Source organism: Sminthopsis crassicaudata, chromosome 3 (assembly GCF_048593235.1).
Source record: "Sminthopsis crassicaudata isolate SCR6 chromosome 3, ASM4859323v1, whole genome shotgun sequence".
Lineage (NCBI taxonomy): Eukaryota > Metazoa > Chordata > Mammalia > Dasyuromorphia > Dasyuridae > Sminthopsis > Sminthopsis crassicaudata.
The window spans coordinates 415,688,741-415,977,098 of record NC_133619.1 but is presented as its reverse complement, the minus strand read 5'-3'; the positions used below and the strand labels follow the sequence as shown (position 1 = coordinate 415,977,098).

At 34.9% G+C, this 288,358-nt stretch overlaps 1 protein-coding gene and 1 pseudogene across 4 annotated transcripts; one reads left to right on the top strand and one right to left on the bottom strand.

Moving 5' to 3' along the window:
* The first annotated feature begins 76,607 nt into the window (after positions 1-76,607).
* On the top strand, positions 76,608-281,416 carry MYO1B (myosin IB). Of its 4 annotated transcripts, none has more exons than XM_074302825.1 (31): positions 76,608-76,745; positions 125,423-125,566; positions 146,008-146,123; positions 176,087-176,181; positions 189,791-189,895; positions 194,820-194,866; positions 200,809-200,872; positions 218,330-218,428; positions 218,675-218,778; positions 219,806-219,953; positions 220,288-220,406; positions 225,052-225,138; positions 226,242-226,307; positions 236,792-236,896; positions 238,745-238,807; positions 242,099-242,299; positions 243,536-243,762; positions 244,994-245,194; positions 248,926-249,019; positions 251,315-251,464; positions 253,639-253,707; positions 256,159-256,245; positions 256,540-256,626; positions 259,190-259,276; positions 262,520-262,594; positions 265,547-265,681; positions 269,063-269,169; positions 271,989-272,121; positions 272,992-273,144; positions 276,006-276,133; positions 280,085-281,416. In XM_074302825.1, the coding sequence occupies exons 2-31, from the start codon at positions 125,432-125,434 to the stop codon at positions 280,206-280,208; spliced, it is 3,411 nt and encodes a 1,136-aa protein (XP_074158926.1). In that variant the 5' UTR covers positions 76,608-76,745; positions 125,423-125,431; the 3' UTR covers positions 280,209-281,416. The 4 variants fall into 4 exon arrangements, with proteins under 4 accessions (XP_074158926.1, XP_074158927.1, XP_074158930.1 ...); XM_074302827.1 differs by having other exon boundaries at positions 76,610-76,728; XM_074302826.1 differs by lacking the exon at positions 256,540-256,626.
* On the bottom strand, positions 172,957-175,344 carry LOC141559681 (shieldin complex subunit 2-like; annotated as a pseudogene).
* Positions 281,417-288,358: the final 6,942 nt, after the last annotated feature.

Sequence of the window (288,358 nt, the reverse complement as noted above, 5' to 3'; positions counted from 1 at the left end):
CATCTTTTTCTATGAAATGAGGAATTGGAGTTCTAGAAAAGAATTTGGAACTAGGCAATAAATACTACTAAATTGTTCATAATCCTTTGCTCTAGAGCTTCCACTATGCACTTCAATGAAGTCAAAGGCTATATGTATCCCTACATAGAGCAAAATATTCATAGTAGCATTTTAAAATCTAGTTAAAAACTAGAATCAAAGTGGATGCCTATTGGTTGGACAATAGTAGGACAAAGAGTGTTATATTACTGTGATTGAATATTATCGCATGTTAAGAAATGATGGATATAAGGAATTCAGAGAAATATAGGAAGATATAAAAAAGAACCAGAGACGTAATATACAAAATGATTGCAATAGCACAAATAAAAAGCAATGCTAATGGACAGGAATCTTATTAAATGTAATTTAATGTAATCTGGGTTCCAAAGGATGAATGATGAAATCTACTACCCTTTTTTTTTTTTTGGTAGAGAGATGATGTATTATTGGTATAAAATAGGTATAAAATTATTACATGCACTGTCAGATGTCATATGACAATTGTGTTAGCTATTTTGAAAATCAATCAGCAAGTATCCTTGAAGCTCCCATTATATTCCAGTCACTGTACTAAGTGCTGGTGATGAATGAAGCATTCCTGCTCACAAGGATTTTACATCCTGATGGAGTACAAGTACCTATGTAAATTATATAGCATAAATATAAAGTTGATAAATGCTGCATGGAAACAATAGGCAAGCCCATGGGAGTTGATGAATTTACAAAGAGAAAACACAGAGAAGAGAAGAGGACCTAAAATTGAACTTTTGGAAAGAGCTATGGTTAGAAGATATGAGATATATGATAAACCAGCAAAGAAGACTGAGAAGAAGCAATCATATGGATAGGAGGTTATTAGAGGCAGGTTTAACACCAATACTCTCTGTTCAGGTGAAGGTAAAAGTTTTTGAAAAGTAGAGGGAGATGATATCAAGCATCTATATAGAAAGGTTGACTTTGGCAGGGAAAAGGGGCACTTCTCTCTTATTTGGGGGGGGAGGAGAAGAAAGTAAGAGAAGATGTTAAGGGATTTTGAAATGAGGAGTATTGAAAAAGAAGTATATATTCAGCTAAGAGAAGTAGAAGGTATGGGATACCTGAGGAAGGAAGAGCATATTTAGAATATTTTTTGAGGGGTGTGAGATAAAGAATTAATTAGGAAAAAACAAAAAGGACTACCTTACTGAAGTGAGAGTCCTTTGAGGTAGGTTAATTATATACTATTATTATAATGGGTTTTCCCATTACATACTACAGTGCCTAATACATAGTAGGCCCTTAATAAATAATTATTAATTGATTGATTATAAAGGTAAGTTGTATAGGGGTTATATGTTATTGCAAGATAACTGGTAGAAATATAAAAAGCATCAGTAAAACATTTTAAAATTAAACAAAATTAAATGTGTATTGGACAAAATTTCTAAGTCCTTTCGGGTATAATGGTCTATTAACTTGCAGGAAATTTTTGTAGGAAATTTTGTTTGCAGGAAATTCACTTTTCTTTCCATCTATTTACTGCCCTGACCTTACATTTCTTCTAAAAGAACTAATAATCATTAAGTTCCTCTACTGGTTTTCCATTGACATTACTCTTTCTCACAGCCTTGACCTCTCACCTGCCATTTTCCTAGAGAAGGTGATGCAAGTTCAACTAAATTCAACAAACAAATATGTATCATGGCTAAATTAGGAGACAAAAATGAAATAAATTCGTTCCTGCCCTGTGCCCCAAATTAGCAATTTCTTTCAAAGTTCCGTGTTGGGAGTAAAAGGAACAAGAAGAATTAGAGGAGTTAGTTAATACTGAAAGCAACAGATCCTTTATCTGATGTATTTGAAGAAATACCAAAAAAGGAAGACCATGTTATTTAACTGGAGACTCTAAAGAGACAAAACAAATTAAGGTATTAGGGTAATACAATATACTCCTCTTTGGATCAAAATTAGCATTTCCAAATTAAGAAAATCCCCTTACCATTTTTACATTGGAACAAAAGCTCCAAAGAGTTCCCAAGCATCTCCTCACAAAAAGGCTGGAATTTATACCTTCAAATTGGTATTGACAAAGGTTAGGGAAGGAATATAGTCAAGAAAGTCACTAAAGAACATTGAGGTTATACTGGTCAAATTATGACAGAAAGTTTTCTCCAACAATCTAAGATTAGTGCTTATGGGTCCATGCATCAGGACAGCACAGTTTACATAATTCCTCAGATTTTTATGGAAAGAGCCAAGGATCTCAATCAGGTGGGTCTGAAGTCACAGTCAGAGAAGCATTGATCAGCTATGAAAATGAAAATTTCTAGCCTGCAATTTTTCAAATTATATGGAAAATACAGATATAGGGAAGTTTCAGAAGAGAAAAAAATATAAGTTATAAGGTAGGCGGTAGGAACATGGCTAGAGAATAGATGCCCTGTTTGATAGGCCAAGAAATCAGAGGGCTTTTTCCAGACTACATTTGAAAAACCTTTTATTTTTAAATGTTTTGTTTCTGTTTTTGTTTTTGTTTTTACCATAGCTAATCACTACCAGGAAACATATAGGGATTTAAAATGAAAAGAGAAAAATACAAAGTTATAAAATATCTTAATATTTTAAATTGTAACCCATGCTGTTGTTGGAAGAGCTGTATTTAGAACTTTCCTTCCTATATCCTGATTGAATTCCTTCCTTCCCATTTTGTTCTTAAAATCCGGAATCTTCAGAATACTTGCCTAAGAACATTAGCTCAAGGGTTTTAGGTTTTTCATCTCTTTTAGGTACTGCTTCAAATTTTAGGCTTGGGGATGGGACCTTCAGTTTATGGAAGTTTCTAAGACAAGTTCTTGCCAAGATGCCAGGCTGCCTTGTAATTAACTTGCCTTCCCAATTGTTATGATTCTTACAAGGTACTAAGACAGTGGAATTGACAGAGAACAATATATTTTAGAGAAGAGCATTACATTTTGGCACCCAACCGTGGGACAGGCATGATCCTGATTTCAGTGGGAAAGTCTCCTCCACCCAGAAATTAGGGTGAGTACAACAAGGAAACTTTGTTAAAGAGCTAAAATAGTATTTCAGCTGAAATGGGACAGATATTTAGAAAACAGCCTTCTTTTCCTCTTCAAGGAAAATGTGTAGAGAGCATTGTCAGACTTATGAACAGCCAAGGTTTGATTATAATTTGGGAGCAGATCACTGAACTTTTAGAAACTGTACTGTATACAGCTCCTTGGTTCTCTATGGAAAAAAATATTGGATCTAGATGAGTGGAAATTAGTAGGAGAGCAACCAGGTGAATACTACAATTCCAGTCCAAATTCAATTTCCAAAAATACACTTTATACATACAGTTTAATACAACTGGCTTTAGGAAATTATATAAGTTATAGAATAAGGAAAAAGAAGAAAGAGCAGGAGGGGGAAGTGCCAACTAAACTAGGTGAAAAGGATGAAGAATCAGACAAGAATGGAGTTAAATACAATTCTGAGTGTGGCACTTCACAGCAGGAGCATTTCCCATTGCCTCCTCCTTCCTCAATTAACCCTTCATGGGTGGAAGGAGAAGGAGGAGGGGGAGAGGCAGTAACATATTCAGGACCTCCTATGAAGCAGCCTATGACAAGATTACAAAAGGCATTGGTTAAGGATGGGTGGCAACGAGAACCTGGAGAGAGACAGAAAAAGAGAAAAATCTGGAAACAAAGGAGAAGACCTAAGAACAAAATCTGCAGGAATCATTGGATTCCTTAACACAAGATAAGACTGTTGCAGGACTTGAAAACCAGCAGGAATCATTAGATTCCCTAACACAAGATGAGACTATTGCAGGATTTCAAAACTTGCAGGAAATATTGGATTCCTGGCACATGAACTAATGGATAATAGATTCCTTTTGGACTCTTTCTAGGACTTATGGACATGTATTATTCCTCATGTTGATTCATGTTATTTATTACATCACTACTAGCCTGCATTATGTTACTATGCGCTTATGTAATTTATGTAATTATGTGTAATATCTCCCATATTGATGGATTAATGTATTCCTGTTTTAAGAGTGAGCTCCTTCAGAAACCTGCTAATCTGATTTGATTTCCCATTTCCTTTGGTGTTTTCATCTCCTCAGGAAGAACGTGATCACCTCCTTTTATGATGTTTTCATTCCTTTTTTGAGCAGTCAGGGAAGGCATGATCACCTTTTTTGGGGTTCTCACCTCTTTGAAAAGTCAGGGAGGTCATGACCACCTATGGTCTAAAATCAAAAGAAAGCAGGAGATGTTATGATTTTTACAAGGTACTAAAATAGTGGAATTGACAGAGAACAATATATTTTAGAGAAGAACATTAAACCCAATGGTTGTGAACCCTTTAGAGGCTTAACCTCATGCCAGGCTCCCTGAACAAGAAAGGTTGTTTTCTATGTAAACTTTGAAGATTTTTCCCCCTATGATTGAGGAAGTCGTTTAGTGATCTTGAAGTATCCCACTTCCTTCCCTGTAGATTTCCATAGCTTTACCCGCACTGATCCTTATCTGTGTTGTAAGAGGACTTATCTAAAGCAAATTCTCTAATAGGTTGTTACAATTAGTTCAGCTTTTCAGACAAAGCAGAAAATTAAAGATCTCAGTTCAGATCCCACCTCTCAAAGTTGTCTCTGTGGACCAACTTGTGAAATTCATTTTCTTCATGATATCCTATCTCACCTATCTCAAAGCAATGTGACATAGTGAATAGAGAATCTGCTTTAGTCAGGACAAATCACTTTATATCTTGACTCTGACTCATACTAACTGTGGGGTCATTTGCAAATCATTTAATCTCTTAGCTCCCCAGACTACTAACTCTCTAATTCTGTAAATTATAAAGCCATTAATGATCTGTATCAGTAGAGAGAATTCCTTTAATAGGAGTTTCCCTTACTAGGAATTCCCCATACTGATAAAATCATAGGATTAGATTGAAAAAAAAAAGTTCTCTACTTCAAGGATTCTTGTGAAATTGGGTTTTTGTGGTTGTTTTTGTCCTTCCTCTTGAAGAGGACCATGGCATCAGGGAGATGATACCATGACAAGCAAGAGAGTTGGATTTAAAGTAGCGAGGGAGGATTGTGCAAGGTCATCTGCCTCACTTTCCCCTCCAGACCCATCTGGATCCAATGACCAGATATAAACCAAGAAGACTGGAGATGGCCCTGGTGCAATGGGAGACTGCAGTCTTTTTAAGCTAAGGTCTTCAACAGGTCTCCGCTTGACTGGGGCCGAACCTATTCAGTGATTGAAGCTAAGTAGAAATCCTGGTAAAGAATCTCCTCTTTCACCTAGCCCCCAAAATTTATATAAATAAATAAATGAATGAATCTGGGAAAAAGGGGAAAAACCTTCTGGCTAAAGCAGAAACAGCTGGGAATATTCAGATGACATAATTCATATAAAGATTTGGCAGACATTAATAAAGTGATTTATAAACATCTCATTTGACACCTGGACCTCCTCTACTCTAGTAGTCCCTCGTCCATAGTCTTAAGCTATCCTTTTCCTTAAATTTTCTTTCCCTATATATTCCCTCTTTGAGGTTTCTTCCACATGTTCTATTTCTCCCTCTGGTCAAAGTCTAATCCTGGGATTGACCAAGAATACACCCAGTGCTTATTTAAATGATACTTCTGTCTTGTAGAACAGCCATCGACAAAACTAAGAAGATCAAGTTCTGAGCTTAGTGAATAAATAAATAAAGTTCTGTTAACCACTATTATTCAGCTGATTTGTCCTCTTTCCCTTCTAGAAAGTAGTTCTTTCAAAGTTCTAAGATACAATTGAAAAATGTTTTACAACAGTAATACTGGCAGACAATTCTTACCAATACTTTGGGAATGGTCCTTTTCCCACATCACACTACACCAGGAAATGTGCTATTTTGAGAAAAAAAAAAAAAAAAGAAATATAAACTACACCTCCTGGCATTTAAAACCCTCTACAATCTAGCTCCAATCTTACCTTTCCAGTTTGTGTTCACACTAATCATCTTCACATACTCTGTCTCATAGACAAACTTAATAACCAGCTGACCCCAGAGTTCTATAAGTCATTCAAACAAATCATCTGACCATACAAGGTAATATATGTCCTCCTTATCTCATTTCAGAATCCTTCTCTTTTCTTTTAAGTTCAATGAAGGTACCACTTCTTCCATGTAGCCTTCTCTGAATTTTCCTTTCCTTAGCTCCTAAAGTAATATCTTCATCCACCTTTTTTAGTTTCCTTTAACTACATTTCTCCATTGCCTCTATATCACTCTGGAGCTTGTATTAATCTTTACTTGTGTATATAACCTAGTTACCCTCCCACTATCAGCAAATGTAAGTTTCTTAAGGGCAGGGATTTTGTAATTTTTTTCATTTTTGTATTCCCAGCATCTGGCACATAGTAAGTAGGTACCTAATAAATAGCATATGGTTAAATGAAAAGAAAATAAACTGCCTCTGACCCTTGTGAGTTTTGTGACCTTGACCAAGGTTCATTTTCCCTGAGTCATATTTTCCATATCTGTAATCCATAGTTTCTAGCAATAGAAAACTGTGAACAAACAAATGAATAAACTAAGCAATAGTTTAGTCTACCTCTCATATTTTACCAAGGAGAAAATTGAAACACACAAAGGTTAAATTACTTGTCCAAAGGAGCTTAGGCAATAAGTAATATAGCCCAAGTTCAAACCTATCCAATATTCTTTTCACTATATTACACCACACAATATTATATTACACTATAATATATTCCAACCAAGAAGCCTATAGAAATATCATGTCCTCTGCCTTTCATTTCTATCTTATGGAAATATCCTTAGTTCTTATCTTTCTCTCTCAAATAAATTTAGTGTTTCAGGGATTCATGGTCCTTGCTCACTTGGCATTCCCCATAATTCTTTATTTGGTTATCTCCTGGGGTTCAGTTCTATTGCTAACCTTACTTACTTTCTTCTTAATGGAATAGGCAACTTCTTGATTCCACTAAGAGTAGAAGAAATGGAAGGGCTGAGGATCATTGAGAGGCTTTTCTCCACTTGAAGTGCTCCTCTTCCTTGGGGCAAAAGGGGATCAGCATCTATAGCACAGTGGGTAGAGAGCCCTGACTGGAATCAGAAAGACCTGAATTTAAATCCAGCTCAATCATTTATTATCTATGTGATATTTAATCCTGTTTGACAGTTTCCTCCTATAAAATGAGATGGAAAAGGAAATGGCAAATTATTCCAAACTTTGCCATGAAAGCCCAAATGGGGTCCTGAAGAATGGGTTGGACATGACAAATGACTGAACAATAACAACACCATTCCCTCCCAAATTCCAAGTGCAATTAAAGTGAGCCAGGTCATCCTTTCAAGGTCTTACAATCTAATGAGAGAGACAACATATAAACAATTGCATGCAAACAAGCTAAATACAGATTAAATGGAAGGTAATCAGCAAAAAGAAGGCACAAGCAGTAAGGGAGATCAGGAATGACTTCTTGTAAAAGGGAGATTTACAGGAATCCATTGAAGACAAGAAGCAGAGATGAAGAAGAATTCTAGGTATGTGAGACAGACAGCAAAAATTCCTGGAATTCACCATATGAAAGAGTGTTCCAAATCACTATTGATCAGAGAAATGCAAATTAAGACAACTCTGAGATACCACTACACACCTGTCAGATTGGCTAAGATGACAGGAACAAACAATGATGAATGTTGGAGGGGATGTGGGAAAACTGGGACACTAATGCATTGTTGGTGGAGTTGTGAATGAATCCAACCATTGTGGAGAGCAATTTGGAACTATGCCCAAAAAGTTATCAAACTGTGCATACCCTTTGATCCAACAGTGCTACTGCTGGGCTTATATCCCAAAGAAATACTGAGGAGGGGAAAGGGACTTGTATGTGCCAAAATGTTTGTGGCAGCCCTTTTTGTGGTGACTAGAAAACTGGAAAATGAATGGATGCCCATCAATTGGAGAATGGTTGGGTAAATTATGATACATGAATGTTATGGAATATTATTGTTCTGTAAGAAAGGACCAGCAGGGTGAATACAGAGAGGCTTGGAGAGACTTACATGAACTGATGCTGAGTGAAATGAGCAGAACCAGGAGATCATTACATACTTCAACAACAATACTGTATGAGGATATATTCTGATTGAATTGGACATTTTCAACAAAGAGAAGAGATAATCCAGTTCCAATTGATCAGTGATGAACAGAATCAGCTACATCCAGAGAAGGAATACTGAGAAATGTGTGTAAACTGTTTGCATTTTTTTTTCCCCAGGTTATTTTTACCTTCTGAATCCAATTCTTCCTGTGCAACAAGAAATTCGGTTCTGCACACAGATATTGTATCTAGGATATACTATAACATATTTAACATGTATGGGAATGCCTGCCATCTAGGGGAGGGGGTAGAGGGAAGGAGGGGAAAATTCGGAACAGAAATGAGTACAAGGGATAATGTTGTAAAAAATTACCCATGCATATGTACTGTCAAAAAAAGTTATAATTATAAAGTTAATAAAAAAAATTCCTGGAATTGTGTGAGGAAGAACAAGAAGGGCAGTGCAATTGTACTGCAGAATATATGATTGGGGGAGCATACTATAAGTGGGGAGAGAAGGAGCAAGTATTTATATAGTGTCTACTGTGTACCAGGAGCAAATTTTATCTCATTCAATTTCTCACAATTACCTGGAAAGCTAATACAAACCCAGATTATGAAGGGCATTGAAAGCCACAGAAAAGATTTTATTTTTGATACTGAAAAAATAGGAAAATGCTGGATTTTATTGAACAGATCAGACCTATGCTTTAGGAAGATCAATTTGAAAGCTGAGTGGAGGAGGAACTGGAGTGGGAATTTATTGTTGTCATTCAATCATTTTTCAATTATGTCTGACTCTCCATGACCCCATTTGGGGTTTTCTTGGAAAAATATTCAAATGGTTTGTCATTCCCTTCTCCAGTTCATTTTATAGAAGGGGAAACTGAAGCAAAAAGGGTTAAGAGCCTTGCCCAAGGTCCCGTAGTTATTAAGTGCCTGAGGCCAGATTTGAACTCAAGATGAGTCTTCCTGACTCAAAGCCCAGCTCTCTATCCAAAGAGACAAATCAGAGGGCTATTTCAGCTTGCTGATAAAGGTCTGAATCAGGAGGTTGACAATAGCAGAGAAATGAAGGGGGGTTGTAAAAGATATGTTATGAAAGTAAAAGCAATAGATCAGATATGGGGGAGGAGGATGAGAGAGTAAGGAGCCAATCATAACATTTAGGTTGTAACTCTGGCTGAGTGCCTGGAACCACGGTGGTGTCATTGACAGAAATAAGGAAATTAGGGGAAAGGGGCTGTTTGAGGAGAAAGATAATGAGTTCAATTTAGGACATGATGATTTTAAGCTGTCTGTATTCAGTTGAAGATGTCTAATAGACAGTTGGAAATTCAAGTCTAGAGATTAGAAGAGAATTTATGGCTGCATATATAATAAATGTTTATTGCCTGAATAATTAGATATGAGAACCATCAGCTTAAAGATGAAGATTGAATCCATAGGAACTGATAGATTACAAGTAAACTAGGACAGGACAAGAGAAGAGGGTGTTAAAGAGAGCCCATTTTTGGTGGGCTTGATCTAAAGTCCATCTTCTTAAACTATGGGTCACAACCCTTTATAAAATCTTGTAACTGAATATACAGGGTCTCAAAATTATGATTTATTATTAGTAAATTACCAATTTCATACGTCAATATATCTGGGGTCATGTAAAAATTTCCCTGGCAAAAAGGGATTGTAAGTGGAAAAATTTTGAGAAACCCTGACTTATGGCAAGATTCAGAAAAAGCAAACAGACAAGGAGGAGGAGAATCAAAAAAGAGTAGTGTGACAAAAACCTAGAGAGAAAAGATTAGCTATTTATCTATTTTTAAATTTTAATACTACCTTTTTATTTTCAAAACATATGCAAAGATAGTTTTTAACATTCACCCTTGTAAAATCTTGTGTTCCAAAATTTTCTCCTCTTTCCCAAGAGAGGGATCTTTCTGCACAAAAAAGATCAAATCAAGAAGAAAAAAAAAAGTGAGAAAGAAAAAAAAAAATCAAACAAAAAAAAAAGGTGAAGATACTATGTTGTGATCCACATTCAAGTCCTCATAGTCCTTTTTCTGAATGCAGATGACTCTCTACCTTCACAACTCTGTTGGAATTGACCTGAATCACCTCATTGCTGAAAACAGCCACTTCCATCATAGTTGATCACATAATCTTTTGTGGCTGTGTACAATGTTCTTTTGGTTCTATTCACTTCACTTAGCATCAGTTCATGTAAGGTGACAGAAGAGATGATCAAGAAGAAGGTGTTCAAAAGCTGCAAAGAGAATAGAGTTCATACATGCAGAAGTGAAACTTTTCAAAGATCAAGGCCATCTCTGGGTTGGTTGAGGTACTGGAGAGGAATAGATCATGAGAAATTAACAAATTAAGGAAGTGGGAGATTAGGATGAAATTTGAGAGAGAATTAATACGTGTGTTGAAGTTCCTTAGTATAAAGGAATTTGTTTTAAAATGTTTTGTTATCTATTTGACTCTGTAAGAAAGAAAAAAGCTGACTCTACGGTATTTTCACATTTTACTTTGCAGTCTATTAGTTTATTCCATCAAGTTGTTAGCTTTTGTTGAATTTAACGTGTTCTTGTTTTTAAGTTATAAGCAACTATAATGAGGACACAAATCTCATTGGGTCAGGTGTTCAATAAGCACTTAAATACTTGTTGACAGGCCAACTTAGCAAATGAACCTGAAGACTTACAGAGGAATGTAATGGGTACCCCTGTAGGAATGTCAGATTCTGTGTGCTGGGCATGACAAAGTAGAGTCCTCTAAAGTATACCTGGGCCCTTGTGGCAAGAGGGAGCCTCTGAAAAAGGTTTTATTAAAAAACACCTAAAGACACAAATGAGAAAATAAGCAAATAAATAAGAGGATTCTATTTGTTATTTACATTTTGTTCTTTTATTGTTGGTTAAATTCTAGTGATAGAATCATAAGTTCAAAAAGTATGAATAGTTCTATAACTTTTATTATGTAATTCTATATTGCTTTCTAAAAATATTATACCAGTTCACCACTCTGCCAACAATGTAACAGTACACCTGATTTTCCACAGCTCTACCAGGAACTGAATTATGTCATTTTAAATTACCTTTGCCAGTTTACAGGTAAAATAAAAGCAGGTAATCAGAAAATTTTAGAGTTGGAAGGGACTTCAGTGACAATTTAGTCTAACCTCCATATAAAAGAAATCTATATGAAAACACAACCACTATTTAATGGGGATAATATCCAAGATTTTTTAAAAATTGAAATTCTCTAATTATTACAAGTATCATAGCACAGAGCTGGGTTTAGAATAAATAAGATTTGTGTTCAAATCCCAAATCTAATAAACCACTTCTGATAGAATATTTCTCTTGAAAATGTGAATTTGATTGAGCATGATGGATACATTAAGAAAAAATTTGAGCATAATATGAATTTTCAGTTTGCAGATACTTTATTTCTTCAGCCACAAGCATCAGGAATGCAGAAAGCTGTACTACTTCATAATAACCCAGAAGTTGCAAGGCCTTTCATAAGCAAAGTCAAGTCTTTGTGAAGTCAAAGTGTCATATTTATTAACTTCTAGCATAATAAGAGCTATGGATGAAGAGAGGATGCTGTGGACATATACATACATGCACCCATACATACAACATTCATGGCCAAGACTTGAGTTTGGACTTGCCCAATTTGCTCAAGACTTTGCCAGAACTCGAGCACAGGTTGGACAGAAGTCTAGGACCACAGAAATATCCATTAATTATTTTAACTTTTCTGTATTGTTAAATGATTAAGAATGTGCTACCATTTTAATAAGTTCCTTTTTTTTTTTTTTTTTTTAGTATGTTGCTGACTAAATTTTTGAGCATTGTACACCAAGCCCATTTTCCCCATAAGTCCATAGGTTTTATTGTTCAATATGCATAGCTCAATGCTCTTGGGGAACTCATATATCACAGGATGGCAGAACTGACTGTACTTAATGAGCTATGTGGTCCTGAACAAGTCATTTAACCTCTATGTGCCTTGGGCAACTCCTTGGATTTTATCTACCAAATTTTGTTCCCTGTGGAGAGAGATAAAATCAGAACTCCTTTAAGTATTAGCATATGTTTGTTTATTAAAAACATTAAACCTTTCCTCATTTCAGTGACTTTTTATTACCTCTAGGATCAAAAAGAATGTCTTCTGGTTTTTAAAGCCCTTCATAATCCAGCTTCTTCCTATCTTTGCAACCTTCTTACACTTTATTCTTTTCTGAGAACTCAGTGATCCAGTGACACTGAACTCCTTACTGTTATTCTTCAAATAAGATGCTTCATTTCCTACCTCTTGGTGTTTTCACTGGCAGTCCTCCATGTCTGGAAGACTTTATTTTCTCATTTCCACCTCCTGGAGTCGCTGACTTCCTTCATAACTACTAAGTCTCCTACAAGAAGCCTTTTCTAGTCCTTCTTAATATTATGACCTTTCCTATAAAACTAACCATCTATCCTGCATATGTCTTGTACTTCCAGAATCGTTTGGATGCTGTCTTTTCCATCAAACTGGTAACTCCAGCAGAAAAGGGACTGTCTTCTCCCTTTACTTGTATTCTCTATGTTTAATATATAACTGCCTGGAACATAGTGGGTGTGTAATAAATGTAATCTGACTGACACTAGTTACTGACAATTTGTGCTTCTTCTTTTGAAAGTTGTTTGTTCAACTCTTTTGATTACTTTTCTATTGAGATTTGGAGCTTACTTTTTATAAATATGTCTCAATTCTTTAAAGATTATGAATGTCATACTTTTTTTCAGAAATCTTTATCACAGATATTCTTTCATAATTTGTTTCTTTCTACTTTATTCTGGATGTGCAATATTTAAATATTTTATTTGTTGTTGTAATTATGTAGTGAAACCAATCTCTACTCATAATGTATCATTTCTGAGATAAAAATTGTTCTGAATTCTGAAGATGTAAATTAAATATTAATTCCTGGGAGCATGCTGATTTCAGAAAAGCCTGGAAAGACTTCTATGAACTGATTCTGGCTGAAGTGAGCAGAACCAAGAGAACATTGTTCACAGAAACAAGATTATGTGATGAACTTGGCTCTTTATAACAGTGAGGTGATTCAAGGTGATTCTAATAGACTTGTGATGAAAAGAGCCATCTGCATCCAGACAGAGAACTATGGAGACTGAATGTGGATCAAAACATAGCATTTTCATCTCCCAGATTGACTAAAATGACAGGGAAAGATAATGCAGAATGTTGGAGGAGCTGTGGGAAAACTGGGACACTGATGCATTGTTGGTGGAGTTGTGAAAGAATCCAACCATTCTGGAGAGCAATTTAGAACTATGCCCAAAAAGTTATCAAACTGTGCATACCCTTAGACCCAGCAGTGCTACTACTGGGCTTATATCCCAAAGAGATCTTAAAGGAGGGAAAGGAATCTGTATGTGCAAGAATGTTTATGGCAGCCCTTTTTGTAGTGGCTAGAAACTGGAAACTGAAAGCATACCTATCAGTTGGAAAATGGTTGAATAAGTTATGGCATATGAATGTTATGGAATATCTTTGTTCTGTAAGAAACAACTAGCAGGATGAATACAGAAAGGCTTGGAGAGATTTACATGAACTGATGCTGAGTGAAATGAGCAGAATCAGGAGATCATTATACACTTCAACAACAATACCACATTATGATCAATTATGATGGATGTGGCTCTCTTCAACAATAAGATGATTCAAAGCAGTTCCAATTGTTCAGTCATGAAGAGAGCCAATTACACCCAGAGAGAGGACTATGGGAACCAAGTGTGGTTCACAATATAGCATTTTCATTCTTTTTGTTGTTGTTTGCTTGCATCTTATTTTGCTTCTCTCTCTCCTTTTTTTTTTTTTTTTTTTACTGGTTCATTTTGATTTTTTTGTGCAGCATGATAATTGTATAAATATGTATGCATATATTGAATTTAACATGTTATTTATCTCATGTTTAACATGTATTAGACTACTTGCCATTTAGGGGAAGGCATGGGGGAAGGGGAAGGAAATTGGGACACAAAGTTTTGCAAAGGCTAATGTTGAAGAATTGTCCACGCATATGTTTTGAAAAATAAAAAAGTTTTAATTTAAAAAAGCATAGTATTTTTACCTTTTTATTGTTGTTTGCTTGCTTGGTTGTTTTTCCTTCTTTCCTATGTTTTTCCCCTTGTGATCTGATTTTTCTTGTGCAACATGACAAATATGGAAATATGTTTAAAAGAATTGCACATGTTTAACCTATATAGGATTGCTTGTTATCTTGGGGAGGTGGGAGGGGCAAAAGAAAAGAGAAGAAGAAAAATTGGAATACAAGATTTTGCAAAGGTTAATGTTGAAAATTGTCTTTACATGCATTTGGAAAAATAAAATACTATTTTAAAAAATTAATTCCTGGAACATAATCCATTTGGTAAGTTTGAAACATGGTCCCCGTATAAACTAGATATAAATGGATGCATAGATTTGGAGCCCTAAGATCTGCATTCAAATTCAGCTTCTCTCCCTTGCCACCTGCCCAACTTTGGACAAGGCCTTTAACATTTATGGGCTTAAGAATCTTCATGTATAAATGAGGTGCTTGGACTAGAATTTCTCTGAGGTCCACTCTAGCTCTAAATCTATGAATATCACTTTATGAAATCATGGAATGCTTAGAGGTACAAGACACCTCACAGATCATTTCCTTCAACTTCTTCATTTGACAGAGGAGGAAACTGATTTACCAAGTTCTGAAACTAGCTGGAATCAGATTCAAGGCTAGAATCAAAATAGTTTTCCTGAATCTTGGTCTAGTATTCTTTTATAAACAGAAAGATTTTTGTTTTTTAAAGGGATTTTTGCCATCTCTTGAGATAAGAGGACCACTTCTTTAGATTGATTTTACTAACAAAGAAGACTTAATACAAATATATATTAATGATTTAAATTCTGCAGACTCTGAATTTCAACCATTATTTTAGCCACAAGTGTCACTTGTTTTTTTTTAATTTTATAATTATAAAATTTTTGATAGTATATATGCATGAGTAATTTTTAATAACATTATCCCTTGTATTCATTTTTCCAAATTTTCCCCTCCCTATCTCCCTCCACTCCCTCCCCTAGATGACAGGCAATCCCATACATTTTACATGTGTTACAGTATAACCTATCTACAATATATGTGTGTAAATCCAATTTTCTTGTTGCATGTTTAAGTCACTTGTGATAGACTAAGATACAGGTCAAATGAAAAAAAAAAGGATGAATGAATGCATTTTGGGGGAAAGTTGGGAAAATTTTTTTTAAATTTACTAACTTACTCTTGCAAATTATTTTGCCTATCTTATTTTTAAAATTAACTTTAAAATCTTATTCTGCAATTCTCCTAGAAAGACATCTCTCCCAACTGATATAACAGAACCCTTGAGAAAATATAGTTAGACTAGACCCACTTTCACAGAAAGAAAAGGAAAGTGGGGATACATAAGCAGAATAGCTAGAATGAATTATATGAATCTATGATGCAAAGGAATTTTATCAACCCCTGTTATGTTCTCTCGTCTAGATTATTCTTGACTGCTCTATTCAAAAATATTGGAATTCACTTACCTTGGGTACTTGTTTTTTGTTGTATGCAATTAGGTGGTGCAGTGAATACAATGTCAGCTCTGGAGTCAGGAGGATCTGAGTACAAATATGGCCTCAAACACTAACTCGATGTGTGACCCTGGGCAAAGCACATAACCCTATTTGCCTTAATTTTCTCATCTGTAGAATGAGCTGGAGAAGGAAATGGCAAATCACACTGCAATATGTCATTTATTTAACAGCAATTAATCATTCAGAGATGACTTCCCTATAATCATGAGTTGTCTCTCATTTTATAATTCTCCTTTTTTGTCATATTTTTGATCCCTCTAATATTGAACCATAACTAGGGAATATCAACTGGGTTTTTTTTTCTAGGAGTTAATATGGGAATTTCTTAGTTCTTTTGGGAATGGGATAACATGATTTCAATAGCCAAGGAATAATTATCTCTGAGACTCATAGACTCTAGCTAGTTAGGGAGTAAGAGAGGCAGACCCCAAGAAAGGATATAAGAGTAAGAGCACTAGTAAACCGAGAACAAGGAAATTAGGGAGAAACACAGACTCATTTCCCCCGTTCAAGAGTCAGACCATCCTTTGTATATACCATTCTTACCCTGTTTCCTGTGCTTCCATGAGCTCCTCCTTCCTCAACAATTTTCTCTCTGAAAGAAAAAAAAATTATTATTATTCTGTTCTAAGGTATCTTTCTCAATGGGCTAGTTGCTGTGGAATATGAGGAATTATTCATCCAAAAATATTCAATAAATATCTAATCACCCCTTGTGGGCAGAGTAGTGTAAAGGACAAAGAGATATATGACTTGTAGACTTTACTCACTCAGAGATCTCAACCAAATGACTAGCCAATCAACAAGCATTTATTTAGCACTTGCCATGATCTAGTCACTGTGCTACTAGACATTTGGATAGAATGAGAGTCCTAGTGTTCCCCCTCACCACACGTGCTCAATAAATGGTTATTCATGAATTTAAATAAGCACATAAGAAGATAACACAAGGCAGTTTATGAGTCAAACCAGTGGTATTCATTCACTAAATATTAATTGAGTATAAGCTCTTTATGGGGTTGCAAAAGAAATCAGACACAATCTTTTCTATGTGGAGTTGTCAACAATGACCTAGGTCTGAGGTGTTAAATACAAGGCAGGTCCCATGCAGTTACAATACTCATGAGCACAGTCAATTGGGGAATAGTTAGCAAAATAAATTAAAATACAATATGACATAGATAATGCCAGTCTGTGCTTTTTAAAGGCAGTGTGAAGCCCAAAGGAATCCTTATATACACTTTAATGGTTCCTTTTTCTACTTGAGTTTAATTCCGTTGGTCTGCAGATAGCCAAAGGTTAGAGGGACAAGAAATTAATTGTGATTTTATATATATATATATATATATATATATATATATATATATATATATATATATATATATATGCCAGAGGATTTTACAGAGGAAATAGGATTTGAAGTAGAATAAGATAGGAGTTAGAATAATTACTATTTGGAAAGCCTGACTTTATAATTCTGGTCTAATCAAGTGTTTTTCTTCCTTATTTTAAAGAGCTGAATTTCTTGATCCTTTTTCCAAACAAAGGTTAGCTTTTCAATCCCAAGCTTTTACTAGTCTAACAGTCTGGAAATTCCATGGAAAGCCCTACTGCTTTGAGACAAGTCATTTGGAAAATACCCTGACAGAATGTGATATCAAGCCTTCAATGTCCTTGAAACTAAGTAAGTCAACAATCCTCTAACAAGCAGAGAGAGTAATTCCATTTGAAAACTAAGCAAGGGAATACTTCTGATTCACATAAACACTGTGCTTGATCAAATATATCAAAATATTCTAAGCTCTGTAGAGCAAGTTGGCCCCATCCCAGTTTGGCATAGGGAAAGGTAACTATGAAAGAGACTGTAATTTTCTCTCTCTCTCTCTCTCTCTCTCTCTCTCTCTCTCTCTCTCTCTCTCTCTCTCTCTCTCTCTCTCTCTCTCTCTCTCTGCATTCTCAATAATTTGATGTTTGTATTTTGTGTACTCACAGTCCTACAGGGCCAGATTTCTGATTTCTAGGGGAACTCCAGATATAAATACTATTTAAGAGGTTTGGAGGAAATCATTCCATGCATTTTATTCAGAAAAGTCTTTTCCCCTTCTAATTTCACTCTGACAGATTTAGGGAAAGAAAATAATATATTAAAGGAATCTAAGACGTATCAGAAATAAATAGGTTGGCCATGGTTGGGCACATTTATAATCCCTGTTCCCAAGGAAACTGAAGCTGGTAGATCACTTGAGCTCAGAAATTCTGAGCTACAGTGCACTAAGTTAATTGGATGTCCAAACAAAATTTGTCATTAATATGGTAAGGACATCAGCATGCCTAAAGAGTGAACCAGCCCCCATCAGAAATGAAACACCTCGAAGCTCCCATGCCAATCACACAAGAACCATGCCTGTGAGTAACTCTTGCATTTCCAGTCTGAGCAAAATAGGCTGATCCAGTCTTTTAAAATAAAAAATAATAATAGCTGCATTTTCAAATGAGTTTTTAAAGTTTGCAAAAATACTTTATAAATGTTATTTCATTTAATCCCCATGCAAATTCTAAAAAGATTATATAGGTATTGTTTTCCTCATTTTATAGAAGAAGAAATTGAGGTTCATAGGACTTAAATCATTTGCCCAGAATCTCACAACTATTAAAAATGTTTGATATAGGATTCAAACCGTTGGGACTCCAATTCTAGTACTTTATTCACTGTCACATTTCCTCATATTCAGTAATCAGGATTGGAAGAGACCTGAAGAATTGTCTGATCTATTTTTCTAACTTTAGATAGAGTTTTTTTCTGATTTTTAGATAGAAAAAAATCTTAGATTAGTCAAAAGAGTCTCTAGTACCAACCCAAAGTTTCTAACCATAATTTCACAGTCAAAAAATAATCTGATAGTAAACTAAATCCTTTCATTTCCCAAGCAGAACTATATTTCCTCTATTTTGGTTAGAGATGGAGAACAGCTGGTCAGCACTTTAGTAATTGCCCCTTATGTTGTTAAGATGACTATTAAATCATACTTCACTCTTTTTTTTCTCTAGGAAAAAGTCCAGTTCTTTTATCCTTTCTTCATAGGTTTTATTTTTCCAAACCTTTAATCATTTCTACCACTTCTCTACCCTATCCAAATCCTCTGCATTTTCAGCTATAGAGTTCAAAACTGGATTCAGTCCACTAAAAAAGGAACTGAGTAGTATAAAAGATGGTAGGAAAGTCCTTTTTTGGTTCTAAACTTTCAAATTCAGTCAATAAATCAACCAACTAATATCAATGAAATGTTCTCCTTTTCACTATCCCCTCTGGTGAAAACTTCCTAGGCAGTTGGGAATTAGAGACATATATGAAATAGTCCCTGAGTTCTGGTGGCTCATGACTTTTGAGAAAGAGAAAAGAACATGGAGAGATACAAAGCTTTCTTCTTTTTAATAATAGCTTTTTAGTTTTCAAAATATACATAAAGATATTTTTTAACATTCACCCTTGCAAGACTTTGTATTTTATATTTTTCTCCTTTCTTCCTTCTCTCTCCCCTCCCCTAGACAGCTAGTAAGCCAATATAAGTTAAACATATACAATTCTTCTAAATATATTTCCACATTTATGATGCTGCACAAGAAAAATCAGATCAAAAAGGGAAAAAATGTGAAAAAAAACCAAGCAAGAAAGCAACAGCAACAACAACATCAAAAAAAGAAGAAAATTCTATTCTTTGATTCAGTTCCAATAATCCTCTCTCTGGATGCAGATGGCTGTCTGCATCACAAGTCTATTAGAATTATATTGAACTACCTCATTGTTGAGAAAAACCAAGTCCATCACAGTTGACATCACATAATTATGCTGTTGCTGGTTGGTTCTACTCATTTCAGTTTGCATCAGTCCATGAAGGTCTCTCCAAACTTTTCTGAAATCATCCTCCTGATTGTTTCTTATACAACAATAATATTCCATAAGGTTCACACAAACCATAATTTACTCAGCCATTCTCCAATTGATGGGCATCCACTCAGTTTCCAGTTTCTTGCCACTACAGAAAGAACTGCTATAAACATTTTTGCTCATATGGGTCCTTTTCCTTTTTTTGTAATGATCCCTTTGGGATACAGACCTAGTAGCAATATTGTTAGATTAAAGGATATGCATGATGCAGTACTTTCTAACAACAAACCCATTCAGAAAATGATACACATACATATGTACATACATATATACATGTGTATATGTACATATATAAATATACATGTGCATGCCTTTTTTTACCACACCCAATTATATACATATATATCCATACTTTCCACATCATAGTTTTACTCATCATAATTTCAATATATTGGGCAACTAGATGGCACAGTGGATAGAGAATGAGCCCTGAAATCATGGCCCTGAGTTCAAATTCAAACTCAGCACTTAATCCTTCCTAGCTGCATGACCTTGAGCAAATCACTTACTCCCAATTGCCTCACAGAAAAAATATACAAAATATATCATATGTTGGCATAAGAGATCAAATAGGAATTTAGGAGGAGTTCTGAAGTCACATAACACAGAAAGGTCATCAGAGGATGCAGAAAAAGTTCAGAAATTCAGAAATGCATAAAATATGTGATAATAATTGAAATTTTGTAATAAGGTACTGGAAGCACTCCATAAAAGAAAACAAAATCAGACTTCTTCTCTACTATCAAGAGAGGGTCAAAAAACTTTACATGGACTTTCCAAATTATACATGTACATGGAATAGTGGTCGGGTAATACCCTTGAAATTTATATGTATGTGTATTATGTATGCATGTTTGTATTGATTTTCATTTATTATATGAGTATATGCACATATATGTGTTTGTGTGTGTGTGTGTGTGTGTGTGTGTGTGTGTGTGTGTATACTTTCTCTATCACATTCAATATTAGTCCAGCTTTATGGAATAGAAAGCACTATGTTGAATTATTTGAAGAACCCTGAAAACATCCCCAGTACAGGCTCTCTTCCCTTATCCCACCCACATAAACTTCCCTTAGTAGCCTGACTATTATTCCTTCTACATACTGAGTCCAGTGCTGAAAATTCCTGTATTAGTTAACTCTTTTGGTTATGGTTCTGAAGTCAGTACTCCTTAAATTTAGTTCCTTCCTTCTGATTTTATCTCTAATTTATTCTGTATGTCTCATAGCTGTTTGCATGCTATCTCCCCCATTAATCTGTGAGCCTTTTTAGAGCAGGAATTATTTTGTGGGACTTTTCTATGTATTTTTAGTACTTATACAATACCTGATCATAATCAATGCTTAGTAAATGTTTGCTGACTGACTGATTAAAATTAGGAAGAGATAAAATATCTGGCCTATATTCAGACTTTTGTAGCCATTTCAAATTAGCTTGTGAGGCAACTCCCACCTAGCAAGATGATGGAACTGAAAATTATAAATCTAATATGATTTGATGGGGATAGCAAGAAGATATAGAAAGGCATAACTAATATGCTGCTTTCCCTGAAGAAGAATAAAAAGAATAAGTGTGCGATACTGCATATGAAAGGATTCTGCACTATCTATCCTAGGTGATTGGAATTTAGGGGACAGGGAAGGATGAAGGATATTGAAAACAAGTTTCCTCATGCCTCCACTTGTCTGTTGCTATATAATAGTAATAATACTGATGAACATGATGATCATGATAAGTGGCAAATATTTATCACCTTAAAATTCTCAAAGCACTTCTCACAACAAACCTGGGAGGTACCTGCTATTATTATGCTTATTAAACAGATGATCAGACTAAGGCAAACAGAAGATGTGTCTATTAAGTGTCTGAGGCTTTGATTTCAGGTTTTACTGATTCCAAGTCTATTACTCTAGCCACTTTTGAGTACAAACTCTGATGCGCTTCTTTTCTTTTTAATGTTCAATCTGTATTCAGACACAATCTGTTCTTTCTCTGGGTATGGATATCATTTTTCATTATAAGTCTTTCAGAATTGTCATGGGTCATTTTATTGCTAAGAATATCAGTCATTCACAAATAATCATCCCAGGATATTGCTATTACTTTTACACAGTACATTTCATTTTGCTTGAGTTAATGGAGGACTTAACAAGTTTTTCTGAAAATATTCTGCTCATTATTTCCCAAAGAGCAATAATATCCCATCATAATCACATTGGATAATTTATTCAGCCATTCTCCAATTGATGGGTATCTTCTTGGTTTCTAATTTTTTGCCCTGAGCAGAGAGACACTATATCTATGTACTATAATTCCTTTTTTCTTTTTTTTTAAATCTCTTTTGGGACTCATGTCTAGTAGTGGTATTGTTAGATTGAAGGATATGCTTGATTTTATAGCTCTTTGGGTATAGTTCATATCTCTTGATCATTTATCAATTGGTACATAGCTATTATTTTTTAAAATTTGACTCACCCCACCTTATGTTTGAGAAATGGGGTCTTATCAGAATAAATTTTGTTTTCAATGAAAACTCTTTGCACAGTTTTCTACCAACTGTGTTACCTTAAAAATTAACATTCTACTAAAGTGATCAGAAAGACTTGGAGAACTTCAGACAACTGATGAATTTTAGTTTGTCATTTTGTTTGCTATCTAAAAGAAATACTGTATATTGTATTATTCCTAAGAATTTGTTTAGAAATTGTCCTAATATTTTGACTCATGTTAATTGATGTCTAGAAGTGCTATTTAACAAAAACTTCTACAAAAAAGTGAGAAAGAATTCTGGCATAAAATACATGAGTGATATAGCACCATATGCCAAGATAACCTCCAAATGGGTATATGATTAATAAAGAGTTCTATAATTTTAAAAAAAATTATAAAAACAAGGAGGAGATTATCTTTCAGAGCAGCTACATGACATGGTGAATAGATCACTAGCCTGAAGTCATGACCTTAGTTCAAAGCCAACCTGTAACACTTGTGTAATTCTGGGCAAGTCATCCCCAATTACTCAACAAAAAAAAACAAAAAAAAATTATTGTTCAGATGTATGGGTAGGATAAGAGTTTATGATCAAAGGATAGAAAATATTTTGGAAAACAAAATAGATAATGTCTATTACATACAATTCAAAAAGTTTTTGCATAAACAAAACCAATGCAGCTATAATTAGAAGAAAAGCAGGGAACAAGAGGAAAATCTTTGTAGCAAACTTTTTGAATAAAGATTTCATTTCTTTTTAAAATAGGTTTTATTTTTCAACATAGTTTTCAACATTCATTTTTGTACGATTTTGAGTTCCAAATTTTTTCCCCTCTTTCCCTTATCTCCCTCCTACCCAAGATATCAAACAATCTGATCTAGGTTATATATATATATATATATATACATATATATATATATATGTATATATAATCATTTTAAACATATATCCACATTGCTCATGTTGTAAAAGAAAAATTATAACAAAAGGAAAAAAACAGGAGAAAGAAAAGCAAACAACAAAAAAGGTGAAAATAATATTTTTGCTCCTAGTTTTCTCACAGATGCAGATGCAGATGGCATTTTCTATCCCAAATCTATTGGAATTATCTTAGATCAATATGTTGCTGAGAAGAGCTAAGTCTATCATGGGTGAATATCACATAGTTTTTCTGTTATTGTGTACAATGTTCTTCAGGTTTGCTCACTTCACTCAGCTTTTCTGAAATCAGCCTGCTCATCATTTCTTATAGAACAACAATATTCCATTATATTCATATATCATAACTTTTTCAGTCATTCCCCAATTGAGGGATATCCACTTAATTTCCAATTTCTTGCCATCAGAGAAAGAGCTGCTACAAACATTTCTGCATATGTAGCTCTTTTCCCTTCTTTTATGGTCTCCGGAATACAGATCCAGGAGAGACACTGCTGGATCAAAGAATATGCAGAGTTTTATAATATTTTGGGCATAATTCCAAATTGCTTTCCAGAATGGCTGGATCAGTTCATAATTCTACCAACAATGTATTACTGTTCCAGTATTCCCATATCCTCTCTATAATTAATTGATCTCTTTTCCTGTCATCTTAGCCAATTTGATAGATGTGAGGTGATATCTCAGAATTGTTTTAATTTGCATTTCTCTAATCAATGGTGATTTAAAGCATTTTATATGACTAAAGATTGTGAAGACCAAGTTAGCACCCTAGATACTTTAGAATCAGCCAGAGTCAGGATAAGCAAAAGTCCTGGTCTTTATTCTTGGTCTTTAGGGGGTAGAAGTAAAGGGAATGGACACAAGATCTCTGCGACCTTTCCTTTACTCCTCTATTGCCAAAGTGACTCTGGATTGTCTTACCCCACCCCCTAATCCTTCCCACAATTCTCTGTATACATCAAAAGATTGAACCAGCACAGAATAGTGGGAAGGGCAATTTTCCAAGCATATGATAATAGTTTACTGTCCAATCGATAAGCCTTAAGTGCTTAGTTGTCCAACCTCAGTGCATCAGCTCAAGAGTTTCTTTATATCTCCTGCTTTCTTTTGTTTTAGCACACAGGTGGTCACACTATCCCTGACTTCTCAGGGAGGGAGGTAAAAGCACTAAAAAGCAAATGATCAGCCCTCCCTGACTTCTCAGGAAGGGAGATGAAAAATACCAAAGGGAAGTGGGAATTGCTGGTGGGTTTCTGCGCTGAAGGCTCTTACTAGAAACAGGTATGCATAAACCCATCAGCATGGGAGGTATTACACAAGCACATAGCAATAATGCATAGGATATTAGTGATGACTCTCCCCATAGCCAGTGCTCAATGTGGTGTAACAAACATGAATTGTACATGCAAGTAGTGATATAATAAACAATATGAATCAACTTGGTGTTGTAAAAGATTTCCAGAAGTCCTAGAAGGAGGGTATGTAAACAACAGTCACACATACACTTTCTTCAGCAGACAATAGATAATCCAAAACCAATCTATTGTCCATTGCTTCACATATCAGGGAATCCAATGATCCCTGGAAATTTTTGAAGTCCTGCAACAATCTTTTTATGTGTTAGGGAATCCAATGATTCCTGCAGATTTTGAAGTCCTGCAAAAGCCTTATCATTTCTCAGAAAGTCCAATGATTCCTGAGGGTTTTAAAGTTCTGCAACAGTCTTATCATGTCTCAGAGAATTGAATGATTCCTGAGGGTTTTTAAGTCCTACAACAGTTTTATCATGTCTCAGAGAATCCAATGGTTCCTGAGGGTTTTCAAGTCCTACAATAATCTTTTCATGTTTCAGGGATTCCAATGATTCCTGAGGGTTTTGAAGTTCAACAATTTTTGATGTCCATAAGTCAGACGCGATAACTGACATGCTCTTTCAGTGGTGGGCATGGTCAGCAATGGAACCACATGATGTTTCTTGAGTTTTCTCCTTCATTTCAAGGGTTTGCTCTGTCTCTCTCCAATGGACAGTGAATAGGACTTTTAGCACCCATCTGATTCCTTCTCCATCTGTAGAGATACAAGCAAACCTTCTCTTCCAAGCAGTTAACTGGTCCCTTCCATTCACCACTTTATGGGTCTCTCCACATCACCTGGCGATTATCTAAAGATAATGGAGCTGCTCTCACTGGACAGTGCCCTTCTGGTGGGTTATAAAATCTGTCTGCCAGAACCAGTGCATCTTTGTCAAAAATCAAGAAGTTAATAGTATAAAAAGCTAGATTTAGAAGTTATCTAGGGTTACCCGTGTTTTTGTTTTTGGAGAAGCATCTTAATGTCCCTGTTTCTCCTCTCTACTATTGCCTGTCCTTGAGGATTAAGAGTATGCCAGTAGTATATAAAATCTTATACTGTGCACAAAAGTGTGCAAAACGTTTAATAATATATGCAGGTCCATTGCCTGTTTTTATTATGTGTGGCACACCCATAATTGCAAATGCTTGTATAAGGAATTCAGTGACCACTTGGGCTATCTCTTTTGCTGCTGGTATTGCAAAAGTGAATCCTGAAAAAGTATCTACCACAACATGGCTAAAAGACAGACAACCAAAAGATTTATAATGGGTCACATCCATTTGCCAAATTTCATTGGGTATCAAACCACAAGGGTTCTTCCCTGGCAGGAGTGTAGGAATGTGGAAAGGAACACAAGCTTTACTATGCTCCTAGCTTCCTCTCTTGTAATTCCAAATTGTAAACATAAAGCTTGAGCAGCCTGATGATATTTAAAACGAGATTGGGCTTCTTGAAATAAAGGAGTATTGGCCAACATGGTTAGAAGGCTATCTGCCTTTGAATTATCATCAAAAATAGGACTTGGAAGTCCACTATGAGAGTGGACATGCAAGATATAAATCTTACCTGGATGCTTTCTCACTTGCTCTTGAAGTTCCTTAAAGAGCTGATATATATTAGAGGCTACAAATTTTATTTGGGCTGTGGCAATTCTTTGTACCACACCTACTGAATAGGCTGAAACATATATTATATTTATATCTCCTGGATAATAAGTAAGAGCTAGAATGATTGCATACGATTCATTCTGCTGAGTGATCTGAAAAGGAGTTCTGACTACTCTCTTTATAGTTAAGTCACGAGAATATACAGTGCAAATATTATGTTTTGATGCATCTGTAAAGATAATTGGTCCTTTAAGAGGAACTTTAGAATCCTTTTCTTCAAGAATCCATTGCCAATTATGTAATAGTCTGGTTATCTTTAATGGAGACCCGTGTGTAAAATTTGGAACCATGGCTAATAAAATTTGCCACTCTGGGATGGTTTCACAGCACACATTAATTTGTGCATTAGTATAAAAGGTGTATATCTTGTCAGGTCTTATCCCAGATAATTGTACTGTTCACTTAATGGCCTTTAATAAAATTCTAGCCACAAACACTGGGTAAGGAGTAAGGCTTTGTAAGTCTTTGTTGTGGTTGTGGTGGGAGGTTCACCCACTTTATCACACTGTCTCCTTGATGAAGGACTGCTATGGGTGCCTCCTATGTAGCAAAAAATGATATTTCTAAGGGTCTTTGAGTGACTCTTTTAACCACATTGGATAAAGCCAGTTCAACTGCTCTCAAAGCCTCTTGAGATTTTTTTTGTAAGCTGGCATGATGAATTTAAAGCACTGTCTCCCCTTAAAATATCATATAATGGTTGTAATTGATAGGTAGTCAAGCTAACACTGGATGCATACATTGTATATCTCCTATCAATTTCTGAAAGTCATTTAAGGTGTTTGGCTTCTCTTTCTTAAGGAAAGTTTTTGTACTGTAAGAAAGAACCTTAGGGTATACTTCATATCCTAAATATTGAAAAGGAGTATGTCTTTGAATTTTTTCTGGAGCTATGTGCAATTTGTAATTCCTTAATGTTTCCATGGTGTTTTGTAGACATGCTTCTAACATTTGTTCCTCAGGTGCCCATCACAATATATCATCCATGTAATGTAATAACATTACTTTTGGAAATGCTTTTCTTACTGGAGTAAGAGCATCAGCAACATATATTTGACACATAGTAGTGCTGTTTTTCATTCCCTGTGGCAAAACTGTCCATTCATATCTTTTTAAGGCTCTGCTAAGTTAATGCTGGGCACTGAAAAGGCAAATCTTTTCATATCCTCCTTATCTAGAGGGATAGACTAGAAACAATCCTTAATGTCTATAAACCACAGAGGCCATTCTCTAGGCAACTGAGTAGGAAATGGAAAGGCTGAAGAATTCCCATAGTTTCTGTCTGTTCATTTACCTTTCTTAAATCAGTCAACATCCTCCATTTTCCAGATTTCTTTCTTACAACAAATACAGGGGAATTCCAAGGATTTAGGGAAGGTTGAAGGTTGTAAGTGTCCTTGGTCAAGTTGCTCCTGTACTATATCTAATAAGGCCTGAACTTTATCTTTGGTTAAGAGCTGCTGTTCTATCCACACTGGTGTATCAGTTTTCCATTGGATAGGAACAGGTGAAAGTGTTGGCAGGCTTTCAACAGCAGTCCTACCTAAAAACACAAAGTACTCATTTGTAATCCTAACTGTTGTAAAATGTCTCTTCCCCACAGATTGATGGGGATTTTTTCAACTATAAAAGAAGTGAAAACTCCTGTTTCACCTTCAAATATCCATCTCAAAGGGATAGCACTAACTTCAGCTGCTATTGATCCTCCTATACCAGACATTGTAGGTATCTGGCTTAATCTTTGGCCAGTGACTGGGCCAGTTGGCACCTCTAATGACTGTACAATCTGCACCAGTGTCTATCAATCCTTCTAATGGTATGCCATTTATATAGATAGTGAGCATAGGTCAGTCAGCTGTAATAGCTGCTGTCTAGTATATTCCTGGATTTTGTTGTTTGGAGTCAGAATCTGGGCAACTATCATCAGGTTGCTTATTAGGAGTCTGTATCAGTAAACCTGATGCTACTACTTCTCCTGGTTGATAAGTCACACATTGTCTACCTGTATTAGTGACTGGGATATTATCTACACATTCCCCAGTTTCCCACATCAGTGTATAGATGGACACTGTTTTGTAAGTACTCTCAGGATGTGAAATGGTCAAGTCTACCTGGAATGCCTGGAGGCAAGGGATCCATAGGCTGGAGAGGAACAGATTTCACTTCTCCAGGGGGTATCTCAGTTGTCCCAGCTTCATACAACTCTATTCTCCCCAATTGTAGTCCCTTTATCCCATCAGGTTGCTTCCAGGCTGATTGGTCATGTCTGGGTACTGGACTTCTGGGCACTCTCTGGGTGTAGCATCCGCTACCATCATGCCCCAAGTATTTTTTGCCTTGGGCCCTGGAACTGGGCCCCTTATCCCATATATCAGTCTACATTCTGATGCCCAATGGAAGCCTCTGTTGCATTTTGGACATGGGGTATTAGGTCTCGTTTTCCCACCTTTTTTTCTCACTGTCTCTATGCCAACATTGAACTTTCAGATGGCCAACTTTACCACATTGAAAACATTGAGGAGTCTCTCTGGAAGTCCCTTGCCAAAAGGGACCCTGTCTTTCCATATTCGGATTTTGGGAAGTCTGCATCATAACTTGGCTATAAAAGGCACTTGTGCCCACTGTGGCACAGTGTCTTATGATCTCCTCTAAAGGAGCATCCTTGTGTAATCCTAGCAGTTCTTCTACAAACCTCATTAGCATTTTCTTTAGCAAGTTACCTTATCATAATTTCTGTTACTATATTTTCACCATTAATTTGTATTACAGCTGTCTGCAGATATCCCACAAAATCAGTAAAAGATTCATTTGGTCCTTGTACAATTTTTGTGTATGCCTCACCCTTGTTGTTTTTACCAGGGAGAAAAGCCCATGCTTTGATAGCAGCAGCAGCATTTTGCTCATATGCTGCTATGGGATAATTAATCTGTACTGAAATGTCTGCATAAGAATCTACAGCTGTTAGTTGGTCACAGGTGATTGGAGGATTAACTCCACTATGACTATTTTGTTGGGTTTGTATCCTACAGAGCTCACTATATTCAGAAAGCCACAGCAAGTTTTGTCCAGGTTCTAAGCATACTCTTGCTATAGATTTCCAGTCCCAAGGGGTTAAGACTTCATAAGTCAAATTCTGTAATAACATCTTAACATAAGCTGATGTAGCCCCATATAGAGTGCAAGCCTTTTTCAGGTCTTTAAGGACTTCTATATCAAAAGGAGTGTATCTTCTACTTTCTTGACCTGAAGAGTTAAACTATTGAATCATAGGATACATTCCTATTTTCAAATCAGCTAAATCCTAGAGAACCCCAAAGACTCTGCTAAAAAGCTATTAGAAATAATTCAGAATTTTAGCAAAGTCGCAGGATACAAAATAAATCCACATAAATCCTCAGGATTTTTATACATTACCAACACAATCCAACAGCAAGAGATACAAAGAGAAATTCCATTCAAAATAACAGTCGATAGTATCAAATATTTGGGAATATATCTACCAAAGGAGAGTCAGGAATTATATGAGCAAAATTACAAAACACTTGCCACAAAAATAAAGTCAGATTTAAATAATTGGAAAGACATTCAATGTTCTTGGATAGGCCGAGCGAATATAATAAAGATGACAATACTCCCCAAACTAATCTATTTATTTAGTGCTATACCAATCAGACTCCCAAGAAACTATTTTAATGACCTAGAAAAAATAAGAACAAAATTCATATGGAAGAATAAAAGGTCGAGAATTGCAAGGGAACTAATGAAAAAAAAGTCAGAGGAAGGTGGTCTAAGTGTACCTGATCTAAAGCTATATTATAAAGCAACAGTCACCAAAACCATTTGGTATTGGCTAAGAAATAGACTAGTTGATCAGTGGCATAGGTTAGGTTCACAGGACAAGATAGTGAATAAAAATAGCAATCTAATCTTTGACAAACCCAAAGATCCCAAATTTTGGGATAAGAATTCATTATTTGACAAGAACTGCTGGGAAAACTGGAAATTAGTATGGCAGAAACTAGGCATAGACCCACATTTAACACCACATACTAAGATTAGATCAAAATGGGTACAAGATTTAGGTATAAAGAACGAAATCATAAATAAATTGGAGGAACATGGGATGGTTTACCTCTCAGACTTGTGGAGGAGGAAGGAATTTGTGTCCAAGGGAGAACTAGAGACCATTATTGATCACAAAATAGAACATTTTGATTACACCAAATTAAAAAGTTTCTGCACAAACAAAACTAATGCAAACAAGATTAGAAGGGAAGTAACAAATTGGGAAAACATTTTTACAGTTAAAGGTTCTGATAAAGGCCTCATCTCCAAAATATACAGAGAATTGACTTTAATTTATAAGAAATCAAGCCATTCTCCAATTGATAAATGGTCAAAGGATATGAACAGACAATTTTCAGATGATGAAATTAAAACTATTTCCACTCATATGAAAGAGTGTTCCAAATCACTATTGATCAGAGAAATGCAAATTAAGACAACTCTGAGGTATCATTACACACCTGTCAGATTGGCTAAGATGACAGGAACAAATAACGATGAATGTTGGAGGGGCTGTGGGAAAACTGGGACACTGATGCATTGTTGGTGGAGTTGTGAAAAAATCCAACCATTCTGGAGAGCAATCTGGAATTATGCCCAAAAAGTTATCAAAATGTGCATACCCTTTGACCCAGCCATACTACTACTGGGCTTATACCCCAAGGAACTACTAGAGAAGGGAAAGGGTCCTGTATGTGCCAAAATGTTTGTGGCAGCCCTTTTCATAGTGGCTAGAAGCTGGAAGATGAATGGATGTCCATCAATTGGAGAATGGTTGGGTAAAGTATGGTATATGAATGTTATGGAATATTATTGTTCTATAAGAAATGACCAACAGGAGAAATACAGAGAGGCTTGGAGAGACTTACATCAACTGATGCTGAGTGAAACGAGCAGAACCAGAAGATCATTATACACTTCAACAATGATACTGTACGAGGATGTATGCTGATGGAAGTGGATTTCTTCAACATATAGAAGAGCTAATCCAATTCCAATTGATTAATGATGGACAGAACCAGCTACATCCAGAAAAGGAACACTGGGAAATGAATGTAAACTGTTATTTTTACCTTCTGAATCCAATTCTTCCTGTGCAACAAAAAATTCGGTTCTACACACATATATTGTATCTAAATTATACTGTAATATATTTAACATATATAAGACTGCTTGCCATCTGGGGGAGGGGGTTGGGGGAGGAAGGGAAAAAATCTGAATAGAAGTAAGTGCAAGGGATAATGTTGTAAAAAATTACCCATGCATATGTACTGTCAAAAAATGTTATAATTATAAAATAAAATAAAAAATTAAAAAAAAAAAATCAGCTAAATCCTGCCCTTCTTCTGTGGCTTTAAGTTGTACCTTTTGCAATTTAGTTATAGGAGGGGGTGATTGCTGCGGAGGAGATGCTGGTGATATCACTGCCCCTCCCACTACTCCTCCTCCCTCCATCTCAGAAGGTGGAGTTGATGGGGGCATGTCAATAATCTGCTCTGTAGGCGGAGTTGAAGCTGTCCTATGAGAAGGAGAATCACCCCACCCTTGAACCCCACTTAATTCCTCATGCCCTCTGGTGATATTGCCATTAATATGTTCTTTGTCTTCTTTTTCCTCATACTTCCTCATCTGGCTGTTCTTAAAACTTTTCTTTTTTCTATAATTTGCAGGATTCTTTAAGGCCAATTGTATTATGTTGTATATATAGAATGTTTCCTTGGAAATTGAATGAGGACCTTTATCATTGTAGTATTCACATAGTTGATCTCCTACTAATTTCCAATTATTTAGCCCTATATCTTCTAGCTTTAAGAACCAAGGGGATGTGCGTTCTAATGTACCCAAGAATCTAGCAATCTGTTCCCTAGTTATAAGTAAGCCTTGTCCCTTGATCAACATAAGTATGCTTTGTATAGTGCCCCCAACTTGGGGCGGTGGTGGGGGTGGGGCTGGGGATAGGGGAGAATCTTTTCCTAATATCTTCCCCATTTCAGCTAGAAAAGGTTACTAGTTTAGCCCTTAATAAAGTAAGTTCCCTGTTTGTCTTATTAAAATACTCACCCAATTTCCTGGTTACTGGGGGACTTCTTCAGTGAAATTAGGTCCTTGGTCTACACGTTGGGCACCAAATGTGATGACCTCATTAGTACCCTGGATACCTTAGAATCAGCCAGAGTCAGGATAAGCAAAAGTCCTTGGTCTTTATTCTTGATCTTTTGGGGTAAAAGTGAAAGGAATGGACACAGGATCTCTGTGACCTCTCCTCTCCTTGTCTACCGCCAAAGTAACTCTGGCTTGTCTTACCCCACCTCCTAATCCTTCCCACAATTCTCTGTATACACCAAAAGATTGAACCAGCACAGAATAGTGGGAAGGGCCATTTTTCAATCATATAATAGAGTATTGTCCAATCGGTACCTAGCCTTAAGTGCTCAGTTGTCCAACCTAAGTTCATCAACTCAAGAGTTTCAGTCCTTTACAATACATGGCTTTAATTTTTTTATTTGAAAATGGTCTGTTTATATCATTTGACCAAGTATCAATTGGGAAATGACTTGCTTTCTTATAAATTTGTTATATTTGAGGCATCTAGGTGGCTCAGTGGATAGAGCATCAGCCCTGAATTCAGGAGGACCCGACTTCAAATCTGGTCTCAGACACTTAACACTTCCTAGCTGTGTGACCCTGGGCAAGTCACTTAACCCCAGCCTCAGGAAAAATAAATAAATAAATTTGATATATTTTAGAAATAGGTCTGCACACTAGTTATAAAAATTGTTTCCTAGCTTTCTGCTTCCCTTTTAATTTAGGCTGCACTGGTTTTTATTTGTACAAAACCTTTTTAATGTGATGCAATCAAAATTATCCATTTTGAATTTCATAATATTCTCTAGTTCTTCTTTGGCCATACAATCCTCCCTTCTCCAAATATCTGACAGGTAGACTATCCTTTGCTCTCCTAATTTGCTTATAGTATCACCCTTTATGTCTAAATCATGAATATATTTTGATCTTTTCTTGTTATAGGGGTGAGATATTGGCCAAAGTCTAATTTCTACAATACACTTCCATTGTTCCCAGCAATTTTTGTAAAATAGTGAGTTCTTATTTCAGAAACTAGGATCTTTGAATTTGCTAAACACTTGCTTATTATAGTCATTGACTTTTGTGTCTTGTGTACCTAATTTATTCCACTGATCCTAAAGGTCTTATTTTTTCTTTAACAGCAAAAAGAGTGAGAATGCTATGTTGTGAACCACATTCAGTTCCCATTGTCCTCTCTCTGGGTATAGTTGGCTCTCTTCATCATTGAACAATTGGAACTGGTTTGAATCATCTCATTGTTGAAGAGAGACATGTTAAAAAGTTTCATTTCTAAACTGTATTGGGAACTGATTCAAATTTGTAAGAATAAGATTCATTCCTCAAATGAGAAAGGATCAAAGTATTTGAACACACTGTTTTTAGAAGAAAAATACCTAAGTCATCAGAACCATATGAAAAATATGCATCAAATCACTAAAAATTAGAGAATTGTAAGTTAATGCAACTCTGAGATTCTACTTCAAACCCATCAGATTGACAAATTTGATTAAAACAGAAAATGACAAACTTTGGAAAGGACTGGGATTTATTCTCACTATTCTGGAAAGCAATTTGAAACACTTCCTAAAAAGTTAACTAAACTTTTGAGTCATTTAAATTGGCAATAGGTCTATAGCTCTAAAAAGCTGAAAGAAATGTATAAATATTCAATATAACATTATATTTATTCACGTCTCAACTCTTTATGATGATGAATTATAAACTAATGGGATACTCATTCATTGGGGAATGGCTAAACAAATCATGGAATATGATTTATGATGTACTATAAGAAATGATGAAGCGAATGATTTCAGAGAATATTGGAAGACTTGCATGAACTAAGTAAAGAGAGCAGAAGTCAGAGAACATTTTTTTTCTTTTTACCACCGAAATAATACTGTAAAAATAAAACTTTGAAAGATTTAAGAATACTTTTTTTCACTTAATAGTATTTTTTCTAATTACACATAAAGATAGTTTCAATTTTCATTTTTGTAAGATTTTGAATTTCATTTTTTTCTCCCTCTCTCCCTTAACTTCTTACTTCCCAAGACAGCAAGCAATCCAATACAGGCTATACATGTGCAATCATGTTAAACATTAAAAGAATCAGAACAAAAGCGAAAAACCATGAGAAAGAAAAGGCAAAAAAAAATTTTTTAAGTGAAAATAATAAGCTTCAATCTGCACTCATACTACATAGTCTTTTCTCTCAGTGAAGATGGCATTAAGGACTAAAAAACTCTGATCAATATAATGACCAATCCACAATTCCAGGAGACCCATGATCAAAATGCTACCCAATTCCTGACAGAGAGATGAGATAATGGACCTCTTAGATTGAAATGTATTCTTGAAGTCACCGGCAATGTGGGAATTTGTTATGCTTGATGAATACGTTTTACAAGAGTTTTGTTTTTCTTCTTTTTTTTTTTCTAGTGATGGGAGGTGAAAGGGAGATAAAAATATATTTTGTTCATTAAAAAAATAAAATATCTAATAAAAATTAGCTTTTGAAAAAGAAGTGTATGTGAAATTAGAGATTAAATGTTTTCTATCATCATATCTTGTCATTCAGGGTAGATAATAAGTATTTTTAATTGAATACATATAGATTAATTTGGATAATATATAGTTTCTAAATTACTGTTTTATTTCTGATTTAGTAATCCCTGAGTATCCTGAAGCCTTTAAAAACAAAATTACAAAAACAAGCTTGTTGCATTAGTAGCCCAGAATTTAGCTTGTGGTCTTCTATACTTTCTATACTTTAGCTCTTCATATTCACACATAGCCAGGTATCCTCTTCTTTTCTCCTGGTTCCTTCCTCAATCTCCTCCCCCTACCCAAGCACATTTACATTATTTTCCATAAAGAATTTAAGTGCTCTTTAGAAGTTGGCCTCCCACATCATCACTCCTGTTCAGGCCAGTTTTGGAAAGTCTCACTTATTGGGATCATATTGCAAATTAAAACTAATTAAGAGTGAACATGCTTCTAGAGCTCTCCTTAAAATTAGAGGCAGATTTAGCCAGTTGTGTTCAGACTAGAGGAATGAACTTTAAAAACTCAAAGTTGGCTCCCAAGTCCCCACCCACTGCCAGGGGTTGGTTGCTCCCTGACAGTCCCTGAGTTGACCTGGATGGGTAATTTGAGCACTGAACAGACAGATTTCTTGGGAAGTCAACTGCTCCAGCCAGGATGTCATTCATGCTATACAGATTAGAGTTGTAAACTGGTTTAACTAGCTGGATCAGAAACCAGCCTTAGGGCAAGAGTTTCACAAATGCAAATCAGCAATTGCATAAATCCAGGAGAGAAGGTAGAAATTACCATCTTAACCTAAACTACTTTTGGAGAGTTGGCTAGTCTTAATCTCTCTTCTCCATATATGATTGTTTGGGCAATTCATGCTCTGTAGTCTACAAGTAAAATTATGAGGGGTTTTGTTCTAACATGAACTCAGCCAAACTGCTTGACAGATGAGATATTTGACAGACAAGGAAACTGAGTCATTGAAAGGTTAAAAATCTCTACCTGATTAGTTCTGCAGTCATTTATTAAAAAAGATCAATGCTCCTGATGAAGTTTCTTGGGTTTGGGTCAATAATCCTAAATTATCACCTAATGAGCAGTATGATTTAGCAAAATCTTGATTAATTTAGAGCAGATGTCTCTAACTTTTGTGTAAGAAGATAGACCCATTTTCATATCCCTTACACCCTGACATGATCATAGAAGAAAAGGGAAAGTGAAAGGAGAAAAAGTGGGGAGGAAAGGGGTTTTTGGGGGCAGAGGCAGTTTTCTTTAACTTGGTCCATGGAGTAATGAAAAGATATTGGATGAGTAACTGTGATTTCATTGAATTGACAGTAAACTACACCTCCTCCTCTTAAAAGGAAAATGGTGGACTATAAGTGTGGACTCCAGAATATGTTGTCAGACATAGCTAATGTGTTGATTTGTTTAGCTATACATTCTTTGTTTCAAGGGAGGGTTGGTTTGAGGAATAGAGAATTATTGAAAAGTAATAATTGTGATGAATAACAGGATATTTAAATATATATATGTATATATATATATGTATGTATATATACATACATACATACACACACACACACACACATATATATATATATATATACTTATGTTTAGAATAAAACAGACCTTGGTTTAAAGTTTAGTTATTCTACTGTTTATCTTGGATAAGTCATTTCTATTCTAAAGATCTCAGTTTTCTCATATGCAAAATGAAGAATTTTTATTTTGGTTTGGTTTGGGGTTTTTTTGTTTTGTTTTGTTTTGTTTACTATCTGAAGTGAATGGAGCTACCTGGGATTTGCTCTAATAGCAGGATCAAAGGTTGGATGACAGCTTGTGAGGTCTGTTGTAGAGAGCATTTGGTTTCAGGTATGAGGTTCCTTCCTCTTCTGGAATTCTGTGGTTCTATGATAGGATGACCAGATTACTTCTAAGGTCCCTCTTTCCTCTTGAATCAAATACAAACTCCTTTAGTCCTTCAGTATCTGACTTCAGTCTACCTTTTCAAATTCATTACATCTTATCCCCCAATAATAATTATGGTTGACATTTTAAGATTTACAAAGCATTTTACACCTTACTATCCTTTTACTCATCTATGATTCAGTCAAATTTGCCTAGCTTTTGCTGTTTGCATAAAACATTCCACTACCATCACTGTGCTTTTGTATAGATTGTAACTTATTCCTGTAATGCCCTAACTCTTCATCTTCATCTCTTAGAATTCTGGCTTCCTTCAAAGCTCAACTGAAGCACTTCACTTTATTCCTCCCACCTGTTAGTGCTTCCTCTACTATCCCTGCAAAAAATTACCTTTTATTTACATTGGATATATTTTATATCTAATTATATGCTTCTATATTATTTCCTCTGAGAGAGGACAGAGACTGTTTTATCTTTGCTTCATCTCTAGCACTTAGCATAATTTTTGGCATGCAGTCAGTGCTTAGTAAATGTTAATTGGTTGTTTTGATTTAGGGTGCCATGGATAAGCTCCCTGTCCATTCAAACTTCCATTTCAAAAGTATTGGTCCCAATGGCTTTGTGACTCTGGGTTCTTTGGACAAGAAGCTTTCCTTTTCTGTAGTGGCTTCTTGCTTATAAATAATTCTTTTCCATTTAACAAAGATTTATTAAGTCCTTATTATGTCCAAGAATGTTTCTCTTTTAGCTTCATATGAATGAACCTTTCTACCCTACTGATGTCCTCATTGAATAGAGATATGTATTAGAGAGGGGAGATCTTTTTTTCCTGATGATCACTGGTGGGCAGGAAGGTAACCAGGATACAGAAGACCTTCCTAAAACAATGTGATCAGAATCCTGCCAGAATGCCTTTAATGATTCATATAGAATAGAATGTTATTTTGTAAGTCATGCACTATTAAGTGGAATGGAAGAATAATGTCAGAAATAATTATGCCATTTCGATTCTGTACATAAGCTAGACACTAGCTCCTCCAACATGTCAGGCAGGACTAACTCAAGTAGACAGCTAAACCTATACAAACCATAATGTTACAGCTGGCTTAATCAGTAATTGTTATCATCAAGCTATTTGGTCCCAATATGCATTAAAACTGAGTCCAAAATTTCATTCTCTCGCTGTACATTTCTGTGGCATCAAAGAATAAGACACAGCAGAAGAATATATATATCTGGTGTACTTTGGCAATGATTTTACAACCTAGAGATAGCACTAGTAGGTCTTTATTCCAAAGAGATCAAAGAAAGAGGAAAAGGTCCCATGAGTATGAAAATAGTTATAGCAATTCTTTTGTTCATGGCAAAGAACTGGAAATTAGAAGGATGTCCATTAATTGGAGAGAAGCCAAATAAATTAGGTCATAAGAATGTGATAGAACAATATTTATAGCAGATAGTTTAGAGGCACTTGGGAAGATTTGTATAAACCAATGCAGGTTGAAGTGAGAATCAGGGGAATAAAATAATAAGTGTGATATTATTTTGTAGTTTTTCTGTTGTTTTCAGTCATGTTTGACTCTATGACCCTGTTTGGGGTTTTCTTGGAATACATTGGTGTGGTTTGCCATTTCCTTCTCCGACTCATTTTATAGCCAAGGAAAATGGGGCAAACAGAATGAAGTACCCAGAGTCTAACAGCTAGTAAGTGTCTTCGACCAGATTTGAATTCAGGAAGATGAGTCTTCTGATTCCAGGCCCAGCACTCTATCCACTATGCCAGCTAGCTGCTGAAAAGCAATATTATAGAGACAAACAATTTTAAAGACTTAGAAACTTTTTTTAGACAATGACCAACCACAACCCCATATAACAATGGAATCCCAATCATAACATTCCTATAAATAGGCAACATGCCTCCTATTATGGAGCTCTATGGAGGGAAAACCCACCATTAGGCACAGCCTCCCATTCTACTTTTGGACAAGTGCTACTTCTTACAGTTTTTCCAGATATCAGTCTAAATGTTCCTCTTTGCATTTTTTTTTACCCACTCTTCTGATTCAGCCCTCTAAGATAAAATAGAATAAGTCCTCTTTCCTCATGATAGTTCTTAAATATTTGATATTTTTTGTACCCACATATAAGAATTTACATTTTCCCTATTGAAGTTCATTTTTATTGGATTCAGTCTCATGCTCCAGCTTGTTTTGGATCATGACTATCATCCATTATGTTATTTATCCCTACCAAATTTGGGCCATCTGTAAATTCCATAAATATACCATTTATGCTGTTGGTGGCACAGTAGATAGAGAGCTGGGTCTACAATCTGGAATATCTGAATTCAAATCTGGCCTCAGTTACCTACTAGTAGCTCATGTGACTGAGCAATCATGTAATCTCTGTTTGCCTCAATTTGTAAAATGAATATAATAATTATACCTCCTTGGAAGAACTGTTATGAAGATCAAATGAGATATTTCTAAAAAATGCTTAACAGAGTATCTGACATAACTCTGTCTTTAAGCAAGTCATTCATAAAAAAGGATAAATAGCACAATCCAACTCCATATCCTTAATATGCTACATTGTTATTGAACCACTAACAGCTACTCTTTGAGTCTGGCTATCCAGCTAATTCTGAATCCATCAGATTATATTATCATTTAATCCATATCTCTCATTCTTCTCCACAATAACGGTATGAGATAACTTTAAGTTCTGTTAAAATATGGCAAACTATATCTTCCACATTCCCCTTATCAACCAGTTTAGCTATCCTGTCAAAAAAGGAAATGAGGTTAGCCTGGTTTGACCTATTTTGATGAAGCCATGAAAGCTTTTTGCAATTACTTCTTCCCTTTCCAGATATTTTCCAGTCATCTCTTTCATGACCTGTTCTATTATTTTCCCCAGAATCAAGTTAAGTCCACTATCATATAAGATGAATACTCTGTTCTCTTTCCTTTTTGAAAATTGGGACATTTTCCTTTCTCTAATCTTTCATTTTCTCCATATCCCTGGATTAATGATTGTGCTTTAATAAACTATACTTATAATTCTTTTGGAGCCCAAGTACATAGTTCCTATGAGCTAGGTAACTTGCATTTATCATTGTTCTGGTTTTTTAAAATATTTTATTCGTTTTGAACTTAAATACAAAAAGAAAAAAAGTATTCCTATGTACACAGATGAATCTCTGTTTCAAATTACCTAGTGTTTTTTTTTAATTATGTAATAAATATTACACATCATCTTTAAAGCTAACTTACTTTTCTGGGCCTCTTTCTGGGTGTTTTTTCTTTTCTGCTGTGCATTTAAAATATTTTTCTCCCCCCTATCCCTTCCCACACCACAGTACCCACATCTTTATACCCACATGTATATATACATATATGTATACTATACATATAAGTGTATATATGTGTAACACAATATCCTACTATACATATTTCTATTCACATGTTTTTTGAAAGTGGATAGCATCTTTCTTCATAGGGCCTTTATAGTTGATTTGAATATTTATAACACTTAAAATAACTTAATCATATATTGTCTTAATTATCTTGTTACTTATCTATAATATCCATTTCCCATTAGTAATTTTTATTCTGTCATTTCTAGTATTAAGTTCACTCTTCTTTAAAGAAACAACAAATAGATGAAGAATTAGGCAGCTTTTCCTTCCTTTGTTGTTAGTTAGTATCATCTCATCCACCATAAACAGAAGACTCATTTCTTCTTTGTTCATCTTTTTTCTCTCAATAAAGTCTAAAAACCCCTCTTTTTTTGTCCTTAACTTCCTTACCAGAGTCTATTCATCCTGAGTTTTAGTATTCTAATATGCTCTTATATACATTCATCTTCTGTGACCTGTCCTTACTTCCAATTTTTTTTGTATATTTCTTTTAAAAACATAAATTGGTGGGCAGTTAGGTGGATAGAGCACCAGCCCTGAAGTCAGGAGGACCTGTGTTCAAATCTGACCTCAGACACTTAACTCGTCCTACCTGTGTGACCCTGGGGAAGTCATTTAACCCCAATTGCCTCAAGGAAAAAACCCCATAAGTTGGTTGGTGAGTTCCTTATGAAACCATATTGGTCTTCTTCAGATAAATTCCATTTTATTTCCCTAATGGAATGAATTGTTTCCCTTTAAAGGTTTCAGAATTTCATTCCTAAGCATCACCTCCTGTTCCTTTTAAGCTAACTTCCCCTACAGTATTTTAGTCCATGGGATCATACTAATCTTTGAGAGGTGAAAGAGGAAAGTTAAAGGACTTCCAGCTTGTGTTTATTTCTTTGAAGTAAAAGGTTAGCATTCCATTAAAATATCATTATACAATTTTAGAAGCAGATTCACCAAGCCTCTACTCGGGTGAAGCAAACTGCACATGCTCCAAGGAAAACTACAAACTGTATATTCTTATTTTTGCTACACGATAGGTCCACCTCATTTTCCAGTCATATCAGTCATTAATTATTTTTTAAATTTTATATCTCATGTGCAAATCATAGTACTTTGTTTCTATCTATTTTTACTCACAACACATCTTTCCATTGCCTTTTGGAGAAGTTGATTCTTGATAGATTGTTGTGTTCTATGATTTAAATCAATATAGCACCTTTTGGAGAATACTAAGGTTTAAAAACATGGATTTCAATAGCACAGAAACCCCTGTCCCTGTTAAAAGCACTTTTCTAAATATTCAGCTAAATATGTCTCTTATTTAACTATAGTTCCAAGTCATCATTTGTCTACTGTGCCTATGCAGAGAATATCTATATGAATATATTTATATAGGAGAATTAGAGATAAATAGATATAGATATATAATGAATCAACCAATCAACAAACATTTATTAAGCACCTTCTGTTTGCCAAGTACTATACCAAATGCTGGAGATACAATAAAAGGAAAAATATAAACCTTACCCTCAAGGACCTGACATTCTAATGAGGAGAAAGCATGCAAACAAATACATACAAAACAAACTATATACAGGATTAACAGAGGAAAGGCTTAACAAAAGGCTTGGGAAAAGCTTCCTGCAGAAGATGGGGTTTTATATAGATAGAGATATTCACTTTTTCCTCCCTGATACAGTCAGGAAGCCAGTGTTACTGCATCAAAGATTACATTATGGGAGTAAAATGTGGGAAAATTAGAAAGGTTAGAGCAGGCTAGGTTATGAAGGGCTTTTTGCATTTGATTCTGGAAGTCAGAGAATCACTGTAGCTTACTGAGTAGGGAGTAAGGTGATATGATCAAACACATACTGTAAGAAAATCAATTTAATGACTGAATAGAGGATGGATTGGAGAGGAGAGAGATTTGAAGCAGGCAGACCTGCCAGCAACTATTGTAATAGTCCAAGTGTAATGTGATAAGGGCCTGCACTAAAGTTGGTGGCAGTGGCAGAGGCAAGAAAGAGGGATATTTGAAATATTTTGCCAGCATGAAATCAATAGGTCTTGCCAACAAATCAGATATGGAGGATGAGAGCAGTGAGTCAGGATGATTCCTAAATTTTATGCCTGAGGGACTTGGGATGTTGGCTTCTAAAATAATAAAGAAGATGGAAGTGGGGAAGGCTTGGGGGGAAAAACAATGAGTTCTGTTTTGGAAAATGTCTTCTGAGTATTCAATTTGAGTTGTCTGAAAGGCAGTGATGCAAGATTGGAGCTGGTAGAGAGTTTTTAATTATAATAGAAATGATAATAAAACTCTAGGAGCCAAGGAGATTACTAAGTGAAGTAATAGAGAAGACCACTCTGGACTAAATCCTGAGGGACATCCATAGCCTGGAAGAGGATATAGCAAAGGAAACAGAGAAAGAGTGGTCATATAGGTAGGAGAAGAACCAGGAGAGAATGGAGCCCTGAAACCCTAAAAGGAAAAGAGTATCAAGGAAGAAAAAAGTGAATATCTATATCTGTATAAATATAAACAAATGCTTTTATGTAAAGATGTCTATTGATGTATTTATAGGTATCTATCTATATCTATCTGTCTCTGTGTCTATAAAGAGATATATATAGATGACATATAGATAGATAAATGAATATAGATGTAGATTTAGATACTGGTAGATTAACTCAATAGCCATGCCTTCAATTATATGTCATTATCTGAGCAATATGAATTTTTAATCTCCTCAATTTTTCTTATGTGGATTGCTAGGCCAATTTCCCTTTCTGTAGATCTCATTCTGTAGTGTTTCCAGGTTTAATGTCATCTCCAAACAGAAGCATTTGGAGAGCCTCATCTAAAGTGGGGTTATTAATTTTGTTTAAATGGATCCCTTTGGCAGTGTGATGAATCCTATGAACCTCCCTTTCAGACTAATGTTTCAAATATAAAAAAAAAATATATAGTGGATTATAAAGAAAAATAATACAGCTGTCAAAATGTTTTAGAAAAGAAGTTCATGGAGGCTACTCCCTCTTAAATTGATACTTTATTAAGAAATTGATTATTTGATTAAGAAATATTGGTTGCTCTTTAAAAAAAATTCCAAATTTCAACTATAAAAGGTTTTAATCTTTAATATTTATAATTTAATACTAAAATATAAATTTAAAATTTTCTAGATGGAGTAGAGAAAGGAGGAAAAATCAGACCAATAATAAAGAACTTCCAGTGAGCAAAACTTTGACAATAATGTAGAGTCATCAGCTGCTTTGAAATAAACAGTCTTAAAGGAGCTCTGAGAACAGAACTCACTAACTCATGATGGGTATTGGGTATATCAGTGTTGTGGAGGTGTCTTCCAAATGTACAAGAGCAGAAAACTTTTTTTTCCCACATGTCAACATAGGAAATCATTATTTGATGTCTGGCATCATAACTTTTTTTTATTAAACTCGGATATGGATGGCCGATTAATACAAAAATTAATTTATGAAAGATTTAGGAAATCACAAAGAATCTATCCACTTGGTGGCACTGTACACTCTGAGGGAGGGACATCCATCCAAAGGCACTGCACTGATAGTGTTTGCAACAAGATTATTGTCAATCCATGGTTTTCTAGGCCTCTTCAGTTACTGTTCCCAGAAAGGCACATGGGTGTCAGAGAGCCACTGAGAAGTGTGAAAAGGTGAGAAGATAGCTCTTCAACTGTACTAGTGTTGATGAATATGTCCTTCCAAAAAACACTTGTCATTCACATGAGATTCTTGCTTTTTAGATATGAAACAGTCTTCCTGTTTGAGCACTTTGAGCAGATGTTGTAATGCAGAAAAATCTCTTATTTTTCAGAACTACTCTTTGCAGAAGAAATTGTTATTCCCTGCCACACCCTTTCTTTCTTTTTCTATATCCCTAATTTCTTTCCCTATCCCAGAAGCCTCTTCATAGACGTGGAACTTGACAAACCAGAAATGTCCCGGCTACTAGTTAACTTGTGTCAGAGGTGGAAAATCAGTTCCTGGAGAACACCGGCCTTTCCTCTACTTGTAGTAATAAAAATACTTGTAGTATACAGGAGTAGCAAGACCTTGATTTGCCATTCTAGAGATAGCATTGTCCATCATGGTCTTCCTCCCCTTCCTTCTTTGGCTTTAGATGATCGTGGCTGAGGCTGTTTGGCAAAATCTCTGGATCTCCTCCTTGTCTTCCTTTCTATGTCTCAGGTGCTGGCTCCTGCCTGAATTTGGGGATGAGTGCAGCCTAGTAGTGTGAGCAACTAAAACTCTCTTAGTGGTAGGGGCAGGGAAGTATGAAGGATGCACTTTAATCTACATTGTTAACATTTTCTCCATTCCTTCCTTAAGTCTAGACAATCAAGAACAATAAATTATTGGCTTCCTAGGTGTTAATGCTCACATTGAAAACTTAATAATTGGATTTCCCAATTTTGAACTGGTTTCAACACACCCCAATTTTGTCCTCATTTTGGAGCTATAAGCTGCTCCTCCACTTTAGGGGTGGAGGTGAATGCTGCCTTAGGATCCTTCAATGGGTACTCTTGCCTCTCTATGTTTTAGATTTAAATCAAGTGGTCTACCAACAAAGATATCAAACATGCTTGTCTAACTCTTTGTTACAAGGAAAAATTAGTGGAGAATGTGCAGGAACAAAGCAGGAAATGATCTTTAAATGATTTTTTTAAATTTAATTTTTAAAAAAGAATCCATGTAAATTAAGGGTCTTCTTATCTTTCCTGTAATGGTGATTATAAAAGTAGATATTTATGATAAATGGTTTATGAATCTAAGAGATTCACAGTTCATATTCACAAGAAACTTAACTAATTATAATTTACTGCTAATAAAAATATAGCAAGAATATTATAACTTTTTAAATTTTAGAGGTTTGTTATGCAAAAAAGGGATTCAATTTGTCCTATTTGGTCTCAGAAATCAAAGTGAGGAGCAATGATTGAAAGAATCAAAAGTGGAAAGGGATGTGTTGGGAAATAAAGGGTTCCCACACACTGGAAATCTATCAGCAAGGACTGGATGCCATGAGTCTGGCATGTTGTAAGGCAGATTCCTGTTCCCCTGTGAGCTGTATTATAGGAGATGACTTTTTAGGCTCCTTCCTTCTCTGAGATTCTGTAACTCAACAACATGCCAGTTTATGATATAAGCACTTGGATTCCTCTTGTCCTGATTGAGGATATGGCATATAGTGGCCCTGACTTTTATCTTGCCACTGGACTCTGATAACTCTGGAGGAAAAAATGAGGCTAATGACTTTGTGCAGGTTCTGACCCATTTAAATCTAATTCACATACAGGCCAAAACATATCCTGAGTTGTTTTGATGTCCTCTATGAACAAACAACAATACTAACATAAGATTCTGCATAAGGCTTCTACAAAGAAAAAAAAACACTTCCAAAGCAGATGTTGTAAATTAAACCTTTGTTAGAGATAGTCCTTACAAGTGTGTCTCTCTACTATTGTTTTATCTCATGGATGCTGTGTGTATTTATAGGAAGGACGAAACCAGATATTTGGAAAAATATTTTGTATTAACTGTCTTTACATGTTGTCTGTGAGTAGTAGTAGCTGCCTCTGGGGACCCAATGTGCTGATTTGAGCTGAGGAATGCTGTTATTTCTCCTCCTTCTCTCTCCCCTTCAAGACATCATGATATCTTTGATCACAAAAAAATGAACTACCACAATAGAATATACCATAGCAATCAGGCCCAATCAAGAACTAGTCATCTCTGGCATTACTATAGACAGATTTGAGTATTTTATACAGAGGAATAAACCAAAGGGCTTCCAAATGCAACAGCACAGAGTAATCTGACCTCTGACTCCTTGGGATATACCAATCATGAATGATTTTAATAAAGAGGCACACAAGGCTTAAATGTCTTTGTTGCTCTGTGGTAATGTTTCTATAATTATCAATAATGCTTTTTTTTTTTCCTGATATGTCCCACCTTCCCTTAAAGGAAAAAAATCTATTCTAATGAAACCATCTCATAGTTCCAGGCCAATGTTTCTTTCCAGGTGTAGAACACAATTGCATTTTCCAATGGAAGAGCAGCAACACATTCTAGCTGTGATGGTCACATATTCTTTAGGAATCTGTGTGTTTATTATCAGAATTAGGGTATAAAAAAATCCAGAGATTTCTGATATGTTGCCAGGATTACTCTAGATCAATCAATCTAGTCACTTTCTGCAAAATTTTAGAAAAATCCTAAAACTCTACTATTTCCTAATTTGCAATTATTTGTTGAAGGTCAGGGTAGTAGATGGTTTTGAAGCATATTTTTCTCCTTTCAGTAAAATGTTGTGTGTATTACTTAACAGTTAATCTCTTTTCTTTGTTCTGGAAAAAAATTTACTCAATTCATGATTTCATTCTTCTTGGAGGCACCAGATGAGTGCTAGGCTTGGATTCCTCCCCTGTAGACTGCTGTTAAAGAAAGGTCATACAACAAACACACTGCTGAGAAATAGGAAATGCCCCAGCAAGCTATTATATTTATAAAGAAAAGATAAGACTGTCTTTCACATAGTTTTAAAAAACCATCTAGTCCACAAGAATTATTTTTGCTCTGCTAAAACTATTCAAATCAAATATGAAATAATAAACCTCTGGGGTTCTTAATAAAGTAAACAATGAATTACTTTGAAATAGTTATCAATATATATTTTTATATTCATGGATCCTCTGAAATTTATTCACAATATCCTTAATGAGTCTATTAATACCTGGTCTATAGACTAACTAGGATGGGAACTTAAAAACATTAAGAAAAGATTCTGTTATCAAGGCAAATATATTGTTTGTTTTTTAAATATATACATATGTCCTAAATAATACAAATTATCTGCTAACTGAATTGGCTTAATGATTTTTTTAATTCTCCCTTTCACTTTGCCTGAGTTAGTGAGAAGGAGATTTAAAGAAGACAGAACTCTTTAAGAAAGCTACTTGGAATTTTTCCAGATTTCACATTTGTGAAATCATAATGAATAGAACAGAAGCTTTCTTACTTGGGAAAATATTTTTTCTATTTCCCACCCCTCCTCTCTTTTAAAAAATTTCCAACAAAGACCTGTATTAGAGTGGGAAATATTTCCCCAGTCCCAAAGGAGCCTTCCATTCTTCCTGAAAGATAGCTGAACTGAATTGTTGGTAGGGTCATTCAAGAAAATAAAGACTCTAACTGAGATTAACTTTTAAAAGCACTTTAAGCATAGTTTCTTCATTCATAAGAACATGACTTAGTACAAATGCAATACTAGAAACTTTTATTACTCTTCTGTTTTGTTTGTACATTGCCTCTTACATTTCCAGCCACTTCTCTAAAAAGATAGGTCATGCAGGATGACCTTTGGATTTGATCCATAGCTCATTTAGTTGTTAGGAGGTTTCTTTCTAATTCTTATTATGGAGTTTTTCCTCTAAATAGACAAAGCAGTAGAGGTAGTTAAAGTGGGAAGTTAGATATCACAGTGGGTAGAAGAGCACTGGGCTTAGAATCAGTAAGACTCATTTTCCTGAGTTCAAATCTGGCCTCAGACACTAATTATATGACCTTGGGCAAGTCACTTAATCCTACTTGCCTCAGTTTCCTCATCTATAAAATGAGCTGGAGAAGGAAATGGCAAATCACTCTGGCATTTTTGCCAAGAAAATCCCAAAGGGGGTCATGAAGAGTTGGACACAACTGAAACTAGTCAGCAGCAAAAGTAGAAGTAAGGATGAGGGGGAGAATTCTGAGAAGATGAAGGAGTAGGTCAATAAATTTCAAACTTTCCAAATTTTCCCCACAAATAGAGCAAATTTGTGCCTCAGAGCAAACACAGATTGGTGAAGGATCAAGAAAACTTGGGAACAGGTTCTCCTGCCACAGCCAAAGACCTAAAGAAAACCCCCAGGCCAGGGATTAATTGTGTGATAAGCAAACACTTCTCTGCAGAAACAGCAAGTAGGTGCCCCTGGGGCAAGCTAGGTTTGGCTGGAGCCTTGGCAGGAACCAAAGAGACTTTCACTTCCAATTCTGGTGAGGAGTCAGAAGAGGCTGATGTAGACTAAGGGAACCTTGGCTGATTAGGAATGCCAGGCCCAGCTGTGCTGCTGAGATGTGGTCCTGAGTGGGAAAGAACCAGTACATCTTGTGAGTGCAGAAGCAGTGGTTAGGGACACTGCAGACTACTCTCATTTGCAGGGCTGGGGAGCTTTTGCTTTAGGGTTCCAGATCAGAGGGGAGTACTAAAGTGAAGCTAGAGACACTGTCCCACCCACCCCATCATTGGAGGTTCTTACACTAACACTTCTCACTAAATAAATAAATAAATATTTTAAAATCCATGAACCGGCAGGGAAGAGGAGGCCCGGCCATAGAAACTTGCTGTGAGAATGGGGAAGACTGAGTTTCATCTTCTAAGGAGGAGCACTGAAGTAGGGGGAACTTTAATGGCTCTCTATCGAAAGAAAATTTATAGAAGAACTTAAAAGAATATTTAAAAAATCAAATGACAGACATTGAAGAAAAAAAAAACTATCCAAGAAAAACAAATTTATGAAAAAAAAAAAGTTAACCAACTAGAAAAAGAGATATAGAATCTTCAAATAACTCTTTTTTCACTTTTTCTCATGCCATAAGAATACCAATGAAGAACATGGGCTGTCCATCAATTATCTTTTGCTTTCATCATGTATTCAACACATATTCATTTCACCCTTGCAATACTTTGATCACATCTTTTATGCTTATTTGCCTTTGTATTTCTTTCCCCCCTCCCTGTTATTTCACAGCCTGCATCCACTACTATGCACATACTCAATTGCTTTTTGGTTTGTCCTCATTTTCAATTCTTTTACCTTACATGGACAAAATAATTTTCATACAGCTCTATTAAATCCAATATTACTACTAGGTCTGTGACACATGAGCCAAAAATGAGAGTTTCCTCTTTAGATTTGTGGAGATATTATTCAGAGTAGGGACCATGAAAATGTACATATAAAATGAAAATAAGAGTTGGGATTATCAACAGAGTATATCACTTTCAGTGACTGCTACCATCTTGGCCAACAGAGAGAACTTGCCTTGTTCCAGAAATAAGAGAGAATGGACAAATAAGTGAAGAGATGACTACTGTTGAGAAGTACAAAGTGGTATATGCCATTGTTTCTGCTATCAAAAATAAACCAACATTTCACACAATTGAATGTTGTATAGTTGAGTATGAATAGATACACAAAATGAATTTAACCTTTGGATAAGATTGATAAAATATAATTATGAATATTTTTTCAGGAGTGGGGAAGGACAACCAGTTGTTTTGTTTTCATAAATGAATTAGATGACCAAAATGTTCTTCTTCTGATAACCAAACTTCTGGTGAATGTCTGTTCCTGAAGGGCAACAACTGGTTTTCATCATTGTCTTTGTACCTCCAGTACCATAATATATTGCATGAAGGCTTTTAATAAAATTTTATTGAATTATTATTGAATAATAGCTTTAAAGCTGGAAAGGATTTTAGAGATCACTTAGCTCAACTCCCTATTTTAAAACTAAGAGAGCTGAGACCCAGAGAGGTTATACACCTTGCTTAAGAATACACAGGTATTAAATGACAGAGACAAAACTCAAATCCAGTTATTTTTAGACCTGATGTAAACAAAGAGCTATGCTCACTGTGATGTAACAACCAGAGTATCATGAAATTATTAATCTGCTAATAAAAGAGGAAATATAGCTTAGGACAAGGTTGTCAACACTGACATGGGGGCAGAGAGGAAGCACACCTTGGTAAAAAGATACCACTTGGGGTTGTCAATATCCTCTAAATTCTCTGCCATGAAACAAAATTCCAGTAACTCCTTCTTAGTTATAACTCTGATTTGGCAAAACTGTAGAATCATGGGAAGCAATAATAATAGCAAAACTATCTATCAAAAATGGAACAACTGTTTTCAGATATTTTCTGAATAAAAAAGCCAGTGCCTCTTTGGTGGCACTGAAAATAGCAGTCATGTTACAAATATGTACAGTAGGGGGAAAAACTCACTGAACTGAAACCATTGAGTGATTCAAGGGATTGTGTTAAAAATTCTTTAGTGATATCTTAAGCAGCAAATAATTGCTCAATTATGTCACAAATATGTTTTTCCTCTGTGATAACAAGCATTTGCATGTTTCAAGTATTGAAGGTCTGCTTGTGAAGTGTTTTTAAATCATTAGAATTTAAACCATTATACAACTGTTTTGGGATTTGTGCAGTTATTACATCAAACACTGATCACTTTTGATCCAAGCGTAAAATATTCTTGTAGTTTTTCAATTTGTCATCAAATTGTTTCCAAACTGTGACAAGGGTTTGACATTTGAGCATAAACTTATTCTTGACAGATAGTCAGATGTATGTGAATACCTTTATTTGTATTCTGTACTTTCTACAGAATAACTTCTTTATTCCCTTCTGTTACCAGTACTTATACTTCATTTCATGTGATCAAGATATCATTAACATTTTCATTCTTGAAATACAAATATTAAGTTATTTGAAAACCATGACTGCTCAGCTTGTGCAACATAATACATCTTAAAAACCTTAGGGATCATCACAAATATTCTGCAGAAACAAACCTTACATTGTCACTCATTGTAGAATTAAGGCTGTTTTCCAATTTATATTTATTCTCTGTTTACTAATCTTCCATCTGGCAAATTTTCAAATGATTTGATTGGCAATACTAGTCATTGTTAGTAGAGTTTTTAATGTGCTAATGGTAGAATTGTGTGTGTGTGTGGGGGGGAATCGAGTCTGAAGAGATTATTTCCTTACAAAGGTTAGTTTATATATAAATATTGTCTTAAAAAGAAAGCAATATGTTTATCTGCTTGCATTTTGGATTTCCTTCACAGGCTAATTGTACACTATTTCAAAGTCCAATTCTTTTTGTACAGCAAAACAACTGTTTGGACATGTATACATATATTGTATTTAATTTATACTTTAATTTAACATGTATTGGTCAACCTGCCATCTTGGGGAGGGGGGGAAGTGTAACGTGCTCTCCTGGCAGTTACAATTACTAGTCTGTCCTAGACCCACCAGAGTACCTTTGACCACTGTCCTTTGCAGTGTGAACTCTACCCGGCTCGCCTCCTCTGAGGCCTTCAAAGGTCTCTGGCCACAATCTCTTGAATCTATAGCTTAATAACCGGTAGCGCACTCAAGAACAGCCACATGTAATCTTAAAAGCCTTTATTATACCTACTCACATAATGCTTAACTGATGCCCTGACTTGTTGGTTCCCGAGTGAACACCTGGTCAGAAGACCCACGTGTTCACTACCAAAACCCTTACCTCTTTTGGCTATCCATCTTGGCTTGGCCACCCAGGCTAGGAAGCCAGGGTCAAGAGCGCCAGGTTAAAAAGGGCGATTGCTGCCTGCAGTGGGCTTACATAGGGCCTGTGAGGTCACACACACAGTCAATCAGCGAGAGAGTCACCCATTACAAGCTATCTCAATATGGCCAGGATCCCGCCCAAGGGCAGTCCTAATATCCACAGAAATTACTTCGGGACCACTCAATCTCCTGATTTGCTGTGGCACCCATTTAAAGGCCCCTTACAGGGAAGGAGGGGAAAAATCAGAACAAAAGGTTTGGCAATTGTCAATGCTGTAAAATTACCCATGCATATATCTGGTAAATAAAAACTATTAAAATAAAAATAATAAAAAGAAAGCAATATGTACTTTACATACATTAATCATTTAATCCAGTGCTTTTCATTAGCCAATAGAAAAATAAAGATTTTATATCCTAAGTAACTGTTGCTTTTCATTCATTGGATAAGTAACTAAGAAAAATTAGTTTCCATCTCTCTGTAAGAAAGATTGTAAAAGTCTCCTACCATTTTTCAACTCGTGTGTAAGTGAACAATTTTACTTTATTCTTTCTTCAAATCAAAATATGGGAATAAATTTGATGTAGAATCAGATTTAAAAGTGTTTGATTTGAAATAAAAAATACAAACCTTAAAATTTTGCTGATGTGATTATTGAATTATGTTTAACAACTTCCAAATTATAACTTATTTTACTATAATATTATTTATCTTCAAAAAATTGTAAAATGAATAAATTTAACATGAATTCTTGCAGTTAATATTAAGCACATAGGGTCTATTTAATCTTTATAGACTATTCCAAATAAAATATCTGTAATTATTTTATCATTTGAATTTTTTAAAAGTTACATTTTGAGTTCTCATAATTATAGGCAGAATAAAATTTTATAATTATACTTGTGTAATATAAATTTTAATTTGAAACAATCGTATTTGCAATTATTTTAAGCATTTAATGAATACATGAAGAATATCATGAATCAAATATTAAATTACACATTTCACACACATTTAATTTTATTGAAAGGGGTTAATGAAACAAACAAACAAAAAAAAAAAAAACACTGGGGACTACTGGAATGAGAGTCAGAAACTAATTCTAATTTATTCACTTATTTTTGTAACCTCCAGAAAATCACTTATCCTTCCTGAGCATCAATTTCCTCATCTGTACAATGAAACACTCAAACAACACAAACTCTAGGGTCCATTCCAGCTCTCACATTATGTGATTCTTTGATTCTAAAGGATAGTCTCTCTCTCTCTCTCTCTCTCTCTCTTTCTCTCTCTCTCTCTCTCTCTCTCTCTCTCTCTCTCTCTCTCTCTCTCTCTCTCTCTCTCTCTCTCTCTCATGTGTGAGAGAGAGATGTATGTATATATACATAAATGTGTGTGCATGATGTATGCATATATATGTATATATGCACTCACATGCACTGTGGAGATAACTCAGTTGTGTCAAATCTTGGTGTGTTTTTATCACAATTGTCCTTATATTCTCCTCTTAAATTCCAAGATTATATGTTAAGCGTTTGGAGTTGTTAAAATCTATCCTTTTCTAAGAAAACTTTCTTAGAAGTTCAGAATGGAGAAAGATGAAATAAGGAGTGGTAAATGGTTGTTAATTTTTTCTAGTTTTCAAGTTTGTTGAGAATAAGAACTATGTCCATGATAATTTTAAAGCCCTGAAATACAGCAGGGTATTACACATATTAAACAGTGAATGAATGTTTAAAAAGGAAGATGATAGGGAGAAGGGGAAGTATACAAAAGGAGGATGAAAAATAAAATCTCAACAAAGGCACAGTGTTGCTGGCTAACAAGCCAGGATAATTAATAGAGCTATATTCTTGGATAGAATCCATAAAGGATTTTGAACAAAGGGAAATTTTTAGTATACTGAGAGATGGGACCAAAAGGCTTATAAAATAATTTCCTTGGTAGAAGATAGCTAGTCTTGGTCTAGGTTGAAATTTATATTTGGCTTTCATGGATGCCCAGGGCTTAGGCTTCTGTGAATGAATGATTTAGTAGTCCAGGTGGTGAGACTAAGGATTAAATGGACCTTTCCAGAACCAAAGTTTTGTTTTGAGGTTCAAAATCGATTCTTGGACAATTCATCCTCCCTGGCCAATTTATTGGCTGAAAACATCTTGCCTGCTTTCACCTAATTTGAATTCAGACTGCTGACAGCAGACAGCTGTCAGTCAGGCACGAAGAGTTTGCATAATTGTACTAGCCAAGCTTAAGGGGTCTCTAAAGACTGAAGCTTCAATTATCCAGCTGCAGTGCCTCTACTTTACGCTAAACAGCTGTCTCTGATCAAAAAGCACTTCAGCTATGATTCAACAGACCATCCTCTGCTGAGTCTTAACTCAGACTTATTGTTCAGCCAAGTCAATTTTGTTCCACAGACACAACCCATGGTTGGTACATGACCTCATGGAAAAAAAGAGTAAAACGGTAGTATGAAAGCTATAGATGAAGTTCATTGAATAATGTTGAAAAAGTTAATGCAGCTTCTCAAATTGCTCAAGCTGACTTTCATAAAGGGATGCACTGGAGCAAACTTGATTTTTAAATTTTCATTGTCAACATTCATACAAATCAGAGGAGTAGCTAAGTAGTGCAATGGACAGAGTGCTTGGCCTGGAATCAGAAAGATTCATCTTACTAGTTCAAATCTGGCCTCAGACACTAACAAGTTTTTGCCTCATTTTCCTCATTTTTAAAATTCACTGGAGAAGCAAATGACAAACCATTCATTTCAATATCTTTGTAGAAAAAAATCCAAATAGGATTACAGAGAACTGGACTTGACTAAACAATGAAAATACAAATTAGGGTTTAGGTTATTGTCTTGTTGATTGTCTAGATTTAAGAAAATGATAAAGAAAATGTTAATTCAGATTAAACTTAAAGGGTGTTTAGAAAAAAATTTTTCTTTCTTTTTTTGTTTTTTGTTTTTGGATTGTCAAATGTTAAAACGTTTAACTGTATACCTTTCCTCTTGTGGTTCCAAAAGACTTGTCTTGTCAAGTCATAGTGAGAGAAACTGAGTTCAAAACTCTGGGTAAATCCTTTAACCTCCAAGACCCCAGTTTCTTTCTCTGGGAAATGGAGATAATAATAGCTTCCATCTCAAACAGTTATTGTTAAAGATAAAATGAAATAATGTGTGTATACACACACACACACACACACACACACAAGCACTTTGCAAATATTAAAACTCCTAATATAGGAATTTGTTTTGATTGACCACACGTGTTTAGAACAAGGCTTTTGTTTTTCTGGCTTTCTCAGTGGGGAGGGAGAGAAGGTAGGAGGGAGAGAAGGCAAGATCTTCTTTTGAAGAAATTCTTTTGAAAATAAAATTTCATTAAAAAACCTTAAAGGGCTACATAAATGTTATAATTACTATATTTGTTATAATTACTATAATTGAAACCCTTGAGCCTTAGTTTCCTCATCTGTAAAATGAGAGGGTTGGATTAGATCATCTCCAATATTTCTTTCAGCTCTAAATCTGCAGGTGTCAAAGTACCTAAATAACTTGGTGTATGGGAGAGACAGGAACAAAGTATTTATTTATTTGGCTGGTTTGATAAATAGGGAACATCCACTCCTGCATTAGGTTTTGGTTTCTCTTTGAAGACACATTTATACTATAAAAAATAAACATGTCTGGGATAAGTATGTATAGAAGCTTTTTTTTTAATTAAAATTTAATTTTTTTGCCCTTTAACAACAGGAGATGGTGTGCTCTTGCCATAATTTCTTTCTCAAGAAATGCTTTTCTTTATCCCACAATCCAAAATTAGTTCTTTAATTTGAAGCAGTTATGAACACAGTACAGAAATTATCCCTTGGGTTTTGTTCTTTCATCCTATCCCCATCCCCCCCCCCATACTTACTGTTTATTCTGAATTATTTTTTTCTCTAGACTTCATACACAAGGAGCTAAAGTATCTGGGTTTTCCCAAATCTCTTTGTTAACCTCTTTAAAGATACCTAAATTCCATCTTGAAAGAATGGAATGAAATCTGCATTAATTTCAATCAACTCCAAGTTATCCAAACATCAAATTCTCCCATGTTTGGTGAGATCTTAGGAAACGACTGATTTTGAAAATCTCTTCTGGGTTGAAAATTCTGTGATTCTATGGTTCTATATACAGTGAGTAGGTGTATAAGAATTGTTGGAATAAGTAGGACCATGAAGCAGGGAAAGGTCAGAGGTAGGGGGCTGGGGAGTGTGAGAATGGTAAGAGAGCACGTGAACCTCCCTTTCCTCTCTCTATAGATACATGCTACAACACAATAGTGTGATACTTTGCCTATATCCTAACTCAGCCTCATAGCCCTGGAAAGGGGAGAAGCCAACAGCTCATATGAGCATTTCTTTTATCTGCCCTTCCAGATTTTCAGAAACACAGTAAACTTGCTTACCTACCTAAAGTCAATTTGAATGAAAAATCTAGAAAGAGGAACAAAAAGAGACTTTTCACCTCTATGTGGCTAAGAAGACTGGAAAATGAAGGAGAAGGTTACATTATCTCACTTGGACCAGAATAGATATTAGAACAAAAAACTAGTATTGAGTTTTAAATTTATGCCAATTTTTTTGTATCTTCCAACTGTTATGGTGCCATTAAAGCACTGATAAAGCAGCTCCATAACTACAGTGGGGTAGTAAGGGATTTAATTCAGAATACTTGCTATGTAGGACCTCTGTACCTCATGAAGACTAGCCCTGTTTCTGCCTCCCATATCCACAAGTAGATCATTTTTTGTTCCTTAAAACAGCTCCAGGTCACTACCTCTCACCATTATATCTCTCTTCCGAGGCCCTGAAATTCACTTATCACTCAGTGGATTAATATTAAGTGTCAGGCGCAGTATTAAGCACTTGAGATGCAAAGAAAAGAAAGAATTATTCCTCTCTCAGAGCTCACACTCAATGAAAGAGACAACATTGTTAACCTATTATTTACATAATGACTATGTACAAACAAGTTGCACATGAGATACACTGGAAATAGTCACAGAGGAAGGTGTCTAGAATTCAGAGGAATCAGGAAAAGCTTCCTGTGGAATGTGGAGTTATAGATGGAACTTGAAGGAAGCTACAGAAGCCAGTAGATGGATATGAGGAAGGAATGTGTTTTGGGTACAGAGGACCAGCCAGTCAAAATACTTAGAATGGGGATATGGAATGTCCTGTATGAGTGGAACAGCAGGCAGTTCCTGTGTAATCGTCTCAGACTTCTTACACTGAAAATACATTTTTGCCATATCCCAGGGAAGCAATCTCTGAAACCTTCTCCCATAGTCATAGATTTCCTTGATTCCATCTTTGCAACCTTCCTTGACTTCACTTCCTCTTCGTTTTCAGAGATCAGGGACCAAAACACTATGTTTTAGGGAAGACAGTCTCTAGAGGACATCATACTCACTCTGGCTTACGTGCATCAAAATTTAGGTGAATGACTCTCATGAAAGCTATCTCTAGGATAAAGAATGGGAAAACTGGAGGATTTTGGTTAAGTTGGAATCTCATGTCCTTTCTGCATAACAAGTGATGTTCTTCTAACTACACCTTCCCCTATTCCTATCCCTAATAATGGTTTGGGCTATGTTGGAATTTTCCTTTTGAAGGCCCCCACCCACAAGGCATGTCCTTTCCTAGACCTTTGTGCTTAGCTTTCTCTTTAAGATCTCCTTTTTCTCCACTCCACCCTTATTTGTCCCAGGAGCTCATCTTAGCTTTGTAGTGTACCAGGAGTTCTGAACTTGTAGATGATCCACTAATAAATCAATTTCACACAGTCCTCATGAAGAAATATTTACTGCTAAATCTTTTCTCATTTTTTCTTGAGCTTTGTGTTTCTGAGTGGTGAGTTACTATGTTACTAGCAAAATTCTATACTAAGTGATGTTGAGGACAATTAAAATTCTACTTCAGACATTTAATAGTGATGTGATCTCTGACAAATCATTTAACTTGTTTTCAGCCTTAGTTTCCTCATCTATAAAATGAGAACCATAATATAACCTAAAGCTCATTAGATTGTTGTAAGGATCAAGTGGGGTTTTTGTAAAGCACTTTGCTAATGTTAAATTGCTATGCAAATATAGTTATATAAGGCTATAAATTACAGTGATCAAGATCAATTTTCTAGGATTTCAAATTAAGGACTGGTCTGAGATATTCATAAAAGGTATGCAATAGTCAGCCATGTTGCAGCTGTTGATCTCAGTACTGATGGATCTTTTTTTGCTCACTGTTGCTTGATCTTGCCAAGGCTTGTCAATGACTAGATTTGTGGTCATATTTCTTGGAATCGCCCAGCTGAGAAATGAGTATTAAACAATATTATGCATTATGTGTCACTGTGACCTTTCAATTGTAGGCATACAGGAAATAGGTGTTTAATAAATCCCCTTTTTTAGATTCAAAATGGTAGATTGGCTTGTTCATGAAGATTAAAGGAAGGACTCAATTATCTGGACTCAAGAAATCACAACTATTACTACTAAGTTATATATCTATATATATGTACATATAGATATAGATATATTTAGTAGCTGGAAATTAAGTTGGTGCTTATGTTGGAGATATAGAAGGGTCTAGTTAGAGAATTGAGGAAATTGGACCAAATGCTTTCCACAAAACAAACATACAAAATTGTCTTTATTCCTGGGTGTTTATAGCTGTTAACTATACTCTGGCATATTAGGGAAGAGTAAGTATTTCACAAATTTCCTGAGAACTTTGATAGAAGATGGAGAGGAAATATACAATGGAACCAATAAGAGTGAAATGAATGCCTTGTCCTTCTGCCCCATCATATGAAACTCTAACACACCCACTATGAAATATAGTATAGTGTAGTGAAAAATGTTGGAGTTAGAAGAACTATCTGGCCTCATCACAAACTGTGTGATTCCTGGAACTTTAAAGAGGAATTTAGACTAGAAGATATAATTAAAGGGATGAGTATAAAAATCAGTAGTCACATAAAGACTAATGACCCCAAGTCAGGGAAAGAATATAGACACTAGTGCTAAAGCCATGAGAATAAGGAAGTAACTGGTGGGGAATTGAAAGATGTTCTACATAGTGTTTACATATGTAGCCAGAGCAAATAGCCACAGACATAGTTGATGGAAGGGACACAAGAAATATCTTCTCAAATGGTATTGCTTGAAATTTTCACATTACCCTTACTTTGGATTAAGGTATAGCTCCCTAACTGACCAAGTGCTGCCACTACTTCTCTTTTCCCAAAGTTTAAGAAGAGTCATTGTTCCCAATTCCTCTTTTGGTGACCTATATTTCTGCCTGCCTACCACTGATGTTAGTCTTTTGTTAGTATTTACTTCCCTACTTCATATCTTGCTAACCTGACAGATAATCATAAATTCTGAGGAAATTAAAATTAGATCCCCCTCTGGAAAAAATGCTTATACCCTCTCTTTAAATTACTAAATTGCTTTATCTTCAAATTTTATGTAATGCATTCTCATGATCAGTTTTTAACAATTTAGATCAATTAATTTATTGTATTGTTGAAGCTCTTTGGGGAAGTAGGTCCTGAATTAATAGGTCAAAGGTCTGGTAATTTTAGTAGGCAGGGTGAAGAGTATTCAGGAAAATGAGTCACTTATAGGAAATATACAGTATTGGATAGAATACAGTAGCATGAAAGCATTGGATGCCTTAGGGTGGGGAGTGGGAAAGTGATGAGGAATCAGAAAAAGATGTGGGAGGATATTGAAGGTGAACTTTACTTTATTTTATAATTTTACCCTGGTCTGTTCTTGCCTTAAATAGTTATATGGGCTCTAGGCTTTTGTTACCTTTGTATAAAGTTTCTTTGGCACCTATCATAGATACCATTAGGGATAAAAGTAAACAGACCACTGAGTAGTACCAAATTCTAAAGTCACAGCTCAAGATGTGCTAAGAGGAAGCACATAAGACAAAAGAAATGAAAACAGGAAGAAATCAGGCTGAATAATATACCAAGGAGGTTTGTGCTCCTGTTGACACAGTTTTGAGGGCATTCATGGATCAGTTCTTAATATATCTGACAGAGAGAAAGATCAAATAACTGGAAAAAAAATTATGGATGTGACCACTACTGAAAATAGACATTCAAGGAGGTATCAAAGAAAACTGTATTTAGCCTTTGACCCAATGATACAACTACTGAATTTGTATCTAAAAGATAATAGAAAGAGAAGAAAAAAAATCTATATGGACAAAAATATCTAGAGCAATTCTTTTCTTGTGACAAAGAATTGGAAACTGAGGGGAGGCCCATTAGTTGGGGAAATGGCTGAGCAATTAATGGTACAAGCATGTGATAGAATGCTATCATAATGTAAGAAATGATAAAGGAGATGGTTTCAGAAAAACTTGGGAAGAATTATGTGAACTAAAGTTTACTAAAGAAGTATCACTAGGAACAAACTTTATACAATGATAACAATACTGTAAAAAAAAAAAAAAACAACAAAAAAAAACCAACAACAACTTTGAGAGGCTGAGGAATTCTGAAAATTTCAAAGCACTCATGATGAAAAATGCTTCCCAACTCCACATAGAAAGGTAATGGACTCAGAGTGCAGATCAGGACTTAAAAAAAAAAAAAAAAAAAAAGACCAATTCTAGAGTTTGTTTTGTTTTACCATATATTCTTGTAACAGGAGTTTTAATTTTCTTGCTTTCTCATTGAAGATAAGGGGCAGAAGGAAAAACAAGTTTGGTCTTCATGAAAATAAAATAAAATGTAATTTAAAAAAGAAAATATCAATAGCTACCATTTCTTTTATCTACTTTTCAATCTTTATAAAATCTTCTGACAATAATTTATAGATATATTAGAGTACCTTTTGTGAAAACACAAAAAGGGAACAGAGGCTTTTACAAATAATATTCTGTAGTATTCCATATTCTTTATAGTCATGCAACTGGGAAAAGGTTATGTTTTTGACTCTAAACAAAATTGACACAATAGAGCAAAATGCCATTTTAAATGTTCTCTAATCTGATGTCTTTCAAAAATATATAACAAGACAATGGCTAATGAGGTCTCAATCTTGGGAGCATGTGTATTTGATGAGCTTTCTTTGGAAGGTTCCTGATAATATGAACCTAGTTATCTACTTCAGACTATGTCCAGGTATTCTATGGCTTTCCTATTCAGTTATTACATAGTAAAGAAAAGCTTTTCCATTGGTTTCTGAGCTAGAAATGAATATGTTTACAATAGGTCCCCATAATTTGTGCATATAATGACTCAACCTACCCTGTCTTCTCTTTACTTTCCTGAGTGTGTTTAGGTGATAAAGATGGACTATGGTGGTCCTCCAGGAAGGGGAGGAAGGGCCTCCATTGGTGATGCTTCATTTTTATGTGAAATTCAAGGGGCTTTGCAGCCAACATTTTAAGTTTGAGGCTACTCTCCCCAGGGATCAATATAAGGGAAAGTGTATCTCCTGTATATAAAATGTTTATGTTTCTTGCTATCTCCTCAGCAACTATCCAGTTACATGTCAAGAAAGTTTATAGCATTCATTTGATGATCACCATACAATGTTGCTGATACTGTGTACAGTGTTTTCATGGTTCTGCTCATTTCACTTTGCATCAATTTGTACAAGTAAAAGTATGTGTATATTAATTGGTTAAATGATTCTGAACAACTAATCACTGAGTCTATTGATCACACAAGGGAAGTTTTAGCTCTAACTGCTAATTGATATCTGGGAGAATACATTGGAATGGAAACTTGGGCTGATAGTACAAAAAAGACTGATTTCTCTCTGATTGTTAATAATATCAATAAAACAGGGAGATATTCTTACACTAAAGTTGTTGATCACCATGGTAGAGAATGTTCAATGTTGAATCAAAGTGGAAGAGATAATATAGATGGTAATATACACTAATAGCTCCCATTTATGTATGACATTGTGCTTATTATATAAAATCTTATAATATTGCACTACCTGTTATACAGATTATTGATATGCAATTGAATGGATAGTTCATAGAGTAAGTCCATCAGTATATGTATCTTGAATTTATATTGCAGATGGAAAAAATACTGCATCCAAAATTGACTAAGAAGGAGATAGTGGGCTTTGAAAAATGGGAATATTAATATATGCTTTTAATATCTAAAATTACTCCTATCTTTTTAATACTAATATTTTTCTGATGATATCTTATGGCTCCAAATCATAGAGTACCACAATTTTTGGGAAATCAAAATTGCGAATCATTCAAAGAGCACTGAAAAGATTCCTGATAGACATAAATAGACTATAGTATGTTAAGAAAAATGAATTGCATACAAAAACTGAGTTAAAATAATTTTTTTTATCAAAGAAATATATAGTCAGAAAAGGAAGCAGTCCAGTACTGATACTGCAAAAGTGAGGAACAGCAGAATGATAGTACAGGTACTATCATAGAGTATATGAGTATATTCTGTTATAATGTTAGGACACCTAGAGAGTAGCCCCCAGCTTGTTATGCATATCCTCTGTAGAGGATTGACAATACACATGGAAAGAGTTATGTTGATAAAAAATATGAATGAGTTGTAATCTGCATTGTTTGGGGGACAATTTATGTCACTGAGGTCAAAAATCCATTCAAATATTGAAAAAAAGTATCTAAAATACGTGTGGCAAGTTAAAGTACCAAGCACAACAGCTTCTGTTCCACTCTTGTGCTCACTCCTGTTTGATATAGGTACATTGAAGCTATCATCAAATCAGTTATCAACAAATATTCATCTTTCTTTAAGATTCTTTAGGAAGGTCAACATATTGTTATTTAACCTTAAAAAGGATTCAAATGGAATGAAGGTTAAAAGTTCTTATGAAAGATTCTGAAGGAGTGGTCAAAGAATAAATGGAGGAAAATAGAAAACATTATTCCAAACATGTCTTGAAAATATGCATAGGAATTTATGATATAATTTGTACCTAGACCTGCAGATAGAGGAAGAATTGTAGTTTTCTGGCTTTTTTTTTTTTTTTTTTTTTTTTAGAGCTCTCAGAACAGTGTCAAGAGCTACAGAAATGAGGATGCGAAGGACTTTAAGATTCTACAATGACCATAACGGTGTAAAGAAAAACAATAAGAGGTAACTAGGTGGTGCAGTGGATAGAGCACCAGCCCTGAAATCAGGAGGATCTGAGATCAAATTTGACTTCAGACACCTAATACTTTCTAGCTGTGTGATCCTGGGCAAGTCACAACCCCAATTACCTCAGGGGGAAAAATAAAACAAGGAGAGACAGAAAAACTCCATTTTTTTTTTTTTTTTTACAATATTTAGTTTTGGCGTTTGAGGATCCATGGTGAAACATGTTCTTTCTCTTTGGAAAGAGTCTATGAATACAGAATAAGGCGTAGGGTTGGTTGGTTTTATTACAAGCAAAGACTATATGGAAAGGGGTCACTGGGAAGAATTGAGATGTAGCTTTAAAAAAAAAAAATCAATAAAATATTTATTTTTAAAAAGATCATCTTGTAAAGTTCCTACCTCTAAAATGAAGCTGGGGACATGAAGCTGAGAAACATTCAAATGAGACATTTGAATGATTACTTGATGACAAGGTCTCCCAGAGGGCAATGCAAAGACTCCATTCCTCTCCTCTTACTTCCCTCAAAACTGATTGTTAAAACAAAAAATGAGTTTCTTTTTGGAATAAAAAGAGAAGAAAAGAAGAGGTGGAGGAAATCAGCTTGAATTTAGTGTTTTTTTTTACCAGGAAAAGAATTGCTCAGGTATTTTCGTTTGGAAAAGATGTTTGTCTCTTTTGGAGTTGAACTGCTTTCTATAGTTAAAATGTTCTGCTCGAGTCCTTGAGCCTTAAGTTATAATTTGGTTTATTATTCTCTTCAAAGATATTTTAGGTAGCATTTTATGTGAATTACTTCCCTTCTGACACCCTTTGGTCTAGTCAAACTGGCCATATTGCTGTCTCTGACCTACAGCAGTCGTCTCTCAGCAACTTGTTTTTGTATAGGTTCTCTCTTATATATGGAATATACTCTATTTTCACTGCTGCACCTTAGAATTTCTAGCTTCTTTCAAAAATTAGATTAAGTGCCATCTCCTCCATGAATCCTTTCATGATTCTCCACCTCTACCCTATCATCATCTTATGTCAGGCTTGGGGTTCAAGCCTGACTTCTGTATATGACTTTTCTCAGTGGAATACTGAGCAATCCTCCCCACCAGTGAAGAGAGTCTTTTGTAAATGCCAAAATTGAGCCTTAAGTTTTACTTTTTCCATATTATTGTGTATTTCCCCACAATAGAGTGTAAGTTCCCTAAGGATAAGAACTGCTTATTTTTGTGTGTTTCTCATCCCAGCACTCACACAATATCTGACACATGGAGGTGATTATAAATTGCTTATTTATTGCTACATCATGACATTTGATCCTCACAGTGACCCTGCGAGGTAACTATTCAGAACTCAGGTTATGGCATGCTGCCTATCTTTTTTTTTTTCTACAGCTTGTCTTCCCTAATATCATTTGCTTTTTCTATGCTGATCATTTGTCATCTTTTCTTTTTTAACTTAGATTATCCTGACTCTGAGTCAGGAATAATAAGTTTTTTTTAATTTTAATTTTTTAATTAAATCTTTTTATTTTCAAAATAATACATAGGTAGTTTTGAACATACACCCTTATAAAACCCGTGTTCCCTTCCTTCTTCCCACTCTCTTTCCCAGGCAGCGAGTAATCCAATATATGTTAAACATGTGCAATTCTTCTATACATATTTCCACGAATATCATGCTGCACAAGAAAAATCAGATCAAAAAGAGAAAAAGAGAAAGAAAACAACATGCAAGCAAACAAACAACAGAAAGAGCAAAAATATGATGTTGTGATGTGTACTCAGTTCCCATTGTCTTCTCTTGATGCAAATGGATTTCTTTATTACAAGACTATTGGGATTGGCCTGAATCATCTCACTGCTGACAAGAGTCCAGAATCAATCATCATATAATTTTGTTGTTGCTGTGTACAATGATCTCCTGGTTCTTCTCACTTCACTTAGCATAAGTTCATGTAAGTTTCTTCAGGTGTCTCTGAAATCATCCTGCTGATAATTTCTTACAGAAAAATAATATTCCATCGCATTCATGTACCATAACTTATTTAGCCATTTTCCAACTGATGAACATCCATTCAGTTTCAGTTTCCAGTTTCTTGCCACTATAAAAAGAGCTGCCATAAACATTTTTGCACATGTGGGTCCCTTTATCCCCTTTATGATCTCTTTAGGATATAAGCCCAGTAGAAACACTGCTGGATCAAAGGGTATGCACAGTTTGATAACTTTTTAAGTATAGTTCCAAATTGTCCTCCAGAATGGTTGGATTCTTTCACAACTCCACCAACAATTTATTAGGGTCCCAGTTTTCCCACATCCCCTCCAACATTTGTCATTATCTTTTCCTGTCATCTTAGCCAATCTGACAGGTGTGTACCTCAGAGTTGTCTTAATTTGCATTTCTCTGGCTGATCTTTTATCATCCAGAAAGTATCTCATATAATTCTCTGGGAGAACTTTGATACTGGTAGTGTATGTGAAAAATGCTTATTGGGAAGAAAGGCAAAACTAGAGTTTCTTAAAAGATGGATAGTATATAAATGAGCTTATTTATGTTTGGAGCAGCTAGTGAATGGTACAGTAGATAGAGTGCCAGGCCTGGAACTAATCTTCCTGAGTTTAAATCAGTCCTAAGACACTTATTAGCCCTGAGATGCTGTTCAAGTCACTTAACCTTGTTTGCCTCAGTTTCCTCATCTTAAAATCAACTGGAGAAGGAAATAGTAAACCATTGGGGTCACCAAAAGTGAAATGACTGAAAGTGACTGAACAATACACAAACACGGTGCCTAGCACAGAATAAGCATTTAATAAATATTTATTATTTGATTGATTTCTTAAATCCCAAGGCTAAAGAATGCTGGTTAAAGCTCATAGCAAAGAAATCAATTAACAATGTATTTTTTCTCTTATGTTTACACTTCAAACAAACACACACTCATTTATTTGTTTAACAAACAGATCCAGAACTTTTCCTGGGGGCCCAATAGCCTTAAAGACTTAAAATCCTTTTTCATTTTACTTCTGGAAAGTTGCTCAGTATGTTTGGATTCCACTCTAAAGATCTAAGCTACTTCAACATTGCTAATATCTGCAATCAAGGAATAAAATATGCTAAAATGTAATATCTATAACTTAGAATCAAATTATATACTGAAGGATAATTTGTGTAACCAGTAGTTCTTTGTTGTATTAATTGACTTCATCTTCAGTGATAAGTAGTCTCTCTCTTTTATATTTCTCTTTAGATCGGGGGTTGCGGGGTGGGGGAGAAGTCCCTACACAAGAAACTGTAATTAGAAAAAAAAAAAAGAGTAAACAACAGCAGCAACTCCAGTAAAACAACTTGGTTGATTGATGATTTAATGGTAAAATTTTGCCATAAGGGAAACAACTTGTTACTGCTCTTAAGATGGAATTTAAAAAAATAAAAATAATTATTTTAGTAGTGGAAATAACAAAAAACCTAAATTACCAGATATCACAGGGGGAAAACATTCTGGGCAATTGGAATTCCACTGACAATAGTTCTATAATTGTTTGAGATGCCCACAAGCATTTAAATTGCAAACAAATGGCATTTGTATAAGGAAAAAATGTTATACTTAAGACTTCTATTATGTTATTTTAATGCTTTATTTTATTATAATATTTTAAAAGCAACATTGGTTTTGATCTCTAAATTATAGTACTTTGCAAATAGTTTTCAAAAGAATAGTTGCAAACTAAAAATGCTCTATATGACTAATGGCAAAAATAAATGCAAATTAAAATAACTGCAGTTTCATTTCACACCTTGAAATTTGGCAAAGATGACAAATAAAGGGAATGAGTCAATGCTGGAAAAACAGGCATACTATAGAGAACAGTGTGGTATAATAAGAAAGAATATGGTGTCTGGAAGCAGAGGATTGGTTTCAAATCCCTTCCTACTTGTGTGACTTTGGGTAAATAATCTGGCTGAACCTTAATTCCTCATCTGCTAAACAAGTGAGTTGGACTAAATTACCTCTATGATCCTTTTCAACTCTTATAATTTTTTTAAACCACTTACCTCTGTCTTTTTTCTAGGAGTGGCTTACTCTCCAATGCTAGCTCTTTCCTTGGTACCAGCTTTTTCTGCTGAGGTCCTTGCCTGTCATTGGGCTCTAAGTGCCTAATGTAGATGCTTTTCCCTGCCATCAGCCACTCCTGTTCCAGGGGACACCATGGCATCCATTGACCAAAGGTTCTGTACCAAAAAAGGAGACATAAGATGGAGGTGGCCCCATCCAAGACACCAGCTTATTTAGGCAGGAAATGTGTGGTGAAGCCCCTGCCACAAGACTTTCCAGACACCTTAGAGTTAAACTCCTCACTGTTAAGAAGCCAGGCTTAGCTGGAAGAAGCACCCTCCTACTTCCAGTCTTCTTTCACTTAGGTGGTGCAGTGGACAGAGTGCCAGGCTTGGAGTCAAGATTCTCCTCTTCCTGAGTTCAAAACCAATCTCAGACACTAACTAGTTGCATGACTCTGGAGTAATTTTAATCTCATTTGCCTCAGTTTCCTTATTTGGAAAATGATTTGGAGAAGGAAATGGCCAATCACCCCAGTATTTTTGCCAAAAAAAAAACAAAAAAAAAACCCAAAAAACTCCATAGGTGGTTACAGAGATTGGACATAACCTGAAAAACAATAACAAACAACCATTGCTTTGGTCTACATATAGAGGAAATAATTCATGAATCCAGCCTTTGAGAAAGTCCCCACAGAATGATGGGACAGAAAACATGCAAACAGGAGAATAATGATCAACCTTCATTTTAATAATGCAAAATGATGGACCAGAGATTGAATTCTTGAATGTTAAGGGAATGGAAAGATATGATCAGAGGGCATTTTAGTTAATCATTGATGGATATATTCAGGGAAAGCTTGCTTAGAATTTGGTCTACAAAGAAGAAAATTTGTACAAATTGGTAGTAAGGATGTGGAGAGAACTTTTCAGGTGAGTGGAATATTACCAGCAGAGAACAAATTCTTAGAATAAGAAGGAATCTTGTTATTTCACTGTTTTAGATTCTTGACCCTTCCTGATCCTTTTTAGGGTTTTTTTTTGGGGGGGGGCAAAGATTTTAGAGTAGTTAGCATTTCCTTTTCCAGCTTATTTTATAAATAAGGAAATGAAGATATATAGGCTTAAGAGTCTTGCTTAGACACACAGCCAAGAAGTATCTGAGGCTGAATTTAAATTCAGGTCTTTTTGACTCCCATGCCTGACATTAAGCATCCCCTAGCTGCTGGAAAAGGACTTTAAAGATTCCAAAGTTCAACATCTATATTTTATGAATAAGGAAAATGTTAATGAGGTGTGGTAGTGGATAAAGCTCTGGACTTGAAATCAAGGTGACCTGAGTTCAAAACTGACTTTTGACAACAACCAGTTTTGTGACTGGGTAAATCACTTACCCACTGCCTCCCCATCTGTAAAATGGAATGATATTAGGACCTACCTATCTCATAGGATGGTGACATGTATAAAATGAGCTAGTATTTGTAACACACTTAGCACAACGCTTAGCACATAGTAGCCACTTAATAAATACTTGTTTAAAAATATCTCAGAGAAGTCAGGTGACTTTCTCAAAATTGGGCAAACAGTTAATTATAGCACTAAAACTAGAATGGTGGGGTCTTGACCTCTTATTCAGTATCCTTTCTTCTACTTCAGCTTAAAGCAAGATGAAATCTTTGTTCCATTCAAGGTCTTCTTTGCCTGTGTTTCCCATGTTAAGCTATTTTAGAAGTTATACTGTATAACAGAAAGACTAGGAGTCAGGAAGTGCAGGTTATTGGGAAGACCAAATGAGAGAAAATCTGTGCATGGTACCTGGCATACAGTAGGTACTTAATAAATGCTTATTCCCTCCTCCTCTTATTCTGATACTAACTATGTGATCATGGACAAGGCATTTGATATCTCTGACCTGCCATGATAATTATAACTATCACCTAATAATCATGATCATCTTCACATCCATGGGATTAGAAGATATTTATATCTCTACCTCTATAGATTTGACTTGTAGTTAGAAGGGTCACTGAGGTAGACCATAATTATAGTAATCATTATATGTTTGATTTTTAATCACTTTCCTCTGAGCTTTGATATCTTTCCTTTTTTTAGATCTGGTGGCTTAGCAAAAAACAAACAAAAACCTCAATATTTTCTTCCCTAAATCTTTATCACTCATCTCCTCCATTGCCTTCAAAATGACTTCAAGATTTCAATCTTCAATCAGACTATTCAGCTATGACTTTGTTTCCTCAGATTTTCATCTTGCCTTTATTAACCTATACCTTGTTTTTTGAGTGATTGTTAATTGAACTGCAAAATGATAATTCCTGTAGGACCTATTCACAGGATTTGTAGGATCTTAGATTAACAGTTAGCATGGATGTTGGAAGCCATGTAGTTCAGCTCTTTCATTTAGAAAAAAACTGAAGTCTGGGGGTGTGTGACTTGTCCCCTCATAAAGATCTAAGTCATAAAAGTTAGTGGCAGGATATGAACCCCGATCCTTCAAACTGCAATGACCTTTACACTGTACAGTACTTTAAAGAACAAATATGATTACCTATCTAAAGTGGTATTTAAGTGCCTACCATTTTATGAAATTATTGTAGATATAAAAATTCTCCCTCTGTAAAAGAGTGGCAATGTTTCACTTGTTTTAATCCATATTATTTCATATTTCCAACCTAGTAAGACACCTACTTATCTTTCACTCAGGTTTTTAAATAGATACTTTATATTTCTCAACCCCAGATCTTTCTGTGTCAAGGTGTATATGAGTAATTCTTTTTCAGAAGACTAAATCAGTGAAAAGTGACCCATTCTAAGTGGTGACTTCATTATCATCAGCCATTCTTGATAATACTAGAAAACCTTTTATATTCTCTGTCATTAGAGTATCATGGGTGGAGGATGGTAGAGGACCTCCGAGATAATCTTCTTTAACTTTCTCTTCATAAATGGAACTGATTGAAGGAAGCTAAGTGATTAACCATTCATCCAGTATCAGAGGTAGAATCCAAGTCCTCAGACTTCAATTAGCCCTCTTTTTGAAGTACCTCAGAGAAAAGTTGACCCTATTCAACCTTTTGAAATGCAAAGGGAGGATGGTTTTGTTTGTTCTATGTTTTTTTTTTTTTTTCAGTCTTTCTCACTGCTTGTGGGCTTTTCTTGGGAAAGATTCTGTAGTGTTTTGCCGTTTCTTTCTTCAGCTCATTTTACAGATAGGGAAATTTAGACCAACAGGCTTAAGTGCCTTTAATCTGGGTCACATATCTAGTGTCTTAGGTCAGATTTGAACTCAGCATTCTATCTAATGTACCACTTAGTAAAGGGGGATTAAAATATGCTAAATCAGTGATAGAGTGAGTTCTAGAATAAAGCATTTAGCTCTTGATATCATTACTTTGGGTCATGAGATTTATGAAAAATGGTCAGTTTCTTTATCTGTAATGATGATAATGACTTTTATTTATATATCATTTTTCCATTTATGAAACATATTGGACTACATAATCTCCATTTAGGGTCCCTTCCAGCTCTAACAATCTATGAATGTATTTCATATTAGTGACACTTTCTAAAAGAAAATTATTGGTTGTTTTTTATTCTTAATAGTTTGTTAACATATAACCAGGTATTTTATCTTTGAAATCTAATGTTCTTTGATTTTTATTTTTGAGAGGAAGATGAAGAAGATGAAGGAGAAGGAGAAGAGAGAAAAAGAAAGAAGAAGAAGAAGAAAGAAGAAGAAGAAGAAGAAGAAGAAGAAGAAGAAGAAGAAGAAGAAGAAGAAGAAGAAGAAGAAGAAGAAGAAGAAGAAGAAGAAGAAGAAGAAGAAGAAGAAGAAGAAGAAGAAGAAGAAGAAGAAGAAGAAGAAGAAGAAGAAGAAGAAGAAGAAGAAGAAGAAGAAGAAGAAGAAGAAGAAGAAGAAGAAGAAGAAGAAGAAGAAGAAGAAGAAGAAGAAGAAGAAGAAGAAGAAGAAGAAGAAAGTTAGGGATGTAGGAGAGGGAGGGAAGTTAGGAACAATATACCCAAAGGACCTGGAGTCAGGATGATCCATCTTCCTGAGTTCACTTCCTATCTCAGGCACTTATTACTTGTGTAATCCTAAGCAAATCATTTAACCTTGTTTGTCTCAGTTTTCTCATCTGTAATAACAGCTGAAGAAGGAAATGGCAAACCTTTCCAGTAACTCTGCCAAGGAAATCCCAAATGGGGTCATAGACAGTTGGAAATGACTGAACAACACGATACATATGGAACGTATGTAAACTGGTTTGTTTGGTTTACAGGGAAGTTTTTGGAGCACAAGGAATAAATTGAAGGTGGGGCCAAATTATGGAAGACCTTGATTTCTAGCAGAAGCTCATTTACTCTATTTACCTAGATATGTTTCTATGAAGCTATCTATCTCTTTATCTATCATTTTTATACTTGATGCAGGAAGCAAGTGGGAGCTAATATAGGGTCTGAAAATACCCTATTTATTACCCTATAAATACCCTATCAATAATTTTTTTCCCTGAGGCAACTGGGGTTAAGTGACTTGCCCAGGGTCACACAGCTAGTGAGCCTGAGGTCAAATTTGAACTCAGGTCCTCCTGACTTCAGGGCAGGTATTCTATCCACTTCACCACCTAGCTGCCCCACCTATCAATATTTTAAATCAAATTTTTGATCAAATTTTATCAGTTTATCAATATTTTTGAGCAGGAAAATGGCACAATAAGAGATCAGCTAGGATAATCTGAATATGAAATATCTGACTCGGGAGGTCACAATAGAAATAAGAGAAGTAGCATATCTTAGAGAAATTTTGGACATTTATTGACAAATTTATTTTGGCAATAAGGAGATGGAAGAGGGATAAATTTATTTTACCTAGTCCCTGGCGATAAAGTTGGGACCAATAGAACTTGCAGAATTGTAGATTTTTGGCTTGAGAGGAAAATAGAAATGCTTGCCTTAAAAGGATAGTGAATTCCCTCTTGTCTGAGGTATTCAAGGAGAGGATGTATCACCACATGTTGGGGAATTTTAGAGATTTCTGCTTAAGTAAGAGCAGTACAGATGGCTTCAGGTCCCTTCTAACTTTGTACTATATCGCAACTTCCTCTGTGGACATTCTTTCTATGCCAGCCAGCTAACACCTTGCCAATTTTTTGCATCCACCCAAGGAAGGTGAGAGTCTCATTAAGCTCAATTCCTGCTCTAAAATGCCTTCTTCTGTGTCTTAGTCATTCACAAGCAGCAGCATTTAGTTTCCTTCCTGTTCAGTTCAGTTCTGCTCTGTCTTTCATGACTTCTGCTAAAAGGGCAGTTTTAATATTGTCTTATCTTTTAAGCTGTCATCCCAGAGATGATCCAGCTAGATGCAGTTTTCCATCCTGCTCTCAGGGAAGGACTTTCCTAAAGTTCACTCCTAAGAATTCTCTCAATATCTTTCTCCCACTGAACAAACAGACCCAAATCTGCCTTTTACTAAAACTTGGCCCATTTCCAAGATCAAAAGGTTATAGAATTTTCCCATTCTTCAGACTATTTGTTTACATTTTGGTATCTGTGAACCTGCCATGTGAATTTGTGCCATTTAGAAAGGTTGAACTGTGAGGTCAAGGTCTTAATTCAGGTCAGAGACCTAAAATCAGATGAACAGGAAAGTGAGTCTAAAAAGTTTTATCATTAGATGGAAGTCTAATTGTCCATTAAAAAGGTTAAGTCTTCATTAAAATCCTAGTGGAATGTCTCTTCATGGTCTAGATGTGATCCTAAATTCATAGAATCATAGCTGTAGAGCAAAAAGGGGTCTCAAAGGTGCCCTAGCTCAACTTTTTTCATTTTACAGATGAAACTAAGATTCAGAGAAATAGAAAGTAGCAGGATCTGATTTATATCCTGGACACACTGATTCTAAATGCTTGATTATGTGACTGAATCAAAACCTCTGGCAAGCTTCTTCCAAGTACAAACTATAGAGTTAAAGGAATGGGCCACTTATATTCAGGGAGATTCATTATTAGGTTGGTTACCAGAAGATGATTTTTTTTTTGGTCATAATCACCCATGAAATGTAGTGAAATATAGAAGTTATGATCCATGGGTCTGTGTCAGTGAAAGGAATCACAAAAGAGAAAGAAATCTTAGCTTTTTATGTGTTGAGAAGACTGAACTCTCTAGGGAGGTCATAATGCCTCCCACACATATTAATTGAAGATAATGGTGATTAGAACTGTGATTACCTACTCAGCAGATACCCTTTGGGGTAGGTGTTGGCTTTCAAAATTCCTCAGGAGCTAGGACTCTCCTTTAAGGGTTTTGAGAAATGAATGTGCTTCTTATTCCTCAGAGAGACAACACATATTGCTATACAAGATTTGAAATTTCTAGTTCACCTCATTTTGACAATTTCTAAATATAGGGCAGCCCATTTAAGCCCGTCCCCATTTATGGGGACGACAATTTATATTATTAAAGGATAAAACACATAGTATCATGAGTAACACCTATTATTACTACAAAGTTTTTCTTTTTAACACCTTAGTTAAGTAATTCTCACCTCACCCCAATGGATTAAGTCAGCACCCTCACCTTTTGCATTGATGAAGAAAATGGGGCACAGGTTATATGACTTATTAGAATGAGTCAATAGCAGAACAAAAACAAAAATCTGGAAATCCTGATTCTCAGCATGGGGCAGTGGAGATTGAGCCCAGATTAAAGCCAGGAAGATCTGAGTTCCAGCCAATAAATATAATGTGTGTACCTGTATGCATGTGTGTATATAAATATGTGTGCCTATATATGTGTGTATAATACATCTATCCATATGTATTTATATATCTGCACTTAAATCTATATAGCAACATTTACTTTATTAACTAGCATATGATGTCAATTACATGAAGATTTTTAAAGTGTTAAATGGTTAGAGAATGTAGATATCTATATTCAGGTAGTATAGCCATTTGTAGAATCTACTTTTATATAAAAAAAAATCTGTAAAAAGGTATACTACTTACCTGTTTCTTTCTGCCATACTATAAAAATAAAACAAAACCCTTTAGGACTGAAAACTGTCAAAGTGTACAATTTAGCATGATATCCTTTGGTTCCCCAATCAATAGGACTAAATAGTCATTTTCTGATTTTCCTATTCTTGAAACTTGTTTCTTCTAATAAATGAGAGAAAAGTATTGCCCATAATGCTCACTCTCTTACTCTGTATATTCTAATGGGTGCTGGGATCAGTTGTACAAATCTGCCTCTGAACCATAACCCCCAAGATCCCATCTATACCACGATCCATCCTCCACTTATCTGTCAAAGTGATCTTACTACAAGCCAGTTCATATCTTCTCTCCCTCTCAATAAACTTCAGTGACTCCCTGACCACCAGGATCAAATATAAATCTAGTTTGGCATTTAGAACCCTTCATAACCCTTAGGTTCTGTTTGCTCAGGTGATGCTAATCTCCTTGATGTTCAGGGAAGAAGATACCCCATTTCCCATCTTTGGCATTTTCATGGATTTTCTCCCATGACTGGAATGCTCTCCCTTTTCATCTCTACTTCATCCTCTGATTCTTTCAGTTTCAGCTAAAATCCCACCTTCTAGGAAGCCTTTTCTGGACCCCTTTCATGCTATTGTCTTCTTTTAGTTGATTATCTCCAATTTATCACACCTTATATATCAAATATAAACTCTTATGTGCATATATGCATGGATGTTTGTATACACACACATACATACTCATATATAATTTTCATTATTAAATTTGAAACAGGAACTATTTCTTGCCTTTCTTTTAATACGAATACATTGTCAACACCTAATAAATGTTTATTGATTAAACAAACTGACTGATGAGGCCAGTGCCTTTGGCAGGGAGTGGGATCCAAAGGGCATGCTGGAGCCAGCCCACCTTGCTAGCTCATTAATTTCTTAGCTCATCAAATTTTCAGTGTGAACATTCACGCCCTGAAAACAAGCAAACCATTTTTGTTGTCCAGTTGATTAATTTCTGACGAAATTCTTCATGACCCTTTTTGTGGGTTTTCTTGGCAAAGATAATTGGAGAGGTTTGCCATTTCCTTTTCTAGCTCATTTTCTCATGAGGAAACTGAGGCAAACAGACTAAGTCACTTATCTAGGGTTACACAGCTAGTAAAAATCTGAGAACAGATTTGAATTTAGAGAGAAGAATGTTCCTCACTCTAAGCCTCCACTCTATTCCCTTTAACACTATATGCCCCATATTCTTAGCACACATATTCCTTTAGTAGAATAGGTGTTTTGAGAAAAGAAATGCTTTCATGATTGTCTTCATATGTGCAGCAGCTAGCACAACACAGTACAAAAACTAGGCACTTAAGTATGTGTTGAATTTGATTGGAATAATATGGAAACTGATTTTGTTGTTCCACTTCTACATGAACCCATTTTATCATTTCGAGATTATGAAGTTTTCAGTGACATATTGGAAGTACTATTATTGGTTTATTAAATATACATATATAATTGGTGTATATATCTTTATAGTTTGCATCCATTTAAAGTGTCACTTATTTTATTTACTTGTTCATATCAGTGACGTGGAATTACCATACTTCATGTTTGTCCTTCAATGATTACATCCCCGGTGGATGCATTCAGAAAACTACTACTTTTTACTAAATCTGAACGTGTATTTCATATATGACGTTAATAACTAATTTAGTCTTCCAAATTGTTAAATAGGTTCAAATGAAATCATATAATGTGTAAAATAAATTTCTTTGAGTGTCTGCATATAGGTACTCATTCATTAATTACCTACTCTATGCGAGGCACTGTGCTCAGTGCTGAGATAGAAAAAGAAGCAAAAGACTGTCCGGGCCTTCAAGGGGCTTACAATCTAATGGGGTCAGGGGAACAACACGCAAACAAACATATGCAAAGCAAGCTATAGGGTATACATAGGATAAATACACTGTAGGGTCTAAAATATAAATAGAAAGTAATTATTGGAGGGAAGGCACTAAAGTTAAATGGTTGGGAGAGGCTTTCTATGGGATCTCACTTCTCTTGCTCATTTTTAAAAGAATTGTCCTGGAAAGTGATAGAGCTTTTACTCTAGGGTAAGGCGTAGGATGGGCGCTCTGTCGATCCCGTTTTGCTCTGCATACAGAAAGCGCTAAATAAATGCTTCACCCATGAGTGTTGGTTTGAATGGGGAGGACGGGTGTGGGCGCGGAATTTGGATGCGAGGTTCTCGAGGGTGGGAACTATCTTTTTTCCTCTTTTTGAATCCTCGGCGTCGGGAACACTGGGCACACAGTAGGCGCTTAATAAGTTCTGATTGTAAGAAGGGATGCTGCCAGTTGCAGAAGCCGGGCACGCGGAGGAGGGCTCGGCGCTCGGCGTTCACCTGGGGGCGCTGTGAAGCTGGCCCGCGCCTGGGCGGGTTGGGAGCGAGGAGGCTCGCCGCCTCCTCCGCCTCCGCCTCTTCCCCAGCGGCTCTCTCCGCGCTCTCCTCCCAGCGGAGGGGCGACTCTCGGGTAGCCAGGTCGCCGCCCCCGCCCCCGCCCCCGCCGACTCCCCTTTCTGCGGCGGGCGAGGGGAGTGGCCGCCTGGCGCTGAATGACTGCCTCCTGAGAGCCCGGCGGAGCCTGCCTGCGTTCCCTGCGCACGGGGCGGACGGACGGACGGACCGAGCGCTCGCTCCTCGCCTCGCGCTCGCCTTGCCGGGACCTGGGCTTCGGAACCGCTGGGGCGGCGGCGGCAGCAGTAGCAGTGCGTGCCCGCGGAGAGCGGAGGTGTGTGCCGCGGAGAGGTAGGCGGCTCGCCCTTTCTCCCCGTCCTTCCTCTGCGCTCCGCGCTGCGCCCGGAGCCGGGGACGGAGACCCAGCGACTGGGAGCGCGAGGAGACCCGGCTGCCGCCGCGGGGCGTCCCCCTGAGGGCAAGAACGGGAGCCCGAGACGGGGAGGAGGCGGATTCTCCGTGTCTGGGATTGCTCTTTTTGGGGGAGGTGGGAGGGTGCCGCGGAAAGAACGGAGACGGGAGAATTAAGTTAGGCTTAGTTTGTTCGGCTCTCCTTGTCCGCCGGGAAATAGAAGTCCAATTCCTCTCTCCTTGGGGACCCTCCCGCCGCGGATCCCCCGAACAAACCCTGGCTGCTTTCAGGTGTCCCCGTTTTGTGCTCGTAAACTTGCTTCATTCCGTGCGGGGATTCAATCGAAGCATGAAGCCGGGGGCTGGGGGTGGGGGCGTGGGGCGTGCTCGGGGCGAGGGCATTGGGGGTCCAGGTGAAGTGGCGGCGGGTGGGAGGGTAGGAGAGCAAGATGGGGTTTCCTTCGCATGCAGCTGCTCCTTCCTCCTTTGTTCAGGCGCTGTGGCGGGGGCTGCCCTGGGTCCTGTTTCCTTGCTGGGATGGGATTGATTCATTATGGGGATGGGGGTGGGGGCGGCGGTGGGGGAGGGAGACCGATTGAAACCAGATTAGGAAGTGGAGAACATTTACATTTGAGCCACTTGTGGGGGAGGGCTGGAGATTGATGGTGGATGTATGCCTTACGGGAGTACTGAGGGATTGGGGAGAGAGGATGAGAGGATGGGAAGGATGTGTGGGGGGTGTTTGCTCCATCCGGCGAACATTTTGTTTGAGGGGCTGTGGTCTTTAGAGCTGGCTTTAAAAAAAAAAAAAAAAAAAAAAGCTTTGTTGAGGAGGTTTAACCATATGTTTATTGCTGCAACAAGTTGTGTGCTTGTGGTACCACAGAGTTTCTTCAGGAGTTTGTTAAAATCTAAGCTTGCCGGGTATCTTGGAAGGAGGGGAAGCCTTTGGTGTGAGTCCGCAGGTTTCTTTTGTATCCTTGGAACTGGAAGAGATCGAGGTACATTCTCCAAAATACATTACGGAAAGCAAATGTAATGCACTCAGATTCACATATGGTTAATGTGATACATCATGATAGAGGATAATATAAAAAAAAATCTCTCAGGAATGTCTAGGGGAAAACCACCAAAGAAAGGGACAGACATTGCTAAATGTTTGAATCAGATTACCCAATTCAAGGACTTTCCCAAAAAATAATAGTAAATTTTACGTATAAAAATCATTCAAAAATAGTTGAAGAAGTTTAGTTTTCATTAGAGAATATTTTTTTTCTTGAATTCCTCACTTGTGTTTTCTACTGTAAGAATAATGACAGTTTGGAGAAATGTCAATACCATGTCAATTATTAGCTAAATTAGCCTTATTCAGATTGAAAGCATTGACACAAGGGGAACTGATAAAGAAACCACGATGTTTTGGGGGAAAGGAAGTGATTGAATGATCAGAATTTTTGAATGGAGTATTTCAAGCAGACTGTGTCTGGTAGGAGCCTCAAATTTCCAGGCATTTTCATGGTCTGGGCCCATGGGACACTGCTGGAAGAGGCCCAAAATTTTACTGAATATGTAGGAACTGTTGTAGTGATAGATAGAGACATAGTAATACTCTGATTACAGTATTCCTGGGCAGACTATTTACAGAAAATAAGATTGATGTTTGGCCCTTACCTGGAAGGGGGCATTATGTGTTCTTTGAGAGAGAGTGGTACCCTGTTTTTCATCTCAGTCCATCTCTTTAAGATGAACCAAGTTTAAAAGTTGACTTTAGTAGGGGAATTGGGAGCTTGCTCTGGAAAAATGTTTTCTACCCACTAACTGGTAATGGAAAAGCATTGTACATACTGCTGAGTGTGTGCCTTTTTACGTGGGGATGTGGTCAGCTTTTCAGGGCCTGCCTGCTAAGCAATGGGACATGTCCTCAGAAGCTATTGTGAGTTTTAAATTGAAGTGGGAATTTTTCCAACCAGGCAAGCTGTTTGTTATTATAGCACAAAGCTGGGCAAAACATTCTGCCTTCTACAGTTAACAAAGAGTAACTTTTTCAAAAAGTTTCATCATTTTTAACTTATACAGAATAATTCACATCATTAACGGGAAAACCACATTTGATTATCTGACTTTCCAAATAACAATTGAAATATTCTTTAATGAAATATACACCACAATAGAAAATGTTGCTACAAAGGAAACACATGGGGGGATGGAGGATAGTTTGCTGAGGGAGAAGTTGATTTTCCAGCATCCGGCTATCCCATTGTGTGATTGTGTATAGTATTAAGGCCTGCAACAAGCTTTACCTCTTCTCAATGAATCATCATTTTGCTAGTATCAAAGACAAGCTTTCCCCAGCTGTGAAGTGGGACCTCTGAAGGGAAATGGGATGGGAAAATTGGGCTGGAGAAGGGGATCTTAGAAAAGACTTCTGTTAATTATTTCCTATTAATCTTGTACATAGCTTGCTCTATGTATATTTGATTCCTTGTTGTCTTACCCATTAGATTGTAACCTCCTTGAGGGAAGTGGCTCTATTTTGCTTCCTTTTTTGTGTCCCTAGGGCTTAGCACAGTACTTGGAATTGATATTAATAATTTATAAATTGACACTAATATTGATTATTGATTTGTTGCCTATCAAAATGAAGACTTATTTAGCATTAGTTCTCTGATTTCTACTCTTTTCTACTACTTATATCAAGAGTTGTGAATTTTTAACTTCTCACAGTCTTTCTGGTCTTTAGGAAGACATTAGTGAAATTTGGAAATCTAGATCTGAGATTATTTATGTTTAAATCATGGTTCTATAATGCAAAGGAGACCCAAGCAATCCATTTTTTCCCTGAGGCAATTGGGGTTGTGCCTTGCCCAGGATCACACAGCTAGGAAGTGTTGTATCTGAGGTAGGATTTGAACTCAGGTCCTCCTGGCTTCAGGGTTGGTGCTCTATCCACTGTACCATCTAGCTACCCCCCTCCCAAATATTTAAGGCTGTAAGTGAGTTATCTACATTGATAACAAAGACCAGCTCTGGAGTCAGGTTGACCTGAATTTAAATTAGTCCTCAGATATTGCCTGTGTGAACCCCGGGCAAATCACTTAATTCCTATTGCTTCACAAACCCTCGAAAAAAACAAAAAAAGTTGACAACTTACTACCACTGCTATAACTACTACTATATGTACTCAGTACTTACTTTTCTATGAAGCCTTGTGTGATCCCTCCAGTTGTTCATGTTCACCTTTTTGAACTACCTTATATTTAACTACATGGTATTAATTTGTGCATATATGAGCATAAATGCATATATGTATGTGGTATATATTTGTATGTAGGAAAGATACATATCCAACACTTCCCATCTACTAGAATGTCAGTTTTTTTGTGAGTAGAATTGTCTGATTTGTTTTGTTTCCCCAGTGTCTAGCAGAGTGCACAGTATATAATAGGTAATAAATCTTTATTAATTGAATAATATGGCTAAGGTAAAAGAAAAATAAACTTTTATTAAAAAGAGTCTGTTAGGTTGCCAATATGGAAAAACACACTATTCCCTTTCGATAAGCATGTATAAGAAAGGAGAGGTATATAAAAACAACAGAAAAAAGCATCTAATTTAAAAAAAAATTTTAATTTAAATTAGCAAAAATAATTTTTCTCTCTCTTACTCCCTCCTCTCATTGGGGAAAAATAAAATGCAAGCAAAAAACCTGTAACAATTTTGCAAAGTCAAGAAAAAACATATTTCTGACTTGGCCATCTCTCCAATATATTCTCACTCACACACACACACACACACACACACACACACACACAAAACCATTTGCTCATGCAGTAAAACTATTTACCAAAGAATCCCTATGTCCTCTGACCTTCTCCATTCATATATATATATGTTCAGTTTGCCCTGAATCCTTCACCTCCCTGTCAGGAGGTGGGCAGCATGCTTTTATCATTCCCCTGGAATTTCGGTTGGTCATTGCATTTGTCAGCTCTTAAGCTTTAAGATTTGCTTGTTTGTTACAGTAAAAGTATTTGTTTTCAGGTTTCTCTGCAAAGGTGAAAGACAGCAATTAACTCTTGGATGGCATTTCCTGGGACATCGAAATTTGCTCCTTAATGGGTGGGAGATTGCTGTCTTGAGTTTTTTCTTAGTACACAGATATTTTTAAAAAGGAGAAACAGCAAAGGAGGGAAGGCAAGCAGTTAATAAAAGGAGGAAGTGGTTCAGTGGAATTGGAAACATATGAAGTGGTAGTCCTTAGTTTTTTTTTCCCAGCACATGCTTTTTAAAAGTCCTGGCAGCAGCCCTTTTGTAGAAGACATTTTTCCTTTGGAAAGTGTCAAGGGTCTCTCTTTACAAGATCCTCTGAGATCATAACATTTCTGGGCTCTGTGGGAACTAAATCCCACAGGATGATTTCTGTACTCATCTTTCCCCTACAGAGGAAGTGAGCCCACTTAGGAAGTGGCAAGAAGGAAGAACAGAAGTGGAATTGTTAGAATTCACATGGGGTAGATTGGAGAGTTAAGGATAGGTAGGAGACACTTCAACTAGCTTCAGGAATGCTGTTCTGAGAATAGCCACTGATGCAGACACAGAAAAGATTTTAACATTGTACACCCTAAATTGTTTGTCTTTGTCTGAGGGATGGGGTCAAGAGAAAAAAATCAATGTTGGTTGTTAATACACCCAAGATAAAGCCTCAAGTCCAGAAAGTATCTTTATTTTATTATTATTATTTATTCCATTATTTATTTATTATAATATGATAAAAAAGTCCAGTGTCCCTGAGTTCTTTGTAGGTGGAATGTCAGTATCTTATATTTTCCAGTATCAGAACATCCTCTTTTGTTTACTTTAAAATTCAGCTTTATATTGGGAAGGCTGATATGAGGTCTCACAAACAGTGATGGATAGGTCAGGATTTTCTTTATTCAACTAGGTGGGAAACAATGAAGACTGAAAAGGTGATTTGAAGGTATTGTGGGCAGAAGTTAATGAAGGGAACTAATTGCTGCTTTGCAATTCTTATCTCAGTTGATCTTCATAACAACTTTGGGATGTAGATGCTATTATCTTCATTTTATATATAAGGAAACTTTATGTAGACATCATTTAAGTGCCCAGGGTGAGTGAGTGAGTGAGGCTGGATTTGAATTCGTCTTCCTGACTCCAGGTCCAGACTTATATCCACAGCATAACTTAGCTGTTTTCTAAGAGGCAGAGATGGAGGGAGAGGGCATTCTCTGTATGGGAGATAGGAGATGGAATGTCTTTTTTTGAGAAAGGAAAGTAGGCTTGCATAGCTAATTTGTAGAATTTGTGGAGGGGTGAATGAAGTGTAAGAAATTTGGAAAGGTAGGGAGAGGGCAGGTCGTTATTCTTTAAGTTGCATATGAACTTCTTCATCCAGAAGCCTCATACTAACCTGGAAATTCACTCTTTGGAAGTACTCTCCAATCCTCTAGCCTTTTCTCCTTTTCTAGTCTCCTCCTCCCAGAAATTCTCTTTAAACAGGGAGCCCAGGCCAGCCATGTCTCATTGTCTGATTCCTCTCCAGGCTCTACTCTCAACTTCTTCTGAAACCTATTAGTTTTTCATTCCTGGGGCTCCTTCCCCCCCATATCTTGGACCAGCTGTGTAAAAAAAGACAACCAGCAGTGGAAATTCCCCTCCACCAATGCAGATCTGCAACTTATCAGGAACTAATATTCTCTCACTATTCCAGGTTGTGCTTTAAGACTGACTTGTTCATGGTCATTCATATAGCTAGTATATGCCAGAAGCAAGATATTAAAAGCTCATCAATGTTCTAATGCTTCCCCTATATCTACTCTGCTTCTCACGGAACTTCATATATATATATATATATATATATATATATATATATATATATATATATATATATATATATGTATATGTATTTTTTTTTCATCTGTCAATATTTCGTTCCTCTTTGTCAGTTCATAATTTTATGAAGCATAAAATTTAGTGCAAGACCCTGGCCTAGGTATGAAGCAGTCTGGAAAAAAAATGGAAGCAGTGAAAGAAGTCTATTGTCCCTGAAAAAGCACAAGTGGATGATAGTGAATTCAGCACATGAGGCTTTGGTGAAATGGATTTTACTTCAAGGCATCATATGCCACAAAGAAAGCAACAACAACAAAACAGCATCAGATCTGGAATTAGGGATTTTTTTTTTTTCTGTTTTAATAGGTTCACTAGTAGGAGATGAATAAGATAGTTGCATACAAGTATTTAGAGAAAAAGAATACTTGTTTTGACACAACATTTTCACTATCGTGTGAATGTCTTTTTTTGAGAAAGGAAAGTAGGCTTGCATAGCTAATTTGTAGAATTTGTGGAGGGGTGAATGAAGTGTAAGAAATTTGGAAAGGTAGGGAGAGGGCAGGTCGTTATTCTTTAAGTTGCATATGAACTTCTTCATCCAGAAGCCTCATACTAACCTGGAAATTCACTCTTTGGAAGTACTCTCCAATCCTCTAGCCTTTTCTCCTTTTCTAGTCTCCTCCTCCCAGAAATTCTCTTTAAACAGGGAGCCCAGGCCAGCCATGTCTCATTGTCTGATTCCTCTCCAGGCTCTACTCTCAACTTCTTCTGAAACCTATTAGTTTTTCATTCCTGGGGCTCCTTCCCCCCCATATCTTGGACCAGCTGTGTAAAAAAAGACAACCAGCAGTGGAAATTCCCCTCCACCAATGCAGATCTGCAACTTATCAGGAACTAATATTCTCTCACTATTCCAGGTTGTGCTTTAAGACTGACTTGTTCATGGTCATTCATATAGCTAGTATATGCCAGAAGCAAGATATTAAAAGCTCATCAATGTTCTAATGCTTCCCCTATATCTACTCTGCTTCTCACGGAACTTCATATATATATATATATATATATATATATATATATATATATATATATATATATGTATTTTTTTTTCATCTGTCAATATTTCGTTCCTCTTTGTCAGTTCATAATTTTATGAAGCATAAAATTTAGTGCAAGACCCTGGCCTAGGTATGAAGCAGTCTGGAAAAAAAATGGAAGCAGTGAAAGAAGTCTATTGTCCCTGAAAAAGCACAAGTGGATGATAGTGAATTCAGCACATGAGGCTTTGGTGAAATGGATTTTACTTCAAGGCATCATATGCCACAAAGAAAGCAACAACAACAAAACAGCATCAGATCTGGAATTAGGGATTTTTTTTTTTTCTGTTTTAATAGGTTCACTAGTAGGAGATGAATAAGATAGTTGCATACAAGTATTTAGAGAAAAAGAATACTTGTTTTGACACAACATTTTCACTATCGTGTGACTTTGGGAAAGTCCTTTTACCTCTATATTGCATTAACTCATTTTTAAAATGAAGTGATTGGAAATGGCTTTAAGTCTGTGTTTCTAAATTATGTAAAGGAACAACTGTTTTTTTCCTTATCACAAAGGTCAGTTTTGTTCTTCTTTCTTATTTTCTCATCTCCCCACCAATCTTTGGTAAATATTCTCCCCCCGCCCCCCAGCAGTGAATTAGATCTTACAATGATGTTAACCAATAATATAATAAATATATATTGTAGTTCAGTCCTGTCCAACTCTTTTCATGGACCATAATGCACCACTCCCTCCTATTCCACATTATCTCTTAAAGTCTGTCTATGCTCATGTTCGTTGTTTCCATGACATTATCTATCCATCTCCTCCTCTATTCCCCTATCTCCTTTTCCCCCTTCTCCTTTTACCTTCAGTCTTTCCTGAAGTTAGGGTCTTTTCCATTGAATACTGTCTTTTCATTATGTCAAAGTATTTAATTTGTTCTTCAATATTTGTTTGGAAAGACAAATGAATATATTAGCTGATAACTAATTCTGGCCCTTTTCACCAGGAAATCTGAATTTTAAAAGAATATTCTGGAAGACTTAGGAAATCTTACATACTTAAGGTGAGGAATTCGGTGAGAAGGTAAGGGATGAAGCTGTTATAGTTGGATAATAAACAATAGGGGTTGGTGTTTGCATTTAGTGGGCTGCCCAGTCTTAAGACCAGATCTAGAAATAATACACAGTAGTACAGTGGTCCTCAAACTTTTTAAATAGGGGGCCAGTTCACTGTCCCTCAGACTGTTGGAGGGCCGGATTATAGTAAAAACAAAAACTTACCCTCTGTCTCCGCCCCTCAGCCCATTTGCCATAATCTGGCGGGCCACATAAACGTCCTCCAGTTTGAGAACCCCTGCAGTAGTATTTTAAAGAAGAGATGTTTCTGCTGGGGGAGAGAGGCCAGTCAATCATCTCTTTCTAATTATTTGTCTTGATTGCCTGAAAACTCAGGGCTTGGAAACCCTGCCACCAAGGTAGTGGCTAGGTAACATAGTAGATAGCCCTCTAATTGAAGGTGTCCCTCAAGGCTCTGTCCTAGGATCCCATCTTTTCTTCCTATACTATTTCACTTGGTGATCACATCAGCTCCTGTGGATTATCTATGCTAATGATTCTCATATGTACCTATACTGCCCCAATAATTTTGTTGAGCTCTAATTTTGCATTTCCAACTATCTTTCAGATATCTCAAACTGGATGTTCTGTAGACATCTTGTCTACCATTCTCTCAGTCTGGAAACCCAGGAGTCATCTTGGATTCCTCACTATCTCTTACTCCATTCCCCCATCTCTCCTATACCCAAGCTGTTTCGAAGGCCTGCTTTGGTTTTGGATCAAATATAACCCCCTCATTTTGGCATTCAGAATTCTTCATAACCTATCTATCCCCTTCTAACTTCCTATTCTTACTTATTCCTCAACACATACTCTTTGACCCGCTGACCATGAAGAAGATACTCCATTATTGGGCTGTGGACATTTTCTCTGGCTGCCCCCATGCCTAGAATGCTCCCTTTTCTGTTCTGACTGCTGCCTTTTCCAGGTTTAAGTCCCAATTAAAATCCCAACTTCTACAATAAGCCTTTCTAAACTCCTCTTAATCCTACTGCCATTTCTCTGTTAATTATTTTCTATTTATCTTTTGTATATGTTGGTTAATATGTTTGTTTGCATGTTGTCTTCCCCATTAGATTGCATGCTTCTTGAAGTCAGTCTGTCATGTGATTTTTTTTTTTTTTTTTTTTTGTATCCCCAGTGTTTACCATTGTGCCTGGCATATGGAAGACACTTAATAAATGTTGATTCATGAAAAGATTGATAAAATGATTGACTAGGATTCAGGAAGATCTGACCTCAGATCCTCAGTAATTTAGTTGTTTTACCTTAGGCAAATCAGCCTCAGTTTCCTGATCTATAAAATAAAAAATTTGGACTCCACAGTTTCTAAGGACCCTACCAGTCTTAAATTTTTGATCCAATGGCCTCACTATAATATTGGCAGAGTTGACTGGGCCAGTTTTTCATGGCATGTCCTGCAGGAGGCTGCCACATCCCCCTACACACTTCACACACTCTTCCTTTTTCCAATAAAGGGGAGTTTCCAGGGACTAGAAAGACTGGCTGCTAACTCTGCCAGGTTGCTGACCATTGCCATATGGTATTTATTGTTCTCCTATGGTGGTATGTTTCAAATATACCTCTCAGCAGGAATCAGATTGCCTTCAAGTAGTTTTCAGAGAGTGTGGGCTGGTCTCTCTTCCAAAGCCAACATATGAGTGTCTTGACATTCTTCCAATGGGCCCTGAAATATTTGACTGGGATAAATGAAATTAATAAATGGATGCTGCCTCTGCCCTTTGGTCATGGGAATAAAGATCCTAGAGCAGAGGTAGAGAAGTGATCCTGGGAAGTCTGAATAAGGGAGAAGTGAGAGGAGATGTATCAGAGAAAAACCATAGTTATGTGTCAAAGTCCATAGTTTCCCTATGTGACCCTGGGGAAGACCTTAACCTCTGAACTTCATTTTCCTTATCCAAAAAACATGATTACACTACTGCATTAAAACAATACTTTGTTTTGATCTTGCCGGACACTTCATATCCTTTATCCCTTCCTGATTGATGTGGTCCTTAATAGAGTACCAAAATGATTGCTATTTGGAGTCAGTGTACCTTGTTTCTGACCATGGTTGACCAGACCAATATGAGGTTTGAAGGCTCTACCACAGGTTGGGCCCAAATAGTTCGTATAAATATTTGGAATGGAGATGTCTTTAGTCAGTACAGTAAAGCTATGTTAGCCAGTAGAAAGGGAAAGTAGAAAGAAATAATATTGCAAAGGGGAACCTAGAAGTCATCTATAAACTGTTCCAGTGATCAAAGGATACAAATTGTATCATATATTAATCAAAATTCACATCCTGGTAACATGTTGAATCAGCTGAAGCCGTCCCTGTGCTGCTGTCAGAGTCCTTTGACAGTATGACATGTAAATCTCAGACAAATCTGTTACAAAAACTAACAGGTCACATTGAGATGATGTTGACATGTTAACTCAAGTTTTACTTGAGATCTGATATATAATGAACCAATTCCAAGGTGACATGGATAAGAATTAGTCTGACTCTCCCCAAACCCTATAAAATTAAACTTCAAACTCCTGCCCCACTAATACTCTTCTGCCTCCCCAGGGTCTGGAGAGCTCCCAGCTCCAATCTGGACTTATGTGCACTCTGCCTCTCCCCCTCTGCCTCTCCTTTCCCAGCCACCTGCCTCCCTTCACCATCCCAGCACTGCATCCCAAGCCATCTGCTTCTGTCCCCCTTGCTGCACTTATCTCTACCCTCTTTGTCTTATTAAAGTATGATCACAGCCCCGCTGTGGGCTTTCCCAGAAACTAACTGAAGAATTGAGCGTGCCTGTCCCCATTTCATAAGTCCATAAATTAATTATCAGTTCAGTCATTCCTCTCACAAGCCTGTCACAGGGAAAATGCTTTATAGGTTTGAAAAATGTTATAGAAACTGGAATGGTTACTCTTAATAAAGTGATAGTGACTGGTATGGTGGTGGTGATTTAGTAGTAATTGGCATAATGCCCTTCCCCACTGTGTCCAGGAACCTCCCTCTACCAGTTCAGGTCCATTGCAAGTTTTCTTCGGTTTATAGTCCGTTGCCCTGGGGCTCTCTCAGAAGTTCATTGCCTTCCCCAAGGTCACAAAGTCACTACCCTTGGAGTAGAATTTCCATTCACATTTTTTTTTTTTTCCTCCTGGTTCTTTGTACTTTGCCATGCTTACATTATTAAACATGTAAAAATCAAATAGCAGTTTTGGAGGTGCAAAAATTGGAGGTTCCAGTGAGAATGCTCATTAAATACCAATTAGAAACTGGTTATCTGAAAAAACAAAAAGGAACAACTCCCATCCCCCAAGAATCCGGCCTTTGGGCAAAGACTATCTTTTGCCTCTTTTTGTATCCCTAGGGTTTAGTATGGTGCTTGGCAAATAGTAGCCTCTCAAAAAATGTTTGCTGGCTGTCTGGTTGTAAGTTACTGACTGAGTGATGATAATCTATTAATAGTGTGTTTAGAAAATCAATTCATTTTTCTATATTTTTGATAAACTAGGTGAATTTTGTTTAGAGGCAGAAATTTGTGGGCAGCATTTTGACAGGCTCTAGCCTCTATTTCCAGAAACTCATCCTTTGTGCCATTTTGGATTCTTCCCCCCCATAGTGTTAGGTGGTGAAAATTTCATGTGGCTAATAGTCACAGTTCCCTAATCGGTCATGTGAAGATTTAACAAAAGGAGATTAGTAATTTCTCCCTTTTATTCCAGTGATTGTAGGTTGTATTAGGAAAATACATACTGTTCCCTTTGGTCTGACTATGCCTATAATATAGTGTTCGGTTTTGAGCGTAACATTTTAGGAAGGATATTTATAAGATGGAGAGCATCCAAAGAAGGGCAAAAAGGGATGTGAAGGACCTTGAGGGCATGGCATTTGAAGGCAGCTGAAAGAACTGGGGATATATAGGCCAAATGAAAGAAAGAGGGAAGGAACATAGAAGAGGGATTTGACTTCTCATCCCAACTCTCTTCAGAGAAGTGACTTATAGGAAGTCACACTGAATAGCAGAGTGAGGATCTGAACTGAGGTTTTCCTCTTCCAAATCCAGCACTCTATATTATAGAATGCTTCTTCCTGTCTTCTTGCCAATTTATTTTTCTTTAGTGACAAAGTCTTTTAGAGCAAATTCGCCTGTGCTAATTCATGTATCTGTTTAATTTTTCAATCTTATTTAATACATGGAGGTAAGTCAGTTTTCACCAATGACAGCTTAAGTCTAGGCAGAAGTTACCACTGGGATCAGTGTGTATACATTGATACTGATCTATATGCTTAGGAACATGGTCTATCTAGTATATGGCATTGAGTTATGTTCCAATCTTGGCTTTGTCACTAATTTTCCTTATGAATTTGGGTAAGTTCATTTCATTTGGGGTTCAATTTCTCTATCTGTAAAGATGTTTGGCCTACATCAGGGCTTCTTATACTTTTTCCACTTAGGATCTCTTTGCTCAAGAAATTTTTCCATAACCCTGAGTATATAGGTATGTAAAATAAATATGCAAATCAAACATTTAAATGATAAATCATTGTTCAGTTGTGAGATTCCCATATGGGGTTATGACCCACACAGTTACCCTATGTGATATCAAATTTAAGAGGTTAGGAAATCATAGGCATGTATTTTTAGAGCTGGAAACGGAACTTAAGAGGTCAAGCTAGCTTGCCTCCTTCCTATTCCAGATGAATAAACTGAAGTTCAGAGGTTTAAGGGAACTTAAGGGATTTATCCAGGTTCATGCAGCTAGTAAGTGGCAAAGTCACTACTTGGACTCAGATTGTCATACTAAAATTTACATTCTTTCCTTGATACCATGCTGAAGGTACCTTAAATATATTATCTTGATCTGTTATGAGTTTTCTATTCATGAATCTGCTTAAACTATAAGTTCTTAACCTGGGGGGGGGTCTGTAAACTTGTTTTTTTGATATATCTCATTTCAGTAATATCATATCATATTCCCTTGATAATCCTATATATTTTGTTTTAGGTATTTAAGAGGTCCATTCATAGCTACTTCAGACTGCCAATGGGGTCTATGACATAAAAATCTTAAGAAGGCTTGATCTAAACCTTCTTTGAAACTTTCTATTTGGTTTCTTATTGAAGATAACTTTGCTGTCTTCTGGGTTGTGTTCCTATTATATTTACTTGGTTTTCTATTTGGATATTCCACCATAATTTAAGTCTAGTTAGCCTAAAGCCAAAATGAACATCACCTTCAGCTGTACTTCTCTTCTTTATTTCTCCATTTACATGGAAGGTATATTAATTTTCCCAGTTTCCCCAAGTTGACTGTCTTGGAATCTTTGATTGTTCATTTTCCATAATCAGTCACCTGATTCTCCCGCCTTACTACCAGACCTTCCATTGAAGGCCTTAAGTAACATCTGACTCCTAGAATACTGGCAATGTCCCTGACCCATCTTGCCAGAGTTCTATCCTGTTCTTCAGTGTCAATCCTATGCTACATTCACGTTTTCCTCCTCACATCCCACAAACACACTTTGTGCTTCTTTTTTTTTCTTTTGGCCTCAGAATGCCTTTCTCTCTCTTCCCTATCCATGGATATCCATCCTGCCCATCCTTCAACATCTAGTTCCCAACCCACAAACTTGCAAAGCTTTCCCAAGCCATCTGAGCCCATCGTGATCTCACTATCTTCTGAGCTCATAGGGCTTAGTATCTATGTTGCTTATTTAGCAATCAATCATTTGTTGGAGTAGGATTTTCAGGAACCACACACAGAGGCCCCTAATAAAATACCTGTTGATTGATTAGATTCTTCTGTTGACCCACGTTTGGTATTTAGAACTGGAGGCCCTACTGTTTCCTAATAAAGAATGATTGCTATCTTTGTTATGGAAGAAGTGGACTGTGGATAAAAGACTTCACCCAGTTTCTTTTGAGATTGGTGAGGTAAATGGAGCTGGTTGTCATTATTTAGCCACTTTGTCTCTTATTTAGAAAACACTTAGATCAGTGATTTCCATCCTTGTTTTCTCAGCATCCTCTAGGTATCTTCCCATGCGATCAACAGAGGTTATAAAGTTCTTAAACTAAATTTTAAATCAACTTAATAAAAGAAATTCCATATAGAGATTTTAGAGAAAACTAGGGGAAATTACTTCCACTCAAGTAAAAATAAACTTTTAAAATGCATAAAAGACATTGATCATTGAGATTTAATTAAAATATGGAATCAGGAAGTGGAAGCTTCTTCGTCTAGGACTGTTTAGTTTTTGCCCTTTTATCTCCATTACTTGGAGTAATTCCTGCCATACCTTTTGGTTGATTAAAGATCATCTAAAGAATCATGTGATCTATTTCTTTCATTTGATAAATGTGAAAATTGATGCCCAGAGAGATGGGGGAAAAAAGTGGCAGTTAAAGTCACTAGGAGGAGGGAGAGGGAGGAAATGATGCCTTTGTTAGTTTGACTTTCAGGTAAAGTTATCAGGTTATCAGGTAAGCAGATGGAAATGCTTGTCTTCTCTCTACTTCCTGGTTTTGCCTGAGGCTGGGCAGGTGGCTGCAAATTTGACGTGATAACTTTGCTTTCTTTAAAAAAAAAAAAAAAAATGATTTTCTCCCTTAAAGTAGAACTATTATATGAAAGAAGATATTCTGGAAAGTTACCAGATTTTTTTTTTAAAAGGCACATCAGAGTTGGCATGTTTCCCATTGATAAGGAGCCCCATATTAAGCATTCGACTTCATTGGTTTTTCTAAAAGTTCAGTGTGCTTTCATGCTTCCTTTTCTTACAAATGTTACTAGAGTCATTAAAGGAGGTTTGGTGCTTTCTGTAAAGGTGTAATTCATTTTCTATAGAAATCTTTTTTGATGCAATAGAACTCTATACATATTATTATTATATAATTATAACATTATATCTAAGTAATGATGTATAAGTATAAGGTTATATTACAATGCAAGTTACACCATGTGAGCTATACATTGCATTTTACACAGGAGGAAATAGAGACCGAGGGGCAAATGATTCTCTCCCCCTTCCCCAAGATCACATAGTTAATGACAAAAGTTGGAACTAGAACCCGCTTGTCTTTACTTCTGGTTTAGGGCCCTTCCCACCGTCGTCAGCCAGCTCCCTGATGTTGTTGGCTTTGATTTTTAGCATGATAATAGCTGTTGGCAACTCCTGAACAGGAATTTGAGGGGCCATTATCACAGGTTCCAGAATCAGACTTTATCATGGTGTGGGCCCAACTTAAACCCTTTGCCCAGGATTATTTGTTTGTCTTTGGTATTATGTTATTGAAGTGGTGGTATTCTTTCTCATTCCTTGTTTTCAAGGTGACCTGTTAAGATATTTTATAACAGCTAGACTTAAGAAATGCTCTCTGCCTCTACTTAATCAGTTAGGTGATGAATGTTGACTTTACCCTCTCTATTTTCTACCTTCTCCTTTACCTGCCTGAAGTTCTGACCTACTCAGCAATCGTTGAATATTTATTAATTAAATTTATTTATTAATATATTCAGTAATCCTAGCAGATGTTGAGATTCTAGTTGTACACCCTTGCAGCTATTTATCTGTCCAGTTGGACTTATTAAAAGAAGTAATCCATGGGATAAAATTCCATTTGTGGGTTACCGTTATGCTCTTTTTAGATGGTAGAATTTTTTTTTAGGATTTGGTATTGCCCATTTTAGGATAGATAGAATGGGGAAAATGAATTATAAGTAGAAGAAAAAGTAATACTCTGCAGGAAATTTGCATTTGTCTCAAAGCCAAGTGGTTAAAAAAGTCACATGATTAGAACTCCTTCACCCCAAGTTTTCCACTTCATATTAGAGCACAGGTCTTATGCCCTCAGCAATACTTCACTCGATAAATTGTAGTGACTTCCTGTTGCCTGTAGGATCTACTAGAAAATTCTCTGTTTGATTTTTATGCCCCTTCCAAACATGCTTCCTTCCTATTTTTATAGTATTAGATTTTGCTCCCCTTGTCCCACTCTGCCATCTAGCCATATTGACATATTTGGTGCTTTTTATAGCTTCTATGTCTTTTCATTTGTTTTCCTCCCTTTTTGAAATGTTCTCTCTTCTCACCTTTTAATTTCCCCAGTTTCCTTCAAGAAGAGCTCAAATTCTGCAATTTTGTAGGAGGCCTTTCCCAACCCTCTCCTCCTCCTCCACTCCAGCTGCTATTGTCTTCTCTCTGAGACTACATCCCACTTAAACAGAACATATCTTGAATATACATTTTTTTTGGCATATTGTTGTCCCCATTAGATTGTGCTCCATGGAGCTCCATGAGGGCGAAGGGTCATTTAAAAAATTATTGACATCCATTTATGTACATCAGAATTACAGATTTTAAGAGTTTGCCGAGACTAGAAGACTTTCATCCTTGCTCTCAATAAAGGAATTCTTTCTGCATTATTCTAAGATAGTAATTATGTCAACCAACTCTGAAAGAATATTTCCAGTGATGGAGAGCCTACTATTTAACAAAGAAGCATGTTCCCTTGTTGAATGGTTTTATTTTCTGGAAAATTCTCTTCTGCTTTTAGGTTGTTGTGTTAAATACTATTAGTTCAGGTTGATCTTGGGTGTGAGAGGAAACTCCCAGGCATTTTGCAAATGAAAAGCAAAGGATGAAGAGATTGAAGAAATGGGAAAATTATTTAGAGTGTTTGACCCCCTACTGTTTTAATTATTACATACTTTTAAACTTGGTAAATTCAGTGCTTAAAATCTCCATAGAGATATAATGAGAATCCAATTTAGGATCAAGAAATGAAAGTGGCAGATTAAAAATAAGTCTCTGCCTCTGTATCACGAATATTTCTTCAAGAATAGAGTTGGGAGGTAGAATACCTGATAATAATTGAATAACAGAAAAAAGAATGTGAAACTGGTCAAATTCATATGATGCCAGGGAATGATTTGTTGCTGATCTGAAAATTAATTCTTATTCTATCATTTGTAGTTAGACCATTCCATCCAATAGGAAAAACTTGTATTAAGTGTAATGCATTGTATTAGGCAGTAGAATATGAAGGAAGTAGAACATGAGCCTTGCTCTCAGGGATCTTCCATCATACTATTAGAGCAAAGATCGAAGTTAACATCAAATTAAAATAATGAAAATGAGAAGACATAGTCTACTATTAAGATGGATTTAGTGTGCGTAAGTAGGGAAAATTAATAAAAGCACAGAGATAAATATGGAGTATAGTACTTTTTGCAAAGTAAGTTTAACAAATGATGACTTTGTGTTACTGTGCCTCACTTAAATCTTTTCCACAAGAAATATTAAATCTATTTCAGAAGAAAGTCAAAATATTACTTGTGGTGTCATCGGTCCTCTTTGAAAATAAAAGACGAATAAAAATAACAAAAACAATAATTACTCCAAGGAAGCCAAAGAAGCTCAGAAATTGCCAAGCCAGTGCACAATTTTTTTGCTCATTAGAACCATTTAGCAAAGAGTAACATCAGTTTAGAATATTAATGCATATGTGATATTTTATAGGGGGAATGGTGAAATGTTATGACTAATTGTAAAACAGAAAGAAGTTGTGAAGTAATAAAATGAAATTTTAGTGTCAGACCCAATTCAGATCATCCTTAGAGTATTTAAGGATGAAGTTGGAAGGATGACAAAAGGATCAAAAAAGAAAAGATATGCCAATATTTTTATTGCATACTGTTTTCCCCCATCAGTAACAGAACAATCAGAGTTGAACTCTTAAAATCACAGTCCTTGAGGATACTTGGATAAAGTGTAAATGGTACTGCAGAAAATAGAACAGATCAGATAGGTATTTTCAGAAGTCTATTTAGAAGATCCTGAAGGATTGATTTTCAAGATATCTGAAAAGGGAAGAAAATAAATAATTGGGGAAAAAATCATGCACATTATTATTAAAAAAAGGATTATGATATCAACCACAAATATTTGCTGTATTATAAACTCTAAAAAAGTTCAGAAGTTTTTTTTTTTTCTAAAAGAACAACATTGGCATTTTAAAATTGATTTTTAGTAGCAGACCACACATCTTTATAGTCACACAGCCAACTGGAAAGTACAGAGAGCACAAGCTCCCATCATACTTATTTATTAACTATAAAAAAGCATTTAATTGGATAGAGCAAAATTCTGATGTTCTGCTCCACAGATATCTTTCATGCATTTATTAAAATCATACAAGATTCCTTGGGTGTAGCATATTTGTAGATAGCTAACATAGGAAATGGTAAAAGTGGAAGGGAGTTTGAGGTTTGGAATAGGTGAGATGAGAGTGTATTTTTCTCTGCTAGTGACTGCTATATCTATAATGCTTTACATGTGTTTTCTGAACTTTATAACTATCCTGGGTAGTGGGTACTACAAGTTTCATTGTCCCCCCTTTTATAGAGAAAAAACTGAAGTTCTGAGCAAGTTAGTAATTATATCTTTGCTCACACAGCTATAAGATTTATGTGGGATTTGAACGCTATATTCCTGAAAGTCTGTATATTGTGCCATGCGGCTCTCTTATAGGACATTCAGTATACATGTTCTACATCAGATAGGTAATAGGATTTGTATCTTTTTCCATGAGGTTAGGATTTATGGATTAAAGACTGTAGATATAAGCCTGCATGTTTCACTTTTCTTTTACCCTAGCTAATTTCAAGAAGATATGGTTCAGTAGGGTAAGAGTAGTACTGTTTATAGCCATTCCATGAATTTCTTGCTTATCTCTAATTAGTATGCAGCAAAACAAAGTTTATAGATCAAAAAATAATGTGGCAGGTAAATTTTATTATAACATTTTAAACTGTTTCTGGTAAGCTCAAGTTTGTGGTTTTAGTGGGAGTTTCAATTTTAATAGGAATAATTTACCACATTTGAGATTTAGTAGTGTATTAAAAAAAATTTTGGCTGTAGTTTATAGTTTAGCCAATTTAGTCTGATTTTGGCTCATGGTTCAGGATTGTTCAAACTTTAGCCTTGGTTAAAAATAACTCTTTAAGAAATTATCAGTCTCTGTAGAGCCTAGGTCTAGAATTGTATTGGAGAAAATTTTTGTTTCCCCTCCAAAATGCAATTCCATATAGAATTGAAGTGTTGTGGGAGCTTATCTCTTTGGAGGCCTTAAAGCAAAGTGGATAGAGTCTGGATTTGGAATTCCCTGGGATTCCCTGATTTTAGCGAAATCAACGTAATCTTTCTGAACTCTGAATTTCTTAATCCATAAAATGAAGAGATTTGACTCAGTGACCTCTAAGGTCCCTTCCAACTTTAAATCAATGATTCTGTGACTTTATTGACAATTGGTAGCACAGTAGATAGAGTGATAGTAGTGAGTGATTCCTGTAGTCAGGAAGCTGTGAGCTCAAATCCAGTTTTGGACACTTAATAATTTAATAGCATTGTTTGCCTCACTTTTCTCAGCTATAAAATGAGTTGGAGCAGGAAATGATAAACCACTCCAGTATCTTTGCCAAGAAAACTCCAAATGGAATCGTGAAGTATTAGATACAATTGAAAATAACTGAACAGTAAACTCACCATTTTGAGTATTACTGAGGAGATTCTTGTCCAAGAATTAATTTGTACTAAATGATTTCAGATATCTCTTGTAGTTCTGAAATTTTATGATTCTATGACTTGAATATTATTAATGGTTTTGGAAAGTTATAGGTTGTCAGATGGGAATTTATGTTAAGATATTTTGATATATTGCTGTTCTTGGATCTCTAAATTTTTTGTGTCTATAGTGTCCTGTATAATGATCTATGTACCATAGAGTCTTTATATATGTCATTTATTGTCATCAACATATTCATTGAGTCAGTGACCTCTGAATGGACGCTGCATTCCATAGCGTATACCTTGCATATCATTTTGTAGGTTCCCTCATTTTTCCATTCTTGCTCATGTCCTCCTCCCATAAATCTTCCACTATGTCTTTGCAAAGCATTGCAATTTTAATTATGTAAACATTTAAAAAACCTTGGTGTGCTCTATAAGTAATGAATTATTTTGTACATGTTATACTTTGTTTTTGCTACATAACTGCTTCACCTATTTAAAGGATTGCACAGTTTCTGGATGATATTAGAAATTACCGACTCATATGCCTATTTTTTCATTTCAGTAATATTTTTTATGAAACTCAGATAAACACGTATTGGAGCGTCATTGAGGAAGATATTAGGAGGGAACAGGTATGCTTTCACAAATGATACTGTACAGCTGACCACTTCTTTTTAGTCATAAAATTGACTGAAAGGTACAGAGAATGCAAGGTTTTCTTTGTGCTTATTTTTGTTAACTTTCAAATAAAAGGCATTGATTTTGTAGGCTAAAGTACTTGCTTTAAAGGATAGGTTCTTAATCTTTTTTGGGTCTTAGATCTCTTTAGAAGTAGGTAAACCCTTTATAGAAGAGTGTTTTTGAATAATTTAAGGAAAATTCTGTTAGAGGTTTAAGAAAATCAGGATGTATTTTTTTCCTATCCAAGTTCACACTCTCTGAAATCTGTCCCAGGGATTTGTTCAGGGACCCAAGATAAGAATCCCTGGCTTTTCCTTCAGCAAGGCAAAAACAAGTCATATAACAACAGAGAAAACTTATTTGAACTTCTAACAAAATCTCGTGAGTTATTTAAAGCAGGAAGATGTAAACTGTTTGTCACTGTCAAGAGAAAATGTCTGGCAAGTACAGATGGATAAGTAATTCTTCATAGATGAGAAGTTCCTTCATATTCCTATGGGCTAGGTACTGTTTTAGAAAACCATATATCAACATTATCTATGTTTAATTGTATTTTTATTTAACTTGTAAATTATTTCCTATTATATTTTACTATGATTTCAAGTTGCACTTAGGCATTTTAGACACTCTAGATAGATAATGGATAGGATCTAGAATGTAATAGAAAAGTAGACTAGACTGCAAGACTAGACTGCATTTAGAAAATTGAAAAATTCTTTTAATGAACTCTGATCCTTCCCTAAAATAAGTGCCCTCTTTTTAAAGAATCAATAGATTTATTGTGATCTGTACTTCTCAGTTATAGAAAATAATAGTTTCTGAGGAATTAAAGTAAATAAACAAAAGAACAGTGGCAATGCAGCTATAGGCAGGTGTAGGCTACAGGCTTATTATTAATAAAAAAAAAATTGTTGCACAAGAGCATTGTAAAAGATATGAACAGAGAAAGACATGTCCAGAAAAAAGAGGCTGGCTGTCATGTAGTGAGAATTAACAATGGACTTCCAGTATCCATGCAGTAGCTAGAGATCTAGAGGTAAACCCCAACACAATGAATTAGATCTACACCCACTCCTTTATGAAAGGGCTTCTCTTTCTGGAAGACTGGGTTAGATACACATAGAAAGAAATGGTGTAAATGAGTCTCTCCTTTTGGAGGGAGTTATACCTGTCATTAAGACTGTATATTCATCAGAATATCTTTTACAAAGACAAATGCTAGGGGGGGTTGTGATAAAATTGGGACACTAATTAATGCTTTGTTGGTGAAGTTGTGAATTGATCTAACCATTCAGGAAAGTAACTTGGAACTACACTTAAAAGGCTATAAAAACTGGGCATTCTCTTTGACTTAGCATAATACTAGGTCTGTATTCCAAAGAAGTCAAAGGAAAAAGAAGATACTATTTGTACAAAAATATTTATAACAACTCTCTTTGTGGTGTCAAAGAATTGGAAATTGAAGGGGTGCCTATCAGGGAATAGCTGAGCTAATTGTGTTATGTGATTGGGATAGAAACCTGTTTTAAGAAATGACCAGTAGGATGGTTTCAGAAAAACTTGAAAAAGTTCTATGAACTCATACATAGTGAAGTGAGCAGAATCAGGAAAACATTGTACATAGTAACAGCAATATTTTAAGGATGATCAATTGGTTAAAAAAAAAAAAAAGTCTAGCTACTCTTATCTATACAGTGATCTAGGACAATTCTGAACAACTCGTGATGAAAAATGCTATCCCCTCCAAAGAGAATTTATGAACTTTGAATGAAGATTGAAGCATATTTTTTTACTTTCTTGAATTTGTGTGTATATTTATGTATGTATGTATGTTTTCTTTTGCAACATGGCTAAAATGGAAATGTGTTTTGCATGATTTCACTTATATCTTATTGCCTATCTTCTTAAAGGATAGGGAGGCTTAGAGGGAGAGGAAGAGAATTTGCAACTCGAAATTAAAAAAAAATTTAAAAGTTTTAAAATATGTAATTGAAAATTATTTAACAAGATAAATAAAAAATATATATCTTAAAAATACCTCATTTTCCCTTTGTACTTTGCATAGTACATTCTTTCTTAAGTTTTTAATGCACTTATCTTGTAATATTATGTGTTATGAGTCTATGTAATGATATTATAGCTCTCTATTAGGTTGTAAATCCTAGACCTAATTCCTCAGAAACTTATTATCTAAGCTTTCAAGGTGTTAGCTCAGTGCCCTTTATCATGTAGCAGCTGACTAAATTAAAAATAAATCTTAAAATTTATTTACATATCAGTATGGGTTAACTTCATGTATATTTAAGTTGAGGCATTAAGCTATTGGTCCAATTATTCAGGAAAGCAATTTAAGATTATGCAAATGAAGTGACTAAAATATTCTTTTACTTTAAGCCTGTTCTACTCTTGGTAGACTTATGCTTCTAGGAAATAAAAATAAAAAGACAGTTCTCATATTCATCTAATATTTTTAGCAGTATTTTTTGGTGTAATTAAGAACTGGAAACCAAATAGAAACAAAAAAATGTCTTCTAGTGACTGGCTAAACAAATTCTGGTATATTAAGGTACTAGAATATTAACATTTTCTAAGAAATGGTGATTATGAAGCATGAGAAACATAAGAAGAGTTCTATGAAGTGATATAAAGAGAAGTAAATAGGACCAGGAAAAATAAATATATAACCAATGACTAAAAAGGAAGAAGGACTAAAACAAAACACAGTTTGGCGAAATTTTAATTATTAAGCTTTGTCCCAAGGAAAAGATATCAGAAAGTACCCCTTTTCTTTGTAGAGGAAGGAGACAGGATCATGTGTTCAAGAATGTTACATATAATGGACTTGGCAATGTATGCTTTATCCTTTTTGGCAGGGTTCTTTTTTTATTTTCTTTGTTATAAGGGATAGATTTTGGGGAGAAGAAATTTCTAGTTTTCTGTATATATGTTGTCCTTCATATCGTTCCCTCCTCCTTAGAATGTAAGCTGAAAGTCAAGAAATTTGTCATTTGTTATCTCTATGTTTTCAATCATTCATTCAGTGAAGAAGCATTTATTAATTGCTTAGTATATATGAAGCATTTTGTGAAGTACTAAGCACTCCCTTTCTAAAATGTTTATCTAATTGAGTGGATTGCTTTTCAGCAAAATCTTTGTTTTTCTAAGAAACATGGGATTGCTTTTCAAGGAAAGTTTATTTCCTGTGACTGTTTTAGAAAAAGGTAATTTTAAAGTGTGAAATTTAAATATAGTTTTAATAGTTACTTCTTTGTTTTTCCTTCTTTTTTAAGAGCCAGGTTAAACAGCGAGAAGTATTCTTGGCTTTGATTGTGGTTTAAAGTGTATTGTGGTTCATTCTTAAATACTTTGGGCATCTATTACTATGCAGTTAGGATAGCATAAATATAGTGTGAGGACAGCTAGGTGGCAAAGTGGATAGAGTTGTTGGCACTGGAGTCAGGAGGACCTCTTCAAATCTCATTTCATACATTTGCTTGTTCCCTTTGTGACCTTGGGCAAGACAGTTGCTCATGTTTGCCTCAGTTCTTAGATAAGCAAACCATTTCAGAATCCTAGTCAAGGAAAAAGAGAATAAGACAAGACTGAAATGTCTCAACAACAGTAAATGTAGTTTGGAAAGACCAACTAGATTACTAAATTTTGGAAACTTGACAGTCATATTACCATCTATTTCCCGGCTTCTAAACCTTGGCTCTTTGACATTTCTTTTCCATATCTAGTCAGTCACCAAGTGGTGAAAATTCTTATATTATAGCATTTCTTACAGTCATTCTTTCCTTTTTTATTGTTCTAGTTCAAATCATTATCCTGTGCCTTTATTATTAGAATATAGTTTCCTTCACCATCAGTTTTCCTTTTCTCCATTCATCTTTCACATTGTTCTTGGGATCTTGGAATCCTGATACTCAATGCTGGAAGAGCTTTCTTAAAGGATAGATTCATTTCTAACTCACAAGGAGGAAGTCTGATAGGAAGAGCTACCACATGGGGATATTTTCTTTTGCCTATTCAAATCCTACCTTTCTAGGTATATGGATTGCCAAATTGGCACTTAAACATGTGACCTGGTAAAGTTAAAATTTCCCTGGATCTCAGTTTTTCATCTGTAAAATGAGGGGACTTGGATTACATGACTTTAGAAGTGACGTCCAATTCCAGATCTATGAAACATGATACTAAAATTCATGTAAAATGTTTTGCAAACCTTAAAGTACTATCTAAATGTAAGTAATTATTAGTAGTAAGGGGGTGGAAATTCCTGCCTTTCCTTCTTTTTTTTTTTTTTTTTTTTTTTTTTCCCTTCCTGCCTTTCCTTCTAATAGTTCTCCCAGACCAAGTTCATCAAGGTTCCCCTTCCTAAATTCATGGCATTTAGTGGCTTTATCACTTAAATTTCTTTTTCTACAAATTAATATTTTTTGATTTGTGATAATTTAGGATTATAAGGATCTATATTAGAAATGAACCCTCTACATTTTACAGATGGGGAAATTTAGGCCCCAAAAGTTTTCGTGACTTCCCTAAGGTCACACAGGAATAAAGTGGAAGAGCTAGGATAGTAATTCAAGTACTTGGTGAGTCCAAATCCAGTATTCTTTCCATTATACCACACAATCTCTCTCTAATTTGACTTTTATTGTTATAAAATTTTTGCATTGTTATTTTCCCAAGTAATTTATAAGTTCAGAGCAGTTAGTTTGTGCAGTTTACAGAGTGTTGAGCCTAGAGTTTGGAAGACCTGAGTTCAGATACAGCCTTAGACACTATCTTGGTGAATCGCTTAATTTTATTTGCCTCAGTTTCTTCATATGTGAAGTAAGCTGAAGAAAGAAATAGCAAACCATTCCAGTGTCTTTGCCCAAAAAAAACCCAGATGGGGTCACAGAGAGTTAAATATGACTAAGATGACTGAACAACAACAATTTATAGGTTCAATGATTACAGAGAACATTTTTCTTTGTATTTCTTGTTTGATTTACTGTGTTTTATTACAGAAAGTGATTTATCATTTTGAGGGATTGGTTAAGGAGTCAGAATGTTACCTATATTAAATAGATATGAATTTTTAAAAGGCAAAAATCTATAAAAATCCAGTTCCATTGAAAATGCCATGCAATTTGTTTTTTTTCCAATGGTTACTCTCTTATCTGTTTGCAAAATATTTGTTGTTCTTTGTGGATTTTCCCTTTCGAAACCAGCGTTTTCTCCTCCCCTGTATGTGAATGATGAAATGCCAGCAGCATAACCAAAGTCCTAGAAAGAAACTATGGAAGGAAAAAGCAGTTGGTAAGTGGGTCTGATCTCCAAAGTTAGAAGGAACTTATGTTAGATTATTTTATGTATCTCTTAAATAAGTTTGTATGATTATGTTAAAAAGCTAGTGTATTGTAAGCATTATGACTTTTTGGATACTAGGGTCAAAGAGAATAGATTTTGAACTCAGTGCTATAGGACAGTTATTCAACTTATGTATAATAATTTGTTTTTTTCATGTGACATAAAATTTGAATATTTATATTTTCTAATTTGAAATCCTGGCTTCCAATGGTTCCCTAAATGTCATTTTGTTAAAAGACATGAGTGATAAATTATACATGGAAAGGGAAATAAAAATTTTAATCTTCTTTTTCAGTTCTATAAAGTTTGATATAGAATGTTTTCTTCTTATTCCAGTGGGAGCGTCTCTTGGGAAAAGTGCTTTGACCCAGTATATATATGGCCCAGACTAATTTCTTCATTTGTCTTTGGGCAGTGAGCATGTAGCTGATCAACTTGAAAGATTGAATTGTTCTGTGATCCTAGTTCTAAAGGGTTTGAGAATAGGGAAGTTAATGTGATTATTTTTATGAAGGGAAGGATCTCTCTATCTCTCTCTTCCTCTCCCCTTTTTCTGTCTATGTCTGTAATAGTAAGGTGGGGCTGTTAGGGAAAATGTTGGCAAACTCCTGGGTTTTACACAACTATTCTCTAGTTGTGCCCAGAATATCACTTCAGACTGAAATAAAGAGATAATTAAATGTGTGTATTTTTATGTCTATTTACATCATAAGCACATATTCATGTGCATATATGCCTATATATACATGTTTGTGTGTATATATTATATATAGTATATGTATGTATTATATACGAGAATTATATATACATATGTATATATACAGGCATACATATACATACATTTGTGTGTAAATAAGCAATATATTCATGTATATAGTTCATTTTATACATTTATATATAGATGCATATAGTATATAAATGTGTGTGTGTGTGTGTGTATATATATATATATATATATATATATGTGTATATATATATATATATATATATATAATATATATATATATACACACGTTTATTAATTGCTTACTATATACCAAGTGCTGTGCTTAGGTGCTGGTCACACCAGTAGACAAAAACACTCAAAACTAGACAGTCCCTTTTATCTATAGTTTTATATTGGAGAAAGATGACACATATAGTAAAATTCAGTTTAGAAATAATAAAGTTCCGTTTCAAGGCAGAGAAAAGCTATGTTACTTTGGAGAGCTGGGTATGCCTGGGATAGTAATGACAGATCAGTGGAAATCATTCAGAAAAACTTTTTCCGGTGAGTAATTCTAGTACCTTGAGAATTATACTGGATTACTTTGAGTTAATTCAAGAAGAATCACCAGTTAAAATCAGAAGTAAGAGGACTTGGTCAGACCCTATTTTCTGCAAATTATCCATAATTTTTTTTTTCATGAATTGTGATTCATTAGCCTTCTCACGTGAAAACTTTAATATTTGGGATTTTGCTGAAATTCCCTTACATAGACAATTATGAAAACACACCATGATTCCTTCCTCCCTTATAAGTCAGTAAATAAGCATTTATTAAATCACTACCATGTGCCAGGCACTATGCTTAAAAGAAAAAAAAAGTCAAAAGATAACTCTTGCTCTCAAAAAGGTTGCAATTTTAATGGAAAAGATAACATAGAAACAACTTCATACAAATAAGTCATACCATGTATAAACTGGTGATAACCAATAGAGAGTTGCTTTAATTATCTATCACTAAGTGGAATTGAGAAAGGTTTCTTGCAGGTGAATTTTTAGCTGAGATTTGAAGGAGGTCATGAAGAGATAAGGAGCAAGAGAATTCCAGGTCTAGGAGGATGTGTTTTTGTTGACTGTTTTGTACAGATAACTGTGTTCCTAGAAAGTAAATTTTCTGATCTCACAATGAAATTTATACTAAAGCCACAACAAACTACTTTTGAGCCTTTACAAACTGCCTCTGCAAACCCCAGTCCATGGTTAACCTACAGGCATACAGCTAATAAACAAAATCCACACATTCACTTTTACTTTCTCCATGGATTTTGTTGCTTGCCTTTAGGTACTGAAAACTGAATAATTTATTTGATGGATGTTTTAAAGCACAGTACTGAATTTTTAAAAAGTTAGTTGCATGGAGATGAGTTAATTAAATTCTTGAGTACTTTGCCAAGGGGATTCATGGGTAGTTCATTATGTTAGATGTGTTAGTCTGATTTTAAAATTTCATATACAGCTAATATGCAAATCTCTTAGGGAATTGAAATGGTAGGACTAAGTCACTCACAGAATAACTAACCAAGGAAACTGATTGCATGTTCCTGCTGACCTAGATTCAGATCTTATTTTTGCTGTTTAAATTTGTGTGTAAAGATAACAATAGTGAACCATAATCAATAACATATTCCTTTTTTTTTCCTAGAAAGTGTTTTTTCTCAATTACATATAAAAACTATTTTAACACTTTAAAAATAATTTTTGTTTTCCAAATTTCCTCCCAATCCCTTGAGAAAGCAAGCACTTTCATTTAGATTATACATGTGCACTCATGCAAATTATTTCCATATTAGCTATACTGAAGTAAAGAATACAGATCAAAAGAAAAAGGAAAAAACCAAGAAAATAAAGTTTAAAAAATTTAGACTTTATCAGTTTTTCTCAGGGGACAGATAGCATTTTTTATCATAAACATTTTTGGAATTGTCTTGGATCATTATGTGTTGAGAATAGCTAAGTCTTTCACAGTTGGTCATTGTTAAAATATTATTGTTACTATGTACAGTTTTCCCCTGTTCTGCTCACTTCACTCTGCATCAGTTCATTTAAATCTTCCCAGGTTTATCTGAAAACAACCTCCCTTGTCATTTCTTATAGCACAGTAATATTCCATACAATTTCTTCACCCATTCCCTCATTGATGGATAGCACTTCAGTTTCTTCCTATTAAATTTAATTTTAATTTGTGTAATAAAACAAGCATTTCTATAACATTACAAAAAAGATTTCTCATGAAACTATAAATCTACTATGCATAACTTGCTATTCCTTTCAAATATATAATACAATTATATAGATTTCTTTTTTTTTCTTTCCTCTCTTCACCTTTCTTCCATCCTCATAATGGCTACCATTAGACACAAATATATATATATGTAAAATTATTCTATACATAGTTCTTTTTATCAGTTCTTTTCTCTGAATGCAGATAGAATGTTCATTTGTTCTTTATAGTTGTTAGGGTATTTTAATAGTCAAAATAACTTAATTGTTCAAAGTCATTCAGTTTCCTTCAATTTTCAATTCTTTGCCACTATAAAAAAGCTGCTGTAAATATTTTTGTACAAAATTGGTTTCTTTCCTTTTTCTTTGATCTCTTTGGGATATGGACCTAGTACTGGTATTGCTAGATCAAAAATAGTTTTAATAACCTTCTGGGCGCAATTTAATTCCAAATTGCTCCCAAATGGTTGGAGATCAGTTCACAATTCCACCAACAGTACATTATGTCCTAATTTCCCCACACTTCGTCTAATACTTGCTGTTTTGCTTTTCTGTCATATTGCGTTAATGCAGATAGGAGGTGGTATCTCAGAATTGTTTTAATTTGTATTTCTCTAATTAGATTTTGAACATTTTTTCATATGATGATAGATAGCTTTGATTTCTTTTCTGAAACAACCTATTCACATTCCCTGACAATTTATCAATTGGGACATGACTTGTATTCTTATAAATCTGACTCAGTTCTCTATATATTTGTGAAACGAGGACTTTATGAGAAAAATTTGCTGTAAAACTTCCTTCCTTCTTCAATTTCCTGCTTTCCTTCTAATCTTTGCTGCATTGGTTTTGTTCTCGCAAACCCTTATTAATTTGATGTAATCAAAATTATCCATTTTGTATACTGTATTGGTTTCTTGTATGGTCATAAATTCTTTCTTATCCAGAAAGCTGCCAGATAAAGTATTCCATGCTTAAATATTAACCTTTATGCCTAAATCACGTGTTCATTTCAATCTTATCTTGGTATACAGTGTGAGATTTGGTCTATATAATTTCTCTGCTTTTAACTTTTAACTTTCCCCAGCAGTTTTTGCTAAATAGTAAATTCTTTCTCCAAAAGTTTGGATCTTTGGGTTTATCAACTACTAGATTTCTGTGATCTTTTTACTACTCTATTGTGTACCTAATCAGTTCCACTAATCTACCATTCTATTTCTTAGCCAGAGCCAGATTGTTTTGATGATTACCATTTTGTAATACAGTTTGAGGCCTAGTACCAGTAGGTCACCTTTCTTAGCATTTTTTTCCCATTGATTTCTTTATAGATATTTTTTATTTTTTATTTTTTTTTTGTTCTTCCAGGTGAATTTTGTTATTTTTTTTCTTGTCCTATAAAATAATTTTGGTACTTTGATTCATATGGTTTTGAATAAGTAAATTAATTTAGGAAGAATTGTCATTTTTATTATATTGGCTCATGAGAAATTAATACTTAAGATGTTCCTTTGATACATTTTTAGTACTTATGGCAGATTTTTATGGGTCATTTGAAATCATTATATTGTTCCTCATAAGAATTTCTGAGAGAGCTGGATGGAATGAGGACATAAATTTCAGTATAAAACTACCTGGCCAGTGCTAGAATTAAAATTACATTGTATTTACTTTGTATATATATGAATCTTCTCTCTCTTCTTCCCACCCCTTTTAATACACTATAAGCTTCTCAAAGGCTAGTATTATTTTGACATTTTTATCATTGTATCTCCGGGACTTTGTATGGGAATAGTAGCTTAAAAATGCTGATTAAATTAATGAAATGAAGAATCAATGTAAGCCTCATTAGACTCAAACAAGCAAATGAACATTTTTGTATTTATGTACATTTTTGGTACTTTTATTTGTATGTTTTAGTACTTTACCTTACCATTTTGATACTGTGAGTTGGTGCTGTCATTAACCTTAGGGGAAACTGAGACCAAGAGAGATTGGTGACTTGTCAAATAGATATTAAATATCTGAGATGAGTCAGCTCTTCCTCAATCCAATATCAGTTTTCTTATACTCTGTATCAGACTTTCTATTTAACTGTTCACTTTCCTTATTGTAATACCAGATACATAGGATATCTTTTTAGAGGTATTGAATTGCAGAGCATGAAGTAAGAGTTAGAGATGGTTAGAATGACCAATACTTGTTCTATGTCCTCATACATTACAGGTTAGCCTGATCACCCTTCAAATGTCTTAGGGAAGGTTCTAGGTCTTATGGTGAATTTATTTTAGTTAATTTGTTAACTCAGGTCCTATGCTATTGCTTTATCATGGCATGGAGTAGACTTGGGGTTCTTAAAGACAACAACAAACTAAATAGATGATAGGTGCTATTGGGCCTTTTGAAAAAAAAAAAGTTTTTCAAGGATGAATTGAAGGATAAATAGTTTGCCTGAGCCAGCTTAGCTAAATTCAGACATACTTATCACCCAGAGGAGGGCCAACTGATGACTTTTTGATTGGATGTGGGAGTGGGGAACCCCTTAATTCAGGAAGTGATGTACTGACCTGCAGAAGTGCCATAATCCATGTTGGTGGTCAAGAGTTTCCAAGATCATTGAAATCAGATTTTTTATGTTTTAAACAGAAAGTTTTAATTATAATGATGAAATTCTAATGAGTGGGGAGGGAATAGTTAGTTATCTAGAGGAGTGAAAGTAGATTATACCAGTAGATTAAGAGAAGTAAAGGTATTTGTAAACTCTTTGAGGGCAGGGACTGACTTTTGCCTCTTTTCAGATCCTTAGCATTTATTATTGTGTCTTGTACATAATAGGTACTTAACAGATATTTGATTATTGAGAAAAATTGGAGAATGCAATAGCAAGTGGAATTTAAGGCAAGACTGGTCTGAATTCTAGAAAACCTGAGGTAAAATCATGACTCAGAATCTTAATAATTTTGTGACCCTGGGCAAATCATATAATCTTTGTCTCAAGCTCCTCACTTGTTAAATAGGTACTTACCTTCCAGAGTTACTGTGGATTTAGAATAAGTTATTTGTAAAATGCTTTGCATACCTGAAAGTACTATGTAGGGTGTTCCAAAAAATGTAATTTAAACTTCCCAAACTTTTAGACTGTTAAAGCTTAACACTGCACAAGAATTTTGAGATAGACTTTTGGGACATCCTATAAATAACGCTAGCATGTATTAGTCAATTGTTATTATTATTATTCATTAAGCACCTATTATATGCCAGGCACTATGCTAAGCACTGGGAATATATTTTTTATTATTATATACTATTAGGACAGCTAGGTAGCATAATAGATAGAGAACTAAACTTGGAGTCAGAAAGACTCTTTATCATGAATTCAGATCTGGACTCAAACATTAGTGGGCAAATCACTTAACCCCACTTGTCTCAGTTTCCTCATCTGTAAAATGAGCCAGGGAAGGAAATGGCAAACCACCCTAATATCTTTGCTGAAAACACCAATTGAGGTCATGAAATGAGTCAAGACGTGACTTCACACTAACAAATACATTATTATGCAGTTGAAGTTAACAGACATTTATAATTATTTCTTTTATGTCTGATTGTGAACCAGGAACTGAAGTTATAAAGACAAGGAGTTCTGCCCTTATGAATCTTTACATGATATTGGTGGCATAGGGAACCAAATGTAGGCAGAGAAACTTAGAAAATATATACATATATATCAAGTAGCTTTCTCAGGATGGGAGGAATCAGGAAATAGATGCCTGAGCTGAACAAGGCCAGGAACTTGGCATCCTCTTTTGCAAAAGCATGGGTGGGACAGCCTGCACAAAAGCATGTAAGGGAGGAATTGAATGGGAACAGGGATCTTTAGCATTTACCAAGAAAGAAGACATAAAACAAAAGGCATAGCCACAGCTTTACTGGCCTTATTAACTAATAGTCATTGTACCTATGGCTCCACACACTTACTTTCTTTTAGAAACATGCTTTGGCAATTCAATTAGTAATATGTTGGTGGAGGGGAGTCTCCAGTGTACCATTTATATCAGAGGGTTTTATATTCACTCCAGGCTTGTAGGGTCATGAGCTCCAATTCAAATAAATTCACTTTCTTGGAATTTTTTTTAAATTTGATGGGCAAATGTTACTATGTTTATGTGAAATTGCTGTGAACTTTGTATGAGTGAGTTTGTGTTTTACAAATAAGAACAGTGTTCTAGTACTACCTTTACCTGAAGGAGCTCTGCTTTTCTCAGACATTATCTCATTAGTCATTGTAACATTCTGGTGAGTTACAAAGGAATGAAATGCCTCTATATTAACCCCATTTATTAAAGTGAAATTGAAATTTGAGGTTAGCCCAGTGGGTTGATTGTCCAGACAGCCACGGAGGCAAGTTCAAAGGAAGCAGATCTCATGCTGGGAATGAGTCATACCCAAATTCACCTGACTTGCTGACTTGCAACTCACATTGGACATTCTAGACTGGGTCATTGACAGGAACCTGGATTGCTGAGGATTTCAGAGACTCTGATGTGGGTCTGAGATTTAATAGACCAACTTCATGAGCAATTTAGCCCTGTGTAGATAGAATCATCATCATGTCTCAATTTGTATAGCCCATAAAGCGTTACAAAAACACTACCCACATGCTAACCCTGGTAAGTAGTGGGGCTATCATTATTCCTACTTGCCAGATAAGAAAACAGGCTCTAGATACCATGCTCCTACAACTCCCCCACTTCTGCAACTACGGCTGCTAATAAACTGCTTAAGTTACTTAGCTTATTTTCTCAGCTAGAAAATAGGAATAAGGAGAGACCTTGGAGATCATTTAGAGTAGAGAACTGAGACCCAGAAAAAGTATGCATCTTGCTTATGGTTTTAAAGGTAACAAAGGATAGTCATGATTTTATTGTAGATCCCCTTGGATAGGGGCATCTAGGGGGTGCAGCACTAGAGTGCTAGGATGGAGTCAGGAAAATGGCCTGATCCTTATTAGCTGTATGACTGTACAAGTCACTTAACCCTATTTGCCTCAGTTACCGCTTTGTAAAATGAACCAGAGAAGGAAATGTCGGAAATGTCAAAGAACCCTAGTATCTTTGCCAAGAAAACTCTAAAATGGGTCATGAAGACTCCTGAATCCAGATCTGGTACCACTTTTCTTCCTCAGTAGTCTCTGAAGAGTTGTTTTTCAGCTGTTTCTAATGTAGCTTTTTTTTTTTTTTTTTTTTTTTTTTATTTTATATATATATATATATATTTTATAATATTATCCCTTGTATTCATTTTTCCAATTTACCCCCCCTCCCTCTATTCCCTCCCCCGACGACAGGCAATACCATACATTTTACATGTGTTACAATATAGTCTAGGTACAATACATGTGTGCGAATATCACTTTCTTGTTGCACAATAAACATCTAATGTAGCTTTTTAATAAATTGTATTAGGTACATTTCCTTAAGGTTAGCTAATTCCTGTCTGTGTGGTCACCGTATATGTTAATGCTGCTAGACTTCACCCTTTGAGAAAGAAGAGAAAGAAGTTGTATTTATGTGTGTCTATGAGTGAAAATATCCTACTGAGTAACTTGCTGTATTGAGTGTTCACATGTCTATTACTCTAGCAAATAAAATTTGCTCAGATTTTGAGTTTAGTACAAACTTAAGTCAAGCATTAATTTCCTTCTTGGATTTCACATAAAACTCATGGTTTTTCATATTTTTGTTCTTGGGAATTATTGAGTTTCAATTATGTGCGTGTGTGTATGTATGGGTGTATGTATATATGTATGTACGCTAATAGTATTCATATAGTACAAAACTTCTCAGAGACCCTTTCAGGGATCTGAGAAATCAATTTTCATAATATTATTAAGACATTTTAATGTCTATTGTAGTAAATATTGATAGATATAACCCTCAGTATTTTTTTAAAGAGTATGAAGGGGGTTTTGAGACCAAAAAGTTTGAGAACCACTGATACAGCTCTTCATGTTTTGCAAAACATTTCCTACATATTAACTCGTTTAATCCTCCCAACAACCCTGAGAGATAAATTCTATTATTACCCCCATTTTTATTGTTAGGTTGTATCCAGCACAAATCCATTTGGAGTTTTCTTTACGAAAATAGAGAGATAGTTTTCCATTTCCTTCTCCAATTCATTTTACTGATGAAGAAACTGAGGCAAAGAGGGTTAAGGGACTTGCCTAGGATCATCCAGTGGTAAATGTCTGAGGTATATATTCCCTATATATTCCCTATATGGGATAAACTTTGTGAGAGAAGGAAATATGCCTTCTTTAATTTAGTATCTGCCCCAGTGCCTCATGACATATTCTGCTTCCAGTAAATGTTTGTGTGCTGTTGAATTGAAATGAATTCATTTTTAGAAAAAAATGAATGGTTGTAAAAGGTCCTGATATCAATCCAAGACTTCTAATGACACTTTGTGAGGCTTGTTTGAAGGCTTATTGTGGAATGGGTGGGAAACCTGGCTTCTAATTCCGGCCTGTAAAGTTCTGATCCTCTCTCAGTTGTAATCCTTCTCTGGGAGGAGGTTTCTTTTCTCTGTGAATCTTTTTCTCTGTCCTCTTCACTTGCAAATCCACAGGATGTCTTCTCCTTGATCCAATCCAGAACTCCTCCTCCAGGCCGCAGTCCCAACTCTGGTCCAGACTTGACTCCCTCCTTGCTCAATGGTGTCTTCTTTTATCCTCCCAGAGAATGGGCATGTGAGAACGCATGGACTTGTGGGAAAATTACTTCTACCAATGAACTTGCTCCTTTTAAACATGCAAGCTCCTCCCCAGAAGTTCAAAGGGGTAAAACTCCCTTTAAAGGCCGGAACTAGAGAATTGTTAAGTATGGACTTAGCACTTAGTAAGTTATCTCATTATCTCTTTAGCACTTAGTAAGAACCTAACACCGGCCTTGCTATTGGCAGTCTAATTTCAGTACAAAGAATAACTTTTTAAGTCTCAAACTTTTTCATCAGTAAAATGAAGGTGTTTTTCTGGTTACATTTTTGGTCCAGACCAATAAATTTATCTGGGCAGGGAACTTGGTATAAAAATTTCCTCCATGGTTATGGATTGCCAAGAATTGGACATTGGTAGGTAAGTAATAAGGCCAAATTTGAACCCTGATCCTTTTATTCCAAATACTCTGACTTGAAGTCTTCAAGAATTAGCTCAGGCAGCGACAAATTGTGATTTACTCATAATCCCCCACAACTACTATACCTTAATCCTTAAGCCTAGAGTATCCTGCTTCCAAGACTGACTTGTTATCCATTATGCCATACTGCTTCCCACCTGGATGATAATGATACTTGGTATGGCACTTTATACTCCTTAAAGCATTTTCACAGCCTTTATTTCTGTGATTATTATTGTAATCCTGTGAACCAATGTAGGGCATCTGTTATTATCTACATTTGACAAATGAGGAAACTGAGACATAGAGAAACAACCCTTGCTTGGTGCACACAGCTTGGTGCACTTGCTTGATGCCACACAGCAAGAAAATCTGGGACTGATTCCAAATGCTTTGCTCTTTCCACCATGCCAGGCTGCTATAGGCCCCTTTTAGTCTGTGATTTTAAAGATGGTGCCCAAGGGATCTGAAATGGCATTAATGATTCCAAATGGTTATCTCCTTCTGTTACACAATCCAGAACCCTGCTGGTTATTATAAAAATAGCTATGATAGCTAACTCCTACAGTGGTCTTGTTTTATCATACAAATTCTCAAATTAGCTTATTTCTAATATGTTCACCATGTGAGCTTTTTATTTATTTAGAGAAATCTGTGTTACCTGGCATGATGCCAGCCAGAAAGTTTTTAGAAGCAGACATCCAAATCTTTTGTAATTGCATAGAGCTGAGGGGATCCTAGCAGCTCCCAGGCAGATTTTGTGGAATTTATGATTAGCCTTTTTCTATACATCAGTCATTTCCCTCTTGACTTCCCCTCCTTTTTTGACAGTATTCCTTCCTCCCTTTTTTCCAGTTTCCCTTTATGACTGTCTTCTCTCATAGGAATACTGTTCTTTGAGGGTGGGTGCTATTTCATTTACTTTACACAATGCTTGGCATATTAAGCATTTAATAAATGTTGTACATAAGAGGCACTCATAAAAGACTGTCCACATCAAAGAAAGCACTGTACCATAGGAGCAAAGGAGAATTTCAGTAATTCAAAAGAAACATGAGATACGCAAATTTAGACATTGCTACTTCAAATGTTCACATGGACTATTTGTGCCTGATTTGTGTAAGAGCTCTCTGAGCTTTGTATTGGTCTGATCAGCCACAGTGGGACCCACAGTACCTTGACCCTAACAGAGTGATGTCACACTGGTCCTCTTTGAGAATAAAGGACAACTAACCAAACAGTGTATTGACCTGTTGAATTGTGATATTGAAAAAGCCTTTTGAGAATCCCTTGGACAGCAGGGAGGTCAAATCACTCAGTATTAGTTCAGACTATTCATGGAGTGAACAAATACTACTGGAGCGGGGCTTAAACATTTTTGACCACATGATAAGAAGACAGGACTCATTGGAAAGGACCTTGATGTTGGGAAAGATTGAAGGCAAAAGAAGAACAGGACAGAAGAGAATGAATTCATTGATAGTGATTTGGAAGCAACAAATATGAGCTTGGACAGACTTTGGGAGATGGTAGAGAACAGATGGCCCTGGAGTGCTATGGTCTATGGGATTACAGAGAGGCAGACATAACTAAATGACTGAACAACAATTACAAAGTTGTCTAGAGCAGAAATTATTTAAATTTATGTATATTCATTGTTTTTTCAGATAATTTTCCTTCTATTCCAGTGGGCCTCAGCTTTATATTGAGGGTCTTAGGAAGAAGATCTAGAGAACAGATATCGTGAATTAGCTCTAGATTAATGGGAATTTTTATGAACAGGTATTCCTATTTCTTGGTGTGCCAAGTAGCAACTCTGTAATGTGTTTGTTTTATCTTATTGCTGAATAAATTTCTTCCCCCTATTTGTTTGCATTCCCTATTCAAATATATAATGCTTTTCTCATCGCCAACTTTCTTTGTATCCACATGTATACTTTGAAGATTCAACATTAGTAATCATACATAGCAAAGCATCAGACTGTCAACAAGTTGGTGCTATTACCCCACAGAGCGTGTAAAGTGCCTTAGAGGAAAAAGACCCTGACATTTTGGCAGTTTTAATGTTTATCTAGTCTAATAGATCTATATTCTTTTAAACATGCTTTTATTCCCTTCAATGATGTCAATTGCAGCCCATCCATGTTACTCATCCTGTTAAACTGTGGACCATATTTTCCCATAAATTTATCACAAAGTCTTATTTTTTCTTGACATGGGGAAGATATCCGTGAATATATGGGCCATCCAATGATTATCTTTTATATTTGTCATGTGACCATTCCATCTTTTTTTTTCATTCACACATTTTCCTCAATAATATTGTTCTCCTATATAATTTGCTGTTTGTAGTATGTTGCAGCCTCCGTACACACTTCTCATACAGACACATCTCTCCCTGGTTCTTTGTATGAAATTTCATTTCTTCTCTGCCACCATGACTTTGAAAATGGTATAGAATATATCATTCTGCTATTAATGGACCTGTGGGCTCTTTGGTGGGGAGACTTTATAGAGAAGCAGGCTTTAACTCATCATTGACAGCTCATTATGTGTAGTTCTTGTCCATGTAAGTATCAAATAGAAATGGTTCCCTGCTGCTGCTTAGAAAACCAGAAAGCATTGGAAGGGCTGTCTTGTGGAGGAGGGACTAAGCTTGATTTGCTTAGCCCAAAGATCTGAATTAGGAGTAATGAACTGAAGTTGCAAAGAGGTAAATAATTGATTTGATGATAGGGAAAACTTCATGACAGAAGAGCTCTCCAAAAGTTTGAAAGGTTTCCTTGAGAGATATTGAGTTTCCCTTTCCTTGAAGGTCTTTAAGCAGTCCGGGACCACTACTTGTGGGATTTATTGTATTTCTTACATATATAGGGTGAAATTAGCTAGCCTCTAAATTACCTGCCAATTTTGTAATTCTATTATTCTCTAAAACTGAAAAGGGACAGAAAAATAAGAAATAAGCAGCAGCATGCAAACTAATAAAGATCTCTAAGTAGGAACAGGAGTGAAGGATGTCACCAAGAAATTACATGGTAGAAAGAGAAGATAGGTTGGCCACATCATCCCTTAAAGAGTCAGAATGAAAGATGATGAGAAGATAGGCAGAATATTCTCCAATGGGAAGCTCATGATACTGGGAGAAAATGAGAAAAGCCTCTACAACATTTGGAGGACTTGGGTGAACTTTTGTAGAAACATGCATGAGAGTTGCATAGAATTGATAGGTAAGGAGGGATTTTTGATCCAGATGATTGAAGAGTACTCCCAAATTAACGAGATCACAGATCTATTGAATTGTTTAAGTAATATGTTCAAAGATGTGTGCCAGGTGCTAGGAAATAAACAAGGATGAACAAAAATTCTCTTCTTTTAAAGAGTTTTATGGGGTAAATAGAAATATAAACAAAAATTATAGTTATTAGAAGCAGGAAATATCAGAAGGGCAATATTATATAGAACCTTGGTAGGATTATTCAAAATATCTGGGTTGAAATCCTAGTTTGGACATTTGCAGACTGAACTTGGGTAAATCACTGAAATCACTGAGTTATCAGTTTCTTTATCTTCGAAATGGCATAATGCAGGAAATACAAATGTAAACTATTATAAGAGTGGTGTGAGCACAGGTATGTTAGGGGACTTGTTTTTTCAACATCAAAATTGAATATGAGTCTCTAAGCCTGTGGCTATGTGAGCTTCAGTTTAATTCAATAGCTACTTACCTGTCTTGTGGCCTGCCACTTAATACTCAATACATTTTCATGTAACTATGACTCTCCCTTCTCCCTTTTGGACCAATGCCCCTTTAAATTAAACAATTTTGGTGACTTAATATTGGTTCCCATTGTTTGTCTAACATCAGCTTTGATTGGTATGACCTTAATTTAAATCCCATAATAGGCTAGATTCAAATTTAAAGTAATATTTATTTTAATCTACTCTGAAAACATTAAATTGGAACTCTCCAGATGCATTATCCTGGTTCATGGTGCATTCTTTCTTGGTTATTATCAATTCTGAGTAGCATTGCTGGGTTTTCAATGCTACTCTGGTTTTGAATAATGGGTTGACTGTTTGTGCATTTCTCTTGGAAGTGCCATTTGGTCTAGCAATCTCTGAATGTGTGGGTTAATGGCTTGGCAGCTGATGGTCTGGAAATTCCAGAGCACTGATGACGCTAGCTTGGTAGGTGGCTTGTAATTTCAGGGTGGTAACTGAGAGATAGACAAGTTATATTTAAATATTATAGTACAGAAGACCATTTTAAGATGTTATATGATACTTGAACTGTACTTTTGGATGCTAAGATTTATGAAATGGCATTTTTCATATTTGAAATGGTGTTCTTTAAAGACTAAAAAACAGATGTCTTATGGTGGGATGAAGAGACATTTAAAGATCAGTAAAGATTAGATCAAGGAAATAGTAAGAAGAACAAGCTGAAAAACTTTCTCAGAGTTAAAGACATAAGTTTAGGTGTTATGAGTGCCTCTGATTCTTTAGTAAAAGATAAGTGTTTTAATAGGAGGTTTAGGAACTTTGATTCAGATTAGCATAATATTTAAAAAAAAACATTTTTAAAATTCTGGCATAAATGGATTAAAAGTATATAAATCTTTTCTTGCATTGTTAACATACAAAATCTTAAACCAGAATGACTTTAGATCTCTGCTAAGAGATGAAGTTTCTTATTTGAATATGAAATTATAAAGCCTAAATTTTATCTTAGATGCTACAGCCTATAGATAGGATTGAGAAACTGAATAATGTACAGACTTGATAAGGGTACAAAACAATGAATGTAAAAATAATTTGATACATTGTATAAGCATTAAATACTTATACTTTGCCAAAATAGGAGAGCAGTGGGCTTAATCTGTAGGTAACATGGTGAAAACACATCTTCCTTGCCCTAGAAATGGGAAAAAAAAAAACAAAAAACAAAAAAAAACATACCCTCCAGGATTGGCAGCTATCTTTGAAATTTTTTTTTTTTTTTTTTTTTTTTTTGGTATGGCTTATAGTCTATAGAGATATAGGCAGTCAATCAGTCAATGAGCATTTATGAGTTAAGTCAGAAATGGTATTAGATGCTAGAGATACAAACTTAAGGAATAAAACAGATCCTACTCTCAAGGAAAGAAGGGATTCTAAGAGACAGAACTAAGAAGGGAGAACATTCCAGGCAATGCAAAGGCAAGAAGGTGGGAGATATATGTGGTTTTTTGTGTAGGGAATAGAAGGAAGGCACCATATGCCTTTGGGTATGATTGTACCATAAAGTGTGTGGAGGTGAGTAATAAGACTGCAAAGGTAGGTTGGAGACAGATTTTGATACCCTCCCCCACTTTTGATATCAAGTAATCTTGGGGTTAATAGGGATCCATAGGGGTTGTGACCTACGTGGTCAGACCGTAGAATCATATAATGTTAGGGTTGGAAGAAACCTCATTTGTTCCCTAGTGTAGTCCCTTCATTTTACAGATGAAAAAACTGAGGCAGAGGAGTAAAGTGTTTCCCCATTCCATCTCACTCTTCTACAGCCCTCTCTCCCTGCAAGTATGTAACTCATAGGTTTAATTTAAGCCTATTGGCTCTCTAACTCGGGAGTTTGAAAACAATTACCACCCTTTTTTCCTCACTTATTTTACTACTAATTCCAGGGTGGAGTTCCATGGTTATACAAGGATATTGTTTCTAAGCAACATTTTCCCTGCGATTGCTGTGACAATCACAAACACTGCCAACTTTGAGAATAGAACCCCTGACCCTTGATGAAATCATCTATTTTTAGTCTATAGTATTTAGTTAAAAATAAGTCACACCTTTTTTGCTGACCTCAGTAGGTATAGAGCCTATTATTACTAATTAGGAGGAGGGAAGGGAGAAGAAAATGTACCACTTCCTCAAAATAATCCATTCAGAAGAAATTTGTATATACTTTTTGGCCATTAATAATTTGTCTTTCAAACTTTCCCACCTCTGAGAATAGAAGTTAGTAGATTTAGAACTAAAAGGGACTTAAGTTGACTAGGCAGTCTTTTTATGAATGATGGATTGAGGTCTAGACAAGTAAAATGATTTTCCCAATGGCTCAGTCTCTGAAATCTCATCAATTTTTCTCTTTCCTTTCTTTTACTTTGACTGACTTATACAGAAACTCCTCAGGAATTTTCTGTTTTGAGTTCTTTCCCCTTGCCTCCTCCTTCTTCTCTAAGGTCATAAAAAGACTCTTTTTCAGATTTCATTTGACTTAACTAGAATCTCATGGTTAGTCTTCAGGGTGATTCTGCTGGTTCTGCTAATTTGTAAATCCTGACTGCTAACATTATTTCTTTTCCTTGTTGTGAAGGCTTCTGAGTACTGCTAGGGATCCCTTCTTTGTCCCCCAACATATCAATTGAGTCTGTTAGAAGTTCACAGGATCTACTCTCTATATGGGTCTTCATTACTACTGAGTTTTCTTTTAATTACTCTCTTGTTAACTCCTTATTAGATTTTCCATGGCAGTTGTTTCAAATCATCTCTATTGTCTTTTAACACTGGCATCCCCTTTAGTTAGATGTCTGATTTTTTTGTAAACTTATTTTTATAATACTTTAACATTATTTTTAAAGGTTTTGAGTTCCAGATATTTCCCATCCAGTCCCTCCTCTAACTATTGAGAAATCTACGAATATGATATTATACATATAAAGTCATAGACATGTTGCAAAAAAGCGAAAAAAAAATATGTTTCAGTCTATACGTGGAGTTCATCACGTTTCTTTGGTGATAGATATAATTTTTCATCATAAGTCCTTTGGAATTGTCTTGGATCACTGTGTTCATAGTAGCTATGTCTTTTACAATTGATCCTTGTAAAAATATTGCTATGTACAGTATTCTTCTGGTTTTTTTCACTTCACCTTGTATCAGTTCATATTAGTATCTCCAGATTTTCCTGAAAATATTATCCCTGTCTTTCAGAATCATATATCACAACTTGTTCAACCATCTACCAGTTTAAGGACACCCCCTCGGTTTCCAATTTTTTGCCATTCCAATAAGATCTGCTTAAACATTTTTGTACTTTTAGGGATGATCTTGTTTTTTAGTTTGCTAAATAAATCTAAACTATCCTTGAACTTAAGTTTCTTTTTCCTTTACCTTAAAAAAAAAAAAAAACTCTTAAAAAGGCCCCAACCTAAATTAAACAAATACAGTTTCAGTAATTTTCCCCACTACATCAAAATCCTTTCTTTCCCCTCATTATTTTCTTGAACCACTTTTACCTGTTGTTTCTTAAATGATAGGTTCTCTAAGACTTCTCTTTTTACTCACTCATTATCTTCATGTAATCTGGCCTCTCAGTCAACTGTAACAGCATAATGAAAGGTCACCAGTGACCTCCAAATCCTTTGAATTTCTTTTCCATTCTTAAATATTTTTAAATTTTATTGTAGTATTTGACACTTAAATAAACCTGCCTGCAAATTGGTTCGCAAAAGTGCTTCCACAATATAACACTATCCTTTCTCTGATTATTTTTCTTCCTTTCCTTCATTAATTCTTCTTTCTTAAGGAGCCTTCTTCCAGGGGGGACCTATTGGGACATCATTCTGTATTAACTCTGTCTCTCCCTTAAATCTCCTATTCTTGCCTCTCTGTCCTTAACTATGCACAATAGATATCTCTTGTTCATCTCTTGTCTTCTATAGTACCAGTTGTAGATCTCTGCCCATCTTCTGGATATTTATGCCTCTTCTTTTCACCCCAATAAAATTAGCCAATACATTTTATCATTTCTTCCTTCTAAAATGTTATCTGTGTCCCTCCTGTTGTCATACATTCTCACCTTCTTCATTAATTTCCTCCTAATAACTGACTTTTATGTAATATTTTGAAGTTTATAAAGTGATTTATGTACATAGTTTCTTGTTCACCCCAACAGCCCTACAAAGTAGGTATTATAAATTCTTTACTTTCCTGATGAGAAAGCCACGTCTTTGGGAAGGTTAAAAAAATCGCTCAAGGTTACATAGTAAACGTCTTATTATCATTCCCCACTTGACTGGTGAAAAAACTGTGGTTTGGAAAGCTAAGTAGATTGCTCATGGTCACATGGTACTTGAATCCATGTCTTTTTTACGCCAGGTATAGCACCCTATGGTCTCCAGCATGATGGAACTAAAGAAGTAAAGAAAAGTTAAGTAATTTGCTAAGGGGCATTTAACTAATTAGTAGTTGAGCCCAGACCAATATCAAGACTAGATTTTGTCTAGTCTTGTTTGAATTATTGTAAATAGCCTTTGAACTCGTTTCACTTCTTAAATGCCATTTCTTTCTGAAAGCTTTACAAGATCTCTTGTCTTCTGAAGAAAAACAACTGCAGCAAACAAAATCAGTCTTAATGAAATAGTTTGGAAGTACTTTCATGCACTTTATATTATGTGATATTGTATATCACAGAATTGGTGTCATCCTCCTGCTGGATTAAAACTATGAATTACAGTCATAGAATCATAGAATTTCAAATTTAGAATACTTTGGTATAGCTGTTAGGAAATTTTTACTTATGTGGAGACCTTCCTCTCTGTAGCCTCCATCCATTTTCTCCTGGTTCTACCCACTGAGTTCAAGCATAGTAAGTTGAATCACTCTTACTAGTTGTGTGATCCTGGCCATGTCACCTTATATTACATTTATATAATATCACAATTATTATATTTATCATATAATCTCTATTTGCTCCAGGTTCCTCAACATCACCCACTTATCAGGGTTGTTGTGAGGATCAAATGAAATAATATTTGTAAAAAGCACTTCATTTGCATAGTATTCATTATAGTATATATTGTATGTTGGGCATATAAATGTTATGTAAAAAGTAGCTATTATTACTTTAAAAATATGTGGCATAATACTTGATTCATACTAGGCAAATGTTGGCTATTATTAATATTTGTGAATAGTACTTAGCATTTAATGTCTGACATATAGTAGGCACTTTATAAATGCTTGTTTCCTTCTCTTCCTTTCCTTTTCCTTCCTTTTCCCCTTCTACATGACACTTCTTCAGACACTTAAAAAGAGATACTGGATTCTTCCCAAAACTTCTGCTTAGGTTTAACACTCCCAGTTCCTTTAAGAAATTCTTGCAAAGCGTGGTCTCTTATGGTCATCCTATTTCTTGATTTCCTTTGTATGTTCTTCAGCTTGTCAGCATCCTTTAAAAATTGTTACCCAGAATATTTTACTCTAGTGTAAAGATTTTTAACTAACTGTGTGTGTGTTTAACCCCTTTGGCAGACTTGGTGAAGCTTTTGGACTTCTGAAAAATGTTTTAAAACGCATTACATAAAATGCAAATATATAAATGAAACACATAGGATTATAAAGAAAAGCAATTACATTGAAAAATAAAAATCCCCCAAGTTCATTGATCTCAGGTTAAGAACCTGTGTTTTAACTATGGAGTGGCCATGGCAAAGTACAAAGAAGTGATTATCTTTGGTGTTTCGGACACTCCAGACACTTAAAACAAGGTCTAACATAGTGCCTTGTACAGAATATTTGCTTCATCAAAATTTGTTGAATTGAACAGAATCGAGAAAGAGCTATCAATCTGTCAATCCTTTCCGTGTCCGGGGCGGGTGAGGTTTAAACTTGTGTGAAATGTACCCAAAATGACTACTCAGAGATCACTCAAAATAGAAAGCAGAAAGATTGTTTATTATACCTCCAGAGGTTGAGCTGTTCTATCACGAGATAAGGGAAAGAGAAAGCTTGTGGTAGGAGGGCTAAAGAAGTACTAAAGATACACAACTTTTATACAAGAGATTACAACACAAGTAAGAGAGCATTAAGGAGGGGAGGGGGAAGCATCTAATTGATTGTTGCTATCCATAGAGATTGGAATGGAAGGTTTGTTTCCCGTAATCACCTGATTTCTAGGAAACAGAAAATCAGGCCTTCAGGCTTCAGATATAGCTGGCCAAGGCTCAAATAAATATGGGCCTGCACATATTATACAGGTCACAGGGGAAACACAAAAATAATGAAAATAAAATACCGAAAAAGAATTCACATATTCCTGTAAGTTCTTCACCTTATCTCTCTATTCCACACAAACTTTCATTAGTTTTTTTTTTGTTTTTTTTTTTGGCTCATATATTTTGACTTATTGAGTTCATAGCCTGATAAAACTCCCAGATCTTCTGTTTCCTGAAGTTGAAGTAAAAGTTGAAATTTCATACCTTTCATTAAAATGAGTCATTTGGACATAGTGAGCTTTCTAAGGTCCTTCTAAAACATGCCTCTTAGGACTTTGTCAGTTGACCTTGCTTCGTGGTTAGGTAGGCCTCAGACCTTCGGAGATAACCAAATTTTATAATCTGCTTTGGATTAAGCAGTTATTGTACATTATGATTTTTCTTTTTTTTTAGATTTAATATGAAAGTAGTGTGAACATTAGAGTGCTTAGGAACATAAACTTTTTTGACATTTAGATGGGAAAAATGTGATAGGAAAGCCTTCCAATGAGACTGTTTGGTTTGTGTTCCCCATAGGGATTAGAAACCTCAGTTTGCTTTTTTCTCAGCTGTGTCTATAAAAAAGATTTCACACAGTAATCTACTAAGAGGCCAAAAAAATCACAGTTCCTGAATTTAATTCACTTTCCCTCCTTTTAAATGTTAGTTTAAATGTTATTATATATAAATGTATATATTTTAAATGCTCTTCCCAGCTTCACTTCCCTCCTCGCCTCTCCCATATCCTCACATGTCACACTCTTTTCAAAAAACTTAATCTCTATATCCATCCCTTTTCATATCTGTTTAATTAGAAACAGTCCATTCAGTGTTGGGTTATGTTACTTGATTTTTCAGTCCCTGACAATTTGGCTTGTGTTAATTTAGAACACTAAAAGTTTAGTTGAGCCCTAGGGCAAAGCCAACTAGCCCCATGTTCTAAGATAGGTCTGCCTCCTCTTCCTATAGCACCAGGGAAAGACTATTTCCTTCTCCCCATCATTATCTGTTTAGAGTTGGAGTACAGTACCCCATTCACTTGAACTGCCTCTAGACTCTATCCTGTCTGGGGGCTGTCTCTTAATTGGCAGTTTGGTATGAAATCTTTAAAATGTCACCATTAAAAAAAGAAGCATCTCTATTATCTTCTTTTAAATGTTAAACACTTCCTTTTTTGTCATTTCTCCCCCTGCTCTCCCCCTTCCTCATCCTCCCTCCCAACCTATGAGATGAATGTCTCAGATTAATCTTGGTTTTATTTCTGTAGTTGTTTCAGAACAGAGATCTATGTGCCATTTATCCTTAGAGCAACAATAATAATATGTGTTAGTCCTGATAATAGTTCAAGTTAATTACCAGAAGTAGCCATCATTCTTGGCTTCTTTCAAGGAATCACCAATTTAATGCAGTTTGACTGCCTTTAAGAGACATATGCTGTAGGGCATGAAAGCCAATAGTAATACAGAAAGCATCTTTTTATGCTAAAACACAGAGCAACAAAACTACTATTTGTAAGGTAGAATATGTTTCAGCAAGTTATTCTTTAATGGAAAGACCCCCCAAAGGCACTTTTCTTTTGTATTATGAGCTAAGGGCACAAAAGCTGTTCAGAGCCATGTTGTTAGCAATTTAGGGAGCTTGAGGGCCCAACTTAATTTGGTTCTAGAGCCTTGTAGCATTTAAAATATAATTGTGTTTTTATGATCAAGGGAAAATTTTTGTACTCTAGAGAGCACTCAGTTCCACAAACCCCAGGGGTGGCACAATTCATAGATGGGAAGCTAGCTTGTATATACTGTACACTGGCAACATACACTGGCTTTTATGTATATTTTTTATACAGTGGAAATAGTTACGATAGAGAATTCTTTCCTCTTAAATGTACCTCTCTACTTAGAGAATCTCTATAGCATTGAAAGGAAAAGCCCGTATTTTTGGTGTGCTATTTTAGTGTTGAACAAATACTAAAATTTAACATAATAACATTGTGTGACATTTAATTTTACTAGTACCAAGAAGCACATGGTTATTTGAATGAAATTTGATACTACTGAGGCTGCTATTGGTATGTTCTGTAATCCTTGTGAACAGGGCGGCCTCCCAACTCTGGTGTGTGTGAATAGTTTTGGTTCTCAAAGTTGTTTAGAGCTCAGAAAGCATTTTCCCTAAGAAACAATGAAATAAGAAGAGATTTGTTTGTCCAGGTTAATCCACAAAAATCTATTACATTTGTAACACATTTGAATGGTAGAAGCAAACACTTTTCATTGGAATTTCTATGGAGAGAGTACAGTGTTTTAATTTGATATGCCAAGAACACATTTGTTGTAGGGGTAGAGATTTTCCTTCATGGTACTTTCCCTGCGGATGAACCAAAGCTGGGATGGAAGAGGGTGAGAACGCCTTCCTCCAAGAGAGAGAAGGCAGGACAAAAATCTCTTGTTATGAGACCGGAGCAATGGTGGATCAAGGGGTGGGTCAGAACAGCAGGAGGGTTAGTTCTGGAAGGGCTGGGAGTTTTTATGACATTTGGGGGAATTGGAAAAAAGAACAAAGTCCAGGAGGGGCACAGAAGTATGGGATTTCATCTTTGCATCAGTTGTTTTTAAGTTGGGTATGTGGGAAGTGTGGTTTTGGACCTAAATTAAGTCCCACGGGCCCAGGTTCTTTGTTGATGAGGTTGGATTAGATAACTTAAATCTATGATTCTATGAGTAGTTGTAATTTGGACTCTGTCCCTATTATGTTTCTGGAAGGCATTTAGTTACTTAATAAAAGTGATTTCACTCTTAGTTAGTTGACTTTTTAATTATTCCCTTGATCCTAGGAGGGAGAAATGGCCAAAATGGAGGTGAAGACGTCTCTTCTGGACAATATGATTGGAGTGGGAGATATGGTTCTTTTAGAGCCTCTCAATGAGGAATCATTCATTGATAACCTCAAGAAGCGGTTTGACCACAATGAAATATATGTGAGTACAATCCTTCAATTTGTTCATTCAACAGGTGCTATGTACAGTGTATTATAGTGTGGGTACATTGGGGAGTTTAGAGCATCCTTACTATAAAACTATCTATGTACAATCAAAAGAAAAAATAGTAAATAATTTAAAATCTTTGGTGGCTACCTTCCAGAGATACCTTCTTTTAGGATGTAGGATTTAATAGCTAAGCCACTAATAAAATGTGAGCCACTGACTTCTTTTTATAAGTGTGTTGATTTAGTTCATTCATTCTTCTTTAGATGTTGAAAATGAGCATATATTAACTAGGCATATGTGTTTGGTGCCTGGAAAGTTCGGGACATACAGTTTTGCCCTATATTAAGAAAATATGATATAATGAACAATTAAAGCATAAAACAGCTTTATTAAGCAAATGGGACAGTGGGGGGGAGGAATGATGTCTTTGTTTATTTTGTTTTATAAAAGGATTCTTCATTTTGTGAAAGTATTCATTCACCACAGTGTTCATTTAAGTATTGTTTGGTACCTTTAAATAAATTTAAATCTATTGAAATTAAGAATTGCTTGTCACTTTTCAGGAATACATCAAATTTATAATTTATGTTATATCTATGCAATTTATAAAATCATAGAAAATCAGAGCTGGAAGAGACTTTAGAGATCTTCTGTTCTAGTCCCAAATTTTATAAATGAGAAAAATAAATAACAAAATGATTAAGACATTTGCCCAGGATCACATAGCTAGTAAAGAGAAATACTAGGGTTCAAACAAATATGTAGATGATAAATTCATCCATGAACTAGGCATTGGAGCCTGTGCTGAGTTTAAGTCAAAGCAGCCAAAACAAAGTTCATATCATATTTTCTTCTTTGGTTTTTATGAACATTTATTTTTAGGGGATAAAATTGGGTGTCTTTGCTCTATATGTTTGTGGTATCCTATCTTACTACAGGGGAATCAGTGGAAAGAAATATTGAAATAAATGGAGGGGAATTACACAAATCAGGGATGTTATTATGAAAAGATTTTGAAACCTACTTGTGAAGATTCTGTTATAGCTGCCCTTTCCTCCCAAACTGACACTTTTGGCCTCTAAGTTAATTCTCAATGGGTTCTATATTATTTCTTTATAAAATAATAATATAATCTAAGAATTAACCATCTGATGTATTTTCCCCTTGAGACACTGACAGTTAACATAGAATTGCTGAGAATTTTGACACCTGGCCCCAATACAAAGCCATATTTGTTCTACTTAAGAGATGGAGCTCTTCAAAGCCCTTATTTTACAGGGGGAGATAGAAAGTGCCTTTGCTGAGCAATTAGCTTCATTGTTTGGGTTGGCAATGACATGTGGTGTCACCTTCCCTCAGAGTATAGAAAGCATTTAGCCTTCCAGGTGGGAAAACCCAGAACTTATACTGCTTTGCTTGTAATGTCTGGTCTTTTGCCAAATAAAAGACCTTCAAATACAGATAGACTTTCAACACCAGTTTTTGTCACTGGGGTAGAAGGAATAAATTACATCTCAACCAACTTTACTGATCACTTTTCCTTTTGGCTTCTAAAAAGTACAATTCACCATTAAATGAATTGAAAATGGTCCTGAAGATTGAGAGTAGTGGAACATTGAGTTAATTCAAATACCTGATCTATTGTGGCCAGTAAAAACAATGTTGCCTTTTCAGCCAAGTGCCAAGCTGTAGATTTGTGGGTCTTCTGCAGACGGAATGTCTGGGTTCCATAACTTCCTAATTTTATTTTTTAAGCCATCCCAGCAATGTCTTTTCTACTTTGAAGTCATTGTGTTACTCTGCTTTCAAATAACTTCAACACTTAGTGAACTGAGCACTCAGTGAATTTTTGGGCATCATGACAGTACTTTCCATATTTTTGATATGCCAGTTATTTGGAATAATGTTATTTGAATGTAGGGGATATTTCTATTTTGTTAAAAAGATTTTTGGGGGGCCTTCACCCACTGGGGCTATTTGACGATAGGGAGATGGCACATTGGATAGAAGTGTTGGACTTGGAGTCAGGGTGTCCCAAGTTGTATGACCTTAATATTGAACAATCTGGCTATTTTCATGTCCTCATCTGTAACATAAAAATAATAGTCATACCTATCTCCTAGGATTGTCAAAGGAATAAAATGAGATAGTATCTATAAAATGCTTTGCAAATTTCAAAGTGCCATATAGCTAGCCATTATCATTGAGTAATACTTTCAAGGATCCCAGATCTTTCTTTGATATTGAAATATTCTAGAAAATATTGCAAACATTCAGTGTTCTTGGATAGGCCGAGTGAATATAATAAAGATGACAATACTCCCCAAACTAATCTATTTATTTAGTGCTATACCAATCAGACTCCCAAGAAACTATTTTAATGACCTAGAAAAAATAACAACAAAATTCATATGGAAGAATAAAAGGTCGAGAATTGCAAGGGAACTAATGAAAAAAAAGTCAGAGGAAGGTGGTCTAAGTGTACCTGATTTAAAACTATATTATAAAGCAACAGTCACCAAAACCATTTGGTATTGGCTAAGAAATAGACTAGTTGATCAGTGGCATAGGTTAGGTTCACAGGACAAGATAGTGAATAAAAATAGCAATCTAATCTTTGACAAACCCAAAGATCCCAAATTTTGGGATAAGAATTCATTATTTGACAAAAACTGCTGGGAAAACTGGAAATTAGTATGGCAGAAACTAGGCATGGACCCACATTTAACACCACATACTAAGATTAGATCAAAATGGGTCCAAGATTTAGGCATAAAGAACGAAATCATAAATAAATTGGAGGAACATGGGATGGTTTACCTCTCAGACTTGTGGAGGAGGAAGGAATTTGTGTCCAAGGGAGAACTAGAGACCATTATTGATCACAAAATAGAACATTTTGATTACACCAAACAAAACTAATGCAAACAAGATTAGAAGGGAAGTAACAAATTGGGAAAAAATTTTTACAGTTAAAGGTTCTGATAAAGGCCTCATCTCCAAAATATACAGAGAATTGGCTTTAATTTATAAGAAATCAAGCCATTCTCCAATTGATAAATGGTCAAAGGATATGAACAGACAATTTTCAGATGATGAAATTAAAACTATTTCCACTCATATGAAAGAGTGTTCCAAATCACTATTGATCAGAGAAATGCAAATTAAGACAACTCTGAGGTATCATTACACACCTGTCAGATTGGCTAAGATGACAGGAACAAATAACGATGAATGTTGGAGGGGCTGTGGGAAAACTGGGACACTGATGCATTGTTGGTGGAGTTGTGAAAGAATCCAACCATTCTGGAGAGCAATCTGGAATTATGCCCAAAAAGTTATCAAAATGTGCATACCCTTTGACCCAGCCGTACTACTACTGGGCTTATACCCCAAGGAACTACTAGAGAAGGGAAAGGGTCCTGTATGTGCCAAAATGTTTGTGGCAGCCCTTTTCATAGTGGCTAGAAGCTGGAAGATGAATGGATGTCCATCAATTGGAGAATGGTTGGGTAAACTATGGTATATGAATGTTATGGAATATTATTGTTCTATAAGAAATGACCAACAGGAGAAATACAGAGAGGCTTGGAGAGACTTACATCAACTGATGCTGAGTGAAACGAGCAGAACCAGAAGATCATTATACACTTCAACAATGATACTGTACGAGGATGTATACTGATGGAAGTGGATTTCTTCAACATAGAGAAGAGCTAATCCAATTCCAATTGATTAATGATGGACAGAACCAGCTACATCCAGAAAAGGAACACTGGGAAATGAATGTAAACTGTTATTTTTACCTTCTGAATCCAATTCTTCCTGTGCAACAAAAAATTCGGTTCTACACACATATATTGTATCTAAATTATACTGTAATATATTTAACATATATAAGACTGCTTGCCATCTGGGGGAGGGGGTTGGGGGAGGAAGGGAAAAAATCTGAATAGAAGTAAGTGCAAGGGATAATGTTGTAAAAAATTACCCATGCATATGTACTGTCAAAAAATGTTATAATTATAAAATAAAATTAAAAATTTAAAAAAAAAAAAAAAGAAAATATTGCAAATGTGAAATTCAGTGATATATCAGCTATTTATGATATATTCAGTAATATATTAGCTACAAAGACTAGAAACTAGCCTTTAGAACTTTCAGGTTTCTAAAATGGTGGCTTCAAATTCAGAAGAAGCTAGATAAGATGGAATTCTCTGGACATAAAGAATAACCCTCGGAGCAAATAAATCCTTTGGGAAAGTCTAGAAGTCCTTAAGATTACACCAAATTCACTGGTGTCAGGTCTATTTGACTTGCAGAACAGATTGGCTGGTGATATTTCTAAAAGGCTGGCTTTTCTGAATAAAATCTGGGAAAAGCTGAAGGCTAGAAAACAAAAAGGAATAGAAGAAAAAATAGTGGAGCTCGAGAGCCATAGAAGTTTGGTTTGCAGTAGAGCTGGTAGAGAAGTCGATACTGATAGTGAAAGGGAGCTAGCAGCAGAGATAAAGATGATAAATTTCTAAAATGTTTGGGAGTAGGGGGTGAAGAAAAATGGCCATCCACACTCTCAAGTGATATTTGATATCTATTGTGTGTTCAACACCTTAGGACAGTGGGAATGCATTTGTGTCTGATGTGGAGGTTCTGCCAACCAGTACAAGTTAGGCTTCTGGGAGAGCTTACAGTGTAATAATTTGACCACAGTGTATATACTGATATAACACAGGAGAGTGAGCTGTACTGTAGAAATCATCCTGTGGTAGATTCTCATTGTTTCTCATTGTCAAAGACAAATGACAGAATTATGTGAAGGTCATAGTAACCTTAAGAGAAATGGTTTGAAAAGGGCTAAGCATGAGAAAATGCTGATGAATCAGTCTAATCTAGATCTTCAGAGCATCTGTTGGTTCTTTAAATGGCTTTGAATCATCAAATATTATGGAGCAGCTTTATAAGATGTCCATGGTTTCTTATCGAGCACTTGGACCATGCAATAGCTTTTCTTAAAAGTTTTGAAGATTCTCTAGTCCCATTGTCAATAAAACATCATTTGAAAAAATAAACAAGTGTTCTTAACTGAGCCAAACAAGAATGGTAGTAGTAGAGTGTTGGGAAAACAGCTTATCATTAGAGTTAAAGAAGAATTTTGTTGCTTCCTTAGAGAGCTCATTCCTGAGCACCATCTGTCAGTTGAGTCCTTTAATAATATCAACAAAAATTGGTCCATCTTGGTGATATTTTCCATGACCTACTTTACCACTTATCCAGGAAATCCATTGTAGCACTCACCTTAGGGAAACATTAACCACTTATTTAGAATTTTTTAAAAATCATTTTCCTGCCATGTAAATTCTTTGATTCTACCTAATGGTTTTGTCCCATATATGAGATGTTATTACATAGATAGATTGCATTATAAAACTAAAGATTTCATTTTTAATGTTGTATTTGCTAGCAATTCCTTCAAAATAAGCATTAAGAAGCAATTTTGTAGAAATTTGTGATCTTGGGTTTAGATGGAGAGAGAAACTATAGACTTTGGTATTAAGCCCTCCTGTTTCAACTTAAAGTATATACAAGTGAAATAGACAGATGAATACAAGTTGACAAAAATCAGTCTCTGTTCTTTTGGCTTAGTGATGAAAGAGTTGTAGATGGTGTTTTGAATAGTGATAGGAAGACAATGATAACAATTCAATATTTATTAAGTGCCTGTAATGAACAGGCATGATGATATGTCTTAGTGAAATATAACAAAAGAAGGAAATAATCTTAGCTCTTAAGAAGTTTGTGTTACATATATTGTATCTAGGTTATATTGTAACACATGTAAAATGTATGGGATTACCTGTCATGGGGGGGGGGAGGGAGTGGAGGGAGGGAGGGGATAATTTGGAAAAATAAATTTAAAAAAAAAAAGAAGTTTGTGTTATCAATGGTATATTAGTATTTGCAGAATAAATACATATCAACTAAACACATTAGTTGGGGAACTCAGACATCATGTAGAAGGTTGTGCTTGAGCAGCATGGTAAAGGAAGTAAGGAATTCTGAGACAGAGGTGAGGCAGGAATGCATTTCAAATATGGGGGACAATCCATGCTAAGGCACTTATACAGTTGGAATGCTTGTGTGAGGGATGGAGAGAAAGCCAGTTTTGCTATATTATAATGTGGAAAGGGAAATCACACTTGATGGGGCTGGAAAGATGAGTTAGGACCAAGGAGTGAAGTTTATCTTAGAGGCAATAAAGCTGAATTTTATTGAGTAAGGGAGACTCTAAAAGTTTCTGGATAATGAAAAAATAACTTGGGAAAAAGCATCTTTAGTTCTTGATTCTGTCATTAGACTTCCAGAGTGCCAGCCATATCTAATTATCTAGGAGCCCATGCAGCTGTGTGCTTCATTTATATAAAAGAGATAAATGACCCAAGTCAAATTTATGTCAAGAGTCTTTTTAAGAAAGGAAGTTCCAAGGCTGACTAGAGTCATTATTCATTCGGTCTATGCCCTTGACCATCTATCTACATTTGAATGTCTGTCTGCATCTTTACCCTGATTATACCATATTGATAATCCCAATAATTAATCATATAGTCATCAAGCTAGAGTTAATCTGCATTTCGAAAGTATCTGAAAGAAATAAGGAAAGTGTATTTCAGAAGATATGAGAAGGAAAAAAAAAAACAGCTAAATTTTCCAGGTCACACAACTAAGATGGAGAAATAGACATTTTCTCTAATTCTTAAGAAGCCAAGCCTCTTCATTCTTGTGCAGAAATTCTGTGCAAGAGATAAAATGATTTCAGCTGTCTTTAAATATAACATTAAGAACCTTAAAATGAGGTGAGAAAATCTGTTGAATTAACCGTACTAACAAACTAACTTAGTACTCTCTACTACCACTTATCATATTCAGTCTGGTCTTAACAAACCAATTCATGGACTTGTAACATAGAACTCTCTACTACAATCCCTGACCATTGTCATGGAAGTTTATTTAAGCTGGGACTGAAGTGCCCTATTGTTAAATAGTACTCAGCTAGAAAACTAAGGAAGAGAAACAGCTGGGACTTAAAAACCAGAGTATGTGGATCTCCCAGGGCTTCCTGAAGGTAATGGCCCATGTTGTACCTGGGGCTAGTTCTGTTCTCTTTAGCCATCTCTTAGGGCAGAGATTGAGGACCCATAAAAATAGACAAAGTTTAAGAGACTTTAAAAACTACTTCTTTGGAAAATTGCATTCAAAGAGGAAGAGATAAAAAAGTGAACAATAAAAAAAGACTATAAAGAAAAAAAAGAGTAGAATTAGTAAAGATCTCAGGAAGAAGAAATTCAGTTAAAGATCTCAAGCATAACCAGATAAACCAAGAAGAAAGGTATTTAATAATAGGAGGAAATATGGCTTCCAGATCTAGTAAAATAATGGCTTCCAGATCTAGTAAAATAATTCAGGCGTCTATTAAGTATTTCAAGACAAAGGAAAATGAATCAACATCTGATGTGACAAAGAACTTTGTATGCTCAAAAAGAGCCTACAACCACAAGCAGATTGTTCATGAATAATTAAAAAAAATAAATAAGAGCAGAGTTTATGGTCTGCACAGAAGAAATACTCACTAAAAAAAAAAAGAGAAGATAACTTTGAAGAAACAAAAGAGAAGGTAACTTAATTGGGAATGTTAATATTCAGAAGTAAAGTACAATCTGGAAGAAGAAGAGCAAAACACCTCAATAATATTAAGAAAAGCATGATCTTCATACAAGCCAAAAATGTATGTATGTATATATTACATATTGATCTCAAAAGACAAAATTTGTAAAGATAACTTAATAACTATAGATCTGCCAAGGGACATGGACCAAAGAAATATGAACACTCTAATGCAAGAAATAATAGAACAATGAATGGAATGACTGAACACAGAAAATAAATGCAGTTTACACAAATTTTCTCTAGCGGGAAAAACCCCTATGCTTTAAATTCTAATACATACAGTGATCAAATTTAACAATTCCTGTGATAAACATCAAATTTTGTATTTGCAAATAGAATCTGAGAAGTTGAAAGCAATCATTAGTTTGGGTGGTCCTTTCTCTCCTCTACCCCTTCCTCCCATCCTCCTGTTCTTACTTATAATATACACAGTGCCAAATTACTCTAAATGTGGTTTGTTTTCCAAGAAGGAGTGTGTGTGTGTGTGTGTTTGTGTATGTGTATGTATACATATAATGCACACATTTATGTAAATAGTGAGTTATATTTATTAAAAAACTATAAAGACCAATAAAACCCCCAAAACCCCTCCAAAATAACTCCCAAAACTAACTCCCTTATTGACCGTAGCATTGTAATTTGCAGACATGCTGTTCTGCACATTTTTGAGCTGTTTGTCTAAAAAAGCAGCTCAAGGGATGGATAGAGTCCAAAAACCCTCCTCAAGGAACTTTGGGAAGTCTGGTAACTGGCTAATAAAAACAATGTGGTACCTAGCATCTTGTGACCAAATTCCCAGCATTTCAAGCCCAAGGGAATAGAGTCCTTGTTTTGATAGTGACTGTCTATATTGTCATTTTTGAAGGTTCTCACAGGTCCACCTCATGCTGTTATTTGTTTCATGCCCTAGAACATCCATCCATCCGTGTTTTATTAGTCTCATTGAAATGTTCACAATGCATTCACTTGATAACTGAAAATACTCTGTTTACAAAAGCCTTTTGTCAGTCCTTTATGATTTGGTATCATTTCTGTTTACCTCATTGAGTTAGAGAAAATACCCATGGTGATAAGTCTTGGATTAAGTGAGTTGAAGAATACTGAGGAGAGAATCCTTAGAACTTTGAAAAGACACCTTTCCCCACAGATTTAGTGGTTAAAAATATTTAGGGAATCTTTTAAGATTGTCAAGTTATAACTTTGGAAAAATAATATACAGTGTATAAAAATATTAAGGAAACTTTGTATACTTCAACCTAACACACACTGCCTCTGTGATCCTAGGCTGGTCATTTTATCATTCTTGTGTTCCTGAAGTCTTTAAGGTAGTAAATTGCAAATCAGGTGCTGATCTTCATTGGCATGGAGAATTTCTCTTATTAGTAAAACTTTTCTCTATCAGTCACAGGTCTGTAAGAAGGCAAAATGAAAAAAAAAAAAAAAGATTGGCAATTATAGATTGCTTATAGTCAAACTCCTATATGTAAGACCAGGGGTTCTCAAACTAGGGCTCACAGGCCACTTGTGGCCCACTGAGGATGTTTATGTGGTCCGCCTGATTATGGCAAATGGGCTGAGGGGCGGAGACAGAGTGTGAGCTTTTGTTTTTACTATAGTTCCACCCTCCCACAGTCTGAGGGACAGTGAACTGGCCCTCTATTTAAAAAGTTTGAGGACCACTGTGTAAGACCTTTAAATTCTTTTGTGATTGAGATTTTTAATGAGCTATTGAGGATGCACACAGGGTACAAGTGACCCCAGAGGTTAATCAAAGTTTTTCTTTGTTTCTAAACTTGGATTGATCTACTGAGAAATAGACCTTTATAAAGGTCTTGTTTTTTGTTCAATTTTTCCCCTTTAGATCACAAAAATGAGCCTTTTTTGAATTGGGAAGTGCTGCTATTTCATCTTTCAGAAGTTTAAATGACCTTGCTGCTCTATTTTCTTTAGCTAATATTTTCTTTTTCTTTCTTTTTCCTCCTAGAATTCTGACTCTAGACACTGATTCTACTTACTCATCCCTTACTTTCTACTTAGCTGGCATCAATATAACTTCAGTTTCTCCCCTTCTATTGGAACTATACTTTCAAAGGTCATTGATAACATACCAACCACCAAATTCAGTGGCTTTTTCTCCTCAGTTCATGTTCTCCTTGATCTGCCTATAGTATTTTAAACCATGAACCAACTTTTGCTCCTTGACACCCTTTCCTTCCATGTCATAACGTTAGATCATCTCTTTCTCTTCTTAATGTTCTCCATGCTGGCTCTAAATTGTGTGAGGTTATTTTGGTAATTTAATCTTTAGTTTTCTGTTTTCTGTGATATGCTCTCGTTTTTGGAGATGTCAAATATACCCACATCTTTATCTTTTTTTTTTTTTTTTTTTTTTTTTTTTTGTAACTCCCCAATTTATATCTTTCCTTGAGTGCCAGAATCCAGTTGTTCAGCCATGTAGTGAATATTGCTAGTTGGATATCATGCTAAAGTATGTAGTAGGCATCATGTAGCAGAAATACTGCTGAATTTGGAGTTGGATGAAAGGATGATGGGAAATGATGGTGTGATAGGAAAACTTGGCAGAGTAATAGTTTTGAGGGGAAATGTGTTGAGTTCTCTTATGGTTACAAAGATTGAGATGTGTAGATCATCCAGTATAAAATGTTCAATGGACTAGGGTTGCTTAAACTTTATCCACTTGTCAACCCTTTTCTCCTCCCAAATTTTTAATATGACTCTAGATATATAGGTATATAAAATAGGTACACAAATCAAACATTTACTGATAATAAGTCATACTTTTGAGAAATCCACATTCAGTTATCAGACCTTATATAGGGTCATGAACCACAGTTTAAGAAATTGGACCATAAACAGTTTGCTGTATGGGATTAGAACTGGAGAGAAAGGTGGACTGGACTGTACAGGATCTGAGAATCATCTGCATAAAGATAATAATTGAAACTATGGGGAAAGGTTCATTTTACATTTTACAGGTGTAGAAACTGATGCTGGTAGTTTAAATTACTTGCTTAAAAGTTATCTAACTAGGAAGAAGTTGAACCCACATTTTGATTTCAAGTCTAATGCTCAAATTTTTGGTCAAAACAGACCCATCAAAGTGTCATTAATAATATTTCCTTCTCTCTAGTTTAAAAATTATAACTATAAATAAACATGTTTTATCCATTTCTTAACACACAAATTATGTAGAAAATGTAGTCCCTTGCACCCTTTACAAATTTTATATACAGTTTCATCTGTCTTCATTCTTGGGGCATAACTTTTAGTCTAATGAAAAAAAAGGTTCTTCATCTATGTCAGGGATTTGACTGAAGTAAGGGGAAGGAAGGCATAAATAACAAAAAGGAAGTAATGCCCTGAAATTGATTTCACATAACAAATAAGAATTATAGAAAAGAGGAGTCAAAGTTAACTCTGAGGCTTTAAGTCTAAATTACCGGGGAAATGATAGTATTTGAGGGAAATGATAAGAAGTCAATTGAGGCATTATTGGTATTCTTAATCATTATAAAATTTGAATCTTTGGCTTAGCTTAATTAATAGTTTAATAAATTATTGCTACTAATATTTAAATATTTCCAAAGATTAGTGATTTCACTGCTGGTAATAGCCTACTTATATCTTAGATAGTTTTACAATTTGCTTTATAATAGTAGTCCATATTTACATAGTACCTACCAATTTATTAAGCACCTTTTGCACAAAGACTCTGTGAGGTAGACTATAGAAGCATAGATTATCTCAGTTTTAGTGATTAAGAAATTAAGACTCATTAGATTAATATGTTTTCCAGATTCCAGCACAATGTATTTAGTATCATACTTGGGAGTCAAGAAGATCTTGTGTTTGAATCCTATTTTAGACACTCACTAGCTGTCTGTACAAGTCATTTAAAAAATGACCTTTATTTGCCTTACTCTGTTTTGCTCAGGGAACTTAGACTTACTTTGTAACTAATAACTATAGTAAAACATATATATATATATATATATATATATATATATATATATATATATATATACACACACACACACACACACACACACACACACACACACACATATACATATATATATATGTCTTAGCATATGTGTAGTAAATAAATAATGTGTAGTAAAATTTAAGCAGCTCTGCTCAAGGAGCTTATTCTTACTTTGTAAGTAAAAACTATAGTAATATAAATGTATATGCATATATATATATATATACACACATATATATATCTTAGCATATGTGTGTGTGTGTGTATATATATATATATATATATATATATCTTAGCATATGTGTAGTAAATAAATAATACAAGTAGTAAAATATAAGTTCTCTATTGTTTACAGGTTTTTACCCACTTGTATATATTATCTTGTCCCCATTATAATGGAAGCATCTTGAGGACAAGGATTCTTTTGACTTTTTCTTCGTATTCTCAATGCTTAGTCCTGCTTTAGCTTCTCTTTTGCACTTGGATGAACCACTTGCTGTAGCTACATTGCTTTGAACTTATTTTCCTGCTTCTAGCCTTTCTCTTCCTACAGTTGATTTTTTTCCAAATTAGTGCCAAATTAATCTTTACAAAAAATTTAATTTTGATAATTTTTCTCCCAGTCTGGACCTGTGATTTCAAGGTTATAGGAGTTGGGGCTTGGGGGGACTCCTACTATGGAGACTCTTTCCACCAATGTAGATTCATCAACCAATCTACAAAAAGTCTAGTTAGAAATTAAATGTATGACCACCATGGGAACACTTGAACTTACATACTTTTGGTTCATGTTTTTCCTTTTAAAACAAATGTTTCATACACTACAGTATGCAATTCTGACTTGATACTTTGGTTTTGAAGGTTTGTTCCCAAACTTTTTTTTTGCACTGTTGTATCTTTTAATTCCTTTCCATAAATTTTACTGTCCATTCTCTTTTCCCCACCTGCAGGTTCTCTCCCTCCTTTTCTGACTATTCAGTTTCCTCATTCTAAAAATTTTAGTTCAAATCCCTTTTGTCCATGAAATCTTTCTAAGTCATTTTAATTTGTGGTAATCACTGCTTTATAAACTCATTGTGTTTATTTACTTTATCACTGATTTTGCAATTATATCATGGTGTATTGTGGGTAGATGGATAGAGCACTGGATTTGGAGTCAGGGAAATCAGTTCAAATCTGGATTCAGACATTTAATACCTTTGTGACTCCAGGCCAAACATCTCAGTCTTTTTCAATCTACCTTTCTTATCTTTAAAATGAAGAAATTGGAATTGAAGGGCTCTGTAGTTTTGTCTGTAATCTTGTAATCTGATGTCTTTGTTTACATTTACTTATTTAATTAATGATGTCTTTTGGTCTTCAAGAATGGGGATAACAGCCAAGGAATTTGCAAGCTTTTTGAGGACAGGGATCATGACTTATACACACACACATACACATACATTATAACAATATACACATGGAATACACACACACACACATGGAATATATGGAACAGATATAACACATACATATATAACATATATGTGTAATGTATATTTGATGTACATAATTGTGGCCTCTGCACAAAGATAGTAATCATTTATTGAATAGAGATTAGTGGTAATACTGTACAACAGCTTTATTCCATAAAAATTATACAGCCACATGAATTGATCGATTTTCTTGGACTGCAAGCTGAAACTAGATTTCAGAATCACATTTTTAGGTGAAAGACTCCATTTATCAGTAACATGATCAAAATCTTTTCCTTACTAGCTCAGGCTTTTGAAGGCAAAGGTAATACTTGGGGATCTCTATGGGATTATTGTCATATCCCCTTGATACTAGTTGAGACTCAGAAATTGGTATTTGATATTTATTCTTATGGGGATAGGAGCTGGTTCTAACTACAGAGTTAGGAGCTGAACGTGCTAGAGCAACCTCTATAAATCTTTCACCATTGCAGGTTGGCAGTTCCTTTGAACTTTACAGTCTTAAAATTGTGACCCACTTCCAGAGAGTACAAATTGAAGCATGATTTTTAAACTTTGTTTTTCTTGCTTAGATTTTAGTTTGCCACGTGGCTGATATAGAAATATGTTTTGTATGATATCACATATATAATTGATATATTGCTTGCTTTCTCAATGGGTAGGGAGAGGACTGGAGAGAATTTGGAATTAAGTTGAAAAAAATAATAATAATAAAAGAAAAGAAATAGTGTTAGAGAGTTCCTTAAAGCAATGAGAGATTAAATGACTTTCCTAGAATCACAGTTAACATGTGTCAGAGGCAGGACTTGAATCCAAGTATCATGGGCTTCTAGCCTAATGTTTTATCTACTGTACCAGATTCCTTCTCCATCATTTCATTAACATGCTTAAATATCTCCAATTTGTATTGTTTTATAAGATTGCTCAGTTTTATTTTTTTAACTAGAGCAAATGAAAACTAGTAAAGTATTGTCTCCAACACTGGCTTATTTTTTAACTTTGGTTCTTGGGGAAATTTAAAAAAAAAAATTACTCGCTTCTATTTTCTCATTCTTTATTGTTTGTGAATGTTGTCATCATAGATTACAACCTAGCAGGCGGAAGACTCCTCACTACAAAAATCTTGGCAATTCTCATTGAGATCAGGCTGGTTTCCTGTGATGAGGAAAACATCCTGGCAGGTGTTTTCCCTCCTTACCCAAAGCATTTTGGACACAGCTGTGACAGTAAAGTGTGTGTGTGTGTGTGTGTGTGTGTGTGTGTGTGTGTGTGTTGGGGACTTTAAAAAAAGTCTAGATTAGTAAAGAGACTTGGGGTTCTTCTGGTTTTGATTCTCTCATTCACTGTATGATTCAAATCACTTATCTTCTGTGTTATTGTTAAGCACATGAAGATAGGTGAGATAATCCCTATTCAGCCCTAACTCATAAGGACAGGAATCTCCTCAGTTATGGTCAGACTGTTAATATATATGCCTACTTTTCTCAGTATACCTTCTTTTTAGAGGCAACTAAGTAGTGCAGTGGATAGGCAGCTGGACCTGGAATCTTGACTTCAAATCTAGATTCAGATACTTAATAGGTTTGTGATGCTGGCAAGTCAATTAACCTTTGTTAGCTCAGTTTTTTTTAGTTGTTAAATGGGAACAATAATGGTACCTATTTTACAAGATTGCTGTAATGATCAAGTGAGCTAATAGTAGTTTAAATTCCTATCATGTTCTAGGTTCCCATTGCTCCTTTCCCTTCCTCTCTCATCGCCTTCCCTCTTTCCTTCTTCCTTCTCTCCCTTTTTTTCTTTTCTTCCTTCTTTCCTCTCTTCCTTCTTCCTTTCTTCTCTTCCTCTCTTATGCAATTTGTACCAGTTGTACAACTGTATATGTATATGTATAACTGTAAGAAATTGCATAAAGAACTTATACAGCTAGTTACTGCAATTTACAAAGGGAACAAGGAATAAAGAGAGGAAGAGCAAAGGCTGAATACTTTTGTATTCTTGGCTGTGTTCTAAGTAGTTGATGTTGACAGTTACATGAGCTCCACCTGGAAAGGTATTGTTCATTTGCAGTAAATAAGTAGCTAGAGCATGAATATAATTGTTGCAGATCTGATGACCAATCTCCAGAAAAACTTTGAATGTCAGGCAGGGTATTATTATTATTTTTTGGTTTAGGATTATTCTTATGTTCTCTTAATTTGATGGCATTTGATCTTTGGAAGCAAAAGATTCAATTGTTAACCCAACATGCTGCCTTTTTTGAATAGAGAAGCATAAAATCAAATGATAAGAGCATGAAGAGAGAATGAGGCTTGAGTGTCTGTGACAACAACATATTTTGTGGAAAAAAGTAAAAGTGGAATAAATCATCTAAAGACCTGTCTACACTGTGTTAAATCTAGGGATACAGTGTATACTGTCTGAGCTCAGGCAATTACATAGTTTCTCTGAGGCCTGAGTTTTATCTTCTGTAAAATTGAGGTTTGAACTAAAATCGTTGTTCCTGGGATTTGTGGGGTTTCTGTGGGTCTATGGAATTTTTAGAAGTTTGTGAATACCAGCATATTCCAAGCATGATCATTTTGAGCTTTATTTAGCTCCTACAAAATATGTATGATTTGGTATCATAAATATGTAAAAAAATGCTTTCTGTGGACCAAATCCATATTTCAAGCATATATATATATATGCTGTTGGGAATACAACAGAATCATTTAAAATTATTACTGAATAGAGTAGCTTTTTTGTGCTTTTATTTAATCAGTTTAATTTGATAATACTATATACTCTCATGTGAAAGGTACACCATGGTAAACTGGATTGAACATTGGACCTGAATCAGAAAGACTAGGCATCCTGGTCCCATCTCAGCATTTATAGCTGCATGGACCCAGGCAGGTCACATAACCTCGATTTCTCATTCTGGGCCTCCGTATTTCATCTGTTAAAAGAGAACTTTGGATTTAGTTGGTTAGACCTGATTTTTTTTAGAATGCTAGGCATTTTGTAGAAAGATTTTTTTCCTCAAAATTTTGTTACCTGGCTAGGCCAATAAAATCTTAGCTAAGCATATTATGGGTTGCTACTTTATTCCTAGAGTCTCCTTTAACATAGGGTAATTTGATAGAATACATTAGTTCAACCACACCACAGTAACCCTGTATCTATGTGTAGGTATTAGGAACTTTTCATATGTCTTGGATCCTTATTACATCACTGATGCCTTTATGGGAGGCTTTACTTTTTCCCTTTTCCACTCATTCACATAAGCATCACTGACTTAAGTGCTGCCTGGTACCTTTCTTCAATCTTATGATTTTTTTTCTTGGTACATTTGTTCCTAAAATGAGCATGTGATACATTCAGCTCTTTTAGATGTGGGACTATATTTTTTCAGAAGAATTGATTGCTTTATGTTAGTGTGTTTTTTGGTTGGACTCGTGTAACAGTAAGTATTTTGTATTTTTGAAGCATGGTACAATTAGAAAACAGCAGCTTTGGATTGTGTTCTGAAATGATATGTTTTAGAGGGTAAAAGCTTGTACCCAGTTGTTTTATAAAGTATTACTCTACACGCTTGCCAGTCTTGCTTCCACAAAGTCAATGATAGGAAAAATTGCTTTGGGTTGTGCCAAAATGGTTAGTTTCTTCAAGAGTTCTGAGGTTTAACCAAGCAGAAATGACGTAAATGGAACCCTTCCCTGACAGTTTTTGGGATCTGCTTAGTGGCCTACATCCCATACAGCTTCCCCAAACCCCACCCTGTCAGCTGCTTTCTGGTATGCCTTTTATCAGGGGTTCTCAGTGACTCAGTTTTAGTGAGGGTTGTCACCATCAACAGTCAAGTTTCTCCCAAGGTACACATGGGATTACTTAAAAGCCTTGGCTAGCACACATAAATTTTTTTTTCTTAGGAAGAAGCTCTTTAAATGAGGAGTCCGGGAATCATAGCAAATGATAGATCTATTATCTGGGGGAGAGGCTGTTGAATAAAAAACCCGTATTTCCCACTATTCTTTACTATAATGGTTTGGTTTTTGACACTCTTGTTTTCTGTGAATTGAGAATCTTAGCCCTGGCTGGCCAGTTTCCCAGCTATTAAATTATGAAGGGCAAGGGAAAATGAGGGAAAATAATGTAGTTTAGGGATCCATGCAGTGCTAACAGATGGAGAACAGGTTTACTGAAAAACCATCAGCATTACACATAGTTTACTTAGTATTCAGTTTCAACCCAGGGATACTTATGATAACTTGTCAGCAATGTTTTGTACAATTCATTTTCTTGGCACTAGGTAAACTGTCTGTAAACCTCAGTTTGGGTGTGTGAGACATGGAGGTTGTATATAGTTTCTTTTCCTTGCAATAATGCCACCATGGCAGGTTTTATCAAAGTTTAGCAAATATTAAATATTAAAGGGAATGTAAAAATGTCTAAACTTAAACTTCATGTCTGACAGATTCTTTTTCTTTTCTTCTTTTTTTTTTAAATTTAAACACTGTATTCAAGAAATTACCAAAAAGGACTAAGAATTTTCTAGCATCTTGTTTTCTCTTTGTAGACCTCAAGCTAATTTACCTCTTACCCTGTCTTTCACTATTTCTTCCCATTTACCATGGTAATATTTCCAATTGGCAAGTAGTAGATTCTCTTGACTCTTATTTAGAAATCATTCTGTTAAAATCTGTTGTAGAAATAGACATATATCATTTTGCCTAATAGAGAAGGAGAGAAGTCTTTGTATAATAGAGGGGAAAAAAATGGTAGCTACTGCTATTGGTAATATAGTAAAGTAATATGATCAGGTAACTGATCATATCCATTACTGTAGTGATTTCTTTACTGAAAAGTTATGAAAGGGATGTGAAAATTTGATTTACGTAAGATATATAAAAAGGTTTTATTTGTATATCCAATGAAAAATACAAAGTTTTTACATAAGACCAGACCTAACTAAGGCCCACTTCTGAAGTTCGCTTTTGGTCTTGGGTTGGATTAAATCCCTTGTAGTCCATCTGATATTCACAAAGAAAAAATTTGCATAATAACACTTAAAGGATATTTAGCAGGAAATATAGCACTGATTAATTTGGGCATAGCTCCTCTATGGCTTTTTTTTCTTGCCATTTTGGTAGGCAGAAGCTTGTGCCCAATCCAAGGAGTCAGTTGGTGCTTCTTTCACTGAACTTTTGTAATTAGATGACTGGGAATTGCCTGAGCCTTAGTACTTTTTTTTTTTTTTTTTTTTTTTTTTAATTTCCTTTAATTGCCCTATGTACTCTTCTTTCTTTCCTAGTGAGCTATGTGTTTATCACAAAACTATAAGCCTTTTTTTAAAATGAAAAAGAGAAATTTCAAAACCAATGCATTGAAAGAAATCTGACAGTATATATGTATATAGGATTTTACCCCCAAGTTCTCCTACCCCTTCAAAGGAGGTTGGGAGACCAAAGAAATCTTTTGTCATATCTCTTCTTTGTGCTTTATAACTTTGCGTCACTCATTTTGATTACTTTGTGGTGACTATTCATTATAGTTATATCACTATAATAATTGTGTATATTGTTTTCTTGCCTTGCTCACTTCATTTTGCACCAGTTCGAGTTGTTCTTGGTTTCTCTATATTTGCTGTTTCTCAGAGCATGTTAATATTCTATATACATTAAATTATCACTGTATTAGCTTTTAAGGAAAAACTAGCCTCAATGACATGGGGATAAATAGTGTTCTTTTTAATGTGTAGCTATTGGAAAGTGTTAAAGTAAAATGGGATATAGAAATTAGATGGAATGCTATGAAAATGTAAAATGTGAAAAATACAAAGAAATATGGAAGAAATTATATCATGTGAAAAATAAGAGGAGTAAATAGTGTATGGTACTATGACTGTAAGTGAAGCAGATTTAAGAAAGAAGAATCAAAGTGTTATAAATAATTCCTATAGTACCTAAAAAAGCAGTGAAATCTCATAAGCACACAAGTAGTACAAAGATTAGAACTAAAATGTTATTTTTATTCTTTTGTTAAACAGGCTATTTCCCAAAATGTAAATAGTGGGAAAATTATGATTTTAAGATATCATCTATATTTTTATTAATAATTTTTGTTGAAAGTGTTGTTAAGTAGATAATAAATTTATTTTGAAACAATAGCATATCACTTTTCCCTTTCCTTCTCCTACCCCATTTATACATAAAAAGAGTTCCTTTTTGGGGAGAAGAGATTCTTGTAAAATTGTGTGTGGATTAAGAAACTTTTGGGTAGTTGTTTATAAATCTGACAACTATTTCTTGTGTATTAGTCTCATGTTCTAAAATTACGGTTATGGCTAAATGTGAAGTTGGTATAGAAGCTATGATCTCTTTGGACTATATATATATGGCTATGTGAATCAGGCCATTTTGCATGGAAAGGCTATAATAAAAGTATGAAATATTATTTTTTAGCTTGAGAGAATTATCTGATTATGACAGATTCTTTTAAAAACTTATTTATTTAATATTTTTCCTAAGTTATATTCAATTTTTTTACATTTGTTTTTAGATTTTTTGAATTGTAGGTTCTCTCCCTTATCCCCACCTACAATTAAGAAACCACTTGTGACTTTCATAAAGTCACGTTGTGAAAAAAATCACTATTAGATCTCCTACCCTAATGAAAATAAAAACCCCTAAGAAAATTAAATTTAAAAGAAGGAGAGAGAGAAAGAGAGAATGCTTCAATCTGTATTTGGAGTAGAGGGGACAACATACAATGTTGGAGAAAATAGGACCATCTTTGGTTTGTATGGCATTCAACTTGTATTTGGGTAGTTTTTATTTATAGATTTTTAATTTGTGAAATTAAACAAGTATTTCCATAATATAATATAAAAAAAAATTGCACGTGAAACTGCAAATATGTTATGTACAACTTGCTATTCCTTTTAAATATATAATAATTTTTTTATGTAAATGGCTTATTTTTTTCCTTCCCTCCTGCTCCACTCTAGGTAGCTGTAGTTTTTTAAAGTTTTTTTTTAAGAGAATAGATCTCTGCTTCTTATTCATCATCAAATGGAATAAACAAGACAGATCATCTGTTAGGAGACTTAAACTTTCCTGAAGAGCATAGAAATAATAGTCAAATGTCAGAAGTGCTACTGTTTTGTGAAGAATAAAAAATGCTAAAAATCTAATCCAAATTGATGTTTATCTAGACTAACAGGTCATTTTTTCTTTTTGTCATTTCAGACATACATTGGAAGTGTGGTTATATCAGTGAACCCATACCGATCATTGCCCATTTATTCACCAGAGAAAGTGGAAGATTACAGGAATAGAAATTTTTATGAGCTGAGTCCTCACATGTAAGTATGACATTAAAGCTTTAAGATTCTCTGTCATTGAAGAGCTGGATTGTTGACAGATGTATCCAGCTGTTTTCTGTGAGTCATAGGAAAGTATGTTTTTATCAATTGTGGTTTTCAAGACAAAAGAATGTAGAGTTCATTTGGTGACATTGCCTTATTTTTAAGGGAAAAGTCAAGCTATTTCATTTAGTGGTCCTCTATTCTGTTTGAGTTCTGAAATGATTAGTTCCCTTTGTGCAAAAGTTTTCTGGTATTGTAACAGATGTTGCTATATCTGTATAGAAAGTAAAACTAGAATTCATTTTATTTCTTTATTTAAAAGAACACACACAATGTTTCCAAAGACTAGTCGGCCTGAGAAAGTGTAGCTAGTTGTGCAATGGTTGTTGAATGAATGGACTCAGTGCTACCTTCAATTTATGTAGAGCATTTGAGAGACATTTAATGCTGTAGAAACATTATCCAATTCTTGGCATATTTCTGCTACGCAGAGATGTTAACAACTTTATCGATGTCCCAGAGCCCCAGGTACATGTTGCTTCTGTGTGATACTGTGTGATACTGTGTGATACTCTGAAGTCACGTCACTGTTGTTAAGACTGAAGAGTTATTTCACAGAGTAAATAATTCTTGTAAAAGGAATGCTACTAAATAACCCTTATAATTACTAACATTTATGTAACACTTAAATGTTTGCAAAGTGCTTTATGTTCATTTAACTTATTTGAGTCTGAAAACAGGCTGGTATAGTAGATATTATCCCCACTTGACAGATGGGGGTAAATAACTTCATCATGGTTACAGAGTAAGTATTGAACACATAAATCAAAATAGGTATTCCTTTCTCCAATACCACCAATTTATCCACTACACTACCCTTTCTGTTATATTTTCTCTCTTAGTCTCAGAGTAAACTCCTTATAAATGGCCTAAAAAATGTCCAATCTCCTCCAAAGGAGTGATGGTTTTGGTTTCGTTTCTGATTAATGATTTTGATTTAATTAAAGTAGTATTAACATAGTGTTTCTGGACACCATAAATTACTGGTAGGATCAGTAATTGGATCTGTATATTTTCTAATTTCTGGATTAGAAATAATAAAGATAAAAAACTTTGCAAAGAAAGGACTTAAAAGAATAATAGCGATCTTATTACTTTTGGTTTTTCCTTTGACTAATGGTGATAATCCTCTTAGCTGTTCTTTAGGATAAATATTTCTGTCTTTATTTTCACATTTTCAAGATGGCCATAAGGAAAAAAAAAACACACGAATGAGATTTTCCCTAAGACACCTAAGGATTTTTTAAGCTACTATTTTATTGTGCTACTTGAATTTCCCCAGAATTAATGTTTTAACTCGTCAGTCCCTGAAAATGAGAAGTCTCTTGAAGATGGGAATTTCAGTGATTAATTATGTATGGCAGTTTGTTTGACTTGAAGATATAGTAAATTGGTACAGTGGATAGAGTTTTAAACTTGACTTGGGAAGAGTTGGGTTCAAATATTACCTGAGACACTTATAAGCTGTGCAGTCTGAGGAAGTCACTTAATCTCTGAACCAGTTTCTTCATCTATAAAATGGGATAATAATAAATTTTACACACACACACACACACACACACACATACACACACACACACACACACACATATAAAATGTGTGTGTGTATGTGTGTTTTGGAATCCTTAAAGTGCCATATTAAAGTTATTATTTAGAATGTTTCCCAATAAGTCTTGGAACAGGGTTATGGCTAATGGAGGTGAGAAGTGTACCTATCAATGAAATCAGCCTCCTTGAAAACCCAAACCCTCTCTAATTTTAACGGCCCATCTGTTGTAATGGAATTGAAAACATCAATGGGCAGCTGTTTGGCAAATGTGAGGTACTGTGAAAAGAAAGAATTGGCCAGGGACATATGTTGAGGAATATTTGAAAGTTATCAGGGTGATGAACAGTGCATTCATTTTCTGGAATTTAGATATTTGTCTGGCACACATTATCAACTAACTAAATAAAAGGCCCTGGTAGAGTCATAGACAGTGTCATAGAAGAAGATTTATTTTGTGAGCTTGAAGACTCACTCAGTTGGTGTTAGTAGATAAAAAAGTATAATTCTTTTGTAGCAGATGTTCCATTTCAAGGTTTTTATTTACTTGCCTTGATATGTCCCAAAATGACATTACTGTTGTGTATGAAACTAGACATTAAAAAAAAAAGAAGCTACATGGGAATTATTGTCATTGAATTGTTTCCCAGGTGTATAAACAAGATTAGACAAAATTTCGTTTAGCTTTACATTTAAAGTATATCAGGAAAAAATAATATATGAAAATTTATTTAGAATCTTCAGTTTGTTCAGTCCTCTATTATTAAATAAATCTATTTCTTTTTATTTGAATTTTTATACTAGTGAAGTCTAATCTTAAGGAGAGGTTCATAATTGCTATTTACCTATTGTGTTGCCCTGATTCTAACTCAGGCCATTAGCAACCACATCTGGCAAGAGTCTTGGGCTACCAGTGTGATGATGCTTTTGCTGCAAAGGCAGCTAGGGGATATAGATAGTATCAGGCTTGGAATAAGGTAGCCTTAAGTTCAAATTTGATCTTAGACACTCACTAACTGCATGATCTGAGAAATCACATAAATATCTTTTGACTCGGTTTTCTTTTCTATAAAATGTGAATATCAAATGGGATCTTATGTGTAAAGTGCTTAGCTCAATACCTGGTACATAATAGGCACTATATATTAATTTTAGTGGCTAGGTGGCATTATGGATGGACTGCCAGGCCTGGAATCAGGAAGACCTCAATTCAAATCTGGCCTCAGACAATTACTAACTCTGTGACCCTAAGCAAATCCTTTTACCCTATCTGCCTCAGTTTCCTCATCTGTAAAATGATCTGGAAAGAAAATGGCAAACTATTTTGGTATCTTTGCCAAGAAAATCCCAAATGTGGTTGCAAAGAGTTGGACAAGAATTAACAAAAGCAATTATTATTGATGCTTTTCCTTTTTAGAGATAGTTATTAACATGCTTGTGCTCCATGGCATCAAACTCCCTGAGCACCTAACTGTTTATCCCCCATATGCTCTTTCTTATGTCTGGATTGTTACATTTCATTCCCCAGTTTTTTATCTTTATTTCATTCTGCATTCCATTTTCTACCCTTACTTCATTTCTCTTTCTACTGAATACATCAAGTTTTGAATATAAGAATAAAAACTCTAGAACAAAGTTTTATTCCTCTCTGCCCTGAGGGTACCTGCTCTTGGAAGGTCCACATAAGACTCATCTCAGATATTGTACTCTTACCTATGCATCTTTCTCCCTTTCTCCATTCTTGGGATAAATTTTCAGTCATTGAGGATGTTTGCAAGATGAATTCTTGTTTAATGTGCTGGCCTTACCTTTTCTCTTATAGTATCTGAAAGCAGAAGAGATGAAATTCTCCATATTTGCTCAAGTAAAACTTAGGCTGACTCTTACACAATTTTAGGTTCATGAGACAAAACATTAATTTCTAACTTTTTGGGAAACTCACTAGACCATAAACTTTACATGGTTCCTCAGGGGGCGGGGAGGGGGGAGTGGAAATAAAAAAAAAAAACAAAAAACTTGGGCCTTGGTTTCAGTTTAAATCAAGACCAGCTTAAATATAACATTGCCAGGCTCTGAAAATTGGCTAATTATTTCTTCAGCCCAGACTTTATTGGAATTGAATTAGAACCATGGTTCACTTAGTGCATAGAATTGTCCAAACATGTAACTTTATGTGAAAGCTATGTTCTTTTTGGAGAAATCCTGGAATTTGGCTTTTCCTTTCAGATAAGCCTTTGCTTTTGGACCTAAATTCCTTTAAAACCCTTAATTTTCAAATAGTGGAAATAATGCATACGATGGGCGAGGGAAAGGAGGGAGTGGGGAGGATTCATTCTCAAAAATTAGGTTTTAAAATGTTATTCATGTTTCATTTATTCAGAAAACTACCTTGTTTCAGTTATACTTATCTGGTAATTATAGTTCTTGTTCTCTCCCTTTTCTGAACTCATAATTGTTCATTGTGTTTTTTCAGTCATGTCCAATTCTTTGTGATCCCATGTGGGGTTTTCTTGTAAAGATACTGGAGTGGTTTGCCATTCTCCTTTTATAGATGCAAAACTAATGCAAATAGGGTTAAGTAACTTGTCCAGGGGCATATGGCTAATAAGTGTCTGAGATTATACTTGAACTCAGGACTCCAGGCCCAGTAGTCTACTTACTGTACCACCTAGGTGCTCCTTACTCATAATAGTTTGCTTAGTCACATTTTATTGATTGTGATATTTGGAAACTTTTTGTAACTAACAAAAATCATAGACAAGTCTTGATTTGGGCTATTGAATTATATTTGATTTCCCAACACTCTTGGATACATACGTCATCATTGACCTTTAATCTCATCATCCACTGACCTTTTGTCACTGATCTCACTACTGTTAAGATCATAAAGTCAGATTTAGAACTGGAAGATTCAACCTTAGAGCAGAGGTTCTGAACTTGAGGTCCTTGAATGTGTTTTTGGGGGAAAAAAAGTTTTTAATCATATCCATTATGTAAAATAATTTCTTTTGCAATCCTGTATGTCTTTTGGGGAAAGTAAAAGCTAGAGCCTTGTCTTCTTTGTGAAATGATTTTTGCATTATGATCTTTAGTCTACCATTACTTAGCTATTATCAGTCATATCTCTTAGCTTCCTAAAGGTCTGCAGGTATCTCTTTTTGTTTAAAAAAAAAAAAAAAAAAAAAAGGAATATTGAATTAGATCAGGTATTCTTCAGTTTTTTTGTCACAGACCCCTTTTGCAATCTGGTAAAACTTGTGGGCCCCTTTTTAGAGTACAAAGCAACATAATTATACAAAGGAAACCAAAGATTAGTGAAAATAAAAATATAATTTTTTCCCCTTACCAACTTTTTGTATCTCCTGAGGTCTCCAGGAGTCTCTGGAGCTTTTTCTTAATAACTCCTGAATTAGAAGGATATTTAAGTTCTTAAAATTATTTAAGTTAATTGTAAATATAAACAATTTGACACCAGCTTATTTATTTATTTATCTGTTTATTTTGTTTTTAGATAGGATATCATAGTGCTGGATTTGGAATCAGGAAGACCTGCGTGACCTTGATCAGGTCATGTGACCACTTTCAACTTCAGATTCCTAATCTGTAAAATTATATAACAGGAACTATTCAACTCACTCTCTCTGAGTAGTTGTGTATCTCTAAGTCAGATAATATATGTAATTTTTAAAGAAATATGTATGTCAGTTATTATTGTCCATTTAATGAGCAAATTTGTGCAGGAGACTCACTTGTTTCTCACATTAGGGAGAGATTTTGTAATTAACAGTAGAACAGATTGACACATATATCACCTTGATTTTTTTTAACATGATAGTGAGATTTTCTATAGTGAAAGCACTCATTATATAAAAATCTCTTTCTAGTCTTAAAATCTTCAACTGATCTGCAAATTTACATGTATTCCTGAAAAGCTGCCTTTAAAAAGAAGTACATTTGTCCATTGTGTATATATTTTAAGCTCATATTTAACATGGAGATGGAGAGGGACTAGAGAATGATTAACAAAAATCTTATTGGTAGACATTGGCAGTAGTCTGTTGAACAACAAGAAGAAATTAATCATATACAAGAAAATGTGGTTTGATCTCCTGGTCACCTCTAATGGTATTTTTGTGATGATTATTTCAAACTACAATATGTAGGTCAGACCACTGACTGGACATTATTCTCCTTGAGACTAAGACCTGACTGCCCCATATTACTAGCCTTATATGATGAGAAGTTACTTTATCTCTTAGATTTACATTTGGAAAATAAGGGTGTTAAGTTCTTCCCACTCTCCTACCCTCATCACACTCCACCACACCAACCCAATCCACTATTCTGTGGATGTGAAACTGTTGTTCATTCATTTCAGTCATATTCAATTCTTCATTATCCTATTTGAGATTTTCTACTGGAGTGGCTTGCCATTTCTTTCTCCAGCTCATTTTATAGTGAGGAAACTGAGGCAGACAAAATTAAGTGATTTGTCCAAGGCCACAAAGCTGGGATCTGAGACCAGATTTGATGTTAGATTTTCCTGATTCCAGCCTGTGCTCTATCTGCTGTGCTGCTATGAGGCTGGGTTGTTAATGTGACCTAGAATATAAAGTGGCAATATCATTTGAATTTACATTGGTCCCATCTATTTTAATTGGGATGGGACCAAGTACAGTATATAATAATAACTCTGAATAGTATAGATTCACATAAAATTGCAACCACTTCATGGGATTCATTAGTTGCACTAAATTAAGAATGAAGAACTGGAGAGATGTGATCAACAGTTATATTGAACAAGCAACTATGGGTAGAAATAATACCTTCTGATAACAAATACCTATCAGATTGCTTGGATTATTTGGAAATTGGATGGCCTACTGTGGCCATCACCTTTCTTCAGTAAAATGTGTGAATATTTGGGTTGAGGGCAATGCTCCTAATAAGTATGGGTGGAGTGGATTTTCAGTTCCCTCAGGTGTGAACTTTCAAGTTAAAATTTATCCCAAAAAATGCATTTCTCTGTGTATATAGAATAGTTTAAATTTATGCTAAGAATTTACAAATCATCTTAAAAATGTGATAATTTAACATTGAATGATTAAATACCAGGAAATGATGTTAGCAATGTCATGAGGTTAGGTAAACTATAATCTTAGATAAATTTTGTTTGAATTGAATGAAGTATCTGTTAAACAAAATAAGAAATTCAAAATAGCAGGATGCATATGGTCTGAGACAAATACATATATATTAAGTATTACCAGAAGATGGAAAATGTTACTGAGGGGCAGTCACTGAGATTTGAATTGAAAACTGAACTGCTGATAATTTGTAACTATAATGTGATAAATTTGAGGCAGGGATACTCTGTTGGAGAAGAGATAGAGCCAAGAAGAGTAAAAACCTGTAGATCTCAGCTGGTAGCTCAGTTGTTCTGGTCCTGAAGTCAGGAAGACCTCAGGTTTATAAGGCACAAAAGTGAGATGACATATGTAAAATATTACCACATTCGTATTAGCTATTATTATTGTGGTATCCATTAAGATCATAGTTGTATAATTGGAAGAACCTTCAGAATGCAACCCCTCCCTTTTACATGTAAAGAAAATTAGTAATATAGATGTTAAATACTTTGCTAGAAAGTGTCAGAGGCAGGTGAGTTTTAATTGTTGCACGCATGCAAATTTTGCCTCCCTGCCAAACAATGTAAGCTTTCAGAGAGCACAGGCAAATTTTGGTCTACTTAAAAATAAGTAAGTAAATAAATAAATAAATAAAAGTAAAAATAAAAATAAAAAAAAGTCCTACAATGTCTAGCAAAAATCCAGGTAGGGCCAGGCAGTCATTTAAATATTTTTGAGTCCTCTAACAGTCATTCTTTGTTGACGCCACATTTCTTTGTGCTTCTCGCCCACTGGAAAGGATCAGAGTGAGGTTTAAGTCCAAGTGAGCCTTTGCCTCCTCAGAGGAGAAGAGAAGGCGAATAAAATCTTCAGAGAATACATATTTCTGAAGTTATTATAATGTGGATTTGATTTCTTTTGACATTTGAGCACCACATGAAGTAACCTATGCACGATTTTCTGTTTAGAAAACCTCAGGTTATAACTTGGAATGAAATTTAACTCCTCTTAAAATATTTTAAAATACTTAACTTTTAATGACTGTGATCACCTCTCCTTTTCATTTTATATTCTTATGTCTGGGGGAGATTATAACCAAATTTTTTTTTTTCCATCTCAGATGTTTCCATTCTTTTTTATTTCTTTTACCACGCCACTAAGCACATGTCCCTGGCTCAGCCTTAACTGTTGATTTATTGTGGGCAAGTGGCATGTCAGTGGGGGTTCATAGTGTCCCTTGTTCCTGAAGTAGTTTGCTTTGTAATTATTTGAAGATAGTCTTATAATCCAACTTAAGATCCCATTGTTTTCTGCTTTCTATTGCATTGATTTTCTTGACACAAATATATCTGGCTGTAGTTCATAAAATCTATGAGAATTTTTCAAAAATTAGATGCTCACCTATTCTGTATCAATTCATATGTCCACTCATTATGAATTGTGGTGATGTGTTCTGAAAATCCTGGAAATTTTAAGAAATGAATGTTAACTCCTTTCCCCAAAGGGTGATGAATATAGAAAATGGGGGAATTTGATGCTGTGATTAATGACAAGTGTAGCTTTCTTCAAAACTCTTATGGGATGAAGACTTTACTTGATCAATTAATGATGCTAACTGAATGTTCCATTATTACATTTGTTGTTCTTCAGTTGAGGTCTGCCTGACTCCATTTGGGGTTTTCTTGTCAAAGATTCAGAGCAGTTTGTCGCTTTCTTTCTTCTTCAGTTCATTTTACAAATAAAGCAAACAGGGTTAAATGATTTGCTCAGAATCATGTAGCTAGTAAATGTGAATCTTTCTGACTCTAGGCTTGATATCCACTACACCGCATTGCTGCTCATTACAGCTACACAATGCGAGGTTAAAAACAATATTAGTTTCATTTCAAACTCAGCGGAATCATTATGTTCCCCAAAAGCAAGAATAGCGGGAATTTACTAAGTTTTTCCATTGAATTAGGGTTATAGATACAGAATGTAGAGAGGGATTGAATTTAATTTGTCTCAGGTATTTGACAATTTGTTATTACAGCCGGGCTGATGATTTTATGGTAAATTATTGTTTATTATTTCATGGTATCATTGGTTAGAACAATATTATATATGACACATATATAACTATTTATAAGTCCAGATTAAAAATAGAATTATTAACCATGATTTTCATTAAGAGCTAAATTCTAAATCTTATCTGCTAAAAATGTTTTATAGTGTTTTTGAGACAATATTTTAAAACCTAGAAAGTGACTTATTTTGGCAACAAAGAACAGCCAACCTGGTAAAGTGGCTTAAATCCAAGACTTAATGATAGCCAACCCTGATGATAAGTTGAAATTTATGTGTTGATAGATTATCGTGCCATAAAATGAAACTTGTTATCACAAAGGCAGTTACAAATGCTTGTAGTTCTGGAAGAGAGTTTTGGATAGGACCATTTTATTGACTTGGCAAGTGGAAAAATAACGCATTTGAAAACACGTTGGTTTTCCTGGTCTCTATACAGTAGTCCTGAAATATTGAGTAAATGTTGATATGTAATAGGAAATGGAATCATCTCAGAGTTTTCAGTATGAAATGTCTGGTTTATAATGTGTTGTAATCATATTTGCTGTGTAATGATTACTTTCTCTATTGGTAACCTCACTATTTTATGAGTATTGAAGAATGGCAGTTCTGGTTATTTTAATAGTGTTTCAATGAATGCTCATTTGACTTTGAACACGATGACCTTTTTTTCAATTCCTTGGGCATATTGAACTTTCTGATGATTTTGTCACTGTTTCTTGCCTTCTCTTCCTTGATAATCTTTCCTCCTTTGACTTTTAACCGTATTCTCTCTTGTCTTCTCTCAGGATTCCTTTCTTATTCCCTCCATTTAAGCTTTTCTCTTCTCATATCCTATAGTCTTCTTATTCTTTTTGTCTCTTTCTGTCTTTTTGTGTATGTTTTCTCCTTTGTCAATTTTACTTAATTCCCCAAGGCTTGGGTTTTCACCTCTGTTCTAATGATTCTCATATTTGTTGCTCCCTTGAGCCTCTAGTCTAATATCTTTTTTCCCAATCTTCCATGTTAGAAATATTGGGGTTCTTTTTGCCCCTCTCCTTTTCTTATCTCACATGACTACTCAGCTGCCAGTCCCTGTCCATTTTTATCTCTTCAGTACTTTGGTCATCCATGACCCCTGTTCTATTTTGAATATTTTTTTCTGCCTGTCATTGCTTCTCAAATATATTGTTTTGAACTGAAAAAACTTGAAAGAAGGCTTTAGGGAAAGGGAAAATGTGGAAATAAAAATCTGTGAATTATCTGAATAGAAAAATGACTCAGCAGTAAAATACAAGTATTCCAGAGTAAATAATTTTCCATTTTCACAACCAGAGGTCAGGCAGTGGGCCAGATAACCTTAAGTAGCTATTTCTAGTTCATCAGTACTATAGTTAAAAAATTATAGCCTATTTTGTATACTTATCTTGATGCTCTGATCTTAGCCCTGTTAACATATTTGAATATGTCAATAAGAAGTGAATAAATGGAAATTTTTCAGGTTGTTTTTCTTACTTATGCTTTTGGCATAGCTGGCATCTTATGATGTCAAGACCTATTTGAATCTAGGTCCCTCTTCCTAGTCCAGCATTCTTGCCATTACATTACTCTGTTTCTCACAAACTCCATTGAAAACTGTTAATAAGAAGAAAGTCACAGGAGAGAAGTTGACTACATTGATTCATATGTCTAGATCTGGAAGGGGATCTTATGGTTTAGCTAACTGTCTTATTTTATAGAAAAGGAAACTGGAGTCCAGGGAGAAGAAATATTTTGCCCCAAATCACAAGGTAGTGAATATCAGAAGCGAGATTGTCATTCAGGGCCTCTGGCCTATGCAAGCACATTTCCAAATGAACCATAGATTCTGTGACCAGTGATTAATCATACATATTACCATCAGGGAAGTTTGTAGCATAAGACAATGACCCATAGGCAGCCTAAATGAAATGGGAAAAGTATGTGAATAGGGAAGGGTTTTTTAGGGAAGCACAGCTATTAGAAGATTTTTCTGTTCCTAGTAAATTAGGATGTGAAGAATTAACCTGTGAAGTGTATAGCTAGAATTTCTGGGCCCTTGACAAGTATCACAAATCACATCTAAAATATAAACTGCTCACTTTAGTCTGACATCTGGTGACGTTTTACTTTAACTTGAAAAACTAAGCTTTTTTTGTTGTTTCTATACTCCTGAATATACTGTTAGCACCCTCAAAAACTGTGTTTCCTAAATTTGACATTTTTGGCTAAGCTCTTATCATCTTGCCTTAGTTACACCTTTACCATAAATATATGTTGGAAACTTTGTTGAATTAATTGAGCCAGGATTTATGGAAAACCTATCCTTAGATAAAATTCTCTTGCTCTTAAAATTCCTTCAAAAAAACTGGTCTGCTAGAAGTGGGGCAAGATAGGTATAATTCTGGCCTCTTCAAGAAACCTTGCTCCAGAATGTAACTATGATTGTTAATGGAGTAGTAATTTAACCAATAAGGAAGAAGTTGGGTTGGGGCAATGGGATGGTTTAATATATGAAAAACTTATAAGAAGACACACACAAGAATGGATCAAGAAACGAAAAAGGACATTTTTTTTTTTTTGAGGAAGTACTAAAGGATCTTATATTCAGAGGTCTTCAAGAAAGAAGAGAATTGACAAATCCCCTTGAATACTAATAAAAGAAATTCTGTTTTTTAAGCCTTAAGGGTTTCTTAGAATGCTTATCTGATTATTGGGACTTCTGAAGTTCAATAAGAAACATGAATAAAGAATTTTAAATATAAGGTGTGAAATAGATTTCCAGAAGAACTTTGTGTTGTATTTTCTTTTTAAAAATAATCTTGGGAACTTAGAACTCTATATTTTTAAATATATGTATATGTGTGTGTACACACACACACACACACACACACACACACACACACACACTTTTTTGTAATCCTTTCATTTTCTTACTCAGCTTTGAAAAGCATAAGCAGTTTTGTCCTTGACGATTTAATGACCATATTCTGTTTGGTTAACACAAATACTAAAAGAAAGATTCGTAGGGCTTTTGTAGTATCTTAACTTTGAATTAAATGTCCCTGGCCCCAGTATTTTTCCAATACTAAGGGTTTTAAAAATCAGATGGTTGATTTTTCAGACCACAAGTTGTAGATCAATGCATTCTCTTGTTCACAAAAGGCTAGGGACATATATATATATATATATATATATATATATATATATATATATATATATATATATATATATATATATATATATATATATATACATACATACACACACACACACACCTACATACATATGTATATATAGTTAAAATTTGCATTATTTCTCCCTATATAATGAATTCCCATGTGTGATTCTTTTCAAATGTCTCATTAGCATATAGAAAAGATTAATTTAGCTATTAAATGGGAATATTTCTGTATTTCTCTTTGCTTGTCTTCCTGTATAAATTCTACTTTAGTATTTGGAAGTATGGGATATATTTCCAATTTGATTCCAAATAAAAATGACTTTTTAAAAAAAGTATCTCTCTTCCCAAATCATGTGTCTTCATGCTTCAAGTCAAATGTGCAGTCTGAGCACAGGTTGTCTTTACTTCTTGCAAGTGAATCCTATGCTCCAGCCAATTGTCCGATTCCCATGCATGCATACCCTTTTCCTTCCTCTGGACATTAGATTTTTACTATTTTTAATGCCTAAATGCCTTTCCTTTTCCATCTCTTTTTTTTTTAAACTATGCACTTCTCCAAGGTCAGTTCAAATGCCATTTTAAGAACAACTATTTTACTTATCCTTTTCAATTAAACCATTATTGTTACTTCCTATTGATTCCCACTGCGTAGGCAGAACACCCTCCCTTATGACAACAAAGTACAATTGTTCAAAATAGAATAACATTTTGATCATCTATCACAATATATGCCTCATTCCATACTTTTAATGGATATTTTCTGTCTGGAGAGTCATTTATTAGAGTCATTGAATACCAGGATTGGGATTTGGGAGTGATCTCTGTGACACTCTAATGTGCCCTTTTATTTGAGGCTCTGGGATATTAAATGACTTGCCTAGGATCCTATAGGTGCTAGGCATGGGAGCCAGAGGCAACATTTTGACTCTAGAGCCCTTGATCTTTTCATTGTTGTTTTCTTTTACGTTATTGTATCAATCTGTTGGTTTTTTTCACTTCATGCTGAATCAGTTCCTGGAAATCTTCCCAAGTTGTTCCATATCCTTCATTTCCATGTCAATCTTTCAGATTACCCAGAACAGAAGTAATCATCTTTTCCTTCTGTGTTATTAAAGTACTTAGTTTGTGACACCATTTTATTTTTCTTATGTACTGCCTTTTACAGTGATTATTTTGTGTAGTCTATTAGGTAGTGAACTCTTTGTGGGAATAGTATAGCAATCACTCAGTAAAGTTTTATTAAGCACATAATAACCTGCCAGGACCTAGACATATAAATTTTTTTTTAAAAAGATCAGATGCTTTCAGGAAAAGAAAATCTGGAAATACAGAAGAACATTGTGCGTGGTAACAGCAATATTTATGATGACCAACTGTGAATAATTTAGCTATTCTCAGCAATGTAGTAATCCAGAACAATTCTGAAGGATCTATGATGAAAAATGCTCTCCATTTTAGAGAAAGAACTGATTGAATTTGAATGCATATTACAGTCTTACGGTGCTTTTTTTTACCTTATTTTCTATTTTTTTTGGTCAGTTTTCTTTTACAACATGACTAATATGGAAATATGTTCTTGTATTAGTGTATAATCTTTATTAAATTGTTTGCCTTCTCAATGAGGGGGGGAGAGAGGGAAAGAGGGCAGGAGAGAATTTAAAAGACTCACACAATACTTGCCCTCAAGGTACTTAACTTTCTACTATAGTAATATAGTATTATAAATTTAGTGAATGATTTATTTTGCCCATTACATTTTAAATTGGAATGGTGTTGAACACTTAGGTCATAGTAAGTCAAACAGTACTATAGTCTGCTATTTGAAAGCATTTGAAGAAAATGCTTTATTAATGAATGTTACTAGCTAACCTTATATCTCTTGTGAGCAATCAAATAACCATTTATGAATCGCTACGTGCTGGGGTTGTAAAGAAGACAAAAATACAATTACTGATCTCAAGGATTCATATTCCAATGGGAAAGACAACATACAAACAACTGTGACCAGGGTTCTGTGTGTGTATGTGTTCATGTGTGAAATCAGTAGAGGATGTTGTTGTATGAATTATGAGAATTGAGTTGAAAAAAGTTTTATTGGAATCTTTCTAAAGTAAATGGATCTAGACTTCACATTAAAAGCTCAAGGACAAATAAAAAGATCAGTAAAGCTGTACCTGGAATGAGGCTGCCAGTAATAACCATGAAAACCAAACTATTAAAAGTATTTGAAATAATCTGCATTTGTGACAAAAAAATTTTTGAAGTACTTTTGTGGTTTCTGTTTGGATTGTATTTACCTTGGATTTGTAAGCCTGTTCTATATAAAAATTGAAATATATTTAACTGTTTTGGCTAAAATTCTGATAATTGTGGAAAATGTGACTTAGTGTGGAATACATGCATTTTAAAAGATGGGGGAAATTGCTTGAGGGCTTGTTTTAAAAAAATCTGTTTTGACATTTTTGGTATATCTTCTCACCACCTGCCATCCCCTTAAATAAAGTCAGGTACTCCAAATAACATTGTTTTGTCCAACTTTATGTCATTATTATGTTTGGACCTTTTGTGGGTTTATGATCTCACGGATGGCTCTGTTCTTTTGAGATTCTCTCCAGCAATGCGTGCCCAATGTGTGACTCTTGCCCTAAACATTAGATGTCACAGTGGTTAGAGTGCTGGACCTCCACACAGGAAGAAATGAATTCTAAACCAGTTTTAGATACTAGATGTATGACCTGGGTACTTTTGCCTCAGTTTCCTCATCTGTAAAATAGAAATAATAATAGTATCTGCTTCCCAGGCTTGTTATGAGGTATATATTTTTACCTCAAATGAGGTAAAAATTGCAAAGTACTTTTATCATAGGGCTTGACATTGTTAAATGCTTTGGTGATAATGATGATGATGGTGATGGTGGTGGTGGTGGTGGTGGTGGTGATTGTAAAAGTGCTTATCACAGTGCCTGGTACATAGTAGATGCTTAATAAATGCTTTCTTTTTTCCCCTTCCCTTCTTCCTATAGGTCCTTCATATGAGGTCTACTGAGTGTATTGGGAGCCTTTCACTAGAACTCTTAACCTAGACACAGTTGACAATATATTAGAAGCAAACTCTTATGTGAGTAGCATATGAGATAGGATGTATAGTGGAAAGAGCCACTGATCCTCTGAAGCACAAATGAGGACTGTGATTTCAGCCAGTGTTTTTCGCCTGTGGTATCTTTAGTCCCCCTTGATCACATTGGGCATGTGCCAACTGAACCCTATTATGTTTTATTTACTGCTATATTTTCAAAGTCCTAATTGATCGGGGTTTACGCCTATTGAATTTTAGCCACGTGTGTTACAAACAAAAGCCTGGCTACATTCATTGCTGCTTAATGTTGTCAATGTCTACAGAAGATCCTGACTTTTCATTTTTGATTTTCTTTGTCTTTTTAGCCTTTGGCAGCGTGTAACCATTGCAGACACTAAGGAGACAGTAGCTGGCATTTATACTATACTTTAAATTTTACAGAATGCTTTGCAAATAGCATTTCATTTTATCCTCAGTGTCCTTATTTATAAAATAGGAATAATAATAGCATCTGTCTTCTAAGATTATTATGAGGACCAGATGAGATAATATTTGTAAAGTGCTTAGCACAGTGCTTGGCCCATAATAAACATTATAAAAATAAAAGCTATTTTCACTATTATTATCCTCCATTGCTCACAAATTCCTAGAGCCAGATTTGAATTGGATCTTCCCATCTCCTTTGTTCATGCTCTATCCCCTGCACCTCCTAGCTAAATAAGATACTACTAACCAAACATTGTTGAGTATATTTGAAGTAGCTATGGCAGGTCTTAGACCTGTGGTCTCCTGATTTTCCTCATTTCTTTGTGCAAAAATTTCCTGGGGAAGTGGAGCAAAAAGAATACTTCCTTAAAAAGAATATTGGTTTTAGAGCCAGAAGACCATGGTTCATATTTTACCTTTACTGTCCATTACTCAGGTGTCCTGAAAGAAGTAACCTAATTTTCCTGCATCTCAGTTTCTTCATCTGTAAAAATGAGGGGGTTAGAGTAGATGAACTGGGAGGTTCATTTGAGTTCTAGATCTAAGTTTTTAGAACTTCAACTCTTTGCAAAGCTCAGCTAGGACAGAAGTTTGAGAGACCTTATGTGGTGTTTAAATTAGGTTACTCTATCAATTTGTGAGCTTACACTTTAAGGGGGAAGTGTAGTAACAAACAATGGATTAAAAATAACAACTTTTAAGATCCCATTATCCTGTTTCCTCCTTAATTATTTTCCTCTCTTTGTTTCTTATCATTTGCTTTCCTATCTTATCAAGTCAAATTCCTTCCTGTAGTAATTTCTTCTAATCTACTTCTTAGTGGTAATCTCTAACATCTGATTTTTTTTCACCTTATCTTTGAAAATAACTCATCATTTTGACTCATTCGGATCTGTCTCCTCATAGAAAAAAAGGTGCTGCTATTCTTTATAGGAGGAACTGCAGACCAGATAACCTTGGACCCCAATAGGGAGTTATCCTGTTCAATTCTGAAATGTAGGGAAATTCCGGGGGTTGAGGGGTTGTGAAATAACAACTTCAGATAATAGCTTCAACACTTCAGAGAATATTGACAGGGGAAACTGATGTTCTGAAAAACAACTATTGGCTTTAAATTATTTTACATTACCCAGTTTGTGAATTTTGAAAATCAATTTTGTTTCTATAAATGCTAAAATTTTGAAATAAATGTAGGTCTTTATCCAGTGAGTCTTTAAAATAGGCCTGCTCTATCACATAACTTCTGATTTAAAAATTTTCACTGTGATGGTTTACATCTTGGAAGTTAGCAAAAACAGTAGTATTAATCTGGGTTTAATTATTTCATTTATTGCTTAGATTTAAGAAAAATGTTTAGACTTAAGAAAGGAAAAAATGTTAATACAGATTAAAGTTAAAAGTATGTGTCATGGCTAATGGAAATATGCTTTGCATGGTTGCTTGCCTTTTCAATGAGGGTGGAGGGGAAGAAGAGAGGGAGAAAATTTGAAACTCAATTTTTAAAAGATGTTAAATTATTTTTATATGTAATTTGAAAAATAAAATATTTTTAAAGTGTCATGGGCACATTTTATTTTCCTGTTTTTTCCAGCGTATTCCTAAGCCTGTCCTTCCCATTTCCAAATTGTAGAATGTATACAGTCCAAAAATAGATTGTAGTATATGCAAAGCATTGTATGTGTTGCTTTCTCAGAAACCATTGTTATATTATTTTAGTGGTTACATGGGATTTTCTTGATTATGGTATGCTTATGAGTGCTTCATTCAGTAAGACATCAGTCCTATTTAAATGGCCTAGTCTACATGACATCATATCAGATTTTCAACCCAGTTTGTTTAAAGATGGTCGTCTACTTTCCAAAGACCTATGTAATCATTTTAAACAGGGCAGATGCTTTTCTCTGAATATTTGTCATGTTCTATTTTAGAGCCTAGCTTTGATGGTTTTTATTAGTGGCATTCTAAAACAGATGTCATCTCAAAGTGAATCATCACTGAGATATTATTTTTGTGTTTTGTAGCTATTAAGGAATTGTCTTTTTCAGTAACTTAAGAGAAAGCTACAGACCTGCCTTGAATGCAAGAATCTCATAATAGATAAAATAGAACTCAATGGAATGTGGGATAGGGAGGGAACTTAGAAATCATCATATTTAATCTAACCCTTTTATTGAACAGATGAAGAAAAGTCTTTTAGGTATTGATTACCAAAGTCAGTATTCAAATTTATCTCACTTTCCACTGTACCAAGCATTTATTTTGCATCCATGTATATCAGATTCAGTGCTGGGTGCTGAAGAAAGAAAAACAAAATGTTCTTACCCTTAGGAATCATCTATTTTCTGACTGATTTCAGTTCTACTAGTAAAACATATTTAATAGGTTAATTGTGGGCAAATCACAGTGCTTCAACTGGTTCTTTTTTTAAAGAGTATTTTGTTTCCCCCCAATTACATGTCAAGACAATTTTTAGTATTCATTTTTACAAAATTTTGAATTCCATATTCTTCTCTCTTTCTTCCTCTTCTTTTTCTTCTCTCCCATATTTCTAAAATGGTAGGTAATTTGATCTAGATTACATATGTGCTGTCATGTTGAATATATTTCTATATTAGTTATAGTTGTAAAAGAAGAAATGGATCAAAAGGAAAAAAACACATGAAAAAGAAATAAAGTAAGCAAAAAATATGATTCAGTCTATATTCAGAGTTTATCAGTTTTTTTTTTAACCTGGATAGTGATAGCATTTTTTTTTCTTGAGTTCTTTGTATTTGCCTTGCTGAGAAGAGCAGAGTCATTCATAGTTGATCATCACACAGTGTTACTGATGCTGTGTACAATGTTGTCCTGGTTCTGCTCATATCAATTTGTACAAGCTTTCCATGTTTTTCTGAAATCTGCCTATTCATTTCTTATTGCACAATAGTATTCCATTACATGCATATACCACAGCTTAGTTAGCTACTCCTCAATTGATGGGTATCACTTCAGTTTTCAATATTTTACCTCCACAAAAAGGGCTGCTATAAATATTTTTGCACATGTAGGTCTTTTCTCCCCCCTTTTTAAAATCTCTTTGGGATATAGACCTAATAGGTCTGAATCAAAGGGGACGCAAAGTTGTTGTCCTTTGGGCATAGTTCCAATATGTTCTCCAGAATGGTTAGATCAATTCACAATTCACCAATGGTGCATTAGTATCCCAATTTTCCCACATCCTCTCCAATAATTATCATTTTCCTTTTTTGTCATATCAGCCAATCTGATAGGTGTGAGGTGCTACCTCAGATTGTTTTAGTTTGCATTTCTCTGATCAAAAGTGATTTAGAGCATATTCATATGCTCTTCATAGAGCACTTCATAGATGACTGATTTCTTTTTCTGAAAACTGTCTGTTCATATCTTTTGACCATTTATCAATTGGTGAACAGGCTTATAGTCTTATAAATTCAGTTCTCTATATATTTGAGAAATGGTCGTCTTTATCAGAGACACTTGCTGTAAAGATTGTTTTTCAACTTTCTGCTTTCTTTCTAATATTGGTTGCATTGGTTTTGTTTGTGCAGAAGCCTTTTAATTTAATATAATTAAAATGATCAATTTTACGTTTTGTAATGTTATCTATCTCTTGTTTGGTCATGAACTTGTAATCCTCTTAACTTCTTTTTTAAGAATTTGGATGCTATCCCACTTGGTACATATATGATTAGTAGTGATATTATTACTTTTTCTATATCAGGGCTTCTTAAATTTTTCCTACTTTTCCTTTAAACCCAAGAAATTTCTATGTGATCCTTGGTATATAGGTATATAAAATAGGTATAGAAACCAAACATTTACTGATAATAAACCATAATTTGCAACTTCCCTGAATTCATTTATAAGATTCTATATAGGATCAAGAACCACAGTTCAAGAAGCTGGGTACCTTTTACAGGACCTATTTTCCTTTCTTATCTCTTTTAATTAGATGTATTTTTGTTTTTGCTTTATTTGAGATCAGGATTGCTTCCTCCTCTTCTTCCTCCTTTTTCTCCTCCTCCTCCTTTCTTCTTCTTTCTCCTCTTCCTCCTCCTTCTTTATTCTTCTTTTTTCTTCCTCCTCCTCCTATTGTTGTCCTTATCTCCCTCCTCATCCCCCATCTTCCTCTTCCTTCCCCTCCTCCTTCCTTTCATCTTCCTTCCTCCCCTTCTCCTCTTCCTCCCCCTTTTCCTTCTCCCCCTCTCCTCCTCCCTTTCCTTATAGAGGTATAAAATAAATTTGAAGGAATGATATTTTAAAGACATAAATAAGGAACAAGAAAAGAGTACACTGGGTAAAGAAGAAAAGAAGAGGTAGGATAGGGTAAATTATTTCACATGAAGAGTCATGAAAAATATATTACAGTACAGAGGAAAATGGGTGGGTGAGCAATAGACCAACAAGTTTCATCTTCATATGTAAATAGTTCAGCTCCATTGAATCCCTTATGCATTCTCCCCCACCCCCATTTTAGGTTTCTCTTGGGGCTTGATGTTAGAAATTGATATTTTTTTTTTGTTGTTGTTGTTCAATTCTGGTCTTCTCATTATGAAAGTTTAAAATCTTTTTATTTCATGGAATGATCCGCTTTCTTCTTAAAATATTTTGATTAATTTCATCAGGCAGGTGATTCTTAGTAGTTCTAACTTTGCCTTCCAGAATATTACGTTCCATGCCCTCTGATTTTAGCCACCATTCTGGCTCCTGAAAATAGAACTATCCCAAATAGTTCATCGAGATTATGGAAATTAGGGGGAGATGAGGGGATTTCCATATTGAGGAATTCCCTACATTAAGGAAATTATAGGCCAACTCTTCTATTCCTCAGAAAAAAGTATGTTGAAAAAGTTTTACTTTTAAAAAAAAAAAAGATTATATTTTAATTACATGATTATATGACCTTAATCCTTGCTGTTGCCACATTTTGAAAAGGAAATAATGATGGGATTCTTTTCTTTTTTTTACTAATATGTGGCCATATTCTTTTACTTGATATCCTTAATCAATTTCACAATAATGCAAGTTAAAGGAAAACTCAAGTTTCATAGAAATAATGCTACTATTTCAGTGTGGAATCAACTAATGTTGAAACCATGTTTTGTAGCCTTTTGGGTAAGGTTTACTTGTAATGTATATAAACACATTATTATTTTTGCAAAGCCAAATTGTTTGCTAATGGACAAAGGATATGAAGAGAAATCTCAAATCAGCTTCCACTTATAGAGAGAAGCCACTAACTTTTAAAGCAAACATGTAACTTTTGGACAATGCTAATTGTTAGGAAGTTTTCCCTTACTCTGACCTAAAATCTGTTTCTCTGCAACTTTGTGTTTTATGACTTTTAAATATTTTCATTGCAGAAAAAAAGCCAAAGCCTTTTAAAACAATAGCAACTATTTAAACAAACTCTTCAGCATTTCTTGCCCTAAACATGAAGAACCTCATAGACTCATGCCCCTAAAGGTAGATAAATGGCTTTTTATAAAAATCTCATAGCATACATTTTTCCAGTTGCTATTTATTCTGAAAGAATAGCCTAATTTTGTTCCATATCTTTTTTCACTCCAACATTTGGATTGTTAGGAATGTTCTCCAGTAAGTACTCTAGCTATAAGTAGATGACGGTATAATGGGAAAAACATGAATATAATGTGTTTGTATTAACATGTTATGAGAAGATAGTAAAGCCTTCTAGCACAGAAATAATAGGCAACATTCCCAAGTTTTAGCTGAAATGTGACAGGGTGAGGAAGTGAGAGCATAGACAAAAGTAGGCAACAAATTAAATAGACTTCAGGGCTTGGAATCAGGAAGTTATGAGTTCAAATCCATTCTCTGACACTAGCTTTGTGACCCTGGGCAAATCATTTACCCTGTTTGCATCAGTTTTGCTCATCTGTGAAATTAGAATAATAATAGTATCTACTTTCCAGGGTAATTGAAATGATTTCAAATGAAATAATAACTGTAAAATACTTAGCACAGTACTTGGCACATGTTAAGCATTATATAAAAGCAATTATTATTGTTGTTGTTATTCCAGTTTAACTATGATGGTGTACATCAGGTAGGCAAAAATGTGCTAAGCTAAGAATATAAGGCAGATAAAGATGTAGTTGTTTTCCACAACTGTATTTTTTGAAATTTGAGTCACCGTTCCTTTACCACATAGGAAACAGAACAAGGTTAATTGAGTGAAGTTATTGTCTAGAATGATAGAACTTGGAGAGTTTGAGCCCTAGCCCTGGTTCACTGTGCCAGATGTTGTCCCCCCCCCCAAAAAAAAAAAAAAAACACTAGTATAATAATCCTCAATCACAATAAGTAATATTCTCTCTCTTTCCCTCTCTCCTTCCTACTCTCTCTCCTTCCTTCCCTCTCTTTCCTCTCTCTCTTTCCTTCTTTCTCTCTCTTTCCCTTTCTTTCTGTCTCCGTCTTTCTGTCTTTGTCTTCATCTCTCTTTCTCTATTTCTCTCTGTCTCTGTCTCCATCTCTCTCTCCCTTCTTTCTTCTCTCCCTTCTTCTCTATCTCCTTCCCTCCCCCCTCCCTCCCTCCCTCTTTCCTTCCTTCTTTCTCTCCTCTCTCTCTCCTTTCTCTCTCTCTCTCTCTCTCTCTCTCTCTCTCTCTCTCTCTCTCTCCATATATATATATATATATATGTACACATACACACACATATATTATGTAATATTCATGTTCTTCCCATATATGAGAGAGTAAATTTTGACCAGGGGCTTTCTTGATCCTCAGGTGCCTAAGAAGGTCTGCCACTATAATACATTACCTCAATATTTGGATAGGGCTTATTCTGAAATTTCAATTTAGAAAGGATTTATCCAGTTTTTCTTCTTTTCTGTTTGGGAATCATCAGATTTTTAGAATGTGGATCACAACAAAACCCAGAAGGTTGAAGAGACAGATTAGCAGAGGACCTCCTTGAGAATGAGGTTTTTTTTTAAAGCTGATTTTGAAAAGATGCTTTATAATGAGCAGATCTTTAGTTCTACTATATAAGTTCAAATGCTCTTTTTTGGGATGTTTCAGTTGAGAATTTTAAAATTAGTTGTTTTTTTCTTTAAAAAGAAGAAACAAGTGATCGAAAAAGAATCTCATGGTAAGCAAATCTTTCATGAGTATTTGTTAGCAAAGACATACTAGATAAAAATTGTGCTGATGGTTTTCTAAATTTGGGAAAGGATTCCTGAGGTTGGTTCTTGTCAGTAGGAATGAAGTTATGTTCCTGGAGATGGCAAGTGAATCAGAAGAGTAGGGGTTCTTCAGAACTTGTTCAAGAGTGTGATTCCTCACTGTGTGACACAGTAGATAGAGCACTTGACTTGGAACCAGGACTATATGAGTTTGAATACTGTCTCAAAACATTTACTAGCTGTGTCAGTTAACCAAGTCAGTTAACCTTCCTCTGCTTCAATTTCCTCACCTGTAATCTGGAGGTACCTCTCTAAAAGTTGTGTGCCCTGAGATAACATGTAAAGTAGTATCTAAATGCTGTTCTCCATCATCCTCAACCTCATTCTCCTCCTCATCATCATCATCATCTTCATCCTCATCATCAATCATCATCAGGAGAAAGATTAAGGAACTCAAATGTTTGGAAGAAATGAAGTGAAGTTAGACAGGGATGTAACAAAGTAGACAAAGCCCTGGACTTAAAGTCAGGAAAATTTGAGATTAAATCCTGCCTCAAATATTTACCATCTGTATGATCCTGGGCAAGTTATATAACATCTGTCAGCCTCAGTTTCTTCATCTGTGAAGTGGAGAGAGTAATAGTGCCTGTGTCACAGGGCCTTGGGGGAAATCAAATGAGACAACATAAGTAAAGCTTGTGCTTTATATTATGAATAAATTTAGATAAATATAAAAATTTGTTGCATAATAGATGTAGATGATATTGAAGATGGTGATTAATTATATGGATTTTACTAGATTTGAGGTATCTGAAAATCATTTGTGTTTTGGAGTTGAGTGAAGGTGAAGTCAGTATGAAAGGCTGAGACAGAACATGAAATTTAGTTTTGGAAGAGGAGAGACACAATGAGACTCTTCTTTGTTCACGAGTACCCCAAGTCTTTGTAGAGATTAACATTCTAAACAAAAATAAAAGAGAACATAAATACCTGCAAGACAATTTTGAAACATGCAACCCAGCATGCTGGTATGTTAAAAAGTAACAGATGAGTCCCAAATCCAGCTCCCGAGACCTAGAAATGATAGATACAGCTGTCTAAAAGCATATGGCCAACTTGCTTTTGCTTCAGAAAGTCTTCCTCCAAATGAGTAGCTTCCTGAGCAGCTCTGGGTCTGTAGGGAAGCTGATGAAAAGGCAGCACTTTAACTTAAGGCCATTCCCTATACTTAGAGCCCAACTAGAGGACCAGCAGGACATTTTGTGTGCCTTTATGTGGTCAGAGAGAAGGCACATTCGCCCTTCACATTATCTTCATTACTGTAAACCCCTCATTTTTGTGTGTGGTAAATAACAATGCTGACACATTCACAAAATAATAGGAAGCATATGGCTCGCAACTGTTTTTAACTTAAGAACTTCTCAAAAGACTTATTTAGATGCAGTCATTATATAGTGGTTTGGAAGAGTGGCATGTGGTCCCCGTTTGTAGTCTTGGCTGTCGTGATGGATAATGTGCTAATCTTTCCAAGGAAGGAGAGGACAATGGATTGGGAGGGCTCTCTGTGTTCCCTCATGCTTTGCCACATTAAAAAAAGTTTTTTTTTTTTTCTATTTTCATTGCCACTTTTTCAAAGACCCTTTAGATGAACATCTTTCCTTGCCATTTTTAAGGTCAGTCATAACATTGTACCCTTTTTGCTGTTGGTACTTTTCTTAAGAAGACATTAAGAAGAAAAAGAGATCTAATAAACAACCTTAGAAATAATTAAGAGAGATGTTTTTATATTATACCTATTAATGCAAGATTGTTCTGAGAGTTAAAAAAATGGAGGAAGAAAGGAATTTCATTAAAAGATATATTTTGTTGAGAGCTCATTTCTAAGTGTTGGGAAAAATGATACTTATTTAACTTTTATCTTTCCTGCTGCTCTAAGATGATTATGATGAAATATATTCATAGTTTTACAAGCATAAAAATAGTAATAAAGAGACTTAAGTATAGTTCTTTGGAGAGAACTAGTCTTCTTTTTAATATTTTAGGCTTCTTTATGATTATCTGTTGAATAATGAAAACCTATGATGTGTACCATAATATCATTCCTGAGCTAGGAATTGACCTTGGTCCCTTGTAGTTATGGTACACTTGAGTAGACTGTTTTATCCTAGCAACTGACAGAGGCATTTTTTAGTCCTTAAGTTACAGGGAACTGACTGCTTTTTTGTGTGCATTGTAGTTCTTTTTAGGTGAATTAAAATATCCTACCATTTGGGTATACAAAATATTCATATGCAATGGCCTCAGGGTATAACTTAAAAAGTGTATTAAAGGAATATTACTATATTAAATAATTTTATGATGTCACTAAACCCAAAATATAAAACTTGAATACATTAGTGTTTTCTCTCTAGCTTTTGATATCTATTATAGAATGGGGAAAAAACAACCACTTGTGTGTTGTGTGACTTGTGCTTTGTGTAAGTTTTTTTTTAAAAAAGATTAATATTTTAAAAGATTATTTCCTCCCTTGGACATCTGAATTCTATGTAAATATTTTCTTTGCCAGTTTAATTTCCTTGCTAATCAATTAAGACAAATTCTGAATTCCCAGTCTTCAATTCTGGCTGGTGGGATGCCTTAGATTGTAATACTCAGATGTCACTAATACAATCTGTGGTAGACTTAAGAGCAGTATGGTGGGGAAGATTTAGCTAGAGGACAATGAGAAATTTGGTCAAGTTTTGATTGAGATATAGAGAATGGGGCAAGAACCAGGATGGGATGACATTGTGACTCGAGCTTCCTGTTTCACCAGCTCTACTTCTTATAAGGGAAGGGGTTGAACCAGTTTCAGGATAAAAACTACAAAAGGATAAGCACTCTATTTTCCAGTCTGTGCTTGTGTCTTCACATAAAGATATGCTTTTGGGTTAATTGCCCTTCTCTCTCACCTCCCTTTAGGTTATACTTCTCTTGACTGTCTCTGTAGAGTTCTTCTGGACTAGGAGCCAGTGACCATCAGTTCTGATACTTTCTCTGACAACTAGCTTTATGACCTTTTAGAGTCTCAATATGTTCACCTGTGAAATGGGAATTCATAATACTTTTAGTAGCTACTTCACAAGGTTTCTGTGGGATTCAAATGAGATCATATGTGTATATAAAGCTTTTAAAATGCTTAATTAAGACCAGAGCTGATGGATATTTTATAGTCTTCAGGTAAAACTGAAAACCAATAAATTAAAGTACTTTTGGACCTTAAATTTAATGTGCTAGGACAATTAGCAGTGATAGCAGTTACTTATGTCATGCAAAAAGAATGTCCTTTTTTGAGGACAAAAAGACCAAAAATTTGATTAGAAAAGTCTCAAAAAAAAAAAAAAAAAAAAAGCACAATTATAATTTGTAGTTCTAATATTTGAAGAATAATTCAAAATGGGAATATAATAGATATAATCCATTAACTCACAAGACCCAGGGATATTTTGCTGTTATTAGGAAAATCCAAATTGTAGGTGATAGTCTGCTTACTACCACTGACACTGTATCAGCCCACTTTGTGGGTGGAACAGTCAGTGCCTTTGTCTTGTGATTGCAGGAATTCTGAAAAAATTCTTTCTCCCTCTAGAGATGGTCCTCACCAACTGTCAATGTATGAAGTTCCTGACATCAGAATCAGTTGCTTTAGGTTGAATAATTTCTTTGAAAATGCACCAGGAGATAACATGTAGGTAGATAGGTTCAAATCAAACTCTTTAGAGGAGAGATGGTTAGGCTGTAGCTAATCTGAAATTCTGAGTGTTTCAGTAGGCTTCATATTCAAAGTGAATTACCAATGTCATGTGAGAGCCAAAAAGCTCATGTCATATTGGGCTTAATTAAGAAAAGAATAAATAACTTTGGGGAATAAGGAAATGATGGTCCCACTGTCTTCCACCTTGGGGAGCTCCAAGTCTGGAGCGTTGTTTTATTGAATTTTGTGCATCATAGTTTTTTTGTTTTGTGGTTGGAGAGAAAGATTTTTAGTGAAATAAAACAATTGCTAGTAGCACAAGGCTCTCACCTGTTAGTAAACTTGTATCTCCAGGAAATTATGTTAGCATCCCAAAGGCAGCAGCATCACAGCTTCTTAATTTCTGATTAGTCAGTTACTGTAATAGTTGTCAGAGGAACTTAAAACCAGAATTTGGTTCTGTTTGTGCTTGTATTTCCTTCACATGGCAAAGATTTAAGGTCGTAGCCAAATAATTATATCTCTGGCTTTTGCAAACACAATTTTTAGTAGAGATATTTTAAAAACTTGCCAAACCTAGATACATTTTTTTAAGAGTTGCTCTGGAAGAGATTGATGGGTATCTGAAGAACAAAACGACTTAACCTTCTTGGGTCCCTGGAGGGACTCTGATACAGTGCTCATAAGGATCTGACTTATCTTTTGATGTTTGATTTCATGGAAAATTTATGGAAAGTATTTTGTTAGGAACAAATTTTTCTTGTGCTATTTAGCACTCATTTGAGTCAACACAAAACACAAAAATCATATGTGAGCTGTTCATTAGGAGTTTTGAAAAGTTGAGATGCTGTATTTTCTTTGATTCTTTTGCTATAGTTTAAGTGAATGAGGTTGTTTGTTGTCTCACAATAATTAGAACTAAAAAGTTCAAGGGAGTTTGCCTGATTTGGGTCCATTCACAAAATTATTGGAATTTCCTAGTCGAATTTCCCTACAACTTTTCCTTTAGTTATGACTTCATGCTTGAAGTTCCTTTACTTAGAAAACTGTTCTTTATGCAGGCTTTGGGCTACAAAGATTATCTTGTGTGATGTTATAATAGTAAGAAATCCAATGTCTGCTGCTGTATTGAAACTTGAGATCTTCCTTATTATTCCTTTAGCCTTCAGCTCATCTATTATCTGGAGAGAAAAGAATCCCATATGATGGTCTCATGATTTTTTTGATGGCACATGATCATTTCCCACAGCTTCTGTCTCTATCGTAATCTGCTTTGCACTGCAGACCAAAAACCAGATATCAGAATCATTTTGATTCATTGGCTTTTTTTCTTAAGAGATTTTGCAAACAGAAATTGGATTCAAATTTCTCCTGCTAGTCCATGATTTTATTATTATCATTTACAGGATAATGACATTTTCCTTCACTTAAATGCTGTTGTCCTTTACTTCAAATTCAGATATTTGCTCATGATAGTAATCTGCATCAATTGTCCTTAAAGGATCATTATTCTGGGACTCTATACACTCTGTTTCCAGAACACATGTTAAATAGTCTTCATCATGCCAAGGTCCAGTCTTACCAGAGTTCACCAGGATATATTTTTAAGAGGAAGTAGAAGACTTACATGGTGGTTTTTCAAGGGGACCATACTTGCATATTTCACGACTAATATTTAAGGAATGGTGATCATATAAGAACTTGAGTTATTTTCCATGAATTGGCATTCATTGAACAAGTTTGTTCTTGTGATACTGCTATATTTGATGGAATAATTGGTACTCCAAAGAAAATGTGGATTTAAAGGGCTTTTTGACATAAGATTTCAAGAACTCCACTGACTCACTAATGAATGCAAGAAAGATATATTTTACATTCTTGCAAGAATGGGTTGTTAGGTTAGTAGATACCTGTGTATCGTAATTTAGGAAGAACATGAATAAGCTGGAGATGTCCAAAGAAGATAGAGCTAGAATAGTGAAGGCTTTTTGTTTATGGATCAGTAGAAAAAAGTCAGAAACATTAGCCTAGAAAAGAGAAAATTAAGTAAGGACGTTCAAAATTCTTCTTGTTTTTGAAAAGTTGTCATGTAGAAGAAGAATTAGATTTGTTTTATTTGACCACATAGAACTGTAAATAGTGGGTGGAAATTGCAGAGGCACATTAAAGTTTGATAGCAGGAAAAGTTACATAACATTAGAGCCAAAAATGGAGAGAGTTGCTTCAGGACAGAGTGGATCAAGTAAAGATGACTAGGTTTTTTTTTGTTTTTTTTTTTTTTGTTTTTTGTTTTAGAGACAAGGGTTCTTTATCATTATAATAGAGGTCTGTCTACTCCCTCTTTCAAATTTGAAATTCTGTGACTTACTTGCAGTATATATTAGAATGGATTAATTTCTCAGATTAGCTAACAAAGGACCCAAAGTCCATTGGTAATACTTCACATAGCTAGGACTTTAAAGTTAACAGAATATTTTCTCCCATCCCTTTCGCCTTCCTCTGCCATTACCACAACTATGCAAAATAGCGAAGGTATACTTATTCCTGTATTTACAGATGAGGAATTGTTCTGGCATCACAGTTAGGGATCAGCTGGGTAAGGATATGGACTCAATATGGGATTAAGTTTCTTTGCATTGTAGAATGCTTATTCTCAAGTACAGAATCCACACAGGAATGGCAACTGGGGAAGTTGGATCAGATCTGGTAGAGAGGCAGGGACAACAATGAAGGTCATTGCATTTGTAGCTACCTGTGATGAACTTTCCCTGCATTTTAGCAGTTTTGCTTCAGGTGAATCATAAAGTGTCTACCATGTATTTAGAAAGTGGGCAATTCTATCATTAACTCCTTGATGTTACTACCTGCCATTTGGCTAATGCTAATATTAGCATGGGTAATGCTGAGAACAAATCTTTTTCTTCTTTATGACAGAATATCCCTGTTAATTTCTCTGATTGACATTAATTAACTGGAAAGTCTTGGTATTATATAGTTCTTAGCTTAGATTATTACTTATTTCTTTGTTTTTCAGAGTTTCTTGTACTTTAATAACAGGTATAGTAAATATAGCATGTCAGACTGATGTATTATATGTCATTAAAGTATGGTCACATTTTTCATCATGAATAAATATTTTTAAGAGTAAGTTCAATCCATAGAAAATTTTTAGAGTGAAAACTACCAATTAGTCATAGACTAACTGGTACTAGCTATTTAGAATTTGGAAAAAATATTTGGGTTTCTTTTCTTGGTTTGTGAAGCACTTGAAATATCCCCAGGCCTCTGTGACCCTAGGCAAGTCACTTAACCCCAATTGCCTCACCAAAAAGGGAAATTAAAAAAAAAAAAAAAAAAAGCCCCAGGTGCATTATCCATTGATAATGGATCCATGTGTAAATAACGTTGGTCCATTGTTAGTAAGTATTTAATCATTATCTTACAGTGAATCCGCTATTACTACCCGTTGGATTGGATTAAATGAATTCTAAGAATTGTTTCTTCATGCTTTTACAGCTTTGCTCTGTCAGATGAAGCATATAGATCCCTGAGGGACCAAGATAAAGACCAGTGTATTCTTATTACTGGAGAAAGTGGAGCTGGGAAAACCGGTAAGATCATTCTGAAACATTTTTTTGGTCCCCTTTCATTCTTGAAACAGTAAACAGAATGGCTGTGATAAAGGAAAAAAGATAATGGTGAAGAAGTTAAGGTTGTAGTCTGTTGATGGAGGAACATCAAACATTGCTGTCCTATTGTGAAGATCTCTTTTGTTAGCTCAGCAAATAGTCATTGGATTTTGGAATTGAATAGGACCTCAGAGGTCATCTGGTTATACAGATGGAAAAATTCTAGTCCAAAGAGCGATACTTGTCTAAGTCACATGAGTACTATTTGATAAACTGGACTTGACTTGAAGCATGGTTCTTCTGCCTCTAGGACAAATGCTCTTTTCACTATCCTAGGTTCTATGTTTGCCTCTATGATAAATTTGGGAGCTACAATTTACCTTTCTCTAGATTGAACAAATTCACGAGTAACTGAATGAATGGTTAAAAAAATCATTTCTTAAGTGTTAAGCACTGAGAATACATATAGAAATTGAGACATTCCCTTTTCTCAAGGTGCTCACATTCTAATTGGTGAAGATGACATTTAAAACAAATTTCAGCTGCAGGGAAAATGAGAAGGCCCAGAAGTTCCGAGCGCCTGAGGTGGGATGGATGACATGGCCCAGAGGTCATTCAGGTATATAGGTATTTAAGATAGGTAGGAACTGTTAGGGCAGGGCATATGCTAAGAATCTTAAGAAGCATTGACAGGGAAGAACTTGGTAACTGCATCTCATCAGAAGGAACAGAGTCCATATCATCCAAACCCAGTAAGATGTCAATAAGTTGAGGTAAAGGAGTCAGCCAAGGAGAGGGAGTGGGGAGAGCACTTAGTGCAGTAGTTGTTCTTCCTACCTCCTGATCATCTAAGATGGGTTTTGGAATGGGGTTGGAATGGTCGCCATTGTGTTGGCTCTTTCTCCCACTAGGCTGTACTTTTCAGGGTGAATATAAGTGACTAGGAAGATTACAATGGATCTAGACTATAAGGCAAATTGTTCAAAGGATGAGAACCAGCCAGAATTTAGGAGACGGCATGTTTCATTGGAAAGAGCATTTCCTAGATTGGAGAAGTCTTGAGCTTAAATCCTGTGCAGACATTCAATTCCTGTGTGACTGTGGGCAAATCATGTACAACTCTTTGAGATTTGTTTTCTTCAGCTATAAAAGTGGGAAAAATCCAGATTAAATGGCCCTTCTAACTCTTGATTTTTGACTCCATTATTCCATTATTTTAGTTAATGTTGAGATTTACCAAGTAATCCCAAAATTATGCAGTTCCAGGTTTGGTTTGCATATTTTCTCATTTTATTTTCTAAAGTTGCCTGGATTTAATATATAAACATATATTAATTCCTTCTCTCTAGAAAAAAATCTTTAAGATAAATGTGTGATTTCCCTTTGTGATGATTCTTCTGTTTCCTAGGGATTGAGCTTTTATCCTGCATGGTTTTTGCTGAGCATGTAATCTACCTTAAAAGAAACTTGGGGGCTTCTCTTGTGTTCTCTATTCAGAGCATCTCATGTGTTTGATCTTGAATGTAAAACTTAGTCTACACATGGTGCCCAGCTATACAGGAAAAGACTCAAAACAGTTGTTTTCTTCAAAACTGTCAACAGTCTTTGTTGGTGAACTTCCTTGATTGGAATGGTGTGGTGGTGGAGATGAGGAGGGGAGAAAAAAAAGAGTAGGATGTTGGGGATAAAATGGCATTTTGAAAACTTAAAATCTGTAAATTCTTGTTTTTCAGAAAAGAATCTGAGTAATCATGAGAATTTTTTGCAGCCTTAAATGAAAAGTATGCATAAAATTAAATGTTTTAAAACAGATCAATCATGTGCAACATACTTTTTAATTTGTCTCTATTTCCTTGGAGAGGCTACTTAGTTAACTATAACATTTTTCTTTTCCATTGACCCAAGGTACCCACTGAAATGAAATTTAATGGTATTACCCACTGGTATTTCATTCAATTTCTTGAGCCCAGATAAAATAGTTTTAAGGTTTGTGCTTTCCTTCCTTTTCTAGGACTTTTTCTGGCTCAGTTCACTTTTCTGGTGATACCCAACAGAGTGCAAATTTTTTTTTCTAATTCCTTTTCTCTTTACAATTAGCCAACAAACATTTATTAATCACCTACTATGTGCTAGGTATTGTGTGAAGCATGGGAAATACAACGAAAGGCAAAAGACACTACCTGCCTTTGAGGAATTCACACTGAAAATAACTGAATAATTTATATATAGGATAAATAGGAAGTAATAAGCAGGGAAGGCACTAAAATGAAGAAGGATCAGGAGAGGAACTATGAAGGTGTTAAACTATGAGTAATTGGTCTTTCTTTTCTCTTCTATTCCCTGGATAGTAGGGAAACAGAGATTGACAGACAGGGATTTTTAAAATAACAAGAACATTGAAAATCGGAGACTCTAAATATGAAGGGACCTTACTGGTCATCTGCCTCAATACGTTGCCCAGGGCATCATCAAGTTCTATAATTTTCAACAATGATCATTTTCTTCTGCTTAAATACTACCTCACTTCTTAATTAAAAAAAAAAAACAACACATACACTCACACATTTGATTATTGAGTAGCTAATTGTTACAATTTTTTTTCATATGGCAAACTCACTTGAGGCAAACAGTCCCTTTGAAACTTCTGGCTAGTGATCTTTGACCATGGAGGCAGAAGGGGAGAAAAAAAAAAGGAAAAAGGAATTAAAAAAAGGAAGGAAGGAATTAAATACTTCACTGTGTGCCAAAGGCTGGGGCTACGAATTCAAAAGCCAACATTAGTCCCTGCCCTCAGAGAGCTTAGGACCCAACACTCACAGAAAAGTGGTGACCACTTTAGTCTGAAAGTATTAAATGGTACCCTATGGATTAGGTCAGCATAGGAACAATGTTAGAATTCATTTAATCATAGTCCCAGAACTGGAGATTGGTGGGAAGTGGAGGGCAGTAAGCAAATATAGATAGAAAATAGGGAGTAAAGTGAAATTTCTGGACTGAAGTAGTGAGATAGATGAAATAGTCACCCATCAAGGTAGTAGAAGCCTCAAATCAGAATTTGAGAGATGAAAGTTTGAAAACCACTAGGACTTGGTTCAGAAATATGGGCCTTAATATAGTTGTCAAGATGGCCCTGCTGCAGGGAGTACTAATTAGAGTTGGTTAGTTTACTCTTCTGGCATATGACACTATTTCACCTACTTGAAGGTGGCTGCTGTGTTTCCCTGGAGTCTTCTTTTCTTCCAGCTAAGAAGAAAATGACCCTCTTTATTCCTTCAACCACCCTATGTATGATGTTCTTTCCAGACCCTTTTAAAAAGCTCATTATCTGCTTTGAAATGTCTTGTAACTTTTCAGTGTTCTTCATATAATCTGACCTCTAGAACTGAGCATAATGCAGATTGGGTGGAACAGTGGGATCTGGATACCACTCAGCTATTAATGCATTCACAAATCAGTTTTTTTTTTTGTTTTTTTTTTTTTTTTAAAATAAAGCTTCTCCCAATGAGTTTAGGTCCAGATGCTCTGAACTGGGACAGAAAAGATCTGTGGTTAGTTTTAGATCAGCCTCTCATTAACTATATGATTTGGGACAAATCACTTAAATCTTTTAATCCCTATTTTTCTTTTCAGTAATAGAAATGAATTGGGATTATATCATTTCTAAAGATAATGAAGTTACTTTTTTTTTTACCTTCCTCATTAAAAAAAAAAAACTAACAAAACATGTTTCCTTCTAGCTGTTACACATCTATTTTTCTAAGGTGTCAAATGATTTAACAATCTGTTCTAGAATTTTACTGAGAATTGACAGTAAACGTCCCAATCTATTATATCAGTAATCTCCCTTTTCTCCCTTTTTGATAGTTAAACTTTTCCCAGCAGAAACCTAAATTTGACATTTCTGTTAGCAGTAGTAACTGAATATTAATGGACCACTCAGATTCTCTGGGGCAGCTAGGTAATTAGAATGATGACTTTGGAGTCAGGATGATAAAGTTCTCTGGACTCTGAATCTTCTGAAGTCCCTGGACTCTGAATCTCCCAAAGTCCCCATTGGCCCTGAAAGCTTCTTGCTTATATACTCTACACTGAGTATACACCAATCATTACATCACTAGGAAACCATTATTTGTTGTAGGATTAAATCAGTGCTAAATTAGATTTAACCATTGTCTCCTCAATTCCACTTAGTTTCTTGTTTCAAGTCCTGGCCCATAACATCTCCTTGTAGGATCAGATCAATCATACTGAACTATTAAATAATTATCTAAATTAGATAATTATTGTCTCTATCCATTCCAGTGACTTAGCACTGTAAGAATCCTAACAATGACCTGAGTTCAAATTCTGTCTCAAATACGTATTAGCTTTGTAGCCCTGAATAGGTCACTTAGCCTTGCTTAGCCTCTTTTCCTCTTCTGTAAAATGGGAATTACAATAATAACACTTATGTTACAGGAATATCAAATGAGATAATAAATATTTGTAAAGTGCTTTTCATGTCTTAAGATACTATATAAATACTAGTTATTTTTATTATGTCTAGATGTTTTGGATATTTCTTTTGATTTTATCAATTAAAAACTTTCAAAATAATAAAAACAATATGACAAAACAGAAAGTTGATATACAAGAAACAGAAAGATAAGGATTCAAGTCTTACTTTTCACATATACCAGTATTGTGAATGAGTTATTTATGTGGATAACAACAATTAATCCCTTTTACATTGCAACTTTTCCCATTATGGTTCTGATTTATTTGCAAGTCAGCACAAGAAATTAAATGAAAATTTTGGAGAGTTTTGTGTATAAACTCAGAAATGCATAAAATATATGTATAGTGTTGCATAATATCAATTCGAATTTTACAATAAGGTATTGTAAACAATCCCATAAAAGAAAAAAATTCAGACTTTTTGTTTGCTATGAAGATAGGGTCAAAAAATTTTATGTGCATTTTCCAGATTGCGGGGATGCTGTGTGCCCAATCCCTATGATGTGGAAGGGATAATTGTTTAAATATGTTGATGTTTTGAACAGAAATAGGAAAATTGGAGGGAGCCACAGATTTAGGGGGTGAAGACTTTTGAATTTCTTTTTGGATATACTAAGTAATTCTGCTTTTCTTCCTCTGTTATCTACTAACATTATATTATATGTTGAAATATGTGGGACCATCTCTTCCTATGTTTAACTAAATTTTACATATCTTGTAGCCCAGAGCCTACAGCTAAAAAGTACCTTTATTTTTTCCTTTGGGCTTTGGCATTTTTTGTGCGTCCGTCTTCTTGATGATTTTATCTGATATGATATTATTTTTAAAAGTGGACTGTGCCAATTTAAAAAAATCACCAGAGAGCTTCCTCTATAACTGTATTATTTTTTTCTAATTTCTTTCCTTCTTTCTTCCTCTTGGGGATGACTCACAGTAGTAGAAAGAGAATTTCAACTTTTAGCCCTTCTCATCCTTCTTGAAACTTTTTTGTCTATGCTCTAATCATGGGCTTTTATGTGTCTTTGGTTTTTCTTTTTCTTTTTTAGGGATGGTGGTTGTGGTGGTGGTGGTGGTGGTGGTGGTAGTAGTAGTGGTGGAATCTTACTTTTATAATGTCTGGGTGTACCCAGGATTCCTTTTTTTCTTGTATATCAATTCCAAGATAACATGGCTACTTTAATATAATGGGTCACTTCTACATCATATGCTTATTTTTCCTTATTCATTATATGTAGTTTTAGTTAAATAAAATGATTTTTAAAAATCATACCTCTCTTTCCTTTTCTCTTTCCCAATCCCCCACCCCAAGGTTTCAGGCTTCTGCCATGAATCGTTTCTAATATTTTGGCCAGGCAAACATAATTTATCATCTCTAATGTATCAGGGAAACCAGCTTGTCTAATAACCTCCAGCAAGAAAACGAATATAACATATACTCAACATGTCATAGGAACAGTTTTCTTAGTGTCTTTAGTAGAATCCTTTGTGCTTGCCTTTAGACTCTAGGTTAAACTCACCTTTTTACACTGATCCTAGGTCAAAGCTGCTTGTCCTTTTTATTTTAAATTAGTCATACTCACCTTAGTCTCTAGCTAATCTTCCTTCCTTTCTTTGGAATGTTAGCAAATTGGGCAACACTTTGAAGGTTGTCTGGCTCACTGAACCCACCTATCTGCTTATCCTTTCTATCTCTTTTCATATCTCTTCAGTTTGAGTAGGGATTGCCCTAGAATGTCTTATCAGGCTTTCTTTAATTAGCTTTGTTAGATTCTAAAGTTGAAGATAATCTAAAATTTGTGTCCTGTTGAAATAGAAATATCCCCCCAAAAAACAACAACAACAACAACAACAACAACAACAAAAATTTGGGATTAAATTTTGGTGAATAAAAACATGAAAGAAATAAAGCAATTATATAAGGGAATGTATACTAAATATTTTAAAAAATCTACTCTTTTTCTAAGATGTTAAATCCCAGATAAAAATGGTCCATAAACTTTGCTTCCCTCTAGAAACGGAGTCTCACTTTACTCTGGTACTTAGGTTCTTTTGAGTGAGTTTCAATACTAAAAATATTCATATCATGTAATTGGTGCCAAACAATGCAATATCTTCCAACACATTCTTTATCCAGTATGATGTACTTTTATAGTTGAAATCGACTTAATAGGTCAGCTTAGCATGGGAGAATGAATTAATATGTGCTTGCTGATTGAGTGACTTCCACTTCCTCTTCTGTAACCTAGACTCTGCTCCTAGGTCCCTTGGCTCTGATATCAGCTTTTGCCTTATCTTGCTGGGGCCAAGCCTCCATACCATAGCAATATTTTTCAACTCTCTATCAGACTCCTCCTGAAGGCATGTTGGATAAGTAATAATTTATTCAGATGTTAAAACAGATGGAAAATTTCCTTTCAAACTTAGCTCTGTGAGACATATGTATTATATATGTTATTATTTGCATATTATATCATTCTACTACCCAGAGTAAACTCCATGAAACTTTTTGTTTTGTCTTTGTATCTTCTAGGAAAAACAAATCTATTTTCCTAGGGTGTCAAATGATTTAATAATCTTGTTCTAGAATTTTACTGTGGGGCAGCAAGGTAGTACCGTGCATAGTGGTGGACTCATGTCTTCTTGAGTTTGAATCTGGCCTTAGACACTTGGGGCTAAAAGTTGAAATTCTCTTTCTACTATTATGAATCGTTCCCAAGAGGAAGAAAGAAGGAAAGGCACTAGAAAAAATAATACGCTAAAAGTGGAAGCTCTCTGGCGATTTTTAAAAATCACTTCACCCTATTTGTCTCAGTTTTCTTTTCTGTAAAATGAGCTAGATAAGGAAATGTCAAACTACTCCAGTATCTTTGCCAAGAAAACCCCCAATAGGGTCATGAAGAGTTGGACATGACTGAAACAGTTTTGTTTCTCTAGTGTCTTAACACAGGGATATTTGATTAATGAGTGCTTATTAGGTTGAGCAACAGATGTTTTAAAACATGGAGCATTGCCTTCATCCTTGTACTTGGGCTACTTTCTTCTTGATGATCCAGGTATTTGGGAAGGGCCTTCTAGGCCACAACAATATTGCTTGGTGCCGTGCTGCATCTTCAATAAAAGCAAATTATATCTCAGAGAAAAGGCCAAGTGTTTCCAGTTCCAGTGTCCATCCCAAGTACAAATAGGGTGTAAAAAGTCATTCGGGCAGAAAGAGGGAGAGAAGAGAGAGAGAAGGAGAGGGGGAGAAATGGGGCAAGGTGGAGGGGAGGGGGGAGAAGAAAGGGAAGGGAGAGAAGTTCAGCAGCTGCTGGACTCATCAAGATATTTTGGCTGCAAACCCTCAGTAACTTTGTGCTGCTCTTCTTACATGGTCCCCTTTGTACTGTTGGAATGAAAAGATGGTGCCTTGAATTTATTGAAGCCCAAATTGAATAAAGAATGGCCCAGCAAAAAGCAAGAAGAAAATGGGCAGCTTCATTTTCTGAAAAGTCAAGTCAGAGAGTCAGGCTGTTGACCAGAAGCAGAGGATCTTTGTTCAAATCCTATGTCCGGCATTTCTTAGCTGTGTGATCATGATGAAAATGGGGATGGATAATACATGTAACTATGGCATTTCGTGATTGTTGTGAGGTTCAGATGAAAGGAAATTCTTTTCAAACATGAAAGTGTGGTAAAAGGGTCAGATGTTATTATTTCACCCCAGAATGACCATGAGAAAACCTTCAGCACATGATTTTTTTTTTTTTTTTTTTTTTTTTTTTTTTTTTTTTGCCATTCTTTATATCCTCAGATACTTAGTATCTGGCCTAATGTGCTTTTTAATAATTTATATTCAAAGAAAGGTCAGAAAAGGTCAAAACTTCCTATCTGCAACATTTTTATAATGCTTTTGAACCTCTTAGGATCTACTTAATTAAAACTTTGTCTGTTTTGATGTCTTAGCAACTGAGATTCTCATCTTCACTCACCCATCCCCATTGTATTTTGTTGGTGTCTGTGCATTTGCTCTCTTCCATATGACTCCTGTCTCTAATAACCATAATTTTAACCCATTAAGTAAATTGAATTTTTGCTAAAACTTAGATGGGAGGGAATCCTGTTTCAAATGTTAATAGAATATTTTATCACAGAATGATCTATTCGTCAGGTACAAGAAATCTCTCATGCCCAGAAGAATGTGAAGGTATACTACGTCACTCTTTCCACCCACTCTAGAGAGTGGAGATGAAAACAGTTTTCCTGATGGAGTGTAAAATTCTCTATTGCATCATCATGTTCAGATTTATTTTTTAGGTTGTAAAGAAGAAATGTACACCTTGTAGAAGGTTTTCCATTGGTGTTAGAGAAAACTGCCTCTACCAAGGCAGATGGCAGTCTTCAATTTAGAGAGTTCTGAGAATCAGTGTGTTTCAGGCCAGAGGTGGGCTCTTGAAATCTTCTTACCAAAGCTCCGAGGATCATAATGAACATTGGAAAGGACTGCAATAACTCATTATATAGATGAGGAAACTGAGGCTTAAATGACTTGCCTAAGTTATATTGCTAATAACTGTGAGGGTTATTAGAGGCTTTAAGAGGCTTGGTTTTACAGACGAGGACACTGAGGCACAAGGGAGGTCCAAGTTACACAAGCTTGTAAGTTTCTGAGGATAGGTTTTGAATGAATTCCAGCCTTCCCTAAGTCTAGTACTTTCTCCTGTAGACCATGTGATTATGGATAGTGAAATCTCTTTGAGCCTCGAGCAGTTCCCTAAGACTTTTCTACCAAGTCATAAATGATTGTGATCTGACTTAATGAAGGAAGTTCTCCCCCCCACACACACACACACAAACAGAGACCCTTGACATTGCTTTTTAAATGTACATAAATATGCCTTATTTTATTTTTTATTTTTTTTGTGGGGAGGGGATATGTTGAAGTAAAGAATCCTTTCAAATTTTGTTGAATTGTTAAGAAACAATCCTTTTAAATTCAATTTAGTTATCATATTTTAAAAAACACTGATTCCTTCTCAAATGGGTGAAAGATTATTAGATTATGATTGTTAGCAAAAAGAATTCTTCTGTCCTTAAAACAAGAGATTTTTCTTGTTGTAACAGAATATATAAGTGTGTATGGGCATGAGATGGGGCAGAGATCTGTGATTTCATCAATGTGGAGATAACCCCAGGAGAATTGCACATAGGAATCATGTTGTTGTTATTGTTGTATGTCCTTTGTACTTTAAGAGGACCAAAAGGACATCATGATGTCAAGGTCAAATTGGAGTGAGGAAACAAAGCTAGAGCTAAAAGGAATTTCAGAGACCATCTAGTCCATTCCCCTTATTTTATAGGTGAAGAATTGGAGGGTAAGTGGCTTGTAAAGGTTTACATAGTTTTGGTTGTTGCTTGGTCATTTTTCAATCATGTCTGACTTTTCATGATCCCATTTTTTAGCAAAGATTCTAGAGTAGTCGGCCATTTCCTTCTCCAGCTCATTTTATAGATGAGAAAACTGAGGCAAATAAGGTTAAACGACTTGTCTTTAGTTACACAGCTGGTAAGTGTGTGAGGCCAATTTTGGACTCAAGAAGATGAGTCTTCCGGACTCCAAGCCTGGTGTTATATCTGCTAGATCCCAGCTTTTTACAACCTCATATAGAATCTCACGATTAAATGTAGGGGACATGATATTATGATTTGTTATCAGTAAATGTTATCAGGTGGAAAAGGATCATAAGTAGAAAAGTTTTAAGACCTGCATTACTCCTCCACCTTGCTGCCCCCTTACACAACAGAAGTGTCAGAGACCATCTTTGAACTGAGGTCTTCCTAACTTAAAGCTCAGTATTTTGTCTACTACTCCATACATCCTTCTATTATTATAAAATATTTAAGTATTTATTGAAGATTATCATCAACAATCCTAATAATATATTGGACTTTTACAGATAACAATACCCTGCCTAGTTATAGGCATATAAGATCATGTGTTTGCTGCCTAACAACAATTAAAATTATCTGAGAAGTTGGCTTTCAAATAAAGAATTGATAGCCATGTTCAATTCTTGTGCTTAGTTCAGAGGATCATAGATTGAGAACCCAAAAGGGAGCTCATCCAGCCTTCTCACTTTACTGATGAGAAATCTAAGGCCTAGAATATTAAAGTCATTTGTTACAAGAGTACACAGAGTAGATGACAAAGCAGAAATTGAAACTCTTGTCTTCTAACTCCATAACCAATGCTTTTTCAAATCTTTGGTCATTAATAGAAATAATTATGTGAAGATTTGATTTGGATAAAGTCTTAAGTATTTGGATACCAATCCAAATTTATCTGAACTTTGGCGCAAATAGACAAAAAGGAAATTGAGCAGAAAATCTCCTGAGATTACTATTATTTCCTGTTTTCAGAAGGCCTCAACACTGAGAACAGACTGTAAAAAATTATGTTCACCAAACATTCTTGGATCTTAAAATGCTGCCTTACTGGTTTGTTCATCTTTCTAAATTAGTGATTGTCTCTTGGATTTGAATTTTGAAGATCAGGTATCATACTGAAAAAAAAAATAGTTGCATGAGTTGACGTTTTTGGTCAACAAAGCCTTTTTTGGAGAAATTATCCATAAGCTCTGCTTCCAAAAATGGATTGCTAAAAACAACTCCAGACTCTTTGCCTGAAGACATATATCAATCTGAACCTAAGAACTTGTGAACTGAAACTTTAAATGAATGCTTCATAAATACTATAAGGTTTTTAAAAATGATCTTGTCATTGGATTATATAAATAGGTTGAATGGAAAATGATGATCATGTTTTCTAGCATTTGAACTAGCCTTTCTTAACTAATGTTTGCCTAAGTGCTCCCATATGATCGGGATTGTAAGATACTGTTTCTTCAAAGGCCACTTTACATTCTGTAAAATTGTATGACATTGAACCTACAGGTTAGCTTTGGAATGATTAGAAACCTTTAGCATAGTGATTAGTTGCAGACCACTTCTTGGCTAGTGGAAGTTGGAGACTATAGTCGCCCATGAAAGCTACTATTGGATATAATGAGCCAAGATCCTCTGTTCTGTGTCACAATTCTAGTGCACATACCCATCTTCTCACATCTGAATTATTGCATTCAAATGTTGGTGGGTCAGCCTATCTCAAGTCTCTTCACTCCAATCCATCTTTCATTTAGCTACTAAAAAATGATTTTCCTAAAATAAAGCCTAGCTGTGATGATGTTACTTACAGACTCTGTCATCTCCAAGATCAAACACAAATCTGTTTAGCGTCAAGGGCTTTCCTAACTTAGATGCTGTCTACCTTTTTTCTTATATTTTATTCCCAGACATTTACTCTTTGATCCAGTAACATTGCCTTCCTGATGCTTCCACAAACAAGACACTCCATCTCTCATCTTTGGGCATTTTTTCTCTGGCTGTCTCTCCCCACCCATGTCTGCAAGGCTCTTCAATTTTCTTGTTGTTCAGTCATTTCAGTCCTATAGATAAAACTGGAAAAATGTACCCAAACCAAAATGTTTCCTTCATAGTTTTTCTTGGATCCATCTCTGGATATAACTTTGCCAGTTATCCACTAGAGTCTATTGTAGATTGGTTTAGATGCATGCACTACAGTAAAGGTCTCTGGGACCATTGTATATCAGAGATTGTTTGTTTTCAGTAATTAAAGCCATGTTGCCATGAGACTTTGGGAAATGTGACAAATTATTAAGCATCTGTTATGCTTAATAACATAACAGGGGGAAAAAGTTTTTTTTTCTTTTTTGTTTGTTTTTAAATGATACATTATCTGCATATGGGTATAATTTATAACAGAGTATAATGAGAACAAAGGTGGGACCCAGACAAAATTCCAAGGAAAATTTGAACAGATCAAGAAATTTAATTCTCATTTAGAATTGAGAGCCTGTTTTAGAGCTTAAGCAATTTACATGTGATATATTTATATATTCTTTGCCCACAGTGCGTATAGTAAGATTAGAAAAATCTTGAGTTGATCTATAATAAAATTTATGGAACATTTTACAGTTTGTATAGTACTCTATTCCATCTGATTCATTCAAATATGCCAGTTGGATCTAGAATGTTAATATAAAGTATAATTGATGCTGACTGGCAGCTGTAATCATTATATTTTAACATTTAGGCATGTAGTATTTGCTGAATTGTAGCCTGATTTGTTACCTGTTCCATTGCCCAGCTTAGTTATAAATCATGGAGAATGAGTGGTTAGGTCACTTTTTATTTTAAAGATTGAATATTTTGCTTCTGGCAGGACTGTACAACCATGAATAATCAGTAACATTTCACTAATTCAGGTTGATTTGAGGAGTTCTAGTGAGCATGGCTAAAGAGACTAATTTTGGCAAATTGATATTTTAGATTTTTAAGTATATATAGCAGCAAGAACAAGGTTTACTAAACTATGGCAGACAACCTGATGAATGTGAGTGCATAGTGAAAATTACTTTAATGAATATTTTAAGGACAATTTTAATTAGACTTGTGATTATATCTAATAATGTAATCTTTAAATTCTTTTTCTTAAATATTCTCTCCAGTATATTTACCCTTTTTTCTTTGCAGAAGTGGAGTCCATGGGTGTGGAACATTGCATGTAGCATCAGACTTTTTTTTAATATGTGGATTAGTTTCGCAACTCCCTCCCCCATTCCTCATTTTAAAAATATATTACTCTCTGTCATTAAAGATGGACTCTGGGAGGGGGTAGAGGAGCAAATGTAGATTATGTAAAAACAAAAGATAACAATAAAATTTTATTGGAAAAAGTATTTCTTAGATTTTTATGCAAGCAATGTTTGTAACATAAAGATCTTAGGAGTAACATTTTCTTTGCAACCATTTTTTAAGAGTTTAACTTAGTCCAGCTGAATTTATAAAAATTCACTGTATTTGAAAATTTAATTTTTTAAACTTTTTTTCAAAATACAACTATGAATATGCTATATTTGAAAATGAATATGCTTCTCCCCCCTTATCACCTCAAACCTTTTATTATTAACAGTACCATTCCTTAAAGATTTTTAAGATTTTTGTTTAACTCATTATGGTGGCTTGATTCTATTTACAGAAGCCAGCAAACTTGTGATGTCCTATGTTGCTGCAGTTTGTGGAAAAGGAGCTGAAGTTAACCAGGTCAAAGAACAGCTTTTACAGTCAAATCCAGTACTAGAAGGTATGGTTTTTCTATATATAGGTATATTAGGTCTGTTTCTTTCAGTTATCAGTGTGGTCCTTATGGTGGAGTTCATTTTTAAGAATACTTCAAACACCAGGCATTCTGGGAGGAAAAAGAAATGAAGTAAGAGAATTTGGACCAAATCCTGCAAAGTAAATAAAAGGCTTACCCTGGCTACTTTGGACTCTACACTTGTGGGGTGCAGGGAACAGTTTTTTTTTTTTTTTTAAGTGAGAGAAACTTGCCCATTCTTAAGTGATTTATTTATCTTTCATTTTCAAGGTTAACCGTGTAATTTAAATTTTTTTCCAAATACACAAAAATCCAAACCCCCAAATGTAGCTGACATTTGTGGCTTAGATTTGCTAGCTAAGAAGAATCCAACAGGGAAGTACAACATTGCTACAATTTAATTACACATCCATTAAGAACCAGACCCTTGATAAATGAAGACAAAATTGAAGTAGCACTTTCCCTCAAGGAATTTACATATTACAGGGTAAATGCCCCAGAATTAAGGTGGGAACTTGTTAGCTGGCTAGCTGAATTGTAAATGAGTTCGAGATTTTGTATATGAATATTCCAAAGGTTAATTTAATTTGTTCTTCTTTGCCACAAATGTCATCCCTAAACCTGAACATCCATCTTGCATGTGCTTGTACATGCAAAATTCCAGAATGAGTACCCTTAGTTTGATAGGAGACCAAGCAAGAGTCAGGTCAGCATAAATCAATTATTACTATTGGAAAAACATCTCAGAGCATATGGCATGGGTCAGTGCTATCACCTTCTGTTGTTGAGGACAGGGAAGATAATCTATATTGTCATTGAAGGCAATCAGCAGACTTGGAAAGTGAACAATCTTAATGCCATTATTAACTCACTGTGCTGATGGGATGGCTGCTCTGTATTTGAGAAGAGGAGATGAGACTCTTCTCCCAATTTCCAGAGAGAAAGAGAAATAATAAGCATAGAAATATTGCTGAAGAGTCGAAGATGTTGTTAGTGCTCTTCTTTCTTCTTCTTTGGCAGCTTCTATTACTTACCACATCTGAGGCCCATGTAGAGAACTCTCGGTGTAGAAATTCCCTTCCCTCACATAGATTACTGACTCATAAACTCATAGAAAAAGAGCCAGGTGAGATTTAGGGGCTATGTTGTCCAATTCCTTCACCTTGTAGATGCAGAGACTGAAGCTAACAGAGGTAAATACGAGGTCACATAGAAACCTCAAACATGAGTTTTGAAACCAGGCTTTAGGAATGAACCATACTCCTTCTTTATCTGCAAGATAACCTTAAAAAGTTGCCTGTGGACAAAATGATTAATTTGGAAATGTTTTACATGATTGCACACGTATAATCTGAATCAGATTGCTTACCTTCCCAGGGAAAGGAAGGGAAGGAGGGGTAGAACTTGGAACTTAAAAAAAATTAAAAGAATGTCAAAAATTGTTTTTCCATGTAATTGGGAAAAAATAAAATGTTATTTAAAAATATATGTTGACTTAAAAAAAAAAAAAAGTTGCTTGTGGGCATTGAGAGGTTAAGTTTTTTGTCCGTTATCACAATATGTATGTCACATGGACCGCTTGAACCCAAGCCTTCCTGCCTTCAAGACTGTATTGCTATGGATGGAATGCCAGATCTTTTATGGTTTATCATTCCATTCTTTGGATTTTTCAATTATTGACTTTTCTGTTCCTGCTGAATCATAGGCTGTTGTCTTAATATTTTGTACAAGGTATGTACTGTATATCTTCCCGTGCTTATTTTAAGAATGTCATACCTTAAAGTAGGAGCATTGTATGGTCTTGTGGTCTTCCTTTGTGTTTGGAATCCATTCCTTTATTTGGTGGTATTTGAAACTAGACTCGAACCCAGGAAATGGGAGAAATGCGTGCAAGTGGGCATGTGTTATCTTTTAAGAGAATGCTCTTTGCTTTCTAACTAGACCAGCTAATGTAAATGAAATGGAGAACAATGAACTTGGAAAAACAATTGAGGAATGTGTCTCAAGCATTTTAGAATAAAGTACTTGTGTTTGAGTCAGTGTTCCATAATGAAAAGCTTCAGTGTTTAGATCTGTGCTTAATAATATGTAACTCAGATTTACTAGATGAAAAGATGACTTATGGCTCACAAATGGTACCCTGAATAAAGTTTTTTTTAAATGATTCTTTTCACTCACTTCTGACCTTCTCTTTGATAGATTGCCTGTGTGTGTGTGTGTGTGTGTGTGTGTGTGTGTGTGTGTGTGTGTGTGTGTGTGTGTGTGAGAGAGAGAGAGAGAGAGAGAGAGAGAGTTCTTTAAGTTAGATCTAAAACTCTGCTGATCTCTTGACTGGGGAGCTATGTATATTCCCACCCACTGAAGTTTGAGTCTTAGGAGAAATACCAAAAATGTTAGGTTTTTCTTATCAAGTAAGTCAAAGTTCACTATTATCAGCTCTGCATTTATGAATATCATCAGCTTGCTTGGTAAGTGCTGGGACTCCTACTCTCCTCATCAAGTATGGTTTTTAAATTGGATTTTTCCTCTTTTTTTTCTACAGCAAGAAGTATATTACAATTGATTTTTAGTTCACATATAGAATTGGTGGGAGCTGTTATTCTAATATCTGAACTGAATTTTGTCCTCCAAAAACTTTGTCTTGGCCTGTGTTGTTCATTTTGCTTAATTCAGATAAAACTGAAACATTTTTTTTATGCAAAACAAAGAAGCCAAAGTAAAATAGAATGAGCCTTGTCCTCTTGGTTTACATACTTCATCACTCTTCTTTCTTAATATACCCTGTGGGCCTTTGGTTGTTTGAGTACAAAATGGTAGCTAACTTTTTGTAGCTTTTAGTTAGGCCCAAAGCCCTCAACTTTGAAAGTGAACTCTTTTGCCATCTCTGTAAGTAAAGGAAGAGAAGTAGCATTCATTATTGAGAGGTGTTTTTAGTGTCCAGAAGATCTGAGTTCAAGTCCCGGCTCTGAAACATACTATCTGTGTGACACTGGGAAAATCGCTTAACCAGTTCAGCGCCCCTGCAGAAGACTTTCTTAAGATTGTGAGTTACAAATCAGTTGTTGACCTGAATTGATTACAGGGAGTTTATTTTTCCCCAAATATATGCAAAATTAGTTTTCAGCATTCACTTTTGCAAAGTCTTGTGTTCCAAATTTTTCTCCTTCTCTTCCACCTTATCCAAGACAGGAAGCAAACATATGCAATTCTTCTAAATATATTTCCATATCCGTCATGCTGCACAAGAAAAATCATATCAAAATGGAAAAAAAAAAACTCGAGAAAAAAAATCAAACAAACAGCAACAATAAAAGGTGAAAATACTATGCTTTAATCCACATTCAGTCTTTTTAGCTCTCTCTCTGAATGCAGATGGCACTTTTAATCACAAGTCTATTGGAATTGCCTTGCATCATCTTATTGTTAAAAAGAGACAAGTCCATCACAGTCGAAAATCATATAATCTTGTTACTGGGTACAACGTTCTCTTGCTTCTGCTCACTTTATTCAGCATCACTTCATGTAAGTCTCTCCAGGCTTTTCTGAAATCAGCCTGCTTGTCATTTCTTATAGAACAGTAATTCTATTATATTCATATAGCATTATTTATTCAGCCATTCCCCAACTAATGGGCATTTGCTTAGTTTCCAGTTCCTTGCTGCTACAAACATTTTTGTATGTGGAACCTTTTCCTAGAGGGAGTTTCTTCAGTGGGAGTCCCCTACATCCATGAAGTCTCAGGTCTAATACAAATAAAACAACAGCAAAACCAACCAAATGTGAAACAGTTAAATTGGTTTGATTTTTAAATTACTTGTGTTTTGCAAGTAGGAATTGTTTCCTCATTTTTATTTGTATCTCTACTATCTAGCTTTTGTAGGCATTTGATTATTAAGTATTTTTTAAGATTAGACTTTAAGCTTTAATAATTTAAACCTGCACTAAGACTTCTGTGACACCCTGTATTAAGGATTTGTTTATTAATAGTATTTAGATTTTTGAGCTTCTCTTGTCTTTTTCTCACATCTTTATGCTCACATTTTTTCTTTTCTAGAACATAAACACTAGGACACTATGTGACTTGGTGATCTCCTTATCATCTCATTACTCACCTGATATTTCTAGGGCTATACTAGCGGGGAAGTTTGGAAATTGCTTTATCCTCTTCTTGAAACTATTAGAATGAGCTGAAGTTCAGATGAATCAGATGTCTCTAAAAGGAGTTTCGTACTCACCCCAGAAATTTTTACATATTCTATAGGAATAGAAAATAACATCATTTGTGGCATGATCTATATGTCTATTGTAAACTGGTTGTAAATAACTAGCATTTATTAAGCTACCACTCTATGCCAGGCAATGTACTAAATTATAGCAGAGAGTTTTGTCTCTCTCTCCTTGGAGGGCCTTACTTAGTTATCTTCAGTTAAATACATGCTTTTCTTTTCCATTTAAAATGCATGAATTTTTTTAGTCTTTTCTGTGGTCTTATAGCCTCTAATTAGTGCTACTTCTATTTATATTCATTAATGATGAGAGAAAGGCATTGTTACTGAGCTTTGACATCACTAAATTGACTAATATCAGACCTTAGAGGCACTGAAATAAGTGACATCTTATGAAATACAATGAACCCTACTCTTCTCCCCAACCTGGAAATTTAAATTAATAAAAGGACTAGCAAATTTTAGATACTTTATTTAAAACTTTCCAAACTGGACATTTCCAAATTAATTTCATAGGGAAAGTTTTGAATCATTAAAAAATGTCATTGCTCAGACTCCTCAGAATATGGATGAGTTTTTAAATAAGATTTTTATATTTTGATCTTCCTATTGCAGTTTTTATTATAGTTTGTCAATGTCTTTTAATCATGACAAATTATATCTTTTTTTTTTTTTTTCTACAGCATTTGGAAATGCCAAAACTGTACGGAATGACAACTCCTCTAGATTTGTAAGTATTTCAATATATATAGAAGAATTAATATTGTTGAAAGTGAATGACATGTTTGATATTGTGTATATATGTAAGTGTGTGTGCATGTTTATCTATCTTTAAAATATAAAGAAATAACTCTGTTGAAACACTGAGTAGGATGGGGATAGCTTTGATCCCTCTCATTTTTTACCCTGTAATTCTTTTTTTTTAGGAAGATAGCAAACCATTCTATCATATTGTTTTTGCAGTGATGGCATCATATGAAATACAATGAAGCCCTGCTCCCTAACCTAGAAATTTGAATAAAGAGATTTGCAAATTTTAGACACTTTATTTAAAACTTTCTAACCTTGACATTTCCAGGATTATTTTAAAGGGAAAATTAAAATCATTAAAAATGTCTTCAAGGGTAGTTTTGGCATTGTGATATGTAATAAGTTCTTCACCTTCACCTTCACCTGGCTGAAACTAATCCAAGAGGCAGGAAGTGAGCCCCCAAAAAACAGAACAAAGCAAAACCAACCAGTGATTCCTCCTACCAAAATGTCCTAACTAAAATATCTTACACTAATAAGACAGTTTAAAATTTACAGAGCTATTTTCTGTCAAATAGATAATGCAAATATAATTATTCCCACCCTATAGATGAGAAGGCTGAGGGTGTATTGTCTTGCCCTGAGAGCTATAGAACAAAGTAAAGTGCCAGGACTACACTGGACAAAAGTCCAGGCACTAATGGTTATGTTTAAGAGTTAACCTGTACAGGAATCCAATAAACCCTCATCCAGGCTATTTTTTCTTCTTATACACAATTCTGGGAAGCTAGTTGCCATAGTGAATAAAGCATCAGCTTAAAGTTAGGTAGTGCTGAGTTTAAATGTAGTTTCAGAAACATAATAACTGTTTGACCTTGAGCAAGTCACTTAATCCTGTTTGTTTCAGTTTCTCATCTTTAAAATGAGCTAGAAAGAAAATGATAATCACTTCAGTGAGTTTGCCAAGAAAACACCAAATGAGGTCATAGAGAGACAGACATGGTCGAAATGACTCAAAAACAACATACAGTTTTAATAAACTTTGATTTTTAAACTAATTACATATTAAACAAAGGGCAAAGGAGTAACTACAAATTAAATGAAGTGGCAACAATAAGAAAAAAATAGCGGGCTGGGCCACACATACTTTCGAGTTGCCACTCATATAATCAATAGATTTTAGAGCATGGAAAGACCATAGAAATTCAGAATAGTTATCTGGGACTACTTGGTATGAAATCAAATAGCTCTGCACACCTCAGGAGACCTTGAAGGTACCATTGTATTTTAGCATACAGTAACAAATAATATTTTGTAGTGAACCAGAATCATTCAGAAAAGATTAGATTATGTTCATTATTCCATGTTCCTGTTGAGGAAAAATAAACAACAACAACAAAAAAACACTAAACCTCATATGGAGGTTGTACATTCCATCCAGCATATTTACAAGGTCTGTGATTTACAGGAAGTACAGGTTTCTAAAGCAATTGGTCTCAAAGGGTTCCAAAAATCCAAGGTTTTACAAAGTAATATTTCTCATCTCTCTACCTTTAAGCCACCAACCTGCTGTTATTAATTTTGATAATGATTTAAGAAGATAGGAGAAGGGAAGAGTTATGTTTAATATTCCCAAGCTCTTCTTAACAAATTAAGTTATTTTCATGCTGGATGGATAGTTAAAAGGAATTCAGGTTTATGGCTTTGGAGATTAGAGGTCTTGAATTTTCTCTCAGTGACTTTTCCAGGAACCCTGCTTCTCCTCTTCTTCTTCTTCAACTTCTTACTTCACTCTTCTAATTTCCCCCTTCTCTTCTTCCATCTCCTTCTTCCTCTTCTCCTTTCTTCTCTTCAATCTTCCCCTTCTCTCTATTCCCTCTTCTTTTTGCTCTTCCTTTTCTTTCTTCCCTCTTCTTCCTCCTTTTTTTCTCACTTTCTCTTCTTTATCCTCCTCCTCTTCCTCTATCACCTCCTCCTCTTCTTTCTCTCCTCTTCCTTTCTCCTTATCTTATGAATGAGAAACCAAGACCTAGACAGATGAAATATTGGTACTAAGTTCAGACAGTATAGTGATAAAGGAGACTCTAAAACTCAGCTCTTACCCATGGCCAAAAGTAGTTGTTCTTAGACTTAGTTCTTGTGTCTTTTATTCAGAAAGATGGTTTGATTACCTTTTCCTCTTAGGAAGGCCTTAACCTGACATAAAAAGCCTTCCAAAATAACTTTTGAATCCTTCTCATATTACCTTTCCAGTCTTTTTTAAAACTTTCTTTCATGCTCCCTAGGATGTGGCACCATTGGCCTTCATGTAGTTTCTCCCACACAGTTCTCCATATCCCAGCTCTTCTACCTTTTCATTGGCTGCCCCATGTTTTTCTTCCTTACCCCTATTTCCCAGCTTCCCTGGTTTCCATTAAGACTCAGCTTAAATTCTATCATCTTCAGAAGGCCTCTCTTGAACTCCATCCTAGTTAGTTCCACCTGTGTATTTCTTGTATGTACACAGTTGTCTAGTTCTCTCTTTCTAGGCTAAGAAGGGAGTACTTAACTTGCGGTCACACAAGTCGTAAGGAGCAGAGCTAAGACTCAAAAGCTATGTGCATAGTTCTAAAGGGACTCCAATGGAGCTCCAATAGAATGTGAGCTCTTTGAGGGTGGGGACCATGGTTTTTACTTTGATATTTATTGTCATGGCTTTAATCAGTGCTTGGCACATTACAAGTGCTTAATGAATGTTTATTGACTGACTGGCTGTTACTTCTTTCTATGCATTTTAACTTTCAACCAAATGGACCCCACTCTTCCTCTTCTCTCTCCTTCCAAATATACCCCTGTTCTTTTTAAACTGTTCTAAGCCTTTGTTCGCCCTGTCCCCTATACCCAGAATGCCTTATCTTTCCATCTCTTACTGATGAATTGAGCTTTAAAGAGGGGGATAGCAAATAAAGTCCTGTTTAAGTTTTTATGCCTTCACTAAATACTGTAGTTATCCCTAATAGCTAGCAAATTTCTCTGCTCACAGGTATTTAACATGTTTGTATTGAATTGTAATGAGGTAGCCATGGTTGCAGGAAACAGCTAGAGGTTCCATTTTCCAATCTTACAGGAGAACTTATTAGGAAGTGGGGATGGCCTTGAATTACTTGAGAATCCATAGTTCCATGAAGAACTTGCCTCCTTTGTGCCTGCTAAAATAAAGAAGGGGAAATGGAAGCTAGATATAATTTGGGCAAGAGTATCTATGACTGGGGATAGTAGTGTGTAAAGGAAATCTTTCCAGAAGAGTAACCTTAAAGAAGTATCCTCCCATTTCTGTTAGTTTATGCTATACTTGATTTTTTTTCATATAATAGAAGACACTTCATGTTTCCTTCATAAGGTGTTTCCAAAAGCATAAGCATTGTCAGACAGAATAAGACAAAAGCTTGTGATTTGCGTGAGGTGTTGATTGAAAGCAGCCAATACATGATCTAGATTCAGGTGAATGAATGAGGCAAGCAAAGGGATAAACTGTATCTGACATTAGACTTGCTTGCTCACTGGGTAAGCTATTTCTTGCTTAGACCTCCATTTCTAAGAGTTGTAGGGGTTTTTCTAACCAAAAGGCTGTTACTGGCTTTTACTGATCCTTTTACTTCTATTTTAGTGGATTGGTGAACATGTTATTTTGAGTATTCCCTTCATCAATGCCAATCATAGCCCACCCACATCTCATCATGTGCCCTTATTGTTTGTTTTCCCCTGTAGATCATTGTTAAGCTTTCATGGATCCCAGGTTAAAAACTTTTGCTGTAGATGTATATGTGTACACGGTCCCCTCATTTTGTGTGATGGTGTAGCATTCAGGCTCTCTGTTTTTATGTTATTCCTGGCTCTTTCCAAGATGATTGTCTCAGCTCCTTTTTGAAAATGCCTCTCCTGGATGACAGTAAGACATTCTTTTCTTACCAGAATGCTATAAGAATAAAAAATTCTTATGTATAGATTGTCATTGGAAAACATGCTGAAGCCTAGTGACGTCTAACATGTGGCTTTCCTTTGTACTTCACTCAACTGCAGTTCTTAAGAAGAAAATGTGGTCCAGGATTTACAGCCATGTAACATCACCAGGGAAATATTGGTGTTTAAATACCCTTCTCATACATCTTGCAGCTCCTCGTATGTGTTTGCTTTAGATCAACCATGAAAGATAAAATAAAATAAAAATTAGCTTTTTTCTATTTAGAGGACAGGTAGAAATGTGCGTTTGCCCTTATTATTCCTTCTCTCCACCACCTTTTCCTCCAAGTGATCCTCTTTCCCCCAGGCTTAATGATTACTTTTCATTTTAATAAGTCATGACTTTTTAGTCCCATGTATTATATATAATAATGGGATCCTAGAGTTTACAGGATCCTTCTAGGACAGAGCCCCAGCCATGTTTGGGACAATAGTTTTTGAAATATGTTTACTTTTGCTAGTTATTTAATGAGCATAAGTTCATATTAGCTTATTTATTGAACAGGTATTATGTGAATCTATAGGGCAGTGCAGTAGTGAAGTGAGTTCAAATCCAGCCTCAGCTATCTGCTGTGTAACTGTAACTCTGGGCAAGTCACTTAAGCCCTATATGTCTCCGTTCCTCATCTATAAAATGGAGACACATTGAAGAAGGATATAGCAAACCACTTCAGTATCTTTGCTGAGAAAACCTCATGCACAAGTTCACAGGAGCAAGAAGAATTGAACATGTCTGAACAACAACAATGTGCTACAAAGGCAAAACTAACAGTTTTTACCCTCAAGTAGTTACACTAACGATAGTGGTTTGAAGAAGCATCTTTAAAAATTATGATCAAGTTTTCTCTCTTCCTTGTTCCCCTCTCATCCCTCCAATTATTTTGAGAATTAAAGTTAACAATGTAAGATTCTTAAGGGCAGGAATTGGGGGGGGGCAGAATTGTTTTATATTCCTAGCATTTAACAGGTCCTATCACAAGTTAGTACTCAGTTAATTCTTGTAAGTTGAATAATAATTAGGTTAGAAATATGTTTCTAATAGGTTAGAATGTTTCTGAAGTTGAAAGTAAAACATAACCAGATTGTTACCATCCTTACTCACCCTATTCCCAAGAGGAAATTGCCAAGAGGATTATGTTATTTTTAACTTTACAGGCTTGTCCTTTAAAAAAAAATTTTTTGGGGGGTGTAATGTGAGGTTGTATGTGTTTGTGTATCTGTGTGCTATATATAAAGTGTACTATGATATTGCATCATGGTTAAATGTAAGTTAAATATTAAATGTTAAGTTTTAAAATATAATTTTATTAATAAGCTCAAAAGCAGAGGAAAAATCTGCCACCATCCAGTGATTTATAAACAATCGATAATTATTTATACCCTGCATCCATTGGTTTTGCTATAGGATGAATAGGTGACTAAGTAAAAACCTGGAGGTCGTTTCAGAGGTTTGCAAAATATCTTACTCATGAGATGCTGGTATAGGGGGAGAATAAAAGCTATGTTTATAATTTTTCTTCAACTTATAAATAAGAATTATTATTTATTTTCAGCCATTATTATTATTAAACCAAATTTACTTATGAGTCTGAAACAATACTTAGACCTGGAGTCAAAAGAGACAAGTTTTTCTGTTAACAAAATGACATATTAGTTTTGAACTAATGCTGTACTTTTCCCCTGAAGTCTCTTATAAGAGATTAAAAGATAGCATAAATGCTTCAGCCTTTCCTCATTATATTTAAATTAATACATAAAATGTGTTTATGTTTTTAGCAAATGTCATTGTTTAAGAAAAACAACTTGGAAATATCTATCTATAGATAGATAGATGGATGGATGGATGATAGTTCTTTCAAGATCTACATATATGTATCTCAAAGTTAAATACACACAAAATGTTGTGTTTTTTTTCTTTTACAGGGCAAATATATGGATATTGAATTTGACTTCAAAGGAGATCCACTGGGAGGCGTGATAAGTAACTGTGAGTATTGTTCTTGGTTTCATTTAGAAAATTTCCAAGAAGTTCTATAAAAGTATAATAGTAAAAGTTTAGCTTGGAGTTTTGATTTCAAAATATAAAGATTGTGTGTTATAAGAACGATGGCATTTGCCCATTATTCTGTTATTTGAATTCATACATCATAAGAAATATATATAGGTATTCTATTTTATGTTAAATACATTATGAATGTATATAATAAACTAAGTTAATAAACATATGAGTTCCAAAATCATTTACTATTTTTCTTTGACCATTCTTTATAAATTGATTTTTTTTTAAAAATGTGACATGCTATTTTTTGCAAGGCACTATAGAAATGAAGCAGCAAAGAGAAAATGAATTCACAGAATACACATTGCAGTTTTAAATTTATTTTATAAAAAGATTTATATTTAGACGATTTCAAATGGTAAGCTCTCTTAACATATTTAGAATATTATTACATTTACACAAATTATAATTGCCAAACTATTCAGCAAAATATCCGTTGTACAAAATGAAAAACAGATTTGAACTTGAAGGTTTACTACGAGAGACCTTTTGACACCATTATGTCTAGGTGAATTAGATTTCATAATGCATTAAATGGAATCTCAAATTTGTTTTCTCTGTTTATGCTTCTCTGCACACTGCTGATCTGACAGTTGTCTCTCCATATAACTCATCTACCTGTGTAGACTTATATGTATCATTACTTTAGAGTCAGGCATTTGTTAAAAAGATGACTTTGGGTAATGTGTTACTCTTATAAAATAGTACCATAATGAACTTAACATGAATCATTTTGTTCACCGTATCTGGGAAACAAGAGTGTTCATGCAAACAATTCATGATGTAGTAAAAAGAATATAATTGTTACATTTGACAGACTAGCTTGGCTGGCTCCATTCCAAAGCCATTACATCTTATGATTCATTTTTGTTGTTCAGTTATTTCAATTCTGTCTGACTCTTCATGATCCCAAAGATATTGGAGTGGTTTGCTATTTCCATCTCCAGTTCACTTTACAGATGACTATGAGAACAAACTTTTATTCTAGGTAACCATATGAGGGAAGAGTTCAGAGAAATGTTAACAATTGAGCTTGGGCATATGTAACGATAATTGAAAGTACTGTAACAATAATTTTAGTTGATAATTGTGGAGGTGGTGGTGATTTGTTCTGGTCATGTCCTCCAATTCTCCATTGCCTCATTTGGAATTTTCTTGAAAAAGATACTAATTTGCTATTTCTTTCTCTAACTCATTATACAAATGAGGAAACTGGGCAGTTAGAGTAAATAGCTTGCACAAGGCCATACACCTAGTAAGTTTCTGGGACTGCATTTGAATTCAGGTCTTTGGGACTCCAGGTGGAATGCTCTATCTACTGTACCACATGATTTCTCTTGCATAATAGTATGGTGTTATATTTTTATGGAATGATCAATACACTATATACAATAATGATATGAGGTAAGAATATGAGTATCACTATATTTTAGACTCTTCCCAACTGGGCAAAATCACTTAATCTCTGTTTGCCTTAGTTTCCTCAACTCTAAAATAGGGATAATATTATAGTACCTACTTCTCAGGATTATTGTGAGGATCAAATGAGATAATATTTATGAAAGTTCTAACTTGAGTCCTCAGATAAAATATAAACTTCTTTGTTTAGTTTTTAGTGTACTATCCAACTAGACAACTTGATTTTTCCATCCTAATGGGATATCACCACCCTACTCTGCCTTTTCATTCTAAATAAACTGTCTTCTTTTTAGTTTTTCCATATTACACTCCATCTACAGACTCTATTTTGGACTCTCTTCCTTTTCGATGGAATGCAAGCACTATTCTTCATGAAGTCTTTCCTAATTCTCTGCAATTAGTACTGATCTCTTTACCAAATCACATTGTATTTAGCTACTCTCCTATATGTATTTTTTTTTACTTTTTATTGTATGTGTTTTATACATAATTATTGTCTCCTATCAGAATGTAATCTGAATGGGGAGAAGAATTAGCTTTATCCCTTTACTTGAATCCACAGAATCTAACACAAGGTCTGGAGTACAGTAGGCATTCAATAAATATGGATTAATCAAGAGGTTAACTTGGCCTTTGCCTTCTCATTTTTTCTGGAAGAAGCATATGGAGATGAAGAAGCAACTCATTATGGATTCTATCTTCAGGGAATGGATTTCATACATTTGTATTTCCTAGCATTTGTTTCCATAATGAAATTACTTTGATATTTGTGGTAATGGGAAACACCCAATCATTTCTAAATATCCTTTCCTTTTTCTTGGGGAGAAAAGGAATGAATTAGTGGTTAAGCAGGAAATATCTTGCTACGGGTATCACTGCCTTCTAGGAAGCTCATAAGTATAGCAATCAGCCCTGTTTCTGTAAGAGAAGGACAAACTATCTAAGGGAATATAAAACAATGGAGAAATCTGCTTTCCTCCTCCAAAATGTGTGGCACATCCCTGAAATATAATCATGAGTATTGGATTGAACCCTCCTCCCAGATTCCAACATACTCTGTGTATCCTGAAAGGTAGATAAGATCCCTGGGACTGGCTGTAACTCCTGGACAGAGGGAATGCAGCGGATTCTTCTGAGCTTTACTTAATCCTCTTTCTGACTGGCCAGTTGGGTCCTATTTAGGGGAGTTGGGGAGAAAGTGAAGTCAGATTTCAAGTTATCTTTTTCTTTTAACTGTTAAAACAGCCTCACTGGAAGATCTCATTCACCCTCATGTCTTCAGTTATCTTTGGGCAGATGACTCCCAAGCCTTCTATTGCTCCAGAGCTTCAGTTCTGTCCAAAAGCCTGTTTGAAAATCCTGGGTTTGGCTTTGTTTCCTCTCTCAAACTTAAATCTAAAACCAAACACATATTTTTCTCCCCCAAATCTATCCCAGCTCCCTGCTTCCCATTTTCTGTAATTATCACCACCACTCTTCTCTACAGTGTGCCTATTATAGGGGGCAGACAGAGAACAGCAGGGGTGTACTGGTAAATATTTAACAACTGTCTCTCTCACATTTTTCTTAAAAAACTCACCCCCCTAAATGTGCACATAACACACGTTTAAAATTTAATGCACGTTATTAACACTTAAAAAGTCTGGACCAGACTACTGATGGCACCAACAGAGAACAAAAGTTTAGATAAAACTCATCTCCTGTCTTTGGGAGATTGTATATATAGCCTAGTGGGGGTGGGGACAGATAAGAGAGACTGAAAAAACAAAGTAGTTTGTGAGGTCTGAGGAGGAAGGTTTTTTTGAATCTTTACAGATTCCCCTGGATTATAAAACCCTTTCATAGCCTGACTCCTTTCTCCCTTCTTCACAGCTTTATTATTACTTCCTTTCACACACAGTTCAGATTGACTTTCTGATATTGCCTGGCACATAAGTCCCTCCATTTCTGTGTCTTTGCCCCGACTGTCCCTTCCCCAGTCCTCATTCCCATATCTGTGAGGTCTGTTTCTTGGTATCAGCTGTTTTCCATTAGAACTTGTCTTAAGTGCTACTTTTTACATGAGACTTTTCCTGTTTTGCCTTCCCCCCAACCCCCTTTCACCCTCTATACCAGCAGGTAGTTCTTCCCCTCCTTAATTATCCTGTACAAACTCATAAATATACATGTTCATCTCTTCATAGCTCCTGTCTGATACAGCGGTGGCCCTTAATAAATGCTTGTCAATTGATTTATTAACCAACAGGATCAGGGAAACCTTCCTGGAAGTGGAAACCATTTTCTTAGGTTTTAATTAGAAGTTAAGTTCATGAGACAAAAGTTGTTGGAGGGGAAGGCTGACTGTTCTGAGCAAAGGGCCTAAAACTTGTGACTTCTTACTCTCCCTTAATTGCCAGGTCCTTGTTCTTCTTGACTTTGTTGTTCAGTTGTCAGACTTTTTGCAATCCTGTGGACCATAGTGTCCATGGGGTTTTCTTGGCAAAGATATTGGAATGGTTTGCCATTTCCTTCTCCAATGCATTAATATAAATGGTGATTCCAGGTGATGTTTCCAGGGTCACATGTGTTTGAGAACAGATTTTGAACTCAGGTCTTCCTGACTGCAAACTCAGTTGCTCCCTCTACTACCTCTGCTTCTTGACTAGGACTTTGATAATGAAAAGGTATCTTTGCCTCTAGAGTCTCCTTGTTCAAGTCCATTATTTATGGTGTTACTAGCAGTTTTCCTATCCCATTATTCTGAACCTCTCATTCTCCAATTTAAAACATTCCATGATAATAAATCACATCTCCCTTTTCTTGTTCACCCAATTTTGCCTTCCACATAATATATAAGCTTATTAACTTGGCATTCAAGGCTCTCTACTTTAGTATAGTGTTTTGCACATAACAGATGAACAATTTTTACTGAATTTAGATAGAGGGTAACAAAACCATATTGTTTCTCAAGATAATAAAAGTGGCATTATACTATAAAACAAAGTCTGAATTACAGGTTTTGGGTGTGGAAGTTAAGATCCTTTTCAGAATCATTTCTTTAGGTCCAGGGCTTCTTAAACTTTTTCCACTGGTAATTCCTTTTTTACCTGAGAAATTTTTATATGACTCCAGCTACATATGTATATAAATTAGGTAAACACACATGTATTGGATTTCACATATATTTTTAAACATTAACATATATTGAATTACTTGCCATCTAGGGGGAAAGGAAGAAAAAAATTGGAACACAAGGTTTTGCAAGGATCAGTGTTGAAAAAGTATCCATGCATATGCTTTGAAGATAAAAAGCTTAATAAAAAAATAGTAAAAAAAAAATAAAATATGTATACAAATGAAATATTTGCTGAAATAAATCACACAGAAATTTATTTTAAAACAATTCTTTGGTATACATATAATTTTGCCTTTATTAAAGATGAAAGCCAAATTGCACATTAATGAGATGGATATGCTAGTTTATTTTACATAAAGAATTAGCTCTTGGTGAAATATTTAATACTTTTTACTGTTAACCAATATTTGTGACTCCCACATTCAGTTATGTGACTCAGTTTAAAACAGCTTTGCTTTAGGCAATATGATACCAGAGGGAAGAACTCTGGATCTATCATTAAAAGACTTGAATCCAACTTTCACCCCTGATGCTTAGGTCATGCAGTAGATAGAGTGCTGGGCTAGAAGTAAGAAAGTCTCCAATTCAAGTCAAACCTCATACAAGCCCTAGGTGTGTGATCCCTGGGCTTAATCTGTGCCTTCATTTTTTCATCTAAAAAATGGGGATAATAATAATAGCACTTAGTTTCTAGCATTGTTTTGATGATTAAATGAGATAATAATTATAAGTGCTTATCAGAGTGACTGGCACAAAATAACGACTATATAAATGTTGGCTATTATTAGTAGTAGTAACTTTGAGCAACTTATGAACCTGTCTCCTTTTCTGGAGATCTGTGTAATCCAGTGCCAGACCTTTATGAGGGAATTTAAAATATTCAAGGTTTTTAAAAACATTTAAAAATATTTCATAGCAGTTAAAAGTTGATTCAGCTAATTGGAAAATTAAAATGAGCCTGGAATTCTTGAGCTTTTATTTGATTTGATTTGATTTGATTTTTTTTAGATTCAATGCAATTTAACTTGTTAAAATTTTTAAAGCTTTTTATCTTCAAAATATATGCATAGTTTTCAACGTACACCCTTGCAAAACCTTATGTTCCAAATTTTTTCTCCCTCCTTACCCCTGCCCCCTCCCCCAGATGGCAAGTAATTCAATATCTGTTAAACATATGCAATTCTTCTATACATATTTCCACAATTATCTTGCTGCACAAGAAAAAATTGACTACTTTTAATTAGCTTGAGTCTCATTATGAATTTTTTAACTATAATTTCTCATTCTAAGTAACCAGTTTTTGTTGGATTTTTTTCTTGGCTATATCCAGACAAAGTTATCAAGTTTGCATCTGTAAGTAAATTATAGCTTTTGATCTTGAGGCTAAAAGAGAGAGGAGAAATACACCTGTCTCAACAAGTTCAAATACACATTCTCCTTTCATTGACCTTGTTCCAAAATAATTCTCTAACTTCTGTCCTTTCATTAGTAAGTAGACAGGTCAGTTCTATCATTTATTCTATCATTTAACTAATGTACTGCATGTTTAAGATTTAATTCCCTTTCATAGTTTGTTCTTTTCTATCTAAAAATAACATATTCTGGTTGTTGTTGTTGATTCTTAAAATAATACAAAATAGCTGAAATGTTTTGTAAATTAGATATATGGAGTGCAGTTATTACTTGACTCCTGTGATTGATAATAAGCTTAGAATACTACACTTGAGAATAAGCTTAGAAGGGAAAGGGTCTGGAGTGTTATCACATAACAAAAATGTGATAGATGAACTTGTCCTAAGAAAAGCACTGACAGATGAATACTAATATGTACTCAACCAGATTAACACTTATATTCCATTCCTCACTTCAGTTGTCTCAATCCTTTCCCTTTCAAGTGTCACACACATGCATAGTCAGGATGCTATCTCTATACTTACAGCTTTTTTTAAGTACCATGTCATTGGGACTTTTTAACAATGAAGTGTTACTCTTAAGCTGTTATTATAACTATTACTTGTTTCTTGGAATAACCAGGTGGCTCAGTGGATAGAGTGTCCTTCCTGAGGTTGGAAAGACTCACTTCTCAAGTTCAAATCCAGCCTCAGTCACATACTACCTGTGTGATCCTGGACAAGTCACTTAACCCTGTTTGTTTCAGTCAAGAAAACCCCAATGGGATTAAAAAGAGTTGGGCAGGATTGAAAACAACTCAATAAGATAGGAAAATATTAAGTTACCAGATGATCATGAGCATGTCATAGTACATAGATAGAGAACCTGCCTCAGAGTCAGGAAGTCCTTTTTAAGTCCTGACTTTGACACTTAACTTCTCAGTGCTTCTTGACAATCTTCAAGGACCATAAATAACAGATGAGTTGTTCTGTATCGATAGTGAGAACTTTTAGCACTGTTGAAATAACAGGTCTCATAAAAAAGTACATTTTTTTTTGATAATGTCATATCTGGTTACATTAATTAATGGATTTTTTTAACTAGGGGAAAACACAATGGGTTGCTATTTTTAGATATTGAAAAAAAGTACACACATTGAGCTTATAGAGATGAATCACCATGTTGTTTGTTTATTGGCTTATCTTCTTTATAGTGTTTTAATGAGCTTATATTCATAGAGAGTGACATTGAGAGGCATGACATTTTTATTTTTTGGGACATTTATAATACAATGTAAGCATTTTTCCCCCTGAGGCAATTGGGCTTAAGTGACTTGTCTAGCGTCACACAGCTAGGAAGTGTTAAATGTCTGAGGTCACATTTGAACTCCTCCTGGCTTCAGGGCTGGTTGGTACTCTAGTCACTGTGCCATCTAGCTGCCCCAGGATTTTTTTTTACGATCAAGGAAATCATAATTATCAGGTAATAGTTATTTTTCTTAAGTTCACTAGTAGAAGAAATGAGACATAGTAATAATATAGCTTAATTGTACAAAAAAGGATATAAATGTGTAATGGATCACTGTAATGTGTTATACTCTAGATCAGCTAAAATAAAGCAGAACAGCTGTATTTTGTGTCTGTAAATAAAGCAATAAAGGTGATGTTTTATTTAAGGTTATACTTTATTTTTTTATTTTTTTAATTAATTTTATAATTATACTTTTTTTTTTGGACAGTTTATATGCTAAGGTTATACTTTAAATGTTAACTTATGACCATAGGTGGTTGTGCGTGCGTGTGTGTGTGTGTGTGTGTGTAAGTAAGCCCCAACCCACATTCATTTGATAGGTAAATTCTGAACCTTCCCAAAAGTCCTCACTATATGCCAATTTAAAATATTGAGAGATTTGTACCTTTGTTGTTGAGGATAGATTTGGGGAAGGAAAAGGTATTAAGGGAAAACCATGAGAGGACACCTTTAGTGTTCAAGATTTCTTGCATGTCCTCAGAAAAGGAAGTTTTACTTACTGATCCTACCTGATGCCTTCCCTCAGCATGAGGTTTGACTGGGAAGGGGAATGAAAATGTGAAGAGGATGAACTCCTCTTTCTCTTCTCCCCAGGAGACTTACATGGAAAAGGGGTGTGTGTGTGTGTGTGTGTGTGTGTGTGTGTGTGTGTGTGTGTGTGTGTGTGTGTGTGTGTGTACGCACACATGCGCCTGTCTGTCTGTCCATTACTATGCTAGGCCCTGGTGCTAAATGAAGGGAAGAGATCTTAAGATGAAAATGAAACAGTTCATTTCCCTTTCTCCACCTTTTCCCTTCCCACTTCAGCCTTTCTCACCTCTATCTTTTTCCTTTTTTTGTTCCCTTTTTTTCTTCCTCTTCATTTTTATCTTTTCCCCCCATGTCTATTTTTATGTTTCTTTTCTTTATGTTAATTTTGTCCTTTGAACCCTAAACTTTTAAGTTTCTGGAGGCCAGGAGGTGTGACTTGATTCTTTTGATTCTTTTATTAGTGACTTGGATGCCAAGCACAGTACTTTGTATACAGTGGATGGTCATGGACTCTTTTGACTTACATGAGACAAGTTACAGAGTTGTTTTCTGAGGCTTAAATTCATAATAAAAAAGCATTGTATTAGACTGTCTGTCTACACATTTGAGTTTTGTGAGTCAATTAAATGAAAAAATAAAAAATATTAAGTTAGTATACCAAATCAAATCTATCATTGGCTTTGTTTAAATAGGCCTGTGCCTTGTGTACTATCTTGCTGCTACTGGCTTTGTTTAGCAGGTAAGGGGGAGAGAAGGAACTTTTACAGTACCAAAGGTCAGCTCTCTCAAGGGGAATGAATTCCCATGAAGCAGCAAGCAGCAAGAATTGTTGAAGGAGAAAGCTGGTTTAAAAAAAAAAAAAGTAGGTTTATTCAGCACATACATACTCACATAATCAAATAACTTGTGCAGGGAGAGATGCCCATCACTATAAATTAAACTCCAGTGAAAAATGACACTAGTGATTTTTCCATGTATGGAGCTAGGGGAGTAGATGTGGGACCTTTCACAGGTACTAACACGATTAGTGTCAGTTTCCTTTTTTCTTGTCCACCCTTAGTTAATGGAGCTAGGTGTGGCCGGGCTCTGATGCCAAAGTGAGACAGCAGTGAAAAGGGTATTTATCATCGGTTGACAGTGAGTATTAAGACTTGAGTTCTACCATGCTAATTAGGCAATCCGTGAAGGGACTTGGGGTGTTCCAGAGTAGGTGGGCTGGAGATCACAATACATAGAGGAGATGTTTAGTAAATATTTGTTGGATTAAATTTAGAGGATCTCAGAGTTCAAAGATAGTTCAGAGGCATCTGAAACAGTAGTATTGAACTGAAATATAAAGGGAGTGTTCACAAATCCAATCTCTGGAGGGTTCATTGTATTTTCATTTATTTTGTTAAATATTTCCCAATTACATTTTAATTGAAGTCATTTTTGACAGTTGCAATCTAGACTAATTTGAGGAAACAAATCCATTTATTAGGTGTCATCAGGAAGTCTTGTGGTACAGTTGGCACTGTAGGTAGTACAGTAGGTATTAGCTCTAGTGTCAAATAACAATCATGGCTATGCTCTTTTTAAGACTTTTGACAAGTCACATAACTTCTCTGAAACTCAGTTGCCTCATCAGTAAATTGACAGTTTTAGGGTAGATGTAGATGCCCTTTGAAATCCCTTCTGCTTCGATTCATCGTACCTCCCAACTCAAGTTGAAGATGGTCAGTGATAGAGAATTCACAACTCTCAAGGTGCCCGTTCACTTTTGAACAACTTTATTAAAATGAAGTTTAAATTATAAAAATTTATAAATAAGACTGTCACATTTGGAACTTGTCACAACATTTCAACTATCAGAAAAAAAACTAGCTTAAGAAACCTAAGTAACTTATTGCAACAAAATAAAATATTGTTACTCATGAAATGGGAAAAAACAAAACAAAAAACAAAACTATAGTGAAAAGGCTCCAGCCCATGGGGAAGATCTTTTATGGCTGTTTCCTGGGAAAATATGAACAAGAATAGCTTAGGCTCAGGAACAAGGGTTTACAATCTGCACCAATACAAAGATTGTCTACTTTCATGAGTTCTCAAATTCAATTTAGACAGACTTTCAGTTTTTAATCATTACAAAATTTTAAACAGTTGGAAAACAAGAGTTAGTTAAAAAACCTTAAGTAATTCACTATCTAGTTCAATTCATTTTGAACTAAAAGAACAAATCATTTAGATACACAGAGGACATTCCTTTCTGACTAATTTATATATATTTAATCCAGGACATCTGCCTACAGGGCTTTCTGCAAATTTTTAAAAATGATGTGTGCTTTTTCTTATAATTGCATTTTTGCTATTAGTCCCAAGAAAATCTATATCAAGTACATGATAAATTCTTAGAAATTAAAAATTAATTAGCTTGCATAGATACTGTGCCAACTTTTCACCATATTTACTTAAACCCCCTGTTAATTTTTCATGAGCACAAAATGGAATACCTTTGAAACTTTGCTACTCAGCATACCCAGCTGTCTAGGGGTTAAATTGGATAACTTTGTCATGGTGACTTAGTTAAGACTTTTAGTTAATTTATGAAAATTTTAAGAGAGGAGAGGAGGAAAAATGCTTCTTTTGTTATTTTATGCCAGATGTTTTAGCTCCATTTTGTCAGTTTGATTTTAAGCTGCAAATACACAATTAAAGTACAAAAGTTGTATTGAATACAGAATTGGCAAGGCTGAACCTTTGTTACATCTAAGACCTATCTTGCTTAGAACAAATGTATATATTTTGCATAGCATTTTATTGTCTTGGACACACTAGGAAGATTTTGTGGGTAATTTTCTACGTTTGAATTTTAGATAATTTGTCAAGTATCCTTACTTTCAATTATGAATATGTTATTTTTTCACTACCTCCTCCCTCCCTCCCTACTGAGGACACAGAAATTAAATTTAAATGGGGCTAGAAAACTACTTTGGGATTGACCAAAACATCCTGGGTGTTGCAGTTCATGTAGAAGTTATCTTTTTGTAATATAATATAGAGCATTGTTAATACACCCACTGAGTGTTGAAAAAATGTTCATGTATTTTAAATACATATAGAAGGACAGGAAGAAAATGGAGAGAATATAGTCACTTGGCATTAGAAATCATATGATTAAAATGAAAGAGAAAAGGGATTGCTGAGAATCCTTTCATTCAGTCCCCTTTACTTTCAGACAAGGAGGCTGAGGCTTATAGAATTGGGTATATTTCATCCTTTCAGATTTGAAAGGTAAAAAAGAACTAAGATACCTAGGTTAATTTTTATGCCTTACAATCTTAATAACAAGCTTACCTATTAAATCCTACCTAGCTTTGTAACAAGGAAAAGGTTTTACCAAGGGACCTGAGCAGTAGTTTGGTAGGCCTCAAGTCAAAGGATTTCTGCTGGGCAACTGTGTCCCATTAGGCTAGTTACCATTTAAAAAACTTTTTCCTTCCATAAGATGTGGAAGAGAAGTTTTATTTCTTTCACTGTTTTGTATATATAATTTGCAAAAGAGAAGTATTGGGGCAAAGTAGTGGGGATTCAATAGTGATAAAAGTAGAATCCCACTTATGTCATTTATTCTCTTTGTCATCACAAAGAATTGATTTGACTTTTCTGAGCTTTAGTTTTCTCACTTGATAAATTAATATTACTTACAGAAACAACCGCAGAGAAGTAGTTGTTTTAACAATCAGTTGAGAGAAAGTATATAATAGATTTTGAAAACTTTAAAGACAGTATTAAAATGTCCGATGATGATGATGATGATGATGATGATGATGATGATGATGATGGTGGTGGTGGTGATGGTGTTCAGCTATTTTTCAGTCATGTCTGATTCTTTAGGACTCCATGTGGGGTTTTCTCAACAAAGATGCTGGAGTGACTTGACATTGCCTTCTCCAGCTTATTTTACAGCTGAGGAAATTGAGGCAGACATAATTAGGTGAATTGCCCAGGGTCACTAATAAGAAAATGAGTTGAGATTTGAAATTATTAAGAAGAGTCTTTCTTATTTTAGGGTATATATACTATCAGTTATACCGGTTAGGTCATGATGATGATAATTAATAACCTGCATAACCTACCTCGGAAGTGTGGTTGTTGTAAGGGTCAGTTGAAAGAATATATATGCTGAGTGAAACGAGCAGAACCAGAAGATCATTATACACTTCAACAATGATACTGTACGAGGATGTATGCTGATGGAAGTGGATTTCTTCAACATAGAGAAGAGCTAATCCAATTCCAATTGATTAATGATGGACAGAACCAGCTACATCCAGAAAAGGAACACTGGGAAATGAATGTAAACTGTTATTTTTACCTTCTGAATCCAATTCTTCCTGTGCAACAAAAAATTCGGTTCTACACGCATATATTGTATCTAGAATATACTGTAATATATTTAACATGTATAAGACTGCTTGCCATCTGGGGGAGGGGGTTGGGGGAGGAAGGGAAAAAATCTGAATAGAAGTAAGTGCAAGGGATAATGTTGTAAAAAATTACCCATGCATATGTACTGTCAAAAAAATGTTATAATTATAAAATGAAATAAAAATTTAAAAAAAAAAAAGAATATATATGAATCATTTTGCCAACTTTAGAATGCTATAAAAATGTTAGGTGATGATAAGGATGATATTAGCATGGGATGTGAACACTAATAAATGGTCAAAATTGAAAATAAGCACCAACTGATTGTGTGGTATCTCTACACAATGCTTATCATATAGTAAACACTAAATAAATACCTGAAGAATGACTGAATGGAGTCATTGCTGATGGCCAAGTTGTAGTGAGAACATTCTAGTATTAGAATTTTTCTCCTTCCCCCATAATTGATGATTAAGTCCATACCCTGGTAACTTAAAAGCATGATGACATGAAAGGGGATTTAGCTTTGTGAAATGCTTACAAATTCTTTCCTATATTGAATTTCATTGTTAGTGAAGGCAAAAAAGCGCCTGAAGCAAAAAAAAAAAAAAAAAAGAAAAAAGAAAAAGATGCTGTGCCAATTTTCTGTTTAGACATAAGGCAGGGAGGCTTTCAAATAGATGAAAATGGTCAGGTGGTGGTTATTTGTAAATAATGAGCTAAATTTATGTGCAGTACCTAAAGTAATCACCTGCTGTGACTTCATGCAGTTCTATTGTGGGTAGGCACACATGCCTGAGGAAAATGCCATAGAAGGCTTTTAAACATTTGCATTGGTTTTGGACAGGCTATTTATTAAATGAATTACTTCTCCAACTAATAGCTCATAACGTCTAAAAGAGAGTGTTTTGAAACAGGAGTCTCTGGGAATATTGTCATTTGGTTTGATTCAGAGAAGTGTTGCTAAGTCTCCCTTAGGTGTTAGGCTTTGTGCTAGGTACTAAGGGTATAAAGATGAAAATCATTACTATCCCTACTTACTGAGAACCTACAGCCTAGCAGAGATACAACATATACATGCAAATGTAATGCATATTAGAAAATTATAAGATGAATGAAACAGGTCTAAAAGATGAAAGAAGGAAAGTATCAGTAAAATGCCAGTAGAACTGGGTTTTGAATGAAAATTACTTAATTCAGTTCATTAGACATTTGTTGGAAAAGTGTCAACTAGTGGGAATTCAAAAGAAGGCACGTTGTGATCATGAAAGAAAGAATGCAACAAAATGAAATTAGGGAATAATTATAGTACAACCAGTCAGCAAGCATTTATTGATCACTTACTCTGTCCTAGGATCTGTGCTAAGCATTGGGATGCAAAGGAAGTTAAAAAATAGTCCTTTCCCTCAAATACCTCACATTCTAATGGGGAGACAACATGTAAATACCTTCATATATACAATTTATAAAATGTGCAGATGTATAAAGTGTTCACATCATCATGACATGAGACTGGGAAGATGGTACCAGATTGTGAAGAGTCCTGGAAACTAGGCCACCAAGTTCATGTTTGAAGGCCCCGCCGCGGGTGGCCCTGAAGGTTTTTACAGAGGGGGATGATGTGATTGGTTAGACTCTTGCATTATTTATTCTGGCAGTGGTGAGGAAAAAAAAGACTTTGAGTGGAAAAAAACTAGAAGCAGAGGAGAGTTAGAAAACCATTATAATAATCTAAAGAAGTTTGACAGAGGGACAAACTCAGGTAGTAGCAGTGAGAATAGAAAGGATCAGAAAAATGGGGAAGATGTTTTAGAGGAAGGAATCTATTTTGTCTCACTCGGCTTTTCAAATTGCTTTTGTTTAACCCCTTTTCTCCAATTGAGTTGTACTTTTATTAGTTTTTCTAAATTTTAATAACATTTGATAACATTATTAAGGAGAGGAAAATTCAAAGATAACTAAAGTTTCTATCCTCAGACATTGGAGAAATGTTGATATCTTCCACAAAAACAGGAAGATTATCAAGATAAGGCATGTTTTGCATGGAGGATTTGTTTAGTTTTGGATGTGTCAAGGCTGAAATATTAGCCAGATATTTAAGTAGAGCTATACTGCAGGGAGGAGGAGATGAGTGATTAGGGTTCAGGGTAGAGGTCAGGACTTGATGCACAGATTTGAAAGTCTTCCCTGGAAAAGTGACAAACCTTTGTAGGAGATAAAATTTCAGTGGAAAGAGAATAAAGAGACGATTTTGGTAGATAGACTCATCAAGGTGATAAGAGGGATAAAAGAAACCAGCCATTGGTCACATTGTTCAAGAGATAGGAGGAATGAGAAAAAAATTGTCATGGAAACCAAGATAGTATCAGGTAGTACAAATGATCCCCCAAATCAAACTAGTTAAAAGAACTGAGTGCTAGAAATTCAGCTCCCCCAAAACTCTCTACCCTCACGGAACCCTGAGTCTAATTTAAAATACAACATCTAGACAACAAGATATATACAGAATAGATGGGACAGTAGCTAGAGTAACCAGGAAATTCCTATTGCAGAGGAAGGGATTTGGGCTGAGAAAGAAGCAATAGAGAGGTCAAGGAGAATGAAATTTGAGATGAGGCTGTATTTTAGACCTGGCAATTAAGTCACTGATTCACTGGTGATCCTTAGGGGGAAAAAAAACCCAGTTTTTAATAGAATGTTGTGATTGGAAGACTTTATATATATAGATGGGTCAGCAGAAAGTTTTTTGTTTGTTAGGACAGGGATGAGTTGACTGTTTGTATGGAAATATTGTAGATGGGGGATGAAGCTAGAAGAACATGACTGATGGAGTGATCATTTAGGGGGCATAATGAGTAGTACATTGAACTTGGAGCCAGGAAGACGTGAGTTCAAATCCTACCTCAGAGGCATAATAATTCTGTCATCCTGTGCAAGCCACTTAATCTCTCCTAGACTCAGTGTCCTCATCTGTAAAATATAGATAATACTGTCTACTTCCCAGAGTTGTTATAAGGATCAGATAATTTGTGTCAAGTTCTTGGGAAATCTTAAAATGCTATATAAATGCCAGCTATTACTATTATCACGATTAGGTCCTAGAAACCATGGGAGGAGGTAGAAAGAATCACAGATGGGGATACCCACCTTATCTTTGGAAACATGAATATAAGAAGTAGGTACAGGGAAATTTTGAGGTATGTAGAAAGCTAAAGACACTAATGAAAATCTCTCGAGTTATAAGTTGAAGTCAAAGTTAGATCATCTATTAAAAGAGAGAAAGCAGATGTTGGGGTTGAACATCTTGAACTTTAGAACAGCTGCTATGGGAATATGACAAGGAGTTAATAAAGCACTTATAGTGGACTATGTCAGCATTGCTTAGGGACATCCTATAGCACTGATTGATCCTCTCTGGAGTAGAAGTGAAGAAAATAGAAAAGGGAAATGATCTAAAGTTGGTTTTATAAGTATGAGGATCATTAAATCCTTAGAAAGTTACAGAGTCAAGGATGGAACAATGATCTGTCATTCAAAACTGTCAGTGGTTCATGGGAGGAAGATCCAGGAAGACACTGAGAACAAAGCAAGTTTAGGAGGTGTATGAGAGCAGGAAGATTGCAGGTTGTGATCAGAGAAGAAGAAAAAAAACAAAAATCAAGATTCGGTGATTGAGTGCCTTTTTTGGTGGGAGCTTAGTCCAGGATATCATAATCCTAGTAGAAGGCTAAAGGATGGAAATGGAATGGAAGTCCATAGTTGCTGAGAAGATTAAGGGAATGAAAGACTAAGGGATGTGGGGAAGATCATGGGTTTGAATGTTGTTACCAAGAATGACAATGGGATATAAGGGAGAGAAGAGTGAAAGCTGAGTCCTGAAATCATTGAGGAAAGTAAGAAAGCATTGTGAGGGTGTTCAATAAGCATCTGGAGAAAAATGATACAGTGAACTTCAAAGGAGCAGTATTTGTTGAGTAATCATCCTCATCTGCTGTACAGTAACAGATGTGTAGTATTGTGGCTAAAATGTGGTTTAGATGTAACACTCAGCAGGCAAGAGAGACCTTCTTTGTCCAATGAACTGAGTCTATGTATTTAATGTGTGCTTCTCTCATTCTCTCACTCTCAATAAATAGGCAGGCGCGCACACACACACACACACACACACACACACACACTCCCTCCCAAGTATTGAATAGGCAGCTGAATAGACAGATTATGACCAGCAGCCCTTTCCATGCCTGAACACATGTGAATACAATTCTTTAATTTGTGGCCACAGCTGCTGTTTGCAGAGATCCTCGCTTTTGGCACCTCTCACTTTTTAACTCTCCCTTGGCTGAAATTCAGTCTTTGTTCTAAAAGAGCCAGCCAGTTACTGATTGTTGACGGTGAGGCTGGTCTTTGTGTTACTGCTACAGTCCATAATTATACTGCATTGCTGGGAGTAATGCTGTAGTAAGTCTCAAAGTATTGCTCGTACCTACTCTAACATGAACTCATTCATTCTGCCAAACAATGGTGCAAGTATGGAGATGCTACTCTTCATGCCAGGAGCTGAATATGTGGTGTAAAGGACAACTTTTTTGTGGTAGGTTTGGTTGGCATTGGAGAGTCCTAAAAAACCATTTTTCCCAAAGCTCTTTTATTCTTGGGGCTCTTGCTTCTGTCATGTCTGCATGATAGACAACCCAAAACGTACTATTTCTGTTCCTTACTTGGGCTTGTCTGATATCTACAGATTTTCCTTTTAAAAAACATCGATAGGGAGTGTGATATTTATGCTTGTAAATTCTTGTTTAGACCTGGTCCTCTGTCGAGGGGTGTCTGGACCATCAAAGCTGAACGTAGGAGCCAATCCTGGCCATCAGCATCTTTGATTACAGAGTCAGAGTGAGACAAAATAGAAAGTGAAGGACAAAAAAGAAAAATGTGTGAAATTTGAGAGAAAGGTGACTGATACTCTGTCATTTGCCTCTTTTTTCTTTCAGATCTCTTAGAAAAATCACGTGTTGTTAAGCAGCCAAGGGGTGAAAGGAACTTCCATATTTTCTATCAGCTTCTGTCCGGAGCCTCAGAAGATCTGCTCCGTAAGTATTTGTCGTCTTAGTGAAGCTGCCACAGTCATCTTGAGAGTGTCCATGATTCCCACCCCCTTTGTTATTTCCCTTGAATTTCATATGCACGAGAGGCCTGCAGCATGTCAAGTGGTCTCATTTTGTTGCTACTGAATTATTATAAGGCAGAAGAGGCGATAAAATGAGTTAGGGAGATATGGAAGTGAGTTGAACCCAAGAACCTTACTGATGATGTCTCATATGTTTATGACCCCTTAGAGAAACTCAGATTGGAGCGGGATTTCAGCAGATACAACTACTTGAGCCTGGACTCTGCCAAGGTGAATGGAGTGGACGATGCAGCAAATTTCAGAACAGTTAGGGTAGGTATCTTCTATCTATAACAGATATCCCAACACTGCATCTCTGAAACTGACTTTGGTGATGTCTATGGAAAACTCAGATTGTTTCTTAAGATGCATGTTTCTAAGATGACAAGTGATTATAAGAATGCTTCAGTTTTAAAAAAAAATAGTGATTTTTGTCTAGATTCATCACCAATTCATCACTAATGTTGATGAAATTGGTGAAATCCCACCCTCCTCCTATACAAGTTAACAACTCTTCTATAACTTATACTTTTAGAGAGCTGCTAGAGCACTGAGAAGTTAAGGAATTTGCTACAGTCACTTTCAGAATTTGTGAGAGGTTATACTCAGACCCAGGACTTCTTGATTTCATGTCTTTCTATTCACTGCCATGCTGCCCCCTGCCCTTGTTTTATTAGCTCAAATTAATTCCATGACACAAGGGTGACATTTCAATAGCATCCTTACTATAAAAAAGGAGTAAGACATTTCCTTCTTAAATTGCCCTGAGGTTATGCTCTTTGACATCTATTGAGCATTGAATCATAGGCTCAGTTTTTGGGTTAAGACTGAAAAAGACTTTTAATGCCAAAGAATTCAACCCCCTCATCTTGTACATGAATTTAAGGCAGAAAAAGATTAACTGAATTACTTAGGTCTCTGCGAAAGAAATTGAACCTCAAATTTGTTGTAGTTAAAAGTCCAAAACTCTCTTTACTAACTTTAATTCCAACTGTTGTCACAATGAAAATTGAGTGATTTATTTCCAAGGGAGAGTATACAAGGGATATTTTATGAAGGTAGAAATGACAGGAGTTGGCAACAAATTGGATATGGAAATGGGGTGGGTAAGAGTATGCAATGGAGGATGATACCTATATTTGAGTGATTTAGAGGACAATGTTGCTTTCAACAGGAATAAGGAAATTTGGAAAACACATGTTTCCATTGATTTTGCCCCTAATTCTAGTTCTTTTCTGAAATGACTTTTTTGTAAAAAATTCTTTTTAGTTAACAAAAATCACATGCTTCCTTTTCCCAGAATGCCATGCAGATTGTGGGCTTTATGGATCATGAAGCCCAGTCTGTCTTGGAAGTAATAGCAGCAGTGTTAAAACTGGGGAACATTGAGTTCAAGCCTGAATCTCGAGTGAATGGCTTAGATGAAAGCAAAATCAAAGATAAGAATGGTAAGTCGGTGAACTTTTGTGTAACAAGTTTGCTTTGAACTTCTGCCCAGTTCGAAGTCTCAAACATACAATTTACCTATATTTTTCAGTAACTCATTTGAGCTTTACTTTACCTGGTATTTAAGCTACACCTAAATGTAATTCAAAGTAAATTCTGAGTATATCCTTGGGGGGATCGGGAGGAGGAGTCAGTTGGAATGAATTGGTAGTAGAAGGTGATGGGGAAAGCAGTTAAAATTCTTTTAATTAATTTTCTTAGAGTGGTTTTGCAACACACAGAATCTCATTCTAGCTTTTTTGTTTGTTTAATTTTCTTTTTTTTTTCCTTCCACAGAACTGAAGGAAATTTGTGAATTGACAGGCATTGATCAGTCGGTCCTAGAAAGGGCATTCAGCTTTCGAACAGTTGAAGCCAAACAGGAGAAAGTTTCGACAACACTAAATGTGGCTCAGGTAATATTCCAATCCCAGCTGGATTTCTTTGTTGTCTGTGTAAAAATAATGGTTTCACTGCCCTTTTTTACTTTAATTTTCATGATCATGGTGGACATATGTCTCCAAGAAACAAAGACAATCCAATATGGTAGTCTCCATAGTCTTCATAATATGGTGTCAATTATGTGTTTGTTTAAACAAAATCTTATTTAAATCAGTTTTGCATTTCTTTTTTTTAAGATTTAATAAAACCAAGAACTGCAAACATGAATTTAGTTTTCTCTTACAAAAAGAATGTTAAAGTGAATGACTCCTTTCTGTAGTACCAAGCTATTCTTTCTCACAGTGAGAATGGCAATATTACCTGGATATTTAAGTTTGTTTTTTCTTTCTAATAATGGTAGTAAAAGTAATAATATTAATATTCTGTGCTTTTCAAAATTCATTCGCAAGAATGATATAATTTGATTTTCATTGTGTTCAAAATAAGGAGTGTAGGTATTCTCTCCATTGTAAAAATGAAGGAAACTAAGATATAGATTATATTTCTTGCCCAGGTTCTCACTTGTCCAAAATCCAGAGTTTCCTGTCTCTCCATTACTACACACTTTATTTGCTTAGTTATTGTATATTCTTTAGTTTCATCTGCTTCATAATAGTGGAATGCAGGGTGGGGTTCAGCTCCTTACCTCCATTGGTCAGAGCCCTCTGCATTCTTCCCTGTTATGTACCTGGAGTAAAGGTAGATTCAGATCACAAGCTTCATATGATTCTGTATATCTAAGAAAGATAAATACTCCTTTTTAGGTTAAAAAAATTACCTGCTGAGTTTTTGTACTTTGTATAAATTAGAGGATAGTTTTGTCTAACAACCCTCAGAAATATCAACAATATATTTTCCATTTTAAAAAAAGGGTTGGCTATTTCTCATTTTTAAAGTTTTCCCTTTTTTATAGTTTGTACTGGGTTTATTACTAGATAAATTCAGCTTGTAGTCACCTTTTTCTTATTAGATCATGAAGTTAAGTGTTTGAGGGGACATTTCTCCTAATATTTCTGGTATGAAATAGTTCATAGAATCATAGGCTTAGAATTAAAAAGTAGCTCAGTATTCAGCCAGACCAAACTTCTTCCCAAAACAGATTTTGTTTGTCTGTAGCATCTCTAGCTTTTTTTGGAAAAAAAAATCAAGTTAAATGTGTAATGAGCATTTTATATTTATGTGTGTATGTATGTTCATGTTCACACATTCATACACATCCATATTGTTCATACAGACAGACTCATATATTTCTACCAATCCTTTCATGTCAAATGGAAGGTTTCCCCCTCCCCCAATGACTAGGGAGTTGAATTTACTAACTTTTCCTCATAGCTTAAATTCTTCCATACGAGTATCATTTTAATGCCCCATAGCTTTCACTCCCTGAAGTATTCAGATCTTTTCTTTGATATGGTGACTCATACAGAATTAGAATTTCAAACATTGTATGAGACTGAGCAATAGTCCAGTTTTCTCTGACCACCTCTCAAGGTTGGAACCTTGAGACTCTCTAAGATAATTGCCCACCATTTTCCAATAAGAATATAGTTATTCAATCAAGGCCAAATAGAATGGGCCTAATAGGACATGGCTGCCATAGAGTCAGAACTGGGTCTTCACAAGAAAAAGTTCAGGGGCTTTGGAATCTGAGACCTAAGATAATATATTTTGTGGACACCTAACTATATAAGAGGAATATAAGGAATTACATAAAAATAAAGGGTAAGAATATTTTAAGAAAGAGAAAACTAGGAGAAAAGAGATTTGGGGCAGTATGTTTAGAGAGACATCCACATAAATGTTTCCAACAGTGTCTAAGGTATAATTTTAACTCAGATCTTCTCGATAACAAGATTATGAACAGTAGTAAAGGCTTATTTTAACTAAGAAACCAACGGGATTGCTACGTGGAACACTGGATAGAGCAGTGGCTCTGGAATCAGGAGGATCTGAGTGAAAATCCAGACTTTGACATTTGACATGTACTAGCTGTGTGACCTTAGGCAAGTCATTTAAACCTGTCTTGCCAAGAAGGAATGAAGGAAGGAATTTAGGATATAGTGTTCAGATAGAAGTAGAAAACTGTGTTTTAAGAATTTTTTAGGAAAGAAAAATACAATGGGAGTTTCTTTAAAACATTTATGTATACACAAATGTATATATAAACTTATTGCTTATTCATTATTTCTCACCTATATAGCTAAACAATTTTCATCTCCTTTCTTTTTTCTTTTGATTTTTGTTCTCTGTTGATAGAATCTAAAGCTGTAAAGAAAGCTTTGTCTCACAGTTATATACTAGACCTTTGGATTCATCTGTTCCTTTCTTGATAGTCCTAAAAGGGTTTCTGTATATGATTAATATGTATTGCATAGTAACATACATAAAAGTTAGCCATTATTATTATTTCAACATTTAAAAGGGTTTAAGACTTAGAGATGTGACCTAAGGTCAGGTCCAGGCCGTCTACTTTCTCTTTTTATAGCTGCTACTAAACAATTTATTCATTCACCAAGCATTTATTAAGTGTCTACTGTGTATTAGTCACTGTGGTAAGCATTGGAAAGAAAAAAATGGAAAAAAGGCTAGAACTCCTTCCTTCAAGGAGCTTACTTTCATCTGGGGAAAACAACATGAGTACAGATGAGTAAAATCAAACTTAATTTTAAAATTTAACAAACACTATTTAAAAGTATTTCCTTGGGAAAGCACTGGTGATTGGAGAATTGAAGGGAGTTCAGGATAGGTTTCCTATGGGAATCGTCACTTCAGCCAAGCTTTGGAGGAAGCTGGAGATTATTTGAGGAAGCTGAGGATTATTTGAGGTAGGGGTGAGGATGAATGGAAGACATTCCAGGATTGGAGTATAGCCTGAGCAGAGACTTGGGAATGGTTTTTGAAATGACCTCTACCAAGAATATAGCACACACTGGCTTGACTAGAATGTATAAAGTGCATGAAAGAAAATAATGTGCAGACAGCCTAGAAATATAGAATGGATGAATGAATTTTTAAAATCAGATGGAAAAGCCTTTATATTTTGTTCTAAAGCAGGGGGCTCTTAATATTTTATGTGATAAATTCCTTTGTTAATCTGGTGAAGCCTTCAGGCATCTTCTCATAATCATGTTTTAAAATACTTTTGATGGAAAAGTTGAGAGAGAGAGAGAGAGAGAATATGAATGTGTGTGTGCGCGTGTGTGTGTTCCATCCAAGTATGTGGTGTGGATTTACTGAAATTTATTCATGGACCGCAGATAAAGAGGCAAGAAATCTATCTTAAAAGCAAAAAAAAATTTGAGCAAAGGATGACATGGTCACATTTGTGCTTTAGGAATATCACTTTGGTACTTTTGTAAAGAATCATTAGAGAAGAGAGACTGGAGATAGAAAAAATCAATTTAGAGGCTGGTGGAATAGTCCAGGCTAGAGATAATTAGGGCCTGAAATAGGGCAGTTTTCTGCCTTAGAGAGAGAGAAGAGTCATGAAAGATACTGTGTAGAAAAGATAGTAAGATAGCTTAGTGGGTAGAATGTAAAACATTTAATCCTGAGATTAAATCTTTTCTCAAATACTGTAGCAACTGGGCAAGTCACTTAACCTCTCCCAGACTCAATTTCCTCATTTGTAAAATAGAAATAATAATAATAGCATAGGGTTCTTTAGAGAAACATATGAGATTATATATGTATAGTGCTTTTCTAACCTTAAGGTGTTAAATGAAAGTTTGTTGCAGTTGCTACTACCACTGTTACTGCTGCTGCTGCTAAAGACATGACATTTGACTAGGTATAGGCAGGGAAGGAAAATAAATAGTAGTCTCTTATACTAGAGTCATAGCAGTAGAGCTTTTTCAGGAATCCATAACTAAGAAAAATAGGGATGTCATATATATGTTTACTCATTTTTTTGTAAAATAAAAAAACCTCTAAAAAATTAACCAACATAAATTAATCAAGTTCATTTCCTACTTAATAACTATGAAAAGTACTTGTACTCCCAGAACATGCTATAGAAATAAAAACCTTCAAGGACAAATTTTCTATCTTGTTACTGATATAAACTCTGATTAGCCCTCTATTTATACATGTGTACATTAGCATCTGACCTTTTCTCCAAGCTCTATTCTGAAAGATCTTGCTGTTCTAACAGATCCAATTTGTTGGGTATTAACTGCTGGGGTGTTTTAGAATCTATTTAGTTTAACTTTGCATATATTTAGTTCCTAATTAGAATACAGGTATTAAATTCCTGGTTAGCTCCTTTTTGTTCATCATAATGAGCACTAAAGAAATAAAAAGGTCTAGTTTCTCCTGGCTTTGGTTTAACCAAAGTTCTAAGACTGAAGGACTTGATTTGATGGTTATTGCTTGTCTGCCTCCTATCTTCCACTTAGATCTGAATTTTGTACTAAAGATGAGGTCCGTGATATTTTTGTGTTTGCTTGAACTATTCCTAATTCCCTCACTAAGGCTCTTTTCATGCATCTGGAAGGAAATAAAAATCTTTTTTTTTTTTTTTTAAATATTCTTTCTGTCTAGTTTTAAACAGTTAAATATGTTTTCTCAGAGTGACTATGAATAGTGATTGTTGTAATTGTGTATCTGTATTTTTAATAGGCTTATTATGCCCGAGATGCTCTGGCTAAGAACCTCTATAGCAGATTGTTTTCCTGGCTGGTGAATCGGATCAATGAAAGCATCAAGGTAACAACTGTATTTGAACATTTAAAAAATATATTGTTGTAATGATGGAAACATTAAGGTACCAATGGATTAAATATTGTTAATTAGAATTTAGTAAATTAAACCTAATATTTTATTAAATGATCAATAGCATTTTAAAAAATAATAGGTTTAAAAGAGACTTTTTGGACATATGAATGAAAGCGTTTAGTAAATACTTGCTATGCACCAATCAGAGTTTCAGTAAATAGCTGAATACTTCTGTCTTCCTTTGCTTTTAATTTGTATTTCAAAATCAAAACATTTAAAAATTGCTGTTTGTATTAAAATATCTCAGTTGAAATAAAAAATTAGTCAAAGAAGCAATGGACTGAATGGATTTTAGAAAACTTGGATTCTGAGTCTTCCTGCCACTAATTAGCTATACGACCTTTAACAAATCAGTTAGTTTATTTGTCTTTTTATCAGTAAAATAAAGAGAGGAGGGAGTTTTAGCCAGAACCAAGAGTAGAAAAAAAAAAAGAGGAGAGACAACCAGTAGGTAGAGAGGGGTGTGACAAGGTACACATTTTATTAAAATATAATGGATGTTTTTGTTTTTTTTTTTAAACTAGAAAGTTCTTTCTGTAGCAGAAAGGAAGCATTTATCTTGAGTTTTAAATTGTGGTGAAGGCTTAAAGTCTCTCTCTCTATCTATCTGTGTCTATGTACCTTACGTATACATACATATATATATATAAATGTGCATGCTTTTAAAACCTTTCATTGAATTTTGAATATATTGTGCATCTCATTTGGAGCTTGAAATCTAAGAGACCACCATTCTAGCTCTAAGTGCTATAAATCTTTTTTTTTTAAAATTAAGGACTTTTATGTCACTTGGACTGACTTACTGACTAATAAAATTTCTGGAAAAATCATTGCTGATTTATAATCTTTTTTATACACTTAACAAACTAAACACGTGCCTTCCATTACTGTCATATGCTTTGTAAAAAACAAAACAAAACAAAAAAACCATGGTACAATGAATTCATATGATTTGTTATTAGACCTCACTTTGCTTTGTTAACTTTGCAACAATTTAATCATGTTGAAATTACAACTCTTGTTTCTTATTTAAGGCACAAACAAAAGTCAGAAAGAAGGTTATGGGAGTTTTGGACATTTACGGCTTTGAGATTTTTGAGGTAAGTTGGTTGAGAATTAAATTAAATTATTTTGGGGGTAAGGTTAGATTATCATCTAGAATCGATTAGCCCCAGATCTAAGTATACCATGAACTTCATGTAGATTTAGTGTAGGATGTTCCTAAAAAGTTGAGCACCACCATATTGAATGCAATGGTGTTCTTAAAACAATTTATTCTTAGAATAGCAAGTAAATTTTAAAACCATAGATTCAAACTTTATACTCTGATCATGCACCTACAGATTACTTAGGTGTTTATAGCATGCTAGCTTATGTGTTCATTTCCATAATTCATGGGAGAAGAAGGCACTATGGTACCATGGAAAGAACAGCTTAAAGTAGACCTAGATTTTATACCTAGATTCTCCCATTAACAAGTTATGTGATCAAGGAAACATCATCTGTCTCCAAGCCTCCATTGCTTCATCTATTTTAAAAAAAAAAAAGTGTTGTGTCATCTCTAAAATCCTTTCTTAGGTTTATTTTGTGCAATAGACATGATTCTATAATTTGAGTTATGCTATGAAGGCTGAAGTAATTTCTACTGCATGTATTCATCACTGATTAAATAGACCAATATATGTGGAAAATATGACAGTGCTTAAGCAGTATCTCCTACTTTTTTATGCACAGCTCAACAGCAATAATGCATTTCTTATAGAATGTTTGACAAGAATTCTTTAGTGTTATGTGATAACATAAATGTTAATAATTTGCATGCCGATATGGGAGAGTTAATTAAAATTTAAGAATCCACATGTTCCTTGTTTAAAAGAAGTGAGGTAAATTGGAGTTTTTTGTCTCCCTTAACTTCTCTTGTAACTTGGAAAAACTTCTTTAAATGGATTTGCCAATGTCTACAATTATTTAAATCGCATAGGATCATCAAAAGACCTTTCAAGGAATAGATATTCATATGTATTCATTGCTAGAATCATATAAAAATAGAACAGTTTGAAAATCATAGAATAGTTTTGAAATATCAGGGCATTTCAGCCTAATACATGGTTGAAAGATTTAGTTAAATGAAATGGACTTGGTTCATGACAAGGATGTATCTGGAATGATATTGCAACCCTTATACCAAGTGTATGCCTCTCTCTTTCTCTGTCTCTGTCTCTTTCTTTCAACTCACACACACATTCATTCACACTTTCTTTGTCAGGAATTAAAACCAGTATTAATCCTTCACTTCTCTCCCTTCACTGTCTATTCCCCTAAATAATGTTGGAAAGTACAGCTACTAGGTACTCCCCAAGAATGAGAAAGCAGGCTCCTAGACTGGTACTTAGAACCTGCCTACTGGTAATGCTGTGGGTTGTGATCCTGCCTTGGTTCCAGCCACCACAGTCACTCTTGTATTGTTTGCTATCTTGGTCCTGGGTCAGTCGGTTTGTCTAGACTTCCCTCTCCTTATTTGTCAAGTGAGTATGTTGAACTAAATGATCTCTATGGTTTCTTTAAGCTCCGGAATTATTAATTCTGTAAAGATGGAAGAGGACCAGGTATAATGCTAGAATCAACTCATCCTAGCAGCCAATTATTAAATTTTCAGTGTGAGCATTTATACCTCAAAAGTCAGCAAATAATATAAATCAGGGCATAATTTGTTGTTTTGTTGGTTGTCTAGACCTAAGAAACTAATGGAGAAATTGTTCATCATGAGGATTAAATTTAAAAGTGTGCTGTGCATATATTTTTCCTCTCATGAGCTAGTATGTTTTTTTTTACCAGCCAGCTCCTAAATGGCATATCGAAGATGAAGCACTTCAGAATAATCCTTCCTTAGGTTGGAGATCTGTCATCCATTAGCAGACTTTTGCTTTGAAAAGCATAGCACAGTTAAGTCAATTCCAGAAACAATTATTATCATTCACATTGTATGAGTAAAGAATTAGAGACGTAGAATTGAGTTGTCTGCATCAATCTCTCCAGCAAAGCCTTTTACCAGACTTGACCCTTTTATAGCAAGACTTTACCTCACTCCCATTAAATGGGAAGAATGGGAGGGGCATTATGTTTCATAGTTGGCAGAAATGGAGTTTCTCTGCCTAACATAACAGCTTTTCTGAAGTTTGGCATTTTTGATAACAGGGCAGATGGTGAGCAGAGTTCTCACTTGAAGGAACTTAAAAGAAAAGAACATGCTTCCTGATGTTTTGAAAACCAAGGAAACTGGAAGAGATTTTCTTTGTCTCCACACAGTATCTCTGAATTGATTTCTAAAATCCTTTCCACTTCTGGATTCTGTGACCTTTTTCTAAACTAGCCCAAATTTAATTGGAATTAATTGGAGAGAATTTTATTGAGACACTCTAGCATATATCTTCATAATGGACGATTATAGCCCTTTCCTTAAATTTTGGTTTAACTGACTTTATGTCTATATATAATAAAATAGATTTAAGTAGGGAAAATATAGGAGCTTTAACCCAGTCATGGCTGGGTCCTCAGCTCCTTGATTTTGCCTGACATTTAGACACTAAATGAATGTTTTTGAATGATTGACTTGAAGTTCAAGAGAACTCTTTTAACTGAAAATGTGATAGTTTCATTACTTTCTACTCAACTTTACCTTGTTATTTACATTGTTGGAGATGACTGACTTTGGGGAAAAACCAGTAGTAAGGAAGAAGACTGCTCATCTTGCTATTTGGAACTGTAAGAAGGGAAGATACCTTTTTTTTTTTTTGCCAAGGAGAGATTTTGTTTGTTCTATAACAGTAGTCTGGGGCTCAATTTGTGACAGAATTAGTGCTTCAGATTCTATTATAATAAGAGTATAATGCAATGAGAAAAGTTTAAACTGTACTCTTAACAGATTTAACCACTCAAAGTTAGAAAAGACTGCTTTCTATATCTTGAGGCTAGTATATTTGTTTTTGATAGAGACAAATATCTAGTACAGTATCCTAGGAGTTTATTGCTTTTGTAATATGGCTGTTCCTTCTAGTGATAGAACTTTGACATTGGGGGATACCAGTGAAACAGGCAATCATCCAAGGAGGATAGACCTGGAGTCAGGATGATTAGAGTTTAAATCCTGCTTCAAACATTTGCTAAATATGTAACTACGAGGCAAAATCATCTGTAAAATGAGAATAATTATATCACTTCCCACCTAGGATTGTTCTGTATATAAAATGAAATGATATTTGTATAAATCTGTATAAATGCTAGCTGTTCTAATTATCATCACTTTTACTTTTTTTTCTGGCCATATATTTCTTTGATGACATCCTTCATTTCATGACATACGTCTGTAATTCTGTGCTTGTAATGTGTTGTAACCTAATCGTACTCTCTCTATACTTCTTTGGTGTGTTTTGAGTGACCCTTAATTTCCTTTCTTTGGCGACTGCGGTGTTATGTAATTGGCAGCAGTCCAGTACATGGACATTTATTAAATACCTACTGTTTGCCAACCATTGAGATAATCTTGGGAAGATACACATTTTAGATAAAAACACAATCTGTTCTTTAAAAATTGTTAGTCTGGGAAGGGATATTCACACTCACAGATAACTATTACTGATAAACTCCATTAGAGAAATGTTATATAAAGTCTTAGAAGGAGGTTATTACCAACTGGAAGAGATCATATAAGCTTCTCTGAATAAAAAGTGGGTTCAACTAACTGTATTAGGTAGGTAGTCCACATAGGAGAGCCTTCTTTATCTGAAGGTCATTGACGCAGCTGAGATTAGATATCCTTTAGGCATATTCTCAACCAGTTAGCCAGTGATATTCTTTCTCTGCTTCAGGGATATTTCTGTACTGAGAACCCTGGTAGAGGGAAATATATTTGAAGTCTAAGGACCTGGGTTCAGCTCCTGATGCTGCTGTTTGTTGACTATCCAAGTGACTGGATCTGTGGATCTCACTTTCTCTTCTGTGAAATGCGGGGAGGGAGACTTGGACTAGATAGTATTTAGGGAGGGAGTCTTCTTACTCTAACTACGTGATCCTGGGAAACAGTCTTCTGATTATATGTAGAAACGTGTTTTTTGTGTTTTTTTTTTAAACTTGGGGCCCTCATTTTTCAGAATTTAAGCTGCCATCTTAGACTTGATGATGTCACCCTTTTCTCAGGCCTCTCAGTGTTGTTGACTATTGGTAATTGGGCCTGGGGTGCTCCAGACACATGAGTCTTCTTTTATTACAGCAAAATTACCTCGGGCAAAATCCCAGCCCAGAAAACACTGCTGCACAGAGATATGTGAACTCAGGAGGAACCAAGCACAAACTGGGTGTGCATATGGGATTCTTTACAATGACAAACTCTTAGTTTACTTACACAGCATTTCTAAAGGCTTTGCTCATACTTCTCTGGGAAGACCTCCCCTCCACACTAATTTATCTTCAGTGAGTGTGAATTCTTTCCATTTTAAACCAAAAAACATATCCATTCCCAACGTTCATAGGCTCTGTGTATGTGTATGTGTGTGTATGTGTACATACACACACACACACACACACACACACACACACACACTCACTCACACTCACACAATGATTCTTCTGAATCAGAATTATGAACTAAGGCTAAAAAACATATTTTTATATAAAGCTCTTTAATGACCATAAAGTCAATAAAAATTAATTGTCATTTGAATTGACTTCTTTAATAGCCTTTTCCTTTTGTTCTTTGAGACAAATAAAAATGTAAGTTTTTATAGTTGATTGTTCTGTGACTTGCCCTTTGTGTGCCTCCTCACATTAATCCTTCAGATAGCCTGGTGCTCCATAATGGGGGTAGGGTTGTCTGATTTCCTTTCAGGAAATCCCAGGACTGATTTGGCTTGTTTCTTTCATCTTTGAAATAAAAGTAGAAGTTTTTTTCATCTGTTCCCTGTTTGTCTTGAGCCCCTCAGCATCCTGGGCTTTTACAAAACAAATGAAAACTAGGAAACTTAGAAAATTGAATGAAGCAATTGAAAATCAGGAGGGGAAAGGGAAAGGATAAGTACCTATTAAGCATCTACTGTGTGCTCATAGCATAAGCACTATGCTAAATGTTTTTTATAAATACTGTCTCATTTGATCCTAAGCCGTCCAAAAATGTTGTGTTCAAGAATAAGATAGATTGTAGACTCCAGCTTCTCATTTAAGAGTCTCTGCTATGTGCTTTAACATCCTGATCTCTTACCACCTTTAAAAAAATACTCCCTCATCATTAAGAGCAGCTAGGTATGGGGCAGATAGAGCACTGGGCCCAGGGACAGGAAAAGCTCAATTCAAAACCACCTTCAGAGATTTATTAGTTGTTTGATCTTGGGCAAATCCATCTGCCTCAGTTTCCTCAAAAGAATGTGTATAAAAGCATACAGGGGAAGATCTTCCTCTCCATTTTCTGTGCAGATTTAATTATTCTGCCTAATTCTAAGTACTCCATTGGTGTTTTTGGAATATTATGAAATCTTTAAATTAGCTTTGGAATTATTGACATTTTTAAATAAATTGGCTTTGAATAGTCATGTGCATGGGGCATTTCTGCAGTTATTTATTTCCTTTTCTTTCTGTCAGTGATTGTTTTTACGCCTGTTTTGTTTTGGTAAATTAACACTTATTTAATACATTTTTGTTGTTGTTGTTGCTTGCATTTCCTTACCAATTTCCCCTTATTTTTGTAATATGTAAAGATGTTATCTCTTTTTTGCGTTGTTACTTCCATATCTATCAAACTCAGCGTCTTTGTTGTGTTGCTCTCCTCTATAATTTATTTTTGGTCAATTATTGACATTGATTACATTCTATTAGTGGGGAATTTTAAAGACTTTTGCTGTTATTAATTTTCTGTCTCTTATAAGAGTGCTAATTTTGCCTTTGTAAATTTAACTGCTCCTTGGAACAAAACTATTCAAAACCCATATGCTTTTGTTATCAGAGGCACTTTCAGGCATAATATACTTTAGTTTTCTCTTTAAATGGTTTAAACTGAGCTTTGTCAGCTATTTTATTACTACAGCTAGCTATAGCTTGTGAAATTTTAGTTCAGCCTCACAATTTATATCTTCTTACATCTTTTGACATTAAATTATAATGATGCCAGTAATCATGTCTCTTTCATGGAAAAACATTCTAAAAAATTAAAGGCTGACCCATCATGCCCCTTTCTTGTTTCTCCTATTTATTCTAAAATGAATTGAGTTGAAAAAGAATTGTTATTATTTAGTTTCAGATCAACTCATAGTCACTAGGAATTTCCTGCTCTCACTCATGTCATTCATTTTTTTGCAACAGCTAACTCTGCCAAAATTGTTCTCACTCTCTCTGTCTGACATGTCAAAAGAAGCTTTCAGAAGATTGCTGTGTGTTTTATGTAGAAAATGTACATTGTGTGTGTATATCTAGGAGATATTCTTCCCTCCCCAATCTGCTGTTCACCATTTAAAAAAAAAAAACCTACAACATCAAAAATACTTTCCATCATACAATCCCTGGTACAGTGTAAGATTCTCAGAGATAGGCAATGAGTGTAAAGTCAATTTTGACTGGAATGTCAAGGACTTTAAGAGGAGGAATAAAATGAAACAACATAGGAAAGGTGACTCAGATTGTACTGAGTCTTTACTATCAGGACTTAAGAGTTCATATATCATTAGCTAAGCAATAGGCAATTACTGATAGTAGAGACTTACTTAGTCCCCAAAATAATTTAAACATGTAGGTGCTAAATATTGGGACTTTGCACAAAAGATTGAAATAAAAATGAGTCTCTTTTCTGCCCAGTATGAACCTCACAGGAACTAGGTCAGAGTTTAACTTGGTGTGACCAAGGAAGAATGTCTGGGGTTTTAGAACTCATCTGGGGACACTGTGGAGAGCAGAGCTGAAACCAGAGGACCAGTGATAGCTCTGAGAATTAAGGCAGAAGGGTGGAAGGGAAAAAAGCTCCAGGAAGCAGCCATCAGAAGAGGAAAATTCTAATACTCACAGTTGAGTTAAGAGTATCTCTGATCATTGGCCACATATAAGACTTTAGGTAGTTAAGAATAATCCTAAATAGTAAACTGGAATTTTGCTATGACGTCATTTAAATTTTAAAAGTAAATTAAAGTGTTTTCTCTTAGGTTTTGTTTAAGAGAGTTTAATTAATTACATACTGGAAAGACCTCACAATCCCATCACACAATATCCCAAGGCTAGAGCTATATAGCTGGGCTCTAGTAACATACCATAGACTAAATCTAATGGGATATAAGGTAGATGAATAGGGTATGGCTCAGTTTTTCCTAAAGACTTTCCTTTTTCTGTTCAGCCTTAAGTGATACATTCAGAAGTGACTAACAATTCCAGATATACAACTGAAGTGGAAATGGTGGGAAGGTAGTAAAGAATAAAAACAAAATTAATGGAACCAGCTGTTACCCTAGTCTCCCCTGTGAGGCTTTGGACCCTCAGACAGAAAGGCTGGAAAGAAGTTCCCTGCTCATGAATAACTTGGTCCTTTCATATTCTAGATCTTTATTATTTACAAAATTGATTCATAGCAGGTGATTGGAATTCATAGCTTTTCTAAAACGCCATACAGTTGTGTTTTAAAAAAGAAGAGACACCCAATGAAAACCTGACGTTATTTAATGTTGTACCAATGAAAGGAAATAGTCACATTCTAGTTGGAACTGAAGACACCATAGTTATATCATGTATTATAGTCCTGCTTTACATTGAAAAGCATAAGGTTTTAGAATAAAAATCTGCCAGAATTCTTCAGATCAAAATTGTTTAAATATTGGGTTGATCAGTTTTGTATCATATATTTTTAGTGATGAGTGTGTTTGGTGTGTGTGTGTGTGTGTATGTATGAGAGAAAGGGAGACAGAAAGACAGACAGACCCCACTGGGTATCCTATAATCCTAAAAGGAGATAATACTCAATTATGTTTCACACTGAGATGTTCAGTTTTTTTAAGCCCAAAGAATACAATTGATTATAATTTCTCTTCTTAGAAGGTACTCTTGGAGAAAAAAAATCTTTTTTTGTTTAATTTTTAATTTGTTCTGAGGTGAAAAAGAAAACCTTTGCTCCTGGATCTCATTGCATCTCACCTTCTTTGGTGGTGTCTGTTCACCTCTTCCCCAAGCTGTTATTGCAGGTGGATGTAGGTTGTGTTGTGGGCCTGTGTCACACAGATTTCATTTATCTTAAGAACAGAAGAACATTAATCCTCCTGTATTAACCTTCCTGTGCTTCAGGGTGCCAAGACAGTCACTCAAAACTGTTTCAGTCAAACCCTTTAAAAAAAAAATGAAAAAACCTGTCACAATAGTCTCTTAATGAATAGCACCCGGTGGGAAGTGGGACTCAGTCTTAAATGGTTGATCTGACACATACTCACATAATTTTGGGTGATATGGACCAAGTTTGAGATGTGTGTATTTTCCACCATGAATAACTTAACAATGACTTTTATTTCTGAAGTTCCTTATTCTTAAGAACTGACAGCATCTTATATAATTTGTCTTTTTTGCATCAGAATGCAGTAAGTATGAACTGTTTGCAGTGCTGCTTTGTTGCATGTGCCATGTTAATCTCTTTAACTGTGTGAATTTTGCAGCAAATAAACCTTAGTTAAGCACATGGCCAATAAAGCACGTTAAATCCAATAGGAATAAGTGTGTGTATGTGTGTGTGTGTACACATACATATATATATATATGTATACACACATATTTGAGTTTGAAGAGCAAGTTCAATTTGCCTTTATCTTAATTATGTAATTGTTGTGGGTAACTTGTGCAGCTTTGGTTCTTGTTTCTAATCTGTGTGTGCATATTTCATATTTCTTGTTTTGTAGCTTAGCAACCAGACAAGGTTATATATCTTCATGTCTAAGAAAACTCATAGTCTTTCCCACCTCATTTAAAACATGTCAACATAATAAGAGTATTGTAAATAGCATCATGACTACTTCATGGAGACTTCCTGAATAACCTCAAGGACTTTGTGGTTCATTGTAATAGGTCCTGTGAATATTTTAAACATTAACCAAATATCTAACCTTCCTATTAACCTTTCAGGGAATCCTTTTGTTCTTAGGGCCACCCTTTTTACAACTTGAAAACTCTAAATGATCTCTTATCAGAGAAGTAAATAGTGTTATTAAGATAGTGCTGATTATGTTAATAAATTCTCTGGGCATATAATTGAGTTGTTCCAAAGCAAAACTTTTAAATACCCTGGAATTAGGAACACTTTAAAACTTTGTATAAAAAGTATATATAGCATAGTAGAAAAGACTGCTGGATTTGGTTCTGAAAGGCCTTGGTTCAAATATTGCCTTTGTCCATGAGCCTCAGTCTCTTTATTTGCAAAATTAGGGAGTTTGTATTAGATGGTCTCCAGGATCCTGCTCTAAATCTTCTGATCCTATAAACCTGTGATTATATCCATTTAAAATATAAAAAAAAAAAACAAAACCCCCAAAAAACAAAACTATTTTCACCTGTTTGGTTGAGTATTTCAATTAGTATGCAGGAATATTTAGGAATTTTCTACATTTCCTTTTTTTTGTTCCTTAACAAAATCTATATGGGATCATATTGTATCATATCATATTTACATCCTTTGTGACTTGGTGAATATTTTCTAGTCATTGGTAACTGGAAATCCTGGAATGGCTTCTAGAAGAAAAACTAGGTCAGGTGTTTCTTCCCAGGAAACAGATTCTAATTTTTTCCAACATCTGTCCCAATTCCTTCCCTAGTTGCTTCTGCAGTGTTTAAATATTTTTTCTCTATCCCTTCTTGAAATGAGGGAACCAGAGGAGTTTCTATTGTCAAGAAACTGAATGGAAATTTTGTGATAAGCTCCCATTGTCACAGAGTAAGAATAGACTAATAAATGGATGCCAACAAACCTGGACTGGAGAAGATAAACTTAATATAAGGGTTACGTGGAGTAGGAGTACCTTCCTGCCTTTATTCCCATCCCATCACCATCCCATATGCTCTAAGCATCACGTATCAAAAAGGGAAATAAGTAATGATACCTAGGGTAAGGTAGTGTTAGCTGTCTCTATTGGGAAGACTTTGGACTCATTTAAGATACTTAATAGAATCTCAATTCACCCATCTTCTGGTTCTACATTATTCAGAAGGCATATATATGCCTGTGGAGTGAGAACTTTACGTCACATAATTATGAATCCCACTTTCTCTTTTCTGATCTTTAAATAGGAAAAAACACATGCAAAAAAACCAAAACAAAACAAAAGCATATTTTTCCACTTCAATGCAAGACCAAAAGCTAACCTACAAACCTGCAAATGGCATCATTTGTGTGCCATTTCTTTCCAGTTTATTCAACCAATATTTACTCCATGCTTGTCAGACCTAAGTCTCTGTCTTTTATTCCACTGTATTAAATCTAAAAAGTTTGTTTTTCATTAGCTGAACTGTCAGATGTGGGTGCTATAAATGCATTAAACTGTGCTTCGTGGGGAAAAAAAAAATTGACTTGCTTTTTTTTCTTCTACAGGATAACAGCTTTGAGCAGTTCATTATTAATTATTGCAATGAAAAACTGCAGCAGATCTTTATTGAACTCACCCTCAAAGAAGAGCAGGAAGAGTACATCCGAGAAGTAATGTCTAAATACTTTTTAAAAGTATTTTTTTTTTTTGCCAGCACTAATAAATGTATAGGCATTTAAAATTCTAGATATCAGCTACAGTTTGTTTACTTGTATTATGTTTGAGACTACTTATTTGGACGATCAGACACTAGCATGCCATTCGTGTTATTAAACTTACTGAATTTCAGTTTAAAACTAATACTTGTGCTGCCATCTGCCTTAAAGGATTGTGAGGAAAGCACTATATAAAGTAAGGTATTGTTAATTTATTTATTATATAGTGCAACAGGAAGACTGCAAGAATAAAGCTGTGAAATAAGAGAGTAGTTGGAAAATTGTCCTGAGAACCTACTTTTATTGCCTTATTTCCTGAAGAAAAAAAATTTTGTTTTCTAAAAATATTCATTTTAGATCATTAATAGGTAACATCTGTTAGGTGCTTTCATCTTTAGTTGAAAAAGAGGAATATTTTTATTTCCCTGTTTTCCCCCCCATCCTCTTCAGTATTCATGTATTTTCAAAATAATACCATTATTGTGAGGGCAATGTGGCTTAGTGGTCTCAAAATTAGACATATATTGACTAAGCAACTAAGATGCAAAATTATATAGCAGTTGCCATCTGTATTGGTGGAGAGAATTTCCTCCCCAGAAAATACCCTTTACTAATGAAATCACAAGAGCAATCAAAAACAATCACTAGAAAAACTGCTCCATTATTATTTCTTCAGGTCTGATAAAAGTTGGTTATTTGTTCTCTTCAGCCTCCTTTGGTGTTTAACTCCCTTGTGGACATGGATTTTACCCTGACCCTGACACCTCCCTCCATGTTATGTTGATTTTTCCAATGTGGTAGTTTTCCTCTAGCGAACTCCTAAAGCAAACCATCTACTTTTTGCTTTGAGGATAAATTATAAATATTTTGTCTTTGTATTACAGGAAAGTCATTACACTTTAGTAGTATGTTTTAAGTGTCTGGCACCTTCTGGCAGCATAAACATTTTATAAGCTGAGTCAATTCCTTTCCTGTCTTCTTGTCATAAAGAAAATGATGGCACTTTGATCTATAACTTCAAGTTGTTTGTAGAGTTTGACTAGGACACTTCTACAAGTATGTAGAAAGAACTTTAGGGGGGTGTATGAATTAAATTTCATGTCCTTAGAAGAAAAATAAATATTTATTCATGTGAAGCTTGAATATACAAAGTGGAAATGGACTCAAAATGCATCTTGCCTTTAGATTTTGGTTATACTGATCTGATTATTAGAAAAAGACTCATAGTTACATGCCTTTCAAAAACAAACTAATGTATACTGTGGACTAGCATTGGGTCATTTCACACTTGAAGTAGTTAATTGTTATGTTGTTAGTATTCTAAAATATACGACAAATCTTGATTTTTAAAAGTATATACTCATAAGATTGTATCTATATTTAATTTTCTCATGTTTGAAAAATCAGGACAAAAAAAAAAAAGAAAAATTTAGGATCTCAGATATTTGGCTTTTAATTCTGACTTATTTCCTTATAAACATTGTAAGTATACACAAAGTATTATTGACCCAAGGATTCTCAGTATAAATATTTGGCCCCTTGCCAATGAAGTGCATGGGAAATTGACACAGATTGGAGAATGGAATGAAAAGCAAGCCTGGAAACAGTTCAAGGGCATTCATTTTGGTTAGATAATGTCAGTGGTAGACCACTTCATTCAGATAAACATTTGGGGACCAAAACCATGTTTATAAAACTGATTCTTTAAAGGTAGCATAATGAAGGGAATTGAAATACCCTGAGATGAACAAGATCTGCATGATTGATGGCATTCTACATAAAATGTCTTTCTTTTTTTTAAAGGATATAGAATGGACTCACATCGACTATTTCAATAATGCTGTAATTTGTGACCTCATAGAAAATGTGAGTACCTGATATGCGACTTTCTGAAAATTCCTTTGGTACAATAATAATTTTTAATTATAAATGAAAAGATATCATTGCATTGGGTTTTACAGTGACTAATTGATTCTAGAGAATTAGTGAATATGTTTGTTTAATACCAAGGAGAACAGTATCTGAATCCAAATATGTGCTGGAAAATTCTTGAGGCTCCATAACAGACACTTAAAACAAGGTGAATTGTTGGGTATAATTTTCTTTGGCAAACACTTCATTCCAGCACATTGAGTCCTGGAATACTCCTTAACTAGCTGGGCCTGTGTCAAATTCAAGAATCCTGAGAACGAGAGTGCAGACTGCAGTGAGTTCCTTTTGTTTGCTACATTATTAAGTCCCCTTTGTTTTCATGGTAGTTGCAGCACATCTTTGCAAAAGACAGGTTACTTCCAAGGTCCTCTTGGAATGAAGGTCTGGGAAGAGGATGGAAAGTAGTATCAGTAGATATAACTTCTCCTTTGTCAGCCCTCCTTAGGCATCTGCTTCATTCACTCCTTCTGGGTATGAACCCCAAAGCCAACCCAGAATCAGAATGGCCTTCTCAAGAAGGCTGTAACCTGATGGCACATACTCATTGTAGACCCAGCTGGGCATCTGGTGACCATGAAACATGCCAGTTTGCTCAGTCACTTTTTATATCATTAAAAGAACAATCACTGGATGTTTTATTTTCTTCTTGTTGCTACCTGAAAGCCATCCCTGGAGATATCAATTCTAGACCACCCTTCCCACAAAACTCATACTACATAAATACACATCAGTGTATACGAATAGACTAGTGTATACATGTTATTGTTTACCCTGTCAGATTTTCTACAATAAAAAAAAATTAGCAAGATAGGATAGACTGGATCAAGTCAGAGGACCTGGGTTGTTAACCCAGTCACACTAGCCTCAGAAGCCTTTCAGTTCCTTCTCTCTGGAGCTTATTTATAAAATGATGGGGCTAAATCATATGATCCGTAACATTCCTACCAGTTCTAATTTCTCAGAACTTGAAGCTACAGTGATGCTGTGAAGTATTAAGCACATTAACATGTTTATTTGCAAAGGTAATCTATTTTCTAGGTACAAAATCACCATATGTTTTAGCAAGCTTTGTCTCCATCTTGGGCTGCAGGAGTCCCAGAGTGTAGTTTCTTTTGATGTTTTGTTTTGGCCTTGCTAGAAAGAATGTCCTAAAATGGAATGGGCTGTTTTAGAAGTTAGGATATTTCCCCTTCCTTACAGGTTTTCAGGTAGAAATTGGATGGCCATTTAAAGGCCATTTAAAAAGGATTTCTTTATGAGTTGGACCATATGACTTCTTGTTTAATTATGCATTATGGGAGATTCATCTGTTCATGGAAATCAGGACACTGATAAATACCAGCATGATACTTTGCATGCTGGAGTAAGAATAATAGCTCCTATTAGCATGAGTTTTTCGCTGTATATGTTGATTTCTTGACAGTGATGACAATTAAAATGATGAGCCATCCTCTTTGACGTTATTCTGTGATGCCCTTCCTTTCCCTTTTCTTCTGATTTATCTTTAAAATATGAGTGTTGCTGTATCTTAAATTCAATGAGTAAGAGTTCCCAAACTTGTTGGTACTTAAATTTTTCATTACTGTTTATAATAAACAGTAACTCATCCATTTTGTGACTGAATTAATTTGCTCCAGCCATCATAACTTGTGAAATTCCTGACGATCACATTTCCTTTCTTAAATGTAACATCACACTTAATTACTTCCCTTTATGTTTTGGAGGGGAAAGCCCTGTAGTAATATGCTTATTCAATCAAATTATCTTAGCCCAGACTACCTGCCTTGTACATCTGATGAAAGAAATGCATGTTCACCTAAGAAAGAACCTTGATACCTACAGGAAGTATTTCCTTCCAGCATTAAGTCCAGAAATCCTGTTTATTCTTGTTTCTATTGTAATTACATTGTATTTCAAGAGAGTCTGTACTTCCCCTTGGTTCCATCTGCAATGAATACATACTGTTGAAAGGATGTCCTGACTCCTGTGGGGAAGGTTAGATGAGAGTAGGGAATGTTGCACTGATGGAAATAGGTGGGGCTTTTTAAGTATCATAGGGCAGTAACTTTGGCAGTTAAGGGTGGCTATCAGCATCTCTTTGGGAATAGAATGACACATGGACATCTTCATAAAGTATACAATTGGAGTTTTCCCATTAAATTTAGTTATGAGTTCCATGTCTCAGTTTTGGCACTTGGGATTAATGAAAAAATGACAGATTCTGAAGGCACACAAAAGTAACTTCTCAAATCCATTGAAAATGGAAATAATTTACATTTATGTTAAGGAGGAGAATAAGATTGTGAGCTATTTAAGCTTTTAAAATGCACTAAGACTTTTGGGACACCATGTATACAAATACCTATGTGTGTATGACTGTGGGCAAACATATATCCATATCTCTATGATTTTGCATATACATGTCTCATTCAGAGGAAAGCCACCAGGGCAGGGAATTTTATTTCTGCCTTTGTACCTGAAGTTCTTGATACGTAATTGTTTAATAATATATTACATATGTATATATATAATACATGTAATTAACATAATAATACATAATAATTTAATAATATTTGTTGATTGATAATTGCTGATATTAAATTGGTTGGATTAAGCCTTTAGGGCTCAGTCTTTTATAGGGTCACCCTAAATAATTATAAATACATATATTTGTGCATATTTTTTTAAAGTGAGTATTTTGTTCCATATTATCTGTTTGGGAAATTTAATAAAAATCTGAAAAAAATTTCTCAAGTTTCCTTCCCAAAGTGAAAAATCAAATGAATGAATTTAAAAAGCATCTTTCATAGACTAACTCATTTTTCTGCTGTGATTTGCTATAATATAATATAATATAATATAATATAATATAATATAATATAATATAATATAATATAATATAATATAATATAATATAATATAATAAATTAAACAATAGAGCACTTAACATTGATTTCTATTTTTTAGATCAAATGCTATCTCGCTTTAAAAAAATAAGCTTCAAATGGGCTTTTTTAAACCAGCTAAATGGTTAATCTCTACAAGATGTTAAGAAACCCATTCCTCTCCCCTGAAATGAATTTGGGTTAAGATCCCCAAATCCTATGACTCACAATAGCATGGTTTTGTTTTTAAGTTAAATGTGTTTTAATGTACTCATTACAAATAATTATTAAAACAATTGACTGAGGAAGGAAGGAAACTTTTTTTTTTTAATAATCACAGAATACGAATGGAATCCTGGCTATGCTGGATGAAGAATGTCTCAGGCCGGGCACAGTGACTGATGATACCTTTTTAGAAAAGCTGAACCAAGTCTGTGCTACCCATCAACATTTTGAGAGCAGAATGAGCAAATGTTCACGGTTCCTAAATGATACTTCTTTGCCTCACAGCTGTTTCAGAATTCAACATTACGCAGGCAAGGTATTGTATGAACCCCTGACTGGTGGGCCTCCCTTATTTTTATCTATGACAAGATTAGGCAGTCTTCTAGGACAAGAGTCCCAAAGTAAGAAAATAAATGAAGAGTGAGTGTTTTCAGAACACTGAAAGTTCAACAAAAATCAGAACTCCAAAACCATATAGAGTACATGCCTTTAACATAATCCATGCACTGGAAGACAGGCCAGTTTGCCTTAATACTAAGCTAACATTTACATAACCCTTTTCATATATCCGGAACTTTGCTAAGTGCTTTTAATAAAAATGTCCTGATTTTTAAAAGGAATTCAACTTCATTATTCTCAAATGCAACCATGTATCCCAAGCTATATTTTAGATGCTTATAAATATTTAGTAAATAAAATGAGTTGCTGATAAAAATTGAAAGTCATGATAGATAAACAATACATAATAAATTCAAAAAGTCAAAACTAGGCCCAGAAATTGAAGTAATGTTGTAAGAATTCATAATTTATTACCAATTCTTAGAAAGGATTTAATGTTATCCATTACATAAGGAAAATAGTAAAAACTGATTTTGGCAGTCTTTGATTAGCTTCTGAAGCCTTTGATTCAGGGAAGTTACTAACCAGTTTTTCTTTATTTACAATTATGACCCTAAAAATTTTAGGGGAGAAATTATTTGTAACTTCTTCCTCAGTAAGAAACATATACACTGTATCTAAACTAACATGCACTGCAAATTAGTGCAATTAAATATTAATGAGATATTATTATATTTGTTCTACCTCTGATTTCTGACCAAAATGTGTTTCTTGATACCAGATATATTTTTGTGGTGCAAAATACCTAATTAAGAAAATACAAATAATATCTGAACCTTTTCCTCCCTTTGCCCATTTTTAGTGAGATTCAGACTTACAACACATAGGACATAAGTAAAATAGAACCTCAGAAGGTGTTTTTAGGCAGTAATAGAGTTAAACTTGAAAAATGTTAAGATAACATATTTAGAATTCTTGCAAATCTTGGAGGGTAAAAAAAAAAGTATATTTTGAGAGCTGTTCATTTGGGCAAATAAAAGATAAAGTTAGAGGTTTTCTTGAATGTTTGGAGCTAATTTGGTATTACTGTGTGACTGATTGATGCATTGGATGGTTTTATGAAAGGGTTTGTATCTGAAAAACAGATTATCTTGAAATTTTTATTAAAGAATTTAGCTTGGGTATTTCTTTTTTTTCAATGTTTTTCTTACAGGTTATGTATCAAGTAGAAGGATTTGTAGACAAGAACAATGATCTACTCTACCGTGATCTATCTCAAGCCATGTGGAAGGCCAGTCACTCTCTGATAAAGGCATTGTTCCCTGAAGGAAACCCTGCCAAAATCAACCTGAAAAGGCCACCAACTGCAGGATCCCAGTTCAAAGCTTCAGTAGCCACATTGATGAAGAATTTACAGACCAAAAATCCAAACTATATTAGGTATTTCAGGCTTATCAAAAACTCTAAAAAGTCATTTGTAAAACCAACTCTAGTGATATCAAAAATCAAATAGCAACAAAACCCTGGAGACATATATTGACTTAGAAAACCTCAAATTAACATTATCCATATTGTATAATACTTTTACTTATTTTGTTAAACATTTCTCAATTACATTTTAATTTGGTTAGGTTGCTTTTGATCCTTCTGTTCTAGGGAGTAGAATATTTTTGTGTCATTTTTGTCTGCCTATAGTCCAATATATCTAATATATTTTTATACTTGTTCCTGAATAGAATTTTATGGGAAATCATTACTGCAATGATAGTAATTCCTTATTTGTAATCATTAGTAGTTTTATCCTTGTTTCCAGAAATTGTTCATTCTTCGTACTTGTATCTCCAGGACTCAGCACATATTAGACATTTTAAAAATCCTTGTTGATTGAAATGAATGAAAAACTAGATGCAATTACAGATGCAGAGTTTGGGGGAAAATATTGTGCATTTTCCTTTGAGAGTTGTAAACCAAGAAGACAGTAGAAAAAAATGATTTTATATTTTGTTGAAGAATTCCCATCAAAGAATAATAAGAAATTCTCTTAAGAAGTTGCCCTTAGGCAACATAAGATTATTACAGATTCACTGTTAGCTAGTGGATTTGGTGAAGACTCAGTCTTAGTATAGAAGGAAGTACATTTGGTGAGCTTTGTGCCAAAAGAAATATTTCTAGTGGAGCAGGCAGAATATCAACTATCCATTATTTTTGGTGAAATTAATTTTAATAGGGCTACTGTATTAATAGGACCAATGAGCAAAACATCTTGTAGCCTAATTCATTATAGTTAAGGGTCTATTGTAGATGACCTATATCTATAAATACTATTGATGACAAGAAAATAAGATCTTTTTTTAAAAAAACCAAATAAATACTGTTGCCATTTTAAGTTGACAGTGGGATACTGTGTACTTGTGTGTGGGGTAAAGGCGTGGGTGTGAGAGATTTGATAATCTCATTGGCCATAAACAATGGTAGATGTTTTTATATTACCTATTCTCATGGATTTTTAAATTTCTTTTAAATGAATTTCAAATAAATTAAGAAAGCATATTTCATAGTTGCATGTTTTTATTTTATAATATGTGGAAAATAGATTTGTAAGAAAATGTAATTTAAGTTATTTTTAAGAAACACTGCATGATTTTAAATCAGAATACTCTTCATTTTTCAGGTGTATCAAGCCTAATGACAAAAAAGCTGCCCACATCTTCAATGATGCTCTAGTGTGTCACCAGATCAGATACCTTGGTCTCCTGGAAAATGTCCGTGTAAGAAGGGCAGGCTATGCCTTCAGGCAAGCTTATGAGCCTTGCCTAGAAAGGTACAAGATGCTTTGTAAACAGACATGGCCTCATTGGAAGGGGCCTGCCAGGTAAGAAATTGGCATATTTCACCATGAATTTTTAGAAGGAGAAAAGCTTGTCTTTCCCTTTGTGCTGTTCATCAAAATGTTAAAGTGAAATTTTGACTATGATAATCATAATAGTTGACATTTATACATACTTTACCATAGTGAAGATAGAGTTTGATCCTCAGAGCAACTGTGAAGGATCCATAGCTAATTATTTTTATGTTAAGGCTCAGAAAGTTCAATTGAAATAGCTTCTTAGTGGTAGAGCAGAAACTCAAATAAAGAATGCAGAAATCCAGGTTCAAGGGTCTATCTCGCTCCAACACTGGTTGTTTGACTTTTCCTCTTTTTTCTTGATGCTTTTCATTTAATTTTGGAAACCCGAGAATTCTTCAATTCTATTTTGTTGGATTATATTATCAAAGAAAATTTTAAAATAGGCATATGACAGATGAAGAAAGAACTGATCTCCTAAATGAACTTTACAAAGCATCTCATTTGAACATGTCCATTTTATAGGTGAAGCTATCACAATCCAGAAAGGTGAAACCATTTAGTTATTGTCAGAGATAGGCACTGATAAAACTTTGAGATTATTAAGGGGAAAAAACTATTCTTTTTGTTATATTGTACTACCTTTGGTTTAATTCAAATTCTATTTAACCAACTATGCAATGAGATATATACTGTTTCCGGTGCCAAGGACAGTAAGAAGAAACAAAGACCACAAAGCAGGTAGTGACCTGCTCTGAATAAGATTACCATTAACATTTACCTTATCTTCCAAATGAAAGTCCACCAGCAGTTTTGAATGTTCACCTTGCATCAATTGGTCACTTCACAGTTAGTTATAGAAAACCTTAGAAAGATGGTGTGGGCTAATGAACAGTTCACCTTGGTGCCATATCAGACTATTAATTATCAAAGTATTATGCTATAAAATTCCTGTGTAGGAAAATAGATAACTTTAATTATATTAAGTTAAAAAGCTTTTGTAAAAGCAAAACTAATACAGACAAGATTAGAAGGGAAACAATAAACTGGGAAAACATTTTTACAATCAAAGGTTCTGATAAAGGCCTCATTTCCAAAATATATAGAGAATTGACTCAAATTTATAAGAAATCAAGCCATTCTCCAATTGATAAATGGTCAAAGGATAGGAACAGACAATTTTCAGATGAAGAAATTGAAACTATTTCTAGTCATGAAAAGGTGCTCCAGATCACTATTGATCAGAGAAATGCAAATTAAGACAACTCTGAGATACCACTGCACACCTGTCAGATTGGCTAAGATGACAGGAAAAGATAATGATGAACATTGGAGGGGATGTGGGAAAACTGGGACACTGATACATTGTTGATGGAATGGTGAATACATCCAGTCATTCTGGAGAGCAATTTGGAACTATGTTCAAAAAGTTATCAAACTGTGCATACTCTTTGACCCAACAGTGTTTTTACTGGGCTTATATCCCAAAGAGATCTTAAAGGAGAGAAAGGGACCTGTATGTGCAAAAAATTTTTGTGTCAGCCCTCTTTGTAGTGGCCGGAAACTGGAAACCGAGGGGATGGCTAAATAAATTGTGGTATATGAATATTATGGAATATTATTGTTCTGTAAGAAATAGTCAGGAAGATGATTTCAGAGAAGCTTGGAGAGACTTAGATGAACTGATGCTGAGTGAAATAAGTAGAACCAGGAGATCATTGTACACAGCAAGAAGACTGTATGAAGATCAATTCTGATGGAAATGGATATCTTCAACAATGAGTTGATTGAAACCAGTTCCAATTGTCCAGTGATGAAGAGATTCTGCTACACCCAGAGAGAGGACTGTGGGAACTGAGTATGGACCACAACATAGCATTTTCACTCTTTTTGTTATTGTTTGCTTGCATTTTTGTTTTCCTTCTCAGGTTTTTTTCTAAATCTGATTTTTCTTGTGCAGCAAGATAACTGTATGGATATGTATACATATATTGGATTTAACATATAATTTAACACATTTAACATGTATTGGACTACCTGCCATCTAGGGAAGGGGGTGAGGGAGAAGGAGAGGAAAATTTGGAACAGAAGGGTCATTGTTGAAAAACTTACCCATACATATGTTTTGAAAATAAAAATATATAATAAAAAAAAAATTCCTGTGTAGGATGCGGGGTGAGAAGTTGAATTAAATCAGGCCAGAGGTTTAATTCTATCCTTCTCTGAATCCAGGTGTTTTTTATCTTTGTGTTTTATTTTCTCCCACCTGTGAAACAAAGGCAGAGTGGATAGAGAGCTTGAAATCAGGAAAACCTGGATTTAAGTCCTGCTTCTAACTTAGATTGTGAAACTTGGACAATACATGGCATCTCTTGGTGCCCCCAAGCAAACACATGAGAGTATATTATAAAGAGTAGGTTCTGGGTAAAGGGAACTTCCTTATTAAGAATTGCCCTTTACTAGTAAAACTATAGGCCTAGTTTAGCATAAACATAAATGGAGGAGGAAGAAGAGGAAAGCCCAAGGAGAGGAAGGAGAAGAAACAGGAAGAGGAGGAGGAAGAAAAAAGACGGAAGAAAAAATAAGAGGAGGAGGAAGAGGTAGAAGAAGAAGAGGGAAGAAGTAGAAGAAGAAGAGGTGGAAGAAGAGGAAGAAGCAAAAGGAGGAGAAAGAAACAAAAGATTGCAAACATTATATAGATAGTCTTTGTCATGCCTAGGAATTCTGTATTCTGAGTTTCCCACCACCTGGCACTTTTTTCTCTAGCCTTGTTTCCCCACTCATGGGGGGGGGGGGGGGCTGGGAATGTTCTAAAAATATTTTCAGTGGGATAACTGAGGGGGCTCAGAATAAATCCTTGTACACATTTGACAATCCTCTTCCCGGCATTGCATAATCCCTTCTGTGCAAACCCACCTCTGGATGCTACATAAATACTGAAACATGTATGCAGGGTGTTGCTATTATTGGCCAAATGCAAGAAGAAATTGGCTGCAATTCCAGGTTTTCTTTTAAAAATCAATGATAAACCTAAATAGACTAGTAGATACAAGGAATTAAGAGGATTTAGTTTAATCTATGATAGTAAGACTCGGATAGTCATTCTCCTTGAAAATTGGGTGAGGGGAGTATGGGAGGAATGAAATAAAATAAATGAAAGGGCTAAAAGAAGCCTTTTTAAAACAAGCCTAAAAAAATAAAGTTGACACAGAGATTTTTTCCCTTAGCACTCAGTCAATAACTTAAATGCATAGTCACATGAACAGTGGTTTAAATATGTTTTTTGTTTGCTTGCTCTATTTTCTGTCATATTTCATTTCTTCTTGTTTGTAGAGTTGAATCCTTATAAACAGAGAGGCGGTTTGGTATGGTGGATATAGAGTTAGCCTTGGAAATTAGACAATATAGGTTCGTGTCATCTATATGGCCTTGGGCACAGGTGACATTTTGAAATCGGCATAACATCTGTATTGGTAGGAAGAGGTGATGCTTAGACTGATGAAATCTTAGATCTGAACCCATCAAAAAAATGCCATTAGAAGTTATTTTAAAAATAGAATTACTTTTAGAAATTTTTTGCAAGAAAGATGTTTTTTAAAGAACAGTGATATTTTAAACATGAATTTTTTTTTTTGGTTTTTTTTTCTGTATTAGAATGATATAAGATATAATAGCTTGTTTAGAAGGAAACTAGTTGTCTCTTAGATAAAAAGTAGGAAAAAAACCAAAAACCTTATTCCTTTTCTTTATTTCCTTAGAGCTGGTGTGGAAGTTCTGTTTAATGAACTAGAATTCCCTGTGGAAGAATACTCCTTTGGTAGATCAAAGATATTTATCCGGAATCCAAGAACGGTATGTGACTCAAACCATCTTCTTGGAGGTTTTATAGATTTGTGTCAGCAGGTTCATGAAGAAAATCTAACAGTACCTGGAAGAGCAATGGATAGAACACAGGCCCTGAAGTTAGGAAGATCTGAGTTCAAATGTGACCTCACACGCACTTGAAACTTACTAGCTGTGTGATCCTGGGTCCTCACTTACCCAATTGCTTTGGGCTCTCCCACCAAAAAAAAAATCCACAAACCATTACCTGTAACATTACTAATATACTAATTGGGGGAAATATTATTTCCTCTTTTTTAAAAAAAGATCTACATGGACCTATTACTGTTCTGGGCAGAAATTTTCACACAATCTGAAGAACTACAAAATGTTTTTAAAGTTTGGGGTATTTTAATAATATATACAATGGATATTTTTTAATGAAAATGGAAAAATCTGCATGTCTTTGATTTGATTTATTAATTTCAGTATAGCAAAATTTATTATAATTTTATCAGAAAGTTCACATCCATCAGTTACTGTGTAAAAAACTATTTTTCCTTTCCTGATGATGCTATCACCTTTACCTTCATAATATGAAGCTTTTAGTTTCTCACAAAGCTATGAGTTTCTGCTGCTATATTATTTTGATAAAGAAGTCACCCCAGTTATTACTGCTTTCCATTCCATTTGAAAAGATGAAAGCTGCCTATTTAATTTCTGAGAAGGCCCCGTGGCTAGTTAGGATTACATGGGCCAATCCAAAGGTAATTGATAAATCATTTAGAATGTGTAGAGCATCAGGAAAGGAAAAAAAAAAAAAAAAAAAAACCAACTATTTTAAATACTGACACACAACAGCAGTGTTTTTTATTTTTTTAACTTTAATTTTTTTCTGGTTGTACATGTACATTGGTTTTTTTTTCTAAAACACATTTCCGAATCATGTTAGGAGAGAGAAATCAGAACAAAAGGGGCAAACCATGAGAGAAAGGAAAAAAAAAAGTGAACATAGCATGTGTTGATTTACATTTAGTCTCCATAGTTCTCTCCCTGGTTGTATTGGGATTGCCTTGGATCACTGAACCGTTGGGAAGAACTAACTCTTTCATAGTTGATCAATGGACAATTTTGCTGTTATTTTACGCAATGTATTCCTAATTCTGCTTATTTTGCTCAAAATTAGTTGTGTAAATCTTTTCAGGCCTTTCTAAAATCAGCTTGTTCATTATTTTTTATCGAATAATAATATTCCATTATCCTTCATATACCATAACTTATTCATCCATTCCCAATTGATGGGCATCTATTAATTTTCCAATTCTTTGCTACCATAAAAAGAGCTGCTACATCTCTTTTTTTTTTCCATGTGTGGATCCTTTTCCCTCTTTTATGATTTTCTTGGGATACAGACCCAATAACTAACAGCAGTATTTAAAAAAAATTTCTCTGTGTGGTAGCAATTCAGTGTGTACAAGAACATCTTGGTCACTGGACTTCCTCACATCCACACTAAGAGAGAATATTAGAAAAAAGTCAATATATTCATGTAAAATTTGAATTATAGAATACTTTGCAGTAGTTTTATTATCTAGAAGTCATATAGAAACTGGAATGAGGCTAACAAAGGAGTGCCTCTTCTGGACCCTTAATGAGCCTACCTTTAATGGTTTGATCAGAATAACATATAATTAGCATAGCAATGATTGGGAATTTTTATGCTGTGCTTTGAGGTATATAAAGTACTTGCTTCCCAATAATATTATCATCTTGATTTTTTCCAGTGAGGACACAACCAAGGGACTTGTCTCTGGTTTTAAATAAACTGTAAATGACAGAGCTGAGATTCTTTTTAAACTTTCTATTTTCCCCAACATTTGTAAACAGTAGGTCTTTATTCATAGGATCATAATAGTTCACTCTAGAAAGCAACTTAAAGAAAATTCAGCCCTACTCCCTCAAGTGTAAAGATGAAGCCCAGAGAGGAAGTTTTTTTAGGCTCACAAAGTAGCAAAGCTAAGATTTGAACCCAGGTCCTCTGCCTCTAAATTACTGTACAATTCATTTCATTTAATAAATTTTACAAATAATAATTTCAGATTAGCCTTAGTGAATTGCCACAAAACAAAATATATTTTACTTTTTTCAGTATTTACTAGCTTAATTTTTGCAGAAGCTAGTCCCCAATTTGTTGTAAAACTAAAGAATTTAAATGTTCATGTGACTCAACATTGTATCATTATATTCTTAAGAATTATAATTATATGTGATGTTCTGGGTTTAAATAGTTTTTTTTTTTAAATACATATATACTTTACTCAACAGTTATTCAAGTTAGAAGACCTGAGAAAACGACGCCTTGAGGACCTGGCCACTCTCATTCAAAAAATTTATCGAGGTTGGAAGTGCCGGACACATTTCTTGTTAATGAAAAAAAGTCAGATTGTTATTGCTGCCTGGTACAGAAGATATTCGGTAAGCTAGCACTCTTTAAACATGTGATCTTCCTTACTGTATGATAAATTGTTTTGACTTTTAACCTGTGTTCATTTTTATTATCTGTAAAAAAGGGGAAGTTTTCCTAGATATTACCTGATGTCTTCCCAGCTCTTAAATCTATGAAACCATGACCTGGGAAATCAACACCAGATTTTGGTCACCAAAAAATGGAATCTAATATCACTGATTCATTTAACCTTTAGTAAATGGTGAATAAATGGTTCCATTTTAAAATCTCTTTTGCAAACACTCCACTTTCATGCATTGGAAAGAATAAAAATAGTCCTTTATGACTGACAAACTACTACACATGTTATCTCAGATTGCAAAGTCTTTTTTCTTTTGGATTCTTGAGAAAATTCATCTGTGTTGATAATATGTACAAAGGAATGCTTATCTGATTGATAAATAATTGTATTAATGAATTAGAGATTCATCATTACAAATAATCAGATTTCAGGTACCTGTTCCTCTTTTTTTTTTTTTTTAAACACCTTAGCAAGTGATTTGGAAAATGGAAATTTGAATGTATATATCTCCTTTGAAGCATTGTATCTATCAACACTAAGACCATATTAAATCAATGACAAATTTTGTTTACATTCTCTTATAGTGCTTTTTAGTACAATACAAATGATCTTGAAGTTTTGGGGATTAATGAAGTATTTAACTACTTATTGATTTACCCTAGGCAGCCAAAGAAAATCTACTTGATGTTCAGCCCTCTGAAGACATAGTATTTGTTTGATTTAATATAGTGCAGTCATATACAGCAGAACTTCAAATATGAATGTAGTGCAGACAAGTTAATGCTTAATTCATTCACAGCATTTTCTTAAAAGATGTATTGTTTGGTTTCATTATTACTAGATGATCCTGCTTTAATGGATTTCCCACTGGGGAGAACTCTAGTTCCACTTGACTGGATTAAAAATTATAATGCTGTGCTTTGTATTTATTTGAGATAATAACAGTGTAGGCCTATAGTATTATTTCCTAGTTGAAATCATAACTAGAGATGAAAATTAGAACACACAATAATATTATGGCTGTTGTATTATTAATTGTGGTGGTAGTTGGATATCTAAGTAAGATTAATCTTTTAGGATTTTAAGTGCTAAGAATGGCCCATTTTCCAAGGAGAAACTAAATTTTTCCATGGACCCATGATCCCATTTCATTACTAAACATAAAATTACTCATCTAATCTAATTATTGTACTAGATATTTTTCCTTCTGTTGTGGCTGTTATTTTTATTTGGGATAATATTCTGAAATAATTTTCACTTATCTAATAAATCAGATTTATGGGATAAACTTTTAATTCATTTTATAAAATGGGTGAGAGAGATCCTGAGGGTATAGAATTATTAAGTCTTGAGAACTAATTGGCTATATGACTGGTGAGGACAGGAAAAAAAATCAAAAGATTATTCTGAGCTGTCAAATCTGAATATTTCCTAGGTTTAAGGCAAAGAATTCTCCTTTGAAATGTTTATGAGGTAAAACTATCCACCAGGTAGGCAGATGGTGATGTAGGACTGGAGTGGAAGAGAGATTAGAGCTGAATATTAACTGTGGAAGCCATGTCTAGATGATAATTCATGCTGTAGGAACTAATTATATCATTAAGAGGGGGTGTATAAAATGAGAGAGGAAAAAAAGATCTTCAGGGGACATCTGTGCCTGGTAAATAGGAGATACTTGATGCTTAACATAGTAGATTCAGAAGGAGCAGAAAGACAGGTAGGAGAACTGGGAAAAGTGTCTTCTACTTACTGAAACCAAAGGAGAGATTATCCAGGAGAGACAGGTGAGCAATAGTATCAAATGCTGCAAAGAAGAGAAATCAGAGAAGATGTGAAGATAAAGAAAAGGCCATTGGATTTAGCGTGATTGGTACCCTCTACCTATCTTTCAGTTTGATTATGACTGGCAGTTCCATCATTACTGCTGCACATAGAGGAAGAGGTATAAAGGGAAGAGGAGACAGCAAGTAATCTGAAGTCAGAGAAGATAGAGGAACTCATTTTCTTTCATCTTTTTCTCCATCCCAAGAATCAATATTTGCTTTTGTTTAGCCCTAAAGCTTATATATTTCATGGATCTGTAAGTAGAACTAATATCCTTTTTTTCTTTTTCACCTGCAGCAACAAAAGAAATATCAACAGATAAAGAGTTCTGCCATTGTGATACAGTCTTTCATTCGAGGATGGAAGGTGAATTTGACTGGAATGTGATTTCCTTGTTTGGAATCTTTACACTCTTTATGATGGATCCCTAGAATTTGTTGAGGAGGAGGAAGTCTCCTTATTCTCAACTCTACTATCTTAATCAAGCTGGTGACCTTCATACCAGATTCACTCTTTGTTTTCTGAGAAAGACTTGGATAGAGTCAGTGATAGAAAAAAATTACCCTGGGAAGCTAAATTTCTCAGCAGTAGGGCCACATTGTCTTAATTTTGAAAATTGTTGTTGTTTTATTATATTTTTATTTAGTTAGTTAAATATTTCTCAATTATATTTTAACCTGATTCTGGCTATGCTGGGGCATGTTTGACACCTGTAGTGGAGAAGGCCTTACTCCGATGCCCTTAAATCCTGCCAGGTTGTGGGGCACCTCCATTTTTTCCTTTCTTCTGTCTTCACTCTCCAATCAAGGATGCCTGAATTATCATAGAGTGATATGTTCTGAGTCCAGATCAGTTCTAGAGGAATCATTGAACATTTGCCTGCTTTTATTTCTTTCCTACCAAATTCCAGGGCTATTCTAATGTCCTTGTTCCAAGATACTTTAGGCTGTTATTTGTTCATTGTTCTTACCCAGAATACCCTGGTTCAGGTATGGATAAAACTTTTTGATAATGGCTCAAAGCTCTGAGGCCATCTTCAAAGTGGTGGAATTTCTGTAGGCCTTGGGAATGAGTGACCTTTGTAAGGGACTGCTACCGTTGATTATCCTGAAAGCAAAACACCCTTCATTGTAGCAAATGCCAAAGTGGAATTTGAGTCCAAATAATAATATAATATAGTTCCTTCCTACCATCATTCCTAAATCTGGGATTCTATCACCATTGATTGACCCCAGTATTCATCCAGTTTGGTCTGATTTATTCATTCCAATGATAATTTCTGTTCCTACTTGATAACCACATTTATCCATCTTTCTTTCCTTAGCCTATTCCCCAAGACTCCAGCTCCCTTTTTTGTGTATATCAGCCCAGCCTTGGCTTTCAGCAATTTTCTGGATGAACATCATGCTTTTACCCAACCTCTGCCAAATTCTTTGTTCTTTGTGCTATACAAGCAAATTTTTTGTTTATTTTAGTAGAGGGACATCAGACAAAGGAGATATCCCTTTCATGCAAACTGGTGGTTATTCTTCCTTTTTTTTACATGATCTGTCTAAAAGTTGCAGTGGTTTGAGTTTATCTGATATGTTAAGGACAAAGCTAGTCAAAACTTCCTTTCCCTACTCAAGTGATTGTCATACTTCAGTCCTTCGATCTGAACAGTGTATAGCTGGGACAGATGCTGCTCTTAGTTACCATTATCACAGCCAGCAATAAGACACCCAGATCTGTCAGGAGGAAGCGCATTGTTTTTTTCCACGACATCAGTGAGTCGGTGATGTTGTTTCTGGTCTGCATAAAATACTCTTAAGTTGGTCATGCCAGAAATTGAGACACAGACACATTATATTTTATACATCATTGCTAAATGGGATCACACTCCCAACCACCCACAGGACAACTAGTATCCCTTAAACCACATTCTGAGAATCACTCTTTCACCATAGAGTAGATGCAGATCCTTCTCTTAAGTGTTGTTTTTGCCATTTATGAGTGTCAGGTTCTTCTGGTCTGCCCTGGAGTAGGAGCAATGAGATATAATAGAAAGAAGACTGGACACAAAGATATCTTGGTGTGGAATTACTGGTTGAATGACCAGAGACAAATCAATTCATTTCTGGTTAATCATTTTTAAAATAGAATTAGAACACTTGGGGACTTCTTTCCTCACAGGGTTGTTGTAAAGGCTTGGCCAATGCATTTTTCAACTCTCATAAAATTCTAATGGTGGTGAAATAACATTAGTTCTCCTAAAAATAAGCTTTTGAAAAATAGAATTAATTTTTAAAAGTGCTTTTATTGGTACCTATCATTTTCCCATCATCTGAATTTCTGAACATAGTCCTTTCTCTCACATCCCCACCCAGAAAGTCATCCTTTTTAACAAAAAATAAAAAGGAAGGAAACTGTTTAGATTAAAACTGAGAAACACATCAATGGAATCTTGATAGTATATATGATGTTTCTGAATTCATCCTCCCTTTCTTCTCTCTACAAGGAGGTGGGATTTTTTTCCCATCTCATCTTTGTGGTTGCTAAAGGAGAAGGGATGGATGGTCATTGTGATGTCTTGAATTTTTTAAAAATTATCTTTATTTTAAAAGTAACTATATTGCACCTCCTAGGTGCCCGACACTGCAGTGAGCACTTTTTTTTACAAATATTATCTTATTTGATCTTCACAACAGTCCTGGGAGATGGGTACTGTTTTTATCCTCACTTTTCATTTGAGTAAACTAAGGCAAACAGTTTAAGTTTTAAATGGGATGGGAGATAATCTGTTTTAATTTTTTTTTTTCCCCTTTTGATTCACCATAGGCTCGAAAGATTCTGCGTGAATTAAAACATGAGAAGCGCTGTCAGGAAGCTGTTACCACCATTGCTGCTTTTTGGCATGGTACACAGGTAGGCAGAGCCAGCAATTTGGGGAGAGACATGGGAGCAGAATTGTGGTCCCTCTCTAATAAAGAACGGATAAATACATCACTTGCTCACACTCCCCAAACTTGCATTTATTTTCCTTTTTGCTGCTTGCTTGTTTTTCAACAGTTTGGGCGTGGAACAGCAGCACATGCTTTCAAGTTAACTGTTTTATACTGACTCGTTTCTCTCTCTCTTTTTTTTCTTTCTCCATTGGGAACCAGCAGTAACCATTTCTGCCTTAAACTTTTCTATAACTCCTTTTCAAATACACCACAGGCGCGAAGGGAACTGAGACGACTGAAGGAGGAGGCTAGGAATAAACATGCTATTGCTGTTATTTGGGCTTACTGGCTTGGACTTAAGGTACTTCACGCACACATCCCATCACTCCCTTCTGTGACCTAATGGTCCCCAACCTTATTCAATAGCATATAGAGAGGATTAATGACTAATATTAAAGTTGGCTAATATTGGTGCATGCATTTGATGCCACAAAAAGATTTTTAATGTCATTAGTGTTTGTAGTAAACTCAAGCATGTCCAGGCAAATAGTACTAATGGCTTACTAATGAGTTGCTAGTGTAGAATTAAAACCATGTTATAAATTTAAAAGAGTAGATTTTTAAATTGTTTGAACTAAAATGGAGCATGCATGTTTCCCTTGGCTATTTGCCATTATGTGTAACTTTCTATGGTAATTTGCTTTTTAAATATGGATTGTATCTCATGCAATCTCTTTACAATGGGAATGCTTTTAAAAAAAACACTTTAAAAAGCACATATGTTTAAGAGAAGTTTAAAAATGAAATTCATTTATCAGGCCTATGAGGCGACTATCAGCTATGAGGTAGGAAACATTACGAATATAAAATTTTATCATCTGAGTTTAAACAGAATGCTGTTTCCATGCAAAACTAGTCTTATGGCCCCCAAAGAATCCCCGGAATTTCAGCATCAGCTGTTTGTTTTCAGAAACAAAGTCCTCCTGAAATACTCTTGTTAATCCCCAGGCTAGAGATGTAGGCTGTGTGAACACTGAAAATACTCCAGGGAGCAATATTTTAGATATTTCTATTACTTTAAACAACTAAAAGTCTCTTTGCTCAAAATTTGGATTCTTTTTTAAAGTTAAAATTGTTGCTCTGGCCCTTCTGAGGTATCTCAGATCTGATGAATAAAGCATTGGACATAGGAAGACCCTGATTCAAAGCCTACATCTAACACAAACTTTCAAATGCTCTACAATATAAATTTTATTACTACTATCACTGCAATTTTAATGAGAAAAGTCATACAAAGAGCTCAAAGTTATCTAAAGTAGATTTACATGCACCCTATTATATTATAGATGCATCAGTAGGACATTTATTAAACGTATACTACGTATAAGACTTCATGTAATCACTTGGGATACAAATAAAAGTAAGACAGCCCCCTATATTCATGGACTTTTAATTCAAATAATTACAGACAACACAACACATAAATGGAAGTTAGAATGGGGACAGGGCATGGCAGAACTCCATATATCAAGATAATGTCTCAGCCCAGTTGGCACAGTTTACTTAGTTTAGTTTTAGAATTTCATGACATGACATGAAGTATTTCTTCATGTAAATCAAAGTTATTTTCATCTATTTTTGAGTCAAAGAAATGTTTCTCAAAATTCCATCTGTAATTGGAACTGTAGTTATTTGAGACCTATAATCTAGCGTGAACTACATGATTCTATACTTGAATCACACAACTCTACTTCCTTTTTTCTTTTATATAGTATTTTTTCCTCAAATACATGCAGATAGTTTTCAACATTCATCTTTGCAAAACTTTTTGTTCCAAATTTTTCTCCCTCTGTTTTCCCTTCTCCACCCAAGATAGAAAGCAATCTGATTATATCTATCTCTTTTGAGATGTACACATAGTCAGAAACACACCAACCATTCATTTTATGTGAAAATTATGACTAGTGTCAGTACATGGCTATAGCCATATTATTGAAAAAAAATTGTTCTTATTGAAGGTTTAACATAAATAAATCTAATAGTTGAACCTTTCCCAAGCAACTAAAATAGAAATCTCATGAACTTTTAAAAGGAGAAAGTAAAATTCACTCTTTTGTGTACAAGTTCAATGAAGTACCTGAATTAAAGGTAGAAAAATTTCCAATATTGTCTTCCATGCAGTCATTAAAACATTGTTTTCTTTTCTGATACAATAAATACTTAAAATTAATTTTAAATTGACTTTATGATTAACTTTAAAACTGGGCAATTTCTTCATTTTTTTCTTTTTCCAAACTCATTGAGGTTTGAAGTTCATTTCACTATATTTCCTTTTGTACTTAGCTATAATAGCAATAATATAAATTCTCATCAAGAATATTCAGATTATTATTCTTAATTAATACAATATAATTTTTAAATATAAAGGTCAGTCTTCAGGGAAACAACCTTTATTTGTACTTTCCCCTTTTGTAGTCACTGTTAAGAGTACTTCCTTTTAAAAATATTACTTTTTAATTAATAAAACCAAAGGCATATGGCTTCTTTAGTTCTATGTGTCCTTAATGTTTTAAGGGTTAATTGTGTAAGGAATGTAAAAGAGTAAAAAAGAAAGGAAAAAAGGAAGGAAAGAAAAGAGGGAAGGCACAAGACGAAAAGGAAAAAGGAAGAGTGGTAGAATGTGGCCATTCTCTGGCCTCATATACCCCAAGTGGACTCGTGAAGAATCTTGTTCCATTAAAAATACTAGTGATCTTTGCACCATTTTCACATTCATTCTTTGGGTTTAAATAGTCATATCCTATTCTTCCATCATTCTGCAACCTTTATTCAAAAATCAGCTATTCTATTTGGGAGTGCTTTTTTCTGGACATTGTGCTATCTGCATTGGGCTGTCTCTTTTATTCACTATCTAAACCTTTTAGGCTCGAAGGGAATTGAAACGCTTGAAGGAAGAGGCTAGGCGTAAGCATGCAGTTGCTGTCATTTGGGCTTACTGGCTTGGACTGAAGGTACTTTCTCAAACACTCCTCAACAATCAACTCAGTAAAGCGTGGCACCTACTAACATCATCAACTGTTTTTTTTGTCAATTTTTTGTTTTTGTGCTTGCTATTGATCTGCATTATCTTTTAAACTCCAGTTTTATTTTTTTTTTTCTTTTGGGGGGCATAAGCCATGTAAATGATTTTCCAATTTTAATAAATGTTTTGATAATCTCTTTAAGTGACATATTTTAGAATGATCTTTAGAGACATTTTTGTTTCATCAAACTTCTAACATTGATTCAGTTCTATTAAATAAGTTGATATCTTTTAATAGTATTTCCTCTGTTCCTTTTATCAGTCTTAATTTTAATGCCTTAAGATTTATAGAAAGAGAATCCCCCAAACACAGCTTTTCCTAAAACACCCATCAGAGAGCAAGTTCAAAATGTAATTCAAATCATGCTTCACTACATTTCTACATTTAGATGAAAGAAAGGCAATCTGTGTTTGCCCTGGAGGCTTGGCTAATGGACCTCTCACTTTAAATCAGGACACTAAATTCAGAAAATGCGTTTGCTTTAAAGCAAGTGTTATGGCATTAGAATCATGGTGTACAAACTAAATATGCTTTAGACTTTAGAAAACTTTCCAAATGATCCACTCTGGGGCATTTTAAAAGATTTTTTCCCCTTCTTGAGATGTGTTTCAAAATTGTTCAGGCTTTGTTGAAATCTATAACTACCAAAATAACTTTGTTCCTCTAATTTTGAATGCCAAATAAGGTTTAAAACAGGGAGATAGTGTTATCCTTCTCAGAATTGTTTACCAGTCTCCTGGCAGAGTTTCATCATCAAGTATCAATAAAAGAGATATTTCCTATAGATGCAGAGGTATTCTAAATGGCTATTTTTTTGCATAGGTGGGAATGCCAGTGGAGTAGTTAAGCCCTGAAACATTGCTGACCCTCTTCAAGGAGATACATCATCACTCTAAAGAGTTTAATCCAACTTACTCTCCAGGAAAAAAGCAAGTAGATTAGGAATGCCTGTGGCCAATATATATGTCTTAGGCTTTAAGCCAGACCTAGAATTTGAGAAGAAGAGAAAAATTAGCCTTAGGAAATCATACTCAAACATTTCCTAGAACCAATAGCCCTTTTTTTATCCACAGTATTCCTCTAATAATTCTGCATGAATACAAATCATGAAACAGCATAGACTTTAAATAATTTAAAATGGAGAATTACCCATCAGGATACACACATACATGGAAGATATGATTATGTCATGTCAAAATATCAACAAGAAAAAGTTTATGTTAAAAAAAAAATGCCAGAAGTAACTTTATAAGAGAAGTTTATGAATGAAAAAAAGGAGCTAGTTGTGTAGCAGACAGCCAGGTGATAGATGATCTATGAAGAATCTAATTCTGATCACTAGTTCCATTTATAAGATTTTAGCAGATTACCATTTTAATTAATGTATCTGAAATTTTAAAAATAGAGGAATTAGCTAGGGAGAATTGACAAAATATCTTATTGTAGATAACACTGTGTGCTTAAGCCAACAATTTTTAAAGAAAGAAAAGAAAAACTTTGACAAATGTCACCTTTTCAGCTTTGTTCTCAAGAAATGTACCATGTGATCATTTTGTTTTTCAGTAATTTACTAAACCTTTTATTTGTTTTTTTATCTTATCTATATGTAGTAATTTGCCTTTTTTTTTTATGCTGAGGATTCAGTATTTTTAAAATAAGTAAATCACAGGTGTAATCATTCCTAATTACCATTAAATGATTCACTGCTTTGTCTGAATAGTTTAATTCATTTTTACCTAGCATTGTGGAAATATTAAAAATAACAGCTAAAAAATAAATCAGTTTTCCCATTTTAAAATAGTTGTTGCTTAAGAAATATGAGCTATATGTTTCAAATTCAAGAATTTTATACAGAGTAAGTTACAAAAAACTTATGAGTAGTATTTTATGTTATGGGTTGATTTGCTACTTTAATTAGTATCACTTGGAAATAAATTTCAAAGTATATTAGAAGCCCTGATAGGAGTCAAGTCAGTATTTACTGAATTTTTCAAATTGGATCCAATTTTAGAGTTATGCCATTTTGCAAGTTTAACAGATTCCAGTAGGCCTTAAGTAAGGCTTTTTTTCTTTAAAGGACAATGGTTTTGCATATGCTATTATCTAACATGAGGAACCAATGAGCTATGTTATGATGGCGTTCTCCTTTTTTTAAACCAAACATATGTCCCTTGTCCATTTATATAAAATGTATTTTAGTGAAGATAGTTTAAGTAGTCTTTGGATTTGAGAATTGGTCAGTTTTATTCTTTTTTTTCTTGTAGCCAGAAATGATTGTAGAATGTAAGTTAAAATATTCTATTAATCTGATAATTGTTACCCAGGAGAAATAATGATTATTAATCACTTAGGATCTAAAAAAGAAGAGGTAATTTTAAAATGTAAAGGAAATGTATTTGGCTCTTGGTTAGAGCTTGAAACTTTGGACTTGTACTGTTTTTATTTTAAAAATGCAAAGGGAACTCTCTCTCTCTTTAGTTATTTTTTTGAAGAAGCCAAAGTTTTGATAGCTAAATATTGATTCTTGGATTTATTTTAATATGATGATGAACATCAAAGGAAAAATTTTTCTTTTTTGTTAGATAATTTAACTTCTTTTATAGTAGATAATAATAGTATAGCTATAAGAGTTTTATATATATAATATGTTTAAATATTTATATTCACTTTATCAAAATTTAGTTCTAGGTAGGATCATAAGTTCTGATTATCTTGTCACTTTGTATATCTTTTGGAATTTAAATATTATTAATCTGTTCTAAGTGGTTCTTTAGTATTCATTTTTCTTTTAGAGAATAGTTATATTAAAATATAATTACGTGTATTTTTTGAAATATGTATTTAATTTTAAGAGTTTATTTTTTTAAATGCTGTACTCTTAAAAAGTTAATCAGGATCTTTAAAAAAAAAAAAAAAAAACAACTCCAGAACTCTTGAAAAAAATCAAGTATTACGTCTTGGCATCTTTTCTAACTCTCCCCTCCCCCTCACTTTTTGTCTTACCTAATTATCACTTTTTTAAAGTATGCTTGAATTATTTTGGTTATTTCTGGAAAGCATGTCTGTAAATTCACTTTTCTAATATTTTTCTCTTAAGTAGAAAAATACTACCTTTTATGAAGAAATGCCAGAACTTAATCTACTTAAATCATCCTAATCTTTTCTTTTAAGGTACGTAGAGAATACCGGAAATTCTTCCGAGCCAATGCTGGCAAGAAAATTTATGAGTTTACACTTCAGAGAATCGTAAGTTTAAACCACTTATACTTTGTTTATGTCTTATTAAGACTATTATATAAATGTTAAATAATATGAATAGAAAAATAAAGTTTGTTTGGGGGAGTAAACAGTATAGTAGCCAGTCCCAATTTGAGTTATAATAGTTTTCGATAATACTCTTCAGGTCAGAGTATAGTATAGTTAGATTTAGGAATGGTTAAATGAGAAGTCATTAATAATTTCATGTTATCATGTGCCTCAGATATATTCTTGCCCTGTTTGATACTTTCAATAGTAACATGGAAGAAAGATCTTGGTTTTATTTGCTTATTAAATTTGTAAGTCATGAAAAGATAACTAACATTGGATGTCAATCAGAATCCAGAAGATCTTAGGCTAAAATGTTAGTTCAAACTTGGCCTAGTGAAATTAAACTCCTTAATTGTAAAATAGGAATGATAATATACCACAAGATTGATATAAGGCTCAAATGAGATAATAATTGCAAGTTTTTATCATAAGAGCCTGACACAAAATAGATGCTATATAAAAATTTTTATTCCCTTTTTTTTTTTTAACTATTTGTGCAGGTTGATATGGTGGGCGGGGAGTGGATCAGACTTGGAGTTTATTAAGAGTTACATAAGTTTGTAAGACTGGGAGGTGGGTTCTATCCTGGTCCGATAGTCATTTAGGACAGTCCTTGATAAACCTGACAATATCTAGAAAAGGATAGGTAGAATGGCAAAAGGCCTTAAAATCATGGCCCTTGAGAATCAATTGAAGGAATTAGGGAGATTGGGCCCAAGAACAAGGGACTTGGCATGGTAGGGGGATACCATAGCTACCTTTAGGTGTTTGAAAGACTGTCCACATGAAAGACCCATTATGTTTTTTTCAGCTTAGTCCCAGATATCAGAACTATGAAAAATGGAAGAGTAGCAGAGAGAGATAATCTTGATTACTGTAAGGATAAATTTCCAAAGAATTATAACTCTTCAAAAGTGGAATGAGGCTTTTTTTTTGTTATGTTTGTTTGTTTTTTATAATTTAGTAGATTCTTTCTTAATTTTATGAGATCTGTAAGCTAAGGCTAGATGACCACTCAGTGGAGTCTGTTGTAGAGAGCACTTTTTTCCCTCAGATAGATTGGACTAGATGGCTCTGAGAGTGCTTTTTGGTCTGAAGAAGCACAGAGACATTTGTGTCAGTGCTCAGCTTGCAAATCTGTAAAAGAAATTTCTAGTTTTAGGACATTATTTGCTGACTTAGAATCCTACAAGGACTTTTGTCTGTGGTCCAAATACCAGCCTACCAAGATTATGGAGAGATTTACCACCAGAAGATCAGCCACTCCGTGATGAATTCTTTGGACATGATCACCCACTTCAGTCACACAGCTGACTAAAAGATGCAGATAATGAACTTCAGCTGTGTTTATCACTGTAGATTCCAAAAAGGCATTTGACTGGATAAGAGAAAAGCACCATCTTAAAGGCTTTGTTCCAATATGTAAATGTTAAGATCTTGTAAATATTCACTAGTAGACTCAGAAACAGAAATAACATTGTTCAGCCATCTTCTTATCATCAATATAAAAAGAGGCAAAAAACAGGCAAATATTCACCCAAAGTGTACACCACTGTTATGGAAACTCTCTGACAGAGTGCAAATGGAGCAAATATTCCCTTGTGTCCTAAAGCTCCGTGGCAGCCCGATGTCCATGTCTTCCTTCTCAGAATAATATCTTGAAAAGCAGAAAATAAAATATATCAACTTCTTGGACCCTAGATTAAGTACCTCTTCTATACAGAGAGTAACTTTGCCCTACTAATACAGATTTCAACCCATGTGTATTTTCTCTTTCTAAAGCATAAGTATAAATATATATGTGAAAATGTATTTTTTAAAAACATAGCATTTCCAGTTTTCTTACACTAATTCCTCATCCTCCACTCTACAGTTGACTTTCAGTTCCTCATACACAACACTCCATCTCTCGTCCATGAACCTTTATCTTAGACCACACCCAGAACAATCTTCTACCACACCTTTGAGTTCTGGCTTTCTTATAGACTCCTCCCAAATCCTGTCTTCTATTGTAAGATTTCTCCAGGCCCTCCAGTAGCTGGTGCCTTTTCCTCATCTACTCTATATATAGTTTATATTTTCATGTTTTCTCCCCTGTTGGACTGTGATCTCCCCACTCTGATGCATGGACATATTTTTGCCTGTCTTTATGTTGCAACCTCAAAGTGTAATATCTGGAACGTAGTAAGAAAGTTGAGTGACCAACTGACTAGATTCTGATGATACAAAGATAAAAAATGAGATAATCTCTATTCTCTATGAGCTGTTATATCAAGAGACATGCATATGTATAAAAATTTACATGATAACACACTAGCTCTAATAGAACTTAATAAGCTAAAGGGTTGAAAAACAAAGGTGAGGGTGTGAGGGGATAAACAAATGAAAGGAGGGGGTCTGTGTGGCTATACAGAAGGTGCAGGAGGAAGGCAAGAAAATAAACCTTTATATATAATCACATTCTATGTGCCAGACAATATGCTAATTGAGCACTTTGTAAACTGCTCTGCAGGATACATGCTGTTATTATCCTATTTTACAGTTGAGGAAACTAAGGCAAACAATGAAGTGAAGTGCTTTGTACAAGGTCATACAACCAGTAAGTGTCGAAGGCTGGATTTGTACTATAGTTTTAGTTTTTCTGTCACTCTATCACCAAGAAACAGCCAAGAGCTCCATTTCTTTCCTTAATGATCCTTAACAGTTGGTAAAGGATGCTTAAAATGCTTATTTAGAAAAGCTTAAAGGAAGGCTCAAAGAATTTCAGCAGAAAGTAAGCAAACAAAATCTAAAATACTATATAGAGATTTGTCAGTGTTTTATATGTGAAACTATGCATTTTTTCGGTTAATGCAAATAAGCTAATCTCTCATTTTAAATTCAATACAGGTGCAGAAATACTTCTTGGAAATGAAAAATAAGATGCCTTCTTTATCCCCAATAGACAAAAATTGGCCAGCAAGACCTTACCTCTTCTTGGATTCTACTCACAAAGAACTAAAAAGGATTTTCCATTTGTGGAGGGTAGGGTACCATGTGCTGTCACTTTCAGAGCATTTGACTTTCTGTTGAGTTTATAATAAAATTATGTTTTTAAGAAATAATCTTTCTACAATGGCAGAGAACAGTCCCAGGACTTTATAACTTACCCCTTACTTCCAATCCTAGTGTCTTCTCCCTGAGAATTTCTCTCAAATGTAAATACTTTTTTTCATGTTGTCTCCCCTTGTTAAATGGTTGAGGCTAAGGAGCTTTCATTGTATTCCAAGCATTTAGCATAATACCTGTTGTATGAAAGTATTTATTAGATGCTTATTCACTGGAATACCTCACAGCAGTAGTGTAGGAACTCCTGGAGTCACATATTTTAGCTAATGGCAAGAAATCCTCTGCTGGTGATGGTGGTAGGGATGGTTTCTTTTTAACCATCTTCATGCATGTTAATGTGGAAAAGCTGGATGAAGCATCATCTCCTTGAACTAAGTCATGTACAGCTTGTTTTAAATATTATCATGGAGATAGCAAAAGTCTACCCAATGTTGACATGAGTTACTTTTTTTCCCTTTTCTGCCTTTTAAAGCTTCTTCTGCAACTCTCAGAACTGAAAGTTATTCTTAAAATTTATTTTTGTAAGGAATTAGAGTTATTAGTAGTAAATACAGTATCTTGGAGTCAAGAAAACAGGTTCCATTTCTGCCTCTAACATAGGATGTCTGTGGCGGTGGTCTACTGGCCAGGCACTTTTTTCAAGAGATAGATTATAAATAATGATTACAAATACAGATAGTATCTATAAAGGTACAGATAAGCATCTTCCACAGTAGTGAGGTCATCCCAGAGAGGTTATAGGTACTGAACTTCTCCTCACCCCTCAACTCATTCCTTACACACAACACATAACCTACAAACTGAGGTCTTGTCCACACTCCGATGAAATGAGGGAGTGCATGCATTAGACATTTTTAAAAATACATTTGCTGTAACCTGCCCCTTTTTTTATTTTTAGCTGAGAAATGGATTCTACATTATAGATAGAGCTTCTCTGTTCTACTTGCTTTTGTTTCAAAGAATATGCCTGAAGGAAGGAATGATGTGGACTTCAAAATCAGCAAATCAAAGCATTTTCAGACCACTAAGAGCCATTGGCGTGAAAGGCACATTTAAGATTTTTAGATTGTATAAAATCACATCATAGTATTTATAAACCTCTGCTATAGAAAAGCAAGAAGACTTTCAAGTCCCTGGCATTTTATGTAAATTTCCTCCCAAGTGGAGAAAGTTAATCCAGAAAGCCTATTTTTATATAATCTGGTGCTTGGGAGAGAAAAGTCGAGCTGGCAGGGACCTCGGAGGCTATATGGTCTCTCCCCCTCATTCTTTAGATAACGAAACTGACACTTTCCCAAGTTGGTCACACAGATCAGAAGTAGTAGACTAAGGTTTTACCTTATACCTGCTGACTCCAGTCCTAGCACTTTCCACACTACTTTTTTTCAGGTCTGCATTTTATGTGACAACATGATATATTTCATATAAGAAAGGTCCACTAAGTTTAGGTGAGAGATAGGTAAGGAATAAGAAGGAACCTGAAATGTTTGTTTGAAGAGGCCTTTAGGCAATAAGTGAAATACATAAGCTACTGCATTTTATACAAGAATGTTGTGGAGATACTTCATTTGCGTCTGACTCTTTGTCACCTCATTTGGGGGTTCTTAGCAAAGATATTGGACTGGTTTGCTATTTTCTTCTCCAGCCCATTTTAAAGATGAGGAAACGGAGGCAACAGGGTTAAAAGACTTGTCCAAGGTGGCACAAGTAGTGTCTGATTAGTCTTCCAGATTTTAAGCTCAGTGCTCTATTCACTGAGCAATACACTTTTTATGTAACTCTTAAATTTCCATTGTGTTCACTTAGACCTTTGAAATTGGCAAAGGCTATAAATTAGGGGCTTGATTTTTTTGTTTTGTTGAACATAGAGATATAAGGCAATGATGGAGAAAATGTTAATAATGTAAATTAACCTTAAAACTGTTATTCAAACTTTTTTTTTCCCCAAAGAGCCGGTTGTTAAACATTTACCAGTCTTGGGTATCCCTGCCTTGGGTAAATCCATTAAATCACATGTAAAAGTGGGGTTACACTGGTTAATCTTGATGATCTTTTCATATTCTATACTTTGTCACTTTCCACTAGGATTATAAGCTTAGAGATCACCAGGTTCAACACCTCTCATTTTACAGATTAGGAAACTGCAGCACTGAAGCTTAAGGGACTTGGTCAAGATCACACATCTGGTACACATTTTATTTGAGAATGGATCCTAGGGCTTCCTAGGTTGTTAGGACCTAGGCTGTGAATTGTAAATCCCTATATGTGGATTATTATTATTATTAGTGCACTGATAGTAACTGAATAAATAAAATTAGAACAGTATGTTTTTTAAAAATCAGACTTTCTGATTTCTCTTCCCAACTCTGTCCTTAGCTCCATATGTGAACTTAACAAGAGCCATCAAGCTAATGTTAGTCTCTTTCTTTCTGAACTATATGATGGCATCTGTGTACTGGTATACCTTAAAATGTAATTAGTCTTCCATATGCATTGCCACAGCTCTAGGTCCCAGGATTCCTAGCAGCTCTCAATCACGTACAGAGTCTGCATGCAGCATCCATTCCACATAAGTGGTGAAAGATGAGAGAATGCTGATGACTAAGTGAGTGAGCTGAGCCTAAGAATGGGAAAATGGTGCTCCTAGAATGGTACATGCCTAAAGAGAGGACTTTGTCTAGCATATCGAAAACAACTATATTATATTGATGGGGGGAAATAATTATATTTTATTAGTTTTTTTTTCCCTAAAAGACTAAGAATTTTTGGAGAGGAGAGGAGAAGGAAATATTTCTAATTTTTTCTACATAGGGAACTCCCTATAGCAGATAGGTGGAGTAGCAGATAGTAGCCACTGGGCCTGGGAGAAATTTTGCCTTAGACGCTTACTATGTGACCCTGGGTAAGTAACTTAACACTGCCTCAGTTTCATCATCTGTCAAATAAACTGGAAGAAAAAAATGGCAAACTACTCCAGTATCTTTGCCAAGAAAACCCCAAATGAGATCACAGAGTCAGACATGACTGAAATGACTGAACTGCAACAAAGGGAACTCCCAGTGATACAACTCCCTCCACCAATGCAAATTTGCAGCTGTTGAGCAACTTAAAAATTTAGAAGATCTTCAATAAGGCACTGTGTCTGTTTTTATTGCTGTATTGATCTTAAAATAAAACTTCATTATGTTGTTTATCTCTATACTTGTTGCTCAAATGACCTTATCGTGCTATTTAAATATGATTGACAATATAGTAAGAAAACATGTCTGTTTTTCTCTTTCATGTGATACCTTTCAGTGTAAAAAATACCGAGACCAATTCACAGATCAGAGGAAGCTTATCTATGAAGAGAAACTGGAAGCCAGTGAACTCTTCAAAGACAAGAAGGCCTTATACCCATCCAGGTATTGTAGTTTATATTTTACTCACAAAAATAATTTTAAAAATTTGACAAATAGGTGTGGAAGCAGTAGTTTCAGGTGTATTTTAGTTTAGTAGCAAATAATTATTTCCTTATGTCATAAATTATTTGTTAACTATACAAATAAAAATGTTATGTACATATGCATGTCTCTACATTAGTGAAATGGTACTGAATCTTTTTTGTCTAAATCATTGGTTACATGCTCAACACTTTATAGAATAATTAGGTAAGACATCTTTTAAAACTCCTAATTTTTATGAGCTATTCAACATCAAGATTGAGTATTTTATGTTGGATTGTGAGGCATTCTCCATAACTCCCAGAGAATAAATAAAATTTCTTTTGGCTGTTCTACAGTAATTATTGTCCAAATTATCTTGCCTTTAAAATATCCCATGAAATTGGTCAGAATTACACTTGCATGATGAAATTAGGAAAGTGAATCCATTTGGAGCTTTTTGAGAATTTCTCAGACCCCATAAATGGTGCCCTTTAGCTTTACTAACTCAATGTGCATTAGTTAATTGACATGCAGCTAGCTGATTCCCTATGTAATAGGCCCACAGCTCTCATAAATAAGGAACAAATTGCTAATTGCAGGTGCAGAAAGAAAAGCCATCTGTAGTATTGGATGCTTTGCCCTACTTTTCCAACCGTGTCTCCTAATGTTCGTTTTTTTTTTTTTTTTTCCCCATGGTACATTTTTTCACTTGATGATTGTGAAAAATGTATCTTATAAAGTCTTAAGTTTTGTGACAGTTTTATAATTTTCTCCAAAAAGAACACTTGAAAATGAAAATATATTTTATGAAGGTTCATATGGAATTAACACAGATCAGTTTGTTTGAAATATTATTCCTCTTCCATCACTTTTCCTAAATTGTCAGACACACTTTTTTAGAGCAATAAAGATGGCAAAAATAATTATAAGGAATAACTGATTTGTAACTTTAAATCAAGGCTTAAGTTAGAAATTAGAATTTGTCCTTTTTTGGAAACTAAATTTTTTTAAATTAACATAATTAACCTGCTTTGAAAATTGATAATGATTTTTGATGAAGAATTCCTGAAGATAGTTGTTATTTAGAAATGATGTTAATTAGCAGAATTTGTGTAGCATTTTGATTAATTTAAACAGTTTGGGGTTTAACTTTTGAATTTCCACTTAAGAAATTTTAAAAATGGCTACAAGACCCTAAGCTGTTTTTACTTGGGCATTTGGTTATTAGTATGTTTGTTGGTCTGTAGCAAGATTTCATAAACTTTTTCCACTCATTTTTATACAACCCTAGGTATATAGGTATTTAAATAGATTATACAAACCAAACATTTACTGATAATCATAATTTTATAACTCCATATGGTATCACGACCCATGGTTTAAGAAGCTTTAGTAATAAAATGGCTGTGCTGTCTTCTAAAACTTTTTTATGGCATTGCAACTTTTGGGGAACAGAGTGTTCATGACCAATTATAGAGAATTTTCTTCCTTAAGTCTCCCATCCAGTTCTCAAGCATGGAGAATTTTATTTTCAATTATAAGGACTCTACAGGTCAGATCAAAGCTTCCAATTTCCTGCTAGCACCTGTGGGCCTTTGGATTTTATAAAGATGCTCCTTCCTCCAGGTCATCTGTGGAACACTGGAAAGAGTGTGGAAAGGATCAAAGACCTGTCTTCAGTTAGAGTTCAAATTCTGCCTTTGGGCCTTACTACCTGTCACATTGGACAAGTTATTTGACCTCCCAGGACCTCAGTTTCCTTCTTTGAGAATGAGAATGAGAGGGTTGGCCTAGGTATTCTCTGAGTGTCCCTTCCAATTCTGGATCTGTAATTTTATCAATATAAATGATTTCACTGTGTCAGAATTTTTTAAGAGTTAATATGTTGTTAAATTTAATGTGTTAGATATATTGGATTATTTACCATCTAAGGGAGAGGATGGGAGGAAGAGAAGGAAACCATTTGGAACACAAAGTTTTGCAAGGATGAATATTGAAAATTATCCATGCATATGTTTTGAAAAATAAAAAGCTTTAATTTAAAAATAATGTGTTAGGTAAATACACTGAAATTTTTCTTTTGGCAGCTAATGTCACTTTCTGTTTTGTTTGATGAAAGTGGTTTAATGTGTCCCAGGAGGATAGAATTGAAGTTTTTCATGTATTTCCTATTGAGAGCTTTATTTAAAAGATCTAGGATGGGGAAAGACATGCTATTGCCTTCTGAATTATTTGTTCTTTATGTAGTTATTCTAACATGTATTTTACTCCTATGCCCAAAAACACCTATTGATTTCCTTTCCTCTTGGAGACAAAATTAAATTTTTCATTGTGTCAGGTGGTAGCAATTATCTGTACTCTTTCTCCCATCGCCACACATTGTGAAAAAGCTGCTAATAAATGCTTTGGGGACAGCTGCACTTAAAGCTTTCATTTGAGTAGGTGACAAGGAGTGATCTTTTATTTCATGTACTATCATACTTTGTAATGTTCCTCAGTTGAGTGCCTTATGAAGTATAAGGAAAAGAAACTGATATCTTTAGTAAATGCTATGGTAACCTGAAAAAAGAAATGTGAATAAAATTAATAAGTATTTCTAGTTGGGGTTGAGGACCAGATGCAAGTGATAAAACACTGTAATAAATGAAATTTTGAATTTCTGCATGTTTAAGAAGGTAGCACATTCTTATAGGAGAATTAGGTTTTAATTCCTTATTAAACCTGAGCATTTTGTAACATTGTGATATCCATTTAAAACTATTTGTAAAATACTTTTGTTTCCTTTTATATTGCTATAGTGTTGGCCAGCCATTCCAAGGAGCTTACCTAGAGATCAGCAAGGACCCCAAGTATAAGAAACTCAAAGATGCCATTGAAGAAAAAATCATCATTGCTGAAGTTGTCAACAAAATTAATCGAGCTAATGGAAAGGTAAAAATGCCAATAGTAAAGACTTACCTACAAATGTGAATTAAGTAGAATGCTTTTACCTTGTTTCCCAAATATTAATGATTAAATTTCTGCTTGGGTTTTCATTAGGGTCACTATAAAAGATACGACATTGTTGTGTAGGGGAAAGGGCTTTGGCATTTGAAACCAGTACAATTTGGAGCAAGCCCTTCTATCTCTACCCTCTTCCTCTTCATCCAAGTTTCAGTAGAATGATTGGAACTCAGATTTTTTTTTTAATTCACAGCATAGGATTATTCTTTGCTAGGAGGAATTATGGCCCAATTCAGAGGAGGTAGGAGACTCATCTGTAACATACTTAAACAAAACTTAATGGCCTTCTGATCTACATTAGCACACTATCCTTTGCGAGCCACAGAGCTCATGGTCTTTAAAGTCTCTTCTAGCTCTGAATTCTATGACCCTATTTTTCCTGGTGCATTCCTTTGGATGATGATGTCACAGAGCCAAGAAAATTTTGACATAGTGTAGAATTTTGAAGCTTTAGGAGGAAACCTTAAAGTTCATTTGGTACAGTATTTTCTTTTTCTGCAGGTGAAAAAATGGAGTTCTAGGGAATGGAAGTCAGTTGCCCAAAGCTAGTCTACCATCCAGTTCTCTGATTCTGCATTCATAGGTTTTTCTAATCTATCATGTTGCCTCTCATGAAATGTAGCATGTTCAGTAGATTTACATATCTGTTTGCAAAGTCATATATTATGAAATCAAATGATGTTCTGGAAGTAATTGTTGCTTGTGATTTTTAACGCGTGGATGGTTATTGCCAATCCATTATTATTACAAATCCTTCATTATTTACATCTTGGTCTTTTATCTTGCCTTTTCCTTCAGTGTGCCTCCAGGATTTTCCTTCTAACAAATAATAATCTGCTGCTTGCTGATCAAAAGTCTGGACATATTAAATCTGAAGTCCCTCTGGGTGATGTTACCAAAGTGTCCATGAGCTCACAAAATGATGGTTTTTTTGCTGTCCACCTAAAAGAGGTAAATTTGAAAGAGATTTTCTGCTATAAAACTGATTGTTTAAAAGGAGGAAGGTCTGACTTTATTATATAGTTCACTTTATAATCTGAGGTTTATGCTGAATTTAGCCATTCTCAAGTTACTCATTTTGGGTGAATGGAAACCAGCTTATACAACTCAGTCATTTTCCAGTACACAAACACACACACACACACACACACACACACAGTCACACTTTTCTTCCTTGTATAACATACAATTAGCAGATGTTGAACAGGTGAAGAATGGGTGTTGACGAGAGAAAATTTTACCATCATCACAATTTTTCAGATATGCTGTGTTTTAAGCCACAATTAATATTTCCTCTCCCTGACCTTTGAAAACATGAATTCAGGATCTAATAAGACCATTGAATCTTACCCCATGCAATCTTATTTCATGGTTCTTTTCTGACTCAGCCTTCCTCTTTTGCAAATGTAATGATTACTTCTGAATTCTTTGAAGCCAGTTAGGAAAATGCCAGGTTAATTCCTTCTAGGACTTTGAACAACTTGGAAGAAACACTGCTTTTGTAAATACAAGAGTGTCTGACGCCTAAGTCCACTCCTGAAAAAAAATAACAGTTCCTAAGAACTTAAAGTATGGAAATATATTTAGAAGAATTGCACATGTTTAACCTATATTAGATTGTTTGCCATCTTGAGAATGGGAGAGAGAAAGAGAGGAAGAAAAATTTAGAATACAAGGTTTCACAAAGGTGAATGCTGAAAACTATCTTTGCATGTATCTGGAAAAACAAAATGCCATTAAAAAGGGAAAAAAATTTAAAAGGCATAATGAGTTTCATGTCTAACTCTTCATGACTCCATTTTAGTGTTTTCTTGGCAAAGATATTGGAGTGGTTTTCTGTTTCGTTCTGCAATTCATTTGGCATATGAGGAAACTGAGGCAAACTGAGTTAAATGACTGGTCTAAGGTCATATATCTGAGATCATATTTGAATGCAGTTCTTTCTGACTTCAGACCCAGAGCTCTATCCACAATATCACCTTACTATCCAAAATCAAATTTTTTAATCTATCAATTATTCTATGTTTTTCAACTTATAAGTCACAGATTCTTAATCTGGGCTGCTACACTCTTTTTGTGGTGACAAAGAATTGGAAAATGAGTAAATACCCGTCAATTAGGGAGTGGTTGAATAAATTGTTATATGAAAGTAATGGAATGTTAGTGTTCTATAAAAATGAACAGGCTGATTTTAGAAAGGCTTGGAAAATTCATGTGATATTTTTCTTTATCTTGTGTGCAGTTCTGAAGTGAACCCAGAAGTCTTTATGCTTGCTTCTCTCATATCTCTTTGACAATTTCTCTTCTCATTATGCCTTTTAAATTTTTTTCCCTTTTTAATGGCATTTTGTTTTTCCAGATACATGCAAAGATAGTTTTCAACATTCACCTTTGTGAAACCTTGTATTCTAAATTTTTCTTCCTCTCTTTCTCTCTCCCATTCCCAAGATGGCAAACAATCTAATATAGGTTAAACATGTGCAATTCTTCTAAATATATTTCCATACTTATCATGAATAAGGGAAAAAAATCAGATTGAAAGGAAAAAAAACACGAGAAAGGAAAAAACAAACAACAACACAAAACATTATGCTTTGATCTACATTCCGCCTCCATAGTTTTCTCTCTGGATGTGAATTCCATCACATATCTATTGGAATTGCCTTAAACCACATCTCATTGTTGAAAAAAGCCAAATCTATCACAGTTGATCATCATGTAATCTTCTTGCTCTGTATGATATTTTCTTGGTTCTGCTCACTTCACTCAGCATCAGATCATGTAAGTCTTTTCAGACTTTTCTGAAATTAGTCTGCTCATCATTTTTTATAGAATGATACTATTCCATTACATCCATATATCATAACTTATTCAGCCATTCCTCAACTTATGGGCATCCACTCAATTTCCAGTTCCTTGCCACTATAAAAAGGACTGCTAAGGTTTGAATATGTTATGATATATTAAAGTAATGGAATATGTTTTCTCTCTAAAAGATGAACAAGTTGATTTTAGAAAGGCCTGGAAAACTTTCATGAATTGATGCTGAACAACACAAGCAGAACCAGGTATACACTGTACACAGTAACAGCAAGAATGTGCAATGATCAACTTTGAAACACTTGGTCCTTCTCTGTGGTTCAGTGATCCAAGGTAATCCCCGTAAACTTTGGATGGAAAATGCCACCCACACCCAGAGAGAGAACAATAAAGACTGAATGCAAATCAACACATATTATGTTTACTTTTTTTCCTCTTCTTTCTATTTATTTTCTTCTCATGGTTTTTCCCTATTGTTCTGATTTTTCTCTCCCAACATGATTCATAAGGAAATAATGTAAGAAAAATGAATATACATGTATATAACCCTTCCCACCCCCAAAAAAAGTTGTTTTATGTATAATTGGGAAAATAAAAATTTTAATTTTTTTAAAAAGGATAAAAAATAGTAAACAGTAAAACTGTGACGATAGAGAGCATGCAAAATATGAACAAGATTGTAGAAGGAAAGATATTAGGTTCCAAATAAAATTCCATCTTCTAAAAGAAAAAAGGGGGGAAAAAAGTGTTACCATGATCAAAAACAAAAACAAAGGGCTGCTACAAACATTTTTGCATACATGGATCCTTCTCCCTCTTTCATGATTTCTTTAGGATACAGACCTAGTAGAGACTGTTGAATCAAAGGGTATGCAGAGTTTTTTAGCCTTTTGGGCACAGTTCCAAATTGCTCTCTAGAACAATTAGATCATTTCATAACTCTACAACTCATTACACCTTTTAAAAAAAATCTCATTTACTTTCTTTCTCAGGGATCAGGAGCAGCTAGTAAAGGGGATTTTCTCTTCAGCAGTGACCACCTGATTGAAATGGCCACCAAGCTCTATCGAACCACTCTAAGCCAAACCAAGCAGAAACTCAACATCGAAATTTCAGATGAGTATGTTTTTTTTTTTCTTTTGGTAAATGATTTTCCCTTGTTTATTCTTAATTGAGACTTCCAAACTTTTTTTTCCAAAATGCTTTTTTTGTATTGCTAATGGTTACATTAAAACTAATAATTAACCTCTTAGTATCCTCAGGGTTATTCTCTAAGGCTATTAGTTGTAGAGACATTGCCAATTTGCCTTGGTAAGGAAATTTTCCTCATAGAGGAATTCCTCATGCTAATGAAATGACAGGTGCTAATCCTTATTTTAATTTTTCCTTCATTCAGCAACTGGTTTATTGTCCATGGACACTACATGGTGGACTGCACAAACTCTTCTTAGCAGCATTTAAGTCTAAATTAACCACAGGGTTAAAGGTTTAATAAATTCTGATTAATTACTTTTTTTCAGCTTAGCTAAAGGCTGACCAGAGAACTCTTTGTGTTTCAGCTTTTGCTGAAAATATTTCTAAAATAGTGCCCTTCCTTCTCTTTCCTGCCCTTAGGACATAAAGCTTAGGATACTTGATTCAAACTTTTTTCATTGAGAATCTCTATTGTTAATGTTTACTCATCGCATTCTAGGAAGGAAGTCAATATGTGGTTTAGTTTGCCTTATTTTCCTCCCCTCCTTACTCTGGCTACTTCTGTAACATCCAAGTGAGCTTTCTGCATAGATTCTAGATATAATTAGAACAAGGTACAAATGTTGGAGTTAGGAGTCAGGCACACATATTTTTCAATGGCCATTCATTGTCTGTAGTATAAAATATAAGCCCTCTCCTGTGCCATTTAAGACCTCCATAGTCTAGCTCTAAGCCATTTTTTCCATTGTTTTCCTAAAAAGACATTATTCCCTTTCACATATTCTTTTCCATCCAATTCAATTATTAATTTTTCCTCAGTCATGGCTGATCACCTCCTGCCTTTGTGCAGTCCTTTAGGCTATTCTTTTCTTATGTTTGCCTACTAAAATCTTCCGCCTCCTTTAAGAACCCAGATTCTTCTTCCCCACATCTCCAGTTGAAAATATCCTCTTATTCCTCAGACTGCTTATAACACTTTGTTTAGGTCTCACCTTTGTCCTTATCCCTCCTATCATAATTATCATGTGAACTTATTGAGGTTCTTTCCCTTCTCCCCATTCAAATGTAAGTTTCTTGAAAGTATTCTTGGCATTCTAGTACATCATTTGTACATAGGATCAAATGCAACAATAAAGGAAAAGCTCCTTGCAAATTTTAAAACACTTTTAAGTGTTTTTATTACTTGTTTTGTCCTTAAACATAATTTTTGAATTGGTTCTTAAAAAGGAAAGAGACATGAAAACCTTCATGTTTATTCTGAGCCTCTCTGAAGGCCACTGATTTCTATGATCCTTTGCTACAGACTGAGTAGATCTGTCTAGAAGATATTTCAGATTTAAACAAAAATTTTCCAAAAAGCCACTGGTAAGACAGGCATTCCAGAACAGCACTATGTTTTTCAGCCTCAAGTGGATTCGTGTCCATTTTTTCATTTGTCTTGTAGACAGATACTCTTAGGGTTTGGACTCATTATCTTTTTTGGAAGTAGAAACAGTTATTTCCAACACCACTAATTTCTGTAACCATTATTGAGCAATGGTTTTGGCAAATTATAGGGAGAATGGCAAAAGGCAAGTCTACCTCTTATTACAATGTTGTCATCTCTATAAGTAGACATGAAATGAGACAGGAAGGCCACAGATAGTTACAACAGGCAAATAAATACCCAACTGCCATAGCTACCTGGATTTCTTTTAAGCTTATATATATATATATATATATTTCTATTCTATCTAATCTGTGAAATATGTCATGGTACTTGGATTGAGTTTATTGTAAGCCCCAAATATGAGTCATTTTTAAGGATTTATAATTTATTTTACATGAAAAATCTATATTGTTGTAAATGTTACTAATTCAAACAGTGGGTCTGTATTTATGTTTTACTGTTGTTTAGTTGTTTCAACTATGTCCAATTCTCTGTGACCCCATTGAACAAAGATAACTGGAGTTGTTTGCCATTTTCTTCTTTAGTTAATTTTTATAGATTAGGAAACTGAGGCAAACAGTTAAGTGGCTTGTCTAGGATCAACCAATTAGGAAATGCCTGAGACTGGATTTGAACTCAAGAATATGAGTTTTTCTGGTTCCCAGACAATACTCGGTATCTACTGTACCATCCAGCTGCCCCATGTATTTTACTGGAAGTATACGGTTCACAGCATTAATCTGCTGATGGATCTTTCTGGAGTGGTACCTAGAGGATGCCATAAGTTGGTGCTGTGTACTTATATATACTTAGAGTCCTGCTGGAATTAATACACTCTTTTTAAGAGGTCTTGTATTTAAAACACATTGGGAAAAAGTAGTTATTATCTATATATTTAATAGAACTTTAGAGTTAGAAAGATCTTGAGCTTCATTTCAGTCCAACTCATGAAGACTTTAAGCAAAAATTTCCCTGAAAGTATTCCTTAAAAACAAAGACGTATTGATGTCTGTGATATCAATATTTTAGGTGAATTTTAAAAGAGTTTTTAAAAAAGTTTAAAACTGTAAACTCACCGCCCCTCCTACCCCTTTCAGGAAGAATAGTACAGAACTGTGTATGAGAATAAAACACTTCCTTCTTACGCTCTTGGCTTAAAAAGATCCAGCCCGTTCAAAGCCACAGGAAATGGTGTATTTTTAAAATAAGTCTTGAGCCAGAGCTCAGCATATCAAATTTCATCCTAGTATGTAATGTCTGAAAGAATTGAGTCGTTCAGCCTTTGAAATTGAGACTTAACTTTAAAATATCAGGAACTGTTTACATCTTCTCTGTTGCTATGGATTTCTCAGTGGATATGTCAATTTACTTTCTATATACTTATACTAATAACATTTATACAACTGCTCCATAAGAAACATGTAGATGGTGCTATCAAATTTAACTCTGTCCTGTGCCTATAGAGACCGTCTAGCATAGTGTAGGTCTTGGAGTCAGGAAGCTCAGTTGGGGCTCATTGTGATACAAAGGTAAGAATATATGATTTGAAACAAGAGGAACTGGGTTCAACTCCCAGCTTTGCCATTTACTGGTTTCAGATGACCTAAAGCTGTAGTTATTTTATCTTTTATTTGCCTTAGTGTCTTTGTCAATAAAATGAAAAATCACAACAGAGGACTGTATTTCTTTCTAGCTCTAAATTAATGATTCAGTGAATCTGCCTCTGATACTACAAGTTATTCAACCTTTATGTTCCTCCAGAAGCTTGCTAATAATCTTATACTAAACAAAATCAGAGTTGTTCAGTCAGTTAAGCCAGATCTAACTCTTTGGAACTCCATTTGGGTTTTCTTGACAAAGAAACCGGACTGGTTTTCCTTTTCTTCTCCAGATCATTTGATAGATGAGAACACTGAAGGAAATGGAGTTAAGTAAATAGCATCATACAGTTAATAAGCATCTGAGGTCAGATTTGAACTCAGTTCTTCCTCACACCAGACCTGGCACTCTATCCATTAGCTGCCTCTTTATATATTTGTGTATCTGTCTATGAATCAGCACTAAATATTTATTTATTAAGTTCCAGTCTTCCCAAATTTTGGGTTAATTAAATGCACCCAGTTAACATTTTAAAAAGCATCATAGAGGAAACACATTTTATATGTTTAGCTTCCCTACATCACCAGGCAAGAGTGAGGTAATCATCCCTAGACCTTCTGATCTCAGAAGGATATCATAAATAAGAAATAACTAAACATGCATTATTTTCATTAGAGATTAAATTGATGAGAATCATATTGGTAATACTGGTGGAGGATAGAATGCTTATGATGTAAGAGAAAATACTCACTTTATCCAGGGTTGTGGCCAGAGTATTTCTTTTTAAATCATTGTTTAGCATAATCTGTGTTTTTTGCTTGTATTAACCAATTTTCTCATCTCTCCTAGGTTCCTGGTTCAATTCAGACAGGACAAAGTGTGCGTGAAGTTTATACAAGGCAACCAAAAAAATGGTAGTGTTCCAACATGCAAGCGAAAAAACAACCGTCTCCTCGAAGTGGCTGTACCCTAACTGCAGTCCCACTCTTGGTCTCTCATGGACTCATTCTTTGTCATAGTGCAATTTTAGGGTTTTACTGGGGGATGGAGGGTGGGGAGAGGCAGAGCTGTCCACTTGGGGATTGCCAGTGGCTAATAGTATTAGAGACCCTTGGCAAAATATTTTGACTAATCAACCTTTAAATCTTTTCTTACTGGAGTAGTTTTAACCCCTGAAATGCAAACTGTCCATTGACAGGATTTTAGAAACTAACAATGCTTGTACTCTTATTTTATTCATTTACCAGATAGTACTACATTCTGTAAATTGACATGTGACTGATAAAATATTAATGTGTTAGCATAGAGACCCAATTTGAAAGATAAATCAAGGTCCTTCCCTCTAAGGATAACGAAGCCTTACTTGGATTTTTTTCTCTCCCCCCACTCCAACACATTGCCTTCATCTTCACTAGTGCTAAGAGTTGGCTATTAAACTGGGTATGTTAAAAACAAAATGGTAACTCTGTTCATAGTAAACAGCATTATTAAGAGCTTTGTAATCTGATCATTAATAGAACATAGTGCAAGAAGGACTATTTTCATGAGGCAGAAGGAATGTAAGACTGCAAAGAAAGCCCATGCATATGGTTTCTATTTGAAGAAGAAAAATCTAGTGTTAAGAAAGGACTTTTGAATTTTATTCATATTATTTGTAATGGCTTTAAGTTGTAGAAAGTGTCATATTCTTATTTTTAAAGAAGTGACATTAGATTTCCTCTCATTTTTCAAAGCAGTGCAGTGAAAATATCTTTTTCTCTGATACATATTCTTTTGTTTTCAGTTAACATTAGATGAGTCTTCATAATGCTAATGCCTGTAGAGTGCTTATTATCACCAAAATTCAGGTAGCTATTTAAACAGCTAGTTAAGTGAAGGGTGAGAGCCTTTTCAGCTATTAGCATATGTCCTTACAATGTGCAATAAAGCATTCAAGACCTTTTTTTTTTTTTTGAAAGTTATTTATAATATACTTTTGTGTAGAAGAGAGGTGATTGGTACAGATTGCATATTTTATGCAGGAATTAAAGTGGGTTTGTATTATGAACTTGTAGTACTTTTTTCAAATTTACACTAAAGTTCTCAATTTGGAAACTATACTTGGAATTAAAGAGTTTCTTAATTTGGGGAGATGATGTATATAAATTGGTATATTAAATAATAAAATTGTTCTAATTCGGTGCTTCTTTGTATTTCTATGTTGTAATCATGCTTTGTATTTCAAACTGTTTTCTCTGTTTTGTGCCTGATATAATGTGTGCGCACAAAAAAAAATCTTCACAGAGTTTTTTGATTTGAGTGTAACTGATTTTTCACTTAATCTTTATAAACCAGAAATATTCATCAAAAACATTAGTTTTCTTTTTTGTTTTATATGAAGAGATTCTTGATCATTTTTAATTTGTTGATTATATAGAGAGGCATTTTTCCAGTCTGATACATCAGAATGCCTTCCTTGATAGGTTAAATGATGCTCTTTGAATTATGATGTAGACATATAGGCATAAATATACATAAGCCAAAAATGACAAGAGTATTCAGATTTTTCATTGGTTTACTTAAATTCAGAACAACTAAATACCTCATTATTTTCAAGCCATTTGTTATACTATCAAAAAATAAGACCATTGTGCCTTATGTGTGATATACACACATATACACATGTGTGTATATACACACACACTTTTTTTTTAACACACATATCCTAAGGTAGTATAATTGCAACTTTACAAACCATACTGTGTTCATCTCCTATAAATCAAATATTTATGCCATGTGTTGCAGTGGATAGAGCACCAGCCTTGAATTCAGGAGGACCCAAGTTCAAATCTGGTCTCAGACACTTAACACTTCCTAGCTGTGTGACCCTGGGCAAGTCACTTAACCCCAGCCTCAGAAAAAAAATAAAAAATAAAATAAATCAAATATTTAATCTCAAACTCCTTGTGGAATGTTTGTATATGACATTTTCTTACTAACTAGAGAAGTTTTCAATAATGATTTACTTCAAATGTGGTAGAATGAAATCTCATCAATAAAAGTTCATGTAGTTTTGGGTCACTTTTTTAAAACCATAGAATTCTCAGGGTGGTGATTTTTTTACTTTACTGGATGAAAAGAGGCATTTAGCTTTTTCAGGAAAGCTTTTCCCTTGGCCTAGCATCACTGTGTGTCCTTAGAGTTCTTCAGTCCAAGCTTGCAAGAGATATGATGCGGTCTGGTCTAGCTCCTCTTGTCAGGATAAGCAAAAGTCCTTGCCCCACGTGTGGACGCCAATTGTAACGAGCTGTCGTCTCCAGAAGCTGCTGGATCGCTCTCTGGGAAGAGATCTGCTGTGTCTACTCAAATCTCTCAGACAGATTCTTCTTCCTGTAACGAACCGTTGTCTCCAGGCAGTTGCTGTTAACTCTTGTCCTTAGAAGTGACTTCCCTTCCTGCAGAGAGCCCCGTCAGGCCTGATGTAATGCAGAGTCTTCTTCTTGAATCCTGGCTCTGAATCTCCTCCAGCTCTTATCCTTCTCCAGGCCGATCTCCTCTCTGCGCCCAGTGCTATCTCTTTTATCCTCCCAGAGAATGGGCGTGGGATAATGCAAGGGCTTCTGGGAAGAACCACCTCAGCCAATGAGCCTGCTCCTTCCATCAAGTCAACCTGAGTTCTCACCTTGTAATTGTCCAACCTGAATTCTCACCTCGTCACTATGCAGACAACCTCAGTTCTCACTTAGTAATCCTAACAATATGACATCTTTATCATTGAGTGGGAGTAAAGATTGCCTTTTGAGGATTCTAATTCTCAAGAAATCACAAATTTAAGCAAGAAGGTGGATACAAGTTTTGTGGGATTTTTAAAATAGGTAATAAACATCTGAGTCCAATTTGTCTTTTAAATCATTTTATAATTTTATATTGTTTATATTTATATATACATATTTATATATTAATTAATATATCATAATATATTAATACATATTAAATTTATATAAAATTTATAATTTTAGCATATCAAAAAATAATAAGTCTGTGGCCTATCTTAAATTGAGGCTTACTTACTTCTTAAATTAGCCAGATCATCCCCTTTCTGGAAGCGATCCCTGTGCTAGGATTATTAGATTGAAGAAGAACTGGGAATAAAGTGGGACATTAGAAAGCATTCCAAAAAAAGACTGAAACTACTCTTCCCATTATTAACCTCAACTTGTTCAAGACAAGACCCTAAAAATGGTTAACAGTTCTTGTGTTTATGATGGCCAAACAGAGACTTATATATCTGCCTTTAACCAGAATCTGAGAGAGATTTTTGAAATGAGCTTGCTCCACAATTTCTGTGGAAGCTGCTGGCCATGATGGGGATCTCCCCATGAGATCCTGGGAACCTGACTCATTTCTTTGCTCAATATTATTTTAAAAGAGGTTTCCTTCCATTCCTGTGGGGGAAGCTGAGAGTTAACATGGATTAGTTAGCAGCAGCTAACTTCTGGGATTAACTGCCACTGACTATTTTTCTCCATGTTTTATAAGGCTGAGAGAAACAAAGACCCAGAAGGGTGGGATCATAGGGATTTTGCTCTATGATTATTAGAACAGCATCCTGGAAAGTAGAGACTTCGACTCATGTGCCCAGGGGTATAAATTAACTCCAGGTTGAATTCTATGCACGTGTGTGGAGGATGGACTATGTTTGGCACTGTGGCTAGACATGTAATTGAAATATTTGTGACACCATAGCCAGACATGTAATTGAAATATCTGCTAGTGGTGAAGTAGATATTTAAAATTCTTATCATGAAATGCATATATTAAGTTATCATGAGATTCATACCATAAACAATCATTTTTTCCACACTATATAACATCCGTAGAATCTTTTTATTATGTTTTTAATATAATGTGAGGTTATTTATAATATAAAGCTTTTTAAAATATTTTATTAGGGAATATAGTACAGGAATAAATTAACATTTATAAATGTATTATTCTTTTTTTACCAAACTTAAAGATGATTTCATTTTAATTAGCAGTCTCATTACTGAACTAGGGATTAAAAGGATGGAAAATAGAATAAAAAGAACCGTAATTTTCCTGGAAATTTTCCTTATTCAAAGACTTACAGTAAAATACAAGAAAGATGAGGAGAATTAACTTGGCATTTCTCCAGTTTTTTGGCTCTTATGCTGCTCCTGCTAAGGAGTTCAAAACTAGGCCATTTGAGGTGACAGCTGATCTCTTTGGAGAGTTTAATATCATTACATCTGCTGTGTGTTTGAGGTCTGATACTGACCCATTATCGTGACTGGTCTCATTCATCAGAGAATGTAGCCATACTTTAACTGGGGTCTGGTTCATACACTTAGAATTTGGGGAATTTTTTTGGCTAAATGATAATCAACACTTACTTTATTTGTCATGGAGAATATTTTCAGAATCTTATTTTTTAAAAACCACCCTTTACCTTAAAGTTTTTATTATTGTTATTATTATTATTATTGCTACAATGGTATCCACAGGAGCTTGAACAAAAAATCTTAATTTTGTAATCAAGGAAAAGTCCTCTCAGCTTCTAAGTGACTTGAAGAGGATTATCTTGGATCATTATTTGGGAAATAGATCTTGTATCTTGAATCTAACCCCATCATTTCAGTTTAGGAAATTGAGAAAATGAGACTTGGGTCATATAACAAATGTCAGCACTTAAGATTTTCTAGATCCTCAAATTCTAGAACCAGTATTCCTTTCCCTCTACTATCTTAACTTTGCAAAAGAAAAAAAAATGACATCCAAATATGAAATCTACTTATCCTTTGCTTTTCTGTATAGTTTTAGAGCTAGAGAGGACCTTAATGGTTGTCTTAATACCTCACTGATAATAGATCTAATTTGTTCTTGAAAAGTCAAATCGATAATCTTTATTTTTCTATTTCAATCTTAAGGAAAGACCCTAAGTCAAGAGTAATCAGCATGTAGGTTCAAGTCCTGCTTTCTCCACTATGGGTGTGTTGGTGCATCACGAAATTACCCGAAACTTTAATTTCTTCACTTATAGAGAAATGAAGAAAAGAAAGGGGTTAAGCATTAAGGGACCAGACCTGACTTTCCACAATTCAAATGAATTTTGATATATTAATACAAACCTAGTTTTTAATAGTAATTTTACAACTATGAGGATAGAATTGGTCTTTTCTTTAAAGTTAATAAAAATCACATGTTTTGGATTGAATTTTTCGGGGGGGGGGGCATTTTGGGATGGGGTGTTCCTAATGGGATCATGCAAGGAAAATATTAGAAGAGTTTCCTGGGGAGAGTGGAGTTCTGTACTTGTTATATAGTATTATGGTTTTCCATGGTTTCTGTGGTTTCTAACCTCCCTATTACTAACAATTCTTTTTTTTCTTCTCTATTGGCTCCCTAAAGTTACTGCCTTGGAAGTGCACATGAAATTTTATTTCTTCCTTAGGCTGGGTAAAACTTCACAGAAACTCAGATTAAATGCCCTTCCTTTTCCACCTCTTTTCTTAGATCTGGTGCCTTTTTCCTGGGATATAATAAAAAATGGACATTTTTGAGAGGGTCAGATATTATAGAGGAAAATGAAAAATTAACTCCTTGTTAAGAGAAATAAATCATAGAATCATCAGATCATAGATTTAGAATGGGGGCTAAAAATCGAGATTCATGGCTACATTGGATTAATTATTTTTCCAGCAGCAGTCATGGTACAGTGCATAGATTACTGAGCCTGGAATGAAAAAGGCCTGAGTTAAAATATGACCTCAGGTATTTACTAGATGTATGATTATGAGCGAGTCACTTAGTTCTGTTTGTCTCAGTTTCCTCAATGTAAAATAAGGATAACACTTTCCTCTCAGAGTTGTGAGGATCAAATGAGATATTTGTAAAAAGTGCTTAGAATGCTTATTCCCTTCCTTTCCCACCTACCCAACTCCATTTTCTTGAAAAGTGTTCATCTTTTCAAATGTTTTCTAAGAAATTCCACAATCAGTGCCTTACTGCTGAGTGTTACATACAAGATTTAGCTTTTTTCTAAACCAATCTGCAAGCTCAGCTTTTCTGGTGTTGGGACTTAAATTAGCTGCCCACTATACACAAAGCCAAGATTAACTTCACTTAAAAAAAGTTGGCATAAAAGGCACATGCATCATTTTCCAGAAGTGGGGATTTTCAAATGTGATGTGTGGGGGAGAGGATGGGATATTTTTTCATCTCGTTATTTTGGAGAAAACTTAAAACAGCATTTGCCTAAAAATTTTTTTTAAAAAGTAGTTAAATGAGAAATTCAGTTCAAACATTTTTCCTATATGTAAAACAGTTATACATGCTAGGAATGATCTTTTAAAAAGTTGAGGTAAGACTCTTATCTTCATTGAGTGTTCAGTCAGTTTATAAAGTGATAGACAAAGAGACAAAACCAAAATGCAGATACTAATACATGAATAAATTTGAAAAAGACAAAACAAAATTTTATATGAAATTGTGTGTGTATGTGTGTAAAAGAAACAATATCTTGCTATATAAATTTTAGCTATTACTACTTTTTTAGAATCAGGAAAAACATTAAAATGGAGAAGTAGGGAAATCTTCATGAAGGAAATAAAATTTGAGTAGGGCTTTAAAGGATGATTAAGGAGTCAAACAAAGAGGGAAGGAAGATATTACAATACTATAAAAGAGTAGGGGAAAAGTAACATATTTGAGGACAAGGTACTGAGGTTTGACTGCAACAGAAAGTGATGGAGGGGAAAATGATGACAGGACAATACTACAGAAAAGAATGCTGGAGTAGGGCCAGATTATGAGACATTGAGCTTTATTCCACAAGTTAACAGGGAGCTACTTCAGATTTGTGTTCAGAGAACACACTTAAAGAATAATTATTTCCGATGTATATAAACTTTTTTTTAGGATAGAGGCAAAGAAAGAGTTTTGTCAAATTCTTTTTGCTAAACAAACTTTGCTGATAACTAAATTAGGAAGAGCAAAAACAGAAAACTATAGATCAATTTCCCTAATTAATATGGATGTAAAAATTTTAAATAAAACTGTAGCAAGGATATTGACAACACACAAAACTCATTTGCTATGAAGAAGTGGGATTTATGTCAGGAAGGCAGAAAAAAAACCCATCAGCATAATGACTACATCAATACCAAAAGCCAAGAAACATAATAATTATCTCAATAGATGCAGAAAAGGCTTGACAAAAATACAACACTTATTAATAACACTTCAAAAGCATAGGAATAAATGGAACTTTTATGAAAATATCTATCCAAAACTGTCAACCAACATCTGTATTCAAGATGAGCTAGAAGCCTTCCCAATAAGATCAGGGGTGAAACAAGATTGTGCATTATTGCTATTATTATTTAATATTGTTCTCACTGTGCAATAAGATGAAAAAGAAATTGAAGGAATTAGAATAAGCATTGAAGAAGCAAAACTAACACTGCAGATGGTATGATGGTATACTTAGAAAATCATCTAAAAATTAATTCAAATAATTGACTTTAGTAAACTTTCAGAATATAGCAGAAACCTGCATAAATCACCAGCGTTCCTATTTATTTCCAACAGAGTCAACAGGGAGATATGGAAAGATAGTCTATTTAAGATAATTGCAGATAATATAAAATACTTGGGAATCTAACTGCCAAGACAAATCCAGGAATTATTTGAACAGAATTATAAAACATTTCACAGAAAAAGTCAGATCTAAATATTCATTGTTCATTGGTAGGTTAAGCCAATATAATAAAGATGACAATTTTACTTTGTTTAATATCATTCCAATCAAATTACCAAAGAATAATTTTATAGAGCTAGAAAAAATGATAAAATTAAACTAAAAAGAATGAAAGAGAATATCAAGAGAATCAATGAAAAAACAAACTATGAAGGAAGGTGACTTAAACTATAGAACAAAGTGGTAATCACTAAAAAAAAATCTGGTAAGAAATAAAATGGTGGGTTGGTGAAATAGATTAGGATATATAATACATAGCAGTAAATGACTGTAGCAATCTAGTGCTTGGCAAACCCAAAGATCCAAGATTTGGGAACAAGAAATCATTATTTGACAAAAATTGCTGGGGGTAAAAAAAAACCAGA

Excerpts from the sequence above, each read along its gene's own strand:
- MYO1B (XM_074302825.1), top strand. The coding sequence starts at position 125,432 with ATGGCCAAAATGGAGGTGAAGACGTCTCTTCTGGACAATATGATTGGA. Across the intron at positions 189,896-194,819 it reads GTCAAATCCAGTACTAGAAG|CATTTGGAAATGCCAAAACT; the intron begins GTATGGTTTTTC and ends TTTTTTCTACAG. Across the intron at positions 243,763-244,993 it reads AAAAATCCAAACTATATTAG|GTGTATCAAGCCTAATGACA; the intron begins GTATTTCAGGCT and ends TTCATTTTTCAG.